At 38.8% G+C, this 288358-nt stretch overlaps 3 protein-coding genes across 3 annotated transcripts in view; 2 read left to right on the top strand and 1 right to left on the bottom strand.

The window, feature by feature from the left end:
- Positions 1-58992: 58992 nt before the first annotated feature.
- FOXA1 (forkhead box A1) lies at positions 58993-63228 on the top strand (the record flags this gene model as incomplete). Its single annotated transcript, XM_082284140.1, has 3 exons — positions 58993-59064; positions 61486-62713; positions 63188-63228. 3 exons carry the CDS (start codon positions 58993-58995, stop codon positions 63226-63228), a joined length of 1341 nt encoding a protein of 446 aa, XP_082140266.1.
- A 28242-nt stretch (positions 63229-91470) lies between these two features.
- MIPOL1 (mirror-image polydactyly 1) lies at positions 91471-244723 on the bottom strand. Its single transcript, XM_082283630.1, has 12 exons — positions 244652-244723; positions 243263-243342; positions 224824-225007; positions 221764-221899; positions 220679-220784; positions 208461-208590; positions 204409-204442; positions 203979-204149; positions 182475-182582; positions 135678-135772; positions 108604-108834; positions 91471-91623 (listed from the first exon to the last, which is right to left on the bottom strand). Exons 1-12 carry the CDS (start codon positions 244654-244656, stop codon positions 91557-91559), a joined length of 1347 nt encoding a protein of 448 aa, XP_082139756.1. The 5' UTR covers positions 244657-244723; the 3' UTR covers positions 91471-91556.
- Positions 244724-276002: 31279 nt separating this feature from the next.
- SLC25A21 (solute carrier family 25 member 21) overlaps positions 276003-288358 on the top strand; it is a gene marked incomplete at its 3' end in the record, with an annotated part of 235648 nt that continues 223292 nt past the window's right edge. Inside the window, exon 1 of the mRNA XM_082283648.1 lies at positions 276003-276124. Within this exon, the coding sequence (XP_082139774.1) occupies positions 276058-276124 (67 nt within the window). The 5' untranslated portion in view covers positions 276003-276057. The remainder of the gene's footprint in view (positions 276125-288358) is intronic.

Genomic DNA, 288358 nt, shown 5'->3' with positions numbered 1-288358 from the left:
TTTGAAAAAGTAATTAGGTATTGTTGGAAAAATATCTTTCTCAATTTCTTGTGAAAACCCTTCACAGAATAAATGATAACGGGTATGTGCAAATAAGCAGGACTTAAGACTGGATATGGAAATTGTGAAAGCTTTTTTTTTTTTCTAGAATGTAAGCATTAAACATTACACAGCACTAATGGAAATGAATGTCTGAAAATATTTTGACAACTTCAAAAAAAGATACTTGATACTGATTTAATTTATACAATTACGTTAAACATCTGAAGGACAACTGCTATGTTATGTGATTTGATGAGTTATTTTGTAAAAAGTAATCTAAAATAAGGCTATTATCTGGCATTGTTTCTGCTCTGAGACTTTTTAAAATTATTCATAATTACTTGAAAAAACTAACACTTGTAAAATTAAAACATTTATAAAAATTGCTGCAGAGGTACTTTTGGCATGAATCTTCACACAAGTAGGTGTGAATTGTTGGACCACCCAGAAATTGTAACATCATATACTTACAATTAAGTGAAAAGCAAACATTAGAAAGAATGTCAGAGAAAAAGTTAAACAATTCTGATATCAACCCCAGTATCCAATGACTGCACCCAGTTTACTAAAGGAAGAAAAATCCCTGTTCATCATCAAAACATCATTGATTCTGTCTCTCATGAAGTCTATAACATCTAAAAGAAACCTGACACACTTTAACAGCTATCAAGGGCAAGAGCTACTCATTCGTCAAAATAACTGTCTCCTAAACGGCTGTGAAAAACTCACCCTTGAGAGTCATTATACAAAACGCATAATATACATAGGCCTGCACATAAAAATGCTAATGCCTTGTTTTATTGTAAAGGAGAGGTTAAAATGTGACCTCTCATTTTACACAACATCATTCACAAAACTGTTATTTGATTAAAAGACTACTTAACATCATCTCTGTTGAATCTAGTGTTTTAAATTCCCCAGAACAATAAATATGAAGATCAAATGAGCTGAATAAGCAAGGATTGCTTTCTGTCAGAACAACCAAACTACCTTAACTGCATCAACTCATTAGTTCAGGCTCTCATTTCTCTTATCGCTTCTGATTCCCTGGCATGGCCAGACATCCCCATCCAGGCCCAGCCAAGCTGGATTAAACAATTCCTGCCTTCATTAATGTGTCTCCTCAGCTCTGTTTGAACAGCAGTAATGATGTGCCCCCCTTAAACTGTGCAGGTCAGAATGACTCAGAGGAAGTGACTGTTTTTACCTGAAGTAGTGGAGGAAGTGCTCTCACCATATACTTATGAGCAAAGCTGTGAAATCTTCCAATGCACCTCACGGGGCGAGGAGGGATGGCACCATTTGTTAAGTAGCACACTGCCTTGGAAGTGAAGCAGTTTGGGAGAGTGGAGCTTAATTTAGGCACACTGCTTTGCAAATACAGATGCCTTTGCATGAGGCATAACCAGGAGGATCCCAGGGGCTTTATTCAGACTTCTACATCACATTCTTACCATCAAAAGTGCTGGCAAGCACAGTGTAGGAGGCTCTGTGTGGGGTAACTGAGGTCGGCTGAGATGTCTAAAATCAGTCCTGCCAACTCTAAGGCAGTGATTTCCAAAGCCTCCCTGAAATCTGTTTCTTCAACTTGCTCCCTTGAAACTCCGAGTTCAAGAGTTTACTTAAGTAGATGCAGTCACAAACAGCACAAAGATTCAGCTCGTGTTCATTGCTTCATCTGCTTTTACACTTCCTTTTCAGAGCACTGATGAGTGGATAAAAACGTGTGGCTGTACAGGAGCCAGCCTACATCTAGTGCAACTGATTTCCACTGGATCTGAACCAAGCTGTTGGGACATCTCTGTCATAGGAGAGGTTTTAAGGTTTTTTGCTCACGTCCAGGGTGGGCCTGAGCTTACCATTTGTGTTTGTGTTGGTAACCCTCCTGAATAAATCCACATCCAGTTTCAGGAGAACTTTTATATTCATGACCTTTTTCTGCATCAGTTTATGAAACTACTCATGGCAGTATGGCCATTTTTACACATCTGATATCCTACTTCCATTTTGTTTGCCATTTCCCTGCTTTTCACTACAGCTGAAACACCTGATTTTTCACCAACCACAGGAAGTGGAAGAATAAAGCAGTAATCCTTCCCTCGGTCCTTTCCAAAGATGAACGCATTATCTTCTCAGTAGAAATCATACTAAATTATAGCATAAAAAGATGGCATGCAAACACCAACCTTCAGTGCATCTTACATTTGTGGTTTTTGCAGTCATCATTTATGAATGTATTGATGATCTTAGACTTTCGCTAATTTTAATGAAAATATCTTGCATTCAAGAAATGAAAGCTACATAAAAGCTTAAATTTGCTCATCGCCAATGAACTTTATAAAATTTTAATACCACCTGCAGCTAAAAAAATGCATTAAAAATTCAGTTGCTGAGGAAAATAACTATGCTACACTCTGAATGACTCTTATTTGTTTATTTCAATAAATAAAAATATTTCCATCAACATAAAATCCCAATGTCATATACCTATAGGTATTTCCTCCTATGATGTAAAATTCTCACTGCTTTTTTTGTTCCTGACACTGTATCTTTTTTTTCCATGTAAACTCAATTACGAATTTTTTCCCTACTCATTATAGTTAATTTGCCTGGTTAACTTGGAATTTGAGCTCATGCTTGAATCTGAAGAGAACCATCTGGATCACATGCTGGGAGTACTGAAGCGTGAGGATGAGAAGGGAAAAAGGAAGGAACTTTCTTCTACTTCAGACAGCATTTTCTTTTAATTTCTATCTTTCACCACACCTATGTTCTGCTGCAGTAAAACAAAGTACTCATGGGAAAACAGAAATGATAAAATCACATGCTTCTAAAAGTTACTAATTGTTTCTAGATATAACTCAAAGAACACAAAAAAAGACCCCACATTTTGAATACTGAGCCAGGAAAACTAAAGCATTCATCCCTTTCTGGCAATGCATTCCAAGAAAAATCAACAGTTTGAGTAAATTTTTCTCAAAAATCATCTCACATTGATTGAAAAAATTGATTTTTTGTTTTTGTGGAGAATAAAATGACTCTGAAAGCTTTTTACAGTTCAGAGAAGAAACAGAAAAATTAAACACCCTTCAGAAGCAATATTCTAAATGAATTTTTTTTTTCTAATGGACTAGGATTTTATTTTAAATGAATTAACATGGTATTACCTCATTTAAACTCCTTTCAGGATTTTGAGTAAACACAACTTCTCAAAACACAAAAGAGCTGTTTTAAAGCAAAGTCAAACTATCCTGTTCTGTAAATGTAAAAATGTAAGGCAAATGAATTGTATTTTGCTGGCCTTTTTTCTGAACAAGAATTCACTGAAATGGGCATGCTTACACTAAGTATCTGAGTTTAACAAAAACAACCTTTTTAAAAACCTTCCGCCCAAAAGTTTCTAATTGACCCTAATCATACTGTCTTTAAATGGATGCTAAGCTAACAATCTGCTACATTCCAGATTTTCAGATTTATAGAGAGAACAAAATACACAGATAGTGTAAGGAATATTTTCAAGTACATAAATGTACATGTTGCCTTTGAAAAAGGAAATTGGCCATCTAATCCTTTCCAACACCTTTGAGAAATTAATTCAAATCTAATTTTGCTATCACATTTTGAATTATCCTTGTTTCCTTCCTTCGAAGAGAATATGCAGAAAATTCCCATTTTGCACTCAACAGTTTAATTTTCTTAATTGTATCTTGTTTAAAGAAAAATTGTTGGGGGGAAATCCTGGCAACAGTTTCCAAGAACATAAGGTAGGAAAACATCACCATTCAAGTTGGACTGTGTTTTGTCATTCCTACTTGACAACACAGAATCACATCAGTAGCTGGACTAATGGATCATTAGGGAAAGATTGGGATATCAGCACAGTTGGCTCTGCTCTACTCCTGACTGCCTTGTTTGTTCTAAACAAGAAATCCATCTGTTGTTATTTTCCAAAACTTAGAGGAGGAACTAATAACCAGAGCTAGGGAGATGCAGTTGCCATGAGCCCCCTGGCTGGACTGAGCTGGTTTCTTTACATGTCATGTCAAATCCTGGCAACTGGCAGAATACTGCCGGCATTTCTAAAATAGCCAGCTCTCCTAGTCTGTGTCCAGCTTTCATTTCTGCAGTACTTCAGACCTTCTCAATATTTTTGAATGTAGCAAAAGTATGTTATTCTACACTTTTGTATAGTAAAAAGAATACCAGAGACATTGAAGTAGAGCAAAGAAGCAGAGGAAAGAGGAAGAGGGAGAGTGTGTATACCTATTATAGCCAAGTTTCAGGCAGAGATATCTACCTCCATCTGTACAGGCCTCATTTGTCTCAATGCCCTGTATATCTTAGAACATAAATCAGTCCTGTTCTTCACACTGGATTGTCATTCTGCTGGTCTGCACAGCTCCACCACTCAGTCTTTCCATCTTGTTTCAGACAGTCAGTACACACATTGACATCTGCAGCGGCTGCCATAACATTTCTGCATGCAGCCTATACTGTCTCACCAGAGGCATACATCACCTTTTCAAGACAGCAAGCTATTTCTGTTCTTTCATTTTCATTCATTTGCCTTTCTCCAAATATGAGTCATATGGTCATCAGCAACTGGAACAAATCTTCAGTTGGCTCTATGTCTCCGTTCTGTCTGGGGGAGAATCTGTGAGCTGCCACACGGAGGATGCCATGCCAGAAGTGTTTTAGTTTACCAAGCTGATGGGTTAGGAACACCTCTGCACATGGGCCAAGAATGGATAGATGTTCTCCCAGAACACACTCTGAAATGTTACAGAGAAGGACTGGTAGGGGACAAAGGGGTCAGTATTTCAAGTGCCAAAATAGTGACTAACTGCAGCTCCTTTATGAATGCAACTACATGGGTATGGCTCACCGCTGTAGATACTTGGACTCCCACATCCCAGAAAATGGCAGCAAAGACAGGAAAAACAGCACTTCCAGTTTGTCAAACAAAGATGGCAAGGTATAACTTAGATGTTAAAAGCCATCAATACCACAAGTATCAAGCAAGTGGTACAGTCACCTGGATTCTCAGCAGTGCTGTAGATCACAGACTCATCCATGACTTGCTGCAACCACTTCCAGCCCTATCTTAGCACAGCAGCTACACCAAAATTTGCAGCCCCTGTATGCCTTCAGAAGACAGTTACCTGACTTCCTCTACACCTGCTGCAAAGGATGGCCTCTCCTGATCAGAAACAAGCATGCTGGGTCCCCTTTGCACTGACCCTGTCCTTTTACGCAAACTTCTGCAAGGCCATGAGAGCAAGAACTGCATCCTGAGATGGAGAGCAACAGCTGAAAAAAAGTAGCCCACATAAATACAGCACAGTCACACCCACAGTGCTTGGATTTATATCTCCACAATAGCAATCCTCTATCTCCTTGTCTTTTATGTATGTCCCATTTACCACTCTTTTTAAATATATGTGGAAGAAGTTTCACATTTACATTGTAAAGTCTGGCAGACTATTTCAGTGTCCCTTGATACAGAAAGAAATACACTGTAAATGTATTATTATTACTGTTAAGTATAGCACTGTAATATTTAATGAGATTAGGCAAGTCAGCAAGTTTTTAATATTGCTGGAAAATAAAATGTATTTTATCCCTGTAAGCTCATGAAAACAACTAGGAGAAAAGAATGGAATATTAGATTATTCTATTACTAGAAAACAAGGCTAATAATTCTTGTACTGATTAGCTCCCTATTGAGACTACCTGAATGCATTTATTCTGCTTGATACACAGTTTAGGTACTAAAAAGCTGTTCTTTAATTATGCAGGTTTTCTGTCTTTACTTCATAGCTTTTGAGTAACTAACTAGAATTAAAGTACTATTTGGAAAGCCTAAAATTAAATAATTATCAATTTCCTAGACAATTGGTTATTTAAAATTTGTATATGAGTTTCTTATTAAGTCACATAATTAATAGCTGGTAGCTGTGTGGACACCAAGCTGGTGAGGGTCATCAGAACGTAAACTAGAGCTAGGTAAAATGTTTAAACACTAAAAAAGTGGGGTTTTAAGCAAGAGCAAATAGCTTCTGAATTACATATTTCAAACCTCTCCTGATGGAAAATGGTTACAAAGATTATTCAGGATATGAAGTTTATGCAGGACATCACCTCCTGAAGCACCTTCACAGTCTGATGCAAGTGCTGGTCCCAGCAGAATGAGCTGGGGAAAGACGCAGAAAAAATGAGCAAGGTCAAGGTGTGCAAGAGGTCATTCACAGCTCTGACAAGGCTTCTCCAAGCACTGGTGAAGTCCTTGGACAAACCTCCCTTTTGCCACTCCTTTTCTCCCACTCCTTTTCTCTCCGTCAAGGCTGTGAGGAACTACTCCTTTGGAGGCTTACCTTTCCTCTTCCCACTGCTCCCTGCCTCTCTGATACAGGCAACAGTTGGCATTTCAGCCAGCTGGCTTCCTGCAAAAGAAAGAAGGAAAAGACATGATCCCCAGCCCTGCCCTTGCTCAGCAAGCATCCCTCTTGGAGCGGGGACAGGGTTTGTGGTGTCCCTGAAAGCAGAACTGTCTCTACTCTAGGCAGCCCCTCTCCTTGGGGACAGCCTGGCTTCAGGGACCATGAGCCCTTGAACCATTCCCACAAGTGTAGTAGGAGAGAAGAAAGCGTGAGGCACAAGGTTCCCCTTGCACATCATCTCAGAAAGAAATGTCTTGTGATCTTGGCACTGAGGACAAGCAAAAATGCTCATTCCCTCTCCCAAGAGCTTAAAGGATCTCTCCAACATTCATAGCCACCTGACATTTCTGGGGAATGAGGACAACTGAGAGGAGCAGAACCCTGCTCTGCCATGCACTTCACATGCGGTTTTCCTCCCTTTATAGCAGACATACCTGTTTAAGAAGTAGTAGAGGCAAAACCTGATGTAACAGAGATGAACCTCTGTGGGAGAGCTCATCTACATCATACAGGTCTATTTAGGGAAGTTACTGTCAAGTAAAACAGCATATGAACTTCTGTGAATTTCTGTGTTTCATATCATCTCCCCATAAGAACAGCCTTAGCAAACAGTACACCTAAAAGATCACTACATGAAGTTGCCTTAACTGCTTGATAAAAGCATTCCATTGCAAAGCTGTTTTCATATTATAAATTTAAATTTTAGGAATTGTAAAAAAGTTGTTTGCTACACTGCATCACTACCAACAGGTTAGAAAAAGCTGACAAATATCTTTTCCAATTACAGCCATGCCACACCATCCTAGTGTTCATAAATATTGGAAAAAGCGATGTCAAGGGAGTGAGTATTGTTCTGTGCTGTTCTGTAGCTTCTAGCTTTGACTCAAAACTTAGCCAAAGTCCTTTCCCTGAATTTAGTGAATTCTGAATCAGGATGTGGATGCCCATTTTATCCATATATGTATCTAGTCACAAAAAAATATAGAAGATTGCAATTTGTTTGAGTATCTCCCAGCAGAGAAACCAGGCTTGCAGCTCTGAAAATGCTTGATGCCTGCTCTCCTTTTATTAGTGTTGACAAAGACTTGCTCTAGAAGGTCACAGCCTCTGCTTGCTGCTCTCAGCTTGAGGCCTTGTGGTTTTTTCGTCAGTGTGAAAGCACTTTACCTTTTTCATTCTTTGCAAATAAAGAGTCCTGTCCATTTTGGTAATGGCTCAGAAGGACCCAGAGATTAGAGAATTTCTCAGGAAGCCAAGTGTGGTCACTTTTTAGGTTTTCTGCTTGAACTGCAACAGAGAGTAATGGTAAGCCTTTTCCCTTTTTCAAGCAAAAGAATTTACTGAGTGAACGAAAAGAAACATGCTGTAAAATATAACCACTGCAAACAGTTGAAATGTTCTTCACAGTTCGCCTTCTTTTTCCAAATGCCTCATTTTGTAGGAAAGTACCTGAAAACTAGAAGAGGATTAAAAAAATGGACAGGAAAGGAGCTGTTATTCAGGGCTTATGCCACTCACTACTGATATTATTGTATGAGTATACACACAGATGTGCACTTCTGCCCATGTTCATGTACATGTATGGTTAAAAGTGTTTGCGATGTATGATAATCTCAGATATCATTTTATTATAAAATAACAGCATATAACATATCAAAAAGGAAGTGACGGAACAATACTGTCAACTAAACCTGAGACATCAGAAAACAGCAGTAAAGTACTATAATACCTCCTCACAAGAGTTACCAGAGCCAAGGGCTGCTGGTGTAGCCGGGTTGCTACTAGGGAGTAGAGTTGTTCCACTTGAGATTGCCGACTGCCCCCTCCTGGTGGTCTATCTGACAGTAACACTTGGTAAGAGAACTGCCTTTTGAATAAAAATTGAATACTTAAAACCTCACCTTTTTACACACTGGCATTTTCAGAGCACATTCTCCAAGCACATTAATTCCAGTATATGAGTTGATGCTCAAGCACTGGCTTTAGGGTTGGTGGGGATTGGGATGGAAGACAAAACAGGTAACTTGAGGTAATATTCCTTCTACCCAGGGATGTTCTTACCTTAAGCACAGTAGATGGCCCAGGGGGCTCACCAAAGGACTCATCATACCAACCTAGGCCACCTGGTGCTCCAGCTGCCCTTGTGGCAATGGTGCACAGACAGCGTTAAAAAAAGGCTGTCCCAGCGTCCCGTGGCACAAAACATCTTCTGTGTAAGTCAGAGGCAGCCTTCAGTCAGCAGTGTCTGTACAGCCCTCTGTGGGGCATTACACCAGACCTGCATCCTACCTCTTACAATGGGCTCATACAAAGTTCAGACAGGTTTAAGGCTGAGCTAAAACCTGATTTTGTCTCAGCCTTATAAAATGCAGTACAGTTAAAGAGCGGAGTACAGCTGTAGCATATGCATAAATAATGTGGAAAAATCGGCATATTTCTCATAGAAATTAGTAAGCCCATTACCCACATTCTTCATATTCCCTTCTACTACGGTATATTACCTCTGCTTAATTTGTTCAAAATGACAAATCACTTATCATTTGACACAGTCTTCAAAAGAAAATACATTTCTGAGATGTATTTCTTAGGGGGAAAAATGTATTATTGATATTGAAAACTAATTTTGACTCGTTTCCTTAGCCACTCACAAAGAAAATTCACTTTCATACGCACTCCTAGAAAGGGAAGACTAAAACCTGATTGGTCTGCTCTAAAACTACTGTCTAGTGAAAATCCCATAGCAGCAGCCATAATGCAAACTGAAAACACTTCAGGCTCAGACGCAATGATAGACCACTTGCATTCATTAGATTTTTGCAAAGAGGTTTCCTAAATTATCTTTTAAAACTCCCAGGTTTTCTTCTAAAGAGCACCATCTTTCTTGCTAGGCTTGTGTTCTACTGTAGTGGTGCAGAGTTTGGTTAACTTTTACACATTTTTCATTTTCATTGCTATGGCAATATTGTACAGCAATCTTGTAAATCCAGTATCTCACACATACAGTCTTCAGCTTCAGGTTCAAATTTAATTTTGGGACTCAATTAATGTCTGCTATATGCAGCCAGTCAGAAGGACTTGTACTTTCTGTCAGGTATCCTGCCCCAAGGCTCTACTTCTCAAAAACAACCTCACCCATACACCCAAACTATTTGAAACTCAGACAAATGGCTGACACTAGAGTTCAGCTGAGAACACAATGTTTTCTTTTACTTTTGTTCTATTTTATTAATGTCATTGAAATTTTCAATTTGTCACTTCAATGTCAATTTTCTTTATTATTTTCTTCTGTAAGTTACAGACAGCTATGTTGCTCATGCTAACTCCAAAGTGAAGATAAAGATTTTTCAAGAGTTTTGAGGGGTTTTTTAAGTTTTTATCTACTTATTTTACAAAGGACAATATAGTAAAGACATGGGAAAATCAATTACATTTGTCATTTATAACTTTTGAAAGACTGCTGAGTCCTTTACTTTTCTCTCACAGACTATCCATCTCACTTATGGAGCTTGTCACATTCTTTCTTAGGCTACCTCATTAAACTGGAGATACATTAATACTGTGCAATGTTTTCTGACTTGAGAGGTAAGTAAACTAGATTTATATAAAAATTTTATAAAACCTAAGGCCTGATCAATACCTGCAGGTGAAGGGCTGCTGCAAAACCCCAAACAATTTTCCTAAATATAGAATAGTCTCCCACTTTGTTTCAAAAAGTACCATTTTCCTTTGCTTTTCAATGGACTCAAAAGAGGTGCTTCATCATCATTTTGGTGGTGCATCACATCTGAAAAGTCTAAATTATAGAAGGAAAATGCTTTAACCATCAGTTGATAGGTGTACATGTGACTTACTATTCTGTGAAAGATTATTCGTAACTTCCCCTTCCCTTATAGGGAAGTCTTTCAAATGAAAATATCTTCCTTGATCCTTTTTATTTGATAACACATCCTCTCCTGCATCCTTTATTAGTCAACCAGGGGGTCTGTTTTCCAGCTATGCATGTAGTATTTAAAAGAGGGAGGAAAAACCTCCATGCAACTGAGATTCCTTAGTAACTGGGTATATTTAACTAGAGTCTATCAAAAAGATTTTATAGAGAAAGAGAATGAAAGGAAATAAATGCATAAAAAATGGACCTCAGATTATCATATTTTAAATCCATAAAGAATTGATACCACCACATAACAAGGGACAAGAACTACCCTTAAACTGCATCTGAGAAGCAAAATCACTTTGATAATCCCCAGTATGAAATTTTACTGAATCTATTGCTAGCAATGGAAGTAACCTCAGAGTTTAACACCTGACCCATCATGAGCTGGGCTAAATTCAGAATGTCACAAACCTACTGTAGTCCCTACTAATAGAAAAATTCAAGCGCAAAATGCAATTGCAATTTATTAGTGGAATTTTTTAGAGCCCCTAATGACAAAATACTTCAGACTAGTTTTACAAATGTTTATAAAATTTCTTTTAGGTCAGAAAAGAAATTTAGAAGAAAACTTTGAAGAAAAAAAAGGAAGTGATAATCTTGCACAAAGAATGCAGTTAGCTTTGATCATGTAACTTGAAATTTTCATGCTCTATTGTGCAAATAAATCCTCCATCCACTTCCCATTTTCTTTTAAAAATCTAACATGGTCCCTGAATTGTGAATGAGAGCAATGCTAAATGCTGAGATTGGAAAGACAACAGGACACCGGCCATTTCCTAAGCATTATGTGGAAGACGAAGTCTCTAAAAATTTAACTTCACAGAGTCAACCACTGAAAAAAAAAAAAATGTTCAGGTTTTAAGGATTAAAAACAAATAGATGTACATACCCATCACGAAAAAATTACAAGCAGATGAGAGACTAGTACAGTCCATTTATTTAAGTTGTCACTTCATTGATAGTGACTCGTAACTTATTGCATCTGGCTTCAGTTTTTAAATGCGAACATAAAAGTCTTTTAAGTATCTACTTCTGTATGGCATTCAAAAGAGACTAAACTCAAGAAAATCTACAGTCAGTATTACAAGAAAAGGGTCCAAGGGAAAGGTTAGATCACTCTTCATTCTGATTTAAGTTTGACGATGAACTATACATGATGAGGGTACCACTATCTCACAACCCATCAGCAGGTAATTCATAAGGAGGTCAAAGAAAGGAAAAGGCCATAGAATCATGCATAATTTAGCAACTTCATCAATAAACAATTCTTCAATAATAAAAAAGAGCATTGAAAGATGTGGAGCAGGAGAAAGGGAGCAAAAATACCACCAACAGAATTTGCAAGCAAACTTCAACTTTGTGTGCATACAGAAAGCTACATAAATCATTCCCCAATTTCATTAACATGATAACCACGCATGGAAATACAGACACACATATATTTATACTTTGTACATTACACTTGATCCACTGCGGATGATTCCACAAAAATAAGTTGGGTAAATAAATAAGAAAAAAGAACAAGATGTGGCTACAAAACAGTAAATAAACATTCAGTCACTTTGGCCTTCCACAAACTCAGCTTTAGTAATGTGTCAATATTAAAGGCAAAAAGGCAATATCTACAAACAGTGAAACTCTTCATAGAAGCATTTAACTACAGTGGTCTGATCAGACCTGACGTAGCTCTTCTGATACTTGAATTCTGTCATACTCACAAAGGACTTCTTCCTGTTGCATGTTGCAGTGTAACAGATCTTTTATTATAGCCATGTGGCAAAATTCATACTTCTAAAACCTATTACTAGAAATTTGTATTCCAAATTACTGGAGAACAGATCATCCATGGTAAGATATTCTATTTAATTTCAAGAAAAACTCTCCAAATAGATTTATGGTAACTTTGTCATTTAACCCAAGCCAGAAGTCGTGCCCCACACAGCCCCTCAATCGTGCCCCCAACAGCAGGACTGGGGAGAGAATTGGAAAGGTAAAACTTAGAAAACTCATGGGTTGAGATAAACACAGTTTAATTGTGAAAACAAAAGCCACACATCCAAGCAAAACAAAACAAGGAATTGATTCACTGCTTCCCATGGCAGGCAGGTGTTCAGCCATCTCCAGGACGGCAGGGCCCCATCACACATAACAGTTACCCGGGAAGATAGACACTATCAAGTCCAATCATCCCCTCTTATTCCTTTTTTCCCCCCACTTTCTACACTGAGCATGATGTCACAGGGTCTGGAATATCCCTTTGGTCAGTGTGGGTCACCTGTCCCAGCTCTGTCTCCTCCCAACATATACCTCATGCCAGTGTGGCAGTACGGAAAGCAGAAAAGGCCTCAGCTCTGTGTAAGCCCTGCTCAGCAGTAACAAAAACATCCCTGTTATCAACCTGTGTTCAGCACAAATCCAAAACACAGCCCCATGCCAGCCACTGTGAAGAAAAAAATCTAAAAAGAGTTATCCTTTCAGAAGAGGTCATAACCTGTACAATCAAATGACTTCAAGTCATAGACATTAACTGTTGTAAAGTCTTTCTCAGCTGACTCATATTCTCTCAAACCATTACTGAAATCTGCCCTGTTAAAATACAGTGCTGTAGAGAATGAGCAGAGTTCAAAAGGATGGAGACTCCACAACCTCAGAGTGCAATCTGTTCCAGTGCAATATACACCATTTCTGCAGCTCTGCTTGTACTTCAAGTGCTTTTTTCTGGAGAGTGATAGCAAATAACTTTTATAATACCTTATTTTTAAAGGAACTAGTGTCTTCACAATGTGAGCTTGACTTGCAGTTACTGTAATCACCTCTTTTTCTTTATCCATCAGCATCATTCTTGGCCAACTAACCTCTAAGCACAAACAGTGTTTGCTCAAGTTCAATTTGACTTGACATCCGAGCTCAAACACTTAGGAACTAGCGCTGCCTCAGAAAATAGGCGTTGTCAAAAGACAGTTCAACATTCCTGTGCATTCCCAGTCTGAAGCTGCATGGTGCCTTTGTGTTCCCTGTTGTGCCTTCACTTTACAGCCAAGGAAGAAAGCAGAAACACACAGAGGTAGCTCACTGACAAGTTTAGCAGCACGGGAACCTGATGCCACAGGAAACTTTGCAAGGTGCTGTGGTTGCCTGTGATGAAGGAGATAGGTTGGCAGGTAGAAGACACACAAAGAAGAATCCTTCCCTAGCCACTTCTACTCAAGTTGGGTAGGAATCAGTACTGGCATAAGACGTTTGAATTTGGGTGTCTATTCGTAGATGTCTACGACACAAGGTAGGTGTCTGGCTTTTCATTACAGTTGATGAAGATCTAATCACTATAATCCAAGGAGAGGATAACAAATTATTTCACCCAAAAATATATACTTACTGGCTGTTTAGCCTTGTTTGACCTTGGTCCATCCTGGAGCTGGGTGACATTTTCTGTCAGACATGGAGGAAGCTTCTGGCAGCTTCTCACAGAAGCCACCCTTGTAGCCCCCTCCTCTGCAAAACCTTGGCATGCAAACACAATATAGGTTAGAGAAAAGCCTTTACTCAATCTACCTAGAGTTTACTAACTGTATTGATTAGGGCCCTTGGTGATAATGGCTGCTCAGACATCTGCATCCCATGGATAGAAGTAACAGATACCTAAATTCAGGCATTGTAATATAATATTGAGTATCTGCTTTTATTTCTGTTTTACATCTATTTTCATTAATCCAGAAGAGAATATAGAAAGAACGTATATCTTTCTAAGAACCATATTAAAAAGAAGACACATTTTCTAGTAGGGAAATATGTACTTTTTTATGATTTATATAAATTTTTTTCAGTCTTTGTAAGTCAAACCTCTAAATGATCCTTATAATTCAAAAATAAAGATGTTTCTCACTCATCATTCCAAATTTTAATGGAAAACATTAATTCAGCATAATGCTAAAATTAGAAGTGTCTAGGCAACCAATGAAAATTAGTCACAGAACTACATAACCCTTAAGGGCATCCTTCACTTTGAGCATCTATATAAATCCATCTCTTTAGAGCAAAGCAATATGCACATGCTTAAGTCCAACTGACTCTATATTTGCTTTACTCCAGTGGGATCTGAGCACATGGTTCTGTGCTTAGTTAAATTAAGGTCTAGGGACTAATCCAAACTCATTAAAGTAATACAAAGATTCCCCAATGAATACCATTTCTATTACACACCTCTTTGGAAATGCAATTGCTTTGTTATTGTTTAATGCATATTCAGTCTTCTATATATTAATATTATTTTAATAATCCACCTAAAATTCAAATACTTTTGTCCCACCTGGTCATTGCTGGGGTCTTCCTTGATCACAGCACTAAAATCCTGAATAGCTACAGTAAGAACTTAACAGCAAAAGAAACATATTCTATGTGTGTAAGTGCATCCTTTTTTTGAGGGTTATACTGGAAACCCTGTAATGAAAAAAATGCAGTAGTACATGATGTTATTCCTCATTCTTATTATTTCTAATGACTGAAAGTCTTAAGCATAAAAACAATATATTCTTTTATTCTCAGATTTTCTTTTTTGTTCCTTTCCCCTTTAATTTCTATTTTCATTTCCATTAGCTCTGAAATGAAATTAAAAAGTAGTGATGCAAGCTCATTAGTACTTTCTAATTTGTAGACATTCTGTAAAGTATTGAATTAGCCAGCAGGAGTAACAGAAGTTATTTATTTCCATAACACTGACTTTGAAGCCATGAGAGAACTGTTTCTTGTGGAGATACCTCCATAGCATGAGCAAGAGAGAATCCTCTCCCTAAGCGAACTGAAAAAAGAGATTATTATAGAAGTGGTAAACTGACTGAAAATCTCAAGGGTTGTCTTTTTATGCTGTCAACGGGAGAAGGGAGAAAGGTGGGGGGAAGAGAAGCGTTCTGAAAGTCTAGTCTGACTTTTTTTTCTTTCTTTTAGGTCTGCTAATAAAATTCTTTATATTAAGTTTTGTGCCTGCTTTGCTTTCTCCTAATTCTTATCTCACAGAAGGAAAATAAGTAAATAATGGATATTTTGAACCAAACCCCTAACGTGACCAGAGACTCGTTAGCACAAGCCTCGGCGTGCCCTCAGGCAGAGGGGATGCAGGGATGCAGTGTTGGCCTCCACAGCGTCCTCGCTGGATGACTTCAGAGTGGGAAAAGGAGCAAAGTGGACAGTGGCTGTTGGATTTGGCTTGCGCCAGCCCAGAGGCAAAGAAGGCAAGAGGGGCCTCTGGTGTGGGCTGCAGCGAGTCAAATAGCAGCAGGATCCAGGGACCAGAAAGGCCTCCAGAGCAGCAGTGCACAGCCTTTTATGGGGGGGGGGGGTGGATGGATCAAAGGGAAGTAACCAAGGGGTTATAGCCAAAGGGGAGGATACAATTTAACTAGAACCAATGGGGAAAACAGGAAGGCAGGAGTCACAACAGGGAACCAATGAACAACCAAACAGCAAAGAACTTTCCAGAATGAGGGAGGTGACTTGAACCTGGGAACCACCCAGGGGGAGGCGACCTAGACTTCAGTAACATCCTCTGATCCACCCTCTGATCCGCCCACTGTCTTGGGTGGGGAAATCCACCCAATGGATGGCCGTGGTTTGGCTGGCATTCCATGGCCTCAGCCCAATAGTGGGCTGAACCACCCCAATAAACCGCTACACTCCTTTCCTTGCTGCCATCGGCTATGCAGCTGAGAACAGATTTCCCTCTTAGCACTACCTTCTCCAGGTTAACTCATCTCCCTCAGCCTTATTTTATACAACTTAGACTCCTGACCATCTGTTGGCTTTCCAGTGGACTCTTTTCCAGCTTGTCTCTCTCATGCCAGTGGTTCTGAAACTGGACAAAGTATTGGAGCTGCAGCATCTCAGCCTGACAGAGGTGAATCACTGCTCTGACCTGCTCTGTCAGCCAGGTGCTCTCTTTCCCAGTTCCTCCTTCCCAGTTTAAAGGGCATGGCAGAGCAGGGTTGACGGAAGCATAATAGCACACTGTCTCCATTATGGGACAGTTACCAGCTTCACTCCTCCTTTTCATACATATATATAGTTATATATATAGATATGCAGTTATAGTTATTTGGTTATTTTTTAAACACACTTTATTTTTGCCTTAGAAATCCAACTTCTGTCCTAAGACTTTGAAGATCCAGGTCTGCTTTATAATGGATAAAATAACTAATGTAAAGTTAAATACATACAAAAGCATTCGTGAAATTAGGCAAAGGCAACTAGAGAAGAAAAAAATTTTGAAAATTTAACTTACACTTCAGTGATGCTTACCAGATTTATTTCTGCTCTATTTATTTATAAAATTCAGGTTACCCAAAGCAGCAAAAATTCTACCTCAGAAGAGGTAAATCAAATGTTTGTGCCAGTAAGCATTAAATAGCAGTGATATAAGCTTACAGGCTATAAAAAAAATAAGTAAATAACTTACTTATATTGCAGAAGGAACTTCTCAAATGTGCCAGCAATAGTACACAGGAAATGGGAAAATTTTTGCATTGAAAGTATTATTAGCATTTTTAAGAAAATGCCTTGACCAACAAAATTTTATTTAACCTAAAAGTCTGAAAAATTTTACTAATGTTTACATATATGCAGAATCAGACTCCAAGATATCAGAATATTCAGGACAAAATATTAATCCACTGGGATATTACCATGGTTTACGATTTCTTTAAAGTAGTTACTTGTTTCTAGAAGTCAGAATTCCTCCATTTGAAAGTAAGAAATAATGAACCTGTCCCTGCAAAAAAAGCAATAAGCTTTTCAAACTACTCTGTTACGATTCCTGTAGAAAGTACTTAACATTCCCTAACAAAATTCTCTTGACAAATACTGGTTTTTCACATATCTTCATTATGCATATAACACAAACTTTACAGCCCTATGGAAATGAATATGGAGACATGCAAATCTGAGACTGTCCTGCTGCATCAGTAATTCTCAAATTTTGGTCTATAACCTGTCTCTAGGATCCATAAAATGCATACAAATTGTGTTCATGTCTCTTAAAGAGAAAAGTCAATAGTGTTTTCACTAAAATACGCAATAACAATGGCAAGTAATTTTGACAGTTGATATTGGCCTGTTGGTCAATGATCCACTTTGCCAGTGTGTGGAAGTTTTAGTCTTTCAGAGCCTTGACATTCTGTTTCTAAAGTCTGGAGTGAATAAAATAGACACAAGGTAATAACTGAATTTCTATGAATATAGTCCGTTCTCTGGTCAGATAATTTATGAAGTCTGAAAGGTAATAGGTAAGTATTGCATACTGCGGGTGGATAAAATAGGTGCTATGTCTCATGAAAAATAAAAGTTTTTGCCCTAAGACAAGCCTTAACAGAAATGGTGTCATGAGTGAAAATTTCACCCTAAGACAATATGCATTTTGGTAAAGGCATACTCAGGAAAATAGAGTAAAATCTGAAGGCTGGATCTGACTGCAGGACACACTGGAAACCTCCTTAGAATTTATTGTGGCTTGGAACAGTTGGGTGAAAGGAATCCAGAAACCAAAACGTGAAGCCAAGCTTGCTTTGTACTTTGTTTCATTTCTCTGCACAGTTCCAAGTATTCCAGTGAATGGAGTGCTGCACTTTTGCATAAGAAATGCTATTTGCATTACTTAAAAGTGCAAAAGAGCAATATCAACATAAAAAATCCAGTTCAATCTTGCAACATCAAGCACTCCAGTACAAGGGTCACGAACTCCAAAGCAGCTGCTGAGGACTGCTCCTCCAAACACCAAATGCTGGTTTAAGAGCTGAGATGTTGTTTAACCTTTAACTGTGTGACATCATATACAGGGGTGTATATATATATATATATATATACATATACTTTGTGGTCCCAAGCTGGTTATCCCTTGCTGTGTGTAATACAGATATTAATGAAAATACCATATGGAAGTATAGCACAAGACTTCCCTACCCAGGTTTCACAAACACAGACAACTAAACCATTGCTTAAAGAATTCCTTTGAAACTTTTACAGCTTCCACATTAAGATTACAGACTTTAAAAATAATCTTTTCATTTCTGTTTTTTTCAGAAATGCTTTTATTCTGTTTTGGTTATTTATTTCCTGTTGTGCAGGGTTTGGGCAGAAGTAATGGCAGGTTTGTAGCACTAGAAAGGAAATTTAAAAGTGTCGAAAAAATAAACATATATGGAAAAACAATATTATTATTTTATAAAAATGCAGCATCAACTAATTGTGTAATTATAAACAGGAAATACGTGACTTTTCAATTTACTTGCTTGCTATGCTTTTGCAGAAAATAAAAATAGATGTTTCCACTTTGTCAGCAGCAAAACTAGAAATGAAAAACTTTCTCTTCTTTCTGTTTATCCTATCTCCAACTCCATTTAGAAGTGTTTTATCCTGAGCAAGGGTCTCGGAAATATTATTGTGCTTGGAGACCACTAGGGTAAATAAAGACAGTTTATTAAGAGAATCTTCATTCTTCTGGGAAGAAACTTGGATCGTGCTGTCATATAAAGGTAAAAGGTAGAAGCGTTCAGCTCTTCATCAGCTCTTCTAGTTCTTCACCTGTTGAAGAACTAAGATACTTAAGTTAAAAAAATACTGTTTGATAGAAGTAAAACTTGGCATTAAATTTCTTCCAAGTCATCCACAGCTGACCTTACCTTGCCTAACTTTCTTTGTATTGCTCCATGCCTGAAGTAGTGAAAAACTGAGGGATGCTCTTCCTTTTCTCTTAGCTCAGCCAGCCTTCTCAGTTCTTTTTCTAAATTTCCACTACTAACTGTTGCACTTTGAAGAACAGGCTGTATTGAATCAACTATTTCTACTTTTATATTTGTTTCTTGAAAGTCCATGATCTCAGTTCCTTTTAGTAACTCAGTATCGTTCACCTCAGAAGTAGTCCCACTAGGAGGAAAAGTTTCACCAAACCAGCAGTTCCATATTCTGCTGATCCACATGTAAGCAAAAGTTTATTTTGGAATTCCATTACCTCACTTCTGCAAACTTTCCAAAAACTAACAAACAGGGGGTGCTGGGGCACTGATAGTATTTGCTGAAAACACCTTGATATTGAATTTATCATGAACAGGAAGCCTTCCTAGAGACACAGACATAAGGAAAAATATATTAAAATTAACTAAGGGTTCTCAGACAGATTAACAATATCAAATTGCAATCTGCCAGTCAACAAACATTCAAAAATCTATTGTTAGTTTTCTTGTTAATGATAATATTTTAACTTATCAGCCATTTATCAAAAGCCATTACGGAAGCTGCAAGTAAGCAGAATTTTTTGATTCCCGATTCATGTCCCCCGAACATTCAGCACTTACTCACGGTTGCCTGCTTATGTCCTCCAAAGGTTTTAACTTCGGTTTACAAGGACAGTGCTAAACCTAACACAGGATAGTATTTCAGAGTGGACAGTTTCCAACTTGGCTAAATGATGATAAATCCTAGACAGATGAATATATCAAAGATAAATCCCAGTGATGGTATGAAGAGGCCATGAGAATATAAACAGAAGCAGCACCACCCAGAGGTGGGAAAAAAGCTCTTGAATTTACAAGGATATTTCCAAAAGGTTAATCTGGAAAAAAATCCAACAGGAGAACCTTCAGATATGTTGAATATCTGCTTTGAGATGTCAAAATGAAAGAAACAAAAGTCTTTAACAAAAACAGTCTTTGACACAAACAATACCAACCTTTCTAATACAGAAGGGATATCAGAAGGGAATAGAGAGAAAATATTTTACACACGCACATATATATTTAGAATTCTGTGCACCTAATATTTATAATATTTTATACACAAGAATCCTACTAGGAAAAGAAATGGAAAATTAAGTAGAAAATACAGCAGGGCCATGCAGGAATGACACGCAAAGTAGTACAAAGATGAAATCCCCTTGGTTTAGCAAAGTTTATATGAAAGCTTTAGACAGCAAGGAACATACACTACTCCTGTCTAAAACAAGACATTGGGAAAAGGTCTCCTTTCTTAGTCACAACTCACCATACCAGTGTATCTTACCATTTAAGTATCTTTGATTTTTGTAAGAATAAATCTGCTGAAAGGTGCCTAAAAGCAGACAAAACGAGAAGTGGAATGGAAAACTGGCCTGAAGAGCCATGCCTGAGCATCAGAGTAATACATACAATACATACATGTGCACCTGTACACAAAAGCAGATAACATTTGGGGAATTTTTGCAGGTCACACTTAGAACATAAGTATTTAAGAAATACCAAAAAATTGCAGGAGCCTTTTTCCCCCTCATCTTTTAGTGGAAAAAAATTGACCATTTAAACAATGCATTTATACTTAAATAAAACTTTTGTGCCATCTCATGAAGCAATGCTATTTCCATTTAAATTGCAGTACATACTAAATGTTCTAAAGATAACTGAGCAGTATGTATTTTTTCTCTGCATTAAAAAATATATCATTCCTAGAGAACTAAACTTTTATTGCCTAATTTCAGAGAAATATTTAATATTAAAAAATATAAAATTACCTGTAATTAAGTAATACAATTAGAAATTAAAATATATTTTAAAAGGCAATACACATTAATTAAAAAACACCTTTTAAGAATCTTTGGGGCTTGACTTAATTTCTTAACCACAGCTTCTAATTTTCTAGGTCTTATTATTTGCTTTGATTTCTTCATATTGTTTCTTCTTTGGAAAACAGTGTATTTAATCCCAGCCTTTTGAGGTCATTTCACAAGAACAATGTCATTCTCACCATCCTCTTGTCCAGTCAAAGTAGGTGTTTTTTCTGCTGGTACATCTGCCTGTGTTGTCTGAGGATAACCACAGTAGATGCTTGATTCAGCAGATGCTTGGTAGGGGAGTTTTTCCTGATCTCTGTCTCAGCCTCTGGCTCAGCTATCCATTTCTTCATAACCTTCAATTCTTTCATGCTGGTTTTGAAATTAGCTGACGTATTTAACTTAGTTTCATCTTTGAAAGCATTCATCTCCAGAGCTGAGACTGATCTTTTAATCAAACTTATCTGTTAAAAAAAGGAAACTTAATTTATTTAGACGTTCATTTGAAATAAGATTTATATATCACATTCCCTTCGTTATAATGGACTGGATTTTATTTAATGTCGAGTTGTAAAGAGGAAAAAAAAAGAGTGACATGGGGACTACGCTGTTGAAAAAAATTTTATTATTTAATGGGAAAAAAGATCTGCATATCTCAGGATATGTGTCAAAACAAAGGGATCTGAAAAATTAATTCAAAGTTAATCAAAGCCCATAAATGGCTAAAATCAATCTTCCCTAAAAATTGTCCCAAGAAATTTGAATTAAATAACCCCAGTCATTGTAGGAAAGTTACATTTTAAAATAAAGAATATCTGCCACTGGTGGTGACATTTACAAAAAAATGAATTGAGGGATTTTCAGACACCAGAAGAAAAGACAGGAGGACTCTGTATAATGTTTAGAAGCACACATGTACTATATGGAAACATAATCAATATCTGAATTGAATTAGGCACCCTTGTACTTTGTGCCCCCATTCCTGAATTGCTGGATGAAATCAAAAATGAAAGAATAACTGTTATCTTCTCGGATTTAATTTTTATTAATTATTAAGCAAGTATTTTTTGCAATAACAAATGTATTTCTTCTCAGTCTTTTTGTGATTTCCAGTTCACTAACTTGCACTTTAATACTAGGCATAACACTTCTTTGTTAAAGAAATTAAAACACAATTTCATGTCCACTTCCTGAAATATACAGGGGGAAACACTTGTTACTAATCATTAAAAGAAATTAAAAAATAAATGAAGCATTGAATAATTTTGACTAATTTTTAACTAGACTCTGGCAGAACATGGGAAACTGAAAGATCCTTGATTTAGAGTAAGCACTACCTAGTAAAAACTAAAACATCAACAATTTATCAGAACAAGAATAAACAGTCCGTTTGATATATTCAGATATCCATGCATGTATGCAAATTAAAATGCATTTTAAATCGGACACTTGACTTTTCTCAACACATTGGAATATGCCAACACTGACATCTACTGGTGTTAGTCAGGTTTGGGGTAGTTTTTCTGAAAACACTAAATTAATAATGAAGTTTTTTGTGCATTCATGGAATGTAGAAGAAGTTGTACTTCTGTTAGTTGCAATTCCACTGCCAGAGGTATATCTTAGAGAATTTATAAATTCTCATTTCTGCTAATTGCAGTGTATTTCCATTTAAAGACCTATTTAAATGACCAGAATACTGAGTAAGTGGCAGAGGGAAGAGGGTGTCTCAGCATAACTGAGAACTAGCCATTTGATTTAACAAACAAAATTCCTTCTGAAGTACTTCTGGGCATTTCAAAGGAAGTCTTAAAATGTAGTACTAACCCATAAGTTGTAGCTCTTACACGGAAAAAAATTTCAGGTCTGGGACTAGTTTGTTAAATCAAACATTTCATCCTTTCATCAGATGGAAGTTTTTACCTATTCTTAAGGAAAAGAGAAACAAGAACTGAAATCCTAACTTCTGACAAGTTTTTGGCCTTCCTAGTTTTTCTTTATATCAAAGCATTTGGTGTTTTAGTGGGTTTTATTGGCAAGGTTTTGGTAGCACAGCAGCTACACTGTGAGTTCTGTGAGAAGCTGCCAGAAGTATTTTCCACGTCGCACAGAACCAATGCCAGCCCAATAAAAGATGAACCCACCACTGGCTGAGGCTGACCCCATGAGTGATGGTAGGATAACCTCTGGGATAACATATTTAAGAAGATGGAGGAAAAAATTGATCAGAAGCAACAGAAGGCAGAGAAGAGAGGAGTGAGAGTATGTCAGAATATGACAAAAACAGCTGCAGAAACTGCACACACCAAGGTCAGTGAAGGAGGGGCAGGAGGTGCTCCAGGCACCAGAGCAGAGATTCCCTGCAGCCTGTGGTACAGACCATGGTGAGACAGGATGTGCCCCTGCAGCCCATGGGGCTTCACAGTGGAACAGATATCCACCTGCAGCCCCTGAAAGAACTCATGTCAGAGCAGATGGATATGCCCAAAGGAGGCTGTGATCCTGTGGAAAGCTCACACTGTACCAGGCTCCTGGCAGGAACTGTGGTGCTGTGGAGAGAGGAGCCCATGCTGGAGCTGGTTTGCTGGGAGGACTTGTGACCCAATGGGGGACCCATGCTGGAGCAGTACACAAAGTAGCCTGTGGGAAGGACTCCCTTTGGAAAAGTTCATGGAGGACTGTCTCTTATGGGAGGGATGCAATGCTAGAGCAAGAGTAGAATGTGAAGAGTCTTCCCCCTGAGGAGGCAGCAGCGGAGAAAACGTGTAATGAACTGACCTCAATCCCTGCTACACATCCCTCTGCATCACTGGGGTAGAAGAAACAGACAATTCCAGAGTAAAATTAAACCCAAAAGGAGGGAGGGGTGGGGAGAAGGTGTTTTTAAGATTTGGGTTTATGTCTAATTTTCCTCTCCTGATTTGATTGGTAATAAATTAAACTTCATATCCCCAGCTCAGTTCTGGTTTGCCCATGATGGTGGAGTGACCTCTTCCTGTTTTTATCTCAGCCCATGAGCCTTTCATTGTATTTCCTCTCCCCTGCCCAGCTGAGAAGGAAAGTGATCCAGAAGCTTTTGCGGGCCCCTGGAATCCAGCCAGGGTCAGCCCACCATAGGTCGTTCTGACTCTTCAAGGTGCGTGTCTGCACAAAAGGAATGTCAAGTAAAGCTATACAAGATACAAAAAGGTATAAAACAATCAAAATATTCCTTATCATTTGGTGGTTAAAAGTGATTTTTGAGGCAACAATGCAAAAAGAGCTGGCCTTCTTTTAGGGCACTTTTGTCACAAGTAGTTTTCAATTCAAGGAGTTTACACTAAATTATCAAATAGGAATTAATGTAAAACAACAATCAGACTTTTCATTTCTGGAAGAGGGAAACAACATGGAGGAAAAATTCCAAGTAATAATAATACTAATACTGATCTAATAATATTGTTTCCATCTGCTGGTAAAAAAGTGTAAAATTGGAGTATCTCAGGGAGATGCAGGTATTCCTGTATGAACGAATCTTAACAAGCATAACATGAAGCTACAAATCCTGTTAAAAATTTTGTAGGATATCTGCAAGGAACAGGTTTGACAATCCATATATAGCCTTATTAAAAATATATTTAGCTTAATACTGGTTTTCATGGCTAAAAAAATAGCTTTTTAACTCTCAGAAAGCTGATGCCTGCAGAGCATGCCAAGATTAAACAGAAGTGCAAAAACAAAGCACCTTTGCTATCTGATGAATTAAACTTAATACAGTCAATCTCAGGAGAGAGTTGTAGCTGACCTTGGGAAGTTTAAGTCTTGATAAATTGATACAACCTGCTCTTCAAGGCGGTTTATTTGCAGGTGTGAATGAAAAGTTATATGTATTTTTAAGCCTGTGGATATTTTTCATAGGGAAGACAAGACTTCACGGAAAGAAAATTATTGCTTTCTTGATCTGACTTACCATAAAATCCTACAACTGTAGGTGTCTTTGGACTTTTTTACAGTCAAACAAGATTCTTTCACAGAAGAACTCAGAATTAGAGAAAAAAAATAGTTCTGTTGCTGTTTAAACTGTTAACAAAGTCATTTGAATTTTACTATCTACTACACAGAAACCATGCATACCCCCACATATATCATTTGCGTTTGTGAAATTAGCTAATTGCAGGGAGTTGGTCACTTATGAAACGTGAACAGCTTTAACGGACCTAAATTAATGTCAGGTAAATGATCCGTTTGCCCTTCACAAACCGGGATTTAAAAAGAGAACAGGTGATTGTAATAGGTGCCACTAGATGGCAGTGCTCCAAAGAATTTAGTTCTCTAGAGTTGAAGGATTAAACGAATTCAGCAAAGAATATTAGTATGGGCTTCTTTTTAAACTTTAGTTCTCTTCCTTTCTGGAGAATGTAGCTCTCAAAGTAAAACTTCCTTCCCCAGAATTTCTACTGATTTATAAATTTTAGACTCGCCTCCATTTCCTCAACCTGTTGACTACTTGAAAAATCAAGCCACTCTCATCTTCAACTCCCATCCTCCCATAGATTCTACAATTCATCTCTTGTAATTCTACTCCCATCTAACTCCTTCAACTTCCTGCTTATTTTAAGTGGTTCTGTCCTTCTTCCTCTTCTTCCTCTTCTTCCTCTTCTTCCTCTTCTTCTTCTCTTCTCTTTTTCCCCTACTCAATGTCTAGTAAAATGTCTAGTCAAAGACCATGTACAGGTTCCCTCTCCATGGTAATCAATCATGGTATGATTAATCACTGTTCTGTGACAAAAACGTCAGATGATCTTTCTCTTAGGGATGTGAAGATGCCAGTTTTAGCTCAGCGAGGCTGACAGACAAGAATCTAACGAACCTTTGCCTTTTCAACCTTCATGACCTCCCCACTACCTTCTTTCTTCACTCACTGTGGCTAGCACAGACTCAGATCACAGGTATCATTCACAACATTCTAAAATTAAACTCTTTCTAATCTCTCTACAAAGCTAGTAGTCTTGTATCTAATTTCATATCTTGCTTGCTGCCGCATCAGTTTCTTTAGTGTAGATAAACATCACCTTGCTGTGTTCACAGTCATTCAAAGTGGTACCACGAAGATCATAGTTGCTTCCTTGGAAGGTTATCCCATTCTTTGAAGTAACAGAGAAGAAAAAAAAAAAAAAAAAACAAACCTGTTCAAATAAAAGATGCTCTTCTGCTTTCAAAACATTCTCAGGTTTTTTGTCATTACTAGAACAGTAAAATGATAACTTCTATGTTTGTGACTTCTAACTCCATCAGTGAATTCCTAAGTTTTGGGGCTTCCTTTCTAAACACCTGTTTGCCCACCCTTATACTGCCTCCCACACCTCACAAAAATGCTCACAAAAGCCATTGATTTATTCTCACAAGAATTTCCTTAATTCCTCTCCCACCAAGTTCTGCAAAATAGTTAGTGGCTTGGTTACTGGTATGCTGAGACCTCTGTTTACAATGCTGATCAGTGTCCTTATTCTCATTGAGTCCTTATATTCTCTGAATGTATCTGTCCAACACACAGAAAATGCTGCTGAATCAAAAGCAAACACTCTAACAAAGGCCATGAATTATATTTATATACTACCCAAATTGCTGACAAAAGCAGAAGCTCACAAAAACCAAAGGGAAACATCAGGGCCTAATCCTGTACCCTGAAATAATGCCATCCTTGATGCTTAGGATAATCTTGACTACATCAGAATAATTCAATTACTAAAAACTTTCCTAAAGCAATTTGTGGATTCATATTTTAAAGGCAGAGAGAAGCACCGTTATTAGCAAACCTGACCTTCTAAATAATACAGATAATAAAATTTCATCAGTATTCATGGACCAAGCTCAAAATTGTCTCAGCAATGCTCAGATTATACCTCAGAGAGAAATCTAGTCTTGATACGAAAGCTGTAAATAGTGGATCATTTCAGAATCTGCTGCTCTCATTGCTGCACATTGAAATATTATAGCTACTCTCAATTTGCCTAGCCTGAAACCTCAACAACTGGATCTGCTATGTTTTCGTTTAGCAAACCCTCTTGCACCAGTAAGTATACCATACAGATAACATATTCACCCCAACTCTGTCTCTCCCTCATGTGTAAAACCTACATAATTATCTTTTAATACGGAACAAGCAGTCAAGAAAAAGAACACACAGAGGAACTGACACTTCTGCTTGCTCCCCAGGAACAATTTTTGAACGCTCTGTTAAGTGCATTAAGTGCACAACATTCCTGAAAACGTTCATATAGAAGAAGAATCACAATTTAGCCAACAAAAAATCAGCTGCCCCTCTCTAGAAATTAGATTTTTCAGGGGTTGCCAGCAAATATTTCCCTCCATTTCAAATCCAGAACACGGCACCCTCTTCTAAGGGTGGATGCATCCATTCTTCCAATAAAGGGCAAGGTGGTGTTTTTTTTTTTCTTTTACAAGAAGAAAAAGGGCAGAGATATGATTTCCACCTCTTTATGATAATATATTATTGAAGCACAGAGTCGAGATAAGAGAATTCACTGCTTATGTGAAGGTTCAAAACTCACTTACTGTTGGATTATTTGACCATTCTGGGTACAGGAAGTTGTGTTGTTGAGCAGAAAAGAATGCAAAAGTCATGCAGCCAAGAGAGAGAACAAGTGCTGACATGACTATTTCAGTTATTAGAGCACTTATCTGGAGCAGAAAAGCTCTGTATAATAATTCTAATCCCAAAACTTCTTTTCTATATTATTGGTAATGTCTCACCTCCTTTATTTTAAGGTAAACATGTTTAATTTAAAGTTCAGAGAGTATTACAGAGACATCTTCTGTTGCTTATCTTTCAAGACTGTAAAGCTCCTTTTAGAATTACTGCTTTTCAGGATACAATCTTCCCTCCTACAAAGTGTGACCCTAATTCTCTATTCTTATCCTTATGACCTTGCATTTGGCTGCACTAAAACGTGTGTTTTTCAAGAGAACCCAAGTTAACAAGCTACACAAATTGCCCTGTAAAACTGACCAAGCTTTATCCTTATTTACCACTCTACCATTCTTTAGTCACTACAGATTTTATAAGCCATAATTTGGTCTTCCTGGAGCTGGTGATATACAGAAACTAGAAGTAGCAAACTGCCAGTCTCAAAAACCATCAGGAAAAACTTGATAATATTAAGGCTCCAATTCTGAATTTTTCGATATTACTATAAAAACAAAAAAGACACAAGAAAGAACAAAGTAATAAACAATGGAAAAAGAATATGCTTCATATTCATTCATATGCACATTATTGAATACAAAACACATTAATATTTTAAAAAAATATTTAGGAATACACTACCATCAAACGTAGAAATTGGTAATATAATAACTTGATAAAACAGGGTAGAGTTATTCCAAAATTCATTTACATTTCATCATTACTTTTTGTAGAACGAATTTTTTGACAGATCCCTTCTTACATGCTACCTCAGCCTTAGAAAAATTAACTATGATGCAGTTTGTTCTACTTCAGCTCCTCATTCATTAAACATCCTGCAGTTATCACATGACTACCTACTGTCTATGCCATTAATACTTTTGACTACAAGTTTATCTAGGTCCCCGTTACGTATGTGCTTCATTTTGTGCATGTGTGAACTCAACAGAACTACAGTCAATTAGTTAAAGTTGTGCTTGTTCCTAAGTGTTTGTAGAGTCAGGACTGAGGTAAGACTGTGATAAAGGGCTGGTGCATGTGTACTTTAAACCTTTTACTACTGCAGAATTTTACATTCACAGAAAGCCTACTGTATTTGTTTAGTATTTCTTCTCATTTCAATGGGACCTCTCATGTGAGTAGAATATATTTTTAACTGAAATTGGGGCATATAAGTTATATGCCTACAAAATGCAATTTATTTTTAAAAACAAACAGAACATTTTACATTCTAAGCAAGATACAAGTCTTTTAGTACTCTCCTTCTACTTATTTTAAAACTCATCTACCAAACAGAGAAATCTTTCAAATCTTTTTCTTTGCCACTTCAAAATTACAAACTCCTGAAACACCATGAGAGTTATTTTTCAACACATAATCCTGTACATTAAAAAAGTAATTAAATCATAGAAACTCTGAAAATAAGTTCATACCTTTTTCTTCAATTAAGGTTATTCCTCCTTATTGTCCATGTCCCCTGCTGTAAATAACATATGACCTCTTCTGTCTAAAACATGATAAAACTGTTGCAAATAAGAAGGCAATATGAAAGTAAGAAAAGCAGTACATAGATGATGAATGCCTGGATAATGTTGACCTCTAAAAATAAAAATAAATAAATCAAGAATATTAATATCTATTCCCTAGATTCTTAATTATCTTAGTTGATCAAATATTACATCATGACATACATGAGACCAGATTATGTAAACTGCAAACATAAAAACTTGGTATAAAGTGACCAGTAATTTCTGCTAGAAGCAGAGATTATATTATTTAGAAAATAAAAACAGGTAAAAGCTAAATCATTGGTAATAAATCTAAAGCAAAAAAAGGGCAAAATTTGACTACTGAGTCAAAACTCAGTAGTCAAAATTTTCCTGTCTCACCTTAAAAAGGTCTTTCCTTTGTTGCACTGAAAATTTAAACTGAGTAACACAGATTTACAACTTAAATTGGCTACGTGAATTAATGTTCTGTGAAAACATTAAATACACATTCATCTTTAAATTCTCTCTCAAGACAGAGTACCTCATAAATACCCTTAAAACTTTGAATTATTTTTATGATATGCTATCACTTGAACTTCTTCCTAGCTTTTCAATTCAGCTGTTGATTTTAGAGGAAATAAGGGGTCTTTGACTATCTTTGAAAAGTTAATAACTAAAAAATTCTACCATTTAACTCTTCAATCTAAGTTGTGCTAAAGGTGATGAAAGTTTATTGACTTCCACAGGACATGGATCAAATTCTAAAAACAGTCTGTGGCTACTGTATGGACTCTACAAAGTTAATAAATGTCTAATGTGCAGACAGTTACAACGTGAAGAGCAGTATATGAAAAATGCCTGAGATGTAAAAAAAAAAAATCAGAAATGGCTCCCCAAATATATGCTACTTTAATTCAAGTTCATAAGTGCCTTCATATTTGAGGAGGAAATCCCAAATTAAAAAGGTTGAAATTCCATTTTGAGATTACACTGAACAGTTTTCAGGTTTTACTATTTTTCCATGGTTCTCCTGAGGCAACGACACTTTCAACAATTTGATTTTTGTTATAAAGACCGATGCCTTATGCTATTAACAGATATTATAAGAAGGAAATCAGCAACAATTGCAAAATGAAGTAAAGAAAAACACAAGATTGACTTATCATGCAACATATATTCATGTTACAAAAATATTTTATATGTCCTTACATTAAAAAAAAAAGCACAGCAAAAAAAGAAGTCACACATGTAAAGAAAAAACATTACATGAAAATTAGTGTAATATAATAGAACTTTAACTTACCATCCAAAAAATTATTCCATGAAGTATATATAAGCACATGACCACCCCACAGGAAAGACCATCAATAAATCTCTTCCTTTTAATCAAAACTGCTCAAAATCATTTTTTCGAGTCATACAACATTAATATATAGAAAAGTGCTTAGTTACCTTATGCTTCAACAAGACTGTTTCACAGATTTTGCAATCCAAAGTCTCTACTGAAATCAATGGCTTTTTTGCCTGAATTAATATAGCATCAAGGTTATGAAAAAAATGTTCAAGTTAAACATAAAAATGAAAAGTCAATCACATAACACATAAGATTGGTTAGGATTTAAGGCATGCTTACAGCAACCCCATATGATACAAAGGAATTTTTTTTTTAAATAATTGAACAGTTTGGCAGAATGAATAGAAATAAGTAACTGTTCTGGAGTGTAAGATCAGAGATCAATGCTTTAATAAGCATATCATATTAATTTAAAATTAGAAAGAAATATTTCACACTGCTTTTTTAACTCAATAGCAAGTACATAATCTTCATAACTGTTTGTAGTAGTTTAGGATGCTCTAATACAGTTCACTTTCTCTACAATTCAATTACCACATGGTTAAAATTTAAAAAAAATATATATCAAACAATTTAATTTTGAACTTACAACATTTAGAATGATTTCTGTAAATAATGGCTGGCAAAATAATTTAACATTTCTAGGGACATTTTCTGTAAGTTTTGTCATTACTTTAAATAACTACAACCAAAACCAATTTGAATGCTATTTTAATTACATTACCATTGCTGCTCTTGTGTGGAAGTTATTGTTTCACTGAATGGACTAAACGAATGCTTTATCAATGTAAACTGAAATATTTGGGGCATGCTGCAGGTAAAGGTGAATGTTTTTACAGCACACAGTCTCCTAAAACAGACTATTTATCATTCTTTGGAAAAGGGGACATGAAAAAACAATACTATGTGTGTGGCCTACATTACCTTCACTTAATGCACTAAATACAGGTTTTTAGAAAATTGTGCAGTTTCTGCACCATTGATAATCTGACAGTAAGTATTTATTGAAGGTAAAACACTCATTGTCTGTTGACACTATTTGTTTTAATATATAATCTTGCTAACCAAATGATCTTTAAGCAATGCAGATAAGCAATGGCATGCAAAGGGTCACTTAAATGCCAATTTGACTGTTTCATAAACTTAAGCATTCTTTTCCCATGACTATTCTCAGCTACTTAATTGAAAGTATTATCCATTTACAAACTTCAGGCCTGCCATAAAAAGGCTCTCTTCTGTATCCAATAGACCTTTCAGGACCCTAAGAACAACAAAATCTAATAAATAAAGGTTCTTTTTCTTTTCCTCTTTTCTTATAGAGTAGTGAAGAAGTAACCTATGGTACATCTAAACAAAGCTATCTGTAAAGATCTTATTAGCAGTGGGGACTGTAAAACTGAAGAGTCTGACTTGACATGGGATGGACAGTATCAGTTAAATTAGGACACAGTCTGTACTGATTTTGTAATCCTCACTCCTACTAGAGAATGACAGATACACCCTATGACAAGAGCAAGGTAATAAGCAGTTGTCCTTAAATTACAGCTCTCCATGTAAAATCTCCTGAATTTCAGACAAGCACTGACTGTAATACAAATTCAAGTTAATGAATTTTTAATACATCTTCTCTATTTAAAGATGATGACTTACAGCTGGCATTGCTTATATTAAATTTGTGGTATTTTCCATTGTTTGTTTTTAATTATTTTGATTAGATTATTCTTGGAATTGTATGGACATATGCAACCCCCACATAAGCAACTTCAGTTTCTGCTGCAGTCAAGAGAAGTTTCATCTGCATATAACAGGACTGGATGGCTCCTATGTGTTTTAAAAACCATATCAGAACTATTTCAAGGTGATAAACAGAAAATTAAACTAGAGATACGAAACTAAATCTGATCATTTACATCAGGAATTGTAAGTGTTCAGATCCAAATTTGAAGGAAGGTGTGTATTCTCCAAACTTGGCAATATTGCAATGCACCAATAACTTCATATATTTTCAGTAATTTTTTTGTAGTTGTGCAATACTTTTTAAAAATTACTTGACATTTGAAGCCTGAGGAGCCAAAGATTGTTGCAGGTTGTGTTCTTCTTGTAGCTCTTTCTGAACTTCATCTGGTTTAATTTTTTATATTGCTTTTCTTTCTACATGTGGGACATCCAACGATGGAGCTAAAATGTTCATGAACAGCAGATAAACACAGTATTACCAACTGCTAAGTTACATGGATATTTTCACACCCACTCTGGAGTAGTACAAGGAACAATGGCACACAAACAGCTCTGACCATCAAAAAAATACAAATAAATTAAACTACAGCAGTTTAGAACTGCTGTCACTACACATATCACAGCAGTGCCCACAGCTATTCAGTATAAGGAATAAGCAGAAAAGTGTAATAAACCAAAATTTCCAGTGTGCCCTACCTAAATTCTCTTTTCTGAATATTGTATAAGATTGGCATATTTCAATATATTACAAAGCAAATAATCAAATGAGCATCAAAATAGTATTAGTATGCAGAACTAATAAACTTAGAAATGAACACATCTACAATTTTCGTTGTGTTTTTAAGCAAATTCAAACATACACGTAGTTTAAAGGATAATATTTTTAGGAAAGTTTCTTCAAGATTGCATTTATTAAATAGAGGAACTCCAGTAGGAACATAGATGTAAGGAATTCCTACTGGTTTCCTCCACAGCTGCTCATTCCTATTCACTAGTTGTGCTTAGTTTCACCAAAAACTGGTTTTTCGCATTGCAAAATAAAAAAGAACTGATCCATGTTGAAAAAATAATGATAAAAAAAGTTGTAAAGACGCAAATTAATCTAGATCTCTAAATCTCTTTGTAGAGTGTCCCCACATCGAAATTTTGTCCAGGACAGCTCACTGTAATCCAGGAGCAAAAGCAAACAGTAAGGAAAAGGAACTATTGATGTCATCACTGCTGCCGAAGTGTCTGCATGTGTTCCACAAAACTGAGCCTCGGACTCTATACCCTTGTGCTGCTTTTGCCATGTTGTGATGACCTCCAGAGGTCTAGTCCAACCTCAACCATTTCAGAGTTCTGTTTCCTGCAACCCCTTAAATATCTTTAAAACAGACTGGCAGTGCCATCAGTAGAAAGGATTCTTCTGAATACCACCTAAAAGCTTGCATATGTAACAAAACAAAACAGGTTCAAGAAAATGAAGAAGCATAATCATAGCATTAAAAAGACAGAAACAGAACAACACAGTGGGGAAAAATGAAATTCAAAGTGCTTTGTTTTGAAAAAAGTCTCTCTCAATATGAAAAGTAGGTCCACTTTTGGGCCCGGCTCTTCCTGCTACACCATGGTGATTACCTCTGCAAGTCTGGGAAGGCTGTCTACCTTAATCTATAGAAACACAAAGAACACAATTATTTCAAGAAAAATGCCTTTCTAATTTAGATTTCAGTCACATTTCTGGTTAAATAAATCATAAAACTATAGAATTTTACTCTTTGTCCATTCACAAGCTTTATTTATCCCAGAACATAACTGAGCACAATGTCTAAGTTTATTGACAATTTCAACAGTATTTAAGTTCTTAGAAGGAATTGCCTCAGGAAAAAATTATGGAAGCTTCTATTTCATAAACAAGAACATAACTCACCAAGTAAAAGATACTGAGAATGTAGAAGATACCTAAATGAGTCACTACCTTCTGAAAATTCTTATTCAAAATTAAAATTGCTTCATATGTTGTCAGTTTATTTTTGAAACAGACACCAATGTTTATGTCAGCACATACATGCAAAAAATACAAAGGAGCAAAGTCGGATATTTAATGTTTAGCAGAGAAACTGAAAGCTGATCGAAATTTTACACAGAGACAATAAGCTAACAAAACTCTAAAATACAGAAAAGTTTTAAAGTATTATGTCTACCTGAAAATGTATCAATAAAATGAACCAAATATAAGATTATGATTTTTGCTTTTGAATGTCACATAAGTTTCTGTCATGAGTCTTGTCAAATTTAAAGGAAAAAAAAATAACTTGATTAGATTCATTGCCATTTCCAGCTTTTGAAATGTCTACATACTAAATAATAATAATAATAAAAAAAAGCCACACAAGTGATATCCAAAAAACCAGAAGCTACTCAACATTTGATGTCTTAGACACCAATATAGCTAATTGAAACAGCCAAAACTAAAATTACAGCAGCTGTTACTTTAAAATCGTAATTCAAAGTTCTGTGATTTCACCTGTTTCATGAAACACATCATGGAGGGGGACTTCAACACTCTCTTGCTAATGAATAATGGAGGCTATACCAAGCAGAGAGGAATTCCCTTAACACTAAAATAAGAGAACGTGGCCCACCACACTTACTATTACATGGACTTTTATAATTTATATAATCTCATATTATATTCCATTTTCTTTGTAGAAACACCAGTGAACTGGCACATAACATTTTAAACCAAAATATTTATATAATTCAGTTTCAGATGTAACACAGAATTACAGTAACTAAAGCAAATAGCTGCATTTTTTCATCTGACTGCTTTGTGTATAACAACATTTTCAAGTTCATCTACACAATCTATCAATTTTTCTTGAAATCACATGGGCTCTGCAGCCCACTAAGCAAAGCAAAATAATTTCAAAATCATATGTCACAAAAACACACCAATGAATATTCTTCTATAGAAATATTAGTTTGTAGTACATTGCCATTATTTTTTTTTTAAATAGTCCTGCTAAGGATGAATTAGAACATTTAGCTAGTACATTGAGTTTTTAAAACCATTTCTCTTTCTTTTTATCTCCGTTAATTTTTCTGTGTGTAAAACTGAAAGCATGCACTTTCAAGTTGAATAATAGATTTGAATTATGTAGTACTTGTGTTAAATACAACCAAATGTATGTATTTTTTTCAGGTGGCAAACTTGCAAATTACTTTCTCTTGTAAGATCACTGAACACATACTGATGAGCATGGTCGTAACAATAGCACCCTTACATTACTGAAATGCCAAGCTGCCCAAAATATTAAATGCTGTCTAAAAAACATCATCACAATACCCCAGTACTGTTAAATGATTGGGAAACTTTTCTGTTGTCAAATAATAGTATGTAATTTAGAATTAATAAGTAATCTTACTATATTCTTTAATATTATAAAAATTACCATCAGTGACACTGTACTGTGTATTGTTTATATATCATTTAGCATATTTAGGTTAGCAACCAACAGATAACTGATGTTGCAGAGTATGCTCTTCAAGCTACCTACAAACATCATTATTAATGCCTTCTCTGCCTCAGTCTTTAACAGTAAGACCAGCTGCTCTCCAGGTACCAAGCCTCCTGATCTGAAAGGCAGGGACTGGGAGCAGAATGAAGCCCCCATAATCCAAGGGGAGAACATCAGTGACCTGATACATCACTTGGAAACCCACAAGTTTATGGGGATAGGTGGGATGCACCCAAAAGTACTGAGGAAAGTGTTGGAAGAGTTCACCAGGCCACTTGCAATCATTTACCAGCAGTCCTGGCTAACCAGGGAGATCCCAGTTGATTGGAAGGTAATAAATGTGATGCTCATCTACAAGAAGGGACTGAAGGAGGATCCAGGAAACAGCAGGCCTGTCAGCCTCAGTGCCCAGAAAGGCCATGGAGAAAATCATCTTAAATGCCATCACGTGGCATGTACAAGCAGGGGATCAGGCTTAGCCAGCATGGGTTTGTGAAAGGCAGGTCCTGTTTGACTCACCTAATCTCCTGTGACAATATGTCCTGTTTGGTGTGAGGTAAAGGTGGTGGATTCTGTGTTCCTGGCTTTAGTCAAGTTTTTGACACCGTTTCCCACAGCATTCTCTTGGAGAAACTGGCTGCTCATGGTTTGGACAGATGCATTGTTCACTGGATAAAAACTGGCTTGATGGCCAAGCCCAGAGAGTGGTAACTGGAGTTCCTTCCACCTGGTGGCCTGTCACCAGTGCTGTTCCCCTGGGCTCACTATTGGTGTCAGTCCTCTTAAATGTCTTTATTGATGATCTGGATGAGGGGATGGAGTGCACCTCCAGCAAGTTCTCAGACAACACCAAGTTGGTCAGGAGTGATCTGCTTAAGGGTAGGAAAGTTCTAGAGAGAGATCTGGACAGGCTGGATCAATGGGCCAAGATCAGTTGTATGGGGTTCAATAAGGCAAAATGCCTTAGATTTCAGTCACCAGTTCTGCCCATGGGTCACAATAACCCCAGACAGTGCTACAGCATGGGGAAAGACTGGCTGGGAAACTACCCAGTGGAAAAGGGCCTGGGGGTGCTGGTCAACAGTGGCTGGACATGATCCAGGGTGTGCCCAGGTGGCAAAGATGGCCAGCGGCACCTGGCCTGTATCAGCAATAGCGTGCCCAGGACCAGACCAGTGATTGTCCCCTTGTACTGGGCACTGGTGAGGCTGCACCTTGAGTCCTGTGCTCAGTTCTGGGCCCCTCACTGCAAGAAAGACATTGATGTGCTGGAGCGTGTCCAGAGAAGGACAGCAGAACTCGTGAATCATCTGGAGCAAAAGTCTTGTGAGGAGTGGCAGAGGGAGCTGGAGTTGGTTAGTCTGGGGACATGGGGCTGAGAGGAGACCTTATCAATCTCTACAACTACCTGAAAAGAGGTTGTAGAGAGGTGAGGGTCAGTCTTCTCCTAAGTAACAAGCAATTAGAACAAAAGGAAATGGCCTCAAGCTGCACCAGGGGAGGTTTTGATTGGATATTAGGAATTTTTTTAAAGTAATATAATTTAATTTTCATCCATTTCCTTCAACAGAACTCTAACCCATTTAACAGGAGTAATTTTGCTACCAGAAAAGCTTCTAGGAAATATTCATCCTTCTCTGTAGAAGAATGCCTGCCAACTGAAACTGCTCAGGCCACTTAGGGCTCTACTTCATGTCCACTGTAGCCCCATGGCAGAATGCAGTGCCAGGACTGATGGGGAATTTCTGTCACCTCCCTGTGACTCACTCCCAGAGCTCCCCTGTCCTTCACTCTTCAGAATAAACTGTATGCATCTTTGGATCCTGGCTGACCAGGAAAGTTGGATGCTAATGCTCTGGAATTCTAGGCATACGCCTACCTCTCTCTATGCCTTTTTCCATTCAGCTTGAAGAGATACAATCAGGGCCAAACTACAGTCAGTGGAAGGAGCTAAAAAAGTAGCTGAAACAAGGCCCTTAGACATTCAGAAGGTTTCTCATTTTGACTAGACCTCTGCTTTTTGATGACTAGACCTTGAAACAACAAACTCGCAAATATTGGGCCATCAAAAAGCATTCAATGTGTCTGTCTCATCCTCTTTTCATTCTGATCTTTTATGTCTTTCTTCTCAACACCTGCATCTGTCTTCTCATGTAGCTTTTCCAGCCTTGTTCATCTCATTTATTTAAGTTTAGGCCAAGGCTATCTGGGCCTCTGCACATAACACTGTCCAGTAGAAACATATCCCATTCTTGGTCGTCCTTCTCAGTATATCATTGTGAACGTAATAAATAGTGTTATTTGTTTCACAACAAGTGTAAATAAGAATTTTAAGGCAAAGTAATCATTTGCATCAAAGCTGCAGAAGGAATTAAGTTAGGGTTTTATTTTAGTACCTGGTTACAGCCTTGGAATACTAGAATGTTAAAAACTGACAATATATGAGAAAAGATATCATTCCATCTTAGCAACAAATGTGTCCTACTGTCTGTATACACTTGATATGGGTTCTCTTCTGAAAAATATAAGCTTTATAGGATTTATATACTAGTGACAGTTTTTTCATGAGAAATATCACAAAACTAAAAGGACATTGAGCATTAAACTATTTTCTAGGAAGGCATCCACTTGTTAAATGCAGGTTAGGATTCTATTTATACATTGTTCCATGCATAATCTGCTTTCCAATCTCATAAAGAAAAGCCTAACCCAACATCTGACCGAATGAACCTTAATTTGTTTTTTCCTCTAACCTTAAGCTGCAAGACCAGTACGAAGACCTGTTTTATAGAAAATCTTTTTTTAAAGGGCAGGTGGTAAGGAAACAGCTTGCAGACCTCTGTATGCTATAAAGTATCAAAACCGTAAGCATGGGAAAAACAATACTATCTCACAATAGTACTAAACCTGCTTAATTGCTTCACCTGCTTATTATATGTTAACAGCTCATCTTTAGGCCAAGATTTATTTTCTGCTGCTTGAGATTCTTTCTGAACTTCTGAGAGAAAGAGAAAAAACTGGTGTAAAAGATGAATGTAAAAAAAATTTTAAAACACATTTTTGTCTTCCCTGACAGGCAATTCAGTACAGTATTTATTATATGCAATTATTCTTTCAAAATCTATGAAACACCTAGAATGTTGTATCAATTTTATCTTAAGCCAAATATTTCCTCAATATTTCCTCAGCTAATTAGATTTCCAAAAATAAACATAGTAATAGGAAAAGGACCTGCGACAATTAACGCTAAATAATAACATCTATAAAATGTATTATCAAAGGTCTGGTGGTGTTTCTTCTACAGATTTCACTTGTAAGAAAAACTGCTAAATGTAAGAAGAAACATATATCAGAAATTTATATCAACAGATGTTTGATCCTTTAAAGCAAATAAATCAGTAATGCCTCTAAACATTAAGCAATTTCCCAAACATTTCTAAGTTCAAATATTTGAATTCTAAAAACACTTTGAAAAACATAGAATGATGGGCACTAACACGTATGAATATAGATGGATGTCTTATGATTCCATTTCCCTAATCAGCGTCCTACTTAATAAAAGCAAAATTCTTTATATCCAGGAGTTGGAAAATCAAACCCCTTATGAAAAGGAAAGAACAAGAGACACAAAAAAGAAAGAGAGAAAAATAAGGGTATGCTTGTGATTTATGAAGTACCAAAATGTTTTCAAGGAGTGTTGAATTTCCTTTCCAGTTTTATCAGTTTAAAATATGAACTACCTATCTTAACAACTCACAAGCAAATAGAAGCACTATTAACTTATTATATTTTAACATTCCTAGATAATTCAGAATGTTACCAAGCTTGCTTGGTGAAAACTTGGCAGGACTTGAGATCCATTTTTTACTTCCTCATGTTCTATTGGTGCCTATTGTATGAGCAAGAGAGGAAAACTAGTGTCAAACAAGAATAAAATAAATAAAATTATGTTACTACCTTACAGAAAAAAAAACTTCAAAAGAACATATATGTGCAAATTAAAGTTTGAGCCTTCAATATACAAATTAGTTTGAAAGAAACAAGTGCATTTAGAGGCAAATGATCTTATGCTCATCTTTTGCAAACATTTACACACATGCTTAACTCTACTATAAATGACTCCTCCATGGAACTGCTCATAGTAGAGAAGTTTGCAGGCTGAGTGCAATTCTCAGTTAATAATTTTCTCCAGAGGAAAAAATCATAATTCCTCCACTAGCAGGAAAGCAATTACAAAATTTAAAGTTGTTTTCAGTTCGCAGACATACTATTCTTGCTCATCAAAGCAGTGGTTCAATAATACCCCTTTCTGGATACCAAAAAAAAAGAAAAAAAAGAAAAAAAAAGGCAGAATAAAAATGCAGCAACAGCTCTCAGCACAGACAGCAGTTTTAAGAACTGCGTGCATTCTGAGCTCCTGGTTAGCACACACGTATGGACTTTACCTGTTGTGCCACACACTGCCTTGAGGAGCCCAGTGCTAAAGATAGCAGCAACAAACAAGTATCACACCTGAGCTACACTTCATTTGAGAGTACTGCTCTTTAAAACTGCTATTGAAACAGTTACAAAAATGTAACTAGAAAGCAATAAAAAGCTATGGCCCTGCATGTACATGTTGTACACGTTAGTGCCTTGCTTTTAACCAAAGCTTTAGTAATTAGCTACCTTTGATAAAAAAACAGCTAAAGGAAAAAACAATTCCTATTACTTATTTTTTTCATCACCATGAGAACAATGCACCAAATTGTGAGTGTGTTTCTCCGTTTGGAGAAGCAACTCAGACTAAAAGAAAGAGATTCAGCAATATCTTCTCAAGCTATACCAACCAACCTTCCTCTTCTTTGCAATACATGCATGTTTTCAAGCATGGTGATTACCAAGGACTATTAGTTATTACAGTCCATCTAAGCCAACTGTGATTCTTTCCCTATGCAATTTATCCAGTTCATGGAATCAAAGAGAAATTTTCACAAAGCCCTTCACTCAACCTGGCTGGATCAACTTATGTTTCTAAAGTATTGCATAATATGCAAATTTTACATATTAATTTTCCTGCTCTGTCAAAACCAACAGAATTATATGAGCAAATATTAACTTAATTTCATTTTAGACACCTGTACATGGTATGTGATTGCTTTCCTTTCTTGGGTGTGGTGTTTTGTCTTTTGTCCATTCACCCTGGTTGAATCACAGGCCCAATGCTATTGTGTTATTTTAATAAAATTATGTGTACTGTCAATATACATACTATGGGCCATGTGTTTGCATTAATAAAAACAAGGCCAAAGAGGTGTGATATAAACTTTGGAAGATGAAAGAACTGTGGCAACTCTTAATTCCTGTGGGAATCTATTCTTGAGTGTTCTGCCCCTCCTTGAGGAAGATGTTTCTAGCACTGGTATTTTAACCTAAGAAGTGATGGAAACTTCTAGTGGGCCTTTAAAAAAAAATCTCTATTAGACACAGCCTTCCTCCCACAGGTGTAGAAAATTATTTAGGTACCCCAGCACATTGATAATTCATTATAAACAATTTTAATATTGTCAGTCATTTTGGTATGTTTGTGGTACCCTTTGTAGTTGAAAAGACTCTTTTATGAAGTTTATGAACCCTTACATAAAGAAAACTAAGGATTTATTATTTTTGTTGTTTGGGTTTTGTTTGTTTTTTAGTAATTACCTCTAAATATATCTGATTTAAATATTTTTATCCGATATTTCTTTGATTCCACATTTGGTAGTTACATGTTATTAAAATAAATTATTTTCCTCTCTGTTTTGAATAAAAAAGTGCAGAAAAGACCCTGATAAATGGCAAAACGAAGTCATTCTAGATGTGTGAATATACAAATACGTTTTAACATGGTGAATTTATACAAGTTGTTTATACACAAACACAGCTAATTACCCTGCACCCCTTTGACAAAGCTTGAAACTCTGGGAGATTACAATCTATCTGATTAAAATAGATTTGTTTTCATATTATAATAGCAGTTTACTGACCTAATGAGGATTAATCTCCAATTTTGTTAGACTCAAAGGTAAAAAGATCCTCCCTGCACCATAAAGTCTGTAGAATTTTTAAGACAACAGTAAATTATGTGGGCCTGATGATCATAAGGAACCGGAAAATGATTGTTGATAAAATGTAACAAACTGCACTGGTTACTTTGAGAAAATAAGCAGATAGATTTCAGAAGTCCACTGTAAACCATCTACCCAATATCTGTCCGTAGGTAGTTTCATGAAACTTTATGAAAATAAAACATCTTTTTTTAAAGAAGTAAAATGAGTTAACTATTCTGGGGAAAAAAAAAAAATCTCTGGGTCTCCAGGAGTGGTAGTGCCCACCCCTGAGGAGTAAGCAGCTCCCTTCAGCAAGTGGCAGAAAGGGCCATCAACCCTATTGACCATGTGCTTCCTGAATTTATAATGTATTGCAAACTTACAATAAAAAGCATCATGGTCCTGATTAAGGTGCATTTTAACAGATGCTAAGACTGCAAGAAAAGCATTCCACAACTTACCTGTAGGCAAAAATAAGAAAACCAGTAGGGAGAGTTAGGAGTTTCACCCCTTGAACAGAACTAAGTGAAATAAATGGAAGTGTTTTGTTCATTTCCATGACATTTACAATACATCTGATAGCATAGCACTAAAAAAAAAAAGAAATATTTTCAGTAAGACTCCTAAAAATACTGTTCTTTATACATCAGTATATCTGTAACATAATTGTCATGTCAGCTGAAGTATAAAGAACGTATAGACCAAATAATAAGTGAGATGTTGTAATGTTATAAGCAAATACCTGTTTGTATTTGTTTATAAAGCTAATAGAAGTCTATCTCTTCTTGAATTTTAGCAATGATTATTCTCCATCAAACCACTTCTGAGAGTATTAATGCATTACAGAGAAAGTCTCAAGGCCTCATTATTGAGATTAGCTGAAAAGAGCTAGAGATGCTTTTAAAAAACTAAAGTATCTTTTATATACTGCTAGTGCAGTGGACTCCATAGTCCTTGTTTAATAGAAGCATTCAAATCTGATGTTACTTTTAGATAACAAAAATGTTGTTCATTTACTTACCACCCTCCCAAGCTCATCTGAGTAACCACCTAAAGAGGAGCTGCAGGTTCTTCACCAAGATAATGCATTTCTGAGACAAATATAAACACCTTCCTATGGATACTAAACCAAACATATGCTTGGTATCTCAATATATTTCAGAGTTAGCAATAAGCCTCAAGGCAAAAAAATTACTCCAGGCATTGGAAGCTACATTATTCTTATAATAGAAATTCCATGTTTTCACAGAAAATATGATAGGAAACACTACTGATAACCAATTTCCCTCAAAGGATACAGGGCTAAGTAATGATGTCCCACCAAGTTAGCATTTTATTCCCAGATAATGCCATTTCAATGCAGGTGGAAAACCAGCACTCAGCCCCCTCAGCAACACCATAAGGTGTCAATGCTAACCAGTCATTAATGCAAGATTGAGAACAAAATAAAAAGAATATAATTTTTTTTTTTTTTAAGAAATGAAAAAACACATTTAATTCTGAGAGTACGTTTTCGTTTTAGCAATTCCATTCTTTTCTTTCTTCATTTAAAACAATACACTTCTTACTTCATTAGAGAATGCAAGCTATGAAGCTTAGTGTAAAGTAAATAATCCATGCCTAATAATAATAAATTGCTAAACTCTTCAACCTAATTATAAGGTCACTTCAGTTCAAAAGACACCTGCTGCAAAATTATATTTAATTTATTAAAATAAAAGGTAATCAGCAAGAAGGGTCTCATTCACCCTCACTAATGTCCATATGTCCCTACCTAAAAAAAAACATTAAAAACCAAAAAACTGGAAGAGAAAGCCATCACTAGGTTCAAATTTTCACTTTACTTTTAACCTGATTGATAAATAGTAGAAATAAAGAATTAATTATGATATGATATGGTATATGATATGATATGATATGATATGGTATGGTATGATATGATATGATATTATCCCAGAGGTCAGATTTTCAAAGCTCAGAGCCCAGCAGCTCATACTACAAACAACAGAAAATCAGTTCACGTATCAGGACTTGGCAGAGGCCAAACTTCAAAAATCTTACCTAGAATATAAGACACATTTATAAAAAAGTAAGAAAACCACAAAATTCTGCACATGTTACCAGTCACTACTAATTATTTCTGGTAAGTTAAACAACAAACAGTTTTCCAGGTCCAATACTTCTTTAACCCTCTTCACATCTGCCTGAAGAATTTTGGTAATCAACTGACAAATTGCAACCAAAGAGTCCCAAACTATTACATCCCTAAAATACAAGTCAAACAATGGAGAGGGATCATCCCAATACTGCCTCACTGAGAAAAGTCTTCTCTGATTTCAATGCCAATTGATAGACACCACATAATATACAGAAAGTGGAGACACTGCGAATGCCTCAACCACACAAAAAAGCTCTCAGAAGAAAATCAAATAAGAGGACATAAATTACTGGAAATGCACTTTCATACTGCTGCTGCTCATGGACTTTCACATTTAAATTAACTTAGTTCAGGTGCGCTTTTTTTCTCTTCTAGTTCTTGTATTCAATCAAAAAAGAGTCAATCTCACATTAAGAGAATGTAAGGTACTGTACGTTTTAGCTGTCTTGGAACTGAAACAAAACTGTCAGCCTTGCTTAGAGAGGACAAGAAGCCATCTGATACTAAGTCAACAGTTTACTTAACGAATAAATTGGCAAAGTTCTGGTGAAAATCTAGGAAAGTTTTCCCTATCATCTACCTGATGCCTATCATTACTGATATCACCTGCTGTAATTAATTGAAGGAACTGTTACAGCTGCTTACATGCTCCTCATAACTACAACAATAAAAAAAATTGTCTTACAAAGACTTCACAATCTAAACAGTACCTAAAAGAAGCAATATGGCAAATGATATTCCAAGTGCCTTTAATGCACTTTTTCATCTGTCATACTGGAATATGTCAACTTAAAAAGGGAAAGGAGAATAAAGAAAAATACATTTTAAACTATAAGCAGTATAATAAAAATAACACCCAAAAAGATCTAATGTTTTAATGTATTTTGATATTGGCTCATTTTCATTTTTCAGGGACATCAAAAAAACTAGCAGAAGAAAGAGCGAAGAATATTCTATGATACATTAATGTCTTTATCCATTTGTTTTGTCTGGCTTCTGTGTTGTAACACATTGTAGGAGCTGGAAAAAAAAATATACAACTCTTATAAAAGTAATATTTACCCAGGAGAAAAATATTTCTCTTGTTCTGGTTCATCTACTTCCATTTTTATGTTGTACTTCTGGCCAAGAACACTCTCCAGGAGTTCTTTGATCATCTGGTCTGAGGGAGATGGAGAAGTAGACTGCAGGAAAGCAATTATTTCATCAATAGACCTTGCAACCACTTTCACAGGCAGCACTGGGGTGGAAGTAGACTCTTCAGATTTGCTCTGCTGGAAATTCTTCTCGTATATTTTTGAAATGTCTGGTCTAGTTACATCCCTTGCCTCTTCCAGCTCTTCTTGAGCAGACCTCACACTTGGCCGCTTACTTCCTTTTCCCAGAATCCTTCTCAGTTCAACATCTAAATCTTGTTGCTTTGCTTTTGAAATCACTCTGCATCTCTTCTTACAGCTGTCCCTGCTTACTTTTGCTTTTCTTGAAATGCTTTTACTTGTATCAGAATCTGTAGAGCTAAATTCAATGCTATCTTTAATTACTATACATGTTTCTTGAGTTTTATCTCTTTTTAATCTATAGCATACACACTCCATTCTTAACTTTATTCACAGCTTTTGTCTTTTCTAATGAGATAGGAGAGTTATCTGGAGCAACTTGACTTCTGAGGTAGTGCTGGGTGTTTGACTGTCACAATTTTTTTTAGTGGTACCTGCAAATGATGCTATTACTGGCAGTGTTACAACTGTACTTTCATGACTAAAGTTGCATTTTTTCTCTTAACTTTTCCAGACCAACTTCCCTGATTTTTTGTCAGCACTGTCTTCTTCTATAGATTTATTTCTTCTACTCATCGCCCTGAGATCAGGAGTTTGTTTTTTCATGTCTCTTGCTTCAGAAGATATCCTTACTTTCTGTGAACTTTGGAACACCCAATGAATTAATTAAGAATATTTTTATTTATATTCATGCCAGGCTCATGTGGACTCTTCGACCTCTGGAGAGGATAATGCTCTTAACTGATGCAATTGATCTGGTGTTAAATCTTCCAATAAGGGCTAAATGCTCATGTTTCTAAGAGCAGTAACTATTGCTTGTTTGATCTTCAGACTATCCCACTGAGATTCCTCGCATATAGTCTCATGTTCCTTAATCATATTCAGTGCTTCCACATAATTCAGTCCTGAGTACTGATGTTTTCTAGCAATTTTCTCTTACTGTATGCAGTCTGTAAACTCGAACAGAAATGAGGATTCATATTTTATGCACAAACACAGATGCCAGCTTGCAAAGGCTCCTCCATTTTGCCAAGGGTCCCATTGGTATTAACAAGACTGTTCCAAACAAGTGTTATGAAGCACCAGCAATTGCTATCAGCATTTTACATCAGGAAACAACTGAACCATTTCTGATTTTGGGAGTACAAGTTGGTAGCTGGAAGGAAAGCTCAAACAAAAAAAAAAAAAAGAAAATGAGAAAGACTAAAACTCAACACTTTCTCGAAGTAACCACAAAGAGCTTTCCACCTACAAAACAAACAAACAAACAAACAAACGGACGAATGAACAAACCAGTGACCACGGGCCCCTCCAAGTCCCAGTTCTGCCTGTCCGGCAGGGCCTCCTCGCTGGTGGCCTCGCGGTCCTGAGGCGGAGCCGCCGCCGCTCCCTCTGGAGCCGGCGCAGGGCAAGGACGCGCTCCGCACCTGAGCAGCGCGCTCCCCATGCGGGGAGAGCGGGCAGCCCCCGCTGCCGTCCCTACCGAGCGCTCTCTCTCGGCAGGAACGGCCCGGGAACACGCCGCACGGAGAGACCGGGCGTGAAGTACCTCATGAGTGGGGCACTGGTGAGACACTTCTGCCCTAAGTGAGCTGAAACGCGGCAGCGTCATCTGAGGATGTCATTAGAAACGTGTTTCTTCCCGCTTACCCACGGGATCCTGAAGGGCGCAGGATGGGCAAGGGCGTCTGTACCTCTTCAGCCTCATTCCTCTCCTGTGTATAGCAACCCTCTGCTGTCAGCCACGGGCTCTTTCAAAGCTTTGCCCTGAGAACCAAACGTATGAACAGCACTTCTGGGAACTTGTGCACCGTGCAGTGCAGTCGCTTCCTGGGGGCAATTGTAGGCACCTTTTTCTTACAAAACTAATTTTTGTTTTTGTCAAAGTGTCAGCTTGGAGATGAAAGCCCCGTTCAGCTGTGTGTGGTTCATTGACCATCATCAATAAAGTTTCTGTTATTGAGATGTTTTTTCAATACTAGCAATTGCGTGCAACAGGAGAGACTCCAACTCAGAGTCCATAAACCAAACAGCTTTGCAGTATTAAATGAGCAAAAAGTCTGAAACCAGTTCTCTGAGAGGAGCCCTGGCCCATGTCTTGCAGTTTTACTAGCCAATCCTTCAGAAAACAGAGATGCCAAACATAAACTTTCACCAGACATCTGTCTGGTGAAAGTTAAATTTTAACAGTAGTTCTTATCACGTGTGAAGTATGAACTATAAGTGGACCAAAAAAAGGAGAAAAGTTTCAGTGTCCAACAAATACTGGGAAGATAACACATGCCAAAAATCATCAAACTTCAGGAAAGAAATTTTAAAAATTAACTTATAAATTAAAAGAAAATGTGGAAAGTCAGACTGAATCTATCAAGATGGTCATAACTATGGCACAAACCTACAAGGTCAGATTGATCAGGATCCCAAGAAGGCTGATGGTCTAAAACACATGCAAAGCAAAGCAGATAATAGCAGTAAGGGGGAAAAAAATAGTTCCCCGCACATAATTTGAATGCAAAGTTCTGGTATTTCCATGAATCTCTGGATTGTAACAGTTCACAGAATTATGCTTGTAATCCACTTAAGTCTCTTATGGTGAGTAAAAATAAAGCATTTTTCTTTTTCCCTTATTTCAGTTTGGAACTGTAGGGACTAACTGCAGGTATTTGATTCAAATAAGGCATTCAACTGATTGAAAAGCTCCACTGGTCTACCAGGCAAATGGCTCCTATTATCGTCTCCTTTCTTTGTAGCTTTCAGCTACATTTTTGTAGGTTTTTCCCTCCTGCCTAATTGTATTCCTGGAGTTCAAGGGGTAGCCAGTGTCTTTCTTGCAAATAATGCAACTTACACTGGGCTAGATGGCCAACTTTTAGCTTGATAATGCAACTGAAAACTTGTTGAAGATGAAAAAGTCATTAGCCAGTCATTACGTCCCAATTAATAGCAAGTTTTCTCTTCTGATAGCAAGATAACTGAATAAAACCTTGTATTTGGTGCCTAATTTGCTTCTCTTTCTCTCTAGCAAGAATCCCAGAGTATCTGGAGAAGCAGTAGGTAGAATATCAAATAGCTGTTCTGTGTTGAAGGATTCCTGTTAGCAGTCCAGGCCATTAAAGCAGTTCAGAACAGGAATGAAGTGTTCGATTGCCACATTGAAGATGAATCCTATTAGCAGTTTAATGCAGATGTAAGCCTAGAGAACAGATTCATTTCAAACTAGTTAAACAGTAAGTAAAGCTTCAATGATTTCGTTTACCTAGAACAGTTCCTCTCTGCAGGAGTCACAGTGGGATGTGGAAGAAAAAGCCCTGCATGTGAAGAGGTATTTGCATCAGGAAGTTCCAGTAAGAAGCTGCTGAATGGCAAGAAGGATTTGCATTTAAAAAAAAAAAGTCTTAGGAGGAAGGAAAAAACCTTAGACACGAATTTCCTCTTTAGGTTAATAGTGGTGATAAAATGGCAAATGAGTATGCTGTGTTATCTTACTGTATCCGTTGGCTGTCGGTTCTGCTTGCAGAAGAGCAGGGGCTGGCTCCTGGGGAATGCAGTTGGGTTGTGAGAAAGGTTCAAGCCTTGGTTCATAAACATGTCCTGTGTTATTAGTCTCTAGGTCTTGTAAGCAAAGCAAGTAAACACCCAAGGGGATCTGATGTCAGGTTAAGTACCAAATGCTATATTTTTTCCCCTACTAAGCCACACATGATGTTTAGCAGCCATTCCTGGAGAAATTGTTGCCAATATATCCTCTAGATCCTTTAGCCTGAGCTCCAGAGATGACAGCTGCAGCTCCTCTGATACACATGAAAACAGGGAAAGCTTTTTCCGCTTTCCCCAGGTATTATTATTATCATTCCTTAATGATCACAGTGATGCTTGAAGCCTGAGGGTGGGGGTTTTTATTAACATTAAGTATTTAGTTAAACAGGTTAAGCCCTACCTCTGAAGATTGCAAAGTCCAAAATTTAATCAGTAGATGAATCTTTATAGTTAGCAAATGGATCTAGATTTGGAAAACCTTCTGCAAGTTCAGTCCCTGGGTACACATTATTATTTTTCATAATTAGACCTCACCAGATCACTAAGCTTTCTAATGTCACATAAATTGTGTTATCTAAGTTATTAGTTTATTAATTTTATAAGGAAGGGTTTTTTTCTTCTTAGGAAGAAAAGCAATCATTAAAAAATTGTTCAGTTGGTTGGAGAAATTAAAAAATGCAATTCCTCATCTCTGAAATGTCTGAGTCCATGTCATGTAGGAAGTCCCATTCCCAGTGCATATCACTTCCACGATCCAAGCACATGATGGAGTGAGATACACATCATACCCCACAGATACTGGAAGGCAACTGGAGTTAGTCCTGATTCCAACAGCCACCTTCATCTAGGCCACCAGAAATCAGGACAGCATGGTGCATATGAAATACCTATAGCCTGGTATGGGGTCTCCCAAAAATACCAAAGAGAATCCTTGGGAAGATGAGTAGCTGTTGTTTAAAGGAAAAAGGAAAGTAAGAGCATAACTATTTTGCTAGCTCTGTGGCTCACACCTAGTTTGCCACTAAATTCTAAGCCTCGCCTTGGTATCCTTTTCCAGCTGGCTGTGAAACTCTTTGCCCATGTCATAGTCCAGAGCCCCCCCAGCCCTGCTGGGGGTGCTGCGTTCTCCCTTCTGTGCTACAGCCAAAGCATTGATCTAGTCTGTCTCAGAATGGCAATACGCATGTTCAAAACTATTCCCCAGTGCAATAGTTTTAGAAAGGATAAGAGCATATTTACAAATACATTTTCACCATGATGTCCAGTAGCATTATTGCATTTTAGACTCCAGAACAAAGAGAGACTGAATGACTGTCTAAAGTCCCCTAGTAGAATCAGTGGTAATTTCATAACTGAATCTGTGCTTCTGATGGATAGTAAATAGAAAATCAGAGGCATGTATCCTCAGGGTACAGGCCACTGTTTGCTCTTCCAGGCCATCAACATCTTCAACATTTCTGCCAGGTGTATATATAAAATGGCCATAAATAATCAGAGTAAATGGATTAATTATAAGCTAAATTACTGAACTGTGAATTATGGGCATTGGGAATGTAGCACGAAAAGTTCTCTGACAGTTACACTGTGGGGACAGTAACCTGTAGCAGAAGAGTAGAGTAAACGGCAGAGGGGTTATCTCTTAAATCAGACAGTGTCAATACTGAAAAGATTTTTTGTTAGCTGCATCCAGCTGAACTGAAGGAAATATTTTTTTTCCCCAGTGATCAATCTATATTGAATCCCTTGTGCAGTAAGCAGCCATGGAAAGGTTTTGTGGAATTAGTATTATAAACCACACATTCAATCCCTTTGTGAGTGTTGAAAGCATTGTCATTCTTCTAATCACTATATCCTATCTTTGATCCATAACAAATATGCACACCCAGCTCTACTAATCTCCATTATGATTGTAAGATATCTGTATTTGCCAGTGCCATGCCAGCAGAAATAGTTAAAACATTTTTCTTCCTCCTAAGATTTTGGGCTTTGTCTTCTTGTTTCTCCTCTCCCCATTTAAGCACATTGGTAATTCCTAATATAACATAATATAACATAACATAGCATAATACAATATAATTCAAAAATATATAAATAAAAAAGTTCAAAACAAGATTAAGCCCTTTTATTTAAAAACATATTTATAATGAATAGATCAATACAATGATAAAATCACTTGGTCATTTTGAGTGATAATAATTCACAGATTTATTTTTAGTATGACATGACTGTAATATTTCCAAGTATGTGCCATTTTATTATATAGCCCAAGAGAAATTACATGAGTTACTTCTGGAAGCCCATCACACATGGCTGCTATTATAGGCACAAGGTCAGAGACATTCCTGGCTTTGAATAAGGCTGTAAGCAATAAACAGAGAAATTACAGCAGAACACCTCACAAAGTCTTTTCTGGGATTGGGCCTTTTCTTGATTTAGTGTTAAAATTTGATTATATTTGATCATATCAAAGATACATCATATCTCTCCATTGTCTTTCATTTAATACAGCAGGTTTCCAGTTGGCCATTCCAGTCCAGCTCTTTTGTTCTCTTGATAGTGAATACATAGGTGGAGATATATATGTGTGTTTGTAGATCTCAGGTTTCACAGCTGAAGACTCAGTTTTGGTGAACATAGCAATTCCATTTAATCACAAGAAAAATTTTCACATCTGTTCAGTTTCTTCAACAAAAAGAAATGCCCCTCAAAGGGTGGGGAGAGTTGTCTGCAGAGGCTGAAGTTCCAGCTACCTCTAAGGACAAAAAGATTTAAAGGACTTCTGAGAATGGATTGTGGAGCAAATATTCATAGACCCTGAAAAGGGGAAAATGGTTTTTTCAATCGGTAATGGCAAAGCCACCTAATGAGCTATGAAATTGTTTGGATAGAAGAGAGGAGTTTTATCTCTAGGAGGAACTGAAGGAAAGTTCAGATGTTACAGTCCCTCTCAATTATCCCACCTTAACACATAAAAAGAAGTAAACCTGAAACTACATGCACAGCAGGAATACTCAGGCAGCTGCCTTGTTGGCAAGACAGGGATGGAGGAGGAATGAATTAAATCTGATTTTCCTACCTTGTCTCACCTGTAGCTGCACAGAGAACTGAGCCCAGGTGATGGCAGAAGGGAAGCCATGTGGTAATCTAAATGACCTTCATGATGTCAGTCCCTTTTAACTACTCAACAGTTTTCAAATTCACCCCTGAATTTGAAAGCTTGAAGCAGCAGCAGAAGCTTAGCCCAGCTGCTGGAACAATACTCTTCAAAATACTGAACAGCTTCTTCCCCTGAGAAGTCCTAACATGTTACTAAATTCAGACCTTGCTCTACTTTCCCATAGGCATTAGTTGACTATAGGTTTTTTATGGATATTATGATTTTAGGGTGTTACCAGTTGATACTCACATTCTCATATTTAAGCGTAAAACTACAGACTGTGTTACATAGGGTCTCTGGTCATCCTTTTCCAGGGCAAGCATCATTTTTGCAATACACAGGTTAGTTATGTCCCCTAATGGAGTAAATGGCCAGTGTTTCTGTATATCTGTGAAAATGCTGCCACACACCCCACAATTGCTCACTGTCCATGTTAAACAGCTCAGGAAAATGTGCAGTTAATGCAGCTTGAATTAATTTATGCTCTAGGAACTGCAAGCTGGATAAGACTGTGGAACTGCTCCCTGGGGAGGAGTTTAAATAAGCCAGCCTTTATTTCGTACATTTGATTCTTCAGAGCTGAAGTCAGCCAAGAAAGCCATCTAGGATGGATACTGGTCTCTCCCAAAGCTTTTCTATAAAACTGCTGTAGAGACAGAGACAGGGAAATTAATAGTTTTTGAAGGTAAAGCAGAAGATAGCAAACAATTTGAAAATATGTTGATATGTGCTGAAAGAAAGGTAGCATTTCTTCACTCTCCATTGCTCAAAATTAAAGGTATCAAACCAAGTCTGCTTTCTGCATAGGAAAGTCAGTTTGCAAAGGAGTAGTATACTAAGATGAATATTACAAAGAGCTGATCAGCTCTGAATCTATTGTCCAGTACAGACATACTGGTTTTTATCAGTAAAGCAGATGTTCTCAAAGATAACTCACGGCAGGTTTTGGAGAAACAAGACTCTTGGAGAGTGGAAATACCTTTGATTCAAGCAGCAGATATTGTTGGGGCAGGAATGGCAGATTTTGGTCCATTAAGTTATTGGGGCAACTTTAACAATGAAAAAATTCTAGAATTCATGCAGAGGTGCCTCTCCTATCAAGTGTTGTTTCTCATAGTAGTTTATTTAGATTAACTGCACTCACTGCCTTAGTTTGCTTTCTTTGCTTCCTGCAAAAATCTGTATGTATCCTGAAACACCATTTTTGGAATTTGGATGAGATTCTACAAAGTGGGTGCCAATCTAAGTACTTGTGTTTATCTCTGTGCATAATCATATTCCCATCTCCTCTGATACTGTTTCTTCCATGCCATCGTACTGTGGCTACTTTGAAACAAAACACCCTTTAAATCAAAATAAACCAACCAAGATTTTCAAAAACATATCAAGTATTTGAACAAGAACAGACACACTGATTGAAATACACAACAGAAGCATTTACATTTATGTATCAGTGTATCATAACATAAATAAAACAAACTACAACTGAAATAAATACCTACATGGTTGCTCTTGAATAAAATTATAATTATCAAGTGCATTTATTCTTGCATAAAGTAAAACACACTTGGTCAATCACATGCTGAAGTGTGGGCATCCTGCCAGCTAGAGCTCTGAAAACAGCATACATACATCTAACCATATTAGCAAAAATAAACTGGTTGCTTACGATGGGTAATGATTTACCTTGTTAAGAACTCTTTTGTTACACTTCAGAAAAAAAACCCCGAAACAACACAAAACAGAAACTTTCTTACTCTCATCACTGTAACCATTGGATATCAACATTCATAATTTTTCATTTTGTTATTTTCTTTCTCCCTTAATTGGTCTGATACATGAGTATTTTCAGATGGGTGGGATATTATTTGCTACGTTGCTCAAGTCTTACGATATCAACTCTGCAGTATGCCTAGAAAATGAAATGCAGTGAATTGCACTGAAATTAAAGTAAAATAAAATAAAATAAAATAAAATAAAATAAAATAAAATAAAATAAAATAAAATAAAATAAAATAAAATAACTATAATCCTGCAACGGAACATCACTGTTGCAACGAGCTACATAATGTCTCCCGGGCCTGGTAGAGCGGTCATGAAAGGAGCACGGCCCTGAGTGTGACCCGTGAGAGCCCGCAGGCCCGGCGTCCCGGGAGCGCTGTCCGGGGCCCCGAGGGCGCGTCCGCGGCAGGACTGCGCCTCGGAGGGGCCGCGCTCCCGCGGGCAGCCGGGCGGCACTGCCCGGGCCCCGGAGCCCCTGCCCCCGGCGGCGGCGGCGGCTGAGGGTCCGGCAGCGGGCAGGCAGGGCCCGGCCGAGAGGGGTGAGACGCCCGGCCCTCCCTGCCGTGGATGGTGCGGCGGAGAGCGCACGTCTGGTCCGCCCAGGAGAACCAGACCACGGGTCCTGGGGAGGAAGAGGTGCTTTGGGAAAAGGGGGTGCCCCACTCCTACCTTGGGTCGGTCGAAGGAAGGAGGCCACTTGATCGTCACGGTGGGAGATAAGAAGAGTACTCTAACTCAGCAAAAGCTCAGAAGCAAATGTTGACCCCGTGCAGTGCCCTCATCTGCCTGGGCCCTGCTCCCGAGCGAGAGGAGAGTGCAAAGCCACCTTCTCGCCCGTGCGCCCCCGACAGGGGCTCCTCCGGGCGTGTCTGAGGAGACCCCCACGGACTCTTCTAAATGAGAATTCAGCCACAGGAGCACGGAACCGGGGCGGCTGTGCCTGTGTGAGGGGCGGAGGGAGAGAGGGAGGGAAAACAGCCCCCCGAGTCGGACGCCTTCTCTGTGGGCTCCCCCCGGAAGGAGAGGCGCTACCGACAGTCACCGACCCCTGGTCCCGGAGCATCCAGGATCCCTCCCCGTCCAAAGCACCGTGTTCTGGGCACAGGCACGTTCCCAGAGGGTTACTGTTTGCCCGCTTGGATGGGGAAGGATTTCAGGTTGGAAACAGACGGGAAGAGAGATTTCCCATCGTGGGGAGATGGTGGGGGAGGTTGACGGGGTCCCACGGTGTTTTCGGCGACCCGTTGCACAGACTTGGGCCAGTCTGGAAAGCCGGGTATGAGGGACCCTCTGCAGGAGACAGACCCAGTCAAACGAAAAGAAGGCTGTGCAGTGTAGAGCAGGGATGGCATACCGATGCGGAGATAACCTCACAGCTCCTTCCCGAGCTAAACGCCTGGCCCGCGCAAGCACTGCCGAGAAATTCTCGTCCAGAAGACGATGGTATTTGGGCAAAATCGAGTAAGACCCTACAAGTCAAACCGAAGGGCCAGCAGACGCTGCTGCTGCCAGGGGAAACTTAGACAGGAACGAACTGAAAGAGTGCTCCACGTTAAAATTAAAGCTCCCGCCGCTTGCATCGGCCGCCCGGCCCACGCGTGGGGTAGAGCCTGCGGGCGGCGCTCCCGGGCGGCGCTGGTCGGCGGGCGCCGACGAGCTCCGGGGCCGTGGCCGCTCCCCGCGTGGGCAGCGCCGTGCTGGGGCCAGCTCCGGTCCCCGAGGCGCTGCCGGAAGCCCCTTCCCAGGGGCGAGGCCACTTGGCCCGTCCAGACAGCGGCGAGATTCCAAAAAACCAGACCCTTGCTGAGTGGTCTTTGTGGGGCCCATCTCTTCCTGACAGCGTTGATAATACTGTCTCCCCTGGAAGTCCTGCCCCCGCTCCACACACACATATTTCCGTATTTTTTAGGTCAGGTTTTATGTTTGCACCCTTGGCAGCACACACCTGTGGAGCCAAGAGCTGAGACCTTGATCCCATCTAGCCGGGTAAAGCGCAGCTCACCTCAGCTGCGCTTTTCTCCAGGTTGCACAAACAGCTCGCCCCGAAAAAAAAAATTAAATAAAAATAAACATCTGTTTAGAAAAAAATAAAGTGTGTAGAAGCTGGTTCTACTCTAATCAGAGCTGGGGAAAGGCGCTGTGGGGCCAGTGCTTCCGTCCTGACTCCTGAAAAACGGATCAGCTAGTCGCGACTGGAGAGCTCCTGGCTACTAGACAGCGTCCCGCATCCTAGAAGAGTGCTTCTCTGCTGAGCCTGCTGCAAGGGATACTGATAAATTCCGCTGGACTCGCAGAGCATCCTTCACAGGGCTTCACTACGTAAAGGCTCAAGTGCTGGGCAAGGGCAACTACCGAAATACCCGCTTTTTCCTGTGGTCGTGGGCAGAGACGTCTTGACCTTCTTCTTGACTCAAGGGAGGATTTTCTCCGCCAGGGCTGCAACACAGCAACCGGGCTGAAGAGAATTTCCAGCAGCGGCTGGCTCTGACTCGGGCTTGCTGATTATACATCAAGTAGAGAGGCTGTAAGCAGATTAAGAGAGGATCCTGCCTGTGCTCTCACCTCTGGGAGCAGCCTCAGGAGGGAGCTGAGCCCGCAGCCGGACAACAGGAGGCGCTGAGGCTTTGCACAACCCCTGGCTCCCCTCCCCTCCCGAGCAGCGGGCATCCCAGCCGGGGCGGCTCAGTGGTGGCCGGTCTAGAGAGAGGCTTTGCCGGCTCCACGTTTGCTCCGCCCGGTGAAACGCCTCCGCGGTTTGTAGCAGCATCCGATGAGCATGGCCGGCTTTGTGCCTGCCCTTTTTTCCAGGTACGGAGTGACCCAGCATGGGCTGCCCGACGTCCCGTCGGGTGTTGCTCCCGCGGGGCTGGGCTCTGGAAAGCGAGGCAGCACCGCCCCGAGGTCACCCAGCGGGGGGGTGCCGACAGCGGGGTCGCTGGGGCAGCTGCACTCCTGCCAGCATCCCCGCATGAGGCTGTGCTGCTACGGGGGAACCGTACTCCACAGACCTCAAATAGTGAAATGAACAAGCCAACACGAAAGGATCTCTGTTTTCAGACTTACACACTGCTTCCATTAGGAAAAGAGAGAGGGTGCATACATGGAGACCGCAATTTTAATATTTCTTAGATATTAGATATCCACGTAGATATTCCAATTTCTATGGGTGTAGTTTGACCATTTGAGAAAGCAGGGGTTTAATCCAGCGCTTTTAAGTATTTTATTTCCTTCAAGACATATTTTCATATGTTGTTCTCCTCTGCTGATTCCAGAGTTTTGTTTGTTTCGAGGATTTGACTTAATTCTGTTGCCAGATTTAAAATAAAAAAAAAGGGGGTGAGGAGAGAAAAAACAAAGAAAGGGGTAGCAGAAAATGCATTTAAAGAACCAGTTAAAACATATTTGTCGAGGCAGAGATATTCTATATCTCGTCATTTGAATCCTGTGTCTTTATGAGAAACTTTAAAATCCTGTTTGTGAGGGTGACATTTCCACAGATCACCTGAGAACAAATCACTGTGGAAGCAACTGTGGTCATGCTGAAATAAACACATCAAGCTGAAATTCAGCCCCAGATGTGTATTATAGTTTGTGCGGTATGATATCCAAGCCTTTTTCAAAATCCCAAGATGCTTTATTTCCCTTTCAAATTTCCACTGTTGGAAAAGTTGTTTGTGTTGTGGGGGAGGGGTTATTATTTGCTGGTTGGTGATGTAGCTTTTTTAGGTTTTGACTTTTTGGTTTTTGTTTTCTACTATGAGGTGATAAAAGTTTTAGTAGCTAGGTGGGAACGAACTCACAAGGGATAGGATAGAGAAACCCAAGAAAAGTCCGTGGTGTTGACATAGGCTCGAAGAGCCGGACAGGGCAGAAATGTTTGATCCGTCTGCAAAGACTGAGAGATTCCCTCTATAATAATAAAAAAGCTTTGTCCAATGTCAGTTTGTTTTATCGCTGTTTTTCACCTTTTACTAGCCTGTGTAGATTCCTGTCCCCCCCTGTTCGTTGTGAGAAATCAGGTCAATAAGCAAGAAGTTGGAAATGAGATACCTGCTACCTATTATTGCTGCTCCTGGGTGTCTGGCATCAGAGAAAGCTTCCAAATGAGCCTTCTGGGCTGAAGGCTTTCATAGTAAAGATATAAAATGGTCCTAGTGACTCACCTGATGTTTGCCGAGTGGAGGTTAATATCAGTGGATCCGCATTCAGGCCTCTGTCCGTATTTATTGGGAACCTGTAGAATTATGTCTCAGCACGGTGACTCACGCGGTTTCTGAACATAAAGCACCCGAAAAAGCAATATCATTATCACCATCTACACAGGACGGCACTCGGTTTGAAGGGCTAGTTTACTCCGGAGGAAGAGGGGGATGGGGTGGGGGGAGAGTTGGGAGGGCTTTGGGGAGCACGGAGCGGAGCCTCCTGCTCGCAGCCCGGAGCGCCTAATCCGATCCCCTGCCCGGAGGGCGATGGGAACGTGGGGCGCCGCGGCAGGGCCTGGAGGTACCTGCGCGGTAACAACTGTGAAGCGAGGAGCGGGAGAGGGGGGGAACCTGTGGACTTCAGGACTCGGGACTTTAAAGCACGTCCCGGCCATCAAGTTAAAGGAGCATCTACTGGACTTTAGTAAATATTGCCTCTAATCTCAGGAGTTTAAGGTTGGATGGCCTTTTGCATTCTCTTCAAATACAAGGGGCTGCCCTTCCTTCATCTACCTCATTTCATTTCCCCCGGTCCCTCCTAGCATTTGTCCTGTCCACCTGAAAGGGTGGTCGTGCCCGTCCCCCGTCCCATCCCGTCCCGCCCCCCGCCCCCGTCTCTCCCCCTCTCCCACCTCTGTCTCTCCTTCTTTCCCCACAAGCTTAAACCAATTACGCAGCTTTGCAAATAAAGTGCCGCCCCGGGGGGAGTTGCAGGCGAGGGGGACTGCCTTGTTTGCAGGTGCATCTCCGGCTTTGTAGGTGCGAACGCCTTTGTGCGGCGGACAAATGGGGAGAGGAGGAGGAGGAGGTGGGTACTTCTGCGACGTAAGATCCACATCAGCTCAACTCCACTCACATCCCAGCCGCACTTCCTCACTTTCTCAACTGTCTCGCCCCACACCGCTCCCTGCCTCCTTTTTGGCTGGTTATAGAGCAGAATTCAGTAACCCCCGCCCCTCCTGAGAGCTGGCTTCCTGCTAGGTCGGGCTTTCGGGCTCTTTTCCTACTGCCCGTCGCTCGCTTGCAAAAAGGCTGGATGGTTACACCGGGCAGGTTGGCTCCATAATGTTAGGGACTGTGAAAATGGAAGGGCATGAAACCAGCGACTGGAACAGCTACTACGCCGACACTCAGGAGGTGAGTAAATCCCAGGGTCTGGCTTCGCTGATGCCCCTGTGCAGGGGAGGGGAGGACCTGGGGGTGGCTAGGGGTCTGGAGGGGGCAGCAATCGGAGGAATCGGTTTGCAGTCCAGATCCTGCCAACGCAAACGTACCTCCCCCTCCCTCCGGCGCCGAAACTGGCTAGGCTTCCCCAAGGAAAACACAGCTTCCAGGAGCCCTGGAGGCGTTTGGGGAAGACGCGGGGCGGCTGCAAGCCCGCCAGGAGGGCCGGGGGCCCGGGGGCTGCCCTTGATCTCATCTAAGAGGCGTAATCTTCTCTCGCGCCGTGCACAAAAGCACGCCGTAAACTCTTGGCTCGGGGCAGAGGACTCGCCGCGCCGCCGGCACCCGACTCCTTCCCGGCAGATGGCAGGGGCCGAGGGAGACGGACGCCAGCGCGTCCTGGTCGGAGGCAGCGCCTTCCCCGAGCTTCTCCGCGGGACCTCTCCCCTCTCTACTCGCCACCGCCGGGCCCTCACCTGTTAAAGCCGGGGGAAAGGAAAGGAGGGGGAAAACCAGGCGTTTGTCCATACTTTGCGGACGGGCTGCCTGCGGCGTGCGCTGCTGCCGCGGGCCGGCTGGCGGCGCTGCCGAGAGCCGGGCCGGGAGGGGGGCCCGCACCCGGACCCGCCGCCCCCCACCCGGACCCGGTCCGGACCGCGGCACCCCCGAGGCGCTGCCGCCCCCCGCGCCTGTTTGACAGCGCCGTGCATAAAGAGGAGGAGAACCGGCCCAAGCACCCACAACTGCGGCGGAGGAGAGGGCCACGGCAGCGCCCGGAGCCTTCCCCGCGGCGCGGCCCTGCGGGGCCTGGGGTCCGCGCTGTGCCGCTGAGGTTCTGCAACGGGGGTCCCGGGAGAAGCCAGCGCCCGGCAGCACGGCCAGCAGCACGGCGGATTCCCGCCCGGGAAGGAGCCGTTTTGAGGAAGTGCGGCAGCGAGGCAGCACCTGGGTGTGCGCACCCGGGCATTGCATCAGCATACCCGGACACACGGCTCCATAGTCCCCACGCCTCGTCCCGCACCCGGAGCTGGCACACGCGCCCATAGGGCCACGCGGACACAGGCAGATACGTGTCACCAGGCTGGCATCTCCTTTAATAAAGGAAAGTCGGCTGAGGGCAAATAAGGGTCATCCTAATTATGTGCCGTTTCCAGACTCATTTTTCCTCGCTATACTCATTGTCCACAAACATAAAGTTAAACGAACTTCGCTTTTGCTATTTTTTTAAAACTTCAGTCTTTTCTCCTCTCTTGCCATTTAATTTGAATAGCTGCATGAATGCAAGGTGGGAAACTCAACCGCCTTCTACCATCTCAAATAATTAATGCCATCCTCTAAATCAAAAGTGCGGTTATAAGTTAGTGAAATTTGTGGGGATCAGAAATGAATTTTATATATTTAACCGTTGCTTAAACCTCCTTTCCTTAGCCGTAGTTCGAGTAAACTGGGAACGTCTTTCTCTCTCCTCTTAAATAAGATGCCATACCAGAAAGCACAATTTCGGGCTCCCCGACTCTGCCTTTTTTAAGAGTTGTGTTATGTGGTAGGGTGCTACAATTTTTTCCACGTCGTGCAATTGTAGGAAATCATCTCAGAGAGGAAAAGTTCAGGCTTTTCAGACTTTGGGAAAGTTTGGGTGCTTGATTGGTTGGTTGATTTTTTTTTTTTAACTTTAATTTAAAGACTGTTTTGATAGAAAATGTAGACAAGGGGAAAGCTTTCCGCAGATGAAAAAGGCCGACATGGCCTGTTTGGTTTGGGTGAGGGGTTTTAAAATTATTTTGCAACAAGACATTGTTCCATCTTCTATGTTTCTTAGAAAAGAAATTTAAATTAGTGCAGGAAGGAAGAAATACGTGAGATTTTTCTTAGAAAATGCAAGCAGTCTTTCTCCTTGGTGCAAACACTGTACGCCCATCCATTTCAATAGTCTGATGAGTTTAAGTATTTAACTAGTGAGACAGGACACAAAAACAACAAAATACGGGAATGCGCCGGGAGCACACCTCCTCCCGGGGCAGTCTGAGCCCGCAGCCCGGCTCCGCGAGGGTGTGGAGCGGCTCCGGGAAGACAGTCGGTTCGTGCGCCCCGCTGATCCCGGTGCAGCCCGCACAAGCTGCGACACGCCGGTAAACCGGGAGCGCGTCCGGAGAGAGCACCCCCGCTCCGGGTCTATTTATAAATGTATATAAATATGAAATAGATCTTTTCATGGCAACAGCTGCCTTTCCGTGCGGCTTTGGGGAAGCTTTTTTCTGGTGTCGGGGAAGCGGCCGGCGTCCCGTAGCAGGACGTTTGCACGGCTGGCCGGGCCAGGCGGGCGGATCCGGCCCCTGCGAGGTCTTGCCCCACCTCTCTCCCCTCTAACTCCGTCTCTTTGTCTCGCTGCCCTAGGCCTATTCCTCGGTGCCCGTGAGCAACATGAATTCGGGGCTGGGCTCCATGAACACCATGAACACCTACATGACCATGAACACCATGACGACAAGCGGCAACATGACCTCCAGCTCCTTCAACATGTCCTACGCCAATACGGGGCTGGGGGCTGGGCTGAGTCCCGGTGCCGTGGCCGGCATGCCGGCAGGCTCGGCGGGGCCCGTGAACGGCATGCCGGCCGGCGTGGCCGCCATGGGCACAGCGCTGAGCCCCGGCGGCATCAACGCCATGTCTGCGCAGCCGGCCCCCATGAACGGGCTGAGCCCCTACGGCGGCATGAACCCCTGCATGAGCCCCATGGCCTACACCCAGAGCAACCTCGGCAGGACACGGGACGCTAAGTCCTTCAAGCGGACCTACCCCCACGCCAAGCCGCCCTACTCCTACATCTCCCTCATCACCATGGCCATCCAGCAGGCACCCAGCAAGATGCTGACGCTGAGTGAGATCTACCAGTGGATCATGGACCTTTTCCCCTACTACAGACAGAACCAGCAGCGCTGGCAGAACAGCATCCGCCACTCGCTCTCTTTCAATGACTGTTTCGTCAAGGTGGCCCGCTCCCCCGACAAGCCTGGCAAGGGCTCCTATTGGACCCTGCACCCTGACTCCGGCAACATGTTTGAAAATGGCTGTTACCTCCGCCGGCAAAAGCGCTTCAAGTGCGAGAAGCCGGCGAACAGTAAAGCCACTCAGGAGGGCAGGAAAGATCAGGCCGGGGCCTCTAGTTCAAGCTCCAACTCCCCCCTGCACAGAGGCCACAACAAACCCGCACAGCTGGACACCACCACCTCTCTCTCCAGCTCCAACCCGTCCACCAGCCCCCAGTCTATGGACCACAGTGGATCAAGCACGGAGCTAAAGACGTCGGCCTCGGCCGCCTCCTCCACCATCAGCTCTGTACCCACCTTGGCCTCCGTCCCACACCCCCCTCACTCCTTAGCCCACGAACCTCAGCTCCACCTCAAGGGCGATCCCCACTACTCCTTCAACCACCCATTTTCCATCAACAACCTCATGTCCTCCTCGGAGCAGCAGCACAAGCTGGACTTCAAAGCCTACGAGCAGGCGCTGCAATATTCCTCCTACGGGGCCAGCATCCCCGGAGGGCTGCCCCTGGGCAGCGCCTCCATGGCTGGCCGGAGCAGCATCGAGCCCTCGGCCCTAGAGCCCTCCTACTACCAAGGTGTGTATTCCAGACCCGTGCTAAACACCTCCTAGCTGTGCAACCCCCGCCACCAGGGCCGAGACCCCTCCTCCCCTTCCTGGCTTCTCTCCCTGCTTTCCCTGAGACAAACCAAGGTGTTTCCGCACGCTGCGTGCAAAGGACTGTTACTTTTAAATTGTCTCTCAACGCGTTGTGTGTTATGATCCACCACGACCTCCTGCAAAGCCGGCCGCGTCCCACTTGTACATACTCCCTCCGGCCCCTGCCGCCCAGCCCCTCTCCCCGGAGACCTCCCCAGCCTATGCAGGGTGTTATTAAAAAGAAGAAAAAAATGTTGAGCTTGTAAACTACTTGTTTGTGCTTTCCGCCCCCTCGTCTCCCTCCCTTATGTGTTCTATAATCTCATGTAAGTTTACAGGTATGTGGCAATACTTTAACAATACGGAGATGAAGAAGAGAGTAGACATTTAAGACTTTTTTTTAATTAAAAAGGCTTTGAAGGACAATACTGCTGTGAAGTAGCAAAACACTAAGAGAATCTCTAAGCAACAAGAGGACTATTTACTTTCTTGGATCATCCTTTTGATACTTGCAAAATAAACCTTCGGCTACTACAACCCGCATAAACCCGGATACTGCGGGCCGGATCCTGCACTCTCGAGGGGACCAACTGGAGCTTTGGAGTGCAGGATGCGACCCTTGTCTTTTTCCAAGTGTTACCTGTTTTGGGATGTAATATAAAGTTACAAGAGGTCACAGCCAGTCGGATTTTTTTTTCCTTCCCATCTGTTACTGAAGATTCTAGTTCATCAGGAACTCTCATCAACATGTGAATGACATACTTATTTAATTTGTCTTCATTGTGTACCAGCTAGAACTGTGTATCTATAACCAGGTTATTTTCCCCCTCCCCTAGGAAACATTGACTATTACACTGATGCAAGGAAAAGAGGACAGCTCTGTCTCTCCCCCCTTTTCAAACTTGTCTAATAATTTTTTTTGTGGCCGTTTAATTATTGCCATCGTTAGCTTATTTCATCCAGTGTTATTGCACTTTCCACAGTTTTACACGGTGTTAGCATAGCCAGACGGGTTTTATTATTATTCCTGTTCGCTGTTTCAATGTTCTTAATTTATTGCATGGTTTATATTGTTTTCTTTCTTTACAGCTGGAAATTGCTTTAAATGACCGTAAAAAAAATAATTACACGTGAATTTAAGAAATTTTGTTAATTTTATAAATGTGATTGTAATTGAAAAAATATTTTGATTTAAAACGATAACTGAGAATTTAATGCGTGAAGTATGTTTTTGATTATTTGCAGTTAAGGACTTTAAATAAATCAAATGTTATCAATTAAATACTTCTGCTATTTTCTTACAATATTTCTGGGGCGGGTTACGGAGGACGAAGCCATGTGCAAGAAAATAAAAACGTAGCGCTTAAATGTGGATATGAAGAGGAAAGATTTGCACGGCCAGGCTTGTGCAAATGGAAGGCGGGGGATGCGCCCGCAGGGTGTGTTTGTGGGCGCTGTGATGCCACCGGCCTGTGAGGCTCTGTGTGTGTGTGGTGGTGTCCTTTTTTTTTTTTTTTTTTTTTTTTTTCCTGATTCACTGTGCTGGGATATGTTGAGGGATGGCAGGAAAAAGCATCCCGAGGCGATGTAACCTCCTCGCCTCCTCGGTGTTTTGCGGCCAGAGCTGCCGGGGCGGCGGCAGCCAGACTCGGCGTTTCCCCGCCGGACGGGACGACGCCCACTGGGAGCATCCCTAGGGCGGATCCACGCCGCTCCGGGCCGCTGGAAAGGCCCAGATCCCGTTTTGTAGTTCTGGCTCGGAACCGTCCGTCGGAACGACACCAGCAGCCGCGCTGGAGAGCTCTGGTCCCCAGCAATAGACGTTGTCGGGGGAGGAGAGTTTAAGTGTGAATGATTTCGCTGTGCCGAGCCCTGTTCGTGCACGGCCGCCAGATAAAAGAACCGTGTAATTCTCGTAATTATCACATAATTGCCCCCTGGTTGGTTAGGGACAGCGGCGACAAACTAAATTAAGGCTCGATTTAGAAAAAAAAGCCGAGCCAGCGTCCCAGAAATCTCACCACATTCCTCCAGCACTACTACCCAGCGAAAAACGGGAGGAAAAAAAAAGTCTTGGGAGAGCCCCTCTGCTTTTCGAGTGTGGCCGGATCAGCAATGATCCGGGTCGGAGATGCGCGCAGGGCTCTCCCGGCGACACGGAGCTGTCTCCCGCGTCATGTTGTGCGGGTGCTCTTGGTCGGGCGGGCATTTACTGCAGGTCCCCCCCGGCTACCTCATGCAGGTCCTGCAGCAGGGGGGAGGGGGTTCTGTCCCTGTCGCCGTGTGCGGCCGGTTACCCCATGGCCCGACTGTGTGGCACCTTCGCCTCTAAACGTCCCGAAATGGCAAACATCAACAGACCCCCCGCAGCCAGGGGCAGCTCGGGGCTGCTCGGCATCGAGTCTGGGCAGGCGGATCCTACCCAAAGTCCCGCTTCTGCCAAAAGGAGCTTCGTGAGACTCGAGAGAGGATGAAGCCAATTTTCAGCAGGACTTCACTTGTCTCCCACAGACTAGTCTATAGAGAATATGCCATTGCAGAGTGGAGACATTGATTTAATGCCTTGGGCTTATACACGGAAAATATCAATCGACCGATAGCGATAAGGCAGCAAGTTTCACATATCAGCTGAGGAGCACACACCGTGTGTAATGGAAATATTTGGGGCGTGGGTAATAAAAGCGTTTAAGCGAACCGGCGCGGCTCCAAACCTCTCAGAGATAAGGAGCGGAGCCTGTCACGAATGCAGCGTGTGCCCTTTCGCCACTCGCCACCAAGATTATATTCCTCCCCTTTCTTCTCGTAGGCAAATGGTGTCTGCGGTGGGCAATGAGCCACTGACAAGACAGGGATGCAGCTCATGTTAAAAACTCGGGTCCCTGGCTCAAAGCACGCAGCATTCTGTGATCAGTTTAAGATTTGGAAATCAACAGCAGGGCGAAGGGTCCCGTTTTCCGTTCCGCTCCTAGCTGCCCTGCTGCTGCTGCATTAATCCTGTGCTCAGGGAACCCCCAGCCAGAGTGCAAAAATAAGCTAAAAATGGGCTCCACAAGAAGAGGGTGCACCCCCCCGCCCCTCAATGTGTGTAGAGGAGTTTGCGAGCATCTCCTCCCAGCCGGACCGGTCGCTCTGTGCTAGAAGGGAAGGAGCTGGCGGGTGCGGGGCTTTTGCCCCTGACAGAGATAGTGTTTCAACCCGGCGTCCGGGACAGAGGCAAAGCGGGAGCCTGCCAGGCTTCAGGTTCCAGGCTCCGACCGACGCCTCAGTTTACAGGGGCAACTTCGTCTTTTCCTGCTCGGCAATTACCTCCGACCAGCCACGTGCGAGGGAGCGAAAACGGCTCATTTAGCGTCATTAAATACAAGCGGGGAGTAAATCGGGGCGGCGGGGAACCTCTGTAAAGATTTACGCGGAGTTTGGGCGGTGAGGAGGCCCCGGTCCGGGACGAGGGGGAGATGCTGGGTGCGCCGGCGGGGCAGGGGCTCTCGAGGCGACGCGGCGGGGACCCTGCCGGGGACGAGGGAACGCGGAAGGGTCCTCTGGCGCAGCGGAGCCCTCCTCTGCAGCAGGGTCCGGCAGTCCTGCGCCCGCTGGCAAGAGGGGCACGATGGGGCCCCCTCCCGTGGCACCTCCTCGGAGCACCTGCGAGAAGCACCTGCCCTTTGTAGAAGGGAAGAGTCGGTGGAATAAAAGCAACTTCAGCCGCCCAAGTCAAGTGGGAGAAATAAAATCACAAGTAACTGCTGGGTTGTTTCCTGAGTGCGAATGGACAACACTGACATCTACATCGGCAAACAATCGGAGGACATACATTGTTTGGAAGGAATTAATTTAAAATGTTCGGGACTACTGAAAGACCAGAAAGAAAAAAATGCCGGACAGTTTTTCATTTGAATCCTATTAGTGTCAATAAAACATAAGTAAATCGTAAAAGAACGGCGCGAGAGAACACTTCAGCCACTGGCATAGCTTCAAAAATTGTTCTGAAATGTGTTGAGTAGGTATTGAAATTGGTCCGTCAGCATGAACACGAAATAAATGAATTCCCTTGCTGTAACGCCAATTAGTCTTTAGAAGAGCAATTGTCTCGGTTTTAGTTTTACAGTAATATTATAGATAAAACACTGGATTGCAATAACAATGCACTTTGTATGGTTTCTTTTCTGTTTTGATAAATTGGAATCTAGGCATATATGCGTGAGCTTATGTGATTAATCACTCTGAAAAGAACATTTTTAAATCAGAGACTTAATAAATAAATAGATTTCGTGTGCATTTTCGTGATAAATTTAATTCGTGAAGAAGCAAATTATCCTCATATAAATATGGGATATAAAGTTCTCTCGGGAGGAATATAGATGCATATATTGTATATATTAACATACATATAATTAATATGTATTTGTTTCCAGGGGAGACAAGTGGAAATATACATAACATGCAATGACCAGGCAAAAATCACACCACAATAGTGCACAGAATGTGACCGGAGTACAGAATGTACACGTAAGTCCCCGCAAAACTCCCACGCTGCAATATTGTTCAGGAAATATAGGAGAATGGTTAATAGCTAAAATCAAAATGCAATTAGCTTGATTATTTACGTGTCAAGGGTCGTGCAGCAAAATGGTTCTTTTTTTCTTCTTCTTCTTAATGCGAAGCCAGCCTTCTGAGCTCTTAGCAAAGGCAGAGTAATAATGTTTTTAAAATAGTTTGTACATTTTCGGCAATTTGTAGTTTCGAAAGGTCTATTTCAGCGGGAGAAAATAACTGGGGGAAGAGAACAGTGAAAAATCGGAGGCGATAAGAAGAAAACCTGCCTTTGTTCTCTCTGCTATTTTCTAATAATTATTCTGACCATTGTGACAAAGTAGCAGTTAAGGACAGATCAGTGTAAATAACGTCGCATTTCACTTGCAAACCGTGCAACTTTCTGGCCCAAGCCTTGCCATGGTGTTTGTTTCTCCTCTTCACCTCAAACAGAAACTCATTGAGATTTCAGATCTTTGAACTTTGGACAGATCAAACTGCCAGCGCTCACCTTTGTCTCCAGTCATTAGGATTTAAAGCATATGTAGCCTTATGGCAGAACCCATTTGTCTCTACAAGGGGAAAAAGATGCGATGTCCTCTCTTTCCCCCCACCCTAAAACTCCTACATTTAGTTGAATTCACAGAAAGGATCATTTTCCGGAATGGCGCCTCTGCTGCGATAGCATTGCTCGAATGGGCTTTGCTCAGGCGAGTTACTTCAGGGGAAGTTCGTCGTTGTTTTGATATTATTGTTGTACAGTTGATAAACTAATTTTTCCCATGAAATATTCCTACACCTGCTCGTTATTCCAAGGGTGAACTACCAGCAGACAGGTTATTGTTGTTGTTGTTAGTTTTATTATTACTATTATTATTATTATTATTATTATTATTATTATTACTGCAGCCAGCAGGAGGAACAAGCACTGAACCGGAGCGCTGCTGTGTTCCCCCCTGCCCTGCGCTCGCCCAGGCTGTCCCCCCGCAGCGCAGGAGGCTCTGAAGTGGCGCGGAGGCGACACGGGAGCGAGCGGGACGGGGCCCCGGTGTGCCCGGGGTGTGGGTGCCACTGACCTCCCTGCCCGTCCCGGTCTCCCGCCCGGTGTCGGTAGCCCAAGCCTTCCCCAGCGGACGGCGTTGCCCTCCTTTGGTTCAGCCCAGCTCAGGGTTAGGGACCCCCGTCCTTCGCCTTCACTGAGTCGCCCGAGGCAATAGAGCGGGGCGGGGGTCCCCAGGTGGACATGTTTCGGGTGACTGCATTTCTGCTTCCGAAATCGGGCCCGTTCACACACCACTTGGCAGTGAAAGAGTGTCGAGTCCGCCGTCGTCCGGTAGAAAAGCCACCCCCATCATCTGGAGCGGGGGCATCCCCTTCACGGACGGGTCGCCCCTTGGCCACGAGCGGTCAGGCGGAGGTGCCCTGTGTCCCCGGGGCTGGCACCCGCTTCGGTGAATGAGGGGGCTCCGGGAGCTGCCCGCGCCGCTCAGAGTGGGAGACGCGTGATACCACTCCCCGCCGGGCTATCAGAGCACGGAGGTGCGGGCGTGCTCCGGGGGACTCTCTTCTCGCTCCGAGCCTGCCCGGGCACCGACGTGCAGGGCTGCCTGCCCCGGGAGTGGGATCTGGCCTTCTCCAGCAACCATGTCTACAGCAAATACCGCCTTTGTGCCCGATCCTTCTAAGTGCTCCCTAATCGTCTACATTTGCCATCTACTGCGCAATAGCTGAAATATATTTCTCCCTTTATTCCTTCTATTTCCCGAGCCTGCCCGGCGGGTTGCTAACACATATTTCCACCGCTTATGACCGACAGAAAATGTAAACATGTTGGTTACTAGGAGGTGGGCCTCATTCTGCAAACCGGGATCTCTCCATAGTGACTCTCAGTAATGACCTCTTTAGCATAATAAAGACCCGGGGGCGGGGAATCTTTGAACTGCGGGGCAGGAGATTGGAATAAGAGCATGTCTGAACTTATTCAAATGTATGCAACAACTTTTCTAGTTCTAAGGTTATCTGATGTGAACAACAGACGTTTTACCTCTTCTTGTTTTTCCTTGCCTGGTTGCTTTATCTAAGGAAGTACTTTACAAACTTCAGGTATGTCATTAACTTATATGAAATGGAAAGGGAATAACAACAAGTGACAAAATCAAGTCCCGGCCCCACATTTAGTCGGAAAAAACCCAAACCCTCCCCCACACACAGCCCCAGCAAACTAATAATAAAGACTCTTCTTTAGAAAGGGGGCATGCCCTCCAAACACAAGACAGCAGACCTAACATCACGCCCCGGCCACCAGGAGCCCCGGCAGAACGAAACGGCGAGCAGAGGTGACCCAGCACATCTCTCCGAGGTCCCCCTTTCCTCCCTCAGAAGAGCCCGGGGTCTGTGCATACGGCTTGCCCGTCTCGGCCCCGTGGAGGAGCAAACCAAGAGCCAGGGAGCATCTCTACGGGTCTCCCTTTAAAACACCGCCATCGGGGTATCGGTGTCCAGAGGACAGGGGGAAAAAAGAGCCGCTGGACGGTGCAGAGCAGAGCTCTCCCCACCCCACCCCCCGGGCAATTGTTCCCTTGAGCCCCTATTAATGCGGGACATATGTTATCCACAGGCAATAGGCAGCGGGAAGACTTCGCCATCTAACTTGTTGCTCAACTTACGAGGCGGTTCTCATCTTCTCATCAAAAGCCGCCGGTCTTTCTTCAGCCGTATGGACAAAAATGTGAACAACAATGCCCGCCTCCCTTCACTTCAAAAGCTGCCAGCGCAGAGGCTACCCAGAGAATTTTCTCTCTGCCTTTCATTCCCCGTTTGAAAAAAGGCACTACAGGGCCAAGGCGCTCCTAATACTCTTTGATGGGGATTGAATTCATTATCTCCAATAACACAATTGTGCTTGGCCAACGAAAAGAGCAAAGTAATACTCATCTAGAATTAGAGAGCAGGGCTCAGAAGAAAGGGAGCGGGAGGGTGGTGGGGGGGTGCATTTCAAAGGAAAGGGTGGGGGGGTGTAATGAGAAAACACCTATATCACAAATCGGCTTGAAAGGAGGGGGTCCCCAGAAGTTTAAATTGCAGAAGTGTATTAAGTGGCGGATTGTACGGCTCCAGGCATGTTGGTGGTCTGACTGCGCATTCCCCCTCCGCCGACCGAGCCGGCAGCAGTGAGCTTGGAGGTTCTTGACATTTCCCTCCAGGGACACCGCCGGGCCCGGAGGGTTCCGCCGCTCTGCTCCCCGCCGCGGCGCACCCCGACTCTCGGCCCCGTGTCAGCCGGGCCGCGGGCGGGGGTCGCCTGCTTGGACTTTGCCCGGGTGCAGCGCAGCGCCCGCCGCCCCTCGCTGCTCGCGCTGGCTTGCGGAGACCCAGCGGCGGTGGGAGCCGCCGACGGCACAGAGCAGCCCAGCAGGCAAACAGTCCTCTCCTCCGGCGTCCCCCCGCCTCCTCGGGACCGCAGGGATACCCAGAAGCCTGCCCTAGGGGTCGGGGTGGGGTGTCTCAGCACCATCACACCCCGCACCGTCCAAGGCTACAGGAATGCAACAAACCGAGGACCACTTTTTGCGGGGGCGGCGGGTGCAGCCCGGGCTACCGGTGGCCCAGCGGAGGAGGGAAGGAGATGGAGGAATGAATGAATGACGGAGCGGATGAATGAATGAACGAACGAATGGAGCGAATGAATGAATAACGCATACACAAATAAATAAATAATAGAGCACAAAAACCAACCGATTGGAAAACCGCTGTGTTAATATGAGAGATTAAAATATTTGCTTGTTTGGCTTCCAGCGCAAATGTTTTCTTTCGGGTGTTATCCAAACAGGCTAATTTTCAAAGCCAACCAAAATACAGCAATGAGAGGCTAAAGTCGTTGCACGTGCGACGGGCGGTGATGGGGCCCCGGGCGGGTGCATTACACGCGTGTCAGCGGGCACGAGGAGCGGCGGCGAGATGGGCTAGGGATGCAAACCCCCGTGTCTGACGCGTCCCTGCTTACCGGCAAACGCGCGGCCATCCCACCACAGAGCCCACTTGTGTTTCCAAACTTCCCAGCGCCCACTGCAGGACCCCCATAAGAGCTTATGGAATTGCAGAAGTGGGAGCCGCCAGAACCCCCAGAGATGCTTTTCGGAGGCAATCAATACCTTCTAGGCATTGGTAATCACACGGAAGGGGCCCAGAAACTTCCTGCCTTCTCTGCAGGGTCAGAGGGACACCACGCTTCCCAAAAGTCAAATTGCGCTCTGGGGAACAGGAGTTCTCCCACTCCACCCTAAATGGGGAGCCTGGAACCTTAAACTGGCCAGCCGAGGGTTTCTCTCTGGCAATAAGAAATCTCTTCACCTTCATTAGCAGGTTTGCCCCCAGAAGGGTCACACTGGCCAAACGAGGAGACAGGAGGAGAGAGATGACCTCTCCCAGTCCCCGTGGGGGTTTCATCATGTGCAATAATGCTGACCCTGTCACCTTTCCTCTTACAAGACAAAGCTGACCTTCACAGGACTGGTTTCAGTGGATCCACACTCATCCTTTTAAACAGTCCCTGGGCAGGGGGTAGATTTTTTCTTTTTTCTTTTCCTAATGAGTGTGACCGAGATTACATGGACCTCAGCTGAGTCCAAGGTTCAAGGATTTCAGGATATTTCCCACTTTGGAAAGTGCCGTAGAGGTTTGGGGTGGTTTTTTTTGTTTGTTTTTGGGTGTTTTTTTGTTTTTTTTTTTTTTTTTTTTTAATTTGAGTGGAAAGAGCTCCTTATTTGTTTAAGAAATTTGAAGAACTCCAGAATAAGGTGTTTGTTCCCCGGGAAAGTATTAAAATACTTGTGCTTTCCGCAGAAGTAGGAGCAGACCTCACATTGTTTCTGCTAGGGTCTGTTTAGACTGAGCATTCATGTTAACTGGCTAACTAAGAATTTTACAATTTGTAATTTACCTCCCCATGCATAATAACTTCACCAAAGTGTACATTAAATCACCGTATAGTTCATGTCCAAGAATTACTCTTCACAAGTCAGCTTACCTCAACGATCAATGTGCCATTTATACTTTTACACAATAGACTTTAATTGCTACAAGGCTGTCCTTTGGTCTATGTGAAATAATTTGTTTTGCGCCATAGCACAAACAGGGGATTAGGAGTTCAGGTAAGGAATAAGCAGCACCAACAACTTAATTCCTAGGCAACAAAGATTCTACTTTCATGCCAGATTTCTTTCTAGTAAAAAGCAGGACACAGCACCATCTCCAGCTCCCTGGACCACTCAGACATTAGTTAGCCTGCATTTCTTTCTGGTTTAAATCTCTCCAGGGTTTCGTGCCCTTCATCCCCTCCAGAGCAAAAAGTTGCATGTAATGCTATGCAGTGCTAAGTAAAAATAAACACAAGAGGGTCGCCAAATTAAACAGAATTCCATTTTTTTAAAAATCATGATTTAACAGGCAGAGGTCAAAGGCAGCTTTGTAGATCTAGTATCTGTATTTTAGTATTCTGTTTTTCCAGTGAGATTGATAAAAAGGTTATTGTATTTTAAACTATCAAATTCATTTGGAATGACAGCTGATTCCCGCCCCTCCCCCCCCCCCCCCCCCCCCCCCCCGCAATTACCTGCATATCCCAAATTCAGGTAGAAATCGTAGAAACCAGACAGGCTTAGGGCAAAGACCCTCTTGATTTTCCAGTGACTGGGCACTGGCAGAGCACTGTGGTGGCCCAACCCTTGCCCCTCACCTCTGCCGAGCAGTAGGTGGCTGGAGAACACACACCTGAATTTCCTTGGGTGTTTTAGCAGAGTGAACAACCTGTGCACACATGGCAGGCAAAGCCACTCAGAACATTTCCATCTTTGAAATGAACCCAGCAGCAAATGGATCCTGAGCTTCAACCCACTGGCTTCAGCCTGTCACAAACCTGGCCCGGGTATTATCAGTGATAGGTAAAATGGGGCTGGGGGACTTGGGGGTGTGTGTGTCCCATGGGCTCTCACTACCCTCCTCGGGTGTGGGGCACCATGGAGAGAGACACGGGCAGTCTTAGCCTGGCTCCTTCATTCTCAGACGTCCCTGCTCATCCCCTCACCTTCCCAGGCTGCCAGTGCCCTTTGACAACAGCGAAGGTGGGAATGACTTGCTCAGACCATCATCTCGTCAAAAATTAAATCAATACAAATGAGGGACATACAAGTTGATGCAGTAAAAATCTTCTGCGTGCCCATATGAGTGTAAGCCACTAGGTCAAACCCACTCAAGAGCCAGGATGGATAAGTGAGACAACCAAGAAATACACAGCAATGCTCTGCTGAATGAATGTAATCTCCAAATTCTTCTTCTTTCCTCAACACAGTCCTTAGAGCAAAGCAATCGGAGATCTTCCTCTTAATGCCAGCAACCAAGGGAAAGAGATGTTTAAGGTTGCTGAAGGATGGCTGGGAGGACTCCGGAATGCAGATTACCAGCAGCATACATTAGTGGGTTTCCTTCTGTTGCTTCTAGGACCCTGGGGGAGACCAACCTACTGATGAGTTTCTTCCCCACTGGGACAGTGTCACACACAGGCACACATACACAAACAAGCACAAACACACACACAACTGGACTCAAAGCTTCCCCAGGCCAGGGCTGCACCGAGAGATCACCTGCTTAATGCAAGCCCACGAGGACACAACTGTGTGGGCCTCTGCCATGCTCAAGCCAAAGGAAGGCTGGAAATACCTTCGTGCCAGAAGCAAGAGGTCTTCAGAGGTACATCCAGCCTTGGGTCCTCATCTTTGTAACAGGGACTGTTCTTTTGCTCTGTTACAGAGAAGTTTACAGCCTATGGAATGTAATAAGTAAATAAGACCTAATTAAATAATAGCTGGTCTAAGTGCCTCTAAGAGATACAAAGCACTTTACAGAATGGAACTGCAAGAGACTTTCAAGATTTTAAAGCAGTAGTTCAGATTTTTAAAGATTGGAAAAAATGTATGAGTTTTCAGACTCATTCTGATCCTATGAAAATATGTTTCTTTCATTAAAAATAAAGATACAGTGTTTTTCACATATTGTCTGATAATAGGCTTATCTGCACAGTAGTTTTCAAGTTTTTGGCAGACACGTACTCATTTGAGAAGCTGGAACATTTCAGTCTACTGTGCTGGCTTAAAGGTTTGCCAGATCCTTTAAGTTTCTGGTAACATGCAAGACTTCAATATATATTAATATGTTATCTAAGTCACAAATATGTTCTCGTGTATATTGTCTTCATACTAGAAATGCTGTAATAAAATAAAAGCTATGGTATTTATTAATCAGAAAAGACATGCATGGAAAGGAGTAATACCTTTTTAAATTTGTAATTTCAGAAGGAGGAAGGTCACTGTACTTAACCAGGTGAATCTTTTGTGACCGGGAAATCTAAGAATAAATAATCAAAATTTATGTATTTTGGTTTGAATAATTCTTAGCAGTCAGGTCCTCCAAACTGCAACAAATACACAGCACACATTGATGAGGTGAAGTATGACAGTGCTGTTCCCATGCCAGTAACCTTAGTAAGGAAAAAAAATAGAGAAGAGGGAAAACCACAGAGAAAACACAAAAAAAAAAAAAAAAAAAAGGAAAAAAAAATTTTCTCAAATTTTCCCTCGAACTATCAATAACGCCTTTCAATATTGAGCTGCAAACCACAGCTAAACCCCTATGAAAATAGTCAACACACAGACACATGAGGACACAGAGCTCTTTAATTTCTTGAAGACACAGGCTGGAGCTCTCCTCAGCTGCAAGGACCTATGCTCTATAGGCTTTGCGGTTTGGCACATGAGACAGCCTGAGCCAGAATGAGGGAGTGGGACACTTAGAAAATTAAAGATCTACATAGGGGAAAAAAAAAAAGTTTTTCCAATATTACACCGTTTTAATTACAAATTTATTGCTCGTCTTACAAAATACAGGGGCGCCTCGAAATGCTCAGAGGAGGAATTAACGCCGGGGCGGGCGAGACGTTTGCCATCACGGCGGGTACCGGGCTGCGCTGCCCGGCGCCCTCCCCTCCCCGCCGCGCCTCGCCGGTGTCCGAGCGGCGGCTGCGGCCGCGCCCCTCCCGAGGCGGGGCGGCTCCCGGGCGGCTGCTGCCGGCCTCGCCGCCGGCCCCGGCGCCCCGGGCGGAGCGCGCTGGGCGGGGGACCCGGCACACCGCCCAAGGGGGATTTCCCCCTCCCCGCCCCTCCCCGCCCCGTGGGCACACACGGCCCCGGGGGTGTGGGGCTTCCGACGACGGCGGGGGATTATCGGCCCCGGGACTGGGGGGCTGCGGGCAGGGCTGCGGGCAGGGCGAGCGGGCGGGCCGAGGAGCGTCCTCCGGCACGGCGGGGCTGCTCCCCTCCAGCCCTCCCGCTGCGGAGTGCTGGGGGTTCGGCATAGGTGTCAGCCCGTGACTGTGTTGAAAGCCACACACGCACAGCTCCTACAAGCAGAGGTTGAGTGCCCCCCGCCCCGCCAGATCCGGCTGCTGAGCCAGCTGCGGCCCAGAGCGGCAGGCAGCGCCCGGTCAGGGAATCCCCGCACGGCGGGCAGAGCCTGGAGCGCGTCCGCACGCCGGGGGATTTACTCTTCCTCCTCCTCCTCCTCCTCCTCCTCCTCCTCCTCCTCCTCCTCCTCCTCCTCCTCCTCCTCCTCCTCCTCCTCTTCCCGCTGCCAGCCGAGCCCCGGAGCGAGCTGAAGGCACCCGGCGGCGGCCCCCGGGGCGCGGAGCCGCCTCCCCCGCGCTCCCCCCGCGGGGCTGCAGCAGCCGTCACTCCCTCGTGGGGCCACTTGCCCTCCCAGCCACCGCTGAGGCGCCGGGGATGCAGTTCCCTGGCGGGTGGGTATCTACTAAAACTGCCTACCTGCCTGGAAGGTTATTTATTTATTTTTTAACTGTTCTTCTGATCTCTGGTTTTCTTAAACTAAATGGAAGACCGCCTCCTCCCCCAGTCTCCCTTATCTAAGTCGGGCTTAAATATATGCCAATGGTCCTTGTAATAATCAAGAAATCAAGCCACCTCCATGCCAACGGGCTTGCCGTGTGTGTGAAAATTCCAGCCCCGTCGAGGGTGGATGTGAAATCTGATCTTGCTTCAGTCTCAACCGAAAGAAATGATTCATGCTTGACCGTGTCTCCTTGATAGTTCTTATTTCGATTTTTCCTGCTTCCTCCGTTCTGCCTCCTGGTTCACACTCTTTCCAAGGGGTCCTTCAAACACTCGAGGATTGCAGTAACAATGCTATATGCAGTATTTCCTTGAAGGGCTTTATTACTAGGCTATCTAGAACAAAAACAAAAGGCATTTTTCAAAACACCTCTCTAAAAGAAAAGGAGATGGCAGTTGTTAAAATAAGGGAGGTTACACGGCAAGCCACTGGTGCATTTAACAGCATCCTCCCTTCCCTTCTGAGCTGCACAATACTTGGCTTTTATTTCAAGAAGTCATTGTGAATACCTGATTCCTGCCTTCAGTTTTAAGGAGTTCGCTCCCTACATGGTGGACACTATTTTGCTAGCAGGGGTGGCACCGCACATTGTCCTCTGCCAGATGTCTGCCACATCTGTAGGCAGGTGAAGGGAGGCAGTACTTAGGGCAGAGGGCTGTGAGTGTGGGGAATTCAGGCTCACACAAGACCCTGGAGAAACAGGGAGGCTGCCTGTGACTGTAGAGCATGTGAGAAGTGGGGATGAGAATAATGAGTAAGAAGAAAGACTGGAAGAAAGATTGAGGACGTGGAAGGAAGGGATATAAAGCAGACAGTAAGCGGGGGAAAGTGGACCATGTGGTCACAGGTCAGGAGAACTGAGGGATGCCAGGTAAGGGAAATGACTGCAGGGAGCAGATGGCTGATATGAGTTAGGGGACAACATGAAGGTGGACCACACCTGGAGCAGCTGCCTGCCTTTTCTAGGAAGTAAAAAAGTAATATGAAAGCAATCTCTTGGCTGTTGCCCCCAGTGCAGACAACCAGAGACATACAGTGGAAGTCTGCCTCTGAACAGCAAACAAGGAAGCTTGCTTTTTTATGTGTGTGTTTAAGGTTGAATTTGACCTCGAGCTGACGTCATGCAAATCGAGGGCTGTCTGCTTCCCTCTAAAAGGCTAAAGAAGCCCAAGGAATCCGCTTAAAATGAAGAGCTACTTATGTTTAAGTATCCTCTGGTTTGGGGGTGTACGGAGAGGCTGACTCAGGGGCTTCACAAGTTGCTGTCACCTTTGACAGGGGTCAGAAACAGCCACTGCTGTTTATTTGCAATACACACTAGGCCTTTTACAAACCTGTGGAAGGACAGTCCCTGCTGCTGCACTGTACAGTCTAAGGATTTGCAAAATGGGATCACCAGTGTTTCTTGGTATTATAATGTCACAGTGTCTCCAGGTTGGTTTCAAAGCATGTAAGAGCATGTGGAGAGCACTACTGCAAAAGTTACAAAGCTATAGGCAATAGAGACTCAGGTTAGATAAGGGGCTGGCTGGGTGGAGCTGGTGAACAATGCACGAAAGTGCTTTTCTTTCACTGATCTTGGTTCAAATTAAGGTTAAATTCCAAGGGGAGTGTATTTTTTTTCCCTCTCTCAACCTCTCTCTCTCTCCAGGAAGAGGTTTTAAAGGCCATCATTTTCAGTTAAAAAAAAAAAAATCACAAAGAAAGATACATGTTAATACAAATGTAGCATTCCACAGAGGGGAGCCAAGAGCTGTGGGTGTCGCACCCACAGCTTTTATTCAGCCAAAGCGAGTTCAGCAGTTTCAGCACCTGGCAGGAGCAGGATTGATCCTGCTGTCAAGAAATGGCTATAGCAAAAGCAAGACCGTGTACATGCCACAGAGTCTATACAGAAAAAATGCTGATCTACAGGAGTGGGAAAAGGGATTATGGAAATAATACACAGAATTCAAGTAATTTTTACTAAAATGACGCACTTCTTAATTTGTGTGGCTCAGAAATCATTACCTTTACCCTTGTAAAAAGGTATATTAACATCTAATCTATGCAAGTATGTAACAGAAGGAACCAGAATACGAGTTTTTCTATTAAATCTACAAAGCCTGGTGCTATAACTAAAGGAAAATGCAACAAGGCTTCCAGGTAGCTACTATTAGACTTGCTTTTGTTGGAGTGGGGGGAAAAAGTAAAAAGCGAAAAAAAGTTGGATCAACTTCTTCACAAAGGAAACTTCACAGAATTTATTTTGCAATCTGTCCATCATCACTTTTCTGCTTTAGAGCTGGTGTTCCAGGGCACTGTAAAAAACATGCAACAGATTCTGTGTCCTTCCAAAAATTGAAAGCAGAAATGTGGTCTCTCCTGCAATAAGAGCTCCTCAAAGTGCAGGGGCAAAGATGGCCCACAGTTAATGCTGGCTTTTCTTTGGGATGACATGAGCTCTTGAAAATCCGTGGGGAAATCCGTGGCCTTGATCCTGTGAGATAGTACAAGTTTGCTATGGGAGAGTTCCCAGCTCTCAAAGGAATCCACAGAACCTCCTCCCACAGACTGCTCTCTAACTAGAGGGATGCAGTCAGCTCTGCCATGCACAGGGGCATTTGTCATCTCTGTGGCTGCTTTTGTCTTTAAAGGTATGTGAGACATCAAAATACATCATATGCCAGCACAAACAACCATTTCCCCCTCAGCAACAAGACCTATGTGCCCCATACACAGTATACAACATAAACCCACAAAAGACAGCCTTTGTTTTCTCAACGTTGTCTCTTTTCCCCCACGAAAATGAAATATTTTGGCCTACCAGTACAATGAGTGTTCTTAATATTGACCCTCAGTAGCTCCTCATTACCCTTAGAAAACTGCACCATGGACTTAAGAATGATTGCTTCATGTGTCTTATGGCTGTGCAGTCCAAGGTAGCTGCGCTAGGTGTATTTCAAGCAGAGTGTTAACATTCTTAGGAATACTTTGGTCAAAAACTAATGTTACTCCATGCCAGTCCACCTAAACAACATTTAAGTGTTGCAGAGCACAAAACATTGCTTAGTTGAACAATAGTAGCTTAGAATCCGTAAGCGCCATAGCTGGTGATCAAATGCAGCCATTATTGATGGACCTGAAAGCTAAGTTGCCAGTTGGATACTTCTCTAGCCATGAGGGCAGAGACTGCTGTCAGGTAGGACAAAACTCAAGTGAATTCAGGGTTCAGCCTCGCAGATGTGAAGTGCCTGCCAGGGAAGGCAGATACCCAGTGCTGGTATTCAGCTCTGCAGATTTGTTCCTGTGATATCCTTCCTTACATCTCTGAGTCCTATTTTTGACCTCTTTCTTCTTAAACAGCACCAGTGCAGTGTTTCTCACCCCCTTTTCATGAACAGTGCACTATAACTTTTTCTACATAGCAACTGTCATCCCTTCCTGCCAGCCTTGCCTGCCTCTTGGCATTGCTCCCTCCCTGTCATACTCATGCTAAGAACAGCCTCACCCCCACTCTGGGCATGCAGCAATATTCCAGCCCATCAGATCTGCCCCCCAAATCACTTCTTTCCATTGACATTCCACTAACCTCTACCCAGCCACTATTCTTACCATCCTTTGACTTAGCTCAAATTACAGTATAATTAAAATCACCATGGAATCACAACTAAACCAACAAGATTAACTACACAATCACTTTGGGTTTTTTTTTTGCAGCAGCAGCCTTACAAGACATCTACCCAGCTTCAGCAATTTTGACTTTCAGATGGTTATGACAGGAATATATTTCTTTCCATATTGGGCAAGATTCATGGTCTAGCAACAAAAATCCAGGACACAGGCATCAGTATTAATGAAGCAGAGTTCACAGAAATGAACTTCCTAACTCTATTTTACCACCCTTTTTTTTTTTTTCGAATTACTCTTTGATTACTGTTTTCTGCCTCAGATTGTTTTCTGTCTAGTCTCTTCCACATCCAGAAATTCTTGGAGAGGAATGGACCACAAATACAAATACTCTGAAGAGCTGTCTAGGACTGACATTGAGCATGAGGTCCTGGGGTGATGCTGTGCCTTAGAGAACGAGCATGCTCCTTGAAATCAGGAATGTACACAAAACCAGCATGGAGACATCAGCTCTATACAGACCACATCTGAGTGCAGGAAAAGGGTGTTGTGTACAAGCCAAGCATCTGCATGCCCAAGAATTAGAAATGCCTTACTGCCTGAGCAATACCTGATAAGTGATACCAGAAACTCATCCTGTTCAGTTTATCTAAAAGAAGATTAATGGTAATCTGTTCATGGTCCCCAGATACCAAAATGGGGAAGGATTTGGGGTAGTAAATTGCTCTTTGAGTTCTCAGGAAAAGGAAGCATGATGAGACCTACTGGTCTGAAGCTGAAAGAAGACAAACTAGAAAACAAGTTCAACAGATCATCCGTGGAGTCCTTCATCCCAGATCTGTAATTTCATGTGCTTGACGCTTAGCTGCGTTCAAACCATGACACCCACACATCTGTAGTTCCACCTGAAAGCCTGGGACTTTAGGTGTAACAAACCAAGGAGTGCTGGAATTGATGTAGCTGTAGTTGATATCCAGCTTTCCTAGGGCAAGTGCACCAGGAAAGCAAGACTAAGTCAAGAATGAGGAGCCTGCCATCTGCTTTTTTATATGTTGATTCTACATTTCTTACGTTTATGATGCGCAATAGCTTTTCAAAGCTTTTTCTTTGGGTTGAAAGATGTTATATGCACATATTATAATCACCATAAATTGACATGGCAGCTAGCTAGATACCTGTGATATCAATAATTTAGGTAAAAGAGTAACTGAATAGGAACTAAAGACGTAACTTACAGGTTTTGCAAGCAGGGGGTGGGGCAGAAGGAGGGAACAGGACATGCCTATGACAGGTGGTGGTATATCTCCTACACATCCTGGGTCAAGAGGGCAATATGTGGTTCAGCCTGCCAGACCTCATCTTGCTTTACTACTAGTGGAAAGCAATAGTCATAGCACCTAGTTGGACACCTGCAGCAGGTGGTTCTGGAAGAGCTCTAACAGGATAAAATGTCAATAGCACTGAAAATAAAAGACTTTTAATGAGATCGTAGGTAGCCGGTCACTCAGTAGCAATAGTTGGCTCTACAGGAAATGAGGCTGTGTGAGGGTAAAGTTCTGGAGAAAATACCTCATAACATGCAAAGTTGGTCATTTGCAGACCAGATTTCAATGAATGGAAAATTACAAGGATAATGCCATTACTGGATAACAGGGTGGATTGTTACAACAGGCAGTTGTGGATTTGCTATATAGGACTATTGAGAAAAGTCTTGTGGGATTTCAAAAAACATCAAAGTGCATTTTCTTTAGGCACAAGCAGTGCAAATTTATAAGAGTCTTACTCTAGTGGTTGTTAGAGCTTTGGGGAAATAAAGTTATCATGAGCAGACAGGTAAAATGTGGAGGAAGCATGGCATTTAACTGCTTGAAAAGCAATTGAGCTGGGTTTCTCCATTGTATGATCAAAGAAGAGCAAAACTGCAGACCTTCCTGGCTTCATTCCAGTATGTGCTATGGTGGTTGTTGCTGTATTCAAATGTTTGGTGCTGTAGCTGTGCAGGTATGAGCAGTCCCTCTCACTGTCCACAGATATCCCAGCGCACCGGCAGCACAGCCCTCAGTCAAGCCTTTGCTTAACACATTGCAGGGTGAGCTTGCACATCTCTGTCCTTGCTTCTCCTGCACTTCAGGCTCTCAGGAGGGGAGTAAACTGCAGTCCCAAAATACTATAAATGGGTGCAGTTAGTTTCATATGCAGCGCCTTTGGGACAGAATGGAGGAATGAGCCCCGTTCTGTGCAAAAGGCCAGGCAGACCCGTATCTCTGAAGACCAAATTCCTGAGGCAAATTTCACTCAGGATGCATCTATAGTTGTGTTTTCTTTATGTTGAGGGTGTACTTTAGAAGCCCCTCTCCCATCTGGCTTCACTTTCTGTGCTTTGGTTCATGTCCCAGAGCAGTCTCAATGCACCCAGGATCCCACAGAAATGACACAAAATGGAGAGATGTGATTCTACTGCCTGCCACCAGGCAGACCAACCCAGGGATTTCTGTGGAGCTAGCCCCAAAGGTACAGCAGTTGGCTGTGGGGGCTACATGCCATCTTTTCGCTCTAGGGATCTGCTTCTCCTGCACTGCCCGACCTGGTAATCCAGACTTAAGTCTCAGCTCTTCCAGCAGAGGTGCAGCTACCAGCTGAGCACAGCCCTGGTTCATGCACCTGTGATAGGTTCCTCACTCTAGCAAGGAGGCACAGAAACGCTGAAAGTAGCCCAACAAGCAGATTCTGTGAATGACTTAGGCTGAGATCTGATTGCCTGTGTAAATCAGAAATGACATTGGGCACAGTCAGGCGTTAGTTGTTGGCAAGCCTGAGTATGGTATTAAAGACTTGCTAAAGTTCTCTGTGGAAATGGAGGCCAGTGGTTCCCTGTCTGCTGCCAGATGGCATCTCAGGACCCTACAAGGATTCGCAAAGCATGGTCACCCCTACCTTTCCTCCTTCCCTTTTTGTCTTGACCTCTCTTTCCCCACTTGACTGGCTCATACAACACCACCTCTCTTGGCCACAGCTGGTCAGATCAATATTTATGTGGCTGCCTTTTATGGGGACCTGTTGAACTAAGGAAAAACATCAGTATAGGAGATGTCTGGGCCCAAGCAGTCAGTCTAAAGGCCCAAGTGAGGATCTCCATCTTGGCAGTGCATGTAGGCAAGGAATCCTGCACCCCTAAGGAAGAGGGAACATGGGTTGTCTAGTCAGCAGAAGACGTGACCGCCTTCATCATGCTGCTGAACCTCAGTTACTGCACTCAACACAGCTGCCCCCACTGGATAATATCCCTTGAGGGAACAGTCTGTCCCTCCCTAAGAACACACCGACCTTTCTGAGCTTATGACAGATCCCCTATGACCTATGACAGATCCCCTAGAAATCCGTTCATTTTCACGTGTATCTTCAGATGCCCTGAAACTCCGTAGGTACCTCTTTGTCTGCAAGAGAGCCACTCTCCCTTCTGCACAGCTGAGCATTGCTGCAATTCCCAAGAGCAAAAAACCAAAAAAATTAGGATGGTACTATTCAATTTTGTTGACTCTCCAGTATAGTCCATGGAAGCTGTATACGGTTCCAGATTTTTCTATGGCCCAGCAGCCAAATGTTAGTTTCCAAAGCAGTCTAACAGGGATATTATTTTTGTTATGAACTACAAAACTCCTTTTGTACATATAAAATTCATTGCTGATATGACTTTATAGTTTGTCTTAAAGCAACTACTGAGCAAATAAATGACAACAAATGACAATTTTGCTATAGACAAGGCCCTTTTATTCATACAGTGGCAACTCATTATCTGGGATAGCTGAGAATGAATCCCTGAGACCTGTAAATTAGCAAGGACTAGATCTTCCAGACATTCCTAGTGGTCATCAGTCTGGTCCACTGGAAAGGCTGCAGCCCCTCAAGCTGTTTGCCACTGCCTTCCTACACAGAGTTGCCACACATCTGGCCAACCATATAGTCAAATGCTCATTTAGGCACTTCTTCCAATTTAGGGACAAAAAACTATTAAATTTTCTTTTAAATGTGTTCTGAGATCTGTTGATGAAAATTGTAGAAGGGTTTAGATCCTATTAAATATAACTCAATATTTAGTATTTTGATACAACTTTTCTGTGTCCTGTCTATACCGAGAAAACCTTAGCAATAGGATAACAGAAGTAGAGGGGACGCTGCCAGTTTTCATACTGATTATCTACTGACCAAAACAGCTAAGTGTTAATTAGAATTGTTTTATCTGAAATTTAGAACCAAGGTAGCCTGTTCTATCAAACACAAATTTAGTGAAAAAAATGAACACAACCAAATTTCAACTAACTGTCTAGACTTATGCTCACATACCAACTTAACCTTACTGACACATTTACTTTCAATTACAACAGCTGTGTCTTGCTTTGACTTCTGTGAAGTTTTTTAAACTTCTATATGTAAGCATAGCAAAGTATTTCTGTCACTCGTTTTAACAACTTTTTCTCCTTTTCTACGTCTGAAGCAGGCAAAGCTTCCACACATGCATATTTGGATTTCACCCAATTCTTTTTGGTGTTCTGCTCAAAATTTAATTACTATCTTGCACGCCACACACTGGTAGATTGTTAGGGGCGAGGGAAAATTTTCCTGTCTAAAGTGGAAGAAGCAAAGCTGATAATTTTATATACCCTATTAAAGCACCAAATGGGATGATTTTAGTGCTATGAACATGCATTGATGGAGACCATACTGCTTGTTATTTTATTTCTAGTCTAGTATACCTTCACAGAGACTGCATTTGAGTATGTTCTCAGAATAAGCTAAATATTCAAGTGAAGAAATGAATTAACTTTTTGATTTTATTTAGAGATATGTGAAATCTTTCTTTTAAAGAGTATAACATCTAAATCAATAGCTACATCCACTTAGACTCCAGTAGCCTCATTTCTCATAGACTGATTTTTGAGAAGTTTATCTCTTTGATCCTAAAACCTGTGAAATAGGGGTACCACATCAGTGAGTCAAATAATCATGAACAAAGCCTTGTGGCTTCAGACAATAAATTAGAGTAGTACCAAAACAGCTTTTCATTTTTGCATCTTAATGTTTTGATTTTTCTTATAAGTTTGTTTCTGAAATTAGTTCTGTTAATCCTTAGTTCATGAAAAAATGAAAGTTTCCATCCTTTGAATTCTTTGGGAAACCAATATATTTTTCAGTAGTGTGTGAAATGTAGGGTGCATCTTCATGTGGGAGTATCAATCATCACAAATTTATGTCAAATATTCTGCAAGGGTGATCCTAACCTTGCCTTATCATGGCCATGGGGAACCAATACTATTGGTTATATTGCTATTTTGCCATATGAAAATGGATCTGCATCTATCATATTCAGAACCTGTTCAAACCTTGATGAACTTCTGTGAACGTGGCACTGCATGGACCTTTGGCCCGAGGTCACCACGGAGGGAACATGCCCAACTCCCCCTGATGACAGCTTCTCAGAAAGGAGTGTGACCCTTTGCAGCTGGCGACTGCCTGGGCAGCACGCCAGAGCACAAACACAACTGTAACGGTGCGCTCAGGACTTGTGAACAGGGGATCTGCAGGTTTTAAACAAAATATGGTGATTTCAATTAATAAATTCTCAACTTTTTAAGTTTCAGTATAAGTTTCAGGTTAAAACTTGAAAGAAAATAAAAGTAGTGGTGTTTTTTTGGTTGCTGTGGTTTTTTTGTATTTTTTTTTTTCAATTACAGTAAACATTGCCCTTGCTCCTCCTTTCAGTCAAGGGAAGGAAAAGAAAACCAATTCCAGGTCAAAGACTGCTTTTTGTTTTCCTCAAGCTGTTCTATTTCATCAGTTCAGTACAGCTTTTCAGTCTATTTTCTTTATTGCCTGGCTCTGCACTCACCAGCGGTTAGTACTTACTCCTCACAGTACATAGTAGGACTAAGAGTAAAGCACTGCAGGATTTGGTCCCACTATTACTGTGTTCCATTAATTTTACAACCAAGTCTTGGCTACCAACATGAAGCCCTAAATTCTGAAAACACTTCTGGCTTTGTATTTCTGACATTGTTGAACAGAATTACGAGGTACATGTTACCTTAAAATTGATTGGTAATGACAATATCTTACAATTAACAGTAAAAAACCACACTCCAAACCCAACTTCTTTTGCAGACTATTTTAATAAAGGGATTATAAAATACAAAAGAGAGAGAGACAGGTAACCTGAGATGCAATTTTGGAATGCAAACTTTTAGTTCAAATGTGCAAGCTCAAACTTAACAAATGTTTAAAATATTTGAGTTTGTTAGATGGTGCCAAAATAAACCATGTCTTTTCTAAAGACTACATATTTAGCTGGGCACTGGCAATGTAAATCTTTCAACCATTTCAAGTATTTGTTTAAAAGCCTCCCAGAACACGTGGGTTCCCAACAAAACTGAAGAATGAAATGTTTAGAACACCGAAGCTCAACAGCTGACTTATAATCGACCTAATACGAGAACACTACTTTGTCTTTTTGAACTTGTGAATACATTTTATTTACCAATGCATGAGAAGAACAAACAGAGAAAGTCCAGTTCTGCAGACCTGATGTGAAATGGTACAGCGATAAGAGTCAGCCCATGTAATGCTGCGATCGCAGCAAGAGAAACTGCCGGTCAGTGATTTCATGCGCCTCACAGTTTATTCTTGCATGGGAGGAAAATCTTCAGAAGAAGAAGGAAACCCAACAAAACCAACAGCCTTATTCTAATTGAAGGAAATAAAGGCACAGAGAAATCCTGACATTTAGCTAGTTAAGTTCGTGTACATGGATTAAAGAAGTTACAACTCTTATCACCTTGTAAGAATATATACAAAGTCAATCTTGTAAAATGTTCCTGATTTGGAATGAACAAATAAATAAATGTGCATATTACAACATACTGACATCACTAAACCATTTCAATATGATAGCTTATTTATAAAAACAGTTTTAATATTCCTTAACATTAATGATTTACCAATGAATCTTACTTCGCTGTGAATATATTTGAAGGGGAATCAGTCTTCAGCTACAGGACTCCACTAACAAGACTGAGCTGGCTTTGAACTTTTCAAATATCAGCAGTTTTCCCAACACTAGTACAGAAAACCATACCACCAGTTTTTGCCTGTGGGCTGCATGAAAAATAGTACTAAAAGACTAAGGTCCACAGTCCTTTTCTATTAAAGTTGATTTGTCACAATATTGTTAATTAGTGAGGGCTTAGGGAAGGCTTACTAGGAATATAATTACAGTGCTGAAAAGCATTAATAATGCTCTTATCCCGAGCCAACATGATGCTATTTACATATTTTACCCTGGCATATACCAGAAATCGCTCCCAATGCATAACGTGCTGCAGGATCACCAAGAGAAAAACACAAAATCTTACAGGGGAAGAACATTTCTGAGTATCTCTGTATTCAAGTATTCAAGGCATCAGGGACCCTAATTTGACAAGTAATTACAACTGTCACCATAAGCATCACCTATGGTGAGCCACCTTTCATCATGAACTGTTTTTCCATCGGGAGGGAAATGAATTGCTACTCCTAGTACATAATCTGATGCAATCTCATCTTTCTCACATTTATTAGGACAGAAGTGACAATTGCATTTTTCTGCCATATAGGAGCAGACTTCTTTTCAATTTCAGAGCTTTGCACAGGCATCAGTTAGTTCTCAATGAATAAACCATATGATAAGCCCATTAACCCATGTTATCATTATTGCCCGTTCCTACTACCAGGGCAGAATTCCTGCCCTCATTACACTGAAAGGCTAAAGTTAGACTGGGCTCGACAGGACTAGAAGTTCAGCTGAGGGAACTAAAGGCTGGGCCTCCATTACCAGACCTATGTGACTTTTACTGCTCACTTCAGCAGGTGAAGAAGCAAAAGTGTTTTGACATTAGCCACATAGATACTTTTGCAAACTCCCTGGAGGAGCCCAGGAACTTCTTCAGGGACTGCATACCTTTAATGACAGTCACTAAGGAATTTGCCAAAGACCACACACCAGGTTGTTAGCAAAGAAGAGGGAGAACCCAACTGTTTTTGAATCTTTCTACTCTCAACACAGTAAATTTCTCAAGGTCCTTTCCAAAGAATAAAAACATTTCCAGCTGAATTTTAAAAATCAACACATCTGATTTAATTATGATTCAAATACATTTATCTACATTTGTCAGTTATGACAAAACACCCTAACTTAAATTTTATCACTGAATTCCAGGGCTTGGTGCAAGACAAAAGACAGAGTCAGGAACTACTTTTTCACCTTAGGTACAAGGTGCCAAAAGGAAAATTATGAAGTAAAACTATCACTTAATTTTACCCAATCAAGTATTACCTGCAATCAGATATATCTGACATCAAGCCTGCTAGATAGCTTTTGCATGGCCCATCATACTTTTCCAAACAAAGCCAATGGACACAAGAGGCTGGAGGTCAAACAGTCTGGCTGTATGAAGCCTGCATTCACAAGATTATTCACTTGGATGCAGAAATACTTGGGGAAAGGTGAGGAGCTCTTGACACTCCTAGGGGAAGGAGGAACTTAGCACATTCATGCATGGAGCACAAGCCCTAATTTAGTAAACTTGCATTTTCAAAGTAGCAAACAACTTCCTCATCAAAGCTGCCAAGCAATAAGAGAGAAGACCTTTACACTGAAAAATAAGTAGTTCAAAGTTAGATTAAAACAATGTGTAAGAATAAATGTTTCATTTTCACAGGAAAATCTACCTTATTGTCCTACAGGGATCTTTGTCCCAGAGGCCATGTTTAACTTGACTAAGAAATCACCTTGAAGAGGGGGTTATTTGGACATGGCAGTATTTCATATCACCATATTCAGCATGGAGATGCTGATGATACTTTGCTACTGTGAGTGCTAAAGAGGAGCTGTGAAAAGAGATGGAATAAGAACTCATGGTCACCAGGGAATGCTAAAACAACAGGTGACATTCAGCACCCATAAATGCTAAGTTATTCAGAAAACAGTTCTGTTGTCATACAACCTACAATGAACTCTGAGCTGAACATTACAACTGAGGAAGGAGATCTAGAGTTGTTGTTTTACTACAGAAATATTAACACCAATAAATAATCTGTCATAAAGGAAATCCAATGCTAAAACCAGTTACAAATAGCATAGAGAATAAAACAGACAACATCATTATGACAACCATTAAAGTCACATTTTGTCTACGTCTTGAACAGTAGGCACGAATCTGGTTGCATCTCAGTAAAAAAACAGCAGAGCTGGAAAAAAACCAGATTAGTATGACAAGGCCAATTGAAAACATGAGACAGCTCCTTTAAATGAGACTAGGGGTTCCCTCTGGAAAAGAAAAGTGGGGGAAAATTATGTCAAATACGTAAAATCACATGGGACATGGAAACAATATGAACAGGGAATGGTTCCTCACCATTTCTCTCATACAAAAACTAGGTGAAAGCAAATGAATAGAGCTGGTTCATAACAGAAAAGGAAGTATTTCTTCACTCAATGCATCATTAACTGCATAAGACCTTGTGAAAGGAACAAGTAGATACAAACAATTTAAATGGATTAAAAAACAGGTCATGAAAAAATGCTGCTAAATACAAAGACACCACCTCTGGCTTAGAAAGCCTCTAACTAACAAATTGCTGGGATACTAGTTGGGAGAGTGGTCACTAGTGCTAGGCTGACTTTATATCCTTTCCAAGGCATCTTCTATTTGTTATTGCCAAAGGCAGTCTTTGGGCTTTGGTCTAGCCCAGCATGGTAGTCCTTACATTTTTGTCTTTATTCCTTTGTCACTACCTCCTTACAGCAGAAATGGTTCAGTAGCACTGACAGCTCAGGAGATCTTGTCATCTGCTTCGTGCACAAAGCTGTGTGAGGACAGCAGGACAAAGAGCTGTTGAATCACCCAAAGAGCTGAACAGCAGCACATGGGAGAGGGTGAAGGGGCTGGAACCTGGGGGGTGGCAATCCTCTGGTTTGGAAGCATTACAATTTCTTCCCACTGAATAGGTGTGGGGGAGTGGCTCCAGACTCACTGGCTAGCTTAGGATTGACCGAAGGTCAAAAAGGAGCACTTCAGAAGTGTCTAGAAGTGACTTGGGTAAATGTGGCCCAGAGAGATGCTGTATCTCCCTGCAAGATGTTAGGTATGGTCAACTGAAACTAAGAGGGGCTTAGGTCTGCACATGAGGAAGGTTTAACGTTAAAGTGTTTGAAAGAAAAAACAGACATTAAAATTCCTCTCTCTACACTCAAAATTTTATTCTCTCCAGATAGACTGCACTATCACAACATCTGTATAAGCAAGCATTAAAGAGCGAAGACCATGTAACAACACTAAAACCAAAGCAAAGCAGGCAAGTGGAAGCCTTAGGAGCTACATCCACCTTGCCTTAGTTGGCGGGTCCTGAGAAGAGACTAAAGCCCAGCTGGCTGCTGAGATTCTTTACTGAATTTGGGGTGCTCAGAGATTACAGCTGCTTTCTTGAGCAGGTTTATATGAGTGCTGACCTGACAGTTCATACAGGGAGATGGTTGGGTCACAAACATAACTCTAAGTTCAACTCTCATGTGTCTGTAAGGTCTATAATGTCTGGGTACCCCAAATTTTCCTCCTCAGCCCTCAGTTTCTCCCCTCCCTGTAAGATTCTATGCTTCAGCCTTTGAGTTAAGTCCTAGGGCACTTCATGAGTACAAAAAAACTGAGGATTGGCAGTTTGGCCTCAAACCCAGCCTGGATGGTACTCCTGCACTGCAGAGCAATCTGAGGTCTAGAAGAAGCAGACAAAAATCTTGTAGGAAAGCGATAAGAAGAGGCAAACACTGAAAAGGTGGATTTTTAATTTATAAGGTGCTTTCTGAATATCTGAGAGCCTTTTCCTCATGGAAAAGGACAGAAGAGTGACTAAAAACAATACAAGACTTTCTCCACTGTCTGAGATACTGTACAATGCCATAAGGCTTTCATGTTGCAATTTATTAAGCTGTACTTCCAGTGAAACCTAACTGTAAATTTCTTTTTAATGTACACTGAAAATGCTATGCACTAGCAGAAGCTATTCAACTGTTGTATAAAGCTATACATTTATCCTGCCTGCCCTTTGATGTAGCCACAGTTACTACCTGCAATTCAATGGGCTATGAGTAAGGAGGAAAAAATATCCAATATACCAGCCAGAGATATTTCTTGAACGCCAACCTACTTTATCAATTAATATATTTAACATACAAATACTGGACTATTTGCAGTCTCAGAAATAAAATAAGGGATTTAAATTTTGAAACTGCTTTGCAGCATTTTGAACCCAAAGCCTGCAGTATTTAAAAAAATGACCAAGCTGTGCAGCAGAGTATAGTCTACTAACACTGAGAGGACAGACTGTTAAAATAAGTATCTACATAATTTTTCACAGTACACAATGCCACAATGCATTTGCTTAAAAACAAATACATGTTTGCAGCAAAACATTTCAACAAATCACAGAACTCAGCAGCAAAGTAGTTAAACATTTATGATTTGATTTTATCTCAGCTTGGAATGTCGCTGGAGTGTCCCACTTCTAACAACTGTTTGCTAAGTTAAGGCTTCAGTGTTTACACAGTGCTGAATGAAGCAGCCTGGTCACCAGATGTGAAAGCTTCCTTAGACTACAGCTTTCAATCAGATCACGGTCCTAATGGTCCCTGCTCCAACCTTCTTCCTCAGGACGTCCACCAGCCTTTCCAACCTGAGAGGGGGCAGGGGAGAGGGAGAGGAGAGAAAAAAAAAGGAAGCTAATGTTAGGAATGTTCTGGCTGAAAGAGACAGTGTTTGCACTGAACCAAGCTGTCCTGGTGGTGGTCACGCTCAAAAACAAAGCACTACTGTAAAAGACAGACATTAAGGGAAAATGCAGACAACTTGAGAAAAACTTTTTAACCTACAACCCAACCCATCTGCAGTCAGTGATATATATCAACTCACTTTTCCTTTGTAGTGTATGTAGTATCTGAGTTCTCTGTATGGCATTAACAAAAACCCTGTGCAGCAATCCTGTGGTACATACACACTTTGGTGTAAGCAGGACAATTATTTTTTGCACTTTAAAAAATATGAGTTGTCCATGGCTCTTGTTAAATGTAGCACTTAACTGTTGTTTCTCCTTAAAAAGTATCTTGCCCATTATCCAACAGATACTTTTACTGTCCAGTTTATAAATTTATGTCTAAAAGCCCATGTGTTTTATGTCAAAAACTTTTTCAAAATACTCAACAAGTCAAGTTTCTGAGGACATGGATGATGATATTTTGAAAGTAGCCTGCATGATTCCTCTGTCAATATAAATACAGAAAAATTAATAGTCTAAATAAGTAGGATAGAGAGCTGCCCAAACCTCTTAGTTTTAAGGCACAGGCTATAAACATGTTCAGAATCTCACTGGCTTTATTTGATCATTCTTTTGTTAAAGTATGTAGGCAAATGCAAAGGACTACATTTGTTCATCATTTTGCATCTACACACATTTATCTTCAGCGTTCCAGAAATCATGCATTCAAGCTATTTCTTCAATTTGTCTGTATTTTATGGTATCCTTCAATGAAAGGTCTCCCACAAATAAACTATCTGTATAAAAGCAGACGCTGTGTGTAGCAGAACACTTTTAGAGCCATACCCAGAATATTATACACACAGCTTCCACAATGGATAAACAGAGTTGCAGATTCAAATAGCTGTATTCCTTGTTACAAAGTTGACTATTTTGCTTATCTGAAAAGATGATTTTAAAAAATATATATTATACAACATGAGAAACGCAGATAGGAAATAAAAATAATACGGCTTTATCAAAATTGCAAAATACATTTTATCTCATGAATGCATTAGTGACTTCAGTGCACATAAACTAGTTAACGTGCATTTATTGCCACAAGTCATGACTAATATGCTTGGTACGTATTGAAACACTCTTGTTTTCCAGGAACCACCAAGCACGATGAAGCTACACCTTTCATTGTACTCACCAGGTGACTTAATTCCTGAAATGAGATTAAGAATTCACCACCCAAATGTAATCATCAGACACCAGGAAAAGTATGTGGAAAGTTCAGCTAGTTTTAGCTGTTCCACAGGGACTCTGAGGGAATGAATGCACAGGTAGAAAACTGCTGCTTAGGTACTCCTCTCCCTTCAGTTTTCCAATAGTCACTTTTCTTTAACCAACTAGTGAATTTTCACCCGTTTTTGTAAAATAACATCTACTGCACTTTGTCTTTATGGAGGCAGCGCCCAAACAGCCATAACTCAGTGCCATCAGCCCATGCAAGTTTAAAGTCAGGGATTCCGCAAGTTATTTGCTCCTGGAAGTTTTCTCATGTGGATATATCAATGTTTTCTGAGTTCTAAGGATTTTAACTCAGTTACTGACAGGTCACAGTTTCGTCAGCCTCTCTTATTGGGAAGTTTCCCTGTTACATCAGTTGTCAGTCCATGTGCAATTTCAGAAAGCAATGGCAGATTAGTCCTCTTTCAATAGCATGTTTATTCAGAACCATGGCAGCTTTCTCAGCCATTTTAACTCTTCCTGGAGGTCTCTTTCACACTATCACCCTCTCTAATGTGCTTCAGAGACATAAAAACACTGGAGAAATATTTCAAACTGTTTGGACAAACAGAAGGTTTGGGCTGAAAATTGTTTTTCTGGGAGACAGCATAAAACCTGTAAAATCTGAGATCATGGTTTATTTAAATCACTGTTCAGTTAGAAAGGAATATTGTGTGGGTTATACAAGGCGGGGTGTGTGTGTGTGTGTGTGTGTGTGTGTGTGAAATGACTTCAGTAATTGAGGCTCCTTTTGGGAAAACACAAGCTGGAGGTCACTGCTTACTCATTGTCCTACGACAGGGTTTAGATGTGCACCACTCTGTGACCAAGCAATGGCACTGCACACCAGAGCAGAACAAGTTAGCGAAGAGCTGCCCATGTTTGAAGAGAAATACCACTGGGATGAAAGTAGTTGTCTTCTGTTTAACCTTGAAACTGTCAGGCTTCATTGAAAATAATGAGGCTTAACAATCATAGTTTCTGCTTTTCAAATGAATGATGACTGAAATCATCAAAATGAGGTATTCCTCACCAAATACAAACCATGCAGAGCTTATTTGCCTTTTGCTTCAGTCATATGTGGATTTGCAAATTTATTTATTCTTTATTAGAAGGAAAAAAGAAAAGGTAGCAGTGGAGTAAGATATTGTACCTTTGAAAGAGATTTAAGCAATAATGTAAAAGAGAAATTGTAACAGCTATTTATAAGACAAAATAACAGAGGGCAAAATTTACCCCTGCGCAGACACAAGACCCAATATACCACTGAAATCCCACTTAAGCCTACAAAATAATGCTATGCGCTGAATCAGTGGTTAATAACTCTTGATACAGGCCTCAGGGGGCTTTTTGGAATGATAATCCTGGACTCTTTGTTCACCAAGGGCCCAACTCTGTCATCCCAACTCAGTAAGCAACATTTTCTTTATGAGTAATAAAAGGCAGCTAAAAAGGCTGTTTGTGCCAGTGAGGTGCTACCTGCGAGGGATGAGGGTGGCAGAGCCAGCCCTTGTCCATAAGGCTTTGTGCCCAGCCCAGTGGGATACTGCAGGCAGCTCCCTCTGGAGACTGAGCATTTTAATGTGGAAAACTGCAGTAATAGTTTTATACCTCAAGATCAAAGGTAACTTAAACAGAAGAATGGAAGGTGCTGGGAACTAGTCTCAGTGTTTGCAGGGTTTTATTCAAAATATGGAAGACACTGACCTGAAGAAAGCAACTCCTGTTACTTTGTGTAGTTTCACCAAATTTTACTTAACTGAAAGCAGCACTGACTACATTTGATTGTATTCTAAGACAAAGACTTAACAAATGACATTTGTCTTTCTGCTTGTGAAGAGTCCTCATAACACAAATTTAATTTGCAACATGACACTTTATTCTGAGATGTAAGCATGGACACTCACTGAACTTGCCTCTCATGAAGCAACTGAACAAGTCATTTAAGAAGAAAGTATTTGGGCTCATATTTTAGATCAGACAGAAGAATGATACGGTGGGTGGACCACTCTGCTGTAGTGCTGAGGGTCCAAATGTGCAAGGACAGACACACACCTTTTGGAATGCTCTATAAAGCCTCCTAAGGGCTCACTCCCCATTCTCACAGATTTCAATTTCTTCCTTAGAAATTTTTGAAAACCGCAGTAGGTGACCTTCATTATTTCTTGGTTCTTCAAATAATTCTAGAAAATCTGTCCCTTAACAAATAAATTCTCTCAACAAATGCCGCATCAGCATTCTTTACACAATTATTGTATGCATGCATGAAAAGTGAGTATAAAATGACATAAAATAGAGGAAAAAACTATGGCTTCAGATGGATAGGTACAACTTTGGTTTTATTTCTATTTGATTTGCATATATCCAGAAGTAAAAACGTCCAGTGCTTTTCATGATAGATGGAACTTGCATTAATGAAAAGCACAAAGATGAGGGCTAGAAATATTCTTTATCTATTCTATATACTTCCAAAATGCTGATCTAAACGCTCCCATTAAATGGAAAAATTAAATAAACCACACAATTTAGGAAAGGGACACCCAGTCCATCACTATTTTTAAGTTAGCAAAAGACACAAGAGTCTTGAATTGCAGTGGCTTAATGCTTTCTCTATATAAATTTGGAATTAAGCAGTTGAATCTGTGTTCTAATACAGAAATAAAAAGATTTCCATAAGGGACTTGCTGCTATGATATTACAGGTTTAATTATGCCCTTTTAAACATGTTGCTAAGCTTTAAGAAGATCCTCATTTTTAGAGGAAAACTACCTAAACAGGAACATTTCTAGGTGAGTCTTCCCCAAGACAAATTCTCAACCATTCTCAACGCCTCTTCCAGCTATTTTGAACTGTGTTCCCTTGTCACCTATGCACACAGCTGTCAATGCCTGGATGGAGCGTATGTTGTTATGTGGAACGTTCTTATACAGCTCCTGAATTGCCTGACAATCTGCTCTGACTTTTAGCAAAGCCTTACTCCTGTGAGTAAAAACAACTTTGGTTTTAGACTCAGTCTCCATAAAGCACTTAAAATCTACTTAAAATCCTAACTGACAGAGAAATTGGTTCTGGGGGCCCAGGAGCTGAACAGATCAGTGTAAGTATGTTACCTACCACTCTCTACTGCTCAATCTTATGCACATTTTTGGCTGGCTTCCCTCTTTCATGTATTCTACTGAAGAAGTCTCACTCTAACCTGAAGCTTAGGATCAGTAAAAACTCTGCAACTCTGTAAATCCACACAGATTGGTACATCCTTCCACACCGCTCCATCTCTGGCCAAAGGAACTCACCCCAAAGGACAGCAGTGGCCTTTACTCGCAAGTTCTGAACATGACAGTTACACAGTCACAGAGTGACCTTCCCAGGAATCATGCCTCAGAAACAGACAAAATGGACACCCAACTGACAGAAAAGGGCACCCTACAAGTAGCCCATGTCCTAATCTGCAAAGCAATATACAGACTAGCTGAAAACAATAGTTTCTACCTGCAAATGGAGGAGGTAAGTGATAAAAACTAAACCATCCTGGATTTTGAAATGCTATATAAAGGTTTATAAACCTAAGCTATAACCCTTGGTTATCTTTCCAGTAGATAAGATTAGGCTCAGGCTATGAAGATGGCCTTACTTGCATAATTTCTGGCTTCTTGCGGAATGTGTTTTGCTCACACTAATTCCCCTTAGAAACCAAGCTTTTGAAAATATATTAGATAAATAAAATGCATTGGACAAAACCATTGCAAGCAGTTTAGCAGTAGAGTTCAGTGAATGATTGTTTGGTGAGTTGTCATACAAACAAATTCACTTGATTTCATTTATAATAAAATAACTCTCTTCCTTTCCCTCTCCTTTCCTTCAGTTTTCCTCTCAGATAAATTTCATAAAATTCTAAATGGTGTACAAGTTCTCAAGCATTTTCTGTCAATTCAAGGAAACAAATGACATAGAGAAGAGAGGCTGCTATGATACTCGTCTTGCCCAGAAACCAGCCACTTGGATAGGATAATTTACTCAAGAGGCTGGAGGAAACTGGTTCAGCTCTATTATCAGCATGAGGGAACTGGACCCCAGCTGCTTCCCTCTCAAGGGAATAGCACTGTGCTAATGCTGGGTTTTGGGGTGGCTTGCTCTCAGTTTCAAAATTTGAGGCTGCTCTGATTGAATAAAATATGTAAGTATTCACTGTTTTGAAGCCTGGTATCAAGGGTATGACCTTGTAATGCATGACCTATCTACTATGCTACACAGCCATCACCTTCTTTCTCCTGGCTGATTCAGCAAATTTTTAATTATCCTTATTCCTCAATTCAGGTATTATTTTTGCCACCTCAAAAGCCTGTCTTTTTAACTATAATTTTTTATCATCTCACTAAAAATCACTGCCCATTGAATTTAATGGTCTGTAACAATTTCTTCATAAATTATCATATGATAAAGACTACGTGTGGTTCCAATGCACAGGCTGCCTCTCTCTTAACAAAGTTCCCTCTGCATTTTTTTGGATCAGAGATTGGGTGTCTTTCTAAATGGAACGCTGGAGTTCAGCCATGGTTTTCAACCTGATGCCGAGTAAAATTCAGTGCCCTCTGTCAGACAGGTGGCTGGACTGACTTGTATTAATGGTCCTTTCTGGTAGTAAAACACATCTTAGAGACTGATTTAGCAGCATCAGTGAGCTCTAAGCCGTGGTAGACCACAGTGTTGAATCTAATCACTACAGGCACTGCCGCCAATTCCTGCCTGCCCAACACTGTTTGTAATGTCACTCCAAAAAGTATGTTCCATTAAATGTACAGGCCTTAAATTTGGCAGGGCAAACCATTCTGCCTCTGAAAAGCACTGTCACCAAACAAGCATTCCTATTAAATCCCTTTCAGCATCTTCTCAACCCAAAAGAGTAATTCTGTATATGATTAAACTTAGAAACAAATTCAGCCAGTTGGGTTCTTGACAGCAGACATATTTCAAAATAAACCTGGCTTACACAGGCCTTGGCTAAAATATTAAGCCTTTATCTGTGGTCCACAATAACTAATCTTGTCAAACTGTTTGCTCTCTACCTTCTGTTTGGAAGATTATGAGCTAGCTCACCATTACTATTCACTTTATGCCATCACTAGCAGCAGGAAAAGTGAGCGGTAAACACAGTTGGTCTATTTTGACAGCATTCCACCCTACTTTGCATTGATGTAGATTGCTACACATTACAGGATAATACAAAATCAGGACTTTGCTTCTACACTGGATTTAATGCCACCTTGTGAAAGGTATCACTCCTTTGTTTTCAAATGCTTGCTCAGGACAGCATACACTGATTGCCAAAAATAAATGAGCTTCTGAGAAAGAAAAATAAATCCTGAAACAACTATGCTGTATTTCAGTACATTGAAATCTACATCATATCATGAAGACCAGGCTCTTACTATTGGATGGACCATTCACATCCGAGCATATGGCTGATATTAGAGATAAAAAATTAACAATAGCTGAAATAGAGGATATATTGGCATATTTAAAGCCAAATGATACACATCAGATTATCTAATCAGATCTCCAAATTTCCCTTAATTACTCCATCTTGAATCCAACAGTTTATATGGTAATTTTATGCAAAGTTTACTACTTAGATTTGTGCCAGAAAAACCTTTTCTATACCTTCTTCCACAAGTTTGAATTACTTTTAGCACTGACAAGTACTGTTTCCACATATTTGATGTCACAGCTGTTCTCTTCTTTTAGGAGAAATCTTGACATGGGAATCTACTCCTTACAGTGTACCCTTACATTTCCATGAAGTTTGTGCTGATATGAATAGGCAAGGGTCTCCTGGATTTTCTTGCCAAATACTTCCTGGAAGTCTGTGTTGTCTGCTTATGGAAAACCAGCAGTTTTACCTTATACTAATATATCTTCCCCACAGAAAGTATTCTGCCATAGTATTTATTCATTGAAGAATATATACTAATATATTTGGGCATATATTATGAGGCAAAGAATAAAGTGATAAATAAAATAATTTTATTGTACACATTTCCAATACCTGCAGTGTCTTTCATTCAAAGGCTGAATTCTGATACTTTCTATGGATAAGAATTCCATGATCTGAAGCTGAAATGATAAAATTTGGTCCTAAAGATTTATGCCTTCCAACAGCTCAGTGTTTAGATCTATATCCTTATACCTACATCACAGCATAAATGTAGAAAGTTGAGCAACTTGCCAATAAAGCAACAGTGGCGATGATGGGGTTAAAGCTGTTGTTAGCTCTCATAAACACAGCTGATGGTGCCCTTCTACAAAATCTGTTTTTTAAAAAAAAGCCTTATGGAAAAATCTGGCTATTAATTAATGGCTCAGAAGTAGCTCAGAAACATGAACTTTAATTTTTTTCTCAGATAACTAGCCCCTGCTTTAGTAAAGGTATACTTAATTTTAAGCAGTGGAAAAATTTAAATGATTTCCAGTTTGCTTAAAATTAAATACCTTGTTGGCTTAGTCAGTTATTTCTTTTTGTTGTTGTAAAGAACTGTCCCAGCAATTCTCTAAAAGATTATACATAATTCAGTAGCTTCAGAAAGTCTGGGCTTTCTTTTCGAGCTTCTGCATATACATTTACAGTATTCAATCTTTTGCATATGTTAAGAAACAGTATGAGTATTAACAGAAAGAACCGCAAATTTATTTTTATTCCTTCAGCCAAGCCACAAATAAATGACTCTTGCAAACAAACCAAATACTATTTAGTAACGGCAATGTAAATGCCATGGACTTATTTTATTTGGATATAAAATATTAAAGTAAATGAGTATTTGCTGTGACACTCTTTTTATCATCTTGGAAAAAAAAAGCAAGTCTGAGAAAAAGTTTTCTTGCTATTCTTCAAGGAGCACTCAATCTGCTGTTCAAAGTTATTTAATAATTTGTCATAGAATAGTTAACTATAAGCTTACAAATACTGTGTCAGCATGCTTCTTCCTATTGGGCAAACAACTTCAAAATCTAATTTGTTTGTGTTATTGGTCTTACTAAATATTAGTCTTTGCAAGTCTGATTTACACCACTGAAGTTAACTATGCCAACATTCTGATTTTGTTCTGAAGTATTCCACAACAAGCTGATGTTATACAATACAAGCCCAAGAGCTAGCCGATCCAGTTTACTGAGTGTAGACTTAGTGTATTTTGCTACTGATAAATCAATAAAACCATGTTGTAATCTACAAACTTCCATCTCTCTGAAGCAGCTATAAGTAAACTGTAAATGAACACACAGGTCAAAAACTGGGATGCTGTGATTATATTGACTCTGAAAACATTTGACTTTCATAGAATACATTTTAGTGTTTGAGAGAATGAAGTTTCAGCACTGCTTTTATTTTTGTGAAAGGCTGAGATGATAAATATTCAAATGACAATAAATATTTGTGTTTATATTGTAACTACCCATACTTTAACAAAACAATATCTGCACTGCAATCCACGATGTACAGAGGTTAAGTAAAAGTAAACCATAGCTGCAAAAAGAAAACAAATACTTGACTTAGACTGTATGTGCAGTTTTGCATTCTTCATCCATGTGAAACTGGAATCCCTGCAGCCAATGGATATCTTGGCTGTGCAAGGAATGCACAAAAGGCAAACCTGTCATTCCCTTTGGTTGGGATTTTTTTGTCTTCATTCTGTTAAGTGCACCACTGAACATAATACTGGCACTGATCATAAACTGTCAGATGCTACAGGCCTCACTATAATTTATGACACCCAAAATATCCAGGAGAAATATATCCCATAATCTGCTCTGGCAATATCACACATTATAACTGTATGAGACTTTCAGTACTGATACCACAACTGGCTCTACTAAGGGCAGTCCCTTGCTTTTAGAGTCTTGCTCCAGGTTGTCCAGAAGTCCTCATGCTGCCTTCTCTAAAACTGAGGCCACAAATTTCTTTTAAGATGACAAAGATAACAGCAGTGCTACCAGTCCTCCTTTCCAAAACAAACATCAAAAATAGTACTTTCAGTTAAAGCATTCAGCCAAGCTAAGGAAAACCTGTTTTTAACCCACATCTGCCACTTCTCAGAGAGCAGTACAATCCAGGGATGAAGAGACTTCTACACTTTTTGAAACTGTGAATTTCTACAGAAGAAACATATGAAATGCTATTAGACTTGAAGGTGTGATTCTGTGGGTGGCGATCAAGGGTGCCCACCTGGAAAATGGGAGATGCAAGTTCAGATACTGGTTTTGTATTTATGTTCAAGAGGCATTGGATAAAACTGAGAAAAAACCCTAAAGGTAAGTGTCAGAAACACGTCTTGTTCTCAGAGGTGAGTAGACTATTTGCTCCTTTCTGATCCAAGCAGCCTGCACTGTTTTCTGCTACACAGTACTGCTTCAAAGCAAGGAACAGGGAGCATCCAGACCAGACCTGTGTGGCATAAACGCTCCTCTGAGGCACAGGAGATCTGAACCAGGATCTCCACAGATGGAGGAGGAAACTCAGATCCATTCTGTCACATCCTGGAGGAGAATCCCTGCTCCCACACAACTGCTTAGGAAACAAAGGTTGGGACAGGGGCAGATGCCAAGGACACTTCTGAAAAAAATGTCTGAGGTCACACTGCTCTGCACGGATCTCTGAAACCAGCATGCATCACTCTGACTCAGCATGTGCTTCTCCATTTCGGTCTCCAGGGAATCCAGGCAGAAAAGACAAGAAGTCAATTGTCTTATAATTTTTTCAGTTAGAAGTTTTCTGCTTATACTTATCCAAGACCTTTCTTCTTTAAGCTGAGAAGTTACCAGTATTACTGGTACTGAGTTATTAGGCATTTCCTCCATCCCATTTTACCTGGACTGCAACATGAAGTGCACAATTAAAAAACTGGCATCATTCAATAAAGATAATATAATCAAATAAGGAAAATACATTTAATTCCAGCTTTCTACAACTTACATATTTCCTTTTGTACAGTATGAATAGACGTTAGCCTTACCAAGGGAAACAAGATCTGCCTAGTGATGCAGAAATGTGTAACGACAGCAGTCCAGAGAATATGCTAGCGATGACTGAATTTGTTCAGCTCACCTTAGATTTGAATACTAGTTCCATATTTTATTTCCTTCAGACCCAGAAAATTGATTTCTGTCTATATGTTGAATTTCTCTGAGGCTGCACATAACCTCACTGGCTTACTCAATTTTTTTTATTATAACAAACAGGTATCTCTGCAAGACTGTTTAATTCATCATTTCACCATGTATATTAGTGCAGTCTGAGGGGAATTTTTCTGAGAGGAATCACTGGTGTTAGTGCAGAATTCCAAGTATTTAAATAAATTCTGATCCTGCTATGTACTGCCTTCAGTTAGATCAAGCATGACTTTTTTCACGTTTCAATTAGCCTGATTTCCTCACTGACTAAAGCAGACTACTCCAGCCTATTGCCCTTAAATCCAGTACATTCACACTGTCTGTTATTGCTACTATATGGTAATACTTTCGTATGTGATATGAGTGACTGTTACTAGATTTTGTGTTTTGGACTTTCTCATGTTCCTATTCATGTCTGGTATGCCAAATAAATTTGCATCGGCTCTGCAGAATTCTTCAGGGTATGTGGTAGTTTTACGTGTCTGGGAATCTTCCATCTGGCTAGTGTGGGTTTCCTAAACACCATAAAACCCTGCCTGTGGAGATTGTGTATCTCTGATGGGCCCCATGGAGCTTATAATCTGCTTTTAATCATTGTATGAGGCAGCCAACACATCAGTCCTCATCAAGGAGTTTTTTCCACTTTGAATTCCCTTTAATAAGTTTCGATCCAATTCTGAAAGTCCAGAACCTTTGCTAATTTGCATTGGTATCTTAGACTGCTACAAAAGTTGTCTTCCTTTGCTTTCCATTTCCTTCCATACAAACTCTGATATCCACTGACTTCTGTGGATTGCTATAGCAAGTATAAGATTCTCAGCACCTTGCCCTCACTCACTTGTCTTTTGAATGTACCCACCAGCATCTGTTTCTCAGTAAGCTACAGGTCATACTCTTAAGTGGGACAAATGAATGCAACTTAGTGTGGCAGAGCAAAGTCAATTTGCTGTAACTAAGAAACTAGCTCTGTATCTACATTCTTCAACAAGACACCAGGACTTACTTTACATTTCAAAACACCAGCACCAGTTAAATTATTTCCCATATGATATTAAAAGATTACCAACTACTCAAACTCAGCAGAATTTCACAGTAGCTGACAGCACAGTAGTTATCATTAAAAGGAAAATCACTTTTGATACGTGCCAAATTATTTACCGACATAAATCAGTGAAACTATTAATACATATTAAATTGTACTCCTAGCCTCCAGTATTTAATGTTTTGATCTGACATGTACCAGAATACAATTTTATAAGTAAAAAAAACAACAACAAAAAAAGCACAGTATAGTTTTAATAGAAAAGTCTCAACATCAAATATAGCATCTTAATAGAGTAAGAAATCAAATAATATTCATTGTTTTGAAAGAAGAAAATGAAAGAAATCTCTCTCTCTCAAATTTAAAATAAAACCAACTACGTTCTCTAAGACTTGGTGGCTCCCCCAAAACAAACAGCTTTAAGTCCCAGTGAATGTACAACTTGTTTCTTTTGTGAAGTGCTTCTGCCTCCAATTTCTAATTAACTAGCTCCATTCTTTTCTACAACAAGTAGCTGAACGCATACAAGCTACAATGTATACTTCAGCTAAATATACGTAGGTATGATTTTAAAAGGGAGATAACTAGTTAACAACATTTGCATGTTGCAAAGAGGCTCAATTAGTATAATTCAGAAATCTTGCTTTTCGCCTGTTCCCTGCATAGCTGCCCTGTACTGAATACAATCTGCACACTAAAGATATGTTTGCAGTTAAAAATCTCCAGAGACTTTAGACCCATACATAAAGATACTTATTTCACTCTTTTCTGAGACACTGACCTGTATCCTCATTTAAAAATGAACACCACATCTTTATGTTATTAAATCTTTGTTTTGATCTATTAGTATTCACCAAAGTGCCATTTTATACAACCCCACACTGAATAGGCAAGGCTGGAGGTAACCATCTGCAGCTTTAGAATTGATGAAAAGAGCTTTGTGTTTTCATTGCCAAGTTTGATTCTTCCAGTCATTAGACATTCCCCTCAGATCGCATCAATGAAGCGGACTCCCTTACACCCATGTGTTAAATTCTCTTCTCCTCATGGTTTCCTTTGCCAGCTATACTCCAGAAAGACTACTGGGTCTTAGTCACATTCTTCTCACAGCTGTGTTAAAAAAGAGCATCAGAGCTTCTTCCCAAAATCCATATGTGTATCTGGTCAGTCCCCTGTCGGAGGGTCACCTCACATTGTGGTGTGATTATTCAAATATTCATCCTTGCTCTTGAACTGCACTGCTCTGATCATTCTGGGAAAGATTAGACCCTCCAGCCAGCACTGAAGAACGTGTTGGACATCGATGTGAAACGTACACAGCTCCCGCATTCAGAAGGCAGATTAGTTTTACTTGCAGAAGAGGGGGACACTAAGTACTTAATAAATGCTTGCCTCTTATTTCTTTCCATTTTTTGTATTCCTTTCAACTGTGTCAACTCTTGATAAGAACTATTTGTTTTTGTTGTTTCATAGATCAACTTATATATCAGCATCAGCTAAGAAAATAAGTGAACAAGTACAAAAGCAGAGAAAGCACTTTCAAAAATACTGGAGGGAAATTCAGGACCAAACAAATAAAGGGTGTGATCAAGTCACAATGAAATTTAGGTGGTCAAAAAAATTAGGTCTTAAGGGGTAAAGCAAATATTATTAAGAATAGAATTTAGTTCAGAAGACCACTTAGTTTTCATATGTATCCAATCAACTGAAATATTTTCTCCAAAGCTGTAACTGTCACGACTGCCTCCTTAAAAGAAAGAAAAAAAAAATTGAAAGAAAAGGTCTCTAATAAACAGTTAAGGACAATGACTTCTGGTTTACATCACTTTGATATTGGCTTTATTCATAGCCAGAACTACCTCAACAAAGTACCCAAGCAGGCTTCTTCTCACTATTTATGCTTATTTTCATACCTTTATATTTTAGCATTGCACTGTTACTTTGTGGATTTGTGCTCATTTTTAGAGGATTACACAGAAATTCTATCCACTCACCCTCCTCTGCCACTTTACACAGCTACACGAGTGTGCAAGTGTAGCTGTGCTCACATGCAGAGCTGCGCTCTACTGAGCTAGAATCATTAAATGATGAGAAAGAAATAGAAGCCCTCAATAGACAAATTGCATTAAAATTCACTCCAGCTGCAAAGCTGTTGCAGAAAAATAGAACATTTCCTGGAAAAACCACATCAAAAGTGGCCTCAACCTTTACTGATAATTGGCTAATATTGATTTGGTATTACATTATAACCTCCTCTGATCTCACTGACATCAGCAACCACTCCACAATCCCAGAGGTTCCAGCCGGAAGGACATTTTTAAAATGCCTTGTTCCTCTGTTGGCAGCGGTATTAATTAATTCACAGGCTCTCCCAGCCACCTTCTCCAGGTCAGCCCCATTTCCCTGCTGGGACTGCACCAGCTGGCTCCTGGCTTCTCAGGCAGGACAAACTTGCAGGGGGCCTGTGGCACTATACCAGCACTCCTGGTGAATTCTGCGCTCCTCTCCTAATTCTATGTAATCGTGAAATAGAAACATTAATTCAATATAGAAAAGTATATTCATAGCCATTCCAGAGTATTGATTAAAAATATTACTGTGCAGATCATGATTTTCTACTGAATAAATATGTATTGTGTCATGTGTACACATACATGTATTTATTTACACAGACCACAGTTAAAATGTGTACTTGCTTTATAAAGAATAGTACCCTCTTAAAAGTCTAAGTGTATCTTGATAGTGTCTCAAAATCAAAATAGATTCAAACAAATGCAGCTAAATCTGTGTGGTCTCTGAGCATCAACATCTCTTGTTTCACACCAGCACCCGTGTTAGGATGGTGAATCATCTTCACAGGCAAGAGCACACAGTCTCAATTTATATCTCACACTGCAGTGAGCCAATGTGAGATGTTCATCCTACTTCAGTATAAACAGATGTTTACTATGTCCAAGTTCACTATAAATAGATACCAAAACATCCCCCTTCTGGTTCACAGCTGCTGTTTCGTGTCAGACAGGATCAAGAAATTTTTTAGATGCTTTTTGTCCTGACAGAAAGCACAGGACCACTATTGTGCCTTGGGTCTCACGTTTAATAAGCAACAACTGCGGGTGGGTACACAAATGGCTGACATGATGGCAATGCTGTGAAGAATTACAACTCTCTTTTAAGCTCTGCATATCATGCTGAATGCGAACACTGAAGTTTTTAAGAATATTAAAAAATTCTTTAGTGTTGCCAGAGAACAGATTAGCAAAGGCAGTGTAAAACTAGTACACTCCATTGTATGAAGATACAAAGAACATCCTTTCGCAACATTATTTTATTAATTACAATTATGCTCTTTCTTAATGAAGGTCATAATTATTTTACTCTTCTGATTTTTAACTGTTGCTATTTTACTGAATAATATTGAGAAACTACTTTATATAGCTGACAAAACTACTTCATATGTCAGAATTCAATTTTAGTTCAGCATTTTAAAAAGTCAAGAAAACATATTTTAGAATGGTCTTTAGTCTATGAATTTTAGTGTCACATTTTAAACTACATTAAGCATCCTCTTGTGGCAGAGCTAATAATTAATACTACTGTAATTAATACCAAGAAGCCTTTCTGTTGACAGGTTTATAAATTGTCAGTTCTTTTTTGAAATGTAGAACATCCTACATCTTCAAAATAAAATGCTAAGCTAACAAATGAGTTCCTGCCTAATTGCCAAACACTGATTTGTATGAAGCAGTTGAGGTTACAAAGAAATTGGGAATTCTCAGCCCGGTTTCCCTGCTGATGAGTACGAACTGTCTGTGTAGCTCTCCCAGAGGTGTCAGAGGAATCTCTATAGTGTCACACAAGGGTTCTTAGCTCAAAGTAAACACACTTTCCACAAACTCAGCTGCTTAATCTGTTTGCAGGTTGAATTATAAGATGGGGGTGGATGACTCCGGGTGCTGGGAAGACGCGCAGAGCATTTCCACAGTTTCGTGGTAAAAAGGGCATGCTATTGTCATCAAAAGACTTCAACCAATTGTTTAATTTTGCTATAGGCTCAGTCGTCTGATCTTAACAATAATGAAAACTAACCTGATCAAAATTTTCCCAAGTAGTTGAGCATGTTAAATTACGTAAATTCTTTTCACTATAGCAGTGCACCACCACTACTTTAATTCAGTTTGTGGCTGCACTTCTACTTTAGCCACCCTGGGTACACGGGATTAAACAAGACTGCTTCACTTTGGGAAAGAAAAAAGCCAGTGAAAACCCAACCTCTGCTTAAATAGCTATAGTATTAAACATTTATAAATAAAATTAGATGTAACAACTTAAAACAACGTACAGAAAGGTTCAATCAATATTCTCTTTACCATGCTTTAATTTTTTTTCATGGGTTTATTTTTATCAAGTGCACACCTCCTGAAGTTTCAAATATATCTAAGTGCTCAGAATAAAGACTTAAGTGATTATCAAACAACCACTGGAGGTTTTAAAGAGATGACTAAAAAGATGTATTTTCATATATAGTTATCTTAATTATATTTTATATAGCTACAAGTTAATTAAAAATATAGGAATATAACTTTTTTTAAATACAAGAACTCAGCATGTATTTTTTTTAAACAGGAAAAGCTTTTGTTAGGTCCTTGCAATATATTATAAGCCAGTTTCTGGCTACTCTGTTAATATGCTGCAAACATTAAAGTTGAAGACATATATGGACAAACGGGACAATTTGCATCAGTTCAGCATCAACCACCTTGGAAGGGTGAGAGGGGAGAATTTTGCAGCTGATGAATGTAATGCAGAGATGAGAAGTGCCAGACTGTCGAGAGGCACTAGTAATAACAAACATGACAATAAGTACTTCAGTAGAGGTGCGCTTCAGGTTTTGGAGCTCAGTAACCTTTTAACAGGGAAACTTACGATGGGAAAGAGAATACAATCTCTGTTCACTGACTCAGAGACTTCCTGTGGCTCTCAGTGAGATTTTGAAGCCACCCCTAAACAACCCCGTAAGCATTTACCGTGGCATGAAATCTGCCAGATGTGTAACAGACCAAAAATGAGAACTGTAATATTCTACCATGCAATTATAAGGGGAAATACTCTGTTGCCATAGGATTGCCACAGGGTAAAAAGACAGTGAAAACCATTCATAGGAGATGGAAAGACTTTCTCTGTGCCTTGCACATGTAAGAAGCAATTTCCGTAACAGTAATGAGAGGTACCCTGACTTGCCTAATAGCACAAAACTGTTAAAATGATCAGCTTCACACTGAGTAGGAAATGAGCTGACAAAGAAGGAATCGTTTTAAAGGACCTTTTCTGAGTACTGCCACACTTTCAGTTATAGACAAAATACCAGAAAAAAATGTTTCATATGGATTACAACCGTAATTTTTGTTGGAAGGCAAGGGACTTACTTCTGAACTTTTTCATTGGCCTCCTGCGAAGCTTCCAGGGCTTTCTGGAGCTTCAGCTTGGTAACCTTTTGCTCTGATCGAGTTTGCTGCAGCTGAGCTGCCAGATCTTCAATCTGGCCATAAGTTAGGGTCACAACATCTTCCCTTCCCTGCTGTCCACCTTCAGAAGTACTCAAAGCACAGTTGGGCTGGTTCTTCAGACTCATTCCTTCAGACAAAGACTTGTATAAGCTGGGAAAACCAAATCATACATGTTATTAAGTTTCAGTCTAAGGTTGAGCTGCAAGAATTAATTTTTTCAATTTTGGGACTCACGTGCACTAATAGCAAAATAAGTTTTATTTCAAGTGACAGAGAACAAAAAGAACAAACCTTTTCCACCAGGCGCTTCAAGAAGTATGTAACAACCATCAAAATTTGAAAAAGTAAAAAAAAACTATTCAGCAAAAACTCAAGAGGAAGTATTTTTCAGCTGCAGCATCTTGTTGATCACCTTTGAGCTGCAGCAAAAAGTTTTCATTGTGATTTACACAAAGTTGAATTAATCAGTGTAAGTTATTGATGTGTTACTAACTTGTGCTACACAGAACTCTCTTTTAGCAGGCAGACTCAGCAGCTACAGGGGATTTATTTGCCAAAGAAGATTTTTCAATAAAATTAAAGGAACAAAAACACTACAATGCAAAAATTAAAATCATTAAATTAGCAGGATTACTTAAAAATATGAATGATTTGCACATGCTAGCCAATTCTAAAGGTCCCCATTCAGTTTTATCCATGATTTTGTGATATGTTCATAGAGATTCCAAACCACAGAGCCCAAACCCAATACTCTTTCATTGCACAAACCAGAATACAGTATTAAATGCCTTGTATTTGTGTGCCAGAAAGTTCTGGACAAACATTATTTCAGTGTAGATTCCTAGTAGCATTGCACATTGATTACAGTATTCAAGAACAGTCTACATGACAGTGGCTAGTATGCAGTAGCATATTTTCTTTCTTTGCCGTTTATTAAGGTGTTTGCATGGAAAACACTGTCTGTTCCAACAGCTCATGAAGGAAAAACATAAACAAACTAAAATATAATATACATGGACAAACAAAATGTGGATGAACTAAAAGAAATAGAGAAGCTAAAAGGTCAGTGTTGACATGTCATCGTGCACCTCTGGTTGTCTGAAAAAAAAATGAAAAACCTTTTCAATTAAATGAAGACATATTGAAAATATAAATATTTATAAAGGGACATTAAAATTCCTAGAATGGACTAATTAAAAAAAAATTACTGCAGCAGTTCCACATAAAATTTACTGACTGAAGTTCCACTACAGTTGAGCATTGATCACCATGGTAAAACACAAAGATATGCAAATAATGTCGAAAGCAGGTTACTGAAATACTGCTGCTGCCCGCTTCTTAAACACCTAGAGCAAGATTAAAAGAAACAAAAAGACAGATGAGAAGCTAAACTGTTCAGTGAATATATGGGTCCCTGATTTAAAAAAAAAAAGCAACAAAAACTAGAGGATAGGCTAAATATTCTACCTTGTTCACACCAGCTGAGAGTTTTTTCCAGAATATATGAAAAATGAAGTAATTTATTTAGATGCTAAACTACTGGCTCTCTGTGGCTACAACCGGGCTCCTTTCCAAAGACCAGCCATGAAAAACACATATATACTACTGCAATTGCAATATGATTGCATCTGAGTGACCAATAGATTCTGATGTATATATTTTGTAACCAGTGTGATTCCTCCAGATAAAGGCACTGTGATTGATAGATTTTTTTTTTCAAAAGCATGCAATTTCCAGACTTCCATCAATACGTGCTTTGGTAAAATACTTTTGTTTCATCCCTTCTGAAATTTACTAATTTGAAATTCCTTCATGAATGTCCCGAAGATTATTTCTTCAAAGAACATTGATGCTATAATTAAAAAATACATAGGACTTCTAGGTCTGAAGAATGGGTCACAGAAGTATTCAAACAGTTCTGGATCTCAGTAATTCACATGTTGTTTATACTAAGCCTTTTGCTTTTCTATGGCAGTACGGCCTCTTTCCTGCTCCAGATTGGGTCTGAGAGCTTCAAGGGCCCACCTTAACTGTGTCTAGGCAGAAGAAAAAGTGACATGTGATATCGCTTGTGCAGCTTCTATAGAGAGCAAGAGATTTCCTCAGTCCCCAAAGTCACAGTAGCTTCAAGCTTGCTAAGAAATATCACCACTTGTAACTGCTCCCAGAGGGACTTGACTTTGGCTGAAAATCAACTCTATGAAGTGCTGCTCCCAAAACACTTCTCGCCTTGCCAGGCATACTTTTGCTGCAAGGTGGGAAATGATTTTCCACCTGAAGCAATTACTGAACAACGTAGCAAAACCTTCCACCTACAGGAACAAAATATAACCCCAGCAAAAAACCAAACATTCCCTCCCTCTGCCTCCACCCCAGTGATAAACATATCCAGTGTTCCCAAAGGCATGTAGGTCTGACCTTGGTTTTCACCACAAATGTTTCTCACAGGTCCTGGAGACCTCTCAGACCTCAGCCTGCACTCAGGATGGCTTTGAAGAACGTCCCTTCATGCCGCTAAGTGCACTCAAGGGCCAGGCAGCATCGATACCTTGAAAATACTACCTTAAAGGTGCTCTTAGGAAACACTGCACAGACACTATCAAAAAAAGCCCATAAGACCTAGAAGGACTTTGAAATTTTGCTGTGAAGTGGAGGATAAAAAATAGTCAAGTTTGCATTACATGTGAGTCAGGAGCCTGACAGCTGGTAGACTGGTAACTAGATGACATTGCCCTACCATAGACAAATATTATACTAGTCTTCCTTTGCCTGCATTTACACAAGTAAGGAGGACTGTTTTCTTCTCAGTACAACAAACCAACCATTTCTCACTAATTTATCTGAAGGCAACAACTGAAGGCACACTCTGGCATGCAGGCCATGGACCATGTTACAACAGGAATGCTCACTGGACATAACACAGAGTATGCTCTTTGCACTGTCACAGTCCATCACAGAGTGCCACTCTCTTGTGGGGTGTACCCACGCATTCTTAGTCTAGGATGAGCTCAGGCAACCTCAACCACTTATTGAACAGAGCCCATCATTGATTTTCTTCTCTGTGGTGGTTGGGCATACAACTTCAGGATTTTACAGGACATTATGCTGACAGATTAGTGCTGATCATGCATGTCCATACTGTCCAGACTCAATTACATCTGAGTATGGAACAACAGAGAGCAGCACCTTGAGATTCAGCCTTCACTCCTGAAATGATCTAGAGAAATCTGTGACCTGTACCTAAGAGCCTGGACACTACACGATTCAAACAGAGGTTCATTAGCTACAGTGAAAGCTTGAATTGACTACTATCCGTCTTAGAATTTCTATTTTTCAACAAATATAAATTAAAGGCCATTAGCAAACACATTTTTCCTCCTTGAGCCTCAGTCTCATCTTTAAATAAGAGAAATCACAATGCTGCTTTGCAAAGTGCTCTGAGCTTCACTCATGTCAAGAGACTCATCACTGTTGAAAGAGCTAAGTTAGATGCAGCACAATCTGAATTTAGGACGAAACTAAACCCAGATGGTCTTCTGGTGATGCCAAGCAGCAAACATACTCTTTTCAGCTTCCTTTTTACTGTCCAGGACCACTGTAGTACCCATACCATTTCCCTGTGACTAGCCTGGAAGAGGTAGTAAGGACATGGAGTTAATCATCGGAGCCTTTCTTGAAGCTGAAGGACTACCGAGATATGGTCTCAAACAAGACAAAATTGAAAACCATGCCTCCCTTACACACTCTTCATTTATGGAGTTGCACAGTAATCAAATGTCTTCTGTTCACTTTATGCAGCCCTGGGGCAAATTGCTCGGATAGCACAGCCTCCTGTGAACGATACACACACGACGTTCAGCACCACCTATCATTCCTCACATTCACCATGCCATCAAAAGGTCTAGGACCTCCACAAAAATAGTTTCTGGATTAATAGTGTTTGATAGAAACACAGCAAAACATACGTGAGACTGATGAGTAGAAGGAAGTGTTTTTGAGGTGTTTGCAGTTATAGTGCTATTCCCTTCAGCACAGACCCAAAGCTAAGAAGGTAGCTTGTAGCTAAGAAATCCACCTGAATTCCCTGGGTACATGATGCACCCAAGGCTGGGGTCTCTGCTATCTCTAACTGATTAGAGACTGGAAGATTGCAACTTAGCATTAGCTTTTTTCACACACACAGAGATATAGTGCACCTGAGTTCACCAAGATACTACTGTAGATTTTATGCTTTAATCCTGAATACTACTTGCTACATGTTAGCATTAATTACACATCTTCAGGGCTCCACAATGTATCTGTCTCAATTGCAAGACACAGATTCACAAGCTCTCAAATTTCTTCCATGAATTAGGGGACTGTTTTCAATACAACAGCAACTATTGCAGATACTCTTCGTAGTTTTCCCAAGTTACATGCTATTCCTAGAAGCTTTCCATAAAATGTTCCTGTTGTGTTTTGACAGGGAATTGGCTGTATTAGTATATTCTAGCCTAAGCATTCATTAGGTGCACTGTGAAGGCTTGCTTCTAACCAAGTAAAATTAACCCAAAATAAATAAAAAAAATTATTTTGTAAGGTGTTTACTTTATCCTGCTAGAAGCTACAAGTAAGAATTTTGCTATCTTGTATCTGTTCTTTATTGTCAATTCATATGCTTTGGCCATTCTTAAATATTTGCCAATGGCTTTAGTTAACAAAATAACTTTAACTTACTATTTGTAATACTGTAGTTATTCCCTACAGTAATAGATTATTTAGGTAACACTGCAAATAGAGAGGGAACCTTATCTATTAATCGAAGACAGAGCTGGCACCAAGAGTGACCTCAGTATGTGAATATAATGGACATTTAAGATGGTGCCAGCAACTCTGTGTTTTACTGTGTATCACAACCTCCCATCTGCTCTCCCTGGGAAGTGTGAGCATTTAGCAGGGGCAGAGCAGCCCCTGGCTCAGTTGTGGGCAGCAGGCAAAGAGGAGGGGCACAGCCAGCTCACAGACGAGGCATTGCCACCTTCCTCATCCCCAGGCTGAACTGGCAGCACCTGTGCCTCTCTGCTGGCTGCTGGAGGCTGCTGGGTTGACATGGATCACTGAAGGGGTGTGTACGTGGGTGGTGTGGAGCCAGCAGCTCTGGCCTGGGGCCAGCAGGGAAACTGCCGATGTCAGGGTTTTGCAGAAACACAAGCTTGGTGGAAGAGACACAAGAGGATCTTGTCCTAAAGGTCATAGCGATTTATTTTTTATACTGACAGTATGTTTTAAACTACATTTCTGACAACTGTTTTAAGAACAGTGCACCATTTTCCTCAAATCTAAGCTGGATTAAGAAAGCAGTAACTCTTGGTAGTGCACTAAAATAACAGCCACTGGCATACCAACAAAAACTAGTGGAAAACAATATACTACTATGTAATTCAAAACACTATGTATTACTTTTTGTCTTTTTCTGATGATCCTTGCCAAGAGCTTCATCCTGAATGCTGCTGCTCACAAGAAAACCTGGGTATTATGGCATAAAGGAACACCAGGCCTTCTGACCAGGCATTTCATGATCAGCTCCTACAGTCCCCACACACCCACCAACTCAGTCTAGACCTTCAGCATCCCCTTCAGCTCCCACAAGCTTAACAGCACTGCTGGCATGAACCTTTACTCTCCAAAATGCCAACCATGGAAATCTGCCCTGATGACAAAGAATGGATGCACTCAAGAGCCAGACATTTCTGCTGGGAGCCTTAATTGATGTTGCCTGTCACCATAGTTTGAATTTAGATTTGCTTGTAGAACTAATGAAATCTAATAGAGATTTCTTTGTTAGAAATTATATATGAAATTAAGGCTAATATAGCTTGGGCCTTTAGTTTCCTTTGCAGTTTCTCCCTGGTAATGGCTTCTGACTTCCATTTTACACGAATGACCTACACACAGACAATTTTATTTCAAATGAAAATCCTTCTGCAATAAGTAGTAATATGAGTGAATCAATTCATATTAGATAAACTGCAACAATTCAGATGAAACAAGAATCCTGACCCTGAAACCTGAAACAGCCAGTGAAGGGCCCACTCAGTGCAAAGGGGCAATTAATATATACATGTATATAAAAGAAATATGATGGTACTGATACATATCATAATGCAGGCATCAGAATCACCTGAAAACAAGCACAATGTAATGACTGCGTGCTGTTGACTTTTATTTTTGTCTCCAGGGAATTGTGTTTACTTTGCTTTAAAATTTATATGAGTCATTTTGTTATGTGCCTTTTTTTAATTAGTCGGAAAGAAACAGCCATTTGAGAGAGCGGAAATCAATTCTGATTCGATACTGATAGCTACTGTGCGATGTAAACTGTGTGTTCTTTCTAATTAAATGTAAACACGTGCAGTTCTAAAGTCCAGCAGTGATGACAACTACTAGAAAGGATTGCCTAAGACCTGGTCAACTGATCCTTGTGAACCTTTTGTTCATACCGTAGGCGAACTTGTGCAATCTGTCTCAGGTGAATGCCAGTTGTAACTGACTTTATTTTAGGTCATCTTCAGAGAAAAGACTTGACAAGAATGTGGAGAGCTCTGTAATACCTTCAGTTACCCATTAACTATGTCCTTCTGATAGCTAATCAATAGCATTGCATGGAGCCAAACACACTGCACTGAACTGCCCCTCTTCCAAAAGCCAAGTCTTGGTAAATATTTAATGGCAGTAAAGGTGTTTTGACTCTTATCAATCTGATATGTTAAAGAACTCTTGAAAGAAACTTTATCTTGCTTCTCTCTGCATAAATAATTTGTTCGGTTACAATTTTAGTCTTATGCAAAAGCACCTAATTTAATGATCTAATGCTTTTAAATCAAGGCTTTGGACAGAGAAAATGTAGTTTCAACCCACATGTCACAAAGTAAAGAAAAACCAAAGTTTATTTCCTTGATAAAATGCCAACTAGAAATATACATCAAGGAACCTAGCCCTTTATACTGTAGTAGTAAATACTCTGCCAAACTTGCTCAAAACCTGTTATACAAGTGCACATTTGAGATTTTCTTACAAGGCTTCAGTTTCTGAAAAATTCTTAGCTCTCATTCACATAAAGACTACATGGGATTTTTAGCTTCTTTTCAGCAGGGGAAAAAACCCAACTCTAAAATAGTTATACTAAGATCCAGATACTTTTTGTACCCATGCATTGAATATTCCCATCTTCAAGTGGGTATATTCTCACGTAATGAGTTTTATTAAGCATCTTTCCATTTTCTATTTTTTCTGTACAAAGCAGCTTGTCTAGATCTCTAACAAAGAAACACTTTTGTCCTGATCCTTTAACATCTACTGCAGCTATCCCTTTGCTACAGCCAGGTAGTATCCAAACACCTCCTTAGATACTTAGATTGGCTTATTCCATGCCTCTGTGCTAATGTCAGAGGATGGAGGATGGAGGATGGAGGATGGAGGATGGAGAAGCCCTCTGACTCTCCCCCACAACACAGTCTTCCAGCCTTTTCTGCCAGATCCAACTTCAATATGAGCCTAAGGATTTTGAAGAAACTGGTTCAGCAATGGATCCAAGCTTTTTCTTGGAAAATAATCTGGGTATAAAACATTGATAGTGTTTCAGTTTCCAAAATGTGAATCATCATAAATGTTTTCCCAGAAGTATAAGCATTACTTTTTCCCCAGTGTTTACATGGCCTCCTTTGTGCTCTTGACGCCATTCAATAGTCTTCAAAAATAAAGATCACAGGAATAATTTCCAAACACTGGCAGAGATAATTTGAACACCTTGAAGTTTTCCAATCACTAGTAATTGCCTCTGGTGAAAACAGTATTAATTAAAATCATAAAGGCATATAAATCAATCAAGCAGTAAAGCACATGCCACCATTTAGGAATGATCAGCTGAAGAAAGCCTGTTACTAAAAACCTCAGAAAAGATCTTGTACTTAATACAATGTTATCTTTATAAATCAGACATGATCGTGAATTTTACGGCTGTCCTGATTTGCTATTGTGATCGCTTGGCTTAACTCCTCCACTAAATCAGAAAAGCAAGAGACAAAGCTGTCTTGGACCCTGAGCTGGAAGCCAGCCCTGCCTTCCAGCATGGCCAGGAACATCCAGCTGAGGAAGAGAAGAGGCTCTCCAGGAGAAGGCAATTAGAAGAAATACAAAGAATGGAAACGTGTTTCAAAGATGGAATAATTGAATACATGTGATATTTCAGAGAGGGATGATCTCATGGATGAGCTGAGTAGCCCTCCCTAAAGCTAGAAACCCTCAGTGTGACTAACCTGAGAAAGGGAATCACATGGGGCTCTGCTCCTCATCCCTACTTTCTTGCTGAATGATTCAGTGGGTTAAAAAATCTTCGAATGATTTTTAAAAAAAATTAAAATGTAACTTAAAATTTGAGGATACGTCCTTCCCTGTCCCAATAAAATAAGTGTATTTGAACAGTTTTGTCTGATGTTTCTCAAAGGTGGTACTGAAAAATATTATGCAACTCTGACGAAAGGCAAACATGGTGTACTATGCTCCAGCCCATGCCCAGCTTTGGTCACCAGAGTGCCAGTAAGTCAGGTACTGATGAACTCTAGGTGAGTGTGCCCAGCACATTTTCCCCACTTTCTTGGTACTGTGCAGAGCAACACGTACCACTCTGCAATGGCTGGTGACTCACTAGGAGGACTGCATGTACTGCAGTCTGAAATCTGTCCTCCACATGGATAGAGACACCCAAAATATTGAGTTTAATGCCATCATGGCTTCTCCCATACAAAAACGCGGTTGGTTTGGGGATTGCTGTGCGGGTACACACTTAGCAACTCACCTCCTGAAAGCCATGTACATGACACAATGGCAATGTCTCACTACTCAGTAAGTCATGTCTTACCTAGCTGCTGCTGCCAAACCCTTACTCATATAAATCATACAGCTCCTTGGACAGTTAAGCGCTATGAAACAAGGCAGTTAAAATGATGGCTTAAATGATAAAGGGAGCGCCTGGGAAATTTAATATAGGGGAAGTCTGCTTCCCTATTGTACCAAAGCTTACTGAAGCAACTGGGCAGACTTGTCTGGGCCATTCTCCTTAACGTGAAACAAGGACACATGCTAAGGGAATGATTTAGTGGATTGGGGATAAGAGCTCTCTCTTGAATTCCCTCTTCTATTTCACGTCTTCTGTGTGGTACTGAACAAGTCACAACACGCAAAACTCAGCCTGCCATGCTGAAACTGGGAGTAAAGTGTCTTTCCCTAGCTCTTTTTCTTTAAAATCTAAGTTTTTGGGGTCCTGGATTTCTTCTTATTACCTACATGTGCCACATCTTGGAAACCCGAGGCCCAGATTTGGTTCAGGTCTCAGTGGCAATTATTTTTCATGGAAAGACACTAAAGAGCTAATTAACAATATGCACGTGTTAACAATGCACATCAACCTGGTTAACCTCAGCAGACAGATCCAGGCTTGGGACCCTGATGGAAAAAACAGTTTTTCACAAGTTTTTGCCTTCCCATTGCAGGTTCAGCCACCACTGTCACCATGGGACATAGGCAGTGATAGCAGACTCCTGTGCTTTGTTGATGCACCCTAAGCACAAACATCCTTGTTTTCTGAGATGTTCTTGCTTTCCTCCCAGTGAAAGGGGCCATCAGCTGGATATGGCACATGACTGGAAGCCAAAACACACAACTTGCACACCTCTTGAAAGTGAGAGATTAGACTGGTGGCTGCTGGAGAAAAACCAGTGAAGCAAAGCTCCTAAGTGCAGGGGTTGGAAAGGGGCTATAAACAGTGCTGAATTGATTTCTGTATTCTAAAAATTTTAAATCAGCTTCCCTCACCTCTCTCTTCCTTCACCCTCATGAGTTTTGACCATTGGGCTATTGAAATAAAATCTGTAAAAAAATAAAACAGTTGTGCACTTTAGTTTAGCCTGGTTGAAGAGGAAAACATTTTTCACTTTATGACACAGGAGTCCACAAGAAAAACTTCAGTTTTTTTCTTTTTGCCAGCATATAACTTCTCCATGACCAGCAGATAAAGTGAAATACTGTAGCAGGAAATATATTGGTTGCACTGAACCAAAGAATTATTTTCTCAGGACCTGACAAGGAAACTGAATGAGTATGAAAGCTCATGTGAAATCTAGCCAACACGGAATTCAATTCCTTATTTATTTTTTGAAAGGACAAGATAATTATTGGTATGAATACTGCCTACTATGCTTATACACATCCAACAGGTATTGTACCCTCCTCTGATACGAGCAGTAACATTGCTCAAGAGGGAAAACCAAATTCCTACATCACAACAGTCCTCATTCTACTGTCACAACTGTAAAAGTACAGTAAAATTACTCCTTTGGTACAGACAGTAGGGCAGAGGAGCTAAATGGAAGACTATGTATTTCTGTATCGCCACCCAAACCCTTAGGATGGAAGTCTTTTTCACAGAGTATGATTGAAACAAACAGAACATTATCATACATGAGCCTGGATAACATTAAGATCCTGCCTAGCTCAGAAGTAAAAGAAAGATAAATCAGATAATATGAACCTTGTTATCCACCCTTCTTTGCAAGTTCTTCCTCTTTGGTGAAAGTTTCTCCCAGTTCAATCTTCTTTAATGATAGTGGAAGCCATTAGTGCATTTCCCATTGAGAACCAGAAGACAGCTTAGTGAAGACTGCTTTGAATTTGTTTGTATCAAGAAGCTAAAGGCTGTGGCCATAAGTAGGTGCTCTTCTGGCTGCCTACTGCAACTAAATACTTCCTGGAAACCTTGCTGCTTCCTTCTGATCTCTGGGAGTGGAAGACCAGAAGAGAAAAAATGCAAGAAAACATTACTTATGCAGCCAAAAAGAGAGGCAAGAAGAAAAAGTTCTTTCAAGAATAAAAAGAAACAATAAATAATGTAGATGTTTGAAATTTTGGCCTCAACCTTGCTTGTTTCAATGACCATGGACCTGGTATGACACAAGTCCTTTATGGTATATTTTCAATACAATGTACATAGTCTTTACCTTAATGAGATATATAAGATCAGAATCAATGAATCAACACCATGATATGCCCCTAAGTTATTTTTTCATGGACAGCAGGTGAGCGGATGTCATTCCTCTGTTTAATCAGGAGTTAAAGCGTGTACAGTAATTCCTTATTTTCACAATATTCCTTCTGACAAAGATAACAACCATAAGAATGGCTCCCAGCTGGCTAAACCTGACATACAGGTTTTGTTAATAAAAAAATGCATGACTTAATTAATGAAATGGATCTATTAAGACTGTCCCCCAATCAACCACAGTGGCCCCACCTACAGCTGAACTTCACATGACCTATCTTATGCAAAAAGAATTGTAATAACTTGCACTGGAAGCTGCTACAGAGGAAAGGTTGCTAAGAAGAAAAATATGACTTAGAAATGCATATAATGCCCCTAGAGGAGAAAGCTTAGTATTTTCACTTTCACTCAGTGTTTTCCTTTACAGTGAATAATTGAAACAATTTTGCTAAACTGTGTAAAATTATTTCACAAAGAATAATTACATTTGATCTATTAGCACCTGATACTATCTATTGTCTAAATTGCTTGCATTCAATCCATGAGTAATGTCAACAGTATTAACGTTCATTATGGAAGAATTAGCTGAGTAAAAATAATTTTTAAATGTTTGACATTCTTGTACCCTTTCTCCAGCATAATGTTCAAAAGAAGTACCATTATACCAACATATTCTTGGATTTTTTTTAAGGCATGTCTTTATTTAAGTCTGCAAACTCAGGGTCTTTAAAATCACAAACAATTTCCCTGTTTTGTTCTGGCAAGCATAAATCCGTAGCAATCTACTCATTTTACATTCTTCTCTGTTCCCATCTAGCAGTCCCACACTAACTGGCTGTCCAAATTCACCTCCATCAACTTTGGCAGGCTCAACACCTCCTGCACAAAACCAGTTTTTTTCCCCTCAATCATAAAGAGCTGCACTGTTACAAACAGAAAAAAGGAACTCTGCAACATTTCTACAACAAAGTTATGTATATATATATATATTAATTTGATCACACACACATATACATGCCCCAAACTGAACTAATGCAACAGCAGCTACCTTTTTTTTCCTTTCTTGCAGCCTGATTCCTATTGCAAAGATTTCCAAATTTGTGCTTGCCTTTTAGCAGAGGAAATCCCATGAACTGTTTAAGATTACATTCTCACTGAAAGCGATGAATGCCACAGTCTTCTCCAAAATAAAAAGCTACTTTCTCTCCTTGGAATAGTAACTTTACAGTAATTTGGAGGAAGCAGGAGAAACAGTTGGTCATTAAACATTAAATGTATTAATGGAGCACTAACAGTGTATGACTCATCTGGAAAAGGCAGTTCTGTACTTCCATCTCAGAAGGACTGCTGCAATACAATAGCTACTGTGATAAATTTAGGTTTATCACACTTAATATTTAGCAGAATCTAATAAAGAAAACCTAAATCAATGTACTTTCCAAAAAATTCATGAGTAGCAGTATTTACATCTTACAGCTAGGGGAATTGAGAGTCAAAGAAAAAACATTCCAAAGGAGGCCCTTCATTTCCACTCCCCAAACGGAGACCTTCAGGACTTGGTGTTTACAACTTACAGGGACCTGCAACCTCAGGTGAAAACAATGACAAATCAGAATATTCAAAGCAGGAATCCCCCAGGCACTTTAGCAGCATGTATAAAATCATCCACTTCTCCAGACTCACATTGCTCTTGAAGTCCTGTTTGGTTCTCTGGAAACTTCAGACCTCAGGATAGGGGTGAAGCACTTGGCAGCACTTGCTAGCACTTGCTTGTTACATGGCACTGTTGGAAATGGAGCTTCCACAGAGCTCAGAAAAATGATTAAAAAAAAAAAAAAAAAGTGACACAGGCTATATAGGATGCTGGCTTGATGAGTAAAAAAAAAGTTTCATGTGATGCCCTGGAGTGGAGGGAAAAGTGATTAATGTAAAGTCTAATACATGAGGAGATACAAAGAGAGACATAATTCCTAAGGACAGAAATTCTGTTTGCTCTCAAGACATTGTGAATCTGTTCTTTACAGGGTTTTTTTCCCAGTCCTAGTCGTATTGAGCCCTAAAAACATATCACTTTGATGAAAGCTTTGTGCATTTCCTTACTCTGAAGTTCTGACTCATTTAGGTGAGTAGGAGGCAGAATGGTAACAGAGATAAAATAACAGGACCACTTCAGAGCACACTTAAGTCACTGTGAGAACTCTCAAGTCCAAGGCAAATATATCTGTTCATAAGAACTCCAGAAATGGAGACATTAAGAGAAACAGGCATGTTCACTACATCCTGAGCTTTTCGTTAGACTTTTGTTTTGCCTGCTTTATAGAAAATGAGCTCTTAGTTTTGTCTGAGGAAAAATATTAGTTTGCAGGAATCTGAAGAACAGAAACAAAATACTTATGTCTAGAGCTAGGGAAAATGTGACAGTTCACAAGTCATTTGTAAGAGCAGAGTAGATGACAGGATTTTTTAGATGGTGGACAAAAAGCTTTGGGACACACAAACCAGGTATTTTTCAACATATGAAAACCAAAATCAGCTTACTAAACTAATCGGAACCCAGAGTCTGATGTACTTTTATCAAAAACCAGTAACATCTTTCTTATGTCTATGATGAATAAAAGTCACTGGCTGTTCAGGTGCAGGCAAGCCTTCAGAGGGAGACTCTGGGAAAAAGAAATGGAGTATGACATTCTCCGAGTAAATATGGTGCGTGTGTGTGGGGAAGAACTTCAGTTGCTGGCCCCATCAAGTCCTGACAAAAGGAATGTGAGAGCTGTTCCCAAGGTGAAAGAAGACAGGCCGAACAATGTGGCTAATGGGATCACATTGAGCTAATGGGATCACCATGACTTGTTTTACTTCTGTTGGTGCATGTCAAAACTCTGATTTGTTTTAAAATACATTCTACAGCAACAGGCTAAATCTTGAGGCATTTTGGAGAGAATTTATGTATCTTCATGTTTTGAGCCTTGTGTAGAAAGAGTCTAATGGGTAAGAACACTTCAAAATCAGAAATTTGCAAATTGCAAGAGCACATTCTCTTCTGTCAGACAAAGAGAAACAGAAGGCTCAAACATGTTAGTATCTTATTAAACAGGCATTTAATGCTGCTGCCCTCACAGAGACCTGCAGAGGTTACAGACACCTCACACTTGCACAAGCCCCCAGTTGCTATCTTTCACAAGCCAGGTATAGACAAGAGAATAAACGCAGCCACACTGTAGCACTCAACTATACTATGGCACTTCAGATCTGGCAAGTACTGACAACACTTGGGAATGCTGTAAGTAATATTACTGACGTCTAAAAGCTTTGAAAACTTGCTTAATGTTCTTGATTATGGTATCCTGAAAGTATTCTAGAATTATTCTTGGTTAACACATAAGGATTTAAGAATAAAATTGTACAGGTCAAAATGATCCAGCTTTGGCACCTACAGTTAAACTATTGCTCTGGAAAATTACTGGTTTTGCAAAGGGGCACTTGCAGGTCCCTTCCCAGTTCCCTACATGTAAACTCAGGTGTCTAAATTTACATATATGAGACTGAAAATTTTGGCCGCACTATTTAACAGGCAGATCTGCTGGGAGGTCTCTTGTAACCAGATTTTTTTAAAGCCTCATATTTATTGGACAGATACTGGCCCAATTCCAATCCACAAGTGCAAATCCAAAGAAACAGCTCAGAGCAAACCAGCAGCCTTATTAGCTTTTAAAGATTTCATTTTCAAGAACTCAAGACCCTTTATTGACTAATGAAAGGTTGGGTCCCCAAGCCCACAGACTGATGTTGCTTGGAACATATTTTAATCATTTTGGAGTGCTAGCAGCCATCTGTCTAAAGAGCTTTGATCACATAAATGCACTCTGAACTACAGCTCCTTCCGACTCCAAACCCTGTCCAAAAGCCAAAGGGAACCCGCAGGCATGGCAACTTTGAGACAATTCAAAGCCTTGCAACGTGATAAGGCTGCTTTTATTATTTAGCACATCATTAGATTTAATGACACCACAGATAAGAGATACACTAAAAAGATACCATTGTCATCGCCTATCTTGTAACAGCAACATCCAACTGTGACTTTGCTTTGTTTCTACCCAACACTTGTTACTCACTGTGCTATTTTAAAAGAATAATTAAATGAAACAAAAGGATTTCTTTTCCTGCTGCAAACATCAGAAATAGTAAAAGAAAGTACCCAACAAAAAATAATAATAAAAAATAGGACTTTTTTAAAAATACTTTCCTGTTTAGCTAAAAAAAAAAAAAAGAAACAAAAGACAAGCAGAGTAATCCCAAATAATCTATTTCATTTTCAATTTCGACTACTGAATGTTGGGCAGATACTGCTTGCACATACAAACCTACTTTGACCAGCACTGAATACAAATTTACATTGAAAAGAGAAAGATCCTTTACAGTTAGAGCTCTTAACATTATAACATTTATGAACAAATTTTACACAATTCCCATTATTCCTACTCTTGAAAGAATTTGGCCACCTCAAAGCTTATTTTGGGGTGATCAGTATTTTTTGTCATGGTATCTCCTTAATGGAACAGACACATGCTATTAACTAGGAAAGCTTGGGAGCAATGACAGCGTCCAGCATGAAGAAAAATGACATAAATTACCAGAAAGAAATTGCTCTCAAAAATCAAAGCAGAAGCCCTAAGAGAGTGGTAAAAACTGCATAAAAATATCTCTCTTGATGACAGGAGAGACACAGTGGTGGATCCTGAGTGACAGAGCACAACTTTATTTGCTCCAAAAGTCAGCAACCTCTGTGAGTTCAACCCTGAGATTATAGTACTTGCAGGCTTCTCTTCATTCTGAGATCTCATCCTTGGCTCTCTTACTCAGGACATTAGCCACCAGTAACCAGATGAAACTTTTAGTATTGCATAGTATAATATTATATTTTTCAATTCACTAATTGTCATACTAAGTGTGGCTAGCTAGCAGTGTGAAGAAGGTAGAAAAAAAAAAAATAAACAAACCCTGCACTTCTTCGTCACTCCTGAAAACATTTTCAGGTGGCCATTCTGTAAAGCTGGTACAGCATAGATTAAGAGAAAAGGAGACACAACCATAACATGAAATAGCTCAGATAGTGGAAGAGCTTCTCTAAACTCTTTGTTGTCAAAGAAAATACAACACTGATGATTCACTCAGCGTAACTCCCTCCATCTCCTTCCATGGCTTTTCCTTCCAAACTCAGTGCCAGAAAAGCTCCTCTGAAAGTGAGACAGCAGCTCCATACCACTGCTGACATGCCTTTCTTGGTAGTGTTAGGAAAAAAGACAAGTGGCTGTGTGCTAGTTCTCCTTCCTGTCATGACCTTGTAAACTGCTGCTTATAAAAGCAAACTATTACTAGTATGTTACATTTTATTCAAATATTTGAGAGACTCAGAATTGTGCAAATCCCAGCAGGCCCACTTATTCACTGGAAAACTGAGGCTGAAGCTTCCAAATTGGTCTCTACTCTCCTAAAAATGACAGCTTTCACACCTATGGTGGAAGAACTACCCATACCAGATGAGTAACACATCATTATGGAATGCTGGACACAGGTTAAAAGCCTTCAGCTTCCAAAACACAAGACCTCTATCACATTAGTTAGAAAAGCAGTTAGTGAATGGGGAGTTAAAATAGAATTTTTTTCCAGTAAAAGGTATCAGCATGACATGCATGAATCAACTTAATAAAAGCTCTAAGTTTAGACAGGAATTGAATAAAGAAAATACCTTACTCTCAACTCCTCTCTTTGTAAATACAACAGGTGGGCAGCCTTCTGTTTTGTGTTCTGTGACAGGCAGAGGACTTCTCCTGACACCTGCATTATTAGATATTCCCTAACAGTTTTCCACTGCCAGCAGTGTTAAGTGCAGAGTAAGAAAAGCAATGTTATGTCTAGCACTGGCTGAAAATTGCTCATGTAGAAAGTCTTCTCACCAAAGACTTTTTTTATCGGGAAATGTAAATTCCAACACAAAAAAATATGTTGTCTTCCTGTGGCACATTTCTAAGTGAAAAATTTTCTTTCACCTTAATATTTTAAATTGAAATGCCATTTTGTTTCAGTTCTTCAGCTGAAGAGAACTGAACTGAAACACATCAAAGTAATGATTTTTCGAAATTATTGAATTGACATTTTAACATAAAAACATGTTCTGTGAAAAGCCGACAAAAAATGAAATGGCATTTTAAGTCCTCCTGACAATATTACTCTATTTCTAAATATCATATTAATAACAAAAGAATTCCCTTTCATACAATATTTATAAGGCATGCCAAATTCTTCTTTTACACTTTTAGATTTTCTTTCTAACTTCTCATGGGAAAATCTGTCTTCCAAATAGCTCTTATTACACACACGGTTTTCTGTGTTTCTTTAACTTGCTCTAGAGAGGACTGCTTCTTATTCTGTATCTGTTTTCCTTCTCTCATTTTAAAGCAAGAGTACCTGCATTTTCATAGTCTCTAAAGGTGTTATGCAAAAGGGTAAAACTTCTTACTCAGTTTATACAAATAAAGCAGCTGAAACAGAGTTTAGTGATGTGATTCATCTATATTCATCCAGCATTTCAACATTTCAATGGCAGAATCAGAATATGTAGCCTTTGGCCACACACCCTTTCTACCAGATAACAGGTATAATAATCTTGCATATGCTCTTTATAGATTCTCCAATTTTGATGTTGCATATCCTTACATTGCATAGAATAGATATTAACTTCAGTGATCTCATCATCCTCATTTTTACAAGTATTTCTACAGGAGTTTCACACTTGTTTCATACTTTGTATTGCTATCTACTCCAAACTACCAGTAGCAGTCAGTGGCTTGATTGCAGGTAGTTCTTCCAGAGACTTTAAACATTCCAAGAACTCAATTTTATTATGCTTTAACCACTTTGAAAAACAGTTTCTAGACATCTCTAACTATGTGCTTGTTTCAAAAAGCATAGAACAAAAAGTTCCTAGACTTTTCAGCTCACTGAGAAACCAAGGCAGTCGTAACAGAAAATCACATAGAGCAGAGGTAAAAAAGAAGGTGAAGGAATCAGCCAGGCAAAGGACAGCTGTGAACAGAAAGCCAGCAGGGCCCTGTATACAGAGTCGTGAGACCATATCAGCATCCAGTGGCAAGGAATTCCTTTCTGTCAAGCAAATCGTTGCTCTTAGAGAAGAAGAGAAACTCATGTGAAAAGGCCCATCCCAGCAAAAATGACAAAGTAAATGTTGTTTTAGTTCACATTACCCCACAACAGCAAATAAGTAGAGAAGAAGTCTGCTCAAGTCTGGTGCAATACAGTATAAGGACCTGTGGAGAACCTGTAGTTTAATGTACTTGGCACAAAAAGTGACCAGTAGGTCCTCAACTGATTTGAAAAACTTAAGAAACTTTGCCACTATAACACAGCCAATAGCAGAAGCAGTAGTGGAATTAACATAGTACATGGAATTACATAGTATAGGGTACAAATTAAAACTGCATCACAGAATGGATGTGTAAGGCACTTCAGTCCATATTCATGCTGCCTCCTCAGATCTGCTGCTTAGTGTTTCTATTGGCAAGGCACCTCTAAAGGCCAAGAGCCAGCCCCTGGAAACATTAGGCACGAAGACTTCGTAAAGTGTAGGTCAGACCAATCCACGTTTGAGACAACGGCAGCACAAGACAATTTGGGAGTACGGCATTCTGGTTGCAGGGATGGCGTGAGGTGGCTTGTTATTCCATCAGGTACCTTGGATCTTTGACAGTTCAGTTCTTCCCCTCTCTCAAAGTTTTCGTAAATCACTAAAGCTGAGTTGGAAATTTTTTTCCATGCTAGATTTTTCTTCCCAGTAAGATAGGAAAACTTTCAAAACCATGTCAGGGCAAAAAGTGAAACATTCAAAAGGCTTTTTTTTGTGTGTGTGTTTCTAAATGAATGAGAGACAGAGAAAGCTTAAAGAGCATGCTGATGGCTAAAATATTTCATTAGAAGGCAAAAAAAGGGACACCCCTCAGCCCCCAACAGGTTCAGATTCTGCTTTGCCTTTTCATTGCCTGTCAAACTTCCACTGCAAACACCAAGCCTATGATATACACTGGAGTTTCTCTCCACCACCCCTTTTCTTTGTAAATGGTCAAATACTAATTGGACAATGGATGTGAATCTGGTCTGCCATGCTCCCAAGAAATTTTTCTATCCACTGATCTATTTACAAAGTCAGTCTCTCTGACTATACTATTGTTACATAGTTGAACAAATGCAGAAAGTGATACAATAATCAATTCCAAGCTGGAGAACAAGAAGTCTGGGAATGGGGCAGGGACAGGAGGATAATAAATTCGCTAAAGTGTGAAATACACAAGGATAACAAGGAAGGGCTCTGCCTCTACAGCTCACCTGCACCAAGCCCCTGAGAAATACACCCATCTCAGTAGCACCAGTAAAACTTCATGCAGCTGCTTTGGCAATGCAGAGCAGCTCACTGATCAGTCTTCCCCCCTTCAGCTGTCTGATCCAGTTCATGAAACAGCCCCCAAACCTTGGACTTTTATCTCCTGTAACACTAACAAGAGCTGTGATTGCACAAGCAATAAAGTGACCGAGGGAAAGAAGTCATAGGGAGACATAGGGGCTTACTAGTGGGAAAATGCTTATGAGACTACAGAGTGAGAAAGACCCACCTAAAATCCCAATTCTTTTGGGGCTGCAGCACCTCATTGGAAAGTGGCACAAAACAGAGGAGGAGAAGACTGAACACATAGATTCTAAATCCCAGGTCCAAATTACCAGGGTGTTCGCTCCCCTTTACCCCCATAAATTGACTAAAAATTCACTGAAACCTCCATGGATTGCTGAGAGAAGATATGGTTTTAAGCAATCTGATTTAAAAGACAGCAGTGTTTCTCCACCCTGATTTTCTACTAATTTTAACACTCAGTTCAGTAAACAAACAGAAAGATGGTCCCTAGCTTTTTCTTTGTTATAACAAAAGACAAACAAAAACCTTAGTCTTCCCTTACAGAGTCATTTGCAGTTTGGCTGCATTGAACTGGAGCAGGTTAGGTTCCTCCAAAACATGTATTATACTGTCTGCCACTGCATATCCAAGTGCCTCATCTCTTCGGTATAAAAAGAACCTCTCCTGTGCTTGTAAGTGGGAAATTTAATTAGCTCAAAGTTTATGTTTAATGTCAGGTGTCTGAAACTCTTTGATAAAATAGAAGTCACTGCTGCAAGGACAGAAAATACTTAAAACACAACTGCTGTCTTCTCCATGATCTCCCCAAAACTACTCTGCAAAAAGAACAGTGACACCATTACCTGGTCATTCTTCTTAATGACTGTAATTACACCATGTTATGCTAAAGCAACTAGTACTGAAACAATGACGGCAACTGCCAGAACAGAAGCAAGGAGACAGGATGAAAAGAGCAGGAAAATGAGTCAACGGCCATAACTGAAAAAGTGAGATAAAAAGACAGGTATGAAAAGACCAGTTCTCTGAGGTAAACTGCTGGGACAGGTGCTCAAGGTAGTCTGCTGTTGCTTTAGAGGAAGGACTGAGATCACCACTTTGCATTAGTGGTTGCAGCTTCATTAATCCCACTGTAAATGGGTTCCAGTTCATTTGGGCAGGGAAACTGGATGTTAGAGCAGCCCAATCTTCTGCTACATATCGTGTTCCCCTGAGGTAAACCTGGACTGAGAGAACTCTGAAAAAAACTGAGAGATGGCAGAACAAACAGGCTGAAATGTTTGAGCAGAGGTCAGTCAGAGTACAGAAGTCTGACTATTTAGGCAGTTGTATTCTGACTTGCTACTGCAGCGGCTGGGAAGATGAATATTGACTTGTTAGGTAGAAATAATTCATAGTTTTTAATAGCCCTTAAAACTGGAATGAAAGCAACCTTCTAACAACAAGAATTACACCATTCTGCATCCATACACAGAGTCTATGGAGCATGGTCGAAATGGCACCATCTGAGTATTATATTCCATAACATCAGCCTTGAAACTATAGAATGGAAGTAAATTAAACACATACAACCGTATTCAAAGCTTGAATAGAAAAGTCTTTTTCTAGACTGGACTGGAAGTAATGGCTTACAAAATACCTTTCTTCATCTATTTCTCCTGTTATAGGGTGATTCAGCTCTGTAATTAAAATGAAAATTGAGTTTGTCCCTGTGCCTATAAGTCATTCACATGGGGAAATAATAAAAACCTTCTTGATTTTCTACTTTTACATCTATCGATCTCAGCTTTTAAAAGGATGAACTTCCATGTCATTTTACAAGAGACACTGCGGGAAAAATTTATAGACCTCCATAACACCAATTGTTATTTAGACCATTTCCTTGTGCCACTTAAACATGAATTTCAAGTATTCAAATTGAAGTATTGTAAGAATTGAAACTTGTAGATTTAAATTATGTTTAATCTCTTCAATAGTTTTTAACTTATAAAGTGCTACAACTGGCTAGGGAGCAAGAAAACTGCTGGCACTGCTTACAGAGAAGCTACCTATATTAACTGAAAATTTGAATCTAAAAATATTTTTTTCAGGTCATTGTACTTATTAGTACAAGGGGCCTTACCGAAGTTATTCTTCTATTTCATTGTTGAGAACCATCACATAACTGTAAAATAAGCCGTCTTTTTATCCCATGATCACCATAACTTACAGATTCCAATTACTTTGCAACATTATACTGCTTTTGACTGGGATACAGTAACTTCCTTCACAGCAGCTGGTATGGGGCTACATTTTGGGTTTGTGTTGAAAAAAAGTGTTGCTAACACATGAGTAGTGTTCACGCAGAGTCAAGCCCTTTTCTGCTTTTCACACCACTCCAGCACTGAGCAGGCTGGGGGTGCCCAAGAAGCTGGACAGAGACACAGCTGGAACAGCTGGCTCCAACTGACCAAAGGCACATCCCATACCATATGGTGTCACACTCAGCGTATGAATCTAGGGGAAGAAGGAACCTGATTATAAAACTGGACAGATCACATAACTGAAAAATATGCAAATAAAAAACTTGTGATGATGTTCAAACAACAGAGGTATGTGAGAAAGAGTTAGTGGGATTAACACTCCCATGTACTTCACAACTGATTATTTGGATACAGCCTTCTTTGGTCACTGAGAATCTTATGATTTGCATTAATCTCTAGTTTAAAGAACACTGTGTTGAAACAATTATATTAATAAGATAGAAACTCGATGCTATTCCTAACTGTTATGCAAATTTTCATTTCTGATACGTATTTTTGAGTTAGTATCCAGAAAACTCAATTTTCTTTTTGAAACTTGACACAGAGACAACACAAGAAGAATAAACAGAAGCACAGAACTTGCCAAACTTTATTTGTAGCCAGCTTCTTCTCCCTTATGTATCTGAACCAGATTCTTCCTCCTTTTTAATTCCATTTCACTTCCCTGTCCCTTCTAAAGAAAAGTGAAATTGTTCTGGATTATGCTTTCTTTTCAGAAAGTCAAAATTCAGAGGGAAATCAATGTTTCATCATTAAATCAGCAAAAACTCAGTTTAATTTTGGTTTAGGCCATTCAGGCTTTCCAAGAAGCTCCAGTTTCAGTTAGGATTCACTTTTCACTTCACCTGAAAAGAAGTGTGGTTTACAACACAGACTTCTTAGCTGAAGGAAAAAAATGAATGTCTTCAAACAGTAGCAGCTACCAGATCAGAGAACTGTAGAATAATCAGGTTGGAAGTGACCACTGGCAGTCTCCAGTCCAACCAATCTCCTTCTCAAAGTGATATCAACATGAGATCACACCATGTTGCTCATGACTTCAGCACGTTAGACACTGGAAATCTCCAAGGATGGAGATGGTAAAACCTCTCTGGCAACCTGTTCCAATGCTGGACAGCCCCTGTGGTGAATAAGTTTTCCCTTGTAACCTGTCTGAAACTCTCTTGTTTCAATTCAAGTCAGTTGTTTCTCACCCTGTTGTCATGGAGCACTGTGAAGAGGCCACCCTTCTTGACAACCTCTACACAGACTCTGTCAGGCTGCCATTAGGTCTCCCTGGAGCCAACAAAGAAAGGAATATCTTTTCTTTCCCAGGCTGTACAAGAGCAGTACCCTTGGTCTCTCTTTACTTTGCAAATGCTATGGCTTCCTGACCGTACCAGTTGCCCTCTGTCACACTTTTTCCAATTTATAGATGTCTTATTTTTACTGGGGACCCAAAACTGGATGAAGTATTCTAGATATCAAGAATCCTTCCTCTGGAGAAAATAAAAAGGGTTTTTTTTTCTCCCTGAAGGTCTCCACTTGTTTCCCTCCTTCAAGTATGCCTGTGTGTACTTACTTCATACATACAGATATTCTGGACCTAAATATCTCTCCCCCAGTTTTGGATAATAAAATGATACTTTGCTTTTCCTGGATTATACTAATGTTAGTGAAAGGCAGATTGGTATAAAAATACACATTTTAACGTTATTGCTTGCACATGTATGCATCCAAAATAGTTAATATATGCACACAGTCATTACTTTTGTGACCAAATCCCTAAAATGTAATTGTGTGTTAAGGCACAAGTACAAGTGATGTAGGTATCACTGGTACACTTTAATGTGAACCTTGAGGTTTTTTTGTTTTCTTTGTTGTTGTGGGGTTTTTTGTTTTGTTTTGTTCTCTTTTGTTTGTTTTTGTTTTCTTAAATTTGCTTCTTCTAAGTTAAAGGACAATGTAGTGTCCTGGTTCTGGCCAGGACAGGGTTAGTTTTTGCAGGGCGGGGGCACGGCTATGACCCAGAGGATATTCCATACCACCTCAAGTCATTTTCCAGTGGTGGGGAGAAGGGAATCTCTTCTGGGGAGAAGGGGTTCCTTCCCATCGGGGTAGTGTGGCTGTGGTTGGGTCGGGGTGAGAATTGTGCATGTGAATCACTCTCTCTCTTTTGTACGGTTTTGTTATTAATATTGTATTAATAAAACATTAATATTGTTACTGTTAGTTTTCTTGTCTCATTGCTGTTTCCAGTAAACTGTTCTTATCTCAACCCCTGATCTTCACGTTTTGTGCCTCCAATTCTCCTTTCCATCCTGTTGCAGGGGGAGCAGGAGGGGGAAAGGGGGAGTGAGCGAGTGGCATGTGGTTTGGAGAGTCTCTGTGGGAGCACGAAATTGGGGAGTACCATTCCTAAACCACGACTCATAGAAATCTCAGTTAAAAAAAGGAGAAAAAGAATAAAGTATGAGAAAATGCTTTTTCTAAGGCCAGGGAAGACCTAAGAGCAAAAGGAGAAGTAGTCACCAAATGAGCCAAAATTCTTAAGCCTCTGCCATGCTGGCACCACACAGATGACAGAAAGTGTGAGAATCTGGCAAAGACATGAGAGAACAGTAGGTGAAGGGAGTGTGCACCCTGCATTGACATATTGCAGCTTTACAGTTCAGATGAAGATTGGAGCATGTGCAGAAGCCTACATTTTGCTCACTGGGGAATTCTGAAATCCAAAAAAGAGAAGTAACTCCAGGGAAATGGAGTGTTGAACAGCAAATCATATAGCTAACTCACTTGGATCAAAGCAGCAAACTTCCACCTCAGTCCAAAACGGACTGTCTAAAAACATTCTCACTGCTTATTCTAGGCTACCATAGCATGGCAAGCCCTATATGGAAATAAAAAAACCCAGGAGACATCCATACATGCGTCCCTTCCACATACAAAACAGAGTGCAAATTTTCATTCATTTGGGATGGCCTGGGAAATGCACTCTCTACCTTGTCATTTATAATTACTGTGGCCATCCCACCCTTGGCCTAATACAGTCCCCAAAGCTTTATGCATATGTGACATATATTCTTTTGTCTCATTTGGCATGTGTTCAAAGTACTGTCTCACTGTTGGATGAAAAGGGCTGCAGACGTTCACGTAACTTAAAGGAAACTGGAACCAAAATGTTAAGAAGTTCATAAGAATCCTCGTAATGGTGCAATTAATTTCTAATCAAGTCAAAAGATAGGCCCGAGACATCAAATGTTGATGCTTATGCACTTAGAGGAGTCCTTCTTTTTGCCTTTTACATCCCTTGCAGGTTCAGCTCCAGGTGGCCTCTGGCTTTTCAAGTCATGTCTTTGTATGCTTAAGACAGTGTTTCCATACAGAGAGGTTGCGGAGTCTCCATACGAAGACATTCAAAACCCCTCTGGATCTGGGCAATCAGGTCTCAGTGGCCCTGCTTGAGCAATGGTTGGACAAGATGACCTCCAGAGGTCCCTGCCAGTCACTCTGCGGACCCACTTCAGAACACATTAGCCTCTAGAACAGTGAGGTAGGTAGGAGATTAAATCTTCTACTTTAGATGTTATAACTTGTATAAATCAGGAGTGAAACAATAGTTCTTGCCCCAGGGGATAATCAGGTGAGCATTTCCACACCTTATGGATAGATTTTGCAAATACCACCAGCCAGCTTACAGTGAAACTTTGACTGTTCAAATTAAGAGCCTTAAGTTAATAACATGGTAGATGCTAATGCTGATTCCTGCAAGTCATTATTGTTAATATTTCTGAGATTTAAAGCATTCACACAAGTAAATGGCAGTTGCTGCCTACTATACTTGTTAAACATCATATGTTAGTGCAAACTTGATAGGCTATGCCAAAAATATAACTCAAAAATCAATTAAAAGTCTCCTACAATGTGCATAGACCAACACAAGAAAATGCTTATTTCTGAAATATCAATTAAAAAAAAAATCAGTTTTTAAATTATTCTACAAAACCCATTTAAATGAGTAATAAGAGCACCATAATAAATTATTTCTAGCTTGGTAAATCATACCATAATTTGTGCACATACTAAATGCTGACCAAATTCATTAAATGCAATAATCACAAATTGCTTGGGGTTTCTATTCACTATTAACAGGCTTTAAATAAATGCCTATGAGATTTAGGAACAAAAGTTGTTTTTGAAACTTCCCTCCAAGGTTTTAATAAACTTAATGAGAAGGGAAAACTCGAAAAACCTCTAGAAACCCGAGTATTTTTCACTTGTGAATGCTGAAACACTGAAAACATACACAGTTCTGCTACTGCAAATGCTTTTTAGACATAACTAACTAGTCCTTTTTATTTCCAATGAGTATAGTATTCACACTATATTTATTATTTACCTCTGTAGCCCACATCCCTCATCACAGACATTCAGCCTTCAGATTCACAATTTTCTGCTGTGTTGATGCCAGTTCTCCTGCCTTTAACCTGCCGGCAGCTCTATATCCCCTCTCACACAGGAGGTCAGGATGAAATGAGAGCTGTAACCCAACATCACTCCATAAAACAACCTAACTCCTTCACTGGACCACACAGAGCTTTTCCTTAGGGACTAAAACCCACTGATCCATGCAAATGTTCAGTGCAGCCCACCTAAATGAATGAGAATGGGTATTTCTCTCATTCTACATACTGCTATGTAGAATGCTACATAGGGAATTAAAAGGCACATATACTGGGGTTGAAGATGAAAATAGTCTTTTAGAATTATAGATTTTATTATTTTAAAGTCTATATTGATTAAGTTAGGTATGTGCAAACAGTTAGGGAAGAAACAAGCATTTATGTAAACTGGTTCTTTTATCCATGTGTTTTTAAGTGATCACATTGCCACAGCACAGCTTTTTAGTGTGAAAATCAACTATCACCAACTTTTCCCTTCCCTTAGAAGAACTAATACAAAATTCAGGCTAAAAGAAAGGGACTCCTATTTTAAAGAGATGGTTGGTGAGCAGTAAAGCAGAAATGCAGACTTTGATTCATTGATGTATTCACATTTTTCCAACAAATACCTATTTGATAAGGCAATTTCCTCACTCAGTCAGACATAGTACAGAAAATTTCCCCTATGAGTCACTCATTCATATTAGAATCAATCATTTTACCTGTAATAAACATGCAATGTTTGGATTTCTTCTTCTAGTTTTTTGCACTGTTGAAGAGCAGCTTCTTTTTCTTGTCGCAAAGCTATCAATTCTGCCTGTGAAATGATAACCGATAACCAGTTTATTCAGAATATCCATTTTTTTTTTTAAATTTATCAATCTGTACAATCATTTCAACCATTATAATTGAACATATAGAGTTATACTGTTATGTAACATGGTGTTGTGGTTTAACCCCAGCCAGGAACTAAGTACCATGTAGTTGCTTGCTCACTTCCCCTTCCTCCCACTGATGGCATGGTGAGGAGAATCAGGAAAGAAAAGAAAATCAAACTTGTTGATTGAGATTTAATAGTTTAATAACAGTTTAATAATTGAAACAAAGTACAAGATAATAATAATAATTATACTAATACTAATAATTGTAATAAAAAGGAGAGGGACAGAGGGAGATAAATCCCAAAACAGACAAGTGATGCACAAAACAACTGTTCAGCAGGTGCTGACTAATGCCAAGCCTGTCCCTGAGCCGTGATCACACCCTTTCCTGGTTACTCCCCCCATTTTATATACTGGGCGTGATGTTCTATCTCACAGAATGTCCCTTTGGCCACTTTGGTCAGTTGTCCTGACTATGCTCCCCCTCAACTTTCTGTGTTTCTCTTCACTGGCAGCACATGAGACACTGAAAGTCCTTGACTTAGGGCAAGCACCACTTAGCAACATCTAAAACATCAGTCATCAACATTATTTGCATACTGAATCTAAAACAGAGCACTGCACCAGCTACCAGAAAGAAAAGGAGCACTATCCCAGCCTATTTAATTGTTATGAAATATTCTTTCTTTTTCTAGAGCTGGAATTGCTTCTAGGTTTCTTTTCTCTAGCAGAATTATTTTTTAAATGGCTTCTCCCATGTATATAGTAAATTTTTTGAATAGCTAAGCTTAGAACTCTTCAGCTCAGCCAAATGGTTATCAGCAAACATATTTCATATGAAATATATGTGTTGCTATACTGCAAAACTGTTGACCAACATATAGAAAGTGAAGCAAGGCCCTTGGCCATGAACTACTGACCCACGACTCCTGGTCTGCACGTGGTTCCCTGGCTGTTAAGGGCAGCTCCCATGGCGGCAGCCCCTGGCTGATGTTAGCAGCAGAAGAGCTGCTGGACAACCAGGACCCTGAGTAGTGGCAGCTGATGAGCCTCAGGGACTGCAGAGACTGGCACCAACAGCACACTCAGGATCTGGTTTATAGAGGGGTGAGGGAACCCCTGAGCAACCACTGTCATCTCCTATCTCTGAACTCCACCGGATGCTCCCCCTCCCATCCCTGATTCACACTGAAGGGAGTGTGACTCATGACCATTATGGAGATTTCAGCATGTGGCTTGTAAGTCAGGAAGGTAGCCAGCCCCAACAGGCCTTATGGTTAAAGAGCAGGTAGGGAGAAATAAGTATTCATGCATATTTAATGTGGGTCTATAGCTTAATCACCATTAATTTTAAAGGTCCAGTTTCAATAGCACTGCAGGACTGCCTTGAGGGCCCAGGTACCATATAAATTATCTTTAAATCAGCGGATGATTTATTGTTGTAACAACAAATAAGATCAGGCTTGCACAGCAATTCCTTGACACATGAGCCTGAGCATTGGGCTCTTTCCCAGTGTTTTTAATTTAGGGTGTAAGTTATTAATTGTACAAATTGTAGAGCCCTTAACCAAGAGGCACATGTGTGAGAAATGCCAACTGTGGATTCTGCCAACTCTTCAGGACAGTGTTGCGGAAAAGTTTCTTGGTAAATTAAAGACCTGTTATATGAGCTACAAACCCAAGAAGGCAAATGCACATAGTTCAGCCTCTACTCTGCCAAACTCACTGTACAACCATGAACAACTCTGCCTGTATGCCTCACAATCTCTTTCCTAAAACAGGGCTCGCACTTCTGTTTCCTGTTCGTCTCTTAAGGCTGTAAGTCTTCAAGGCAGGTGTTTTACTGTTTACTGTCAACTCCCAGTCATCTATGGGCAATTCATTCTTCTGGTTGATTAATCATGTCCTGGATACTTGGCTGATTCCTGGCAAATTTTATTGAACACTGCATTGCACAAATGCAGCTACACAAGCAGTGTCTGAACCATGCTGCTTGGTGGGTCATGTTGCACCCAGAGTTTTGCACTGCCTAGGTACAGGACCCACTGCTGTAAGTGCTCCTGTGAGAGACATCCATAAAATTTTAACAGGAAGTTCCCTGGTGAATAAAAACTTTCTTACTATATGGGGGGTGTTCCTTCAGCTTTAAAAGCAGAAAGTGTTAATGTTTAACGTCTGAGTGACAGTGGTTTTGAGCTTCTGATACTGAAAACAATGTACTGGATGCTGGCAAGCCCTACCTTCTGTCAGCAAGAGGTTAAAAACCTCTGCAGGTGAGCCTCTTGCCTGGTGTAGCTTGCTGCTTTGCAAGCAGAACTCACAGAACACAAGATGTTAGCCAAACCAAGCTATTTTCTGTAATTATACTGTTCTTTAGGTGAAACAACATTCTTAAAAATTGGAAAACGCTTGAATCAAAGTAGGTGGTTTGTTCTAGAGGCCAGTAATTAACATCCTTGCCAATTTTCAGTGTACTGTGAAGTGTGATTGAAATGGTAGACTGGAAGGAAATGTTTGCAGCTGACACACCTACTCAGAGAGATTAACGGCTAGTCTCTTTGGAGAGCTATCATGAAAAATACACCTAATGTTCCACTTACCTTTCAGGACAAGAGTTAGAGGCACTAGAGTCTTAGGACTATTATTTATGTCAGTTTTTCAGCAGAAAAAACTGCACTGATTTGACTGGGTTTGCATCTGGGTTTGTACCAATAAAAATAACAGCAGAATCAGGTTCTTTGGATTTAAAAAACCAACAAATCCAAGAGCTACAAAAACTGAGGGGAAGAAAAACAGACATTTTTTAGCCTCCTCAGTGACTTCTAGTGGAGTTGATACTAGGAAGCTCCATGAGACCAACAAAAATCCAAGCACAAGAGTCTCTGTGCACAGCATGCAGCCATGCGACAAAATGACCCATTGTTCACAGGCCTGAAGGGTGGTAAACAGAAATAAATGAGTCAAATATCCTCCCAAGGCAGAGATGTCCTCCTTTACTAGAAGACAGAAAACAAAACAGTGCCCATCACAAAGTTAAATTGCTAACTAAAATAATGGCGTCTGCTCTACTATAAAGAATTTGGAAGACTCCTAAATGTATATTGAAATCCATCCATAGTGCACATGGCAAAAATCCTGCATGAGCTCACCTCTAATAATAACAATAGCTGCTTGAGAACTTTTAAACAAAATATTGTTCCTCTGAAAAATGTCAAGCTGTGGAAATCAGAACTTTTCACAGAAATTGATTTGTTTTGATTAAATTGTTTTGGAAGTTAGGGTAAAGAAGAAGCAGAAGCAGAAGACTAATAATAATAATAATAATAATAATAATAATAATAATAATAATAATAATAATTATCACACTCAGGGTCCTCTGGTGGTGGTTTCCCCTAAACAGGTCACTTTAGAGGTGAGGCTGGTCACCTTTTGGTATAGATGCCATTCTCGGTGAAGTTCCTGTTTAACCCTGAAAGGGTATTCTGATCACTTGGATACTGCGAAAAATCTTTCTGAAGATTTTGTTTTGTCCACAAGTTCCTACACTTTCTTATTTGGTTTAATCCTGCAAAGGAGAATTCTTGTTTCTTTACTCTGCCATTTTGCATTTTAGCAATTATTTGGTGAAAATTTAAATTTCCCAAATAAATATAAAATCTAATTGCTATCTTGTCAAACTTAAAATAGCCAATGTCAAATAAAGAAAATCTCAGTACTGATCTTTTTGCTGTTGCTTTTGCTTCAAAACATTTAAAGGAACAATGTTATGTGTTTTCTTACCACAAAGGCTGGAAAAATACAAAACTTAAGCAAAGGAAAACTTGTTTTTATCTTTTCCTAATTCCTCTAGGGCAAACATAAGCACCCTCAGCTCTAATCTAAATTGAAAGAGGTAAGAACACACAGCATCCTATGCTGTCAGGTTCCCTTTGGAACCTCACCTTTGTGTGAGAGTTGGCTTTTATAAGACTTTTCAACATCCAACAGAAGGGAAAAAAATCCAATGAACTTGACTTAAAAAGTTTCATAGTTCTATTTTTTAATTGATTTATTTTCTCATGCATATATAGACAGCACATATATTCATATATATATATATATATATATATATACATATATTTATAAAGAGCATTTTTTTTCCCTTTCTGAGATAGGCTAAACAAACAACCATTTTTGTTACCTCTCAGTAAGCAGGCTCTTCATCACCCTGATCAACTCAAACATGTCTCCTTAGTACTCTGTACTAATGCCAGTGGAAACATCTTACCTGACACATTCTTGCACTCTTTGCTCACAGGCACCCTCCCGCCTGATCTCCTGCACACTGGTATTACCCAGTTGACAGTGGAAACTCTTATTCATCCTGAAAAGATAATACCTTACACTTGGCACTATAATTCCACCCCATTGCTTTTGTTTTTCCAGTACTTGAGGCCATCCCAATCTTTCTACAAGACAGCTTGAACCTACTTCGTATTAATAACATCTCCACGTCTTATTTAAAACAACTCCCAGCTCTGCCTCATCAAGCAATTTTGTTGGTACACTGCTGCTCTTCATGCCAAAGGTTCTCAATGACAGCATTAAAGAAAACTGGTTCAGCACCAATTGGTAAGAAACTGGAGAGAAATTCCACTAGTGAAATCCTTGGACCATTTCTTCCTTCAAAGCTGTTTGCTGCTGCTTTCCTGCTAACTAGTTCCTTATTGCCTTTGACTAATCCCTCATCTCCTTCATGGGTACATGACATTTTGCAGACAGACATGAGCTAAACGTGCCCATTCTTCCAAACAAGAGACGCTGGGTGAACCCAGTTAACAGCATGCAGCATTTCCCACATTAAGCCTGTGCCTGCTTGTAAAACAACAATATACAAATTCCCCACTGTAATTAATAATTTTCCGTATGGCACAACCTATAAGCTTATGTGTCAGGCTATATTTAAAAGTTTCTTTGTTTAAATAACCAGTTATCATACCAAAGAAGAACTCCTGCATGATCTTTCTTGTGTGAAAACTGTACTTCAATTCACTCTTGATGGATCCATGCTTTAAAATAATTTTCCTTCCAAATTTACTCTGAAGCCTTACAATAAAGATTAACTGGTCTACAGTTGACAAAATTGTATTTTTTGCCCTTCCAAATATAGATGCTGTCTCTGCTAATTCCCTGTCATTTACACTGCACACAGTCTCATAAGATTTATTAAAGGACTTTACTATCATTCCTGCAATTTCAGATACCAGCTCTTTCAGAACTGGAGATGGAAACCATCCATTAACCCAACGTGAGCACAATAATCCATTGAACAGCTATGATGTACTCCATTTGCACACATTCACTTTTCTTAACCCTTGTTCTCACAGCTGGCATCTCCATTGCCCAGTGCTGAGAGAAACAAAAATTAAAATCACGTGCTTTCAGACCTAATCCAGATTATGCCTGAACTCCATGCCATTCTCAGACCAGTGGCATATTTCCTCTTTCCTTGTTCTCATTTCAGTTGTTACACTATTGTTTGTTTTAATTTCATTTCCAAGGGCAAATTTAGCTTAACCTCAGGCAATTTTCATCTGTCTCTGTATCTCCTGTTTTCTAAGACAACTTCCTTGCTTAATAAGTACCCTTCTTGTGGACAAGTTATTTGTACTGTATTTGTATGGAAATTATAACTGTCTCAATTAGAATGGGCACCCTTTCTACCTGGTGCAATTTCCCTTGGCTTGACTGAGATACCTGTTAATGCACGAGCATTCCTTCACTCAGTAATAGTCACTACCAACATCTTGCTTTCTACTGACACAGGATATTCTTGTGGATTAGAAGGAGGTTGAGTGAGAAATCTGGGGAGTCTCCAAGTTCATTTCTACAATTTATGGACTTAGTAATTTACATTTGGTAGAGCTGCAATAGGGAAAAGAGGAAAAATGGCAGTAGGATGTCTTTCCGCTCTTGGTCCTACTTTATCTGGAGTCTGAAATGGAAACTAGCCTCAAACATATGACAGAGAATTGCTCCCATTTCTTGTGAGGCAGAAGTATGTCTCTGCTGTTATTAGCAGGCTAGCTGGATAGGAAGAGCTCACGTGTCTTCTCAGGCCAGCAGGAGACTGGGAGGGTAAACAAAGGTTTCTTTCATTCTGAATTAGAATGAACACGCAAAAAAACCCCAAATCTGGAAAAAAATTTTTAAACAACCGAAGAAATATTTTAATCCTACACTATTTTTAATGCTTTTACATTTTACACATCACGTCAGTAAGAGAAATACGTACTGCCTGATAGAGCAGGTCATGTTGTGACACATATGAGAGAGATCCAGCTTCTAACCTTCATTCTGTTATTTTTACATTAGCAGCTGCTACTTAGTGCAGATTACAACAGCTCATCTTATTTTCTATATCAAAGTGTCAACATATCAAACTGTTTCACCAACAACAGAAGTAGGTGATGCTTTGATCTAGAAAAGAATATAAGCACTTATCTCATTAATTAGGGGATCAGAGGTTTTCAGGGTCAAGAAAAAGACTCCAGCTAACATGAGAGGACTGAAAATGGCTAGCACTATAGTAACACACTAAGCAATCTCCTTTTTTTTTTAAAATCACAGTGCTAACGTGTCAAATTGTTTCATTACAACACAAACAAGGGACACGTTGACCTAGTAAATTAAAAAAAATGTTTCAACTTGCATTTAAGTATCAGTTGCCCTTGATGATTTTAAAAATTAAAGGGTAAAATTAGAACTTACTTTAGTAGATGTTATAAAATATTGACACATAATGAAATACATAATTAACAATAATAAGTCCAAATTTAAATTGTAAAAATTAAATGTTTTATTTTTGAATTTTGAAATGTAGGTTTCAAAATTCACCAAATAAAACCTCTGGGAGATAAACTGAGCTGGAAAAGTTTGGAATACTAACTGAAATTATTAGAAATTCATGCAAAGTTTTTCATACGATTTTCTAACAGAAATAGTTTTTACTAAACGTATCTTAACTTTGAGTAAATGGAGCAACTGTATTACTGATCCCTGATGGGTCTGCACTGCTGTGGATGATCAGTACAGCTAGAAAAAATACAGTGAAGAACCAGCTGAGGGTTATTTGTGTGTGTGAATTTCAGGGTAACGGTGGCAATTGTGGGAATTCTAATAGACCTTAAATTGCAGTCCTCCCCAACCCTCTGCCACAACCACACCCAGGTTGACATACCCTTTGGGTACAAAGGAAAGGTATCTCAACAGCAAACATGACCTTTATGAGTTTGCAGCAGGATAAAACAATTAACCATAATAAGATTTTCCTCTACAAGCTAATACTATTGTTGGTCCAAAAATAAATATCTGTTAATGAAATTTTTTTTTTAATAAAACGTATTGTTCCACTACGTTGTGAAGATCCACTGGTTTAGATGGAAATATTTCTGAGGAGTGTCAGACAGGATTTCTGACAGAAGAGAGAACTCCTCCCCAGCCACCTGATTAGGTTATTTGTTTTGAATGCAGAAACCTAATGCTGAGTCCCAGCTTCTTGCATTGACCCACTGTGGGCAGCCTGGTGGACTCCTCCCAGTGAGAATGCTTCCCTGCTATCAAGTCATGTGAATTATCCATGTTTCTGGTGACTATCACCTGTTTTCTCTCACCATGACTGACAAAACCGGTTTTTATTAAATGGCTAGGTATGTGAAAAGCAAATCTAAACAGGGATGTATCATGGAACAGAAGATGAAATCCAGAATTCAGCCATCAAAATATTTGACCGTGCCTAATTTGGACCAGGGAGCTTAAATCAGCGTTTTCACATATATGATGTGAGAGCATAAACAGTGGCTTTGTAACCTGTATAATGTTTTCTCTTATTGGAATTAAAAATTGTAACCCTGCAATCTTCCTTTTAGTCCAAAATGGAATTGTCATTTTCAAGAAGTGTCATGCTTCAAGTCTATCTTATGTCACCTTCATCAACTCAGCCTTTATGCTATCCCTAATTTAATATATTTTAAGGAGTTTTTCAGAAGACTCGCAAAAGATGTCACTCTCTGACATTCAGACTCTTGTCTCCATCACAACAAACTCCCCAGTGAGAATACATTATTATACCAGACGAACATTGCTTGCATGGTTGCTCATTTCTAAGAGATTCTGTTGTGACTGGGATGACAGCAACAGGTCACAACAAATACTGCACAGATTGTGCAATTAGAAAAAAAAAAAATCACACCAAGTAGCTTTTTACTGCTCTGACAGAGAAAATGAAAGAACACAATAGCAATTTTGCCCGGACTAGATATATATATGGTTAATTTTATTATAATAAAAGCAAACAATATATCAACTACTAATCGAACCATTATTCCTAAAATGTGATGCCTTATTCTTGTACTATGTGGTCACACCACACTGGGAAGAAGCTCACTGGACCAGCAGTATTTAACAAACAGTTTACTCTTTTTTGGGCACATCTAGTGATGTGCCCAAATGAACACATATTACAGGCAGATTTGCCCAGAGAAGTGGGCCCATCCCTGGAGGTGTTCAAGGCCAGGCTGGATGGAGCTCTGAGCAGCCCAGTCCAGTGAAAGGTGTCCCTGCTCATAGCAGGTGCATTGGAATTGGATGACCTTTAAGGTCCCTTCCAACCTATGATTCTATAATCCATTCAATTATCACATTATGTGAGAAAGTATCTATACGAAATGCTCATGGTAAGTTTCAGTGAGAATTAAGAATTAGCTCATCTAACCTTAGTTATGATATTGAGTCAAACTTTCTTCATCCTCTGCAGTATTACTCTGTAATATCCTATACTTCTTCCAAGCATTATACTGTTATACTGAAAATTGCAGGAAAAATTAACCATTCAAAGGGCAATCCAAGACATGTGATAAGAGTGCGAACTAATACATTGAACCATTTTACTGTAAAGAATGATTTATGGAGTGAGGATGATTCATTTGGAATTCTGACCATGTGAGGTTGACACAAAACTGCAATTGACTTCCCAGGGTCAAGATTTCATTTATGGTTCCCATTCGTTTGCACACATAGGTAAAAATCCCAGAGATACCATCATACATACCTACTGTGCATACAGATAACTACCTAATGATACTGCAAGTCTTATTTTAGGTAAGATATAACCATAGTGGACAACAAAAAGACCCCTTAAAACTTCCAAGGACGACAGCTCCAAAATACACACTCATAGCTGGACTGGGCTTTGCAAATAAATAACGTCATGTGCAGAGATGCTGACCTTTTAGTAGGAGGGATTTTATTAAGAACACAAGCTGGGTGTGCTTTAAAGAGCAAATAGAGAGGTCTCCATATACAGGTAGGTAGATACTTGACTCCCTACTAAATCACAATGTACACTGAGAAAAGAACATAAAAAGGAAACAATCAAGAAGACTTTATTTTAATAGAGAAAGAAAAAGCCATTCATGACAGCTATTTCTGCACAGTAGCCATGGCTTTACAATCTATTTGAAAATAACACATGTAAGTTAATTTCTTTACTTCTCAGATTAAATACTGTTTACAGCTGTGAATTTGTGGAAAGGGAACATCTATAACCCAGGTTTGGCTTTGGTGACATCACACACTTTTTTTCTCATCTAAACATCAGTTTGGAAAACGCAAGTTCAAATAAACAATGGAAAAACATCAGCAATACAGAGAAACTTGTCTTATTTGAAGGTAAAATAAAGGATATTGTTTTAGGCATGATGTAACCATGTACCCCTTCATGGCTGCATAGGTAACTGGACTGGAAAACAGATACATCCGCTGTAAAACATATCAGATTACCAAACATAAGCTTAAAACAAAGGATAAAAACTGTCTTTGATTTACTTTAAAGTAAAGTAGTGAGAAGTGTGACTTCATAACATGAAGATGATTGCACTACACACGAAACTTTACTGGCTATCTTCTTAGGGAAATCAAGAAGGAAACAACTGTGTAGGCTGGAGAGAGCGGAAGAAACCTTCCAGGTGGTGTCTGAGTCCTACTGGCAGGTTACTCTGGGAAAGCTTCAAATGTCAGCACCCACATTGTCCACAAAAATTAGTTTGGCCACCTATGATTTCAAGTCAGTATCTGCCACAAACAGCAAATTGTCAGCACAGGATCCAAAAGGTAGTGTAATGTTGTCTCAGAAGCTTTGTGCTAACAAAGACCCTATTCAATAAAAACAACTTTACCCTCAGCCCCAAAAGAGTCCTATCCAGTTTGGGGCGGAACTGAACTGGCAGAATAACAGAAGAGAGTTCATATTACAGCCAGACATGTTTCATCTGCACAGCAGCCAGAAACTGTGTGCTCTCAAGGCTCTCCGTCTGGCACATTTTTGAGGCTCCGCTAACAGACCCCAAACTGACCACAGGACCCAACTTTCTATTGCTAAAAAGAACAGACCAGAAACTATGCTCCAACCTTGAGATCTACTGGCATGACCTTACTTGTGTTAAAATAAGTCAAAAAAGTTCTCTTCCATTCACCCCTAAAAGGAAGGGCTGCTAACACCAAATTGTACTAGACCCTAGTACAAAGTATAGCTTGAAAGCATCATCTGGGGGAGCAGGTTAAATCCATGCCAGGGAGCTCTCTAAAAGAATGCATGAGTGCTTGCATGTCACTGTGCAAGTCCATGCCCTGATTCTATTTTTGTTACTAGTCTAGGTACAGATAACTGGTCTTGTCAATTAATAAGGGCTTAATAAACTTGATCAAGGTTGATAAATCTGACTTTCTCTCACCCCCAGTAGGCTGGTGAGGCACTCTTAACTGTTCAACAGGTGTCACTCACATCTCCATTCCAAGGATGCAGGAGTAATTCTTCTTCAAGCAAATCTTTCTAACCTTTCTTCATCACTCAATCTCTACTGCAGACTCCTCCTTATAGTAAAGTCCTTTTGTTTTGACCAGCCATTGAAGATGTCATTTCATTGCTGTTTGAACTTAGTTGCCCTTGTCACCTCTGATTTCAGTGTGACACCAGTCCAACAGAAACAGTCACTCTGAGACACTCTGCAATATTTCACAAGGCTCTTTCCATAAGAGAATACATAAACTGAAATCATTTATGCTCCATAAGAGGGGAAAAAACCAGCATGCAAGGTAGTAACTTGAGGGAAAAAGGAATTAACAATTTACACTTCAAACCTTATAACAGATTCTAAGTGATAACACTCTCCAAATTTCAACCTCTCATGCAAAGAGACAGAATAACTGTTACATCCTGACAGCACTACTGCAGAAGGCAGCAGTGTCTAATCACATTATCAGAATTTAACACAATTCTTTCATAAAAGCTATGAGTCTGTAGAGGACTATAAATATGAATTGGCCCAATTATGTTGTATTACTCTTCCAGGATTTGGAAGGAAAGGCAGACAATAGATTGAGAGTTAATATTTATTACTTCACCTTGTGGTCTTCACCTTATCGAAAATCAAATACTAGTGGGTATACACACTCAAATTTATCTGATATTTTTGCACACAAGAAACAGAGAACCAAAGTGCTGAGTTCAAAACAACTGTTACATCTAAGAAAAGAAAACACCAATTATTGAATAAAAGTATCCGTTATCAGGAAAGTTAGGAATAATAAAGAATCCATAATTATACCCCACATAGACATGTCCAGACCATAACTACTAAGACATTCTCAAAACAACTTTGAATCTGGCAAGCCAGTTAGTACTCCTCATTTGATATCTGAAGTTCTCATCAGACAATATAGCAAGACAATTTGAGTTCTTTCTCCAGCTGGATTATATTGTGCCTAGCATTTTTGGGAAAAAGACAAGAGCTGCATGTCTGCTCCTGAGGCTGGCTGCAGGCTTCACAACCTTGAGCCACTTGTGCAACTGGAGTGAATGAATTTCTGAGACACTGTGAACAAGCTACCATCATGTCTCCTGTGATGCAAGCATCCTCAACAGATAGCTTAAAGCAGTTTCAGTCTCTATCACTGCAATGCTAGATGTGTAAAAGGGATCAGTCATACTGAGTCTGAATAGCTGATTCTGAACAGAACAACTCCCTGAATCTTGCTTTCTCCACAATCTTACAGCAATGCTTTCTACCCAAGTAGAACTCAGAGTAAGGACTTAAAGTAAGAAAAGCAAATAGAGGTGTTCGTGAGAAAATACATTTAAGTATGTATAGGAATAGGAAACATCTTCATAGGAAACATCTGTCTGATGGAAATAGTACGGGAGAAGATTCAATAGAAGGCACCTTCCTACCAAATCAGGAGGCAATAGATGCATCCATGGCTTGTTATGGACACTATACTGTTGGATGAGATCTGTTGATATAGGCGAATTAGCTTCACTCAGGACTCAAAAGTATGTCCTGATACTAAAGATTTCTGCTCCTTTCTGCTAAAAATCCATTTACTAAGTTTTTTATGAGGTAATCATATTACCTTCTACTGCATATCTATTCAGTTAGATTTAGTAGATCTTTGCATTGGGCAGAAACACTTTTTAAAGTTCCTATCTACGTTTTGGTGCTTAGTTGCCTAAATTTCTGTTGCAACTCACTCAGACTCAACTACATTTCAATTGGAAAAAAAAAGGTAGTTGCTTCATATCTGATAATTCTTGTAATCTTTGGAGTAAGGGAAGTGAATGAGAAAAGTAATACATTACCCATGATAATTTTCTTAAAAATTTTTAGCTTGTGAAATAAAAGAACATAATCCACTGAAAAGAGAAACATTTTTCTCAACTATCAATCTTCCAGTGTTTTTCCACAGTTTAGTCTAACACACAAGGTGTATTTCTTTCTTCTTATTTGTGCAACACAGAAGAAATAATTTTGATCAACAAAGATTGCTGTGTACAAAAAAATCTTCCTGATAAACCCAGACAGTAAATACTAATCTGTGTCACTTAGTTAAGAATTTTAGCCAATGCTTTGGTTTTTATTTGTTCAAAGTATATCTTCTACTTTTTCACTGCACCTATTAGACATTTCTCAACTTGAACACCTGTTGAACTAAACTTGTCTTGCCAGAATATTTTTAATTATGCAATCTTTATTCTGTCAATGGCAAGCATTTGAGCAGAATTTCTTATATACCTTTCAACACATCCAGCAGACAATTAAGAACTCAGAGTACAGAAATATTTGCCAACTGAAGTGTTAGTAAGGCAAGTTTAATCAAGTGATCTTGACTAACTTTTACCAAAGAATCACAATTTTCATCATCAGTTTATCACTTCAAAATACCACTTCAGATGCTATTTCTTAGAAATTTTTATTGACTCAGTCTTTCACACAATCTGTAATACATGCCTGACTTGCATAATACTTCAGCCAATAGATCCATTAATGCTTGAATACTTTCTTTTCATGGGTAGCACAATGAATGCCAAATTTGTCTCCAGCTTTTAAGAAAATTTGGTTTTGCAGGGAAAATCCTGACCCATTGAAGCCAACAGAAGTTCACTGTTGACTTCAATGGGATTAACATTTCCCTGTATTTGTATACATGCGTTCTCTCTATTTAGTGACGAGTATTCCAATTACATGTGTGCTGTACCCAAGGATAAGTCTAATTAAGAGAAACGTCTTTGAATTAGTGTTTGCTGACTGATACTATAAATGTAGATATTTAGACAACCATTGTGCAGAACCCTCTCCAATTCTGTAGTGATAAAATGGTGAGATATTTCTGCAGTGCAAGGTGCCACCTGGCATTTACTTTTAAACTAACCACCATGTGTGGGTTTCATCAGAGGAAGGAAAAAACACCATCCATACAACAAATTTTGCAAAGCATCTGAGGAGCAGTAAAAATATTCTTAAATAACCACCACTTTCAGAATGACGACACTTTTTTGGGGAAGGAGTGCAGAGCTATTAAACTCATCCACAAACAAGGAAACCCATTACTTTCTTTTGGAAGCTGCTGGATTGGCAGCCCTATTGCATAAGCATACTGCAGTCGATTATCGCTGTTGTATGAGACTCCACAAAATGCTTTTGATCCATTTTATCTTGCAACTTAGCAAAGAAATGTTGCAATAAGAAACAGCACCAGAGATCTGAAAAACTTAAGCTCTGGATTACCATATTGTGTTGTCCTGCCATTCAGTGTGTCAGACAAAGGCAGTGGTGTTCAAAGTGGAAAAAGAAAAAAGAAACTGGTCACAGAAAGTGCCGAGAACAGAGTAAATAATATTCCTCCACATCCCTACTCTTTCATAGATCTGTTGTTAAAAGAGTTGCAGCAATTAGGCTTTTGTTAATTACCAGCTGTTGAAACAGATGTGTTGACTGTCCTTATTAGCCAACAGCTGGGACAGGAGAACAATTGATGCTCTCTAAAATCAACAGCCAGCTGCTTTGCAGTAATTATCTCCTATGGATAATACAGGTGATAAAAGCAGCAAAAAGGTTATGAGTTTCAATAACCAAGGTACTGTTATTGAATATTACTGGAATATATGATTGATTTTAGAAAATGAGTAGAACAGTTAAGTTGCTATGTCTGCTTCCTATCTGCATTGTGTCAAGGTCACGCAATATGCAAATAGTAGGGGAAATGTAAGCAGAGAAAAACCCCCAAACATCACAATTTTTCTATTTTTTAAAGCCTCTTACTTATTTTTAATGTCTTGCTGATCTTTAAGAAACACTTTCTTTTTCAGGGGACTATGACTAGATATCAGTCATCATTCACTCAGTTTCCCATATGCCTCTCTTTGCATTAAATTTTACCATAAATGACTTTGGAATGTGCAGATGGCTATTCCTACCTGTTGGGAAATTTTATTACACAATATGTAATAAAAAAATGATTAAAGAGGGGGGGCCATCCCACTAGAGAATTAGATTCTAGTCTCAGGCATGTAATCAAATCCTAAGGAAATTCACATCACTTCTTGGAATAAAGTTTCCCTAGCACTAAAATGGAGGAACTATGTTTATCTTGATTGATCACTTTCTGATTGATGACTTTAACATACTATTTAAATGCAGAGTAATGCTTGCATTACTGTAACAGTATAAAAATCTGCATGCTTTTCTTGTAGTGATACACGTCAGAAGTTATAAAATGAATAGTCCTTTAAGAAGCCCAGGCATGGGAGCCACAAGCATTAGTCCCAGTATCTAAATGGATATAACATCTAAATGGAATATACCAACATAGGTAGTCAGATAGTTTATTTTTGCTCCTGCTTTGATTTATATTTTCTCACCTTGATACCCTATTAAATGCATTAAAGGAGAAGCAAAGCAGAGATTTAAAACTATTTCTATTAGCCGCTCAGTTCATCTCATGCCAACAAAAGATATGTCTACAAGAACCTACAACCATGTCTATTCACTAATTAGTCTGTACTTAAAGACACTGCCTTACTGAAAGCAGGGATTAAGGCTGGTTGAATACTCTGCCTTTCATACACCTCCCTTATGTCTCTGTTGGGTCATCATAAGCAGCTTGTTCTCTGAGCTTTAAGTAAGGAAGCTTGAAAATCAGCTCTGGGCTCATCAGTAGGCACTGGGGTGATTAACGGGAGCTACCAACATTTTAAGGGACACGTGGAGAAATTAACTAGCCAGATTTTTCAATAACAGGGATGAGTAAAAACATATAATACTGTTATGGTAGCTATGTTTTAAGAAAGATACACTGCAGTATACACTACTTTTTATTTTGAGATAAAGCAAAGCAATGTACTTCTCTGTTTCCACTTCAGATTCAAAACAAAAAAACCATGTAATTATAGCAAGAAAATCAACGTGGCTCCTTCCATGCACATCCTCCCATCTATTAACAGGAATCCACTGCATACTATGAAAGAAAGAGAAATTGAGTCTAGTTGTCAGTTTTCTACTTTTGGAAGAATGATAAAAATAATGAGAAAAAGAAAGGAGAAGGAATGGTTTTACGCAATGGCTTTTCATTTGCTTTTCATTCTCTCCCTATTTCTTCAGCTGCTTCTCTCTACCTTTGCAGTGCTTTTAAGCCGTTGCACTGGGTTTTCCCCTGGAAGGCAAAATTTGGCTCTTTGCCTTTTGTTTGTCATTCATGAATGAGTTGGTGGGGGGGATTGGGGACAGAGGAAAGTTTTGGTCTCACTCTGCTTTGGTCTACCAATGCAGTTTTAGACTGTGCCAACGAGGAACTAATTTGAGCAATGACAGAGCTCCTCTGCCTTAGGGAGAGATCTGAAGAAAGGTTTCAGCCCAATGCGGACAGATGATTCAGGACAGAATCGGGAAATTCTTCAGAGCTGGTGTTCTGCATGGGTTTCCATGGCAGAAACTACCACAAAGCAAGCAGGAAGTTGAAGCCTTATAGAAGATAACAGCGGTGAACATTGTTTCACCTCAGCCAAGACATAATGTAGGAAATTTTCAAACTGTACTCAGCAAGGGCCTCTGCTGCCTAAATCCTCCAGCTGGAATGGCCAGTTCAGGCCTCTGAACTGGTCACAGTTGGAAGTGTATCTCTGCAGAATTAACCACCCGCCCCTACTCTGAGAGCAGAAAAGCACCTGAGGGCGTGTACTGTGTGGCCACTGGCATGCTGACAGGGAGCTGAAAGCACCTGGACTTTGGTCCCATGTCTTGCAACAGTCACAGCCTTGGTAACACATAGCTTCGACTCACCACCTAATTACAGCAGCACTTCCCAGCTGAAAAACAGACCTAAGAAGATCTGAATTAACACATGAATCGAACACATTCTGTCTGCTGAGCCGTTGTGAACCTCCCCTGCACCAGGGATGCAGCAAATCTGTCCCAGTGAACTTAATCCAATGTATTTCAACTTCTTGGTATCTACCTTGCTAAAACCTACCATACATAACCATGAGCCAACACACAATGTGTTTCCCTTTGTATTTTGTTTTCAAATAAAACATCTAGAGACAGCATAGGCCAGTTCCCTGAGAATGTAAAGTTGAAGACTGCTGGCCAAATAAAAACTTTTCTGATATCTCATAAAATCTTTGTAAATGTGACAATCAAGCCCTCAAGAAAATTCACCTGGCAACAGCTGCATTGAAACAAAGTTACTGCAGCAACAAGTAACGTCACAGTGTTAATAATTGACATGGAAAGAATGAAAAGGTGAGCAAGGGATAAAGAGGACAAAGGAGAGATTTCAGTATAAACTTCTGCTGGTAAGTAATCAATCAAAATTAAGATTGAAAGAGTGGTATGAATGCTATATTGAAAACTGAAGTGAGTTTGATATCTTGGACTGCTGAATGGGGCTTGTAAAACTCCATTTTCTGCAGCCTGATTTGCAAAATTTGACAAACAAATCCCCTGCTGATTTGAATCTACTTTCATTCAATTCTCCCCAGAAACTAAAGCAAACGCAGGAACAGTGGCTTCTCATGTTTGCTGTATGCAGGAAAAGAGTCATGCAATTCCCGGTTCTGCAGGTTAAGGCACGAATTAGCAACACAGTGGTAACGAATGAATTTCTTGATTTACATAATCTAACAAAAGACCACTCCCCTTGGAGGAAGGAACTACATCCTAGAGACACTGTTTTGAAGAAACTGTTTCTGATGACTAAATTATCAACAACCTGGGGTGAAATGGACTGCTATCTTAATATCCATTACTACTACTGCCAGAGGTCAAAGCAGCAAGAAAAACTGTTGAGACTACAAGTTAAAGCCAAATATTAAGAAATCAACATTTGTTCCCTCAAATCACATTTTTTCTGTATTCCTTAATGAAGTCCATAATGACCAAATCCGGATTTTTATATTAAAACCTATAAATTATCACTGTTTCATTTATACCAATATTATTTTGCTCTTTGGTCCAGAATCCTCGCAGCTGGTAAAATTTAACTGTTTTCTACAAAAGATATACCCTAAATTTAACTGAAGTATCAGAGTTTAAAAAATTAATAACTCAGTAAAATGAAATAGTTTGAAAGAGTGGACTCACAAAATTAAGGAGTTTGTGAGTTCAGACCTAAAAGCTACTGTTTTTCAGGGAAGTTAGTGGCCGGTCTCAGTTCATGATCTGTGAAAATACACTGAAGTCCCACCATTACTCAAAGACAGAAATCCAGCTGTGCTCCACCTCTTGAGGGGAAAGAAAGTACTGATTCATACAAGCTCTTAGTGACATATCGGTAGTTGTTCAATGAAGATGCCATCAATATGACTTTTTTTTTAAATTTTAAATTTTTTTAATTAAAAAAAATCAAAATCTAGCAAAGAATTAGTGATACCTTATGAAATGGAAACAATTAAAGATGAACTGCTACTGTCAAAATTATGTCACAGGAGTCTTTGCAGTTCACTGGACTTAATTACTTAGAGTCCAAAGCTGCTTCCATTGACGTCAACACAAGTTGTCAGAGTAGGGGCAAGGGGTTTCTCTCTGGTCTAGTCACTAATAAGTTGTTACTGTTGGCAAGAATTAATAAACTTCTTTCCTACAAAGATTAATTAATTTTTCAGGCTTCAAGAAAATGATACTTCTACAGTCAAAGAAGCATTATTTAATACTTGGGCTGTCTGCTGAGGCCTCACGGTGTGACACAAATTTAAAATACCACATACTATAAAACTTAGCTTTCTTTTTAATTTACTGCACTGTGGTATTCTGAACAATTCTGAGAACTTTATCCAGCATCTAGGTGGCATATAACCATCCACAAAAAGCCTTATTTTAACATCAACCAAGCTGTTTGATTGCCAGTTTCTCTGAAAACAAGGTGTTTTATATAAAACAAAATTTGTATCTCTCTTAGATAAACTGCTAGGTCAGAGTCTGTAATGAACAATGGCTTTTCAACCGTAGGTAACTACTCCACTGACAGGTTTACTAGCTAACCTCTTTGCTTGTCCTACTCTCTTCAAAAATTTTTATTTTACAGATATGTTATTTTTAAGGAGCTTTTGTAGCCCTCCTTATATTTTGGAGAATTATGATCAGGGATAATTTCTTCCTTATAGCTTTAAATATTATTGTTATTGTAATTAGAGCATCTAGGTTGAAATATTTGTGCTACAAACATTGAAACTAACTGCTGGTATCTACAATTAACTCCACAACTCAGTAAAAAGCCCACAGTAAGTAAATATTGATTGACAAATTCAAAGTATATTTGATGATACAAGTACCTTGCTAAATCATTATTACTGCACTGAACTAAATCATTATTGTAACAAAATGGAACTTTCCCAAAGTTTGTAAAAAATACAATAATTTAAACTAACCATTCTTAATCTTTCCTCCAGTATAATTGTAACATACACATTTTGCAGATGTTATGCCACAGGAAGAAAATAAGTGACATTCTAAGGAACAAAGATTAAATCAGAATATTGATTAGAAAAGTTTCTTATGCTGACATGCATTTTAGGAATTCAATTTTATGAATAACACCTTGTTAAGAAGGTAAGTAGTGGCTTAATGCTTTTACAAACTAGAGATGGAAGGACAACACCAGGGAATCTGTCTCAAGGCTAGCCTCATCACCTAAGCAAGAATCTAAAAAAGCAGATATCATTAGCAACTGATAGGGCAAAAAGAAGGACAAGAAGAAACATATCCCTCGATTTCCAGGGAACACATCTTTGTTTTGTTTCATTAATAAAGAATAAAGGATGGAATCATGCAACCTCTCACTGTCAATGCCTTACCAAGCTTCTAGCAGAAGCCCATTCAATACCCGCACCTTAAGCAGTTCCTGGCTTGTTTGAAGTGGAAGGAGTTATTGTTCACCAACCAGCGTCACCTCTGTATCACTGATACACGTAGAACACACTCCCTCTCTTCGGTGATAGAGCAAATTAAGACATGATCCAAATTCAGTAGCTCAATTCAAATGCAATCTTAACACACCTGACGACTGATTTAAGATTTATTTTGAAGTATTACAAATAGAAGAGACACAGTATTTTATGTACAGCTAGATCTTAATACTGGGGTATATACAGCTACACACATCTAAGCACAACTGTGAGTGTACCTTTCAACAGAGACCTATGTATATAATTATACACACAGAGAAATGATGCCACTTATTTTCCCTTCCTTCAGCCACCTGAAGTGAGGTGGCACTTCCAAAGATCATTTCACCTATCATCTGCATTTATCTTTAGGAAAGACAAATTGCCTTGTGGTGATATATCCCCCTCTTTATATTGGCTACAAATGGATCCCTGACAAGTGGCACCTAAAGCTGGGTGAATGAACCCCTTACTTGGCAGAACATTAATAAGCTCATGAAGTTAAGTACAGAAATATTAGGACATACCAAAGGTAAGGTAACCAGGACATACACATCATGATGCTACTTTTAACTTCATGGTCATTTTTTTGCAGACATCTTTCCAGCTGTAGAATGGAGTGGATCTATACCTTGGCATGAATCATCACTGGCCAGTGAAAGAGCCTGTAACCTGTTTATTCCTGCTTCTTTTGTTGCAGCCAATGGGATGGGACTGCAGTAAGAGAGTAAATATGCTTCATATTTAATGTAGCTGAATGCTGCTCAGCAGTTGTGGAACGTATCTGTCCTTTGGTCACAGCACTTTAGCATGAATTTACTGGAAGTTTTCAGAGGGATTGATAGTACGTTACTCATTTTCTGACTGTGCAAGATAAATCCCTTGTGTCTAATCTGCCAAAGTACCCTGCACTCACAGCTGCAACTGGAGTGAATGGGAGACAGAACATAAAATGTTCTGGCCTTCATAGCAGAACTTAGATGAAATTTCTGAAGGCTTCAACTGCACTGAAAACAATTAAGAGGAAAATTAAAATGTAATTGGCCATCCACAGTTATCACAAGTGAGAAAGTTTATTTCCAGCATTTTCCGTCTGTCATCCATGACTGAGAAAACAGGCAGATTTCAATCCGTGAAACAGCACATCAGTGAAAGAAGGGACTGTATGAACAGGACAGCCTACACCACACAAGTAGGAGGCTAATCTTCTCAGTTGGAAACTAGCTGGAGCAGCCAGGATATTAAATCAGCAACACAAGGGGAGATTATTTGGAAGGCAAATGAGGTACATGCTCAAATTCAGCACCTAACGAGCAAGTTGAACCAATGTGGCAAAGAATATAATGAAAAGAATCTCTTCAATTGTTTATGCTTTGATCCTAGGAATCTCGGTAAACAGCAAGAGGAAACTCTCATTGATGGGAATAAATTTTATATAACCAATATTACTAAAATCTGGAGGGCAACTGGCATGTTAAAGTCTCTGATTAACAGGAAGAATAAGAGAGGCAGAATGGAAACAGGATGCCTTAACACTGCCCTCCCCCACCATGCCATTATTCCTTTTAGAATGGTCAGTAACACAGGACCACAGCTCTTGAACACGTAGAGGTCAATATGCTAACTAAAATAACTTAAGAAAGACTTGCTGGTCAGCTAACTAGGGCTCGGAACAAGTTTTTCTTCAGCACATTTTTATAATCTTTGAAAGGAAAAGAATGATGCTATAGGGCCAGTTTAGGACACATATTCTGTGAGTCCTTAGTGGACAGTTATAAATTAATATTATACACTTCAAAAACCAAATATTATTTATAGGCATGAGGTAAATAATCTCATTATAAAACTAGAAATATCAATCACTGTAATGGATATTGATATCTACCTGGAGATAAGTGATAATAAACTGATTGAATTTCACATGGGAAAAAGCAACCAGAATCTTTATATGCACAACAAGTATTGAAAGTACTTGAGAGGAAAAATGATAGCAGACTATCATAGAAAACTGTCCTTTAAGGGTGGCTATAAAAAAAATGACCTCACAACCAAGTAAAAGTACAGCTCCTTTTTCATGGAGAAAGTAAATAAGATAAACTTTTGATAAAAAAAGGAAAACAGGAGTGTCCAGTATATATGTGGTCTGTCCTTGGAAAAATCAGGATGGTATAGTTACAGTTGATGTAGAATGAATAAGGACTTTCAGTTTATTACAATTTAAGGATGAATAAGTTTTACATTTACAGATTCAGACACTTCCACTTTAGGTGTTGCACTGTTAAAATACCAGGACATTCCCAGACTGGAAGAGCACTAATAATGTGTCAACAGTAAAAGAAAGAGATTAGTGGGATTAAAGCTGGGCCCTATGAGTGAAAACACTGGATTCAATTAATACAGATTTTAATGAAAGACTATAATTATTCCCTGTCAACATGTTTTTGGTAAAATAGGTCTTGCCACACAAATCTGATTTCCTTCTTGGATGAGATTAGAAGGGGATGTTGTATAGTGATATTTTAGGCTTTCACTTGTCAGACACAACAAATTGATAAAAAAATCAGTACATACCATCAAGAAAAAATTTCTTAAGTACGTTCTGAACAGACTGAAAGTTAAAAACCCCACAAACCCCCCATGTTCCAAGAGGCAATTGTCATAGAGTAATACTAGCAAGGTTGCACAGGTATCAGTACTAGCATTCTCTTATTCAACATGTCCTTCAATAATTTGGAACCAGGTGGACACAGCTAGAAACGTTCATGAACATAAAGTCAATAAAAAATGATGAAACAATGTTTTGGGTCACTTGGTGGGGTATTCAAATCAAGGGTATTTTCATAAAACCAAATGCAAAACTCTCAGTCTGAGAACAGTGAACACAGGCTACACTTAAAGAGCAACTATATTCTGAAAACACTGACTCTGATAAAGATATGAGACTTCAATACAAGATGACAGTATAATGCTGTGGAAAAACTGGGAAAATGCAACTTTTTTTGGTGTATACAGAATAAAATAGTATTGCTATGAAGCAATTAAAGTGACTTGATTTTATGTATGACACTGCAAAACAAAGATATAACAATGCATCTGTGTCCACATTTGAAAACAAAAGGACGATAAAAACCCAGAGAAGATGCAGAAAAGAGCCATACCAGTAATGCAAGCAGAGAAAAAGGCTTGCAGTGAAAGAACTTGCTCTGTTCAGATTATAAAAACCCCTGAGGACATCTGCTAATTCTGAACAAGTGTCAGGAATGGAATAGTTTTATGTTGATACTGATTCTCATTGTCTCTTGATAAAGCGACAGAAAATACGGTATGAAAAGAAATTTTTTATCTGGTTGAGTAAGGGCAACTTGAATCACTGGAACAAATGATCAAAGGGAAATGGTGGTCTCTCCACCTCTTGGAATTTTTACACCAGACCCAGATACCTTTCTGGAAAGCAGGTTTTAAAATCCCATAAATTTCTAGGCTCAATACAGTGACAACTGATGAAATCAATGACCTGTAATATTCAGAAGGCCAACTAAATTACATAAAAATATCTTTTGGGCTTGGAATTAAGTGTTAGGAATTTATAAATGCTAAATATTCTAAAATGTAAATCTTGTACATCTTAAATAGGCATGCAAAATTTGTGGGTACTTTTGACACTGGATTTTTCATGCCTTGGTTTCCTCACAAAGAACGAAGAAAACACTTCTGCAAGAATACACTAAATCATTGTTTATTAAACCTTTGGTTCCTATAACATTGAATACTAGAGAAAATCCCCATGATGGTTGCTCAAAATTCTGTTTTCAGAGAAAGGTTTGAACAGTATCCAGTAAACAAGGGATTGGCACACATAATGAACAAAGAAGATAAAAAAAATATATTGATTGGCTGTTCTCTGGATACTGTGTGGAGCAGGAATGCTGTGAAATAAAGCACACATGATCCTGTAATGAAAAATGTTAACATACTGTTTCAGGGGAAAGGGGAGTAAATGAAGATGCTTACTTCAGAAATGCCAGAACTGAGGTTAACTCTTGATTAACTGGCTACCTCAGTGTAGCATTCCGCACGTACAGACAGTAACACCGTACAGTTGCGCAAATACACAATACTCACAATTATTGTCTAAATAACCTGCCTTCCTGAAAGGAAGGAAAATTCTGATGAATAACTTTGCTGAAAGCAAGGCCATTTGCTTGCCCTATCATGCACTCCTTAAATCCCCTGCAATTTGTCAACTTTGAATGCAATATTTCTCCAGAGGCTACCAATGAGCTTTTCACATTTTGCTCATGTCATCCATCTTCCATTTGATTAGTGGAGACCTGAAGTAATCTTTCTGCTTCACAGAACAACTAAAGCCAACATACAAGAAAATAGCAGTATCTAGGTACAGTTCTTAGCATGGGACAAAGGTCTTTGGTGGCCTAGTGAAGTGGCTGAGACAGATGAGGAAGAAACAAAACACCCAGACTGAAAAAAGGAAGGATAAGTTAGGAAAACAATGAAGGAAGACAAGAGAAAAAAATTTGAGAATGGGGAATAGAAGAAACCTACATGATGTTGAAGGTATGGTGTAAAATGTGAGAAGACAGAAGTAGTAATTTGGATAGAAACATGGAAGAGAAGAATGCATCTCAATGTACTTCTCAGAGGTAGGTCAAAAGATGGAAAGCACATAACATATTGCAGTAATAAAAATAAAGAGAAATATTTTTTCATATCCCATTTTCTTTTGTGTGACAGAATTTCTGAGATTTATTTTTATATTTCACTTTTAGGAACCTTTCTGTTTAAAAGTACTTACTTAAACAACGTGTATCTTAAACAATGTATCCCCATATTATGTGGGATATTCTTCTAAAGACAAGTAAGTGAAATTATTCTAAGATTTGAAAATCAGACTCACTTCTCTGACTTTGTTAACATCTTTCAAATTATTTTAAAAATGTTTTTTCCAAGTCAGAAATGCCATTGAATGAATGTTTGACCATAAAAGTGAATGAGTTTAAAACTATAAAAGGTGGTTTTGCTGCCAGTATCTTTTCGACATCAACTTAATTCAAGTCCCACCTCTTCTAATCTTCACTACTCCCCCCAAAACTGCCAGGAATCAGCCAGTGTTCATGACATTAGAAACTAATGAAAGGTATAGACTTTAATTTGATTAGTTAAAACTCCTTCAAGGTTTAATGTCATCACTTTAAATGTAGCATAAAAAGAGGATGGAAAGAAATGATTGAAGCTCTTCACCATGGCTGTATCAGCCTTGACAGATTTAAAATTTTCAGTTCTGCTACTGGAAGTAGTATTTTCCTATATAAATCAAGAAAACCAAAACCAACCAACCAACCAACAAGTTTATATTGACATTAAAATGTTTGTAATTCCACAGGCAAATGGATGTCTTTAAAACCAGTGTAAAAATCAAGTAGTTTATTCTGTACCAGCCTCTCTCTATCTCTCACAATTTCATATTCCTTCCAATGTCCACATAAAATTAATGGATTCCACCTATACCCTTTATAGCTTTCTATTGCAATACCTCCAGCTCACTCTAGTAACTTTTTTGGTCCATCATTTGGACAGTAGTGATACCCTGTTGCACAGCTGCCTTCTACCAAACAGTAATGCCTACTGATAAAGTTCTCCTGAACTTCCCCTTGAGTGGGACAGTAGAGTTCTACAAAAACTGGCAACTGAGGAGGGGAGGAACCCTGTTCTGGATCCAGTCGTTATTCTTCTGTCAGATTTGGTTCTAAGTAGCTAAAATCAGAAGGTGAAAAAAAAGACTCCATATTCATATATCCCTTTTTTTTCTTAGGGAAATGTGGCTAAAAAACCCTGCTTCCTAGATATTTCAAACAAAATAATTTATTTTGCCATGGATTCCTGGGAGAGGGGCCCTGAGGGGAGGCACGGGGTTTCCCTGCCCCTGCTCAGCCTCATTCCCCATTGGTTGTTTTGTGTTCCCCTGCATGGGCAAGGACCCTCGGGTCTGGTGATCGCGGCAGTTCCTTGGCAGAGCCCCGGCCATGCGGCTGGAGAAATAAACATCTCTGAAACAGCTACCAAGAATCTGTCCATATATATTTCTTTTCCACGGGCCTCATTGTTTCATACACGTGTTGCAGTAGCTGCACTGTAACAAAATGGTGGAGAAATGCTGGCAAGACACCGATCCCTAAGGACAGAAAATTCGTGAGTAAAAACAACTCTAGATCTCTCTCTTCTTGCCTTGGTTTGGATATTCTCTCTAAATTATGGAGGAACCGTGGAAAGACTCTTGGCTCTCAGAGCCGCATATGGACATTTATCTTAAACTTGAAAAGATTCTTGAACAATGATTTGTAAATTTTAGCTTAATTCAAGCTCAAAAAGAACTGAAACACTTCCTGGCACAGTTGTTTAAGAACTTTTTCTATGTTTCTTGGGATTTAATTCTTACCAAAGGATTTTGGAATACCATTTGGACACAGTTAATTTTTGAGTCAAAATATATGCCGATGGAAGAATATTTTCATGAATATTATTTAATTACCGAGACTGTTGAACAATGTCACCTGTGTCTTGGCAAAGGGAAGCGTGCCTCAGAGTCCGTGCGACCCAGGCCACGTGCACTGAGCCCTCTCCGAGCAGCAGCGAGGCAATTCCTGCGCGCGGGTGGAGCGGCACGAGCTGCAGTGTGGGCAGTGGAGCGAGGCACAGTGGGAGCGGGCCAACCCCGTGGTGCCCGCCCGGCCCCGCGCAGCGCGTGGTGGAGCGAGCCCCATGAACGCCCGACCGAGAGGGGTGGCACGCGGGTGGGGGCTGGCGGCGATGGCAACACGGGGCCACGCAGAACCCAGACATGCACTGGAGCAGCGCCGCTCGGAGGGCACGGAGCAGCCACAACGCGGGGGCCCGACCGAGACGTCGGAGTCGGTGAGGCAGCATGCAAGCACGTGGTAGGAGAAGTTGTAGGAATGAAAATCACAGGAACTGTGAAATGGTACAATGTCAAATCCAACTATGGATTTATAACACGATATGATACAAGGGAAGATTTATTCATCCACAGAACTGCCATTCCAAAAGGAATAACCCTAAAAATTACCTGCAAAGTGTAGGAGATGGGGAAGTTGTACAATTTAATACAGTGCAAGGAAAGAAGGGTTTACAAGCAGCAAATGTTACTGGGCCTGGGGGTATTCCAGTCAAAGGCAGCTGTTATGCAAAAAATTATAAACAATATCCATCCCAGCAGCTTCCCTACCCACAGCCTACTTTCCCCTTTTACCCTATACCCAATATGAGCCCTTTCCTAAGTTTACTCTATCCCCAGTTTATTCCTAATCCGTTTTTCACCCCATGGCTTCCCTATACAATTCCCTTTCCCTACAACTCCTCTCCCATGCCGAGGGGGAGATAAAAAGGGGGAGGGAAGAAATTAAACCCTCTCCTGCCTCAGTTTCCCCACAAAGCATGCTGAGAGAGTCATGTCTCCCTTCTGTCAGCCTTAAGACATTCCAGAGAATCTGTCTGGACATTTAAAGACTCAGGAGGGTGGCTTGTTTTGTTTTGAAACTGTTCTTGTTTTTTTCAGTGTTAAATTTTAAATCTCTTTTTGTTAAAAATAAACGGGTGAAATGTTGGGGTCCCTCCCCCCTGCCATGTAGCCCTGGCAGAGGGGCCCTGAGGGCACAGGCACGGGGTTTCCCTGCCCCTGCTCAGCCTCGTTCCCATGGGTTGGTTTGTGTTCCCTGCGCGGGCAGAAGGACCCTCGGGTCCCGTGACTGGAACAGTTCCTCGGCAGATCCCGGCCATGCGGCTGGAGAAATAAACATCTCTGAAACATCTATCAAGAATCGGGCCATATATATTTCTTTTCCACGGGCCTCGTTGTTTCATATGCGTGTTACAGTATCCGCACTGTAACACTGGCTTGTTTCCTTTAGTGATATGAAAGAATGCTACTCCTGTGAGGATTTCGGTGATGCAACTGTGCAGATACTCGGGCGACGATTTACCTCACAAGCTCTTCTGTGTGCTCAGAGCAGATTCAGGTGAATATCCTCAAGATCTGCTTGTAGAATCACTGAAAAAAGGGAATGTTAACCCCCCTATTTTTTGAACTCCTTGCAGTCAGTTGAGAGTGCAGGAGGCAGCTTTGTCAGAGCAGGCACCCGTACTGCTGTTCCTGCCCCTTGGGAAAGCCATGGCAAGGTGGGTGCTCTGCTGTGTACTGCCAAAAAAGATTATTCTAGTATAATTTCTCAGATTATTACAGGTTCCTGATCTGAAGGGGATTTGGCACATTCCCAGTTTGCCTTGTCAAGTCATTGTGTTAGACCAACCAGTATTAAATCAACTGTGCTCTAGTTAGGCTATGCACCTTGGGCTTCATACTGTTGATCCCCATATGCTGACTTTGAATCTATCTCTTAAACTCACAATTCTAAAAAGAAATCAGTCTAAGGGAGAAATCACCTGTGCTCCTGTATCAGCACTGTATTTTCTTTGCTTTTCTTTTGCCTTTCCCCCCCACTTTCAGGAAACAAAACCTGACCTATATTGAGTAATCCACAAAGAAAAACAAATGTAATTATGAAGCGGATATATTTTTATAAACAAGAATGTAACACATATAATCTGAAGTAGAGAGTGGAAGAAATACAGCATCAATTTAAAAAATACTAGAAAAAGCAAATGAGAGTTTCTTAAAAAGCCAAGAAAGTTTGTAAAACATGAACAAATTTTAAAGGTAATAATAAATAAATTTGGAGCAGTAGTGTAAAATATGCTTCTCATCAGAGAATATACGAGAATTTAAGATATTCTCATCAGAATATCTTAAATACTGACTCACAAATGATTTTCAAATTTCTAAGCAAGCACTGAAATAACGTGATATCTCAGTTTGTCTTTATGTCATAAATTAACATTGCAGAAGGTTAATACACATCAAACACCAGGATTTTACAAGGCAAAACTCTACTCAGGAAAAAAATTGTAAGACGACCTTCTTTTTTTTCAGGGACAGTGCAAAGGGAAGGCTATGCCTAGTTTATTGCTTGTTTGTTTGTTTGTTTTATTTTGTTTTATTGTTTGCTTTTAAATTGGAGTACTGGTACACTTACTTCCAAATACTGGAACGAAATATCACTTTGCAACAAAAAGCCTGATTTTTGTTATTATTACTTACCACTAAAACCACCCACAAACCAACATTAAGCTTATTTTATTCTTGCTAGAAAATAAAGTAGCAAAGATAAAAATTTAGCTTAATAGATTAGGAAAAAAATACAGGCACTGATAGAGTAAAAAAATCTAGAAAAGTTCAAAATGTTTTCAGCTAGGCACAAAAATGCTGTTAATGATTAGCTGCATAACAAGAGATTTATCTCTGTCTTTTTTTCCTTTCTTTTGTGTGTGTGTGTTGCAAAGGCAACTCAGACACACTGCAGGTCTGTCTGTGCCATTCTTAGGCCACTTTCAGGCCGATTGAGAAAAGCTGGAAAGTAAACACAGGTGTTTTAAAACTGGAGCGCTGTCATGGACAACCACAAACACCCTTAACTCTGATGTGGCAACGCCTCTTTCCCGCCCTCCTTTTTTAAAGCATTACCCAAAAAGAACATGTCAAATGTTTCACCTTTCACCACCTCAAAATAACTTGGAGCTTATAGCATTGTTTGGCAAGTCTCAAGCAAAGAGATCATTTTTTCATTCCTTTTCAGAGGTAACCAAGTACAAACCAGTCACATAAAATAAAGAGCCATTCTATTTCTAATTATTTTATTTTCAGTGTCCACTGATTTACCTGCAAACACTATGTTTCAAATTGAACACTTCCTTCCTCAAATGTAATTCACGCTCCTTGTTTTCATGATTCAGGTTCAACTAAAAAGACAGGGAGGGGATTTTGCAATAATGAAATGAGATTTAATCCAGTGGATAAGAGGATAAATAAAAAAAACCCTAACAACAACAAAAGAGTGCCAAAAATCCCCCAAACCAAAAGAATAAACCTTGGGTTTTTTGATTATTGTGCAAGAATATATACAAAACTGAAAAAGTACTTTCTTGTAAATTAGCTGTTCCAGAAAAGAGCACACCCTATTAACTGCCATGAAGTACTGACTAACTAGAGAAGTACGGAAAGCAAAAGCAGAACAAATTCACAGAAATTATGTAGCCCCTACTCACTTATGCAATTGGTGAGTGTGGGGAGAAAAAAGTAATACATTAACAGAAATGAAACAGATACTGACAATTACAATTTAGTTCTGAAAAACTGTTAAACTACACAGAGATGGTTACACCCGGACTGAAACTAACAACCCCAGCAACACTCCTTGCCCCAAAATGCAGAACTGGTTCATAACCTAAATATCAAAATCTAGATCCAGCAAAAAATCCTGAAATCTTATACTCAAAGCAGTGCAACCCTTACATCTATACCAACAGCGAATGTATTGCAAACATATAACATTGCTGAAAAGTTAACATATGCCAAAATCAGGTCTTACTTATTGTAAAGGATGATTTTTCTTGCCAGCCTCAGCCTTCAAAATCCAGAATGATTTTCTTTTTGACGTAGATGCTTACACACCCCAGTTTCAAAAACCAGACACCAGACTTACTGTGTGTTCTGTGCTCCAACTTAAACAAACACAAACGACTTCATAAGACAGACAGCGCTCACGCATACATTTATTTATGTTAGGACACAAGTGAGATTTTTCTTTTTTCCAGATTTTGTCCACTGTGGTAAAGAGATGGTGTTATTCATTAAAGGATCTGTCTGAACAGCTCGCTCATCCCCTGTTAACTTCAGCGGGCATTCAAAATAGTTCACAATATTATTAAACAGGCCTCAAGAGGTGACTTGCAAAATTGAACTTTGTACTAAAAATCTGTTATCATTATTTCCTCTAAGCCACTTTATCTAATTTTTGACAAAAATTATGAACTACTTTGTGTACTTTTTAATTAAAAATCTAAGCAATAATACATTTAAAACTTGGCCAAGAGAATGCAACCATAGCAAATGTAAAGCATCAAACTTCTGCCAGCTGCCGGCATCACTCACAGTGCTGTGCATTACCCAGCAAATACTTGGAATCACACACACAAACACACTTATTAAACAACACTATTTTGTCTCATTTGTTGCTATTTCTGGCCTCTACATTAAGTGCATATGACAGGAAAATCATATACCACTGAGACTATTACACGTAATAGACAAATTAAACCAAACAATATTGTGTATAAATTACCTTGTTCATTGGCTTGCTTTAGAAATACCTTCCTGCTAAAACAGGAGGGATTTACGCTTGGCAAAGCAACAGAGTTTAATCTGATCCATTAAAAAAAAAAAGGGCACTAGTACAATAATGGAGAAAACCATTGAACATTCTGAGAGCAACAATTCAGAGACAGCTAAAAAAGGAGAAAAAAGTTTGTTGAAACAACTCCTTTTAAGTGCAAAAATTTCACCCCATACAAAGATGCAGCAATAATGGTGTTATTTACCTGCAGATCTGTGAAGTCTCAGAAGCATGTTTCAAGCTAACAAATTGAGTTGGGGGAACTTTATCAAACCACTAACTACCATTAAATACCAATGACAGATTTATCCCTCAGCACCATGGTGACCTCCTGGTCAAAAGCTAATTTCTCATGCCTCCAGCCTTTTGTATTCAAAGTTATTACTCAGTCACAAAACAAGCTGATTTTTAAAGCAAGAAACTTGCATACCCTTTTTGAGACATGACAGTGTTTTCATCTGTGTCCACTTCACAAAAAGTTGTGTATACTTAGCTTTGGGCACTTATTTGATACAGCTCTGGAGAGCAACTTTTTTTTTTTTTTGGTGTGTGTGTATTAAAAAAAGAATATAGTGCCCTAAGGTATATTACCATGTCCTGCAGCTGTAGGGAGGAGGAGAGAAGATCCAGCAGGCAGGAATTGTGCAGCAAGATTGATTTATTTAATTATTTTACAAACTCTTTTATAGACTTTTTTCTTCATAGTCTAATTGGACAAGGATCAGCCACCCCTTGGGGGTGATTGGCTAAAATCTTAAAACATCCATTGTCAAAATATTTTCTACTGTACTATAAACAAGACTTCTCAAGGTTGCAGGTGTTTGGTTGTTTACATACTCTGCTACCTCTTCTGTGAGAGAGAAAAAGTCTCTCACGGGCATAGAAAATAGCAAGAAAATCCTTGCTAGCAGCATTTCTGTATCCACATGTGTGTGTGTTTCTTAAAGAACCAGGAGGAGATATACTGTAAAACTACAAAAATATACTAATAACTGTGACAAGTGAGTTTTACTTAATGAAACAAACTGGGAAGCTGATTTTGTGCTTTAAGAAATGGGGGAAAGAAATCCCACAAGAAACTGATAAAAAACTGATTCCTGATCATCTGATTTTACTCAGAGGAATAACAGGTACTTACAGAAGTAGCTTCGTGCGTGAGGCTTACTGGATTAGGCCCCAATTTCGAAAATGTTGTTTCTGGACTCAGACCTGCTATTCTATGTTTCAGGATGGAATGAAGATTTCAGAATTTTAAGTTCTAAAAATAGGGGTCAGAAAGGAAACAGTGTAAGAGCTTGAAATACCCTTGTTGCTGCTACATCAATTCTGCCTGGTAATTTTTCTCTAATTACCAAAGAAAAGAAATATGATGTCTGATGTCACTTTCTTCAAACATAAACACATCTTAGCAAGACTGTGTGTCTTTTTCTCCTAAAAAATAACTGAAAAAACAAAAATATGAGAAGCAGACATTCCTTTGTGAGGACAAAGTTAATAAAACATTTTATTTGGGAAGCAGACATGATACAACTGGAGTTTGAAGGTGAACTTAGCTCAGCTCTAATTTTTAAATTTGACAACACTTGTCAAAAGATGTTAAAATTGTTTTGTGGTCCAACAAGTCACTCAGCAAGAATAATTTTTAAGCAGCTTTTCTTTTTGTTTCAGTTAAAATTAAAATCCATGCTGTGTAATCCTTGGAGTCAATCTGTAATTAAGGGGATTTGAAGAGAGACCACGCACTGCATTAATGATAAAATTTAATATCTGTTTTAATACTCTAACATAAGAAAAAAACCCTAAGCAACATACAAAAAAGCAATCATGTCCCTATTTTGTGTGAATGCAGCATATATACACCATTACTATGTCTAGCAGTAACGCTGTATTTGATGTCAGCTTTTTGTTTGTAGACCAAATGTTTCAGGATTTAGCATCTACAGAGCTTAAAACATCATCTGCTTGAAAGCTGGCACCCAGATTTAATAGGCTAGATAAACAGATTTTATTTTATCTAGTTTGGAAAATGAGTGTTTTCGTTGTTACTGTTACATAGCAATTCCAAAGGGAAGGAGCTATCAACAGCATTTCCTAGGTTTCAGTCACTTTCTTCCCAGTCATTCAGCCACTCTGTCCTCCAACAGTTTCTGCTCAATTGTAAGAAATGGGAACAGATAACCAACTAAAACCAGTCAATTTTATGTTATATTCTTAAATGGTCAAAATTCTGAAAAAAAAGAAAAAAAAAAAAGAAACAGAAAAAGATGATGCTTGATATACTAAGTCTCTCCTCCAGACTACACACTACATGCAAGGAAAAGGTTTGAAATCTTCAGGTCTTTGAAATGCATCTAAAAGGCACCAAGTAGTGTATTCCAATAATTTACTCAGAGCACTACTGAAAAGTGGAGCAAACCGAGTTCCATTTTTAAACTAGAAACCTGTGCTAAGTAGTTTCATCTTTTCAGAAGAGGGGGTGAAGGATTACAGATCCGAAGAACTCACTAAGAAGCACAGTTAAGGTAGAGATGATCTTAATGAGATTTTGTGGGGAAAGGTTTTGAAGGGATATGTTTATCTATTATCCTGAGAAAGGATAATAGATTTTTTTAATGTTTACATCAAGGATTTCTTCCTGTTAAAATGTCTCCTGGCCTGAGCTCTTGTGAAAGAACTAGCAAAACATCAAGATATTCTTACCAGATCTCGTATCGTGTAAGACAGCTAGTTTACGAAAACAATTTTTAACAGAATTTCCTCTGATCTCTGTCTATTTCTTAATAGTCTAAATGTGTGTATAATAGCCTAAGGCTTTAGAGATTTGGGACATAGTCCCATTAAGTACATGTGGAACTCACCAGCTTCAAGGTCTAAGCAAGAAAGGGTTAATTTGTTCTCAAAATTTAGATGCTATAACAGTAACTATTACTGTCAGCAGGACTACACTCCAGCAGTCACTGCAACGTGTGCATGTGCACAGAATCTGGCCTATATACAGATATATACAAGATCAGCTTCAGAGTCTGGAAACCTGGTCCAAAAGATGCTTCTAATGTAAAAAAAATTGTTGGAACGGTATTGATTCTTTAAAAACAAAACCTCTCAATTTTCAAAATGTGTGGTCAAAGTATATGTAAAGAATAAACTCTATGCACTAGTCATATCATGACCGCCAGCTTAATAACTCCTCCAGCATAGCAGGTATTTCTTTAATAAACAAATTAGCATTGAAATAATCATCTTGACTGTGATCCACAAGGAAATGGAGAATTTGTGAAACTGTATGGGATCTAAATATGTCTAGTAAAACTGAAAGATGATGTGTGTTCTTCAGTGGAGAATCAATTCTGGAGATGGAAAATCCAGTACCAATCAACACAGTTCAGAAAATGAAGCCCCTGAAGATTTCTTTCCATATTGAATCAAACTAAAAATGACATTTGGATTTTGTGTTTAATTTTAAATTGCAAATTTGGGTGCTCAGTAGCTTAATACAATCAACAATACACATTAATACCATGTTCAAGCAAAGTGATATACACTTACTTACTATTACACAATTGCATTTGTTACTTCAGATTCCTACCTGAAGTTTAAAGACAGCTCTTTTCTCATTTTACCCCTCTATTCCTTTTTCTTTGTAAGATATATTCACCTTATCATTAAGAGAGGCTGAACTTTGGAAGTAACAACAAAGATGACTGAATTTTGGAGGCATAAAAAATTGACGTTTTAATTGCAAACACATTCTGCAGGAGAAATCAGACTTTGAGCTTTTTCAGTGAACACTTCCTTTTTTCTGCAAGGGTAATGAACAGTTTTGATTCAGCTACACGACAGAGCTAGTCATGCAATGTTTTTAAATATTAAGATAAACCTAATATATGTTGAGTTGAAATTCCAATACAATGATATACTTCTGCTGATACCTTATATATTATAAGACTTCAAATAATAAAAAACATGTCAAATCATATGTCCAGTTTTATCTGTGCTTGTGTTAATCCTGAAGAGGTAGTACATCAGGCTGCCTGCACAGGGCTTTTTAAGGTTAAGGTCTGGAAACTCAGAATTAGCAAACTATCAAATTTACTACTTGACCCCTAAACAGACAGCTCACTCAGCTAAAGCTGACTCCTAGAGAAAAGCCCAACTCCAGATACCACTCCATAATCTCATGAGGAAGGCTGTGGAGATCTACTGGAAGACAGATGAGCAAGAAGCCCACTTTCATAGAAAGAAAAAAAAAGGTCAAAATAATTTCTTTATATTCTTTACATTCTTTCATTTTTTTAATGACCAGCATATTGCTTGGGTAGAACTGCACACCTATTGCACAGGAGGAGTACATCTTTTCCTCTTGGCAACCTGAATGTGTGAACAGCAAAGTTCACTTTTCCATTACTCCTCTGTGTGGCCACACGCATGGAAGTCAAACCAGTTTTTTCCTCTTATTTATGGGGAAAAGGGATTTTCAAAAGCCTCTTATTGATCTAGGAACACAAGTGCACTAACATCAAAAATGTGCCTCTGCACTAGACCAAATAAATACATGGGAATTAAACAGGATAGGCAAAATGATTCCCAGTTCCTCTGAGTAAGTGATGGCTAAGCACCAAGCTGCACTTTTCAGACATGGACTCTTTTGACTTCATCTCACTCTAAAACCTGAAGTTGCTCACCTGGGATCAGGAGAGATATCCAGATTGCAGTAAAAATACAAGTAAGAGCAAACATGTAGGACCTTGAAGCTTCTGAACTGAGGCCAGTCTGCACCTTTAAAACCACACCAAGACCTAATGCTTCAGTGTCTTCCTTCAGCATCTGCCCCCCTTCTACTCTGAAGCACACATCATTTGATTTCTTGTATACAAAATGCTAGGAGAGGGTTCTCCAGTTCTGAACATATATTTGGATACACTTAAACATACAAAGGCCAAATATTCCTTTTTAGTAAATACCTAAAATTCTGAAATGTTTATATTGATCCTTTATCCTACCCTTGGTTTCCTGTACCCAAGAGCTAAAGTAGATTCTATCAATTCTGAGAGGTGTTTCAGATAAGGAGGTCATGGATGGGTCAGAGCAAGACCTTTGGTATTTAATGACCCTGTAGCTTGTCTTTTGCAGAAGAGCTTAGGTTACTACCTTTTATATGTTTTATTGAAGGACAAATAACTCGCATGTCATCATGCATCCAGGCTCAAGATTTTGTTTACAGTTGCTGTTCAAACAAAAGAGGATAATTTTCATGTGCAGCATAAAAAATGAAGAGTGTATGGTATGACACTGAAAGAAATATTGAAAATTAACATTAACCACACTTCTTTCTGCAAGCATGGATAACAGAACTCATACGGACAAAGAAACAAGATTTACAAAATAAAATATAATACATAACCATGATAGTCCTCCTCTTCATTCAAGAAATTTGCTATCTCATCTTCAGCATAATTTAATACATTTAATATAAATTAATACCTTCAAGGATGAAAAATACTTAACTTGGCTAAATATTTTTCGTATTTTCTTAATTTTATTAGGGTACACTGCTGATAGATATTTTGAGAACTGTGCCAGTGCAGATTAGGCATAATGTTAATAAAAAGTGATGCAAAGACCACCTTTAAATGTTGCAGAAAGCAGTTACTATTTTATGTACAAAGGACGTTCAGATTTAGAATCTCTGAATTTAGTTTGGAAATGTGTTTTTATAGTATCAGAAAGTGGCAAATGAAGGAAGGAATCCTAGTTTTCTTATAGTAAATCCAATCCAGTAGGCTTCATGATTGCTTTAGAATTAGATGAACATATGGCCTTAATTCCTGATCCATGTAATCCTAAAATGAAAGTCCATACTAGCAGGAAAGTAAAATAATTTTTTTTATAACTGTTTGAAGTGCAGCAATATGACACCTCCTCAGAACTTACAAAGGTTCATAGTAGTACTAGTATTGACATGCTATTGGGCAGAAGGAAGGAAAATGAACCCAGGGCTGGAGTGACAAATTATACCATTGGAGATGGCAACGAAGCTTACAACTACAGTTAAGAGTTTCTGATTTTATAAGAACTCACCTTTCCCTATGATCAAAGAATCATAATAGAATTGTAAAGGTTGGAAAAGATACCTATGATCAAGTCCAACAATTAACTCAGCACTGCTAAGGCCACCACTAAATCATGACACTAAGTACCACATCTCAAATTTTTTGAACACATGTAAGCAGCTGTCCTAACATGACTGTGGTTTCTACAGTAGATTTTGCTTATGTATCAGACTCTGTGACTCTAATTTACAAGATACTGATGAACTTCAGTGTATTTTAGAACACACCATTTTTTTATCACAGGTTTAAGGCACGGCTGTCATCGTTACGGAGATAAGGAGTAAAAGAGCAGGTAGCAGACAGCTTTATAATTGGCTACAGGATGCCTGCATAGTTTGTTTCATCTTCTACAACTTCAGAACATCTCTTTATTTCAGAATACATATTTCTAGAATACATGTATCTGAGATCTGAGACCCAGGCCCATAAACTGTTCCAGTTCTGAGGTCTTTTTTGAGTGTTTAGACAAAAATACTGCAGAACACTGAAATGTAGCACCCTTCAAACTGTAAAGACCAAGTGGCAGTGTAAGTCAGCAAGGAAAAAACTTCTAGAAAGACAAATGTATCAATCATATAAAATGGGATCTATTCTGCTACTAGGCAAAACAGGTGTGTGAAAGTGCGAAGTATTTCTAAAATGCTAAGTTATTATGCACAATTACAGAACAGTTAAATAAAAAACACGGATGAGAGGTTCTTGTTGACAAGGTCATAGAAACCTATTACCATGAAAGAGATGATTCTTCACATACCAGAAGTGATGAAGTGAAAGCAGTCTAAATGACTGTGAGAATGACAGTCCAGATTTAGAGTCACCTGAAACCAAAATATCGCATTCCAAGAACCTGCTGCATTAATCATAAATAATACTTCTGCTAATCAGAAGTAGTACCACTGACTGACCTCATGGGAAGACAACTTCCACCTATGAAACAGAAGCAAAAAATAAAAGACTCAGCCAAAAGGTTTGAATGACTGCATCATCACCCATGAAAAAGAGGGTTGTATATGGTATATACAAACAGCTGATGTTTGAGATTGTCAGGAGTAATCTGGTGCCAAGAGAGATTTGAAGGCTGTCAAATAAAAAGTAACAGACCTGCACGGAATTTTTAGTGGAACAGATGAAAGCCGGCATCAAACACCAAGTGTGAATGAGTAATGAATTCCTTAATGCTTAGAACCGAATCTAAGTTCAATAAACATACCTGCTTTGGTTAAGAGATGATCAGCATCTATTAACAGGAGAGAAGGAAGACTTGTACTCCTCGGGCAAGGTGAACAAACCCTTTGAGCCAAGACATTGCTTGTTCATTCTACCAAGACACATTCAGTGCTATTCTTGGGCAGCTGTTTACAGCAATATGAAGCATGCTAAAGAGATACAGAACTCTAGACAAGCGTAATTAATTATACAAATTCAACTCTTCTCAAGATGGACAAATATTGTTCACTCTTATACATATATTACTTTCTTTTGAAACGATTCCGAAAGACTTGAGATCACAGTAGGCAAGAAACACCAATGTTTGGTCTTCTTTCATTTGAACAGAGTCCAAGAAATCCTGAGTAGCTGCTGTGCAGAGAACACTGTACACACAGGGCTGACATGCCAGATGGTGCGGTCAGTGAAAGGACAGCCTTAAAGGTACAGGAAGGTGGCGTGGCCAGTGCAACCAAGACGAGAACTTGGGTATGTCTATTTGTTTCCTTCTATTTGAAAACAACCCAAGGCTTGAATGCATTCAGAATCCTGGCCTGCAGCAAAGACTTAGTGAATCAAGAGCTGTACAAATGTCCCTGCCACCTATCCATACAACCACTTAATATCATCAGAAGCTGATCAGTGGAAATCATATAAATACTAATGTTACCAAACATAACTTCTCTTCAGCTCCCAGGTAGACATTTCATATAAACCAGGTTTATCGAATTCTGGAAACCTGTGTTTCTGGGCAACTTCACTCCCAGTGAAGGGCAAATGTCTCATAATTTTTTTCTCACGTTTTCCATCGGGGAAAATATTGCATTATTTGCTTATGGCACATTTAAGTAATTATTCTAACTTTCAGCTCCCTACACAAGATATTTTTGATCAATGAATACAAATGTCTATCTGTGCTAAAACATTAACTACCAGATGGGAGGAGACTAAGAATGTTGTTGCACTTGTGAACAACTTTCTGTCAAAACCTACATAACTATATAAAGCCTACCAGCTAGGCTGGATGGCTACAAAAACCAGTTAATAAAACTGGTCACTGATAGTGATACTAGTAGATCAAAAGCCTGATTCATGGTCAAATACATACACTAAATTAGTCACTTCCTGCCTAAAAGGGATACACATAAACAAACTGTTACACTCCTAAACATATGACAGCAGACAAAGGAGAAACCCTTCGAGGGATGGATCCCTTAAGGATCTCCAGCCCTGAACTGACCAGAGCACCAGGTTATGAAATTTGGCTCAAAAGACAATTGGGTCCAAGGAAACTTCAAGTGACCACTTTAAAGACCACTCAACAAGTGCTCACATTTTTTCCACTGGGCTTGAAGGGGAATGTTGGTCACTGTAGGATTACATGAGTTATTTTCTCCCTCTCCGGAAATAGTTAACTCGGCGGGCTAACTGTCAGTCTGTAGCAACAGCTTTTGGAGACACTGTAACTTAAAGAGAAAGGAACACAGAAAATTATTATCAAAGTGGAACATGGACAGAATTACTTCTGTAGGAGTTTCTGTGGCCTCATTTATGGCACGATGCACCAGCTCACACTGATATCCTCTGAGGCGTATGGTACTATTTAATAACACCAAGCCATAAAGTGATTAATCATTCTTCTAACATGGATAAGAGCTGAACAGACTTGTGTCTAACCTCAGTGACACACTTTAAGACCTTGTGATTAAGTGTTTCTGGGTGCAGCAAAAGCAAAGGCTCTGTTCAATGCAATTAAGAGTGCAATTGTGTCTACCCTGTCTGATAAACTGTCTATGAAGCAGCAAAGGAAGAAAAATGTTTGTGCATTCTTACTCATGTCCAGATTTTCAGCAGCATGCTCCAAGTTTTACTAGTCTTTCATTTTCACCTCCACCATGCAATTAAAAGCAATTTAAGCATTAAAACTTCAGCAAACCTCCACTCCAAAAATTAGCAGTGATCTCAAGTGCTTTATAGCAAGTTTTATTGACAGGGTAGCAAATTTCTCTCATATTCCCCAGGCACTTAAATGAGAGCACATCCTGTGTTAGGGTAGGTACTGGAGAGAGAAAGGAATTCATTATGGCTTTCTATAACCTGAACTGAACAACTCTTCTGAAAGCTGAGTAAGAGAAGTCCTTCTTAGGAGAAGAAACTGAACTACTGAAACAGCTCTTGCACAAGTTAGAAATTGCAGCGTACTTTGACAAATCCTGTAGTATTTTACCCTCATGTAAGTTATTGGAAGAATAGCATGAAGAACCTTTCAGGATTAGCTGTAACAACATATTATTTGCTGGAGATAACCTTCAAGAAGCCTGTTAACTATTCCCATTGGTCGGGAAATGTTCCTTTAGTTCCAGAAAAACAGATACAGATCATAAGTAAATGCAAGGGCACAGGGTATCTCCTCTCAATGAGAGATAGATCTGCAATCTACTTCACCCCTTCTATTTCCAATATGAAGCTGGCATTCTATCTTCAAACATACTTATAAAATCATTTGCAAATGTGACAGCAGTCCTTTTTTCTAGACAGCAGCACATGGCACTCAGGAAGAAAAGCATGATTGCTTTTGGGTTAACTCCACAGAGTAAGCTCTTGAGCTGAGCTTACACAGGTTGAGATTTTCTTAGATACAGAGGGAACAGTGAACACAGGCCAGAGGAATTCATAACAAAATGTGAGAGAAAAGGGTGGATTGTCCAACATACGAATACTGCTGAGGTGCTTCACTGAAGAAAAAAACCAACCACTCAAAATAAAAAGCATCCTGTACTGAACAGTAACACCATACAGACAAATGGATCAATAACAAGTATTAAACCCTTTGCAGTGTCTAGTTACTTTGTAGCTAGAAGCTGAAGAAAGGTGTAACACCCATCTCACTAGTGGACAACACAGCTATTCATCTGTTAGCTACAATGCACAGGCAAACCAGCAGCTGTTTTCCATCAGTCACACCGCACTGCAGCAACTACAGCACAGCAGTCGCAGTAGCTGAAGGTGGCAGAGTGGTGCTCTGGATGTGGCTGAGCCTCCACACGTTCCAAACTCACATTCCAGCTGTCCAATGAATTAACCTGATCTCTGCTGTCCCATGTAAAATTATTATGAAGGAATGAAATTAATAACTATTAAAATGTAGAAGTTATATGCTGAACTGGAATTTGAATAGAAGAGATGAGATTGGAATCTCTTGTTTTTTCCATCACTACTTTAGACAAGTTTCCGTGGATTACAGAGCATTTCAAAAGCATGTGTCTCTGTTGAAACAGAGGCTTTATAGCCATAAATCAGCTCTAAACTTATTAAACTTACGAAAATTCAGCTCTGAAGCACCAAACCTAAAGCCAGTTAGAATTATTTAGTTTTTGCAAATAAAGGCCACATCATCTGAAAGAAGGGCTTTTTTCCCATAGTTAATATTGTATGCCTCAATATCATGAATGCTCTGCCTTTTCAACAGTAGTAAACATTTTATACTTCATGTTAAAGCTTTTGAAAATTTTTTTAAGCTCTTATAACATGAGAATCTCTTGTGATTCTGCCCTTCATGGACGAAAGGTTGACTAGTCAGTTGAATTTGGTTTTGTGGTTGGTGTTGTCAAGTAGGTATGGATAAATGGTTTCTACTCTAAGAATCTGGGAAATTCTGGGAATCAAAACAGAACTTAATACAATTTATGAAAGGCATCAGGGAATACTTAAATTAAGTACTCTAGAATGGTTTCTTCACAGGCATCATCACTGGAACAACTACCCAACTGCTTTGTATTGTGGATTTCCTGCCCTTGACCTGATTCTTACATATCAGCAGAAAGCAGATGACATCAGGCACAGTTGCTTTATGACACTACTGTAGACAAACTTTTGACAGCTCCTTCAGGTCACTTTCTTGGGTGTACCTCTAAATTTATTATATTCTTAATAAAACTATGGAAGCATGTAGGATAAATTCTACAAAAAATCACAACTAAAAAGAAAGGCAGACATTACAAAAAAAAAGCCAATCATAACAAAATATGTAACATCTCAACAGCTCTGAAGGAGATTAATAACCCTTACCAGTTCTAATGACATCATAATTGGATGGAGTAATCTCATTTAGTCAGTAAAGGCACCTGATTTGTATATCACCATGAAATAGTCCTCTCCTTTTCAAGAGTTTGCCTTGAAAGTAAAATTAGTATGTCTCTCTGATCTTTAAAGTAGATTATTAGCTGCTTTGAGAAGAATATACTACTATACTACTATAATTAAAAATTACAAAATAGATAAGGCCTGTGGAAAAAAAAGTCACCTCTCTTTATTTCATTCAAATCCAGTTAAACATTTCCCAAAAAATTTCACAATAAGTTATTTCTTTCCCAATAATTTCATATTCTTCTTAATCTCAGTAAAGAGGACATGCACACTGGAAAAAAATTTTTTTTTTTTTTCAGAAAATATGTATTACTGAAAACTTTGAATTTCAAAATTACACACTGCAAAGCTAACAACAGTAAAATGAATGACTATTCGAAAAATAATGAAAAAGTAGCAATTCTTCAACTTTTTTATGTTTAATTGAATCAGTTGTTTCTGCGCATTTTGGGAATACATTTATCAGAATCAGTAGAGACCAAATGTTAATTATGAAGGCCAAGCACAAATGAATAATCTTACATATAGACCCTGACACATTAGAACTGCAAAGCACTCTGCAGATCTTATTTTATGAAAATGTACTGAGAGCGCAAATGTATAGGCCCTTAGGAAGCAATTATCCCTAAAAGATTTAGCTATAATTCAATGTGAAATATAATAAGAGATTTAAAAAAATGGTTTCACAAAGAAGAGGATTATTTTACTTTAACTATGGAAATAGGGGCCCACATGCTTCTCTGAATGACCTCTGTGCAGTTGTGGGCATTGACTGGAGGGAAGATTTGAAGTTGGCCTTTTCATTCAATTAATACAATCCCCTATGACTAATAAAAATATTATAAAAATTAGGAGTGCCAGTTTGGCATTGTGGGGCTGAATGGCCCACAGTGCTGTAAGGAATTTTCTATGCAATAAATACATGAAATATGGAAATTTAAAATCACATGCTACTAATATGTACACAGAGATTAGTTAAGAAGAGCTATCTTACCAAGATGTGCAGATGTTATATGGCACAGTAAGATGAAATAGCACATTATAATGTGCATGGCATGCCTCATTTGTCATGTTTTATTTGTCATGGAATCTAAAAGTGTAAAAACAAAAATCTGCAAAAGAGTGTTTACATCATCCTTGTGATTTCCAGACCCCGACTCTAGACAAATTACTGCCACCACACCTCTTCCACAGTTATAATGTGTCTCCCCACTGCTTTGCCTCACTCCTGGCTATGGATTTCTACTGCCTCAAAGAAGGGTGGCAATAGCCTCGTGAGCTGATATATCAAAAAATAAATCTGAAAGCTCTGCAGCTTACTTCACCTAATAGACCCTAACATCAGTGGAATGAAATAGGTTTTTTGTGGATTGGTCTTACACTTTTTTCCTTCCAAGCAACTCACTACTGTGACATGATTTTAAAAAGTAAAAAAGAAACAATAGCCATTGGGTTTTGTTCTTAAGTGTATTTCAGGGTTCCATAGAGGTAATGATCTCATCTTTTATCACAAACTTTTACGCCATCATTAATCTATCTGATCCTGATTACTGTATTTTTATCCAGTTAAAATTGCAAATATCCCTGCACTACAACTGATGTTTACACTTCTGTTACTCCCTTAAGAAAATCTAAAGCAGATCAAATTCCTCATCATCAGAATACATCTTTTGCCAAACTGAACCAACAGACTGCCTCAACATCAATTACGTGTAAGAGAATAGGGAAAATTACAGATTTTTTTTAAAAAACTTTCTTGATAGAAACTGTCCTGGACAGACTCAGAAGAAATACCCGGATTCCTTCTGCTGGACAGGTTAATAACACATAGCACAGTTCCTAGCTTGCATGTAGAGGTGGTTAAAATAAATGTAGTTCCTTGGATCACAGTGAAAATAAAAGTTGAGTTGATATTTACCCTGTACCACAGAGACAAATGATGTGTCCTATTTCTCTGAAAATGGTCAAATGTCCAGAAGGCGCTCTGCAGTGGAGAGGGGACAATATGGGATGCCTGGGTCTGTACATGCACTCTGAGTGTAGCCTTGCAAGAGCTACTGAGCGCATGCAAGAGGCAGGAGGTGCCAGCTAAGAACAGGAGGGTGTCACAGGGGAGGTGAGTGACCCGTGGAGGGCTCTGGCTGGGTATTTCTTCCTCTGGGAGCTCTGCCGCTGACAGCAGCAGGAGCATCCCAGCCATCTGCAGCCAGCGCCAGAGCACTGACCAAACCCCCTCCTATGTGAGTCACTGACATGATCTTCATCCTGACCAGACATCAGTTTTCCAGGCTGCACTTACACTAAAAGTGGGTGATAAGCTTTTCATTTACATGAGGTCTGGATGTGTACCCATGTGCTGTATATCAAAGCTAACTACTATCGGCAATATTTCACTGGGGCATTTTAAAGTTTTCAAGGTCAAGAATACAACTTGGCCTTTTAAAAAATATTCCAGAGGACCTTTCCTCACTGTAGGCAACAGTAATATGAACTGAGACAAACTCTACGGAGCTACAATATTAAAAAAGGTTCAACTTTACCAAAAATTGAAAAGTGGTTTTTTTTTTCCTCCCCAGACTCTCATCTTTAAGAGACTATGATCAATTAGCCTTTAACTTTGAAAAATAAAAAAATTCCTGTGACAGTAAGAAATGAAATTCTTTAAAGATTAGGTGTTGGGAGAGCAGTATTAGGCTTAGAATGAAATCCTAGTAACACTCTGAACTATCAAATCACTTCTTCCTCTGAAAATATAATTATTCTGTAAGCATTATGTCAGACAACAGTAAATGCAAAAAGTGTAGCTTAAATAAAACTTTTTTTTTCTAGCAGAAAGGCTCCGTGCATAGTATTTTCAATGACACAGAAAAAACAAGTCAGCATGCAATTAATGAAAAACAATACTACGTTCAAAAAGTAGCATGCCTGGCAAGCACTGACTTTTAGTGCTACCAGATTCAAAACATACTGTTATTGCAGTCAGAAACAGCCCTGAATGTTTATGATCTCCATTTCCAGTCATCTGCTTTCAGTATTGCACACCTGATTTTGTAATATTCACCACAGATTTTGATGGCAATTATAAACCCATGGAACATACAGCATTTGTGTGGCATACAGCCTCTCTCCATTTATTATTGTTATATTTATTGTTTTTCTTACTGAGAAATGTCAAACTACACAAGGATTTACTTTTACTCCTATACTTTGCTTTGGTCAAGTTGTTGTGTGAATAATGATGTTTCCCAAATAAAAAGAAAAAATAGAAAAAGAAGACAGAGGAAAAGCTATCTATAAATGAGATGCCTTTGGATCTTACTGTCTAAATCAAACAGTTTTAAAATGACAACACAGTATAAACAGAGTAACTTCTGTATTTGTATTGTCTCTTCACTACTGATAAAAGAGATTTTTAGGAATATAGTGGTTGAAGAGGTGTGCACACCACTTGCACATCTTACCTGGCACAGTCTCTTATCCTGGCTAACGGTGAGATTGCTGGGTATGTAGCTATCAATTCCACTGACATTACAATTTCCCTTTCTCAAAGCAGCAATAACCTGTCACTTTACACTGTCCTTTCTCTGACCCTCTCCCGCCTCTCTGCTCATTTTTATTCTTATTGACAAGACTTATTATTCCTCCTCCCAATTCCAAGTAGCTACCCTTTTGCAAATAGTAGTATCAACTATGTGGTCACTAGTAGTATCGGTCAACAATGTTATTAATATAGCACACACTGCTGGGAGCAGATCAAACAGCCATGCTTTAAAATATTAGTTTTGCAAAGGTACCACGAGGCAAACAGTTGCAGTTTTCTTCACGTTATACAATGTAATATTGCAAAGACAGATCTCAAGAATTTAGTGTTAATTACCAGCCCAATAATTTGGAGGATATGTTATTTTTTTTCTTGTTGCTTTCATACGCAAAATAAAATAAAACCATAACAGAAGGGTGCTGTATCTGTGTTTAAAGAAGCAGTTGTTGGCAAACACCATAGCTCACTTCTGCCGAAATGTACACAACTGATATATGCAGCCCAGAAAGCTGGCACCAGGGGCTTACAACCTTAATTTGCCTGCAAGAAGAAATGGAGATTTACCTTCAGAGCACGTTCTTGATTGTTTTCAGCAGTCATATGTCTCGTGTTGTTTGCTGAAGTCTGGTTCTGCTCTTTCAGATGATGAAGCTCCTGCTCCAGCCGTTTGCACTGCAACGAGGAAAGAATCCCATTAAGTAGAGGAGTGTGGGCATATTTTTTTTCAACAAGCCAAACGACTTAACGTAAATAACCCCATCATCATTTCTGCAGTAGTGAAAGCATCAGACAAAAGCAAGTTACAATCCCAGACAGTACTAGAGCTACGTTTTTTAAATGTGTCTAATTATTCAGTTTCTTCCTGGTCCAATGTAAGCCAAAAAAGCTAAGTATCAGATAAGATATTTATCAGAATGTTGGGTTGAATTTCTGCTCCTAGTTATGCCAATATATGGCTAGGTTTTGGCTTTTATGTATTAAGAAAGTAGATATAAAGGAAAGAATGCATGCTTTTTGAAATGCAAGCAAATGAAAGACCCTCCTCCCAAATCAACGATCCAGCCTTTTACAGGAAAATATACATGAATTTTTATACTTGTATTTTTCACACTAAGAGGTTACTCTAATTCTCCAACACACACAACATATTGAAAGAAGTTTTAAGATTGTTTTCTTTAAATACTTAATGACAAGAAATGAAAAAATTAGCACTTGCTACTGTGTGCATCTATACATGTATACTTACCGCTGTCTGCTGAGCATTTATTTTAATGATTAAAAATCTGCAAGTTGTGAGCCAAATTATATTTTGCTCTTTTTAATGTGAACTATAAAAGGTCTTGCCCAGTTCATTGGTTTGAAAGAGCAATTAGTTTTTAGCAGACACTTCATGAAAAAAACTGTTTTACAAAAAAAAGCAAAACAAAACAGATGAAGTACCAAGAAGACATAGGGGAACAACTGTTAGACCTAGGGAAAAGCAGAGTACCAGGAGAAGCATTTTACAACAATGTATTACAAGCAAGTAGTTTGGATATGGCCACCAAAACCAAAACCCAAAGCTAACAGACTGTGGAAACAAAAGACAATTAAATGATAAAAAGTATTTTAATACATACTTTCTGAAAACCCTAGCAAAAAAGGAGTAAGAATTCTGATATAATGCCCATGTAGGCATTGCTGTCTCAAATGGAGGACCTGACAATGTCAGTCTCTTGTGTTATCTTAGCAACTGTGGACAACACAGAACTGAGCTTCCCATCGTGTACATACAACCTACTCCTGAGCAATTCAGTATATGGGACAATGAAGCCTGGCTCATGTTAACTCTAAAAAAAGAAAAACTGTGAAACAGAAAGCTGCAGAACTGAAAAAATTATAACTGAGGTCTTAGTAAAATAAGGAATGCTAAAGGATATTGAGACAGAAATTTTAAGGACATAACAATACGTACAGTTCTTAAATACAAAATAAGACCTTACCAAGGTACTGCTCATCAGGTATCCAGTACAGTATATAAACCAGAATGATCCATTCCTCTATTTGAATACATTTTAAATATTTGTAGGAGCCCAACACTACTATTAAAAATTCCATTCACATATCTGTTGTTATATTTCATTACTTATATTAGAAATCTGAGCTTATTTCTAACAGGATTACCTATTTTAAAAGCAGTGAATTTTTCTGGCCTAGAGCATTCTCTCGGTGTGTATTGTAAACTTCCTTAATGTACAGTTTCATTTTTATTTCAAGAAAAAAGTACATTTTCCCATAGATAAGGAAATACAGAAAAAATATTAAGATACATTTGATTGTAAGTATTTTCACATACTTGAGATATTTAATGTCTCTGTTTATCTCACATACACACACACACACAAAATCACAAATCACAGAATCCCAGCTGTAATTCTTCTTCCATGTCCAGTATGAAAATTATGTGTTTGCAGACACGAAGGCGCTAATAAAACTACTGAAGAACTAAACACAGGTTAGGGTTTCTTTTTTCCTCTAGCAACATTTTTTCCTTAGTTTACGTGATCTAAACACAATTAAAAAAAAACAATCTACCACTTCAGGCACTATACATTACATCATGTATGATCACCAGGACTTTTCTGCTTTGCCAACATTCTTCTTCAAAACAGTGTTTTGGAATTGCAATTTGACAACAGCACAAGTTTTGTAAATATTATTAAAAAGAATAAAATCTCAATTTACCTTTAAAACTTGAACTTATAATCATGCTATTCTCTTGATTCCAAAAGGTATGTGAAAATATGCTAAGAGCCAAATCTAGCTACAGGACTTTATGAAAAAAGATCTCGGTGTACAGAGCAGCTTGTACAACTAAGGGTATGGCTGTAATCTTAATTCTGCATTCCTCTTCACTCCTGTGAAGACAGGACACTGAAATAAACAGCAGCAGTGGGACTGAAGGATCTTGCAGAACACAGAACAAGTAAAGTACAGTAAAGATGCAACACAAGTAACATACAATGGGTGAACCTCCCTATCAAGTCAACCTTGACATGATTACATTTACATCAAACTTGGAAACAGTTCATGATTTCTCTTTCATTTCCTTTCTACTAAGAGTGTTGATATCTGAAAAAAACCAGGGCATATTCAACTAGAATACTGCTTGAATTCAATTTGAGGCATCACTGAAAGAAATGGTGATCTAATTTGACCTTTGCACCTAAGTGTTTTATTATGTTGGAAACATTGCATTAACAGAAGATATTCTCATTTATTCCTGGCTGTCCAGGAAGTAAAATCTTCAATTACCCTCTTTGTGAAAGCATTATAATAATACTCTTAAGCAGCAACACTGTGTATGTCTTAGCAAAATTTTATACTTGACAACTTTGATACCTGAACTACTTTAAAAATATTAAAACAGCATTCTAAAGTCAAGCACTCCTTTTCATAAGTGCAGGAGAATATGAAATTGTAGTGTAATCTTGTTGTAAAGAAAAGTTTTAAAAATAGAATTTAAAACAATGTAGCCCCTCTATTCATTTGAGCCAACATTTTTTGAATTCTGTGTCACTAGCTGTTAGCAAGGTCCAGTAAAAATAGATGTTCTTTAAAAGAACATGTGTTTTTATTGGTTCACTCCAGGGCTCTAAAATGCCAACAGCTGGAAGTAAGAAACTAAATTTCCTTTTAAAAACATATATAAAAATACTTTTTGGAGCACAGTGAAGAGAAGACATCATCTAACTTGGTACTGACAAAAAGGAAATGTTGGATGTATCCTTTTAAGAAAGCTGAAAGCTAAAGGAAGTGTTTAATTTGAAATACTGTGTCTAAATTCTGTTATCTCAAACTTGTGGAAATTCACACTTGGGAAAACTTCAAACAGTGAATATATCTTGTGCAACACAGGTTACCTAAACATTGTATCTGAGGTTTAATTGTGCCCTTAAATCCAAATTCCCACGAGTTCAACACTTTATGAAACACAGGCTGTTAACTGAGAAAACTGCTTCTCTACTTCAGATACTTGGAGTACATCAAGGAATAAAAGAGCAGTGTAGACACATGTCAATGAGAAAATGTCTTGATCAGAACACTAATTACTTTGCTCAGTAAAGGATATTAAAGCCTCAGACACGGTAATGTAATTTTATAAAGGTATCACACAAATAATTTACTAAGAATAAACTTTACTGTGTGGTCTACTGTGTGTACTTAGAGTTCTGTAGCCAGAGAGGTAACACTGAAGGTAAAAAAACCCAAAACCACCCCCAAAACCAATCCTGACAAAGGTGTCCTCTCTTCTTTCAAACCCACACATTTGTTCTCCTCTCTGAAGGTATTTCCCCCCAAAAGTCTCCTACCTTAGCTAGCCTGATGCAGGTGATAATGTACTTGACAGACAGTGAACTTCGTTAAGCCTACTTTAAGTGTTCCTTGAGCAGCCATCACTGCCCAACTGTACAGTTGTCACTGCAACATCATCCATTCCCAGCAACAGAGATTCAATCTTCTCTTTATCTCAATTTCCACCATGCAACTCTTCTAAATACACTCAGTCTTTTCAAACAAATACCTTTGTACCCAGCACAGGATGTATCACAAGCAGCTAAGACACAAAATGAAAAGCAAGGCAGGTAACATACAAAAAGGATAAGAAGAGATTCAGCCGGGAAAGCAAGGATAGACAGCAAGTAAATATATTCTTCCCTCCCATCTTAAAATGTAAACTACTAGGCTACTGTCAAGTCTTTTAAAATGAGCATCAGGTAACATGATTCAGCAGAATGAGGATGTTTGTGAGAGGCACCGGTTCAAGCTGCAGTGGGTGCTGACCTCTTTCAGTGACTCTCCAGGTGGGAGCGTTGGAATGCCACAGGGAAAATCCAGACAAATTGCAAGAAAGAGCATCTGCTAAAAGGGACATTGATGGAGAGGTCAAGAAACGGACCAGGAGAATATCACTGAGTAGAGTCCATGAGGCCTACCCAGCATGTGACTGTTAAAAGATAGCCCCAGTTCCAGTTATACAGGAGTAAAGATGGTTTACCTTGAATCAAGTATTTCAGAAGATAGAAAAATCAATGCAAATAACCGCTTAATAGTGTTTGGCCTTTACTAGAAAATGAGGTTGCATTAACATATCAAACATAACTTCAGCACTTGTATAAACAAACCATCTTTAACATGCTGTCAGCTTTTCAGCATTTCTTCTTCAACTTGTACCTGTAACACGTTAACATAGTGTTATGGTGCCTGCCACATCTACACAGATTGATGAGTTATTTTTTGATTGTTATTTAACATGATTCTTCAGTGAGGTGTTCTCAAAGTAAAAGGTTCAGACATTGCACAAAAGAAAAACTTGCAAGCCAGTGGAGAAATAATGTTAATAGAGACAAAGATGGAATACTGCAGAGCATTAACATTGAGCAGAGCAACCCCCTGGCCTCAACCATTTGGTCCCTGTGTAGTTTGTTTGTATGAAGACAACACCTATCCCCAGAGGTTTCACACCTGTTTAACTCTGCACTTCTTAGGTCAATCAGGCTGTTCGAGTGCTTTCAAAGAGACATAAATGTTTTGCTATACCAGGGTCCCTCGCTCTCATCTCATTGAAGTAGGGTGGTAATGTCAGGTGAATTTCTCATTTTGTATTTCAGCACAGATTTGACCCAGGAAAGGGTACTGTGACACTCTCAGGCTCAGGAAGCAACAGCTAAAACTGAATATAACAGAAAACCATAACACTTCCTTACTACAAATGCAGTCCTGGTGGCTATTTAATCCTGTTACATCTATATTTGCTTTTAATATTACTATATGGCATATAATATTTTTCACTGCCTTTCATTAAAAGGAATCCAAACTAACCTCTCCTGAACTTATGGCAATATGCTAGGGGAAAAAAAGTCAACACATTATGCCTTTTATATACTAGAGAAAAAGGAAAGCAATTGATTTGTTTCTGTTATTACAGGTATGGGGGTCAAAGTCTAATGAAACAAATGTACTAAGATGAGGCAAAATTCTGCACAAAGTTCTTTCCTGAATTCTTAATAATATTTGATTGTCTTATTCAATTAGCACATGCAAAAGATAGTATTTCATTAGAATACATTTGTTCCTCTAAAGTCCTTATCAAAACTTGCAGTGCTTACAACCTTAAGAATCAGCACTGGCATAAACACATAAGAGTCCACCGAGGAGCTTGCTGAAAAAAAGCGACAGTGCCTAGAGGGAGGTATTGCAATGTGCTTTTTCCTGTACTGACCAGAGTGAGGTCAGGCTGGTGAGACAGGTGGATCTTTAGCCTGATCTGATCGCAAGCCTTATGAGGCCTCCCTTGCTTAAAAATACATAATCACAGTCTCCCACAAACAGCTTAATTCTGTCATTAAACTAAAGGTAACATATTTTTATTCAAGTCACACAAAAATCAAAAGTGAGTGCAAAGTCACTCACTCTGGGTCAGCCAGTGCATAATGACTTGATTGCATATCAGCACCTTCACTTCAAACAGTGAGTACTCTGCCACATTCTGTGGACTTTTATGCATGAAGACCTTGCTGAAATGGAATTCTCGATTACTGAAGTACTGTGAAATAAAAATAACCTGGTTTCTCCTGAGTAACTTGGGAAAATGATTTATGTTCTCCAAATTCTGGGAAAGTTGGAGTCCATGTGAATAGCAGAACTATTTTCCCACATGCATTTTTTTCCTTTATGAACTTTAAGCAAAATGCTCATGAGCAAAGTAAGTGACACACCATATATTGATGGAAAATGCATCATTACCATTGAAAGATAAGTTTATGGGGTACTGAGGTCCTACTACTACACAGCATAATACCTTCAGAAGTGATGAAGTGCATCTATGTTTTGAAATTAGTTAACATATATTCATTGCCATGAACAACTGAAGCACAAGTAATTATTCCAGACACCAGACACGAAAAAGATGAAGAAACAAAGCTACTTTTTCACCTGTTATATTTTTAAGTCTTCACCTGTGGAAACCTGAATACAATAAATAACCATGTGAAGAAAACAAAAACAATTAAACTGGTTCTTCTCTTAGCTGGTTATTTTGTTCACCTTTTCTTACTTTGTTTATAATCATCTGTACTTCAGACTGGCTCCCAGCTCAAATATGCCAAATGGAATGCAAGTGTTCTCACTTTGACTGCCCTTCTTCTCCCTCCCCTCAATATTTTTCTTTTTTTGAACAGTCTGCCCCTTGTCCCAAATTCATCACAATTTCTGGAGAGGCAAACATCTTGCGCCACTTGGATGCTATACACTCTTTCCTCTGCAGACAAAAATAATACCAAAGTCATCCAGTCAAAACACAAACCAACCTTTGGTGTCACTGTGAATTACGCACTTTGAACTGCAGATGTTTGGAAGCACTTATATAAATAGAATTTATCCTTTTTCTTCTAAAGTAATAACTTTAAAAGAAATACAGTAATAAATGAGTTTCTACATAATAATCAATAGAAAAAATTTTCCATTAAATTATAATTTTGAATTAAGGTTTTCTAACCTCTGAAAAAAAATACTTCACTTCAAAGTTTTGGCAAACCATCAGCAAATGTGTTTGAATGATTATTTATACAATGCCCACCAGCTTAAAACTACTCTAATTTCAAGAAAGAAAAGTGTTTTTGTAGAGTTTAGGCCTCAGAAACACATGCATCTTTAAAAATTTATATTCTATTAGTAAGAGAAATACTTAAATGTAACCACTTCAATTTTTTTTGTAGCAGTGCAATGGTGTCTTGCTTCAAAAAGCTACAAAAAGAAATGCGTCAAAATACAAATAAAACATTTTTGTTTTCTTTGTCACTATGAGCCAGTTGCAACCTGTAGCATTAAGGCAGATAATATGCTGTAGGCACGACTAGGTTTCCTCCCACCATTCATTTCCCTGTCTATTTCTGAACACTTCAAATGCAGCAAAACAAGTTTTCATTTATTTTCATTTTATTAGTTAAAGGAACTGTAAGTGCACAGTATTCAGAAAATTTAGACAGGAAAGTTTAACTGTTTACACCCTTCATGTTAACCATCCTTACACATGCAGCAATTCCACAGCACAGAGTAGCACTATGATACTTACCCACCCAGCTGCATTCTCTACATACTCTTACATCCTTGCAATGATATTTCAAATATCAAAACAACGCTGATCTACTTCTCAATGAGTTCAACACACACAGACTTTCCTAATCAATGAAACTCTCTATAAAAATGTGCAAGAAATAGAGAAAGGAAAAGGTGATGTTCTTGAGCTGCATGTGATTCACAGGTCATTCAAACAGGGTTCCTGTGCTGGCTGTGCACTGGATGGCGACGTCTGTGCTAAGAGGGGCTGCTGACAGACTCCTGATCTGCAGGAGGAAACAACAGCAGGAGCTGCTGAAGCCACATAACTGTGTCACCTTCACATTTTCCTGTGTCCCCTTCACATTTTCCTGTGTCCATTGCATATAAGTTAACAAATTTACCTCACCTCTGAGTTGTTTCTAATCAAAACACAAACCTAGTAACCTGGAGTCAAACATTTATTCATGAGGCTGTACTGAGTCTGAAAGTAAGCAAAAATGCATTAAACTAAAGTAAGAGTGTTTTTTTCCTAATTGCCTGTCATATATAAATAAGCAACTTCTGCTTTACATCAAAGTCACATTATTAATTCAAATTTTTAATTTCATGCCTGTAAGTCTAATAAATAATGCATAAACTAAGCATGTAAGCAGATGAGTAGTACACAAGTAGTACGCCTGCTCACGCCCCACTGCAGAATTTTAGAAATACTAGACACTGTCACAGTACAATGAAATCGTAATTCATGTGTCAGTGTGTTATATTCAAAAGCAAAGGAAATTACCAATACTCCCAAATAAGTCAGCAAATGGAAAACACTAATTAAAATTTTATCATAAGAGGGAAAGAGCATTCAAGAGTCAAGATTCTCTTTTAAAAGTAATGACCAAAAAAATAAAAGTAATCTTGATTAGCTAAATTCTAAATCACTGAATAAAGGTCTGCAAGTACAATAATAGTTAAGACTAGGGTCAGTTTTACTTTCAATGGATATCAGCAAGTCCAGCATACAGATACAAGAAATTATTTCAGAGTAGAAACTTCTGTATAGAAAATAATTCAGAATAATTAACCTCAACATCTTTAAAAACATTTAAAGAATAAAATTACACAACATCCAAGAGGTTTTGGAATAAATTTGCCATTAATACAGAACATGCATTAATATACTATTTACATGAAAACCAAGACCTAAATACCCTGCTGATTGCCTGAAATAATTTCAACAGTGGTTAAGTACTATGCAGTACTGCAAGAAAGGTCCTCAAGAAGCAAATCAAAGCATCTGAATATTAAAATATTATTCTGATCTTATTTTATTTATGGTCTTATTATGCATTTTCCAAATCAATGCAACTCCCACAGAAAATGTGTTCCTAATGAAAGGAAGGAACGCAAATTTCAGAAACCCATAAACTATATTTTTTAGTAACTTAAAAAAAAAAAAAAATTCTCCTCCTTCATTGCTGAAAGGAGGAAACATAAATCTTCCCTCTCCAAGTTCTTTAGTTTCTCCCTCCTTCAAATGCAGCATCTTTCTTCCTTTCTTTTGCACAGCAGAACGTACGCATAAATGTACACTCGAATTCTCAGTTCTCATCTTGGCTGTGTAAGGTTCACTCCACTACACCACTTCATTTTTGTCTACATTTTTACTTCACTTTTTTTCCCCATATATATTCTCTTTATTACATGATTCCTCTCAATAACTCTTCTTTAATCATACTCATAATTAATTATGTTATAACTTTTCGTAAACACTGAGTAATCAATTTTTCCAACACTTAAGTCAAGTTAGTAAGTAGTACTTTCTGGTTTTGTGGGATGACAAATTAGCACAGAAAGTTTAAGAATCTCAATCAACTAACAAGACCATGTCAGAACTGGGATTACTACACCCCAAACCTTTGCTTTATTGACTTGACCAAATGACATGGAGCTGTTGCTTCGTGTGGCCACATGTTTTGCTGGCTCCTCAGAAGAGTAGTCAGCTCCATTACAACCAGATGGCCTGTGGCCAAGAGACAGCTTGTCACACATCTGACAACACACCATGACAGAAAGCTGACAATTGCTCTTGTTTAAAGCCTTTCTCTCACCCCCACTTAATAATCTGCAGCGTTGGTACTTGAACAATATGTATAGCAGAATAGAGGTAGTGAAAATGTGAAAGCTGTATGAAAAGGAGAAATTTTAGAAACAGCCTAATCTTCCAACTAGATTTAGAAATTAGGAATCTGATCTGCAGATATAAGCAAGGCACTCAGCTGCTGACAGATTATGTTTTTAGAAAGTACAACCTTGTTTAATTGAATGTAACCAATATTAGTTGACAAGAAAACAAAATTTGGTAAGCAATCTGTCATTCTAATGAGCTGGTTTTCAAATAATCTTCAATGGATTTTTGTAAAATCCATATGCAAACAAGGCTATTGCCGAAACATTAAGTTGGCATTTACTGCACAAAAGGACAGGAATACTTCTGGTCCATCCTTAAATATCATCACCTTTTTCAAGAAAAGAGAATCACAGATCACTGTATAGATAGCAGAGGTTTAAAATCTTTCTATTCTGATATTGTAAACATGTTATTGCAGGTGTACCTTGTAGTACATACTGTCCATTTGTCCTGATAAATTTTGTACTCTCAGTTGAGCCATTGGTTGCCTAAGTGGCAGTTCTTGAATATTTTCTGGTGTATAATATGTCCATACAAAATTTGTTTAACATGTAATAAAACCTAATTTAAACTAGAGATTATTACAAACTAAAGCACCAGCTAGGTAGGTGAAAGCACAAACCTCTCCAGATACACCAGGGACAATAGACACTTTTTGAATAAATGATCTGAACCTGTAGTATTTGCTCTTTTTCCAGGAAACTTCCATCCAGAAGTATCTGAAAGCAATATTAATATCAGTGTTTTAACTGTCTAAGCATAAGGGTGAAAATGAAGCAACTAATTACAAATCTTCAGATGTTATTGTGGAAACAGTTTCTGTCTCATCAATACAGAGAAAGTAACAGCAAATATAGCTAGGTAACAGCAAATATATAAAATTATATTTCAGACACCTTTTCCAATTTGTGGAATGAAAAAGTGGACGAAAATTTTAAAAAATCAAGAAATTAATCAGCGTTGCACAAACTTTAAATAAATCATACATAGAATACAAAAGCATCCCACAAAGGAAGATTCAAGAAAGTAAACCAAAGCTCTGCAAAACTAGAACAAACCCACACATTTAGAAATTATGTATTGCTCAGCTTTGGTAACAGAAGAGAAATGCCTGAATGTATGATTTTGGTACATGAGTAAGACTCTGCAAATATTAAACAGAGGTTCAATCTGAAGATTCTATCTCTGTAAGAAAATTTAGCTTTAGCTTCATTGAGGTGTTTTACAGACATGGATGTAACACCCAAATAGATGCACCCTTCTCAAGTGGGCTCATCCTGCAGCTTTGAATAACAGTTACCTAAAAGCTTTCAGATATGTTACTGAAAAGCAGAAATGCTTAAACCTAAAATCAGCTGCCTTTGACATGTGTAATTACCAACACTGCTCTCATCCTGGCAATTCCATTCTTCGTGGAATAGGACACCCTAAGGGGGAAAAAAATTAAGAAAAACACAAAGATAGAAGAATGTTATGACAACTTCTGAAAGCAAAGTGATAGGCCTGCCTGCCAAAACAAACAAATTGGGTAAAATGCATGACTACTGCTGAGAAGAGTCTGAATACCATAGAGGACACTGTACATGACATAAGGAGAACATGTAAGGAGAGACACAGCTGCTGGCTGGCCCTACAGTAGAACGCCAGCTGACGTGACTATTTAGCATAAGATATTAACAATAATTTTGCTGTGTCTTCCTGGAGGCTGGCACTGGCTCTCCTTTTCACAGTGACTCCTTCAAGACTTGTTTTTCAGGCTAAGATTCAATTTAAATCCTAACATTTTGATTGCGAACGGGACCCCAAGCAATAAGGCTGAAAAAATGCTTGTAGATTAAGAAAGAAAAACTTTGTCTTAAAGATGAAAGAATTAAAGTCACAGAGAGGCCTAGTGTTCACTCCCCTACTGAACACAACACAGCGGAGCACTTTCAGGAAAAAGAGAGTGGAAACTATTGTTTCCTAAGATTGCTGGGATCAGTAATACCATCTCTGAAATAAGAAATTTCTCATCATGATAATAACAAGACTTGAAAGAAATCTTACCTATTGGTGAAAAGTCATCTCAAGAGACAACTAGGAGCAAAGTGTTCATAGCCATTATTTGATAGAGAGCTCTACTCTGTTTTTTGGGGTTTCTCTAATCTTTGGTACTACTTTTGCAGAAAGCAGAGAAGGACGTTACAGCTAACTAAGAAATAAGCAACTCAGCATAACTGAAAGATGACCAATAACTGTTGCACGACTTTGGTTAATATACTTAGATTTACATGTTTTAGCTAGTAATTAATTAAGTAATGTTAAAATTCCTCTCTCTCAAATTCTGTTATTAACAATATAAAGCATACATTCATAAGTCTTACTGCATCAGTATTTTACACCAATTAAATACTGTGTAGTTAGCCACTTCTATTCTGTATTTCTGATAACGACTCCAGAACTGAAAAAAGTTGTCATACTTGTATGATTTAATACTGTTCTTCATCTGCAACTTTTCTTTTGTTATAGCTACAAGTATTATACTTTTTACATAGTCACAGCTTCTTAAGAGCCTTTAAGTATTTCTATGTATTTGAATTGTGTAATTTAAAAAGTATTTTCAATACAAAAGTAAACGATAAAGAATGATATTTTGTGCTGTATATTCAAGAATAAATCAAAAACACAGCTGAAAAGAATGACAACAAAGCATTAACATCAGCAAGCCTTAAAAAGTTCTCTGACAACAGCATCTTACAATCACATGCAGACTATATGCAATAGGAAAGCCTGTCCTTCATTTGCAATAGAGGGTAATGGAAGCTAAATTTTTCTTGTTCTCAAGCAACTCAGCTTGAAAAATAATTAACAGTGAATAAACAGAACATGGAAAAGAGGCTAAATCCTAGATACTCACAATCTGAAGCACGAAACAGTAAAGCCATACAACAAACAAATGTAGGCATACTTGGTGAACCAGACAAAGATAAGTTAATGCTACTGTGAAATCTCCCTTTCATAAAGAGAATATTGATAGATTTTCTTGTCCCTTTTTTTTGTCAGGAGCACTACATACTTTAAACCAGAATATTTCATCAAGCCTAAGGACTTGGAAAAATTGATTAACAGCTTCAAAAAAAGCTTAACCAAAAAAAAAGTCACAATATTCAGACTAAAGCAAGAGGGAAAATTTTCATTTTGGTAATTACCTGATCATTTAAAAACAGTTAAAAATCTAGAAAGAAATGGAACTAACAAAAACATATTTAAGTCCCACATTCCAGTCACAATCATTTACAATTCTGTTGAAAATGAATAATCAGCTTATCATCATCACAGTAATTTTTCCTTACATCCTCTGTTATTGCTAGACCTTAGCTTCCTTACTCATCTCCTCTCTTTACAGCTTAGCACACATGCTGAATCACAAGGATGACTGTGGAGGGTATTGCAATGCTGGAAGAGAGTCAATATTTCACCTCAGGGACTCTGGAAATAAAAATAAATTAAGTCAACAAAAAGTAGCTCTATTCATTCTTCTTAGCTCCATGTCCCACAATACTTTTAGTCAATTACTGATGTTCTAGAAGTGGCATGATCAGCAATATAGTTTGCCTGCTATTCTTCATGATATCTCCACCGCACAATTAAATCCAAACTTTACGTTCTGTGTATCATTTTATTTGCAATTTATGGTACTAGTTTGAAACCTATTTCTCCTTGAAGGAACCAAATTCATTTACATCTTGATGACAGGACAAAAACAATCACCAGAAAAGTCTGCGTATAAAATAGTCTAATAATTTTCAAAGGAAAAAGTCTGAATACAAACATATTAGAATACTTTCTCCAAGAATATTGATAGCTTTTACTTCCCTATTTATTTAAATAAATCTCATTTTCTTTCTTAAAATCATCACATTTTTATCCTTAATTTCATGTAATACCCAATTTGCATGCTACTTTGCACTTTCTCTACTTAGTATGCTTTGTTCTGCACCATGGAGTGCTATCTGAGAACACAAATCGGATTTCTTTTTTGATTTAATCAAACTAAAAGATGCACTCCAGGAATGCACCTACTGCATTCTGACACAAATGGTATTCCATCCATAGGACTTGACTATAAGTAGCCTGACAAAAAAAACCCCAGACAAACAAAACACCCCAAACCAAAGAAATGCCCCTCTCCCCATTCTGGAAAGGGGTTAATGTGGACATCAGATGCTGAGAACTGCTTCATACTCCAGATCCACCATTATTTGTTCACACTACTTGCTAATACAGGCAAAAAGAAACACAAAATTGCAACCTGTGAACATTGAAGGACCGAGTGAGGAAAAGCAAGTGAACATGCAGGCCAGGCATATTAGCCTTTTCAGACTCCATATTAATGATAAAAATGAAACAAAAAAAAATCTTCTTTGTTCATTATAAAAAGAATTCTTATGCAGACTCATCTACGTATCCAAAATAACAAAGTAATTTTGCGTAAAGTTTCCTTAGAAAGTTGACTAAGGAAACCAGCTTTTCATACAAAGCACATAACTTCTTTTTTTTCCCCAATTTTTAAGAAAATCCAACATTTTATCCAACAAGTAACCAAAGCGAAACTGGATTCAACACTCAGCACCTAACTTGAAACTGTAAAGTGTTAAGTACCATGGAAAACTTACTTAAGGTACCTCTACAAGAGTTTTGGTACCTATAAACCTTATTGCATGCACAGTACTCTTCAGAGGGAATACTGTTTGAATTCTGCTTTTAATCACATTGGAAGTTTCCTCTATGGGTTGCTGCTCCTGAAACAGGAGATCAATAAGCATACAAAATACATTTTTCCTCTCTTTCGTCCTAGGGTTTTGACATTAAATATTTAAATTAATTCCAGAAATTGGCTTGAAAGTCTAAGCTGTGTGAATATAAAGCTTAGCACCATGATAGATGAGTCAAACAGCAATTAATGGAACAAGCTTGCATGCAAATTTATTACCATTTTCAAAGGGGTGAGTAGCTTCTAGATATTGAAGAGAGGATGAATGTTCAACTGGAAATTCATTAAAGTTTACAATTAAAGATATCAAGCTTGATCATGCCCTCAAATACTACGCAGACAAGTATTTTCTGAATTCTGCACTACACACTGTTTGCAGAGGAACAACAGGTGATTTAACAATGCAAACAATGATGTGTCTCTGGGCATCATTCAGTCAAAACCTTACAGCAGCAAAAAGAAGAAATGCAGTATCAATTAAAATTTTGCTTCTAAAGCTCAAAAAAAAAAAAAAAAAAAGCATAGCCTGTCTCTTCAAGGAAACACTGCATTAACATTTACATATTTACTCACACCTACCATTCATGGACTAAATACAAAAGTTCAGTATAAGAGCTCCTAAGGGTAATTTCCTTCAGATCCTTCTCTCCCTCCACTAATGACCTACTGTCTGACCGGCACTTCAAGCTGCATGAAGTATTAACTCAAAAAATACAAGACCTAATGCAACCAAAGCCTCACTAAAGTCTAAACTCAGGAATAAACTGCAAAATACTTGCTTTCAGTAGTGAAATTCCAACTCCAGTGAAACCAAAGAGTTTCATGCTCTGTTAACAGATACCTGCCTACAGAGAAATCACAACCTCTGCTACATCACTGTGAGAGACAAACTGACACTACAAACATGGATTTGTAGTGTCCCTAAACCTTCTCTTACTATCCTGTTTGAACATCTCACCACTCCTCACATTTCTTAATGCTTTGAAAACTGTGAATCACATACCCTTATCAAATTAAACAGAATACTATGGCAAAAGATTAAACAGGTGTTATGATTTGGGGGAACATTCTACAAAAATCAGAAAACCCAACGTAAGAAACCAAGAGGATTCTGTTTGGCCAGTTTCCTCTCTATTTAAGTCTCCAGTGGACTAAAGCTCCTACTTCAGAAGAAAAAAAATACTTCATGGTCTTCTAAATGCAGCCAAATATTTAACTGAATATTCTCCTGGAAAATATTCATGCTAAAGCCAGAACAAATATATCCAAGGTAGAGAGTCAGAGCACACCTAATCATCTTAGAAAGTAAAGAATTATTATATATTTTCAAACTGGATTTGTTTTTAGAAAAAGTAAGTAGCCAAGTAGTGAAGAACCTGCCCTTTTCTGAGATGCAAAAGATTCCTGATGCTCTTCAGCATCATTCACAATAATTTTACTCCACGTGTCCCAAATACAGCAGCCATGGACTCAGTCTGGCACTTGGTGAGATTCACTTTTTCTTCTGAGAAGGAGCAAAGAAAACATGGATTTGACCATGTTCTGTATAACATGGACTTCCTAAAACATGGATTTAGTCAAACATTCAAAGGATTATCTTTATTTAGGTACAGAGGAAATGAAATGTGTCATTTTAAAGCACTGTTGCAGTGCAATGCAATTAAACAGACTAACACTGCTAATCACAACCACTGCTCGTATAACTTCACTTTTTGTGATCTCCCTTCAGGGTCCCTTTTACTCAGTCTTACCTGCAAAGAAGAGACATCTGTGAGCTTTACCTGAGGCCACTAGGTAATCCAAATAAAATCCACTCAGTGAATCCCAATAAAACTGACAACTATTTCATCAGCCCCTCTTTCTTTACTCCCTGCACTCACTGTGCAATTTTTAATGTTAAATCTCAAATTATTTTTCTTTTTTAATCTACTCTATATCTTACTGCATATCTCTGTTGCTTTCTGTCAGAACTTGGACTAAATTCACAGGGCAAAAGGGGTATCCTGCAGACAGGCGTCCTCTCTCTGTTTAACCATCCTGCTGGCAAGGAATTTCCCCATGCCCATTCATCAGCTATCTCTCAGAGAAAAGGATGCAAATGAGAACAACAGCAACTTGCTGTTGCCTTCCCAAAGTGAGTGAATGAGCAAGGTTTTTGGATCCTCAAAGTACAATAAACATCCCCCTTACTTTCACTTTCCTCCTGAAATAAGCCCATGACCAAAATCATCAGTACCCAATGGCAGCTGCCTGGTTCATAAACAAGTGTGAATACAGCATCCTACCTCTTCTTTTCCTGTTCCCAAATAGCAGCAGCAAAGGGAAAAGTAGAGTAAGCATCTTGACAGAGCAGGCAGGAGGATATCATCAGATGTGCTCCTGCCAGCCAAGAACTTGATTAGCATCAAGTGTCAAGAAGTGCCAAACAGTACCAAAACACAGTATAAAACCAAACTGCTAAGTAAAAGTACAAAAAATAACATCCCAAACTAAGTTTTGGCATGCAAAGGGATCACCTCTGTCCCAAGAGTCATGAGGCACTGTAACCTGTCACTTGAGTATTCCCCAACTAAGAGTCCAAGATCTGTAAATATTTGTTTTCATTTACATTTCTTGTTTTTACATTTCATACACCTCTTGGGTTTACTATCTCAGTAAGACCTGTTCACTCATGTGTGCTGAGAATGCCTTAATGCTCTGTGAATCACAGGTAACACAGACCTCTACACACTGCTTGGTGTAAAAGGAGGAAAATTGCTTCAGCAGAACAAAACCAAAAAAAAAAGCTAGCAAGAAGTGCAGATATTTATCAGTTATTACTAATTAGCGAAACTGATAATGATGGGAAGTCAAGCATAGTGCATCTCACCATTGTTTTCAGTGTCAATGAAGTGCTGCCTGCTGCCAAACAGCGCCTCAAAATAGAGAAGGATTCTTTCACTTGCTTCAGATGAGCAACTGGGTGCCTGCCAATTTTTCACATGAACAGTCATAAGCATGTTCCTGCACAGCAGGATGTGGTCAAACTATTCAAAGCTGTAAAACCAGGTTTGCCTGCCAGTTATGTTATTGCTTCAAGATCAGTGTACAAGAGATGATACTTTGCCAGCCATGAAACCACTGCTATTCCTTAACAGCAAATTATATATCTTTAATATTTAAAACTCTGTATAGAACTGACCTGTTACCAATTTTAAAACTCCCACATTTACAGAATTAGTTAGGACTGGAAACATATCAAACACACAATCTCCTAATCTCTTAACGAGCTTTAAAAAAATCACTTCCTTCAAGCTGTACCAATTAAAAAGTCCCCTTTCTTGTCTAAACCAGAAGAAAAGTAATTGTAATGTCTTAGTCAAGTCTCCAGCTGCCAACCCTGTAATGATATTAACATTCCTGTCCATAAGGTGTGATGTGGCTAATAGGTGGCTGAGACATTGTACTGTATTGCCTCCTGCTGGAAACCACTTCTTTAGAGTATTTTATGAAGATCACACAATGTGACTATGCCATATGGAATCTCTACTAAATGCCTGCCACTAACTGGATTACTCAAGCAAGAAAAGATTTCTGAAGAAAGGGAAAACTGTATTATGATCAACTGGACAAATAAGTTTTTTCCTTGAATGGGTTAAGAGAAAACTGAACATTACAGACAAGAAAATGATGTTTTATTTCTTTCAGAGGATCAGTCATAAAACACACCGAAGATCCTCAGTATCACACAATATCTGTTCACTAACAAACATATCTTAGCAAATACAACCAAACTGTTGAGTTTGTTTTTTTCAAGGGGGTTGATACAGAAGATGGATGTCAATGTTTAGCCATGCTTTAGTTGTTTGTTTATTATTCACTTGAAAATACATACTAAAAGTAGTATCAAATATTTGAGTTTATACCATTTCATTTGTTTTCACAGATACAAAAAGTAGTTTGCATATTTGCTCAGCAATCTAGCGAAAGATCTAAGATTACATACACTTGCACAGCTCAATACAGTGATAGAAGTGCCTCAATCTGCTTCCTAGTAAGAAGCAATGTTCACGTTGGAAACCTCAAAAAATACGCAGAGGTTCTTGGGTGTTACAGATAGAAAAAACATTTTCATGGCCTTTCCAAGACATGGACAGTGCTCTTCATTTTTTTAAGACTAAAAAAATTATTCAAGTAAAATTCAAATAGAAGAATCACAACTAGCTAATCATCAAGTATGCTGCAACTGCAGTCCAGTTAAATGCAGCTCAGTAGTAGCTACTCAGTAGCTACCAGAAAAAGCATTATAAAACTGAATTTAAAAGACTAGTTGGAAGTAATCTGTATTTACCTGGTCATAGGAAATGCATAGTTTATAGAATGTCCATTCTCTAGAAATGTAACATATTCCTCACTTGAAATCAAAACAATGTGTTTGAGCTGTGAAGGCTTTCACATTATTGTTTCTTACTAGGAAAAATCAGAAATCCTGTAAGTTAACCCCCGAAAGCTAGACACTACTCATGTTCGCTGTGCTCAATTGTCAAATGCCGGGCTATTGCGAAGAAAATCACAGTGAAAAGTAACAGATGCAGATTCATCAAACACAGTCAGTCCAAATGCTTGCTACTGCATAGGTAGCTCTCCATCACATGGAACCAGCTATGGTGGTCACTCAAATGACATTGCTGTCTCCAGCACCACACAACAGCAACCATGAACAGAACAACACGGTGTGTGTCATTAAACATTCAACCTCCATTGCCCAGTGACCTCTGAACTTTACAAATGTGTTTTCCAGAGGATAGCCACAGCCTGCTAATGGTTTACTCTATTTCTGCTTCTTCTCAACCTGCTCTCAATTTCCCCTTTTGTATTTGATGCCACTTCCACAAAAAGAAAAAGATTTTAACTTGCAGATGTTACGAATGCCTGAGGCAATCCCAGATCTAACTTCCAATAATTTGCATTTGTTATGCTAAGCATATACATCCCCTGAATTATATCTAGTCCCTTAGTGGTCTAATGCAGAATCCCTCTCCTATTGTTCTTGCTGTTAGCACTGTAATAACTACTGCTATTGCAATGTTAACAAAAGACTACTAATAATTCAAGTATGGTACAAATTCCCAAGGAATCATCAAGTGAGAAACACAGGTTGAAAAGGTAGCTGCAATTCCAAGGACCTATTTTCTAGATTCAACAGTAACAGCTGTAAAAGCATCACATATTTGAAAACACATGATGAATAGTTCTATTAATAACAATTAATTTAAAACAATGGTGGTATAAATTGCTAGCATTATTACAATACTACAGCTTAAAGTCAAATATTTAAATTTTCATTTGGTGAGGATTTATAAATCATTAATTTATTTTTTCATCTGCAGTATCTATTTAACATTACCTGTGATTTTTGCTGACATGCCTAAAGTGTCACCTAAAGTAGCTTTGCTAGTGGTGACACTTGAGCCATTACTATCTAAAACAATTATCTTTTGATTACTTGGAAAATATTACTCCTTAAACAGTCAGCTTAAAATAAATTAAATCAAAATGTGTATTAAAATGCCTGACAATGATATTCTTCTGACATTCATAGTTTTATGGTCCAAGTATGCCTGAAAGTCCACTTCAACAAAGAATCAAAAACTGAAAAAACGAAAATAAAAATATCAAGAGATTCTTCTCTTTTGCTGAAAGCTTTCCTCTTACAAGCTGCTCACTTTTCAAATGCCCTGTGCAAAGAAGAAAGAACATAAACTTTGGAAGGGTTATTGGATGTTTCCCAGTAGCTGTGCTGGGAATATAAAAGGAAAAAAAGTAGACTGAGAAAGTAAAATACCACCACTAATACATTAAAATTTTTGCAATACATACTTGACAGACACACAAAATATTTTAAGCACCAGGCAGATGGAGCTTTCAAGGTTAAAGTAGTAAAGAATGCAAAGACAATGACTGAAAAAAAGTGTGAAAATTACAGTGTATGTAGAGGAGGCACTTTTATCAGAAAACTTCTCAGTAGAACATAAATTCAATTAACATTATTGGTATCATTAAAGACCACAACCTGACTTTAAATCTAGTAGAAATTAGCTAGATGTGGGCCAACTTTGGTTACTTACATTAAAAACCAAAATTTTCAATATTGGAAGAGTCAGACGAAATTTCTTGCCTGGCATAAATCCATAAGGAACTTCATCCAGCCTAAGATCTTTTCTCAGGAGATACACTCCCTACTTGGATTGTTCCTCCCTACAACTTATTCCTATTGAGTTAAAATTCTGTTAAAAAAATGGTGGGTAAAAAACCAAACTCAAGCCAAAAAAACCAACAGAAAAACTCATCCATGAGATGAGAAAAGCAAGGATTCTTCTTTCATTTTCTTTACTCTTTATGGTGAAGAGAATGAAGACAATTACTGTTCTGTCAAAATAGGAAATTGCAGGCAATGAGTGATCTGAGTAGAAAAAAGAACCCAGATTCTTTCAAGTCCCGTAGTAGATAGGTAAGACTTTGAGAGTGAAGGACCACATGCTGATTTTTATCTCCTGAATGTAAAGCAACAAAGGGAGGAATTGCTTGCACTGTTGCATGTGGTACTGTTGCCTTCCTTTAATGTATATTTTTGCTACTTATAACCCTTTATAAATCCTTCAGTCCCAGTTAACCGTCATCCAATGCATTTTACCAATACAGCATACCGCAAAACTAAGCCCTTAATAGATTTTCAAATTGGTCAACTCACTGAAAACTGTTTTGTTTTAGAAAGAAGACAGATAGTAAAGAAGCGCAAACAATACAAACATAACTTTTCTCGTGAAAAACAGTGATGCCATTTTAATGGGCACTACTACCATGAAAAAAAGTTGATCACTAATCAGACATTTACTACAGGGGCTCTCCTCTGAGATTCTCAACAGAGAAAAGTATATGAAATAATTTTCTTCCCCAAAAGTAAAACAAAAAACCCTAAAACCCCCCAAAAACCAAAAAGAAAAAAAAGAAAAAAAGAAATTTGCTACTGAGTGATTATATACTTGTACGGACTTACTTGAGATAAAGCAGCATCCCGTTGTTCTATTACTGCATTCATTTCCTCAGCTATTATTTTCTTTTTACGTTCTTTGGTCCTGTGTATTCGGTTCAGAATTATAGCTCCATTCTTCAGTATATCTATCCCTGTGTCTGCATTGTTTATTCTGTTCAGTAATTCCTGTAATGTCTACCAACAGCATTATATGTTAGTCAGACATGAAGTTTTAATATATTTTATTTAATATAGGGTTTTAATTAATAGGCACATGTGAATTGTAAATTGACTGAGTGAAGTTATTGAATTTTCATATTGCAGCAAAGATGTACATTATTAGTGTGTCAATTCTTCTTTTTCCCACATCTTAGTTCTTGAAACCCACTCAATTGAACTTAAGCCTCTAAGATATAAGACTGACATCAAGAAATCTCCTCAGAGAATGGCTTACCATGTCATTTTCTTCAGGGTTAATATTTTCTAGCCTAGAAAAAAGGGACACAGAAAGCCTGATCAGTAGCATTTCCTTAGTGCAGCAAAATGAGTTCGCTTTTTAAATCTTTAGAACCTCAAGTAATTTCATTCTACTAGTCTTTAGAGTCAACCATGACACTGAACATATTAAAGTGCCACCTGCTCGACTCCATCTTTCAATAATGCTCCATATCTTCAGCACTGACTTCAGACTGTTAAGTTATTAATGTTTACTGCTATATATGACTACAAGGATCAATTGTTCATATGTGCTTAGATGAAAAAAGTTCCCCAGTGATAGAAATGACTGATGCTTTTATTTTATTTATTTCTGGGCTTACAACTTTTACCTGATGTATTTTTTTTGTTTTTACTGTACCCCAAATGAAACAGAACATGACTTTAGTTGATAGGGTTTTTTTCATTTTTAAGTAATTATTTTCCCACCTCTTTCATCCAAAATGAGGGAAAATCCCAAAGCAGTTGAAGTTACTTCAAAAATATTTTGATTTTATATCTTGCATAAAATAGGAAGCTAAGCCAATTCTCTGCAAGGCCCTTATTTAATTCCGGAACAAACCCGCCTGCACTTTCCTCCCTTTCTATTTCAACAGAACATATATTGACCTGTCAAATACAAAGATGATACGAGGAATTTAGTCATACAGCATTGAACACTGGCTGTGCAAAAGCAGTAAGTGATAGCACAAAAATCTAATAAATGGGATAGTACACATTTTATTTTACCTAAGGTTAGTTAAATGGACAGAGATCTCTTTTCTGGAAAAATGAACGTATTAAAGTTACCTTACCACTCCATTGCTACTTACTTAATGGTGACTTCTACTGAAAGTAGCCTATGATATTTTAAGACAGATACAGTACCATTAAACATCTCCTAAACAGGCACACTCCTAAACAGTGCTATGACAGGTGCTGCTCCAAAGCCATTATTTTAGCTAGCAAACATCATAGAACACTTGACAGTACACTACCACATTTTCCATTAGTTTAGCAGATAACAGTACATAAGGCATATTAAATCAACCAGTATAGAAATAAACTTTTAAACGAAAAAGAAATATTTCAGAATACACTCTCAGTGTGTAACAGCTGGTATATTTATATGGCATTCACAAACAATAACCACTCCAACATATTCAGTCAGAACCAGAACTAAACAAAATAAAGTAAAAGCTAACCTTTGCTGGGTTTGACTTGTATTCATAAAGTAACACAAATAATAAAATAACAAACATAATAATATTAATTATTATCTTATTATAATAAATTATCAGAACTGGATCCTTCTAGAGTTCCTGCTTTAGGCTTTTACATTGTTCTAAGTGCTCCTTCATGTGGGACTCAAAAATGGATCTCCAGCTAGTTTGTATTCACAATGAAAAGAACGGTATTTGTCAAAGTAAATTGGCAGGACTGACCCAGCTTCTCCAGAGGACCTCTACACTGCTAAAAGTGCGGGTCAACAAAATCACCCAGCCAACCAACAGGCTGGGTAAGCAAGACACCTTAGGGAGAAATGGGAGTGGGAAAAAGAACATGAACTTCTGCCATAAGCATACCTTCAGCATATTACTGCCACAAAGGATCTGTCTACAGGCATACAGACACCTCCTTAGGCGACAGTATTTTTTAAAAAGTAGCATCCAGAACTGTGTATTTGCCCTGCTAAGTCTCCCTGTGCTGTGCATAGACAATGAATGAAAAACTCATGATTTTAAACAGCAGTAACCAAAGATTCCTCCTCCCCCATTTCTAAACACATTCTGATAACATAACCCCTAGGGCCAACAGGGCTGAAAGAATTTTGGTTGTTACAGTTAAATAATGACAATAGAACTGCTCCAACTGCTAATTTAAAGAAAGCATTAAAGCATTTGATAAAGGTTGGCAGGCTGTTCAGTATTGCCCTCTTGTAAAGTACTCTGATTGGAATAAGTCCAAAGCAGATGGAAAGAGTGACCTCTGCTCTAAAACTTGATGAGTGTGGCACAAATAGGCAATGTTCTTTATAAAAACCCCAAACCTCTATGTGCTCCACATCTGAGACAGAGAACTTGACCTTTTGAACAACCACCATAAGGAAGGAAGAAAATATCAAGGGTGGTGGTTAGAAAAGAAAGTTGGTGTTCTCCACAGGGAAATCTCCTATGCCAGTTCTGAGACTGTGAATGGCATCAGGGTATCAGACCTCCATATAAAGCATCGGAAAGAACACCCAAGTGGATGATAGCCAATACAATTGCTCTTCCCTAAATGATAGCAATAAAGTGTAATAGCTTGGCTCCAAACTATCAGTCAAGGGAGTTACTGACTCTCCTGGGAACAAGTACTATTTCGGCATTCCCAGTGTATCCAGTGCTTTCTGCAATTACATCTTTTTGAGGAAGGTACTACACATGTTCTCTGAGAAACAGTTTCTTCTCTCTTCTCATATTTCTGCTTAGAACTAAGTCAGTTTTCCAGAACATGAGTGAAGCAGACAGAAGTGGTTGAAGGGAAAACAAGTGAACGTGCTCTGAGCGATTCATGCGTTTCAAGAACTGCCACCCAGATGTCTATGGATTCCACTGCAGAAAAAGCAGCAATATGCCAGAACCCCAAAAGTCATTAACTAGGTTTGTTGACCAGAATAATTAATTTTCTGCAGTACTTGAGTGCTTTAAGATCAAAGATCTTGAGTTTATGCTAACTATTTATATAAAGGAAAATGTGATGTTTAGAGCCATACAAAACTTTCTTTACTCTTGGAACATATAAGATTGGAAGCCTGGCAGAAGAAATTGGAGACTCAAGTAAGGCTCACAGTTATGATGTCTCTTATGGGAATTTAAAGTACATCTACGATTTTCTCAGAGATTGCTGTTTAAGGCAAGATTTCAGATGCATATGCACATATAATGGGCTCCATAGAGATATTTAACAAATCATGCACTAATTCTTGTGGGTATGCAATCTCCTAATCTTGCTGCTGAGTCATACTTGTGACAAATAGCGAGGCTGTGACAAACTCTAGTAATCTGTAAATTCTACAAAATAATGGTGGACATACTACGTGCAGATTATTGAAATTAATTTAGGTAATATTCTCTGACCCTAACTATAAAAAAAAATCAAAAGATGACTGGTTTTCTGCCCTAAAGAGAAGTGTTATTAGTAGAATCAATTATTTAAAACATAATTGCCTGCCATTTAGTTAACTAAAAACTGCACCTATTCAGTCTCCTCCCATGAAAAGCTTGTTTGCTTTGTACTTCTCATGGGAGAAAAGTAAGAGAAATTTCTCAGGCACTCTAGCCTTTATGGAGCTACCCTTTGGGGGACTAACAAAGATGATAAACCAAAATGATCACAACTCTGATGGACAAGGATTGTATGGAGAGGCAAATTGTAGCTACAAAGCTGCCTATATCCCAAAGGGAGAAAGAAACCACTCTTGATAATTTTCTCCTGACTTAGTTCTGTTTAACATAAGACTGCCTGTTTCTGTTGGTATAGATAAAAATCTATGAACTATTAATTGTACCCTTATTACCTTACAAACTGCTCCTACACTAAAGATAAGAAAAAAAACCCATATATTTTTACTATGTCACCCATATCATTAGTAGAAATTTTGCTGAAAGAAATGTCTAGTAGGCTTAAAGGCTTGATTGATTTCCTATATGTTGCAACTTTTGACTGACGTTCTGGTACTCTGTGTCAAAAGATCCCTATAAAATGTCACATTCATCTTATTTCTCCCTCAATAAATCAATACCAAAGCTTTTGATTATATTTTTAATTTTTGTGATCAAAATTATTCACCTTCTCTCAGTCTCCAGAGAAAAATACGGTTTTACAGGATGGCTAACAGATTAACCAATAACACAGTAAGACTAGCCCTAGTCTATTTTATTGCACAGATAATAATGTGCTAAGTTTTCCTATTACCACTGTTGAGCAGTTTATGACTGTCACAGACTGACACACCAGCCTTTTTACATGGGGCAGGAAATGTATACTTACTCTTTCAGAGACTCTTCTAAACGCTGGACTCGTAGAAATGCTTCATCTCTCTCTTCATTGGCTAACCTAAGCCTTGCCATGATAGCCTCATCACGTTCCCGTTGAGCAGAATAAACTTCTTCCACCAGGGCTGCAAAAATGTGTTCAACAAATAAGTTTGACGAGGAAAAGCACTATTAGATGCACTTACATTAGCCTTTGCCACCACCTCCTAAAATCAACACTTCTCCAATGACCTTGGATTATTCTGCGTAAGGTCTATATTACTTCTTAAACACAACACTAAATTGCTAAAATCAAGACTTTAAGGTATTAAATAAAGCTATGTGTTTTCAAATTCACCCCTGTAAAATCTAACAGGAAGAAAGTGATTTGCTGGGCATTCTGAATACTTGCTTAACAGTAAAGTAATTCTTAAAGCTCCGAATCATGTAAGACAGTAGCAAGTTTCTTCTAGGACACAGAGTTAAAAGTAATCATGCATTAAAACTCCTACTGCTTCCTATCAGGGTAGCACAGTGATATTAAAAATTCTAATATTTTTATAGTCTGTCTCTGGTATCACAAGAGTGGCACAGCTGGCATCTCTCCTTCTCTGCCAAGCCTTTACTTTATTGTGTAATATACTGTTATATTATCTGTTACAGCATACATGGACCTTGGAGCATTAGGTACCAATAAACTAAGATTTACTGTCTATCCTTGGGAGCAAACTAACACCTTCAAGTCATTCCTCATCCTGAGCTTACATTTTCTCCCTGCCTCTCCCCTGTCAATATGTCTAACACCATTTCTGGCACACTGCCAGAATCCTTACTTCGGCCCTGCCTCCACTAAAATCTTTATTCATACTTTCATCATTTCCCTCTGCAATACTGCAAATCTCTCCTCACAGTCATCATAAAACCATGAATTCAAAATGTCTAGGGACTTTCAGGATGCTGTAAGACCGCTGTCACTCCAAGACAGAAGACTATATCCTCTCACTGGCACCTCAAAAAACTCAATTGAGATCTGTAGGTTCCTGAATTCTCCTTGTCCTTTCTAGTCTGTCAAACTGGGGTACAGCTACAGTCTCCTAACATCACACTACAGTCTTTTTCAAATTTTGGTATTTATTTCTCAAGAACTTTCTGTATTAAGCCATTGTTGATGGGCTTCCTTACTCCCTTCAGAACTCTCTGCTCCTCTCTGAACCACTGCTTAAGCCATTAAGATGTCAAAGAAAGGTTTCCTCCCTCTTTACTTCCTCCCTTTTACTAAAAGCCTAGAGCTTTTATTCCTCCATTCTCACCTAGAATGACATCAACTTTTTTGCCTTTATTTGTTATTTTACTCTTATTTCACCTCTGTACATTATTGCACAACAACTTCATAGTGAAATATATAATGAAACATTATATTGTTCTTCACAGAATGAAACAATAGAAACACAGCAGCACACTTTTGTAGCAGCTATATTGCTGGCACAAAATACATTTTATCAGTACCAAGAAAAAAGGAATCCTCTTGCCCTCAAGCTGGGGAGAAGACTGTCACTGAGGAGTAAGGAAGCATTTTTTGCAGGACTAGCAAAAGGTTGCAGGCTAACAGCAGATTACACAAAATCAGATAGGGAAAGGCTAAACGTAATTTCTGAAAGTGCAGTCCCTCCCCTTACAAAAAGTCTGCAGAGGAGCTACAAGCCTAGTCATCAGGCCAGAGCTGTAACAAATTGTGTCCCAACAACAACCACAAAAATTCAGCATCAGAAGCACAGATTTTGAAATGTATGCCAAAATTAACAAACAATGATTAAATTCTCTTTTATCCAGAAGAATAGTGTCTTTTTTTCCTTAAAGATCTATTTCCCCTGCTTGCAACAAGAAAGTCTGCTTGATAGGGAGTTAAAAAACTAAGACAGGAGTAAGGCAGCTGTTACACTGGATTTGCACTGGCTGGTATCCAGCAATAAGTTTGCAGCACTTGCAGAGAATGCATCTGATATCTGCAAGGTAGGTGGCTCAGCAAGAACAAGAAAAAACCATATGAGATAACCTAGGCTGCACATTTCAGCGCACCAGACTTCCACTTGGATTGCTGAGATCTGTGAGGGCAGGGAAACCAGTGCCAGAGCACTGACTACCTGGGTAAACTACAGTGCAACTGCTATGTCCTGACTGGATCTGGGATACACAAGTAGTTTGATTCGGTATGGCAATTATTACCTATCAGTACCTTTATATATTTATTTGCTATAGTTTTTCCAGTAAATTATGTCAGTTTATCTAGCATCATGACAGACACATGTCACAGAGAACCCTTTCCATAAAGCTGCAAGTGGAAACACTATGCAATTTTCATAATGAAAACAAATCCTGGAATGAATAGAAAGTTGTCTAAAATAACTGAAGATTTGGCACTTATTACTATTCTGAGGTTAATTATTTTCCAGTTTAGTTAACTTCTTTCCGGCCTCTTAAAGTGCACCCCTTCTGTCAGACCTTAGAACATCTTAATCTCAGCACGAAAACCCACAATTTGTTGACTCCTGCAATGGATCTTGAACGTACATGTACACTTAGAGTGACTGTCTTTTGACATATCTAATTCCCTGTCTGTGTAAGTACAACCAGTGGTAATAATGACTATACAGGCTTTTAAAAAACAGATTATTGCTTATTTGTCATTAAACCAAAGTGATGTACATTTAACAGTATGAAAACATTCAGAAAAAGATAGTTTTCAAGTTACTTAAGCATCCTGCTTATCTGAAATCTTACCACCCCTGATAGCAGCTCAGAAGCTGATTGCCTTGAACAGTGAACCTTTCCCCCACCCAGAAGTCTATTACAAAACACTGTCTTTTGACTATCAGCTATGAAAAGTGACTTAAATTGAGAAACTCTTGTTGTTTTCATATCCGTCCTCTAAATTAAAGCATTGGTGTAAATATCCCAATGACCAGATCCACCAACTGCATTAAAAAAATATTTATAGTCATTCTATATCCATTACAAGTGTCCGGCTTTTGGTTCTGTTTCTTAAAGGTAATATTGCAAGCCAATTGTTTAATATTAAAACAGATTAGGGGAAATGTAGAAAATCGTGCAAGATGCTTGCACAGTAGTCTAAGTTTAAAAAAAAAAGATACTTAGATACATGGCATTTTAATACAACATAGCAATACCGACACTTCCAAAAGAAATTACTTATTTAAAAAATACTTAAAGACCTCCTCTAACTCATTTTAGTGGTCTACAGAAGACTAACTCACCTGATTTCTTTACCAGCCAAAGCTGAATTTAGGTTTGATGTTTTTGTTACCCAATGCCTGTACATTTCTGACTCTAATTTAATATTTTATTAATTCCTTTTTCCTACTATAGGGAGTATTATAAGAGTCACATGACTGCAGGTAGTCTGAGCATTCACCATTCACACTGAGCTACGGATGAGTCACAAGTAGAAGTTCAGGACCGTAAGGATCACAGCATTCTTGAAATAAGTGAAATGCATACACATTTGGGTCTCAATGCAGCAGCTAAGCAAAACATTTTGTGCCGTATCTAGGAAAACGCGTGCTGTAAAAGCTGTCCAGGTAGAGTCTATGAAAGAGTGACATGAAATTCTTTCATATTAGAAAGAGTAAAAATTATCCAGATTATCATCCCTATGCTTCTTAAAAATGCAAGGTGAAGATGGATTGAGAGTAACACCAAGTCATGCTTCTAAGTTCCATTCAAGGTATGCCATATCCAGCAAAATACTGACTCCATACTGCCACACTGACTTGGCGCCTGATCCAAAGGAAAAACAGATCCACCTACTTTGTCACCAACTGCTCTCGTCGACATTACAAGGTTTTCCTTGGGGACCTTCTAGTGGCATACTAACCAACCAACCCTACCCTTTCTGTCTTGAGGCCTGACCAAGAAGAAACACAAATTCTTATAGAACTCGTATTTCAAGCAAGAAAATGACACACAAAAATGAAGTATGAGTAGTCTAGTATTAAGCTAAAATTAATTGTGCAATTTACTAATTCATATATATATATATAATGGCATTGAAGAATCAAAATATTTAAATCCCAGAGAACTGAATTAAGAAAAAAGGATTATTTACCCAAGCTTACAAATACTGTAGTATATAACAGTACAGCATTACTATTTAGTTGTATAAACTTTATTTGTTTTGGAAGAATTTATTAACATCTTTCTCCTTGTAACTAAAACCCCTGCATAGTCTAAAAGAGCTCTTTATTTTAAAAGAATCATTATGCTAAACTCATCAATTCTAAAACATTTTTAGTTTTTAGTAAAGAAAACAATTGTAAACAGAGAGCTTTTGTAAGGTAGATAGCTATTACAAAGTTCACTTAGAAAATCAATATAGCATTTTAGCTGGAATTTGCTCATTAAACACCCACAGCTCTAATGCAAATTATGATGGAATGAATAAAGCAAATACATATGCTTCTTTCTTTTTATTAAATGTAAAATCTACTGTTAATTGCATCTGGTATGTCATATAAACTTTTCTCCTTAACCATTAAATGGAAGCTTTTACAAAAGTCATTAGAGATTCTCTTTCTTTGACTTGTATAAATTTCAATATTTGTTCAGTAAAGGTTCACAGCAGTTAAATTACATTAACAAATATTATTAGCTACTATGTAAGCCAACTAAGTAAAATACTTATATTGCAGGTAAAACAAATCAATGGATGTTTACAATAATATTTGGATATGTCCATTTTTAAACAAGCTTATCAAATATCATGTAATTCTTAGTCAAATGAGAGAGACTCAAAGTAGATTTTTTTATCCCAAATACTCAAATTTGTTTAGTAAGCTAATTGTTTTCTAATATGGGCAAAAGTAAATATGAAGAAGATGAACCATACCAAGTATGAGTTTACTGAGTCAAAGCAGTGTACATATTTTCTTAGTTGAACCTGATTCTTTTGGCAAACTTATCTCCTATACTTTTTAAACCACCTTTAAAACATGAGAAGGTGTGCTGGAAATCATTCTAGTTTAAACAGCGGTTCATGATTTTCCAAACATGGAACTTTGGGGGGAACAGGGAAAGCACGACTGCCAGGATAAAAGTCTGTTTGCTTATTTCCTAGAGGTCATCTGCGTAAATAAAATAAACAGAGTAAGAGAAGAAAAAGAGAAAAAAATTGTGACTTAAAACATTTATGGCAGCAGAAATCACGTCACATTACTAATTAAAAAAAAGTAAAATTGGAATACAGGCCAGATCTTAAAATATGAGATCACTATCCACACTACTACTGTATTTAAGAAGATACAGTAATATTATAACACTACAACAATTGGTTCTCAAGATAGGCCAGTTTTACAGAAATAGTAACAGTATTTTGGACTTTGCAAGGTGTTTGTCATCAAACGTGACAAAATACTGCTCTTGGCATTGGACTATGCAAAAAAAAAGTGATCCAAGAAACAGTGCAATTAAAACTTTATTAATAGTTTTTGCAACAAGCACTAGTTATAGTGATCATTTAATTCAAAGGAAAAGATATGGTGAGAAAGCTTTTTTGTTAATAACAGTGTATTGCTGCAGAGGGTCAGGGTTTTGCAGTTTAAGATTTAGCATTCAAGATCACTGTTGGCTGAACAATAAGTGACTTAGGATTTTCTTTGGCATTGATTCTGATACATCCAAAGTAATTTTACTAGTTACTTGTGACATTACAACAGCAAGAAATACAAATGAGATAATACACTTTTACAAAAAAGGCTCTGAGCATTTTAAATATTCAAGAATTGACTGAAATAATAATAATGACTCAAAAAAATTTCAATGCATGATTTGACTGCTGTTTCATGAAGGTATACAGACCTAAGATAGGAGTGAATGTTGAAATCATGGGAAAAATGAAACAAAGAATATTTTCTGTTTTCTGTCCTTTGTATATGTATATTATTCTGATGGAAAAGCAGAAGCAGGAAAGAACTTGCTTGGCCCAGTCATTCTTGGAATTCAAGATTCTCATAATGAGCTGCTTGTTTATTTTGCTCAGTTGCTTCTATGAAAAAACTGTCAGATGAAATTTATCCTGCAAGAGAGGTTTAACTGAAACTTTTCAGGGATTTTTGTTTTGCTTTCACTTTGTACTTCTGGGTAGCAGCTATGTGAATGTGAGGAATTAGAGAAGTATACCGGGAAAAGAGGTGCAATTACTACCTGCCTTTTCATTTTCATCAGTCCTCCCATTCCTGGGAGGAATTGCTGGGTCTCCATCTGTCTGATCAGAAGAGAACTTGGAAACTATCTTTGCCATTTCCAGATGGGCAACTATTATTAAATTTTATTTAACCATATGGATATATGCTTGTTCTCCTTACAGAAATACAAACACGTATGTATTTGTTATCTACTCAAAACAGAAATCAAAATCCTCTGAGATTTCCTTCTACTAAATTCAATGACTGTGCTCACAACTCTTAAATAAGTCAATCTTATCATAGCCAAATTAAAAAAAAAAATCCCTGCATTGCTACAAAAGCCTTTAAAATGTGTCATTAATTGGTCTCTGCTTATACATGTTACAAAATGCAGATAATCCCTAGAAATGTTCAAATTCTAAAGCCCTTACAAAGTTCTTATTCAGGTTAATGGCAAACTATCAGGAGCTCCAGGGCTGACTGTCAACTTAAAAATAGTGCTGACATGTTCTATTACAAAATAGACAACTTAAGTTCCCAGCTCTTTTTTGAAAGTTACCATTCATTTACTTTCAGTTATGACGTATAACTGAAAAATAAAAGTAAAATAGTGATAAGAAGATCATAGGAAAACTATTTAAGAGTTTTCACCAGTCTGTACCAGGAGTTATAGACTAAAAGTAATTTACACCTAAATATGACTTTATAGATAAAGCAGTCTGGACAAACACTGATAGAACACACTGACTTCTTTATTGCTTTGTGTTTGTTGTATGTATTTAGTGCGTAGCATTCATCTGCTTCTACATTTCCAATGCTATAAACAGAGTGTTCTTAATAAAAGGCTAAAGTTGCTTAGCGGCAGCTCTGCACAGGGTTTTCTTTGTGTACTCAGATCGCAATTCAATTAAAAAAAAAATAAAGTGGGAAAGAATAGGAGAGAGTATTGTACACAGACCCCAAGGCAGTTCTTGTGAAAGCCAATCCCTGTACAATACTTAAGCCTCTGCTTCTAATACACTAAACACAGCTGACTTCAAAATTCAAACCATAATGCTGTTAAACTTTTTTTTTTCAGTGAATAATTACTGATGCCTGAATATTTACTTTTAGGGGGAAAATATAAACATTGCATTAAAGCTTGCAAGTTATAATTTGTCGTGTTAAAGTTCTGTAATGCCTCAAGAAGTAGATTATTTGCAGACCTTTTTATTCTTGAATAAAACCCAATTCTTTATGCTCATCTAGCACTTGTGTGGAAGAAAGAAGGGCCAGACTAGTCATAAAAAATGCAGAAGAAACTGGCCTGCTTTTTACATAAAATCTCCACCAACCAATAGCTTAGTAATTGACATTTTAATCTACGCCAACTCATCATATATTGTACTTCAAAGAGCTGTACACAACTTTTTGACAATCAACAATTCTGACAATCTGAAGGTAAAATCACATTGTTTCAAATTAAGCTGTTAAAAATTAAGCCAAGAATTTCTCAGTCACAGTGCCCCCACCTTGTGGTTTTTCCTGTTTTTTAGATGGATTGTCTATCTTCCCATACAGAGGATTCAAATCCTACAGCTATTTTCGAAATTGTGTTATTTATCAGGAAATATTTTGAAAATATATTCAGGAAATAGTATTTCATAATGAAGCATTTAGTAGGACAAACCCCCTAAGAACTGTATAGACTAAATATATAAATAAATTATGCACAGAAAACTGGTTTAGGGAAGTATATGCATTACCTCCTCAAACTGTAAAATATCATTCATATTTAAGTTTATAAACACGAGAGTTGGGAACTTCTGAGTTCTTTTGGCTAAAGCCCAATATTGGCCTTATTTCAGTTTAATTGGAAGAGGATCTTGAATTCATCTTCTCCATGAGATATCAGGAACCTGGATTTCTGTTTGTACCAAAGGTTAATAAGAAATGTGTCTGCAAAAGTCAAACAGCATTAAATACCAAAAACTGATTATTATTCTGCAGGAGTTGTTCTGTCATTCATAATCTCTCCATGCTCCAACCTTCCACAGCTAATCTTTAATGGATGACATGCAGGAAAGAAAAATAACATCTAAAAAGGGACTCTAAAGTGAGCTTTTAAGAAATGGAAAATACTTCTCTTCTGTGCTGAAAGTTATTGCCACCCAAAGTTTATTACTAGCAAGATTACTTATTTCCTCTTACTTTATGGATATTAAATCAAATTAAGCTAATAGCCACTTGGATATTTGTTTCACTTTTGCTATTAAATCTATTGCATATGCATGCTCAGTAATTATTTTTCAAGTTAATTTAGAAAACTTCAAATAATGTTCATGAATATTTCCACACCATATTCAAGAATTCCAAAATACTGCAAATGTATATTCACAACATTTTCATAAACACAGACCTGAAATAGGGACTTCATTGTAGATATACTGCCATAGTTTCCAGGAGACTGAAAGTTGTATAATGTATACCACCATATTAGAAGTACTGCTTTCCTTTTTCCACACTGTTATTTCCTATCATTACCTTAGTCTTTCAGAGAGCATCTACAGAATGCTAATACAGTTCTCAGGCATCAAAAAAGGTGTGAAACCCATAACAGGGCTGGACTCAATCCTGCTGAGCTGATGTTGATTTAAAAAAGTATTAAATTTTGGTAACATTATTATTAGATACTGGCACAAAAAAAACCCCAACTCACAGAATAGCCATTGCTACAGAAAGATTTAAGGATAAATATTTTTATTATATTTTTGTTCAGAATTATTTTTAGTCTCAGTATATATTGCGATAGCAACAAAAATATTCCAGGAGCTGAGGTTCTGATGCCAACTATGGTATATCTTGCTGCAGTAATGGAACTGTGAGAAGAATAGGGCTTTGATATTTTTTCCAGTCTAGAGAAGTTACCACTATGCCCTGTTAACTCTCTCTTACACTCAACCAGCTCCTTCCTTGAAAAGCTCCTATATATCCTCTGTTTAATTCTTCCATTAGGAAGAAATGAAGTCACTTATTACATCCATCCAAAGTGAGAATTGTTCTCTCAGCTAGTTGTTTTGAAGACTTACTCCTTTGCAATGCCTCCATCTTTATTTTCCAGTCTGTCCTCAGAAAGACGTATGCTCCTTCCTTTTTCCACTCCCACAGGTGGCACCCACTCCCTTTTCTGTTCAACATATCAAAGTTCTGCACACCCAAATTTCAAGATTTGTCTGTTCTTCATACCCACTTCACACGTGGTGTTCCCTTTGTTCCTTACACTATCCTGGTGTCTGTTCTTTCATGATGTGTGTGCTCTTCCCTTGGTTTTCCTGATGTTGCCTCCATCTCTGTTCTTCTTCATGACAGGGAGTGAAACTAACAGTACTTTCTTGACATTGGGTTAGAATGACACAAAATCCAACAGAAGAATAATGAATAAACTGCAGGAATCTGTAGCAACTGTGACCACCAGAAACAATAGTCTTTAATGCTTAAAAGTCTGAAACCAAAACTTCAAATTCCCTAATTTTCTTTAGCCATAACTAGCTGACATAGAGATAGGGACCCAAAGAAGTTTTAAAATCCATTTTCAAGGCTAGCAAAATTCAAAAATAAACATGTTCTGAAAAGAAGTTATTTACTGCACACAGTATTATATTTTTCTTCCATCACGTGCATCTTCTGCCTTAATTCTACTTTTTCTTCTTTTCTCATGAAGGATTTCACAAATTTACACTTTTCTTCCTCACTTTTTCCTTTGAACAATGTAAAAATAATAAACTGACAATCTTTGGATTATTTGTTTCTGTAGACGGTTATAACTCCATTTCAAAACGCCCTTTGTCTTCACTTTCCCATTCTTTCCATGGGACTTGTTTAGGTAAAGCCTATCAATTAGAGGGTTACCTTTTAAAACAGAATTCTAATATTCCTCAAAGTAGATAACACTTTTATGGTGTACCTTTCTTATGTTCTTTACAATATAATTTTGTGGAGTCACTTACTTATCATAAAGTCAGTACTAAGTAATAATAAAAATGCAAACACCCATATTTACAATCTTCACTCTACCATGTGTTATACACTGCAGTAATTAAACATTAACTAGTAACATGAAATCACAGCAGCATGTGTTCTCCCTTCCTCAAAGAACTTAACGCAGGGGGATAAGGTTTTCCTTAAGCACACTGTCTGCCCTTTATTAGGTTCTGCTTGTCCATTAGAACTCTCCCCAAGGCTTTTATGAGAGAGGCACACATAGGCTTCCACAAATTCAGTTTGGTTCACATAATTCCAGATTTCAAACCATTTATCCAAACTTGGTAACATTCTTAGAACTGTAAGACAGGAAACAAAAAAACTGTGAAATATTAACGATGCTTCCTTTTAGCAAACAGTTTTAAGTAGTAAGGAGCCTCTTGCCCTCTCTCTTCAGCATTTAAAGGATTTTATACTTCCTGTACTCATAAAAGGAGAAAAAAAGGTTATTTTTTAAAGGTCATTGTTATTACACTCTGTAGCTCTCTTTAAAATTTGGTTTGTTCTTCCTTTTAAAACAAAATAAGCATGTTAAATTAATATATCCATATTCATGCCATTCTGTTTCGAAGAGAAAAATATGCTGAGGACATCATTAGAAAGTTTAAGCAGTAGTGTAGAAAAACAATTTCCTAACAAGTATTTCAACTGTATGCATAAAAATGAAACTACCCCTGACACACCTTTCTTTCCAGGTTTTAATGGGCAATGAACACCTATATCAAAGAGAACCAAGTACAGAGGTAAAACACTGGGCAAATATCCAGGAACAATCACAAAACTTCATATTCAACCCAAACAAGTTGCATTAGCTTTTGGCTGGTGGATATAACAACAACACATAGTGCAGATTTTTTTTTTGTCTTCTGAAAATAAAGCAAGCAGATATGTGAACTTAAATAAGAATAAAAATATGCCTGTATTTAATTTTTTTCTTAATATGTTGATTAGATTTGCCTTTCCCTTCCCCCACTACAGAAAACCTAGGAACTCTCTTTTCCATCTATAATATTCACAGTATACTGTATTCTCAGGAGTTTGATATTAAGTGGAAAGTCAGCCACCTGTTTTTCAGCTAGAGAGTTTATTATCTGCTCCATTTTCCTGAAGACAATTATTCCTCCCTTACAAAATACAAGTATTTTGGGGACAGCTATTAGCACTATTAATACTCTATGAAGTGTGTGTGATCAATTTTACCAAGCTTACACTCTCTTTCTGAACAAATGCTACAATGAATTTATAAAAGCACTCCCATTAAATTTTTTAAACATCTCCACGAAAACCTTATTTTTCATCTAGTGGCTACACTGTATACACAGTCACTTTTCAAAAATAAGAATGCTCAGCTTCATTACATTAGCAGTTTCCACAAGTACAGCATACAAACTGTCTCCATGCTTGTATGTCTATCCAAAGAACAATTAACAACAAATATAAGCACACATTCACTTTCAGCTATAAACTTAAAAACCTTTCCTTCTGAGAATTCATACACACTTCATTCACTGGATATATGCCAACATCTGACAAAAATTCATTTTAACTACCAAAAGAGCAGATTTTTCAAGAACAGTGCGGGTCTCTAGTCGAGGTGAATGTGAGACTATCTCCAAACACGGGGAGGGGGTAGTATTGCTCTGAACCAGCTAAAACAATAAGTGCTATTTGAACTGCTGGTTGAAAGGTAGAGGCACTGGTAATCATTATTTCCCCTTGTTTGTTCAGGACCTTCCAACAAAACAAACAACCTTTTTGTGATTGGATTGACATGGTGTTAACAATGCATTTAATGCCCAAATCAGTATGAATACAGGTAAAGCTCCTACTAATACCAGTACCAGGATGTTAAAGCCATCTATTTTCTAAGCAACTCTAAACAACCACACATAAAAAAAAAAAGTCAAATCTTCCCTCCTTTAGCAAATAAAGCTAACATTCACTAGGCCACGTCATATAGCAACCACGGGTACTGTATGAGCCATAGAGCCATCTGTTAAATGCTTGCCTACTGTACCTGCAATCTTTTCTGCAATCTTAGCTTCTGTAGCTCTGTCTTGCAATTCTAAGTCCAGTTTCATTGTCTTCAGCTCCTTGTCCTTTTCAGCCAGCTTATCTTGAAGCTGAATTGAACAAACGGACAGTAAGATTCTTATCTGGCTGAAACTGTCAACCAGTTATTTCAACCACAATAAAATTGTAAATAACAATTTCTTACCCCCAAAATACAAACACTAAGCATTACAGCAGAAGTTCAAATTATTGTATTTATTTGTTTAAAGAACAAATGTTACTAATATATTTTTTAACATCTGGCCTATCTTGCTCTGTGAGACAAGTAGCAATGCGCATGCCACTGTTTTTATTTGGGATTCTCTTCCTCAGGTATCACCAGCTGTAGTCCTTCTTGCTAAGGAAGTTCAGAATTGCATGTAATATAATGCAGGTGGTATCTGCATGAATAGCCTGTTTCCTACCAAGATACTGACATCACAGGTGGAAAAGACTGGTGTAAATGCATTTTTCATGTTCTTCAACAGATAGATTGATATTTCACATCTTCAGGCCTTCCTTTTAAATGGGTATTCACTAAATCTTTTCTTGGACAGATATCTGAGCTTGAATATTCAGTGACACTTCATGGAATGACTAGAGACTGTTAGGTTGTTTAGGCATATGCAACCATAGCTAACACTAGAAGAAATGCAGTGTTCAAAGAGAATGGAATTTTCTCCCCTTCAATAAAGCAGAGCTATCAGGGCACATTAATTATCTAGGCCACGTGTACAGAAGCATCAGAACAATGAGCTCTAGATGCTGTTCATGAAATCCTGGTCTAGTCTTTGGTCTTCACTGGTTTTCATCCAGGGTGTAAGAATCTATGTCATTGATTTAAAAAATCAGAGGGTAGCTTGGAGGGGTTTTATTTTAATTCCAGAGAAATGGTTGTTAAGCAGATACTAAGAATCCAAAATGACAGGAAGCTAGTGATTGGTGCACTAAAATAAATAACAAAACTAAATCAGGCACAGTTTAAAATGAATGCTTTGCAAGGGAATTATAAAAAAGCAAATACTGTGATCTGAATATCTCAATTGTTACCTTTTTATTTTTGGCCCTCAGAGTGTCCAATTCTTTTAAAAGGAATGCAGTTTCTGTTTTCCCACCTAAATCTTCAGCACCATTCCATGAGGGTATAAATTCAGGGAGTGTCCTGTTACCCTTTCCTTCTACAGTGCTGTATTTAGGAAGGGGGGGGAAAAAAAAAAGAAAAATAATTAAAAAAAACCAGTTGTTATTCCGCCCCTCTGAAACAAATGCACAGAAATAAATTATCAAAACTTGCTAACAAATTTGTTAACCACTGCAAATGTATTAAATAGCCAGCAAAATGGATGCCCTTCTACCACTTCTTAAAGTTGTAATTCTGAAAAGAAGCTGTAAATCTGGAATAGTAAATAAATATTCTACACTACTAAGGCAAAAACCAGATGAATATAAACTGGCTATGAAGCCTATAAACAGCAAATGCTTAAGGAAAGCAAATATTAAAAACCATTGCTTAACACAGAGCAACAAAGTAAGAAAACATTTGGCGATCAAAGTGATGCTAAGGTTAAAGCAAACCAAATTTTTTTGTAGGATGATTCCATAGGATGTGATATAAGAATATCCATAAAAAAAGCTAGGAGTTCATCTTGAAGAAATCTATAAAATGGTGGTATGATTCTAAATATTATAACTGACAACAGGAATTCCATACTGTATCCCACTTGGAGTTTTAAAATAACTTATGAGCCACAGACAAGGAAAAATAAGACAAGATTCAATGGCCAGAAAAATTCTGTCTCAAAGTAAGACTTTCATAAAACTCCTTGGATATCCATTGATACTCACAGATCACTCAGATCTCACTTGTAACATGGCAGCAAAATCAGTAAATCAATGGATTAGAAGGGGAACTAGCAAATATTTTTAACATTTGCTTTCCTTAAGCATTTTCTGGTTACAGGCTTCATAGCCATTATGTCATAAGGAGTAACCACAGAAAAGCTATATGTTCTGAACTCCTGTTTTCACTGTAGACATTACTTTATGTGTAATTCACATTCTAGAAAGAAAAAGAAAGCTATTGCTCCAAAGAGTCATTCTCTTAGGTAGACAGTTGTCTGTACTCAGCCACCTCTTTTTCACCTGTTTCCATTGGATTTATTTCCTCTGTGTTTCTTTAAGAAGGAAGTTAAGATCTGTATTCTGCAGCCAAACTGTGCAACCTAAAGCCCATTAAACACAGCATGGAGATTAAAATCAAGAAAGCACTACTAAGTGTTATTACACTACATATGGGAGAAAGAGTGCTTAAACTGCTTGTCTTCCCTTCCAAGATCCTCCAATTCCTATTTAAGCTTTGCTGTGTCTAGCACATTTCATTTAATATTGCTTCAGGCTGCAAGTGATAGATGCATCTAGGTACTCTTGCCCAGATACGACAAAACTCAAACGTTTCTTGTGCGTTTTCCATCTTCAAGAGATGCTCCCATTAACAAGTTTGAATATAACTCATCATCATCTTAAACTGAAAGAGGGTAAGTTTAGATTAGATATTAGGAAGAAATTCTTTACTCAGAGAGTAGTCAGACACTGGAACAAGTTGTTGAGAGTTGTGGATGCTCCACTCCTGGAAGTGTTCAAGTGTTGGATGGGCCTGGTCTAGCAGGTGTGTCTCTGATCCTGGGAGAGGGGCTGGAACTAGATGATTTTTAAGGTCCCTTCCAACCCAAGCCACTCTATGATCATCTTTCAACCCCTCAAATGTTTTCTTCCTTTCTCCTTAAAATTAAAAATGACAAATCACATTGACAGTACAGCAAGACCATTACCTACAATGCAAATCAACACCTACTCAACATTTCCTGGGTTTTTCTACATCAAGAAATTTTATCATATGTTCTAATTACAATCTACTTGGGCAAAGACAGGTTTCAGCATATAGCTTTAGGATCCTACAGGTAATATACTTGTAGATGAGATGGTTCAACATGCTGACTGCTGTGGGAGGTTAATCTCAGTGTTCAAGACCAATCTGATTGTCAGTGGGAGTGGCACTGGTGAAAGGTAAGAGGAACAATTTTTGGCTGACTCTGTACTGGGCTGTACCTATGCACTCTGGATTATACTTGGCTTTTAGGGCAGGATGCATTGCCCTTAATGGCATTATCTCAGTCACTAATGCAGAAAGGCAACAAGGAAAATGATGAAGTGTTAAGGATTGGGTTTGGCCCAAAAAGTCACTGTTAGATCATAATAAAGATAACAAAACCAGGTGTAGAATCTGCGAGACAGGTGAGAAATTACAGTATTTTTCAAAAGTATATAATAGGGCTTTGCAGCCTTGATCCCATTTTCAAAAACAACTCTGACACTCTCAGTTAAAACTTCATCTTCAGAATGCCTAAGTCACTCAAAACTGGTAGCATGTTCCGTAACTACTTGACAAGTCAAAGGTATAACTAGTCAGCTAGTTATACCTTTGTACATTGTGTCATGTATAGAATGAGAGCATGTATTTCTTAAGACTGCTCTAGAGGGCCATTGCACAGTACAAACATTAATGACAAGAAATTACCAAAATTAATGACACAATAAAATCAAACAAAAAAATGTATGAAACTTTTCAACCGTATTAGCCTGTCTTCAGATTCCTGTCACAGACTGCTACAAAGTATTACAGTTCCTCATCTTCACTCTTCCAACTTCATCTGGACTTCACCCTGCTTTATTCCGGCTTCCTACTCACTCATCACATTTCAGGTGCTTGTTGTGCAAAGCCATAGATACTACTAGACTTTCAAGATCCCTTTTAACTCTGTTCAGCATGCACTTTCAAAATTCTCTGTAGAGTTCACAATCATTGAAATACTCACAAGGTGTGATATAAACCATTGCAATGATCACATTTTCTATGAGTGCTGGAGAATACATAGGTGAAATGCTGCATTCCACAAGGGAAGAACGGCAGATATGGTGAGTCTAAGTACAAAGCTGACTTACTAATTCTCATGTGGGAAGCAAACTTCCCTATATTTATTCAAAAATCCATATGTATACTGTCAATAATTTGAATCTAGAAAAACTATATATAGGGATATTTCTTGGATTTACCTTGATTCTTCAGAACCAGAATTAAAGTCACTTAGGGCTCCTCTTTGACTGGTTACTTGCAAATCTGAAAGTTTCAGTGCTTCAGTTTCTGCCTGGATAAAAACTTCTGTGGGTTTTTGAGAATTCTTATAAAACTGAAGTTCAACACCAAAGTCTTCTTTTTTGTGATCCAAGATGTGTATTTCTAATCGGGAAGAGAAGCAAACACATTTTCTCATTTGGCAAATGAAGCACAAACTTGAGATTTCTCATTTGAAAATGGCTTGTTATAAGCATTAAATATTTTAGTAGACAGGAACAAGCAATTTAGTTTCAGATTCACAGTTTCTTCATCCCTTCACTAAGGAGTGAGACCTGTGTTACCTACAGCATGGATATAAGAATTACAAACCATTTACTGGATTTTTCTCAGGGAAACATGAAAAATTAATCATCATTTCCTAATTCCTCTTCCCCCTTAAATGACTGATTAAAATAATGCTGACTGTAGAAAATTATTTACTTCTTACAAAATTCATCTGTACTATAGTGAGGTAGGATGAATTTCTGCTCTACAGAGGGAAATTTTCAGGTTATAACTAGACTCTTATAATGAGGTCTCTTTCAAGTCCATTTTGGCTACAAAAGGAGTATCATCAAGCTGTAATTAGCAACAACAAATTTAAAGCACCATTATTTATTCCTGGAGAGTGTGAGGTACAGGCTCACACAACTAAAGAACTTGAAGAATGGAAAGCAGAAATTGTGCCAAAGGGAAAAATTATCTGATTAAAATGTTGAGTGTGGTAGATAGTTCTCTTAAGCTTGGCTACTAGATATTTTTAGGACATATTTCTGATATCAAGGCATTTAAATGAAAGAAAGATCCACATACCACAAATGCTCTTTCATAAAGTAAGAACAAGTAAGTTTTAATTATAGAATTATATTAAAAAATGAGAAGGAAGCAGCCTAAAAACACTGGAAATGGAAAAAAGGTGCATATATTCTTCATTCTTTCATTTAGATTAGTAGAGAACAAACACTGGAGCCTTTGCTTATTTAATAAAGTTAGTATTTCCAAATATTTTGGATAAAATATAGGGCATATATTCTTTGATCCATCTTACAACATCCTCAAAAATAATAAGAAACTGTCTATATAGTTGAAATCAAGTAGAAATAGACCAAAAATACAAATAAATCAGTATCTAGGTGTTATCCTTCATGTAAACATATAAGCACAGTTTCCCAAAAAATACTGAAAAGTGTCTCTAAAGTGTGTTGCAACAGATTCCTCTTGCCTTAAATGAGGAAAGACACAGCCAATGCCACAGGAAGCAGCCCAAGGGACCCAAGAGATGACGTGGGAATTGGCTGAAGTCAGTTTAACAACTTCTGATACGAAGCTACGTGCTACCACCTCCAGGAAAAAGTTATTGGTACCCACTGCGCTCGCCTGTATTCTCTGCATCCACTTCAGCACAAACTTATTTGAATCCACTCTAACTATTCCTGCAAACTATAATCACTGATCTTTGTACTAGAGAAACAACAGTCAACAGAGTATCAGAATCATTGTTTCTGAGCATGTGGGGACCATTACCATAAAATATTTGTCAATAAGTATTGACAAATACTTGATTGAAATATGTTCTTCACATCATTTCACAGCTAGTGCAGAAATTGAACACAAGGCCACAGCCACCTGGATTCTTTGAACAAATGCACACTGTTTCCACTGGCCTGAAATCCTGCAGATTTTTGAGCAGAGATTTCCTCTGAAGTGCTGCTACATCTAAAAACTGGATTTGATCTCTTACTCCTCCTTACAGTAAGGAGCAAGGATCTCTAAAGAAACATATATTTAAAAAAATAACCAAGTATACTCTAAGAACCTGACTCAGTTTGGGAGTAACAACACATTAGGGCAAAATTTGGAATCCTCTCCAGTTAGTACTATCTGAAAACTAACCTAGTCTGAATTTCCATACTTGAAAAGCATTTCATAGTGAGTTATGTTTCCCATTTGATTTATATTACAAAGAACTTCCTATGAAGCGTCCTGTTCACTTCTCCTATATCAGATGCAGTGTCTGTATAAATGTACTTGCAAATTATGCTGTCACACGCTGCAGGGGAAGTGCAATGCTTCACTTGCCATAACAACTTTTCCTCCTCTTCCTCCCTAGGGCATCCACTTAATCTATAAGCCATATATATGTGAAGTGCCTCAAGCGAAAGTGTGTCACATTCTGTGAAAGAATTCAAGCACAATGTATATTTGTTGAAATAACCAGTGATGGTATTGACAGGAACTTTTGTTCCTTGTTTAGCACAACAGTACTCTACTTGGCCCTATCAAAGTTGGAGAAGAAAAATCTCACTCCAGAGTGCTAAAAATTTTAGATGACATTTTAGGCTGCTTCTATTCCCTTAGCATGAGAGTATGTTTTTCCTCTTTTCACAGATCCTGTTTTGTTAATTTGCTGCTTTCACTCCAGGGCTTTAAGAAGAGACCACAGAAAAGTCACTGCAGTTGGCAGAGACCACTGGAGATCACTGGAGATCACCTTGCTGGCACCTCAATCATTTGTACCATGAAGTTGTCATCAGTAGACTCCAGCAACTTCCTAGATCCCTTGTGCCCTGCTGCTGTCCTTCCTGCAGATCGTTAACATCATTGTAGTCCCCCATGAGAACCAGCACCTTTGAACATGAGAGTTCTTCCTGTTCTCTGAAGAAGGCCTCATCTACTTCACTCAATCCTCCTCCATGCCCCTCCCTCTTAGAAGAAGGATCAAGGCAAACACCCCTTGGGTTCCCATGCCCTCGATCATCACACCCAGAGCCATACAGTCACGTGCAAGACTTCCCAGGTCACCCCAACAGTATCACCAATGCCTAAGAAGAGCAGCAGGGAGTAAGAGGGTCAGATGAACATCGGTAGGCTTTCTGTAACATTCTGAATATGAGCTGCCAACAAGAAGCAAGGGTCTCTAGATCACAGGTCAGTTCAGCAGGCAGATGTTTATTTTTAAAACTAGAAGTGAACATGACTGCATGATGAGGTAAATAACTGCATTAGCAGCTACACTTCTGCTAAATCCTGAGGCCATGTCAGGATATGTGTTTTGAACTGTAAATTACTGCAGCTAAAGAAAAAAGAGAATTTAGACTAGTACTAGAACTGTGCTGGCATTTATTAAAGCTAATTCTGCTTCTTTAGACAACATACATTTGCAGCACACCTTTTCATCCAGATTCAATTCCCTTAAGCACATGGGTAGGACTAAGGAGCACCACAGGAAGGCTGTAAGTGGCGTTCTTGGAAACATTAGGTGAAACACAGAGGATCTATTTTTTCTCTACTGGCTTTGTAAGAGAGAAGATGATGGCAGCCTCTTCCACTCAAAACTGAAAGCACTATGCCCTAAGTGCATTAAGGTGAGAGATTTTTACTCATTTAATAAAGCTGTAATGGTTTCTTTTGACCAACATGGGAAATTTGTCAGTAGAATGCTTTGGGGAAGACATTTTGAACACTGCCAGATCAATGGACATATGATTAATTTTATTTTTAAAACCACTTTATTCTTCATATAGCCCATTACCCCCACTTCAAATAATTTAGGCCTTGGTACATGGTAGCTTGTCTTGTTGCTAAACTAAGTGGCAATTTTAATCAATGCACTTCAGTGCTTTTCCTCATGCCTCCTGCAAATCGTATTGTGCACTAATTACCAATGCTGCAGACACACACTGGGGAGTAAGTAGCATTTGCAATAATCAGGCTGCACAGGGAACATCAGAGAAAGGGTAAAACAGCCTTGCAGGCTTTGAAAAAAATTATGTAGATTTCATTAAGTAGTATCACCACCTCAGACTCTGGTTCTTGAGTATACTAAACAACATTTTTTCCATATAAAATAGAACAAGTCCAGTAGCCCAGATTAATATTTCACTATAGGGAGAAGCTGAACAGCTGATCTTCTGTATGTATTTATCTTGAATGAATAGCTTGTTCACATTGCGGGAAAGAAAAGCAAATGTTAAGAAGAAGGAATATAAAGACACTAGAATTAAATCTGGGAATTGATTGTGAGGGACGTAAAGGGAAGATAATGCTGTCATGGCTTGAAACAGTAAAGGCAGAACAGAATTCAATGTTGTTAAGCTGGGAGTGGTTAAAAAGTCAAGTAAAAACAGTGAACACATCAAACTGTGCAGGCACCTACTATTCCTCATAGCTTCTTCTTAGAAGTGGGAGATAGATAGCAAGAATCAGGGAAAGCACAGCATTAGAGAATCCTGTACCAATGGTGAGAAATGCACAGAAGGTGCAGATTCAACTAGAGGACTAAAGAGGCAATAGCTTCCTTTATTATACCACTCAGATATTCAGCAGTCCCATCATCCAGCAGAAGTTGGGTGGACACCCCCTTCCCCCTGTCTGTAGTCTTTCAGCACCCTACTAAAATGCACTGATCAGCTCAGAGGTTTGCAGGCAATCTCCACAGAATAAGAGTAAGGCAAAACAAACAAAACCCAATGGAACATGCACATAGCACCTCAAAATACAGGACTGGCTACAGATCTGGTTGCAGATGAGTATGGGGACACTAGAAACCTCAAGTGTGCCAAATCAGCTTCAAGTGTAATAGTACTTACAGCTTGTTACCTATAGCTTACCAGTATTTGTTTTAAGCTGGTCTGTGGCACAGATACAGTATGTCCTCATCTGTCTGCAAAAGCTGCATGAGTGAACCCCTAGAGGGATGGCAGTAAGAGGCATAATAGGAAAAAGAGCAAAAGCAGAAAGGAAGAGAATGAGCAATATACACCCCAGGAGCAGGAGCAAAGCTGACTGCAAATTCAGTAGCTATGACACTGTGACACTGTCAGATTAAAAACATTTGAAAAAATGTAAAACAAAACATTGTGCTGTATTTGAGGAAGTGCAACATCAATCACTAAAAGCCTCCAGAATTCCTCCTGTTAATCATAGAATCACAGAATGTTTTGGGTTGGAAGAGACCCTAAAGCTCACCTAGTTACAACTTCCCTGCCATGGCCAGGGAGGCCACCCGTGATATCATATTGCCCAGGGCCCTATCCAGCCTGGCCTTGAATACTTCCTAGGACAGGCCATTCCTAAGTTCTCTACACAACCTGTTTCAGTGCCTCACCACTCTGTGGGTAAAGAATTTCTTCCTAATATCTAACCTAAATCTCTCCTCTTTTAGCTTCACACTGTTCCCCCTTGTCCTATCACTATCTGCCTGTGCAAAAGGTTGCTCTCCCTCTTTTTTTATAAGCCCCCTTCAAGTACAGGAAGGTTGCATTGAGGTCTTCCCAGAGCCCTCTCTTCTCAAGGCTGAAAAACTCCAGCTCTCTCAGCCTGTCCTCACAGGAGTGGTCCACCAGCCTTCTGATCATCTTCCTGGCCTAGTCTGGATTTGCTGCAACAGGCCCACACTTTTCTTGTGCTGGGGCCCCCAGACTGGATACAGTACCTCACATGGGGTCTCACAAGGGCAGAGTGGAAAGGTACAATAACTGTCCTCAACCTGCTTGCCACATTTCTTCCAATGCAGCCCAGGATGCTGTTGGCTGTCTGGGCTGCAACCATGTATTTTTTCTTCCCAGTCTAAACAACACAGCTTCAATGTCTGTGGGGGTTTTCTGTGTTTGTACAATACCAAAAATTTGGAATTTCAAACAAGAGGGAATATTCATTATCCAACAAAACTATCTACGCGAAGAGCCACTCTGGCCCTATACCAAACTAACCTGTTCCCCCTGGAATAATAGGACACACTTCCTATGGCTGAAAAAAAACTTGATCTTGCTGCACTACAAATCACACATCTACCACACTTGCTGCAGTAACTATGCATGTAAAAGCATTACTTTAGAACTTGACCTTCATTTTCACTAGACTAATTGCTGTTCTTTATTGACTTTCAAATTATCAAAATTTTTTCCTACATTAATAATACTAAAAACTTAACATGATGGCCACTAACTTCTCAAGATATGCAAATGAAATTAGTACTATGGCCGAATTTTCCTTTTTGAGCTGAAAATGATGAGTCAACCATTTTGTCAAAAGACAAACATTCATTCACTCAGCTATTTAACTACTGGAACTTCTCCCAAACAGAATGACTATGAAAGACTCAGACTGCTCAACAGTTTACCCTTTACTGAATGATTAAAAGGCATAAATCCTCAAAATGAGTGGGAACAAAAATTAAAGGCTTTTACAGGCATAAATATGCAAAGAAAGAAAATGAGTCTGGTGGAAGAAATCTGATCCTATTGTCTGGCATTAGGATCAAGAGTTGGTTTAGGTCTTATGCATTATCAGAATGCCTGTATGTTCCTTTTCCATTCATATTTGAGCTAACACAGACGCAATATACAACATGATTTACATGCATATGTCAAAAGGTGTTCATTACTTTTGACCCATTTCCTTACTGTTTTATCTTTCCCATGATCTACAAATAATTTTTCAGAGTTAATCCTAAGAAAAGGTACTGTACATAATTTTCAAAAAGAAAGTAATCCCTGTTTCTGGAAAACAATTACAAAAAGTCAGTGCAAAAATGCAAGGTCTGTAATATATGCTTTCTCCAAAGCAAACAACACGAAAAAGTGAAGTTTTATTGTCTTTGGACTTGCTACAGATTTACTTATGTTAGCAATTATTTAGGTTCCTTCGGTGCAGTGTAGTATACTGAGAACAAGTAACCTGCAACTAAGAGCAAATGGTTGTCCCTTCATGATGCACTTTTTCTAATGTTTAAAGAAAACTGAGCAAATTTCAAGATGATTATTCAGTAGGATTCTAAGATCTCACTAAATCACTTCTGTAGCATGGAAGAACGGCAGTCACAGGAACCTGATAACAAGCAAAGACTGAGCTCAGAGTAGTTTTGTAATACAAAGCTAATTCCTTTCATTTCTCTGTGCTCTGCCCAGCCAAAATACCACGTATTACCTGCCAAACCACTGGCAGTAACAAAGAGGAAATCACCACCTAGATGCATTGTACATTCAGTGCCCCAACGATACATGACCGTGGGCTCTGCAGAGAGCATCATGGGTCAGCTCAGAAGAATGGGGACTATCGATTTACTTTAAGTAACCCTTACTTATAAAGGTCCTGGATTTATCTCTGAGATAGGGTATCTCCTCTCACTTTAAGACACACAGGATGGATGTTCATTGAAATAAGCCTTGGAAAGAACATTTTTATGGAAACTCTCACAATTTTTTTAGGAGATGCCTAAGTACTGTGATCGTCATTTTAAAGCCATTGTGACTAAGGCACAGAGTAATGAAGTAACTTTATTGAGGTCATTGAGCAAGCCATGTGTCCTGGTTCCAGCCAGGACAGGGTTAATTTTTGCAGTAGACAGGAGGGGGCATGTCCAGGACACAGTGGTTTCTCTATAACAACTCACATCACTGCCAGGGGCAGGGGAAAGGGATGCTCTTCCAGGGAAGAAGGGCCCAGAAAATGTGTCAGAGGGAGCTGTCTGGTATTGCCTATTACGGGGGAAGGGGTGGTTGGGGATTGGGAGTGTGGTCTCTGTGTGAATCATTTCTTTTCTTATACCCTCTATCATCAGTATTGTTGCTGTTACTGTTCAGTTTCTTATCTCATTGCTGTTCTCAGTAAATTGCTCTTATCTCGACCCATGATCTTTGCTTTTCCTGCCTCAAATTGGAGGGGGGAGAGGGAGTGGCACATGGTTTTAATGGGAGAATTGATTGGAGAATACCATTCCTAAACCAAGACAGCCATAATTGGTGCCCAGTGTGAGGCATGAAGGGTTGAGATACAACAGATCTGCCCAGAGCGGGCTGGAAACAAATTTGATTTGTTGTATTAAGTCCAGAGCCAGTGGTCACCACATTGCTGGGGCTGTTCAAATGGCTGTGTATATGTAACTGTGCATATGTTCCCATATGTGGTCCTCATGATGATCTTTTTCAGAGCACGGAGAGGGATCAGGATTGCTTTGTTGCTGTGCTATGGGGTATCAGTTCATGACATGGTAAGATAAAGGGCAATGAAGGTAATTTGGGATGCATATTCAGCATTGCTCTCCTATCCTTACTCAGGCACTAGCTCTGGGAGTCCATTAACAATCAAACCCAGTCTGTTGAAGAACAGGGGGGATGACTTTCCCCAGCTTTTCACCTCCTTTTTCTCCTTCAGACCTGTTAAAACAGCTTTTGAGAATTAAGAATTCCTGCTGGATGTTAAGGAAAGCATGTTCTGGTTGCTAAGTCTGCTGTATCTCCTCAGTGCAGTCTACACCGTGTTTAGAGTCAGGACAGAGATTTCTAGGGAAGTCATTCAGAGATCTGCCCTGAGGGTGGATACTCATGAGTGGTATAGAATGTGGGAGAGAATGGGGCAGTTTTTGGGAAAATTCTATGCTCCAATAGTTTGGCAGTTCAACCCTGAACAAACAGAGGACCCTGTTTAAAGTGACAGAATATTTGCAAGGAGAATGCTGGGGCAACTCCCGACAGGAGCAATGTGCTGGGCAGTGTGCTGGGCCTGGCTACTTGTTGCTGGACACAGTTCAATACTAGACAGCACCTTCCAGGGGAGGAGTAGGAAAGCAGACCTACAGGCACTGTGGCCTCTCAAATTGCAGCTGAACCAGGGGAACAACCCATTCCAGTAGCAGGAGCCTCTATACAGAAGAAATTCAAGATCGAATCAGTTCGTTTAATGAGGGATGAAGAGGCAGCAGGGCCTGCAGAACAGGAGGAAGAGGGAGGACCAGAGATAACCACGTGATCCCTATCTCTGGGTGAGCTGCGAGATATGCAAAAAGATTTCAGCTACCAGTCATGTGAGCCCCATGTGACCTAGATGTTCCAATGCTGGGATATCAGGGCCCATGATATGAAACTAGATAGTAGTGAAACCAAGCAGCTGGGATCCCTGCCCTGGGTTGTGGGCATTGGCAAGGGGATTGGGAAAAGGACAGAAACTCTCAGCCTCTGGAGGCAACTCCTGTCAAGTGTGAGGGAAAGGTATTCTCTCAAGGATGATCTAGTAGCATGTCCAAGCAGGTAGAAGGAATGCCATGGAGAAAGGTATCCAGTACCTGAGAGAATTAGCTGAGCTGGAGGTGATCTACAGGGATTCAAATAATGAGCAGTTCCCTGTAGATCCTGATGAGGTCCAGTGTACACAATCCAAGTGGTAGAAGTTTGTACAGAGTATGCCATGATCGTACGTCAACTCACTGGCATTGATGTCAATAAAACAAGAACAAACAGTGCTTCAGGTGACTACCTGACTCTCCAACCTGAAGATCATCTCTTTTCCTCCCTACTGACCTGGGTCATGGCTGTGGAAAGACTATCCAAGACTGTGGCCACATTCAAGACTTGAATAAGCTAGAGAGGAAACGTTCCATGCCCCACCAGTATGGACCAGAGTCTGCTGCAGGGAGCAAGCACTTCTGCTGCTTGAGAGACAGGGTACACAGCACAAGGCTACCTGTGGTTTTATCTGCATGACCATGGAGAGGACAAGAGGAAGTAGGATGAAAAACCCACTTCTGCCCTAGCAGCACAGATATGTGAGTTGAGAGGAAGAACAACCACCATAGGAAATTCTTCAAGGATAAATGCCACTCCAGTTCTGGTGGGCAAGTCCTCAGATAGAATAGACAGGCTGATGTTACTTCTGATTCTCCTGAAGGGACCTCAAGTTTGTATTTACAAGAAGTGAGCAACAAGTACTTTGATCAGAACTAGAGGGGCCCTGCCACGTGGAGGAAAGGGACAATTGGATCTACTGGACTGGGTGGATCCCATGACCTGGCACACCAGACCTACAAGAGTATAAGGATTTTGTTGACACCAACATACAATGTACTCTGATGCCACCAAGATATGTAGGAGCAGAATCTAATCCTATCTCTGGGTGACAGGCATCCCAACAGCTGACTGTACCAGAAGCTGAAGTGAGCGTGACTGGGAACAAATGGCAAACACACCTCCTTGCGACTGGCCCAGAGGCCCCATGCTTCCTTGGCATAGATTACCTCAGGAGAGGGTATTTCAAGGACCCAAAAGAGCATCATTGGGCTTTTGGGATAACTGCTGTGGAGACAGAAGAAATTAGACAGCTGAATACCTTTCCTGGTCTCTCAGAGGGCTCTGTTCTTTCAGTGTTAGCAGTCCTGAGTGGGCTTGAATAGGAAACCCCAATTGCTGGGGGATTTTGGAAACCATCACTAACTTGCCCAAAGGCAAAAAATTTGAATTTTCAGGTAGAAAATGTCCTGGTACCAGCAAGGACAGGGTTAATTTTTGTAGTAGCCAGGAGGGGAGATGGCCAGGACACAGACATTATTCTGTATCACCTCATGTCATGAAGACTCTCACTGGGAAGACGGAGTGCCTTCTGGTCCAGAAAATGTGTTGGAGGGAGCCATCCAGTATTGTCCATTACTGGGGGGGAAGGATAGTCTGTTATTGGGTATGGTGTGGTGCGTGTTTTTCTCCTGAATTGTTTCTTTTCCTATACCCTCTGTTAGTATTTTTGCTGTTGCTGTTTGTTTTCTTATCTCATTGCTGTTCCCAGTAATTTACTTTTCTCTGAACCTGTGATCTTTACCTTTGTGGCTCTAGTTGGAGGGGGGAGGGGGAGCTGCACGTGGTTTTAGTCAGAGGACTAAACTGGAGAATACCACCTCTAAACCATGACACCATGACAGAGGGAAAAACTGCAGAAGTCAGAGGCGCTGGATCCACGCTGCATCTTGGAGCCTGTGCTACCTCCCTGATGGCCCTTCCTGCTCTTTTCTCCTGCTCAGAGATGTCAAATTCTTCTCTTTTCTGTTGGAGAAGTTTTAGAAACTAATATCTACTGTACTTTAAGAAAAAAATACCTTTACTTAGGAACAGCAAACTAACATTTACACAATCAAAAAATTAAGATTAATTTTAAATAACTAAAATAGTATCCTTTGACACTTCTTTATGATGATAATTTTAATTCACATGACAGGTTAGGTTACAGTATTTGTATATTAGAAGACAGACATGCAATATAAAATATAAACAAACTTCCTGTAATTTCAATATTAGGCAGAATAAATGAAATAACCTTTTTATAATTATATTGAGTATCATACTAATGCAAAGAACTTTGAAACAAAACTGCTTTAGAAGTCAGTCAGGTGAACACAACAATGCAATTCAAATACTTGCTCTTTGGCTACAGCTAAGCATTTAAGTTGTCAAAAAAAACTGAACAAAGAGAACAACATAATCTTATTACAACTTTGTTGAGAGAGTTATCTGCAAATGCAATAAGAATAACCAAAGCTATATTATGCATTAATGTTTTTGCTTCCTCTATATCCCATAACACATAGAAAAAAAAAGAAGAGGCTTGAAAAGATTTTGTCTGCTAAAATACAGACAAAACTCAGAAGTTTAATGGTTCATTTTTTTTATTCCTTAAAGGAATCTAAAGAGAACAGTGAATTTTGTTTCAGCAATATAAGCTGGGGGACATCAGTTTTATTTTGAATACTTCAAAATAATACTTAGAGTATTCACCTGTACTTGTGTGGAACCCTGGCAACACCCTTCATAAAGAAATAAATTGAGAAGGAGATTAAGAACAGTTGGAGTTATTCTGGCAAAAGCAATTTTTTACAATTCTCTAAGGATTCTGATTATTTTAGTAATGATGTTTCCCCCGCCCATCTCTCTCACTAAGTCTTTTGTGCTCCTCTTTTGCATCTAAACAGCAATTGTGCACAAACTGTTGAATATTTAAAATAGAAAAAGACTCAGTCTTTAAAATATGTGGCCAATCATTATTTTGGTATTCACTGCAGTTAATCGTGATGCATTTATTAATGTGTAAATATCAGACATTTCCTTTGGCATTCCACTCTCCGTTTGCAATTCATTAACATATTGTTATTTTAAAATATTAGTCTCTGGGAAGACACCAGATTTTCACTGGATTGGTCTCACACTTGAAAAAGCATTTTTATATTCTGAATGCATCAAAACAGCAGAATCTCCAGGCAGATACTAAGTGGGATTCACTGAAACACAATGTTAGTTCTAATGGATGGATGATTGTGTTTGGTCTTTTGAAACTTTGAAGTATAGGTAAGTCTTGATCACACAAATTAATAAATCCTAAAGCTGGAGTTAACAATAACCATTACACCCAAATTCTGCAGCTTAGCCCAGCCAATTTTTCAAAAGGTCAGGTTGTGAACTGGAGAAGATCAGGGAGGTCCACCGCATAGCTTTGTTGCCAGGCATCTCTCGTCTGGATTGTTGCAGGCATTTATTAGTATTCGTCAGCAGACTCAACAAAGCAAACAAGAAATTCAAGCACGAATAATAAAATGAAATGCTGCTATATAACCCTTTGTCATTCAGCAAATATGGGACTTTTTAGCTACATTGTTCCTAAACCTGGGTTACTACTTTAATTTTTCTCCACAGTGCTGACTGAATGAGTATGCATGTGTGTTAAATGCAGAGCTCCCTTAACAACTGCAGGACTGCCATTTAATCTGTTGGTAGATGGACCATTTCCTGTGGGAACTCTAGCTATGATTTCCAGATCCACCAAATAAATCTCAGATTAAGATTCCAAATGAAACCTGCCTTTGGCAGATAAAAAATGTCAAGATGGATATAAACAGTAAAATTATAAATTATCTAGGTGTTGCACGATGACTTGATGTGCATTTTTTGTTTACACTTTCCCTGATATCACAACTATACAAGGCATTCATCAAATGTCACACTTTCATAATACTGGAGGCATCATTAAAACTGTTTGGCTAAGGACCTTGAAGTGTTTAAGCAGTAGCTCAAAAGTATATTTGTGCAAAGTAGAAGAATAAATTTACATATCAGCAGCAGCTCATAAGGGATGGGTAAATATTCTGTTTATCTCTCATTGTAATTCAGGTTAGTTTAAATACAGGGTTTCAGGATATCATTACAGCCTATATGGAGTCATTACATAATTTCCAAACATAGTGTCTGCTGGAGTTTTACTAAGCATGCTGTGTTTATGTTTTCTAAACCAACTAAAAACAAAGTAAACCCTCCCACCCCATTTGTCTTTTGCTATTGTCATATCAGACAATTGCTTTTCACATATAACCCCTTCCATTATCTAAATCTTAATGATCCAGAACTCCCTTTTATCTAGGCAGGGTCATGTTTCCCAATGCCCATTAATTATAGAGAAAATTCTCTTATCCAAATGTACTCAACCTCCCCTACCACACACAAACAACTAAGGCTTTGCTGAATTAACAGTTCTAAACAAAATCCCAAGAAACTACAGCTTTAGAAGTAAAGAAAAATATTGCAATTTTAAGTGTCCAACATAAAAGAAAGATCACTCTGCATAAAGTAGCCATAAGACAATTTGCCCACACACCCTTTACTCCAGTAATGGTCTGCTAAAGATGCAGGTGAACTAAGAGTCTCCAATGCACTCCCTGAAGAACCTTTCTTTTAATAATTTTTTTATAGTTTTGCTCTGAACTTAGGCCTCATTCTAGATGTTCTAAAAATAGAAGTAATGAAGGTTTCTAAAGAAGAAAATAACCAAATTCCTCTTGCACTTGTGCAAGGTCTTCTAAAGCTCCTTCTGAAGCACTACTTAAAAATTGCTGTGGTAGTAAGTGCTGTTCTCTCTGAAGTACATTTCAAGACATTCTGAAATTAGCTGCACTCATACTTTACACGATTAAGATTCAAAGTGCAATACTTCAAGGTGTGCATTCTCCCCATCCTTAGTGCTTGCAGCACTCAGTGCAGATAAGGCACTACATGTTTTGAGCGTACCATAAAGGGTTGAACAAAACCATATTCACAATGCTGCAGTGAGTCAGGCAAATACTGGGTATCTAGCTGTGCTTCTGATGAGGAGTCTTTCTGCATGCAGTCTGGCTAAAAATGTGCTGTATTCTACTACTCAAAATGTACAAGGAAAGAAATGGGATGGAAAAAGGAGAGATGAAATGATTATATTTACAGGAAAGACCAAGCAGTATTTGGTGATTTTTCAGTTACCATTATCTCATTCTTATCTTCTAAGTTATGTCACACTATTCCTTCTTCTTCCATGGAAGATGTTTTCTTCATCTTCCACTCTTAGTGTGGCTCAACAGTTACTAGCCACTTTTCCTAGGTTTTACTCATGAAAGTTCATCCTCTCAGCCTCTTTTCAGCCTTTTACATCATTCAGAGAAACCTACAACTACATTTGGCAGTTTGCAAGGGGATCTCTGACAGCACACAGTGAGTTTGATGCTGAAAGCACAGCACACATTGAAGACACTGATCAGTTGAGCCACATGGGTGTAGAGGATGCTGCCTCTCTGCATATCATGTAGCTTTTTCTGCATACAAACCACCCTTGCAATATCCAGGCCTTCTTTCTTTCCCAAGTAAACAGCACTTTGTTGCTAAAAGATGGTAGGAGAGGGAGACCAGGCTCACAGTATCTCCTGTTGAGGCATGTAAAAGAAGAAAAAGACTTCACTATGACAAGTATGCTTAATTCTGCCTCTGCTACAGCCTTGAAAGAGGGGCTTTAGATTTACTTTAGAGTGTTTACAGTTGTAGTGGGTATATTCTGGAGAAACAGGCAGCAGCACCTTTACCATTAGCTGCTTTTTGACCCAACTAGAGCATTAGATGAAAAACCTTTACAATGCCATATTACTCTCAAGGCTTTCTTTACTCATTCATCTTTGTGTGTGTCAAACTCACACAATAGAAATTCCAGATAAAAAAGCCCTTGTAATTACTATTGCAAAAAAAATTCCACAAAAAATACCTTAAAACCATTACGCAACTAGAAGAGTTTTCTACTTCTAATGAGATAGTCAAAGGTAGCACAAAAAGATGATTCATTTTACATAACCTATGCATATGACTACATTACCTCAATTACCATGAATGTAAAAAAACCCAAAAACCCCCAACTCACCACCAGATAAAACACACTCTTTTTAAACTTCCCTGCACAAGCTGGTTCTGCAGTTCAGTTCCAATCTACATTATCACCTCTTTAAAGCTAGTCTCCTCTAAACTAGTTTCTAGACATGCAATTTTAAAGTATATTTACAAGCTGCAAGCATGCTTTTGAAGTTACATGGAAAGTGTCTATATGGATCATAACTAAGAGTTGCCATCAAATTCTTAGAAGTGAAATTGGTTCACTGACTTATACTTCAGTATATGCTTCAAGTAATGGCTTAGCAATATATATATATATTTATTTCTACGCTGGAAAAACATAATAACCACCTTTTAAGAAAGCAAACAACTTTGCCCTTAAAAATAATCAATCTATTAACTTGTCTTAGGAATTTAAAAATAATAATTATACAATGCTTTTTATTCTGGAGTCAGCAAAACTCTATTTTTGTTGTCAAAACAGATCAAACAGTACTTGAAATTCTCAGATTTGTAATTTCTGCCCTGTCCTTAAAGCATGGATGCTCATAAATGTGACATAAGCAATAAAATTACAACAGTTAAAGACTATATAATACAGAAGTATAGCTGCACCTATTAAAACATGGTACATCATATGAATTGAGTAAGACACAAATTTAAGTCCAGCATTTGCACACTCACCACTTTCCTATCCTGGTAATTCTTCTGAAAAACTGCCATATCAAGCCCTAAATGTATATATAAATAGAGAAACCACCCAATTTCAGGTTCCCTCTTGTGTTTTCATGGTATTAATGTTTTCATAGTTTCCATCATGCATGGAAACCCTGCTGAACTAGCAACTCTACCCCGATGCAATGTGCTTCCCCACACCCACCATCACTGCAATGTAAAGACATGCACCTATTTGCCAATACAAGTTTATTTTTATAATTGAATGCTATTCTAGGCTTTCTACCTTGGATCCTGAATATTTTTCATTTTCAAGTGACATAGTCCTTACTGGTCTGCTGCCAACGTTCCTGGTACATTCTCTCAAGTATCCTTCGAGAGATATGAAAAAAGGCAGTAACCTTCTATTAAAAACTAAGTGCTGTGGAGAAAGAGTACATTTAAACTAGACACAAACACAGAATAACAAGCTTTGCACACAGACTGTTCTTTAATTCTTCCTAATAGAACAGAACAGAGACAAAGTCGTCAACACACAGAGAGATACCATACTCCAAACAACTTGGAAAGTTAAAAAGAAAATCTCACCTATCAAACACTTCAGATATACTCCTCTTAAACACTACCTTTCTTTCAAGTATTTTATTTTATAACATCTATTAACAGGTTACACATTATCCCACATAACCGCCATAAACCTACCACTTCTCTGTATCTAATGTTTTTTCTATTTTTTTAAATTCTCTTTGCTTGACTGAATTTTCATCTAGTCAGATTAATTTAATCTCATATTTGCTTTACCATCCTTATTTGTTGACAAATAATATAATCTCCAATATTTCAGTATGCTATTAAAAAAATTTGCATAAATCATTATAGGGTTATTCTAAACCCAGTTTTTAAACTTCCAGATTACAAGAAAGAAACATCTAAATACAGTACAGTACCAGCTGCACAAAGGAAAGATACAAAGATGACAGAGCAAGCAGAACACAAAATGGTACACTCTTCAACACACACATTTACACAGAAAATGAAAAGTTGCTGTGATTAAGTAATACAATGGGAAAATGCACCAGAAAATCTACCAAGGACACATATTGAATATTATGTTGCTGAAATTGACCTATTATCTTTATGATAAGTGAATGTAATTTAGCTGTTAATACCCCCAAAAAATTCTAATTCCTCATCCAAACCAGTATGATGACAGATTTACCCATAATCCCCTTTTCGAACTTTCCTAGAAGCAAAAGCACAAAGAATTACATGTCTTTTTAATGATTATGCTGAAGAAAAGTGTATAAATTTTACTTTTGTTTATATAACAACTTCCATTGGATACATGAATACATAAGTGTTAGCTTGGAAGAAACAGCTGTCTTAACAGCACAAAATATTGACCTAATGCATCAGAAAAATAATACATATGAAACTCAGTAACCACTCAGTTTTAAAAATACCTCTGAGCAGCAGCAGAACATAATTTCTTGCAATTAGACAGAAAATATTTCACAGAGAATCAGTTTCATTTGCCTACTTTGGAAAACTTAACCTTTTGAACCATTCTTAGGGTATGCTGACCCCTAAAGGTCTAAAAATACTAAACCTGATTAAGCCATTACAGGTTTAAACTGCCAGAATACAATTCTCCACTAACTTACACCACCCTGTTTTTGTTTACAGAGTATATGATTCAAAAACTTTTGAACTTCACTCAGAAACAGCTCAAAATTCCATAAACTAAAAGAGGTCTGCAAGTATTTTATTTTACAGAACAATATAGGTAGAAATACCTTTACATATGAAAGAAAAGCATAATCTACAAAACAAAGCATTTCTTCTTTCTTCTAAACAGACTCTCCACAAGAAACTTGACATTTTTTATCTTTTGATAGAGAATACATTGTATAAAACTCAAAAATAGGAAATATACAAGAAGCTATGAGGCTCTGATATAGAGGGAAATTTTTATGTTGACAAACCTATTCCATTTTGAATTTTTTAATCTACACATAGTGACTAACTAGCAAAAATTACCCTAAACTGAAGGTCTCTTTTTTGTCTTTCCCTATCTTCCTTCTACATATTACTATTTAGTCACAAGCCACTTTCTGACAATTCTCTTCTACAAAGTCAGTCAGTCATGTAATGTACTCTCAAATTCAGTGGATTTTTTTCCCCCTTAAGTTTCTGTCATGAAACATAGAAGAATGTATCTGAGAACAATTGTGTCTGATCAACCAAATACAAATACAAAAAGATACTTGCATCCTGATGAAGATGAAAACTCCATCAACTGGGGAAGCTCCAAGTTGACCAAGGCCACCTTTCCCTCCAAGCCTTACCTTACTGTCTAAATTCAGTTGAGCTACTAATGAGAAACTCATTAATATTAGTAGATGGCTTAATCATACCCTAGCCAGTGAACATCCAAGAAAATTACTTGAAGACAGACTTTCAGATTTGTTGCTAACAATTAAAAAAAAAAGGTTGGAAAATAAAGTGCAATGTACAATCTAAGAATTTAAACAAGACTTCCGAAAGTTATACAAAAACCTTTTCAATAATCCAGAAAATAAAGGTGAAGCTTTATATTTATGTAGCTGCTCTCCTGTTACTCCAAGTACTTTTAAGGCGCAGATGTGGTTGTGGTTTTTTTTTCTTTTCTTCCAAAGTCAGTCATATATCAGCAAGAACAAACATACTCCAGTCACTGCCTAGCACCGGTGCAACACCTGAGGTTCCTTATTAATATCTTTAAAGTCCCTACCTTTCGACCAGTTCTCCATTTGTTCTTCTGAACTTGTTTGGTCTGGCACTAAGTCCAGTTTTTGCTTGAAGATTTCAGAGCTAAAATAAAACAAACTCTAGATAAATAAACTTGAAACAATATAATACACGTATACTTTGCCTTCATTTGACAGAAAATTTACAAGACAAATGATTTTAAGTATTTATAACATGGCAATGAAGTCTGCATATTTTAACAGTCAGTGAAAAATTGTATTTCTCAGTAAAATATTTTTTCTTCTCTCATCTAATTTTTTATAATTGTTTGGTTCAGATTTCTGTTGCATGTAATGCCTTTGTTGAAATATTTATTAGTTTGTTTTTTTCTTCTAGAGTCTGGTCTTGGAAGTACACGTTACTGTGCACAGCCAAAATCACACCAAGCAGTCCTGCTACAGGCAACAACACTGCTCACTATGGCAGTTATTACAGATGGTGGCATGTGCTTCACTTTACAGCATTCTTTCTCTTGCTTTAATTTCCTAGATAACATACAGGTAAAGTGGCCAATGGCCACTCCAACTCTGAATTTGCAGGTCTTTCTAAACAGCTAAATAATGCATCCTAATATTTGCGTATATATTGCTTCAGATCAACTATGTTAATGACATAGTTGCAATATTTCCTATAATCAAAGATCTTCAAGAAATAACCCTCAATAAGACCTACAGTAAAATGTTATGCCTACCAGGAATCATTTGGGGTGTTAAAATATATGCTCTCTTATGTGTTAAAACTTCAATTATACTCTGTATCCTTTAAAACTTCAATTACACTCTGTATCGCAAGGACATTTAAATAAGTTTGTAATCTTGGTAACATAGTAAGCTTACCACAAATTTTATTACTTACTCAAGCACCTTTATAAAAAGCATTGTACATAGGACAATTTTTATCTTTAACTACGCATTTGTGCTTATTCTGTATGTTGTCCCTGAAATATATATTTATATATATACATTTTTTTTTCATTTATTAAAAAGATACAACATGTGCCTTGAAGATACAGTGGCTGGATTATGAAAACACCCAGAGCGTTGTCATTGTGCTAAAAAATATAAGATTAAAAAAAATTAAGTACATATTTTACAATTCAAGAAAATTACACCAAGACACATATCCTAAATAATAAAGCAGCAGAAGAAATTATTTCCCCATACAACACCAAAAAAGCAGATGATTCCATTTTTATCTTTAAAATTATTTTAAAAATTAATTGTATAAACACTTAATATTCAACACTAACATGTACATCAAACATTCAAGAAATACATATTTAGCTTATATTTGTTGTTGACTATAAATCTGCATGAAAAAAAATGCAGAGGATTTGATGTGCTTAGGTCTTAACAAAAAATAACAAGTTCACCTCATATCGCAGAACACTGAGTCCCTTAAAAGAATCCCTCAAATGAAGCTGTATGCTTCTTCTTCAATTCTGTGTAACTGTGTTGATTTGAAGTTGGCAATCTTTTCCTAAGTTCCTCATTTACTTTTGGATTAGCTGAAAATATAGAGGGTTATTAATATCAAGAAATAGGTTTCTGTCAATGAAGCCATTTCCCTACATATTGCACAAAAAGGTTCATAATAATTGCAGTATTTTAATAAGATATTCATATAGCAAGACATGAAGAAAATATGGTATTTAATAACCTCTGGAGTATTTTAAAACATGTCTTAGGGCCCTAATGTGTCTAGTAATATACTATTTAAAACCATAATTTTATCCCTCCACAATATACAGTCATTCTTCCTCGCCATTTACCCAGCTAATGAATGCCAGCAATTAGTAAAATGTAATCCCATTGCACAATCATTTTAATGCTTTTAGCACTCAGAAAAGTAAACACCAAATTAATACTGCTCAAGCCATATCAGATCCTAGTTGGAAGCAAGCAATTATAGTTCAGCTCCTCAGGTGTAATTAAATGATTGGAATGATTTAGTTCCATAAATGCAAGTTAATTCATAAGCAAGCAACAAATATACTGGGAGTAATTACAAGAAACATTGACAGTCTAAGCAGGGCATGTGCCTTCCTGCACCTGATATAGGAAAATGCTGCCCTCTCCCGGAAATAATAGACTATGGCACAGGAAAAATTTATGGCCGAAGTCAAGAGGATCATTTTACAGGCTTTGTCTTCATAGTTGAAATAGGTTCTGCTAATTAATAGGAATTTTCTGGTTTAAACATAGGGAAAATTTAAAAAAAAAGTTGATATCAGATTAATATCACCTATCAATCAAAGTAAAATGGAAAGACTTTTGGGGCTCCCTAGGGTGTGCCAATTAATTTCCCCACAATTCGAAAAAAAGTTAGGATACAGAACAACAAAATGTTCCAGACACTAAGTATTTCAACTGGTTGCTCTGAACACAGATGCTGCAATAGGTAGCTGACTTGTGCACAAAACTTACTTGTCGTTCAAGATGTACCTTTACAGAAGGTACCTTTGATTTAGAATCAAAACTTACTGAGCCATCATTATAAAGTGAGTGTTAAACGTCACCACATCAACGATCAGAAGTGGCCATTAAGGTTTTCACACAAGGAATCATCAGAAAAATTGAACACAATTATTCTAAATCCTTATTTTCATTTGAAGACAATCTGTTAATAATCAGTGTAAAAATGAGAGGAAATTAAAGCTGGAGATTAAAATAAAGTGTACTGGCAGACTGAGACAAAACCGAAAATACAAAATGAAACCATAAGCCAAACACTAGAGATAATTTAAAATCCAATTTCCTTATTCACTACCTATTTATTCAACCTGTACTAGTGTAAAACTACTTGGACATCATGAAAGAAAGTGAAAATAAAAAAGAAATTGTCCCTATAGGTTGAATATAAAATGAAACAGTCACATAAAATTCATAGTTAAGTACAATAATGAAAGAACTCTCAGAACTAACTGGTTTGCCATCCACAGAAATAAAAATGCTTCCCAATGCTGCATATAGCAGCATGGGAGAAAAATCACACACTGTGTTCAGTATATATCTGTTTTCCACACAGAGAAACTGTCGGAAAGCTTGAATTCAAAAGCACCTGATCAATATAAAAGCCTTAAAATTGTTCTTTACCAATAGCACTTTGGCATAAAAATATTTATTTGTTCCAGATCTTGGTGTATTTCAAAACAAACCCAAGCTGTACACAACCACCTTTGCTCTGTTACTTTACTTACTGTGGAAAAGAAAAAAATTATTTTAAGAAGTTGTATTATTAAAAGTTTAAAATGTACTGCACATTTGCTTTGCCCTTTAATGTCACAGTCCTATTTTTCTATTCAAATCTTGTACACTGTAAGTTAATTGCTTTTGGAAACTACTTATTATTCATGTAAAAATTAATGTGCCAATGTGTTTAAATCCTTTTAAATGACCATTCATGCATCTTTCTTCTTTAAGTACCAATGAAATCTGTCAAAGATATCAATGCAAGATGGTCTTAGACGAAGTTCTAATATAGATTTTTTTCTGCTAACATAAGATTTTCATTTTCGTCAACTTTACTTAAATTCCATTAATTTTTTAAGCTGCTTTTAATAAATTCACAAGTAAAAAATTTTAGGCTCCATAGTCTGTCATTTGTGTTCCAGCTGACTTTATGAATATTAATAACAGTGTTATCCTGATTAAATAGGCTTCATATAAAATCCCTGTGAATCCTATAGCTCAGACATCTCATTTTTCCAACTCTTTATGAATTTGGATTCAGACATTAAACTGGAAAAAACCTTAAAAAACAGATTCAGTGGTACATTGGTGTACCCTTAAGCAAAAAAATAGATGTTCTAATGATTCAAATAATTAAAATTGATAGGACCACATATTGAGATTTCAGGCTTTCTGTACACATGCAACATATTTTAACTCTAATGAAAACATCAACACTTCACAGACAAGGGATTAAGAATCTATTATAAAATAATAATACCTGTCCTAATGCTTACCTTAAACAAACAGATGATATAATCTTAAATCTTCATGTATTAAGTGCTGATTTGGAGAAGTATTTTCCAAAGAGAAAGAAATTAGTGGATGCTTAATTGCATAAGCATACACATGAAATACATGAACATTCTAATTTACCATAGGAGCCCAGTGAAAAACAGCATTAACTATTAAATGGCTCATACTTCTCATACTTCAGGAAAAGCAACCTTTTTCTCAAGAATGTCAAATTGAAGCACACAGGAAATACTAACATTATCCTATGAGACTCATGCAGTCCTAGTTTCAAACTGTTAACTTCTTTCCATGCTTATATGTTTGAAATATTTACATCTGTAACAGACAAAAATGGAAAATTAAGCTCACTGCACTGCCCTCACTTTTTATACAGTGCTAACTGGAATGACTTTCCTCATCCATTCAAGGAAATATTCTGCAAAAACACCATTAAAATACTTTACCTTTCAGTACCTTGGAATATGAATGGATTTTAAGAGAAAAAAAAGATCTAAACAAAATAATGGCTTATTCAAAAGGATGGCATACCAATCCTGGTTCTAATTATTCATCAACACAAACACTTCACAGGAATTAAATAAAAACAAGAGGTATATAAAAGTAACATACATCTGCAAGATAGAAAGCATACAGTGCTTTACATGTGCAGTTCCAAATGGCTTTTATTACAGCTGTAGCAGTATTCCCTCTCTCTGAGGTAAAAAACCCAGAATAACTACTATACAAAGGAGCACCCCACTATAACCCCAACCCCACAAGAGCACCACAGTAATGCTAACATCAATGCTTTCTCTCCCTGGGCAGGACTGAGAAGTCTGTCTTCTAAGCTGGAGTTCAGTTACTGACTCCCCTCCTCAGGAACACAAAGACTGTTGGGACCACTCCATATGGTGACCCAATGACTGCAAACCCCCATTCCTTGGTCTTGCCTTGACAGGTTTTGAAGTCAACCACTGAATCATGGCCTTAGCTGCTGTGACAGGATGAAAATGTTTGCTGCTCTCGATGGAATTCACCCATTCTTCACAAAAAGTCCTTCAGTCCTGGAAGAGTTTTTCCACACAGAGGGCACCTGCCCCACCTCTGGTGGAACAAGACACCAATTCCCACTACCCCTGGGAACAGCACTGAACCAGTTTTTGTCCCCCTTAAAGATGCAGTTAACCATTGCCATTGACAGTGCAGGGATGAAGTACCATATAGTTTATGAAGAGGGAAATGGAGAATGAATTTTAGCATTATTTCCATAAGATTAATTAGATTGGCAGGATCTTCTAAAATATCCTGAAACGTTTTGCCTTGGGGCATGCTAAACTAAAAACCTTAACTTAGGAGGGTACGCTACATAAAAACCAGTTACTGTCTCAAAGCCTTTCCCCAGGGAACAAACAGGCAGTTTTCTTAGCCCAGGTGGATGTCAAGTTTTGATTCAATGATACACTCCTCCAAAAAGAGTCACATTTCCTCCTTACCTTAAGAAAGTTTATGGCATATCAGAAATCTAAGGAAATTTAAAGTCAGTTAAAACTAGCTTTGGACAGTTACAAAACACTAGTCAAAGGATAACAGAAATAGCCAATTCAAGTACTTCTTACAAGTGGAATAATACTCATCTGTTAGATACTTAAAAGCTGTGAAATGAAACATACATTGATTACAGAGGTACTTATTTTATTGTATTGTATTCTATTACTTTTATATGTTTTTAAATACAAGTAGTTCATGCAAAATATTCTATTTCTTTCAAAAAGAATATAAAACATAGACAAGTGGATTAATAAGTGGATGAATGCAGCGTGAGTAGTACTTCAAATTTATAACTCTCACATTGCTAAAAAGACTTAAAGATTTTGGTTAATAAAAGTAACTTCATTACCTGGAAGCTTGACAAAAACATTTACCCAGAGAGCAAAGTGAAGCAATAATCCCTGGCTTTTCTTTCCTGCTGATTCTTGACCCAAAAGGAGATAAGACATATGCAGTTGGTTTCTACTAACCTGCATAAATCAGAAAAGACATGAAGAAATGGGGCTCAGATATTTTTCCCTTGTTGCTGCAGCAGTTTCTTCATATTCTCACTACAAAATTTGCATCTGGTGCTTTTAATGATGGCATACCGTAAGCCAAAGAGCACTTATTCTCTCTGTCATGCTTTTGACAAACACACGAGAGGAGGCATAAAAATGCATAAAACCAACTGGTTTACAATAGGTTTCACCTATTCCTAAATTAAACTTAATTGGATAAAGGACATGTACTTTCCTCTTTATTTTTTCTCCCTAACTTGAACTCAGTGTCTTCAAGGCTCAATTCTCTCTCTGTGCATCAGGAAATATATGGATATCAGCTCACCAACAGCCACCTATCTCTCCTGCCCTCTGATATATTCTCTTTCACATTAACAATCTCTATTTGTATTTTATTTACTGAACAATCTTCAGCCTGCTCTGTTGTCTTCTTTCCCTGTTTTTAGCTGTCCTTTGTCCAATTCTTTTCTTTTTCCTTAGTTTTGTCTTCTCTTTGACAATACATGCCATTTCCTTTGCCCCCTGCCCACCATCTCTTTGAAACGTAAACTGCAGAAAATCTTGTCAAAGACTGACTCTCCTTTTTTTGCAGCTTTTCTCATCTTGCTGTGCTTTCTGTGAAGCAGCTTTCTTCTGTGACACTCTAACTAACATTATTTTCATTCTAATAATGAAACTAAGACACGCTTTGATCAGGTGTGAACAGGCAAATCATTTAGCCATCCTTCAGGTTTTTTGTAAACTCTTCACCGGCCTTAAAATTCAATATTATATATCACATTATATATTGTTATAGACAGCCAGATCTCCATTTCTAAACATTTTACAAGCAAACTGTGATTTCCATAGCCTTTACAGATAGGAACAAATATGTGCATTTTAAACAAGCTGTTGTCTTATCTGGAGCCAAAAGAATATTTAATAGAATATTTTAGTAGAATCAGCACTACATAGGGGTAAGGGCTACCTGTGTATTACATTCTGTTGACAGGATCATAGTCAGTAGACAAAGGGAAGTCATTAAACCCCTCTATTTGGCATATCTGAAGTGCCGCATCCGGATCCGGTCTGACCTGCTCCTGGATATCCTGAACTAAGTCCAGCAGGTGATTGAAGATGATGAGGGGTCTGCAGGACATGAGTTATGAGGAATTTGCAAGAGTTTGGTTAGTTGGTTTTAAGGAGAGATGGCTAAACAGGGATTTTATTGCATTTTAGCTGCCTTGGGAGCAAATATAGAGAAGACAGAGACAGATCCTTCTGACACAGACAAGTTGTAACACAGAAAACTCAGTGTTATGGGTAAGAGAAAATTTTTCACAGTAAGGAAGGTCACTGGAACAAGTTGCTTAGAAAGGTTACAGAATCTCTATGGCTGGACATGGGCAAAACTCACCTGGATATATCAACCCAATCTAACTCTGGAGATTGCCCCACTCTCAACTGGATGATATGCACTTCCTGCCTACCTATTTTGTTATTCTAAGGACTGCAACAAAACAAACCCACCAGAACTAGAATTCCTGTAACAGAAAAAATACTAGGTTGCTTTTTACTTTACAGGGTAGGTCAGTAGAGCCCCTGACCAACCAACAACCAAACAGCAGTGAGGCACAACCAAAGACCACCCATGCAGCAGACAGGCTAAATGCCAACAGGGAGTAAACAGTGCAACAGCAGCATCCGCACAGCATTTTGAGCCCTACTGGTCCTGAGCACCTGATGTTTTTCAGTTTACTACATGACTGGATGATTTGGCACCAGGCCAAATGTCAAATATTGGTTTGCACACCGCCCTTCAATAAACCAAAAATGGACCACTCATACAGTTATTTTACCTGTCTTTCTGAAAGTTTTGGCCTCAAGCCCCACAAAATCCATCCCTCCCCCAAACCTAAAAAAAGTCACTGTGACTACAGAGCTCCAAAGCTAACTATGGAAATGATTCAAGAAACATGAATCTACAGTGCTTATGTTTGCAAAATTCATTGTATAGTATATTCAATATATTAAAATTCCCAAATCCCCAAATCATCATTTCCTTTATCACAGAACTAAGTTGCTAGCCCAGATTTTACCATAAAAGCAAAAATAAAATCACAAAACATTATATGCACGTAAGAATGAGAAGTAGTAACTTAGTGCCAAATTCACAAACCACTAGTACAATTAATAGCATTAAGCAGAAATTATGTCTCCTGCCAAAAACATTTCCATTGTTTGGCTCCCTTTACAGAAAGACGTAAGACTGAACAGGGACTCAGTGAAGAAAAGGAGGCAAAAAAACACACTGAGGCAGAGAAACTTGATTCATCCAGCCAACTCACATTTCTCAAGGTGCCTTCAAATAGCGCCATTTTCCCTGACAGCAAATGCAGTAAAAAGCATAAAGGCTACAAACAGTGTGGATATTGGAGCCTGACCAAAAACTATCATGAGCACTGAACATGCAGAAGCCTGTCAGAAATGTGCCAACCTTTCAAGATCCAGTCCTGTACATGGGGACTGAGAGGGGCCTGTCAGTTTCCTGCAGAGAAACACAACCTCACCAGTTATGTATCTGTCAGGCTGTTTTAGACAGCATGAACACAAATATGCCTCCGCCGCTGTCATAAAGCAACATATCCAGTGCACTGGTCCTACCCAAATTATGGAACTACTCCAATTCTACAGTGCATGCTTCAGCTGCTGAAAGGAATCACTTCACCTGAAATTTCACAAGCTAAAAAGCTCAGAGAAGTAACACTGACTCCACATTAGCCATATTTGTTCTTTATAAGCAAATTAACTGAGCTATCATTTTCTTAGATGACTACCCGAAAAGAAAGCTATCCTTCAACTACAAGCGTAATTGCTCCCTAAACCATGCTTGCACAGCAGTAAAAGCATAGGGACATAGAGTGTTGCTCAGGTGTGAACAGACATACATTTTGACTCAATAAACATACAGTCTGGCCTGAACTTCTGATTTTTTTTTATATTTAGCAACTAGATGCAGTAAACAGTGCCTTTGTTGACCATGAGTTGGAACTCCACCCTCATAAGCAAGAAGTGGAAGTTACAGAGAAATGGCATACTTCAGGATGTGTCCAAAGAACAGCAATGAAGCTGGTGAAGGCTCTAGAGCAGAAGTCTTATGAGGAGCTGCTGAGGGAGCTGTGATGCTTAGCCAGGAGAAAAGGAGGCTGAGAGAAGACCTAACTGCTCTCTCCAACTACCTGAAAGGAGGTTGTAGTGAGGCAGGGGTCAGTCTCTTCTTCCAAGTAACAAGCAATAGATCAAGAGGAAATGGCCTCAGGTTACACCAGAGAAGGTGTAGATTGGATATTAGAGAAAATTTCCTCAAAGAAAGGTTTGGCAAGCTTTGGAAGAGGCTGCTCAGGGAAGTGGTGGAGTCACCATCCCTGGATGTATTTAAAAGATGTGTAGATGTGGTACTAGGGAATCTGGTCTAATGGTGGTCTTGGCAGTGCTGCATTAATGGTTGGACTTGATGATCTTAAATGTGTTTTCCAGCCTAAATTATCCTACAATTTTATGTTTTCTACATTCCAAAAACATTTCTGAGCGTTTTTGGCACTTATGCATTGACTGTGTGTTTTACAATATGCTTAACATGCATGATATACAGCATGCCTTATATGCAGTTGCTTATTTAGGGATGATTAGTAGGCTAGTGATTTTAGGAAATTAATCCAGATGCTTCCTGGAAATTTATTGCAATACCAAAGAAATCTGAAAACAGGTACAATTCAAAATAACAATGTACACATTCAGAAATTCTCTTGGACTCCCAGACAAGAATCTGGTATTCTGAGGTGGGCCAAAACTCAATGAGAACCAGAGACACATCAGTGAAATTAAGCCTGTTGAGAATGTCCAGAATTTAAATGTAAGCTAAAGACTGAAGAGGCTAAACCTGCAAACATTCAGCACCATAGCAATTGCTGCACTGTTTCCTGATGTTGCACCAACAGAGGAAGGTACAAGATTAAAGGGGAGTCACCACAGACTGAATCAGTGACAGGCAGTTGAAAACCACAAACAAACAAGCAAACAACAACAAAACAAAACAAAACAAAAAAAAAAAAAAAGGAAAAAAAAGAGGCATTAGCTAAAGTTTAAAAAGTTCAGATCATAAGTCACATAACAGATATTTCTGACAGTGGATCAATTTTCCTGCCAAACCTTAAGAAAGCAATGCAAAACATAATCACATACGAGGTTACCAATCAAACTGCTGCATTTTTTTTTTTTTTTTAATGTCAGGGAAAACAACGTATTTATCCTTTAACTCTCATTTGGAAAAAATTCAAAACCTTCTCTCAGCTGAAACTTACAGAAAAAAAGTCAACTTCACCCAGCAGGCAGGAAATTCCTTCTGTGGAAAAAAAAAAAAAGACTGTCTAAAATGTTAAAAGTTATGAACAATGGAAACTTAGTTAGAAAAGGTCTTCCAAAGCAAGGTGCAGGACAATTTTAAACACAAGCAGAAATGTCAGAACACACATAACGAAAACTGTGTCATTTCTGCTCCTTTTCAGCCAATGAAATAGTCCATCTTTTTTATTTATTTAGTATTTGAATACATAGATCATTCTCATTCTTTGATCTTTTGATTACTTATAATGATATGCAACACACAGAATGAAAAAGGTGGACAAATATGTTTTTAAAATAACCCAAATTTGTTTATTGGGTTTTGAAGAAAGTTCATTTTAAACCCTTAATAAGCACATTATTCAGCCAAAACCATGAAAATAATTTACAGTGGAGAAACCTTAAAGAATTCCTCTGAGAATATAAATGACAAAGATTTTCATATAAGTTGAGGGTTATACAACTGACAGAAAAACTTCTTATTAGGGGTTCTGTCTCTTAACATCAGATTCTTTCCACACGGAAAAATGGGAAAAAAAATCCTAGAAAAATTCAAGACCTAGGATTATCCAGCCATTTTCAGCAACATTTTTTTTTTTTTTTTTGTAAAAGGAAATGGATGTTTTATTCTTTCTTGCAAGTTCATCCTAAATTCCAACATCTTGCATTAATTATTCCTTGATTCATCAAAATACATTGCCAAAACACTAGAGCTGAGACAGCAGCTCTGAAACCGAGGCTTATTTTGATGACTGCTTTCTCTTGCACACGATTGTGCAATATTTTGAGGCTTGTTTGTCAGATGCTGTGGTTATTACGTATTTCACTGCTTGGCATCACTAAAAAATAAAAATTAAAAAAAAATCAAGACTTTATAGCTATAGAAGCGTAGATAATACAAGATTAAAAAAATGGAAAATCTGGCCAACAGTTCAAATACTCAGAATAATTCTGAAGATATTCTTGGACATTGTGAAGTTGCAAGACTTGCAGGCTCCACAGTTTTATCTCCCCTTTCATGCTGAAGGAGCACCTGACAAAGTTAGGTATGTGCACTAGTATGGCATCTATGCCTAATCATAACACTAAGAAAACTGCTAAATAACTTCCTATTTCACAGTCCAACTGGAAGGAAAGAAGAAAGTCTTCTGAATTATTCCCTACAATTCATTATAAATGAAAACAACTTTTTTTAGTGTTGTGCTTTCATAACTCCTTTCTGTCAAAGGCAAATCTTAACATGTTCAGACTTTAATGTAAAAAAAAAACGGCGTAATTTTTCTGGTGCAAGTTATGACCCTTTGAAACTGCTTTCAAAGTGGTCTTGAACATTTGTCTTTTAATTTCTTCAAGACTTCAAAGCCACGATTATCTATTAAATTATATCTGTTCATATTTCTGCTTATCCAAAGGAATAACTGTACTCAGTTCTTCAGCTGGACTGTGCATCTGCTGAGCAGTCTTGTTTGGGAAAGGAGGTGTTGTGGAAAGGTTGCTGTTTTTGCCATAACTTGTTGTCTGCCTGAAAAGAGTTAAGTGAACTCAATTTAATTTACTCACCACACTGAACTTTACTGAGGTGTAAGACCTTTTTTTTTTTTTTTAATCAAGGATACTCACCATATATAAACTAAACCTCAGGAAAAGGCACTTCAGTACTTACAAGGTTTTCTGCAGTGCTTTCAGGACAGATTGAAAAAACACACCTACACTCAGGCATCCATTAATAGACACCTCCCTAAAAACCTGTTTCTCAAGACATTTGAGAAGTCCAGAGACCCCATAACTAGCAAACTCATGCTCTGATCACATTTTTCTTTAATCAGATGAGATAAAGGTCTTTTTCAAAACATTTTGGATAACATCTGATGATTTTTATGAACTTCTTTATAACTGGGGTTTAACATTAATCTGAATGAATTTCTATAGCAACTGGAACAAAATTTTTCTTTTATTTACATTATAATTGCTGTATTACTAAATGGTGACACTTTCAAACATAATTATATTATACAGGATTACAGTTTAAAAAAATCCAGATCCGTCACTGGTTTTTATTACATGTGGGATTTTTAAGAGCTGAAGATGCACAGATAATTCTTAATTTTCCCAATCTCTCTAATGACATGAATGGCTGTATTATTGGAAAGAAAGTGTCATTTGTAACACTAAATGGGTTCTCAATAAAGTACTTGGTTTGATTTTTTTTCAGTTGTTGTTAACTTTTAAGGTAAATTTGGATACAGCTGGAGGGGAACCTCACTATGAAAGCAGCCTATGCTATTTATAGTAAGTTTTCTCTCTAGTGCAAGACAGTGAATGTTTGCCAAAAGAATTGTACATCCAGGAGGGTTTTTGAAATATGAAAGATACTTTTAAACTATGAAGAGAATTATAATTTTTGCCTAATATTTAGTAACCTTCAGATACTGTAATTCCACTTCAGATCCTGGAAAAACATTCCGGAGACAAATATTAGTCTACCACTGGATAGTGAAGAGGAGGAACAAAATTACATTTCAAGGGGAAACTGTTTTAATTAGAGTTACCTTGTAAACCTGCACAGCAGTCACCTTCAGCACACTGTGCGAAGTGTTACACACCACAACTCTGTTTATTCTTGCTACCATCAAACTCTGAGTCCATAAAGCAAGAAGCTCAAGTTTGCTCCCAGACATATTTATATCACTCTACATTTATGCTGCTGTAGTGCAGAAAACTAACTTAAACACCCTTAACTGGTTGACTGTACATCCCACAGTAACAGTCTCTGGAGACACCGATCACACCCTAATCCATAACCTTTATGACAAAGGATGCTTCATGGATGCTACATTCTTTTATATTTCAGGATACCATGAACAAACAGGTGGACGGGGTCCACTAGTGCCCTTTCACAATTTTATTGAATCAGGAATGGCCTCACTATGATCCTGAAAGAAAGAAATCCAATTGTATCAAAAAATTGAAGGCGAGTCTGTTCTCACAGGTGGCTGAATTTCTGTATCTGTACTTCTGCAGTCTAATCTCTTTTCAGCACTTGGAAAGAAAGCCTGATTACATGGAAGCAGATCTCAGCAATCTCATCATCAGCCCAGCAGATGAAAGCTGCTGAGCTACTGCCTGTGCAGAAGCTTACCAAGCACTATACCAGAACTCCACAGTTGTTCAACATTTAGCATGCAAAACCATTTACCCTGAATTCAACCTGACAAACCAAAGATCACATTCTGATCCTGAAGCAGTGGCCCTTCCTTTGATGAAGCAGAACAAGTTACAAGCTTATATAAAACTTACAATTTCAGACGGAAACGAAAGACCATTTGAAATCCCAGCAATTACTTAGAAGAGTTGCTGTCAAGTACAGCTGTCGAGTCACTACTCTCTGATGTGATCTAACTCAGGTAACAGTACAAATTCCTGACCTCTGTGACACTGGTACTTTGACAGAAGCCCAAAAAAGCTGGACTCTAAAAAGCAACAGGTGCAGAACTCCTTGCTGCTGAATAAAGGCAGCTGATGAAGCCATGTTTTGGAAGCCAACATGTGCGGAAAATGTCCAGTTTGTTAAGAAGTCTATTTTTTATTGTCCTAGGACTCAAAAGCTCCAATACACTACATATGAAAAAACCCATCACTGAACATTATGGCTTATTTATTAAATGTGTGTGGTATGATGAGTGGCAGCTGTTTCAGTTCACTACCTACACATTTCAAATTCTGGCTTGAAATTCAGTTACTAAGAGGTTGATGCTCATATGCTCAGCTGAGGTACCCAACACAGAGTCACTTCTGTGAGAAACTAGAATCCATTTTATTGTCCTGTCAAGTCTGAAAAATAGTTAAATTTCCTTCTCTTGAAGACATACCAGAGATTTGATTCTGGATAAAATAAAGCTTTCCTGATAGGAAGTAATTTATTACAGAAATGTACTCTTAAATCATGGGCTCCACCATCTACATGGCATTTGGATCCCATCAACTATATCTCCAGTACATGCAAGACTGTTTGAATAGGGCCAACCTAATTTCTCAGTGTAAATGTGACAACAGTTCCATTCTCACTCCCAGACCTCAAGTAAGTTTTGCATTAATCTCTACTTAGCAAAGGTATGTTAATTTGGCTACAGATAATATATGGGAGGATGCTGAGAGCATTGATACCTATTCACTCCTTTGAAAAACCAAAACTACTCTAAGCTCTAACACTATAATGCAAATAACGTATGTATAGTAGGAAAGATGGTGCTTATCACTTTCATTTTATTCACTTTGTATTTTCTGCAGGAGATATGTGTTTTCCAGGTGATGGGGTTTCCTTTACTGACCTTGGCATTCATCAGGACCATACTATGATTTATACTGAGAATTCCAGGCCTTTATCTGATCTTATAAATAAATGTAAAATACATAAAACAATTATCCTAGTGTAAAATTGAATTTTATCTCTCTGTAATCAGCTTTTGTCTATGATACATATTTCTATGTTTGAATACAATTCAAAATTAATAATAGGCATAATTTATTTTCTGACTTTTCATTATCTTGACATTTTAACAATCTTTTTTTTATATACTCAGGCTTTAATTTTATCTAGGGCTTCAACCCCACAGTTCCTTTTTAGACATGTACAATGTGTATTTCAGAATATCCATTCAAGGAATAAGTCTGCTAAAAGAACACACTGGCCATTTAACAGACCAAGAAAAAGTATTAAAAATAGCAGAGCTTTATAACAAAGAAAACCACCAGATTATGAGAGAAAATGTAGCACTGCATGTAAATGACAGAAAAAACCATACTAGAAGAAATCACAAGTTACAGTGAAGAATGAGAAGTAAAAGGTAGAGTTCTGAAGTTGGTGATTGTGGAAAATTATAAACAGACAACTTAGATTTAATTTTTTAATAACTAAAAGAGACAATGAAGGAAGTCTCTTTCCTATTAAAGGGCAGTCACAACTTTATACTGAATGCCATAGCATTAGCAATTTAACACAGAGATTAGTCTTATCTGGACATGAGGCTTTCAGCATTTTAACAAGTAATTTTTTGGCCTTAAATGCAATTTATACAAATGCACCTATCTAATAGTTTACTTTCTTTTCTTAATTCAACTGATTAACTTCAACCAATGATCCTTAATGTTTTACTACCTCAGACATACATATGTTGACTTCAAAGAAAGTATGTCTCAAGTCAAGTTCTCACTACCATGTAAGGCTTAAGTAGACTTCATATGCAAGTGCTACAGTTTACACAGAAGACTTCATTTAAAGCAAAAGGCTCAGAATTAGAGAAGGTCAGGCAGGAAATGGGAAAAAAAAAGAGACACAGACATACACAATACAGCATGAGAAAATATCCTAAAAGGATTGTGACAAATAAATACAAAGAATGTCATGGCTGTATGTGCCGAGAGCAAAAGTGTCACTTTCCATACAAGGCAAGAAATCCACAGCCACTCTGCACAAAGCCACACTGGCCACACCACAGCTGTATGTGCAGCAGCAGTGGGATTCCTTCACGTCTGCAGCAAATGAAGCTGCTCACTGGGCCTTTGTGATTAGAGGAGGAATGTGATAACCACGGTGGTCTAGACTGCTACAAGTAAAAACAACACACGCCAAAATGAGTGGTCCTTGGTTTGAAGTGGCTGTGGTCAGGATGAGGCATGTTTAGGAAGCAGTCCCTTGAATACCTTGTGACAAACACACGTGGAGAAAATAACACGAAAGAACAGTGTAGTTAACTGAATAAAAGGTTAAAGAAAATAAACAATACTTTTGCAGCTTAGCATTTATTTGTGAACTGCTGGTGCAACTCTATGCTTGGCAGAAAAGCTATGAGGCTTTTGGTAGCTTGACAAGACAATCTACAAGCTTGAATGAAATGTTCAGCTTAAGGAATTAGAATAAATCTGATGACTGATGTGCTACTGAATGTGACAGACTGTCGTCTGTTTTAAACAGGATCTCTGTAGGATGTACTGAAAGCAGTATTTTCCCATTGCCTTAAACATACTAAGATTTTTCCCAAAGAATTCTGGCTAATATATTAAGACAAAAGATCTCCTCAAACTCTTGGCGTTTCAATAAAATAATGAAATAGCCATTTGGTTTACTTGCATAATTAATTCATGCTGACACTGTACTTCCGTGATTAATTTACAACCAGTCACAAAAGTATACAACAAAAACAATTACTCTAACTTCTTGAATTGACTATAAAATTATAAAATATGCACAGTAAGTGATTAAAGCAGCTTATCTAAACACTATTTGTATACAGAATTTAATATGTAGAAATATTAAATTGGTTATCTGTTATCAAAGCAGATTTTATACAAAAATAGGTACAGGCATTCCTTAATAGCTCTTGAAAATCAAGAAAAAATTATCAAAAAATCTACAGTCAAATGGTATTACAACACATAACTAGGCATATATTAAAAAAACAACTTCAGTTTTAATTTGGCCAGATCCTTAAAAATTGTAAACCATTACTTTAATTATATACATAGACACATATATAAACAATGTAAAATAAGATAAAAATCCTTGGAATGTAATTTATGCTATTTTAAAAACCATATAAGAAACAAAAACTTTGGCAAGATCTAGGGAGAAAGAGGAATATCCTTCTTCTATGTAAATAGTCCCTGTAGGAATTACTAAGGTGTTTTACCATCTCCTTATCCTAGAGATAATGACTCAAATCTGTCCTACAAACACAAAATATGGAAAAAAGGATTTTGTGACATATCCACTTGGAATCTGTACCTTAGATATAAGGAATGGGCAAAACTGCTCATTGGTGGATAAAGTACAGTAACATCAGTTTGAACCACACTGCATTTGCAAAGCTGAGCACGGAAGCCAGCACAACCCCCCAGCTCCAAAGAGGAATGCAATCCACCTCCAAAGGGGAATAAGAATGAAACCACCACCAAAGTAATTCAACCTTCAGAAGAGGCTAAGTGTCAGAAGTACACATAATTTAAGATGCATTAGCCATCAGGTACATTTCCCTCTTAGCTGATTAATTTGCTTTCAACTATAATTTCATACAACACATTTCTAAGAACAGAACAGTCCATATTGCTTAGCTCATAAATGTCAGTATTAAACTAATTTATCTTGCTAGTTCTCTTTACTGCTATACTGTTTCTAGACATGATCCAGATTGCAAGTATAATGTCACATGTATTTTACTGACAGACTAGAGTTAAGATTTTGAAAGATGCTTTGCCATTACAGCTAGTGAGCTTCTATGTCCAAATAAAAACTGAATTCAGAATATTAAAGCTTTGCCCAGTCCTGCTGCTAAGAGGCAAATTTAAGTCATAAAAAAAATTCAAGGACCTCAGTCAAAATAGTTTTGCTTGTAAGACTGCAACTATGTGTCCCTTCTTCCCCCATTTGCACTCAGAAATCACTCAGACCTCAGAAGATCAAGAGACCTTTTCCAATCAGTTGTTGCTTTACAGCTGATCAATACAGAAAATCACAAGCCTCTGCACAAGCTAATGTTTTGTTCTGTGTTTTGCAGGACTTCTTTATATGGCTTAAATTACCATAATCTCCTTCCCCACACAATGTAACCTGTTAACAAAAACTGCTGTGCCATGGATAAAATCTCAGGCTAGAGGCAACTATCAATAGGTCCTCGAGGTACTCTATACAGTCAGCAGAAAAATGTGTTACTCATGCTTATATCAGAATTACAAACTAATCTGTGATCTTTTGGATTGAGAGAGAACCAGAGCCTAGAAGCTCAGATACTTCCCAAAGCTTCTCAAAATTGCTAGCTCTACATTTCTATCATCTTCCCTGGGTCAAAACATCAGTTCTCACTACAACCTTTGCTATTCAACATGTGCTGTACTTCCCTGCTGAATGCTTCAGGCACTACATAAAATCTCTCAAAGGACTCAGGTGCTGATACATAAGGAATGCTGAACACACAGAGGTGGTCTCCACTTTCTTCAGAGCAACTGCCAAATTCAACTGATGCATCAAGCACAGAAAAACACTGGTTATCACTCATCTTTTCATGATGTTCTCCTTGCACTGGCAGGTGCAAGACTTGGTGTTTCTGTATTTTGTTTTTTAAAAACATTTAAAGGCCAAGTTTAATGAAGGCTTGTCTTATTTCCCTCACCTTTCAATGACCAGTATATCCACCCTGTTGACTTTACCACTCATTTCATGCATCATACGAGATTATCAAGCTCTTCTTTTGCTTCTAAGGGCAAACATTCATTGGAATGTAATTTTCTGAACATTTTGTCTTTTCAGCTCTACCCTGTATTTCACTGAAAGCTTTGCTGTCAAACTTTTTCTGAAAAAAACCCCAACCCTCCTCTCCAAAGAAAACATCCCTTTAACAAGAACATGAGCTAAACTTTGTAACCATGCCCTTGAGAGGCAGGGAAAGCTTATTTTCATAAACACTCAAGTCAAATACTTAAATTTTGCTACAGCTTCTTATTTGTGCTAATATGACTGCCTCTGGTACTAACTAAACCAAAATTCAAAGAACAATGGCTCAAAACAAAAGGGCATGATCATTCTCAAACAAAACACTGGTGGCTTAAGACACATCGCTAATGCCAAATATATATGTTGCAACTTCATTCATATGTGACAAGTCACTGTTGCATAGAAGTAAAATTTCTTCTAAATTATTATTAAAATTTTAAAAATTGACACTTGCTCAAGTAAATTGTACTTACATAAATTTATAAATTCCTCCCTCAAAAATGTAAGCTGTAAACCATCTAAGTGTCTATCATCAGTGCTGCTACAAATTTACAAAATGCGTTTCATAATGCATTCTAGAAAAGAGTATTTGTACTATTGAAAAGATATGTTACTACTTTTACTGACTCTGGTTTGGATGTAGTTAACTTCCTTCACAGTTGTGCACATGGTACTTTGCTGTTTTGGGGTTATAGCTAAAACAGTGCTGATAACACCCCAGTATTCTGAATATTGCTTACACTGCTTATACAGCATCAAGGCTTTTGTTTCCCACCAACTCTGTCACTCCAGAGAGTAGCTTGGGCGTGGACAAGAAATTGTGAGGGACAGAACTGGCCCAAACCAGCCAAAAGGATATTCCATACCATATAATGTCATGCTTAGCAATGGAAACTAGGTAAAGCAAAGAAGGGGTTATGTGGTTTTTCTTCCAAAGCAGCTGTTCTTTGAGACTGGCTGGACCACAGTGTGCTGCAGGTGAGAGGTGGCAAGTGACTCTGTTTGCATAAATTTTCATTGTTTTTAGTTTTGATTGTTTGATTTGTTCTTCTTTCCTTTTCCTTCGCTTATTAAACTGTCTTTGTCTCGGAACATGAGCTTTCTTGTACTGTCCTTATTTTCTTCATCAGCCTGCTGGGCGGAGCAGCAAGCGAGCAGCTGTGCAGGCGTTGAACTGCTGGCTGGGGTCAACCCCACACTTGACTCTTTATTCCCTCCCTCCAAAGCACAAGGATGTTTATAGTTGTGATTTGTGTCCCTTTTTTAAAAATGCAGTGAAACACTAACAAGTTGGAATACTGTCTAGACTGCAACAAATAACTGGGTTTGAATGACTGGAGTGCTGTACTAGTTTGCTACCATGAACCACAGAATGGTTTGGGCTGGAAGGGACCTTGAAGATCACCTGTTTTCAACCCCCTACCATGGGCAGGGACACCTTCCATTAGACCAGGTTGCTCAAAGCCCCATCCAAGTATGCGCCATGTGAAATAAAAACCAACATTTCATTTTTGCAAACCATAAGCAAAAGTGAACACTAATCATTAAAACAAATAAAGCAAACAAAATTATACTATTTCAGAAGATTTCTAACAGAGTAGTTTATTTTTAACAAATGCTTTCACAATCTCACTTTTAAGTCCATTCCCTAACATCTGAATGCCAGTTTAACACACATAAGGAACAGCAGGTAGAAACACATTTACAAAGATTATTTCAGATTGCAATTTAGCCCAGTATTCACACAGTCATCAGACAAATCTGCAGGCTTTGAGAATGACTTAATTTTTCTTTTGAGATATAAGGTACAGTACAGGAGTGTTACTGCACAGAAATATTAGTCAGAGCAAAAACACCAGGGACCCACACCCTTCCCATTGTTTTGAAATGTAAACATTAAGACACTTGGAATTTCAAATAAAAAAATGCAGGGCATATGTTATAGAAATGCGTACCTGTTACAATCACAGAATAATACTAATCTCTCAGATATTTCAAGCATAGCCTTATTGGCACAAACCCAGCAAAAACTTACACAGCAGGAACAAAACCTTACTACCTATTATCTCTCAAATACTTCCCTCCTTTCTATCTTTAAAATTAAGAACTGCATTTCAAATTTCCAAATAAAATTAGCATCTTGCTATTTAAGAACTGTTCTCACACTAGAGTAACTTGTCGATATACAAAACTTCATCAGGTAAACTGATTTCCAGAGAAAGTTGCAAAAAACTTGGATATTTTTCACAGTTCTACAAGTGGCCGACACAAATGTCAACAAACCCAGTCCACTGTATCATTTAGTTGAGCCACGTAACACAGCTCTGGGCTGCGGGTGCGGACACATTCCATGCAAAACAGGCAATGCTCAAGATTAGCTACTGCTGATTTTGGATTTCTGAACTGCTCTATTCAACAATTTTCTACACTCAAAAATATGGTTAAAAAAAAAATCCACAGTTAGTATATATGAGAAACAAAAATACAAAACTAAATCCCAACACTTGTATTTTAATCTGCTTTGCAAATTTCTTAAGAGCTTCCCATAGGCCCTGTTTTCGATGGTTTCAACCAAGATTTGCCTAAGGACAGGCAGCTGACTCAGAAATTAACTGAAAAAATGTGGCAAGCCACAGGGGCTCTCGTCCCTGCAGCACTGTGGAACAGATCAGGGTATTTCACCTGATCACCTGCCCATCATGAACACCATAAAATTGTCCCTAAGCATCTCAGCACACAGTCACTGCCTTGACTTGCACAGATAATAGCAGACATTTAATTTTAAACCCATGTTCATTTAGATGAATAAAACATCACAGATACACGCTCAAGAAGCCACTCCCGCCTGGTGCTCAGGTTAGAGAGGCTGGAGGTTCCCTCATGAGCCTGCTCAAGGCCGGCTGCTGGCACAGGGCTCCATCTACCGGTGTGCGATCCTGCACACCTATGGGAAGAGCTGGTGGGGGAAAAATAAATTAAAATCTCAACAGCTGTTTCACATCTCTGTTTGCTAAAGAGATATTCAGAAGACATAACATGAGACTATTCAGAAAACACTACTCTTTCAGAAGAAATCAATCAACAACTACATGCACTCACATGCTAGCTTGAAACTGTTGTACATGTATGAAATCTTTGATTATCCTTTAACATTTGTAAAATATGTCTCAAAAACTGTTCTAAAGAAGCACCATTTTCTACAAGGTGTAGCATACGACTACACTCTCCCAATGCAGATGTAAAGCTTTATTGTTCCTTCTTAATGCAAGCAAATAAGCAAATACATAACTCTCAAAAATTACTGAAAACTGCATAGTATTGGCACAATTTAAGGCAATAGAGGTGGTCTTTTTCTTTAAAAAAGAGAACTCCTCAAACATGCATAACCACAGTTTCAGAGGGAGACTGCTATCAGTATTCATCAAGGCTATTTCTGCACAGTGTGACCTGTACTATGTCTCACTTTAAAGATTAATTTGACTACTGCTGTAACATGCAGCATTTCTCAAATTGAGCCATTTAAACCTTGTCTTAATAACCCCACTGTGCCTTCAACTCATGTCTGGGAGTGAAAAAGAGCAGTATCTTTCCCTCCCCAGGGCCCTTCGTGCCCATCAGGCAAGGTTATTGAGCTCTGGCTGCAGAAGAGCAGACTAAACAGAAAGCAGCAGAAGCAGTGCTATGCCTTCTGTGCAGCACTTCAGGAGATGCCCAAGCTTGCCAAGGGCCAACAGCTGGCTGACCAGCCAGCCCAATTCTGTTCTCCAAGGCATGGCTAGCAAGATCAGCAGCTAACTTACGACGTGGTGCAAGAAAAGAGACAATGCAAGAAATGGACAGTGAGATCCACAACTCCACCCCACTTCTTTTCTTTAAACATCCTGCCTCACACTCAAACACCATGTTGAAGGCAGCTGAGCAGGGCTCAGAACAGGGTAAGGGAATCCTTGAAATACCCACATCCCTCACACAGTACCCAAATACAGGAAAAGATATGACTAATTTAGTCAGGAACGCCTGAAAACAACCAGCAGATGGTCACAGCAAGAAGGCAGGAATGGAGCAGAGACCAGTAAAACTGAGGCTCTATGTATTATCCTGTAAGGCAAGAACTGGTGAACAAGAGCATCAGGGAATTCACATAGCTCCTCCTGTGGCTCAGTTTTCCCAATGTAGCTTGTTCCCTATAAATTACACTTCAAGAGACTAATAGAAAAGAACATCTCCTACAATAAACTTTACACAGCACCACAAAATGAGAATAGAATACTGTCTTTTTTCTTTTATTTTAACTGTAAGGAAAAGCAATTTTAAAGCTTGAAAGTGGCTTTTTACTTGCTAAATTTGAATCTTAATCAAAATGCATTTTAGAATAAAACTGAGCAGAACTATTGGGTTGCTGATGTCTCTTTAAGGAACAATGATATCAATGCAGGCTACACTTGAGAAGGATATAGGTGTGGAACTACATCCTTTTTCATCATACAGTCAGGTGCAAAGGGAAAAGTTAAACTTCAAGATTCCTGTGGTTTAATGAAGATAAATACCATTACAAACAGATCCAAGAACACAGACGCATTAAATAATGTTTGTTTTCCTTCAGATATAGATCATGGGAATGGAGATATTTAACTACTTCAAGACTAATTTTTATTTTGTTTTAAGCTGTTTACACCGTCAGCAATCTCCGAGTATCATGACAACTAGCAGAAGAAAAAAAAATAGAAAACAGTGGGAAAAAGCAAACCAGCATCTGTGAAAACAGTTTTCAATTGGTATCTAAGTATTTGATTGGCCTACTTTGATTACACTGAGCAACTGAATGTCTATCATAGTTCTGTATCACTCATCTAGTAATATTTGTAATAAAGAAATTCAAAGTAAGAACACATTTCTGTAGCCCTACAAAAAGAACTACAAAAATTTCAGTAAATCTTAAAATGGTGGTGGGTGTTTCACAGTGCCAATTTCCTTATTACAAGACAGGTATCAAGCAGCAAACTGGTCACAGTGCTCAGGTCAAATCTCAGACAAGGAAAACCACATCCTAACACTCTGCCATAATAGCAAATGGAAAAACTGCCTGTGTCTGTGCACACACAAAAAACACACTCTAGAAATACATGGTGAAAAATACTGCTTTGTTTCTAATGCTTGTATCTAAAAATTTACATAGCCAATTTAACACATTCCCACCCACTAATCATCTAATGCCACAAAATTCCTATAGAAGCTGAAATTTTATTTACTTGAATGTGAATAACACGAACACATTGAGAAACAGCATCTTAAAGCAAGTCCAACTGTAGATCACAGAAATTTTAAGAACAGTATTTAAGAAAAGTCAGTTGTGACTTTCTAAAGGTAATACTAATAAATTTATTAAACTATTCTACAGATACCGATGATTTTATTATATCAATACAACTAATGATATTATAGCATGGGTATAATTTAGGCAACTACAGCAAGCATAAATTATAACACCTGACACAACACTGCATCAGATATGTATCTTCACATTTCACCATAAAATCTCTCTCAAACAGCACTAATTTTTACAAAGAAAAGTATAACTATGTATCATATTATTACAGAGAGCAATAAATGCTTAAAAAAAGAATACAATCATTTTCACATAACTTCTTTCAATAGCATTGAAGACACCATTGAAATGTCTTAGCTTTTCTCATTATGCTCAGTGTTCTCAGATCTCTTAATGCACTCAGCTGCAAGCTGAGATGCTATTTTTCTTGGTAACTAGGTTAATCTTTTTGGCAGTCAATTCCTAAAATGAAGTTAAATCTATAATAAATAGAAATAAACCAACAAAAACATAGTACAAACTGATATTTTCTTTCCTATCAAATGCAGTAGGCAAGCAGTAAGAATGGTTCCACTTCCTCACCTGTTGAAACATCAGAATTAACAAGGAGAGGGGGTCAAACATATACATTTGGAAATAGTGCAATGAAAGAAAGCTAAAGCAGACCTGATTAATCCCAAGGGAAACAAGTCAAGAACTTCTTAAAAAAAAAAAGATGTAATACAAAGATTTAAACATATTTAACTTTATGCATTAAAAACTGAAACAATGAAAAATGTACTTTAAATTGTGTAATCATTCTACAAAAAAGAAATATTTTAATACTTTTCATTTCTATACACCTTAACTGCCATGCCTCGGAAAGCCCTACGCCCTTTTCACCAAGATGACCTAAGCTCAGGATCATTCTTTTGTTAAACTGGCAACTAAGAACATCTTCAAGTTCTAGTCCCACCAGGGGCAATTCATAAAATGCCCACCCATGAAGCAATTCTTCAGCACTGAATAATTCCTTTACAACTGGACATTTTTATTTACAAGCTAAAGTACAAGTCAACTTGTAAATTGGCTTAAATAAATTACTACCATAAATTAAAAATGCAGTGTGTTTGCTTCAAGTACATCAGTTTTTGATCCCATATTAAATTCCCTCACAGTGGAGCATCACAGCATCTTCAGAACAGTTTTGATTCAAACACAATGCTGTTCCCATTCCACAAATCCTGACAGAAACTACCACCCCCTCCCTACAAAGACCTAATCAATAACCAAGCATTTTAATCCTCCTTTGTCCTTTGTACTACATTACTGAACCAGATTAGATTTTTCTAATTTATTTCACACTTAACATTTAAATTAGTGCATAGCTAGTCAGAATATTACTATTTAAATGAACGTATAACTTAAAGATCAAATTCTGTCTTCAACAGATTTACATAAAAGGACAGAAAGGATAACATTTGTCTACCAGCATGTTATGTGGATCTCCTTAACTCAATTTATTACGGATTTCATGGTGCAAAAATTAATGCCCTCCAGGAGCTGAACTCATTACCAACTATTTCTTCCAAACCCACAGTGTAATCCTATGCTTCTGTGACCAATGGGAGTTTGCCATTCACTTAAAGGGAAGTTGGATCTATTCCTGTGTTTGCTACTCTATCAAGAGATAGATACTGAACAAAATGATACCACAGCCACTGTCTTGACTTTTTTTGTATTACGTAACAGATACTATGAACCAGTTCCATGTACTTTAGTCCCTGCTAAAAATAAAACAAACATATTGATGATCATTTTAACTACACATGAAGTCAACAATAGGATCACAAACCTTTTTTCAACGTGAATTTCCAGAATATATTTCAGCAACTATAATGGCAACCAGCCTGTAGTGGAGTGGACCCTACTCAGCCCTTCAATGCCCTCCCTACTCCAGAACCCACAGGAGCATTCCTGCAAGTCATCTGGTGCACGTACAGTACACCCAAGTCACAACACACACACAAACAGCCTCCCACCAGCCACCTGACCCAATAAACTCCTTCTACATGCCTATTTGAGAAATGCACAGGTAAACAAAACAAAAGCTAACAAGCAAACAAAAAAGGGAAGAAAATAAGCTGTACACATACTCTGGTGGCCAAAGTGAAGTTGACCATAGGCCACAGGTACCACAGCTCTAACTTTCAAAACAACAAATGCTTTCAGAATAATTAATTGAACCACTGAGTTTTAATTCCCCTGAAAAGCAGGAAATAAATATTTCAATGCCTTTGGCAAGGCTCAGCCAAGTGTAACAGTGCACAGAAAATACAGTAAGCTTTTTTCATGTTTAGATGTTCAATAAAATAGAGAGTAAACACTTAAACATACTGCATTGTGACAGGCATTCAATTTAAATAATCATGTCTTGTACTTAGGACGGATCAGCAATGCCTGTTTCACACTTCATACAAAAAGTTTCAAGAAATTTAATTTATTTTAGAGAACTGTAACCTACATGGGAACATTTCAAAAAATATTATTTGATTCATTGATACTATGAAAACCAAAGATCAATCCCAGCAATATCTCATGTTGTGGTGGGCTGACTCTGACTGGAATCCAGGTGCCCACCAAAGCTACTTTATCACTTCCTCCTCAGCTGGACAGGGGAAAGAAAAATATAACAAAAGACTCACTCACCAATCATCATCATGAGCAAAACAGACTTGACTCAGGGAAATACCAAACTTTAAAACACCTTCCTCTCGCATCTTCCTGCGCTTAACTTTACTCTGTTTTCTCTACCTCCTCTCCACCACAAAGAAGAGGGACAGAAACAGGGTTTACAGCCAGTTCATCACACATTGTCTCTGCTGCTCATTCCTCCACAAGCTCCTCCAGCATGGGTCTCCCATGGGCTCCCTGCAGCCAGCAAATCTGCTCTAGCATGGGCTCCTCTCTACAGGTCCACAGGACCTGCCAGGAGCCTGGTACAGCACAGGCTTCCCACAGGGTCACAGCCTCCTTTGGGCACATCCATCTGCTCCAGCGTGGGGTCCTCCGTGGGCTGCATGTGGATATCTGTACCACCATGGGTGCCCATGTGATGCCAGGGCACACCATGGTCTGTACCACAGGCTGCAGGGGAATCTCTTCTCCGATGGCTGGAGCACCTCCTCCCTCTCCTTTGTCACTGACCTTGGTGTCTGCACAGTTGTTTCTCTCACACATTCTAACTTCTCTCTCCAGCTGCAAGTGAGAATTCCCACTGCTCCCGCTTTCTTAACTCTGTTATCCCAGAGGTGCTACTGCCACTGTTGACAGGGTCAGCCTTGGCCAGCAGTGGATCCATCTTGAAGCTGGCTGGCATTGGCTCTGTCAGACATGAGGGAAGCTTCTAGCAGCTTCTCACAGAAGAGCCTCTGCAGCTCCCTTGCTAAAGAACCTTACCACATAAAGTCAATACACATTTAACTATTTTCAAAACTCTAACATATAATACTCTTTAGTATACCAAAGGCCACCACTCTGCAGAAACTGTCAGTTTGCATTTTAACCTGTCCCTAAAAGACAAAGGTCCACATCAAGAATCATCATGGAAAACAGAAGCCTGCTGTTATGAAGCTAGCAGGGAGCTTCCTCACAAAACTAGCAGGGAGCATGCCAAGTACCCTGTCACTTAAAAAACTGGTGGCTGAAAGCAGCAGAGATTTATCTTAACAGCTGAGCATTGACACTGGTTCTTTCCATAGCTGTATCTGTTCCACAAATAAAGATTCAATACTGTTTTTCTTACTCCTTCAAAACCATTTTCCTTTCAAAGGAAAAGGAAAACGGCAGCAATCATACTTACAGGAATATCTGTCAGTTGCAACATTAGCCTGTAGTTAAATCTGTCAATAGTCAGCTGCCCAGAAGGGTTGTTTGTTTCAAAGGTAAATTTCAAAACATTGATTACCCACACAGGATAACAGACGTAAAAGTGAAAAGAAGCCTCTGCATTGATTTGGATGGCCTGCACTAAAGTGAGCCTCAAGTCAGATCACCAATTCATAGCTTAAAACAATTTCACTATGGCATTTTACTGCCATCAACTGCAGCATCTACTCTGCCCTATGTTTAGCAGACTAAAAATAGGTAGCATAAAGATACATTAGGATATTTCCCAAGTTCATGACTAATTTTACACAAAACTGTGATCTACAGGCAGGATGCTCTCCCTCTTCAGCTCGTGTGTATATTCTTGCTTTAAATTCTAATGAATAATTTGTTGTTTCTTTCCACAGAGAACTATCAAACAGCTATTTTCTCTTCTCCCCTAACCCCTTCCAGCAAGATCTGAAAAGTCCCTTACTTTTTTACTAACCTAGGTACTCTCAGAAACTAAAACCCTCACAAACTGCAAAAAGCTACATGTGGGCCATGTGGCAGCAGCACCATACTCCTATTTGTGCCAATAATACAATGTGTTGGATTTGTCTTGCTGCAAAAGAAATACTAAAAACCTTGTTTTGCTTCTTACTGGTCAGGGAAAGAGTTTAACACCATTATAATGCATTTCTAATTTAGCATCATCTAGAATGACTTCCAACAAGCAGAGATAGATTAACAGAATGCGAAGAAAAGTAACATTTCCTTTTCCAAAACAGGCAAACTAGTAACTAAAAGAGAAATTAAGTAAATCCAGAAACAAAGCAAACCAACAAACAAAAAGACAAGAAGTCTGATTAGTTATCATGTGAAAACTGGGGAAGAGATTTTAAAAATTTAATTTGTCACCCACTAGTGTTGGGCAGTAGTCCCCATTACAAACAGTAATGGAAATCATCCTCTAAAAAACTTGCAGTATCATTGCAAGAAAACTTGTAATACCTACAGAAACTAGTAGCAGCAACTGTCCCTACCTTCTTAAATTCTATACATGATTTCACCTCCCAGTCTCTCTCTTCACTTTCCATACTGCAGCCAGAACTGCAGTAACTTCTTAGCTGGACAGGCAAGACAAGTTTATCACTTTCAAGATCCTGAAATCAGTGCTAATCCCTTTACCAGTGACAAGGCAGAAGAGCTCATAGCCATCAAATGAGCTCTGTCTCACATAGCTTAAGAACCTTGTCTTGAATGACAACATTCTGGATACTAAACAGCAAAATAAAGCAAAACAGAACCACCATATAAGTAGCATGCATAACTGGCACGACAGTTTTAACTCTTGTTGAACCTCACAAGATTTATAAGTTAGTGCCATAATATATTTAAATAAACAAATAATCTGAACCAAGTGGTTTCAAGTTAAACCAGAACTGTACATTCCTACAGCAGAACTGGTCAAGTATGGATGCTCAAGGACAGGTACAAGAACAAGGCAAGCACAACATTGCACTTCCCTAAAACCCATAGATCCTAGAACCTCCAATATTGCAGCTCTGAGATCTTCTGAGCCAGAAGCACATTGCTGTGGTTAACCAATTTCTTTTCCACAGCTAAAGCACTGCAATTTAAGACTGTTCCAACTGTAGTTAGAGCTTGCTGGAATATTCAAAGGCCAGTACGGTGCTGCAGAGCACTCTGAATTCCCGAAATCGGGCTGAACAAACTCCTAAAGTAAACTAGCTCCAATCACCTCAACCCCCCGAAATAATACGTAGACCCAGCTGTGGTTGTTCCACAGTCAAACATCGGAGGGTGTGTTGTCTCAGGTAAAATAGTCCTTTGGGTATATTTACAGAATGTTTTTCTCCCAAACTGTTCACACGGAAAAACCATAGCTTTTTTCCTCAAAAGAAACATAATCAAGAATTCTGACTAGCAAGAATTACAATAGGAGCTGAGGTATACAACTCATTGGGATTTCCTAAGCAGCTTTTCTTAAGTCATAAATACTAAAAAAAAAAAAGGCACAAACTTTATTTGGCATGTTCTTCTGGAGCGGTTCCCCCCCCCCCCCCCTTTTTTTTTTTTTTTTTTTAATGAATTATTACAGTGCTGAATAGCTTCCACAGTTTGTTCCGATCTGACACTAAAGATCCAGCACCGACCTCCTGAATTTGCTCGGGGCAGGTTTCATCTCGGACTGCCCCGGCTCCTTTCCCAGCGCTGCCTCCCTCTCGGAGGCGGCAGCCCGTCCATCCCTTCCCTCCCCGCTAAGCCTCTGGGACTCCAAATCGCGCATCCCCGCATGGGAAACTTGCTTCACCCTATCTCCAGCGGCGGAGCGGGCGGTAAGTCGGGCAAGCCGGGGTCGCCCGGCGGCCACGGGGAGGTAACATTAACCCAGCCAAGGGGCTGTCACGGCACACGCAGCCGGCCAGCGGCGCGGCCCCTGGGGTGGAGGAGGCCGGGCAGGGCCGCTTGCCCGCGGGGAGGCGCTGGGGGCAGAGCGGCCCGACCTAACACCGCCTCGGCGGGACGCGCCGCCACCGCCGAGCCCCGCCGCAGAGGACGGGGCGAGTTCCAACCCGAGCGCCGCGGGGCGGCCCCAGCCCCGGCCCCGCCGCCCCGTTACCTGCGCGCTCCGGCCCCGCCGCCGCCTCCGCAACAAAGCCGCGGGCGGGCGGGGGGAGGGGCGCGCGCGCGCCCGCCGCCCTCGGGAGCGCGCAGCGGCGGGGCCGCGGCCCGGGGGCGGAGCGAGGCGGCGGGGCCGGGCGCGGGGGCGGTGCTGCCCTGCGGGCGGCAGAGGCGGCGCGGCGGGGCCGGGCAGGGAGCGGGCGTCGAGGGGCTGGTTCGGGGAATCTCTCCTGCCCATCTTGCCCCCGCACAGCCAGCTGTGGTTTCCTTCTCGGGGTGTTAGCTCTGGGGTGCTGCCCAGGATGGACGGAATTCCCTACTAAGAGACGCAGTAACCACAAATGGAGAGACAGACCCTACCAGGGATATTGAGGAAAAGAATGGAGTGGCGCTCATGTACTGGTTTGAGAAGAGACCATATGGAAATAGGATTAAGCCTAGAAGTGCTCTAGGAAACCTGCACAGTGGGAAGGTTGCCCTTTGAGGGGGAGGAGGGTGGAAGATAAGGGATATGTGCCATATATAAAAGAGACTTCCAGTTGGGGAATTGAATTAAGGTGCATAGATTCAGAGTTTGAATACTGTGAAACAAACTTGATAGCTTCCTAACAAGAGCAGAGGTTGTTTGGGTTTTTTAAGGAGCAGATGTTATGCTTCTGTAATTTACATGCACTCTGACCATTATTTTTCAGTTTCTTCATGTAAACCTTCTCTTTGATGCAGGGACACCTTCTGCAGAAAACAAATCTATCTGACCAGTTTCTGCACCCTCTGATCAACTCCAAGTTCTCTTTGCTGTGGAAATACTGCAGCAAAGTCCACCTTAATAGTAGATTTGCTATTTGTACCCAAGGGAACATTGCATAGGGAGGACTACATCTCCGGAATAAAAAAGTAGTGATGCTTCAACATCTGCTTTTTGATGATAAGGAACACTGGAGACTCGATCATCCAGGAATATTTATTGAGCAGCAGACTCAAGGAGCCAAACCAAGGGAACTAAGGCAAATGCTAATGAAACATTGAAGTTGAGATTTTAATTACTCAAAGGTCAGTGCATTCGAGGTTTATTAATTTAAGGGAGCTATTCTGTATTCCCACAGCAATCTGCATTCAGCTCCTACATAGATCAAAAATTCATGCTATTGTTTATTTGTTGATGCATTCAAATTCTATAACTGAATGCTATACCTGACTATTATTTCCTTTTGCAATTAGCGTCTTGGTCTTTTAACACTTTATTAACACTTCTCTGTATATTTCCTATGTTCCCATCCTTTTCAGTAGCAATAAACCCGTTGTTTTGCTCTAATAGTTGTTCTACATTACAAAAGGCTACATTTCTTTCAAGCTTGGAACCTCGGTTCAGTTAGCAACATTTGTTGCTAAACTATCACAAAGCACTGGCAGGCACTGCGCAAACTAATGTATCAGAATACCCCTATGAGTTCTCTTGCCCTTCAATGCTGCTGCCTCTGGGATGAGCCCATGCTGTCCCCAACGTTGCACTCTGGCATCTTCTGGAAAAGCAGAGATTGGCCTCGCCAAAAGCAGTGCTGGGGGCTGTCGGCAATGGCGCTATATCCCCGCACTTCATGCCCGTGCCCTGTCACCGTTTTGTTTACTAAGATGGGCTAAGAGGTCCGTGTAACACATGTAATAGTTACTCTCCAAACGACAAAATACCCGTGTCCTTTGAACATCGAGGTGCTGGAACCAACCTTTGGACTAAAGGTTTTGAAAGGACAGTAGGCTTCAAAAAAAAAAACCAGCCTGTGAGCCGAGCGGCACCACCGACCCTTCCTAGAAGTTGAGCCGCAGAGGATGTGCGGGTGTTAGCTGCGTCCCAGCAGCGGTGGGGAGCAGGACTGCAAGTGTGCACTGTATGGCACCAGCCCCGAGGCGCGAGTGTACGGCCCGAGCCTGAGCAGGCGACCGGCTGCTGCCAGAGCCTCGCTCCCCGCCCCAGCCTGGGCTATCTCAGCGCCGGCCGTCCCGGCTCTGCCCTAAGAGACAGAGGCCGCCGCTTTCCCGGCTGGAAGCGATCGCCCGTAGCTGCGAGCCCGTGCCCTGCCCGGGGCCGCCCTCTGCCCGAGGCCGGCTGCCAAAGGCGGCCGCGGGGCCGCGCAGCCCGGCGCCCCCGCCCCCGGCGTTCGCGGCCCCCCCTGCCGCCGGCAGATAACCGCGGCTCCGCGGGCCCCCCCGGCTCTTCCCCACCCGCCCAGCGCGGACTCGGCCCCGGCTCGGCATCCGCTCTCCAGGCGCCAGCTGCCTCTCGTCGCCGCCGCGGCTCGGGCACGGATGGCTCGCCAGCCCCGGGGCTTTCTGCAGGAGGCCTCTCACCAAGTCGTCGCCGGAGGCTCGGCGGGTGAGTAGGCGCGTTCCTCCTGGGCGGGAAGGGTCTGCCGGTCCCCTGCCGGCGCTCCGCCAACTTGAGACGCAAGCGGCCGGGCCGCCTCCCCCTCTGCGCGCTGCTCAGGCGGCGGGGAACGAACCGGCTCAGCGGCGGCTCCTCCCCCGCCGGGCGGCGCGGGCGGGCCCCGGAGGCGACCCAAGCCCGGGGGTCCCGGGGACAACTTCTGTAACGGTGCTTGGCCCGCCGGTGGGGCAGGGGGGTGAAGGGGCGCTCCGTGGCTCCGCGGTGTATCTGCGCCACACACGCCCTGCAGCCCCTCGGGCGATAAGAGTGGCGGGCGGGCCCCTTCAACGGCAGCAGCCGCCGGTGTCCCCGCGCGCGGCTCTGCGGCACAGCCGGCCCGAAGGGCTTGAGCCGCGCCCGGGGGAGTCCACGGCGGAGATCCGCCTCTGGCGCCTGGATGCGGGACAGAAAACGGAGTTGCGCTGCTCAGACGGCTTCCCCGTGGCGCTCTTCGTCGCTGGGTTATAGAGAAACCAATGCAGGGCTGCAGTGGAAATGCGTTTCTGTGGGGCTTTTTAAATACATTTAGGAATGGCGACGTTACTAATTCATTGGTACTCTGTTTGTACTGCAAACTACAAATGTCAAAACCGTACACGTCTGTTTAGCAGTGAAAGCATTGCTGGTCAATTTCTTCAGGTTTCTTACCTAAATCCCAGTGAAATATTTAAGTCAGCCTGCAGTGTAGGGGATTTTAGTACAATATCCTGCTCTTTCAGTGTATATACGTAAATCCTGTTAATATTTCAACTATGTAGTGTGTTTGTAAGTGTTCTTTAGTGTCTCTTCTGAGGTCTAAATGTTGTTTGTCATACTATGTTTTACATGAAAGAGAAAAGCTATATGGTAGTGTTGCTGTGTCTTCTGTAATGCTTCAGTGTAAATATGCACAAGGAAAATTCTCCTCTGGTTGAGACCTGTGTGGCTGTGACGCTACATGTGAGCTGGTCTTCCATTCCCTCTAATTCCCCTGGTACCTTTAAATCCACTTCTATGCATTCCTGCCACCAACACATTGTCTTTTCATGCTAGTGACTCTGTATGCTCTTTGTTTTCAGCCTTCTCCTTTGACAGAGAGAGATGTCATAGCAGAAGAGAAGTCTGCTGTCCCAGTGTATTGTATGACTGCTGTCCCAGCCCTTCCAGTGTATTGTATGGTGTTTATGAAGCTTTTCTGCAGCCTTGGAAATTCTAAAGCTTTTTTAGATTCTGCTTGGTACCACCCCCGTCTTCCTATAGGAGAGAATGGAAAGTTTTAATCTGTCCTAAACTGTTGGAAGCCCTTCATACCTGGAGGGATACTGAGGTGTTTTGCCACCAGATGTTTTGCAAGATGACAGAGTTATCTGCCCTTAGCAGTTGGCCTATGCCTTAGTGATTCAGATTGATCTAATGCACTATCTTACCATCCTCTGGCAGGAGTCTGTTTTTGCTACAGGCTCTCTTTGTTTGTAGAACAGACTGTCTAACACACCAGAAAGAAAATTGTGATTTAGATGAATGAAAAGTTTTACAGAAAGACTAGAATTGGAAAAATAGTGTGTTTGATGGTAGTGTAGAGAAAAGACAGCATGAAAAATATTTGGTAATCTGGTAGGCATAAGTATTAGGGTGAGAGAATTTTCAAGGAGACAACTATCTGCACACAACACTTTTTTTTTTAAAGTATAATGTGAGAGGCTTGTTGTATCTAGTCCAGAGGCATAATGTTAAAGATGCTTGCAACCTTTTGCTTAACCTCCTGTCAGGCAGGCAAGTTCCTTAGCTCCATCACTAGCCTTAAATTTGTGTAGAAATTTCTATTCATTGGTTTTGAAATAAACCAGTAATTACTGTTCTGTTAGTCTGAACAACACTAAAGTTGTACCAGGGGATTGTTAGATGTGTGGTTCAAATGGGAGCTCTAAGGTGCATTAGAAGGAAATGGCTGAAAGTTGAGAACTTGCTTGACTGATGCTTAAAATTCAGTGGGGTTTTTTTCCTGCTAATTTATAGAGAAAGTAGAAGGCAAAGGCTGGATCTTTGTGGTCTTCAGTCTAAAAGTTAGATTTCTCAGGCAAGTGTAGATCCAACATGGGGAAGGTGGAAGCAGAGAGGAAAGGATTGACAACATGAGTTTTTGATACTGTGCTTAGGATTTCATTCTAGTGAGGAATTTGGTTTCCTTGCCTCAAGTGAGCGCCACAGACATCCTAGAGTGACTTTGCTGTCTGTACCACTACCTGCTATTTAGAAGGAAACAAAACCAACCAACCAAAAAAAACCACCCCCAAAAAACCCAAATCCCCAAACAAACATAAATTATTTTTAGTTAATCTGTTTCTAAGAAAGATACTGTGAATTGGACTCTGTCAAAGCAATTTTAGGAAAGTACTGAGGTGGTTGGGAATGAATGGCACATAGGTGTAATTGAAGGGTCAGAAATATTGTCTGAATAAGTAAAATGAGAGGTTATTTGGTATCTGCATGTCTGATGCAAAAGGATCTGATAAGAAGTAATTCTGCTAGGTCAAGTGGAAAATTATTAGAGATAAGCCTTAGCTGGCAGAACAGGAAGAAAGGGATTTTTTTGACACTTTATGGAAGATGACAGGACTTGTTCATGGACTTAATAAAGACAGGGGAAGAGAAAGAAAGAAATCAAGCATGACCCCTAGTCTACAGGACTGATAAAATGGAAGATACTGGCATGCTGGAAGAAGGAGAATGGAAAGTATTCAGTGTTTTAAGAGAAAATATATAAACACACTGTTGGCTGTCAAAGGCATTGCTAAGTTAAACTTGAACAGCTCTCTGCTGTAATTGAACTGTAAAAGTCAAGCATGACAGATCTCATGCATACTTTGTCTGTGGCAAGGGGTGCATCTGCTTTCATGTGGCTTGTAATCTGATTTCATGTGAAATGGAAAGCACTGCTTCCTCAGAGTGAACAAAATTTTAAATATGAACAAAGTCTTACTCAGTCTTGGCTTATGTTACTTCTGCTGGCATTGTTTGTTCCCATCTTTCAGATTCCTCAATGAAGGTTAATGGCATAATTCAAAATACTTGGTTTTGTTTGCTTGCCTGGGTGTATGACAATAGTGAGGAAAAGGACTTTGATTGAAATGTAATTGGGACACTTCGTTAGTGAGTTCAGGCCCTTCTAGTAAGGGAACTGCAGGCATACTCCTTTCTCTAGTGGTTAATTAGTAAGCTAAGGCATGTGTGGAATTCATAGCAAAAAAATTAAACAGAAAAGAAACTCTAAACTGTAAGGATCAGTGTGAAAATAACGACTTGGGAGCCTCTGATTTCCTTAGATTTATAGCAATTCTTCAAAAGGTTATTTGAGAAGTTCAGTCAATGCAGGGTTCAAGTCACAAGAAGAATTGTTTCTCTAAAACACAAACATCAAAAAAATCCTTGTTTCCCCTGCCTGTATGGAAAAGGAAGAAACTAAAACAGTGTTGCAGACAAAGTCAATGGATATTTCTTTCCTCATGGAGAGGAACTGAATACTGCAAAGTACGTTATGGGATACCCAGATTAATTTGTCAAGACATCCTTGTAACAGAGTGTTGAATCAGTTTGAGTGATGAAGTGCAAATTTCATAAACAATTGCACAGATACCCTTGGCCCAGTGAAGGCAGGATGTAGTTACCCTGAAGGTTTTAGGATGCTTCTACTTGATATAGGTGTGTTCTTGTTTTTTAATAACAAAAGACAGCAGATGGAAACAATTAGCTAAAACCAGAGGCAACATAAATAAAATTTAGTTTATATTTAGTTGTATGATCACCTCTCTTTCTTCCATACATGAACAAATAACCTATAAACACTTCAAATTTTGAAGTTAAAATTTTGAAGAATATATTTAATATATGTAGTGATAAATAAGATGACATGTTTCTCAGATCTGTAATATTTAACTGATCTTTAAGTAGTTTTTTTGCTGAAAATTCTGTGTCACTTTGCCTTATTCCATTTAATAAATGAACATGAACTTCAAAATTAATTACTGTAAAATGAATATGGAAAAGTCAGAACAAAATGATTTTTAAATAAAATAATTACTTCATAGGGATAATTGAGGCTGATCATTTTTCCCCCTTATTATTCATTTTTTCATGAAACAGCAGGGTTTCTGCCTCTCTGTACTTCTTGGCTTCAATTTTTTTATATTTTTTTTTAAAAATTATTTTAAAGAGTTAGGTTTCTAGCTGCATTGAAACCTAATAGGATTTGGGAGTCTAATTCTCTTAAGCTCCTTTGAAAGTCCAAACCTTTTCTCTTGAGAGGTGTTTTATTTCAGGAGTATACAAAGTTGATTAACCTGGATAGCAGCAACTTCTTTGAACCAGATTTATAAGCAGGAAAGCCACTTGTCCAAGTAAGACTGCCAAATGCAAATACAGTATTAAAGCCAGTGTTTGGTCTTCCTGTTGCTAGAGGCATTAGGCAGACAAAAATCATTACAAGGTATGCTAGCCAGCATACTCTGTGAAACACCTTAGGTTATTTGGTCCATATGAATGGGAGAGGGAGTGTGATAGATGTACTAGGAAGCGCTTGAAACAGCAGGAAAATGGTCTAATTATTCCCCTCCCCCTCCCCTGTTTTTATTTTTATGGCAGTTTTCTGAGAGTTAAAGTTAGGAGGAGGATTCTGTGTTTTCTTGGGTGCTTTTTTCTTACTTTTAAGCCATGCAATTGGCATTCATGTGTTACTAAAATAATCAGTTAATGCTCAGAGGTAATTTCAACTAGCTAAGTACTTAGCTACACCTTGTAACTATTTTGACTTCAAACCATAATATTTTAAAGTGATTAAACCTTCCTTTCTCCTTTCCTATTAAGGCTGAAATATCTGAGTCCACAGTACATGCTCAGTGTCTTTCACTGCCTTGATGTGGTGTTTCAGATGTTAGCAAAGTCTTTACATTGAAAAGCTAAGGATGGGAAGCAGTCATAATATTTCAAGGAAACATTCTACAGGTTAAAATACCGCAAGGGAATGCACTAGCAGCAGCCAATGAAGTCAATTTTCTCTGCTAGTCTGAGAAATTAATAGCATGCCAACCTAGTGTTGGACTTGGAGGTTTGGAGGGGAGTTGCTTGGTTCGCAATATGGTGAGGAGAACTTTGGGTAAGAGAAGACCAAAATAAGGTTAAGTGTGTGTAAGCTGAGATATCAGATATCGTGAACCTCCTCCAGTATGCTTGTAGCAATTGGGAGGACGTAGGAACAGTTGGGAAGTTAAGACTCTGAAAGATTTCTATCTGTTTCTGCTCAGATGACCATGCATGCACGCACACTGTTTTATGAAACATGCTGGAAAGAAAATGGGAAGTACCTTCGCAAGGTCTGTGTAGCCCCTATTGCTTTCATCATTATACAGTTCAAAGAGGGAGTACAATATTCAGGACAGTTTGACTTCAGTGGGTCTCTGGAAATAAGGAAGAGCCACCAGGGAAGCTCAGAGAAACTGATGCTGGTTTTGAAGTGAGTATGGTCGAATTGTTGACTTTGGTCTCCCAAGCACTTCAAAACCATGCAATGTGATATTTTTTAACCCAGTAGAATATAGTTCCATGCTGCAGACCAGTGCAGTGAGCAGCAGCTGAGGGTATGCAGAATGCCATAGAATGAACCAGCTGAAGTTACCTTGTGAACCATGACCAGTGGAAAATTTTCAGAGTATTTTCCCACCTATTATAGTGTTTCAAACTTTAGTTCTGTAACATTTTTCAGTCCCTGAGCCTCTCCTTTTCTACCAGCTGATAATTTTAAAAATACACCCCTGAATCTGAAAGACAGATTGTTTGCTTTGCATACTTCTAACTTAATTAAATGTTATTGGGTTGCCACAGAAAACCTTGTTTAATTTTAGTGGAAACTAATGAAATCCTCATGAGCTTTCATACACTTTGCTGAATATGCAATGCTGGCAGCTAGCGAAATTCCTCTAAATTTTCAGACAGTTGAGTAATTTGAAGAAGCAATACCCTTGCAATATAGTTTTCGTTTAAAAGGAGCAAATGAAAATTGCTATGTAGAATCATGGAATCATGAGTGGTTTGGATTGAAAGGGACCTTATAGATCATTTAGGTCCAATCCTCCTGCTGTGGAGAGGGATGCCACTCTCTAGATCAGGTTGCTCAGGGCCCCATCCAGCCTGGCCTTGAACACTCCAGGGCTGGGACATCCAAAACCTCTCTAGGCAACCTGCTCTAGCACTTCAGTGACCTCTGAGTAAAGAATTTCTTCATAACATTTAATCAAAACCTTCCCTCTTTCAGTTTAAAGCTGTTGCACCTTGTCACTATCTGTCCATATAAAAAGTTCCTCTCCCTCCTTTTTATAAGTCCTTTTTTATGGAACTGTCAGGCCACAATAAGGTCTTCCTGGAGCCTTCTCTTCTCCATGCTGAACAATTCCAACTCTCTCAACCTGTCTTTGTAGGAGAGATACTTCACTCACTATCATCTTTGTGGCCTCCTCTGGGCCTGCTGTCCATGTCTTTCTTGTGCTGAAGACTCCAGATCTGGATGCAGCAATGCAGGTGAGGTCTCACAAGAGCAGAGTGCAGAATCAGCTCACTCGGCCTGCCCCCACTGCTCTTGATGCAGCCCAGGGTATGATTGGCCCCCTGGATTGTGGGTGCACATTGCTGGCTCATGTCCAGCTTTTTGTCCACAAGAATCACCAAGTCTTTCTCTGCAAGGCTGCTCTCAATGCCTTCCTGTCCCAGCATCTACTGTGTCTTTCCTTACCTGACTAAAGTGCAGCACCCTGCACTTGGATTTCTTGAACTTCATGAAGTATTTGTAGGCCCCCTTGTCAAATTTGTCGTGGATCCCCTGGATGGGATCACATCCTTCTGTTGTGTCAACTGGACCACTAAGCTTCATGTCATCTGCATATGTGCTGATTTCTCATTGTCCGTGTCACTGATGAAGACATTGAAGAGCACTGGTCCCAAGACAGAGCCCTGAGGGATGCCCCACATCACTGGCCTCCGCTTAAGACATAGAGCCATTGACCTCAGTGCTCTGTCTGTATCCAGAGAGTGTTTAGGGTGAACTGATCTTGTTTGATCAAGTCATTGCAGTGTACTAGCAAGTCATGAACACCCATTTGGAGCTCTTAAATGTGTTTCAAGCTTTGTTTGGGGATTTTCTTTTTTTTTTTTTTGATTGCAGTAGCTTTTATATGGGGGTTAAGATATGAAGTAAATTTTACATGTTTATGTAACAGTGACAGAAACAATCTAAGAATTTTCATAATTTATAACATGTCATGACACCTGCAGTGTGCTTAGTACTTTCTGTAGAAACTGGGACCCTGAAAAGAAGAATTTTCTGGTCTGTGGACTCAGATATAGGTCATACCAAACTGCTTGTTGAACCTGGGGGTTAAATTTCAGACTTGCTCTGATACTCGCTGGGTTTGGAAATCCTGCAGCAACCTCATAATTCCCAGTGTGTCTTTGTTCCAAATAGGATACACTGGGAAAAATGAGTAGTTGGTTGAGCTTTATTTAGTCTGGTGTGTTAGTCATTGGGGACAAAACATTTTGTGCACAGAATCCTCTATGGGTGTAATAAGGCACTTATCCTTCAGATTTTGTATATATAGTAAGCTTGAGGGTTTTAAGAAGGGTTAGAAATTTTCTGTTGTTTTTAGAGTAACAAGTTTTTTCTCAAAAAACTTCACCTCTTATCTCTCACCCTCCATACAACTCCAAACCGGTCAAAACGACCAATTTCTCATCTGGGAGTAATGAAGTTATTCGCACTCATTCGTTCTACTGCCCACAAGATGGCAGTGCAATACTACAATAAGATGTTAAATATGCTTTTTCCTGTGTGGCAGAGCAATAAAAATGTATGTTGGTGCTGTTGCAGGTAATATTAGCATATGAAATTTTGAATGATAATATGCTAAGTAAAAGCTTTAAGATGTCAAATAAATAATGATCAATAAATGCTGATTTCACATGTGTACTGCACAACCAATGGCACTGAATTTGACTTTTATTGAATTAACCACAAAAATTGTAAATGGTGACATTTCACTGGTAAAGGTCAATAGAGGGTTGTAAAGCTAAGATACCATATATAAATAAAAAAACTTGGGATAAATTCATGTCCCAGTATAATCAATATGCAAATAGCAGCTGATTTCCACAGTGAGGAATTTGAGTCTTGATTATTTTAATTTTAGCATAGATTTTATGCAATATTGCATAAATGTCATCAAGTTCTCAATGCCAATCTATAACCAAAGTAAAGACTCCTGTGTTACATACACACTGCTGTAAGCCTCTGTTAACTTTCTTCAAGTATTTGCAGGCATGAAACCTACAGCAAAGCATAGAAGCTTAAAGATATACACTTCTACAAAATAAGCTATAAAATTTTGTTGTCAGATTTTAAAGTTAAATAATATTGTAGAATAGTATATGTTATACATGTAGGTAGTCAAAATAATTATTACTGGAACATGCCTGTTGTAAAATTCATAGGCAAAAAATGCTTTGTCTGCAGAGGCAGCTCTGAAGCTGTTCTGTGAGCCAAGATTATATTGGCATAAAGAACAATTTTTCATTACTGTGTATTGTTTCATCAGTTGTGCTTAGTGACTGATGTACATATTCAAATCCATATGAAATTGCTGTAACACAAAAGTTTATTATGGAATAAGAATAAAATTCTAACATATAGCAACAAAGCATGTCTTTTGATAGCAATAGATGTGTTTTCTGCGGCAGTGTTCTAGAAAAGAAAATGAAAACTGATTCTGGTTATTTCTGTGCATAAAATCTGGCGATTTTGCCTGTTAAGTGATGATATTGCCAATTTTCCTATAACTGTAGCTTAGTTTCTGTAACATTACTTTGGGTGTCCTTATACATGTAAACATTCTTTCTTTATGCTTGCTGCTTTTCCATTTCAAGCTAGCAGGGTGGGAGACACTCAAAATCATACTGCTGAGACTGGAGGAACTCGTCTGTTATGAGATTGAAATTCTCTCTGAAAAATGATTATATTAATGTTTTCAGACTGGTTTAAGTATTATGATTAGGGTTGATATGAATGAAAAGAGCTAAAACGGCTAAAGACAAACCCTTTTCAGATAGTGATGTGACTCCTAGAACTTGGAAGTTTTGAAAATCAGTATTTCAACAATGAATAATAGGGATGACTAAGTATTTTCAAGTATCTCAGTCTTGATTATAAAGACCTTAAATCTGTGCTTCTTCAATTGGACTTGAAAAAATACAATTAAATTTTTTCCTCTTAGGGGAGATGAATTGATATTTGCTGCCTGTGGAAACCATCACTGGTCCTGTTGTTGGGTAAAATAAATTAATATTGGTTTTTATAATATGAAACTCACTCTCTGATGCCTAATTATTATTTGTGCTAGAAAGTGTTAAATATCAGCCATCTTAAGATAGTATTTTGTTTACTGAAAATCTGTAGGACAGGTCATGTGTTTTGGGTGTGTTGAAAGTAGAGTAGTTACAGGATAAGTACCTGACATTTTTTCTGCAGCGTGTCTTGTCCTGGGGAATCACTACAATTAGATATAATTGCACCAACATCTGAAACAGGTAATTAATGCTTCAGTTGTCTACAGTGGTGGTTTTCTGATGAGAAAATAACTGAGAGAATCTGAATGTTGTTGAGAAGTCCCACCCATAGAGTGTGAAACGAAACACAGGAATAATTGGCCTTTAGATCTGCTTTTCAGTCATTGAAGTCCACTGTTAACAGCTGCTTTTGTTTTCCCTTTGGATCATTCTTAATCCATCAATTTTTGTCAGGAAACACAGTTTATGGGTCATCTTTTAGTCTTTAGTCAATGAATCATTTCCCAGTTCAGTGTGTTATCCTAGTTTCCTGGGCTTTTTACTGTTTTTATTTATACAGAAGTATGCAGATCTCAGGCTGGTGCCCCCAGACGGCAACACTTCCAAAAGCAAAGGAGAGCCTTAGTAGCCCTTTCAGTTTTAGAAAATTCTTTGCACTACTTATTTAACTTCCTCTGAGAGCCAATTCTGAGTGGTTTTCCAGTAGGGTTAAGTTTTACATATTTTTCCATTACTAACACTCATTTCTTAATATTTAGTTAGAGGGTTGATTTTCAAAATTAGTGTATATTTTGAATGTGTAGTAAATATCACTCAACTTTGTTTTCTCGGCTGGCTCCAGATAAGATACTGAACTTAGTAAAAAATGAAGGGCATGGTGAAAAAAAAAAAAGGTTCTAACTGCTGTATTCAGACACAGAAACAAAAGTTAACTCTTCATTATGGATTCTATGATATTTGATGTCTCTTCCAGCTTGTGGAGCTATGTGATTAATTTCTGAATTTGAAAGTTTTTTTAAAACCTTGTTTGTTTAAATCTTATCCTCTGTGTTTTGGCATTAAAGCTTGAAATTATGAACTGTAGATGTTTTAAGAACCAAACAGTAAATATGGTGCTCCTCATCTTTAGATGAATATTTGGATCTGAGCCATGAGGTTATGAATGCTTGAGTTTCGTGATCATACACTGGGGGTTTTTAGGTTGGTTACATGGTTGGTTCTCTACAGGCAGGTTTGCAATGCTGCCTTGCATGTGGTGGTGTACACCTGTGCATAACATAACCACATCGCAAGAAGTAGAAAACAAAGTGTCAGGGTTCTTATAGGTTTTTAGAAGAATATATTTTCCAAAACGTTGCCGTACTATGGATGCTGATCAGCGGCAGCACAATCTTGTGTATACCCCTTAATTTTGTCAGAATTGCGTAATAGTGCAAGAGTGCCTGCTTTGTTCATGCTGCACATTCAAAACATTGTGTCCAGTGCCCATTTTAAGTGCTTCTGTTATCTTATTCTTGGTAGCCTCTGTTGTCTCTGGGTTGCTATACTTGTTCATCCTGGGATCAGTTCATCACCCAAAAGAGGAGTTATGTAGAGGAGTCGGCAATATTCTGAAAGTAAAAGACTCCTGGAAGAATGTGAGAGCCTTGAGAGTCTTCATAGTTCTGCTCTTTATTCATCTCCAAGTCTCTGGTTATTACAGAGCCAAGGCAACGGGACTTTCTTAAAAGTTCTGTGTTTGCGGACAAGTGCTTCATTCTCTTCTCCTAAATGGGCTTAGGGTTCTGGAGGGGGTTGGGGCTGTTGCATTAAGCAGGGGGAGCATGGCTGCCACTTATTTATTATACATCTTGGTAAAAATTTTACAAGGCAAAACTGTAATGCTGACTGGGTAATGAGGCAGTCCTTGCTCGAAATAGTCTTTATTGTGTTTTTTCTAAGCAGTGAAGAAAATAAGTATCAAGATGCTACATCCTTTGACTGGCATATTCTTCCTTATTGTGAGATATGATGATGGCTGTCCCAGATGACATAAAGGAAACAAAACATTTTTTTCTGTTGTTTTTTAGCAAACTTTTCTCCTTTCTGCAAAATTTCACTTTTTAATATGAGGAGAAATAAAGCTTATTGATTAGGCATTTATAAAAGGGAGGAAGAAATCATGGAGGCTTTCTGCAGATAGAAACCAATAAATGTTATTAGAGAGTAGACTAAATGGAAAGAAATGTCTTATTTAGAGTATGAAACTCTTCTAAGTTAATGTCCATAAAATTTAAATTAGTTCAGACTTTTCTTATTAGAATAAATGTTTCCTTTTAAAAAGCATGATAATCATAATCAAGACTAAATTTGTTCTGTTATTTATTTTCAAAATGATTGTACATGTTTAGCAGACTTTTGATTTAAATCCCTAGGGATATATTGGAGACAGATGTTTAGATGACCTAATGTTTAAAGTAAAGTTATATTTGGACACACGATTAAATTTTCCTTAAAATCTTTCCTTATATGTTAGATTGTGGAGCAGTGCAGAAAGTATTGAAAGATTTATGTTGAAAAGGTACTGCTTTATTTTTAAAGTAGGTTACTAGAGTTCAGTAGATTTTATTTCAGGCAACTGTCAAAAGCAGAAAATGTTTGCATATAAAGCAGTATGTTTACAAATGAAAGTATTGTGTCTTGTTGCAGAGCTGAATGGGAAACAGATTTCTTTAAAAGTTCATTGATTTCAAAACCAAATTTACCAGGCCAGTTAGAGCTGCCCCCAAAACTTGGTAAAGACTCTGGTAGACCTTAAAATGTAGCATCAGTCAAAGACTG

The sequence above is a fragment of the Coloeus monedula genome, assembly GCF_965178545.1.
Source record: "Coloeus monedula genome assembly, chromosome: 6".
Classification (NCBI taxonomy): domain Eukaryota; kingdom Metazoa; phylum Chordata; class Aves; order Passeriformes; family Corvidae; genus Coloeus; species Coloeus monedula.
This window is presented reverse-complemented; position numbering and strand designations above follow the sequence as displayed.

Excerpts from the sequence above, each read along its gene's own strand:
- MIPOL1 (XM_082283630.1), bottom strand. Across the intron at positions 204,150-204,408 it reads ACCCTGAAGAAAATGACATG|ACATTACAGGAATTACTGAA; the intron begins GTAAGCCATTCT and ends TGCTGTTGGTAG. Across the intron at positions 108,835-135,677 it reads ACATTGCATGTTTATTACAG|CTTATACAAGTCTTTGTCTG; the intron begins GTAAAATGATTG and ends TGGTTTTCCCAG.